General features: G+C 36.3%; 21 protein-coding genes across 34 annotated transcripts; 10 read left to right on the top strand and 11 right to left on the bottom strand.

Annotated features, from left to right (window-relative positions):
* The first annotated feature begins 21269 nt into the window (after positions 1-21269).
* LOC136418072 (uncharacterized) lies at positions 21270-48932 on the top strand. Its single transcript, XM_066403990.1, has 7 exons — positions 21270-21526; positions 36489-36694; positions 38917-39052; positions 42380-42513; positions 42578-42694; positions 42843-42975; positions 45821-48932. The coding sequence occupies exons 1-7, from the start codon at positions 21409-21411 to the stop codon at positions 45889-45891; spliced, it is 915 nt and encodes a 304-aa protein (XP_066260087.1). The 5' UTR covers positions 21270-21408; the 3' UTR covers positions 45892-48932.
* A 57143-nt stretch (positions 48933-106075) lies between these two features.
* LOC136418057 (collagen alpha-1(V) chain-like) lies at positions 106076-114732 on the bottom strand. Its single transcript, XM_066403974.1, has 24 exons — positions 114707-114732; positions 114386-114577; positions 114246-114320; positions 114081-114191; positions 113864-113954; positions 113570-113739; positions 113202-113399; positions 112989-113142; positions 112779-112930; positions 112562-112723; positions 112260-112511; positions 111947-112198; positions 109172-109298; positions 108974-109116; positions 108722-108920; positions 108501-108671; positions 108111-108442; positions 107869-108030; positions 107541-107756; positions 107231-107484; positions 106955-107178; positions 106714-106898; positions 106478-106658; positions 106076-106426 (listed from the first exon to the last, which is right to left on the bottom strand). Exons 2-24 carry the CDS (start codon positions 114479-114481, stop codon positions 106248-106250), a joined length of 4086 nt encoding a protein of 1361 aa, XP_066260071.1. The 5' UTR covers positions 114482-114577; positions 114707-114732; the 3' UTR covers positions 106076-106247.
* Positions 114481-115696, bottom strand: LOC136418122 (collagen alpha-2(XI) chain-like). Its single transcript, XM_066404080.1, has 6 exons — positions 115590-115696; positions 115379-115535; positions 115164-115326; positions 114959-115109; positions 114707-114903; positions 114481-114513 (listed from the first exon to the last, which is right to left on the bottom strand). Exons 1-6 carry the CDS (start codon positions 115684-115686, stop codon positions 114481-114483), a joined length of 798 nt encoding a protein of 265 aa, XP_066260177.1. The 5' UTR covers positions 115687-115696.
* A 2504-nt stretch (positions 115697-118200) lies between these two features.
* Positions 118201-119700, bottom strand: LOC136418066 (uncharacterized). Its single transcript, XM_066403984.1, has 2 exons — positions 119128-119700; positions 118201-119079 (listed from the first exon to the last, which is right to left on the bottom strand). Exons 1-2 carry the CDS (start codon positions 119563-119565, stop codon positions 118429-118431), a joined length of 1089 nt encoding a protein of 362 aa, XP_066260081.1. The 5' UTR covers positions 119566-119700; the 3' UTR covers positions 118201-118428.
* Positions 119701-130717: 11017 nt separating this feature from the next.
* On the top strand, positions 130718-133349 carry LOC136418063 (putative fatty acyl-CoA reductase CG8306). Its single transcript, XM_066403980.1, has 8 exons — positions 130718-131016; positions 131118-131286; positions 131460-131563; positions 131631-131829; positions 131891-132073; positions 132239-132488; positions 132545-132802; positions 132879-133349. The coding sequence occupies exons 1-8, from the start codon at positions 130789-130791 to the stop codon at positions 133018-133020; spliced, it is 1533 nt and encodes a 510-aa protein (XP_066260077.1). The 5' UTR covers positions 130718-130788; the 3' UTR covers positions 133021-133349.
* Positions 133350-137543: 4194 nt separating this feature from the next.
* LOC136418074 (retinaldehyde-binding protein 1-like) lies at positions 137544-139929 on the top strand. Of its 2 annotated transcripts, XM_066403995.1 has the most exons (5): positions 137544-137656; positions 138220-138522; positions 139173-139356; positions 139412-139588; positions 139635-139929. In XM_066403995.1, the coding sequence occupies exons 2-5, from the start codon at positions 138236-138238 to the stop codon at positions 139836-139838; spliced, it is 852 nt and encodes a 283-aa protein (XP_066260092.1). In that variant the 5' UTR covers positions 137544-137656; positions 138220-138235; the 3' UTR covers positions 139839-139929. The 2 variants fall into 2 exon arrangements, with proteins under 2 accessions (XP_066260092.1, XP_066260091.1); XM_066403994.1 differs by lacking the exon at positions 137544-137656 and having other exon boundaries at positions 138183-138522.
* A 59-nt stretch (positions 139930-139988) lies between these two features.
* On the bottom strand, positions 139989-161270 carry Rbp (RIM-binding protein). 12 transcript variants are annotated; one of them, XM_066403964.1, is made up of 23 exons: positions 161150-161270; positions 157798-157967; positions 157317-157528; positions 156913-157053; positions 156265-156684; positions 155989-156207; positions 154987-155230; positions 154772-154938; positions 154573-154722; positions 154248-154262; positions 153134-153324; positions 152831-153077; positions 152602-152775; positions 152415-152543; positions 152136-152359; positions 151938-152028; positions 151126-151317; positions 149531-149788; positions 149301-149476; positions 149031-149208; positions 148844-148969; positions 146675-146778; positions 139989-145248 (listed from the first exon to the last, which is right to left on the bottom strand). In XM_066403964.1, exons 2-23 carry the CDS (start codon positions 157962-157964, stop codon positions 144841-144843), a joined length of 4233 nt encoding a protein of 1410 aa, XP_066260061.1. In that variant the 5' UTR covers positions 157965-157967; positions 161150-161270; the 3' UTR covers positions 139989-144840. The 12 variants fall into 12 exon arrangements, with proteins under 12 accessions (XP_066260061.1, XP_066260067.1, XP_066260058.1 ...); XM_066403970.1 differs by lacking the exon at positions 154248-154262 and having other exon boundaries at positions 153134-153348; positions 154564-154722; positions 156265-156438; positions 156490-156684; XM_066403961.1 differs by lacking the exon at positions 154248-154262 and having other exon boundaries at positions 153134-153348; positions 154564-154722.
* A 2508-nt stretch (positions 161271-163778) lies between these two features.
* On the bottom strand, positions 163779-169807 carry LOC136418071 (retinol-binding protein pinta-like). The gene is made up of 6 exons (XM_066403989.1): positions 169602-169807; positions 167416-167607; positions 165040-165198; positions 164756-164849; positions 164291-164417; positions 163779-164142 (listed from the first exon to the last, which is right to left on the bottom strand). Exons 1-6 carry the CDS (start codon positions 169697-169699, stop codon positions 163883-163885), a joined length of 930 nt encoding a protein of 309 aa, XP_066260086.1. The 5' UTR covers positions 169700-169807; the 3' UTR covers positions 163779-163882.
* A 1975-nt stretch (positions 169808-171782) lies between these two features.
* On the top strand, positions 171783-174132 carry LOC136418073 (alpha-tocopherol transfer protein-like). 2 transcript variants are annotated; one of them, XM_066403992.1, is made up of 5 exons: positions 171783-171881; positions 173099-173395; positions 173455-173638; positions 173690-173866; positions 173921-174131. In XM_066403992.1, exons 2-5 carry the CDS (start codon positions 173109-173111, stop codon positions 174107-174109), a joined length of 837 nt encoding a protein of 278 aa, XP_066260089.1. In that variant the 5' UTR covers positions 171783-171881; positions 173099-173108; the 3' UTR covers positions 174110-174131. The 2 variants fall into 2 exon arrangements, with proteins under 2 accessions (XP_066260089.1, XP_066260088.1); XM_066403991.1 differs by lacking the exon at positions 171783-171881 and adding an exon at positions 172104-172202 and having other exon boundaries at positions 173921-174132.
* A 1308-nt stretch (positions 174133-175440) lies between these two features.
* On the bottom strand, positions 175441-177366 carry LOC136418067 (uncharacterized). Its single transcript, XM_066403985.1, has 2 exons — positions 177021-177366; positions 175441-176599 (listed from the first exon to the last, which is right to left on the bottom strand). Exon 2 carries the CDS (start codon positions 176586-176588, stop codon positions 175530-175532), a length of 1059 nt encoding a protein of 352 aa, XP_066260082.1. The 5' UTR covers positions 176589-176599; positions 177021-177366; the 3' UTR covers positions 175441-175529.
* Positions 177367-177786: 420 nt separating this feature from the next.
* Positions 177787-190049, top strand: Atx2 (Ataxin-2). Its single transcript, XM_066403975.1, has 16 exons — positions 177787-178280; positions 181292-181416; positions 181476-181669; positions 181724-181891; positions 181948-182062; positions 182121-182222; positions 182361-182552; positions 183226-183380; positions 183716-184012; positions 184149-184477; positions 184660-184833; positions 185023-185213; positions 185335-185579; positions 185725-185826; positions 186280-186423; positions 186814-190049. Exons 1-16 carry the CDS (start codon positions 178246-178248, stop codon positions 186871-186873), a joined length of 2628 nt encoding a protein of 875 aa, XP_066260072.1. The 5' UTR covers positions 177787-178245; the 3' UTR covers positions 186874-190049.
* Positions 190050-190808: 759 nt separating this feature from the next.
* On the bottom strand, positions 190809-191479 carry LOC136418079 (endocuticle structural glycoprotein ABD-4-like). Its single transcript, XM_066403999.1, has 2 exons — positions 191220-191479; positions 190809-191166 (listed from the first exon to the last, which is right to left on the bottom strand). Exons 1-2 carry the CDS (start codon positions 191418-191420, stop codon positions 190960-190962), a joined length of 408 nt encoding a protein of 135 aa, XP_066260096.1. The 5' UTR covers positions 191421-191479; the 3' UTR covers positions 190809-190959.
* Positions 191480-194789: 3310 nt separating this feature from the next.
* LOC136418121 (endocuticle structural glycoprotein SgAbd-4-like) lies at positions 194790-195170 on the top strand. The gene has a single exon (XM_066404079.1). The coding sequence runs from the start codon at positions 194790-194792 to the stop codon at positions 195168-195170; it is 381 nt and encodes a 126-aa protein (XP_066260176.1).
* A 7641-nt stretch (positions 195171-202811) lies between these two features.
* On the bottom strand, positions 202812-203353 carry LOC136418081 (larval cuticle protein III/IV-like). Its single transcript, XM_066404001.1, has one exon. It carries the CDS (start codon positions 203218-203220, stop codon positions 202828-202830), a length of 393 nt encoding a protein of 130 aa, XP_066260098.1. The 5' UTR covers positions 203221-203353; the 3' UTR covers positions 202812-202827.
* A 1493-nt stretch (positions 203354-204846) lies between these two features.
* On the top strand, positions 204847-205245 carry LOC136418120 (endocuticle structural glycoprotein SgAbd-4-like). Its single transcript, XM_066404078.1, has one exon. The coding sequence runs from the start codon at positions 204847-204849 to the stop codon at positions 205243-205245; it is 399 nt and encodes a 132-aa protein (XP_066260175.1).
* Positions 205246-205878: 633 nt separating this feature from the next.
* Positions 205879-206751, bottom strand: LOC136418080 (larval cuticle protein 1-like). The gene is made up of 2 exons (XM_066404000.1): positions 206468-206751; positions 205879-206156 (listed from the first exon to the last, which is right to left on the bottom strand). The coding sequence occupies exons 1-2, from the start codon at positions 206645-206647 to the stop codon at positions 205938-205940; spliced, it is 399 nt and encodes a 132-aa protein (XP_066260097.1). The 5' UTR covers positions 206648-206751; the 3' UTR covers positions 205879-205937.
* A 1050-nt stretch (positions 206752-207801) lies between these two features.
* Positions 207802-252426, bottom strand: LOC136418065 (rRNA methyltransferase 3, mitochondrial). The gene is made up of 2 exons (XM_066403983.1): positions 252416-252426; positions 207802-209256 (listed from the first exon to the last, which is right to left on the bottom strand). The coding sequence occupies exon 2, from the start codon at positions 209216-209218 to the stop codon at positions 208007-208009; it is 1212 nt and encodes a 403-aa protein (XP_066260080.1). The 5' UTR covers positions 209219-209256; positions 252416-252426; the 3' UTR covers positions 207802-208006.
* Positions 211465-238243, top strand: LOC136418119 (ATP-binding cassette sub-family C member 4-like). The gene is made up of 29 exons (XM_066404077.1): positions 211465-211688; positions 220810-220879; positions 221130-221356; positions 221944-222070; positions 222122-222281; positions 222336-222502; positions 222670-222924; positions 222980-223362; positions 223414-223648; positions 224193-224526; positions 224581-224712; positions 231470-231584; positions 232323-232433; positions 232761-232895; positions 232950-233154; positions 233210-233592; positions 233642-233772; positions 233827-233994; positions 234056-234207; positions 234251-234390; positions 234445-234760; positions 234811-234984; positions 235033-235214; positions 235268-235549; positions 235602-235824; positions 236103-236327; positions 236379-237160; positions 237211-237333; positions 237385-238243. The coding sequence occupies exons 3-29, from the start codon at positions 221163-221165 to the stop codon at positions 237629-237631; spliced, it is 6081 nt and encodes a 2026-aa protein (XP_066260174.1). The 5' UTR covers positions 211465-211688; positions 220810-220879; positions 221130-221162; the 3' UTR covers positions 237632-238243.
* On the top strand, positions 240154-241922 carry LOC136418069 (reticulocalbin-2). Its single transcript, XM_066403988.1, has 6 exons — positions 240154-240503; positions 240555-240741; positions 240825-240975; positions 241030-241209; positions 241263-241405; positions 241459-241922. The coding sequence occupies exons 1-6, from the start codon at positions 240311-240313 to the stop codon at positions 241628-241630; spliced, it is 1026 nt and encodes a 341-aa protein (XP_066260085.1). The 5' UTR covers positions 240154-240310; the 3' UTR covers positions 241631-241922.
* Positions 243646-246287, bottom strand: ScsbetaA (Succinyl-coenzyme A synthetase beta subunit, ADP-forming). The gene is made up of 7 exons (XM_066403982.1): positions 246095-246287; positions 245710-245987; positions 245498-245660; positions 244737-245001; positions 244565-244680; positions 244323-244511; positions 243646-244269 (listed from the first exon to the last, which is right to left on the bottom strand). The coding sequence occupies exons 1-7, from the start codon at positions 246155-246157 to the stop codon at positions 243985-243987; spliced, it is 1359 nt and encodes a 452-aa protein (XP_066260079.1). The 5' UTR covers positions 246158-246287; the 3' UTR covers positions 243646-243984.
* Positions 246511-247625, top strand: Ntmt (N-terminal methyltransferase). The gene is made up of 2 exons (XM_066403996.1): positions 246511-247172; positions 247231-247625. The coding sequence occupies exons 1-2, from the start codon at positions 246691-246693 to the stop codon at positions 247589-247591; spliced, it is 843 nt and encodes a 280-aa protein (XP_066260093.1). The 5' UTR covers positions 246511-246690; the 3' UTR covers positions 247592-247625.
* Positions 252427-258346: the final 5920 nt, after the last annotated feature.

The following is a 258346-nucleotide window of genomic DNA, read 5'->3' as shown; positions in this document are numbered from 1 at the left end:
AGCTTCGCGGTTGTATGCTGAGCGCTTTCCGGGAAGACATCATCCTGCAGCCCGTAGATTTGTTTATCTTGTTGGGCGAGCTCGTGAAACCGGAAACCTAACCCATGGTGGACATGTTGGAAGACCTAGGCCACCTAGAATGGCACCCATTGAAGAGCGCGTTTTAGATATCGCCCAAGACGCTCCAGCTACCAGTACTGGAAGGATCGGGGAGTAATTAGAGGAAAACCATCTCTTCTAACAGCACGCACAGAGTCGTGGATAAGGCGAGCGACAATTTGTGCAAATGAAACCAATGGCGACAATTTTGAACACCTTTTGTAGCCAGTCCCGGAGTGAGCAGTAGCTAAAGACGTGGTACTTGTTAAAACTTTCATAGGCGCATATTTTGGTCATTTTTGAAATTTCGCAAAAACTTATATAAAAATATTGATTCGTTTTTTGAGGCCCATATCGTGTTAAAAGGAAAACCACCCCTACTATATAGAATTTTAACACCGGCTTCAACAAAAGAGGTGTTTACACCTTCAAGGCACCGTGACACATACTGCTTGATACGATTTGTAATATACCAGTAAACATTACCGCTTTTTCTATTCCGCAGGGCGATATTCTCGTGTTTTTGCGTGGACGAGTAGCAGGAATACCGCGGTCCGATAGCATGCTGTGCCCCAAATCCATTTTACATGCATAAGGGTCTTTAAAACGGGGAAGGTCTCAGGGAGTTTCACGAATAGAAACTCATATGCGTTTATAAATGAACATGTCTAGAAGAACGTTATAGAATATCACACGAAAAAGGAAATACTTACGGCGAGTGAGGCTTAATTCGCGAAAAAATGGGGATCTTCTCCGTAAATGTCAGATACAAGCCATTTCCTCTGTTTTTACGATTTTTTGACTCTTCGTATTCCCCGGCTATCCGCGATATATCCCTACGTAGGTACATCAAAAGTTGACACCTACATGGGATTTGCGAACATAAATACATCCTACCTGCCCTCGTACTACGCACGGGTAAAACGTAGTATAAACGAATAATGCATCAGCCAAGATTGTTTGCTTTTTGCCAACTACGCCTTCTTACTACTTTAAAATCCACCGGATTATTGGATTTGGAACACACGTAGAGGGGTGATTTTCAGAGCCGATTTAGCAAGTTCTTACATCGCGGGGGCGTCGGCGTCGTACGCAGCTTTGTATTGAGTGGTTTCGGACTAAATTGTAAGCTGAATTTAATTGAAGATACGGTTTTGATTTGTGTGTAAATCTGCCTGGAAGCTCATTAAGTATTCATTATTTTATGCATGACATAATACCGCTTCATTTTCATTGGAACTTGATGTTGCCGCGTGGCTTTAGCGAAACGAAAAATCTCCATGGGCACGGCAGGGGGCACCGCGACTGCGATGCGCTTCGACAGTCTAAATTCTTGGACTTTTTATAGTATTTTTGAACCAGAATTGCCCGCGCGTTTGTGCAACAAGAGGAATGGTTTGAGTTGGAAATTAATTAGTTTACGAAATCAACACGATTTTTATTGTGACCCCCTCTGGTCCTTCGTTTCGCATCACCATAACATCGGGAAGTATGGTGTGCATTAAAAAAATGTCTCATCAAGTAGGTAATGGAATTCTTTGACAGCGAATCCGTATGTCTTTGATATGTTCTGCGTAATCTCGAACATAAATGAACCGACCTAACCTCATTTAAAAATACCACTCTGTTTACCTGTATAATTAGTTGGTTTTTATTAAGAACAGTATTTTCTAAGACTTCACGGACTTGTGTTGTGTGCTAGTTAAAGTTTTCTGGGTATAAAAAATGGTGTTTACACTCTAGCAAAGAGCCTTCATGATTGAGTCTTATTTTAGGAATGGCGAGTTAATAAACGGAGAATAGGCCTATAAATATCAACCTTGTTTTCAAGAGTTTCATCAAAAATTTACCCACATTGCAGTGCAGGAATCGCAGTTTCACAGCACTTTGAATTATGTTGTCAAGTTATTTCGTGGAATTGGCAGTGTTCAAAGAAAACCAGGAAGTGGTGAACCAACTAAACGAGCCCCAGATCATAAAGGCTAATTGTTCGAGAGTAAACAGCATTTCTTCCACTCAGAAAACTTTAACTAACCAATGCACAAGTCCGTGAAGTCTTAGAAAATACTGTTCTTAATAAAAACCAACTAATTATACAGGTAAACAGAGTGGTATTTTTAAATGAGGTTAGGTCGGTTCATTTATGTTCTAGATTACGCAGAACATATCAAAGACATACGGATTCGCTGTCAAATAATTCCATGGCCTACTTGATCAGAAATTTTTTAAGGAGACGCCCGTGGTGTGCACTTGCTTTCCGTCCCTTGAAATGCACCACACCGGACCTGCAAATAATCAGTGTCAAACTTCGCCTTAGGTGAGTTTTTTAGATCATTAATTTCAATTTTTAACCCCTCAGTTAGCCAATTCTCGTTTCACCCCAACCGAACTGTAGAAATTCAACTAAAGCAATCTATTTTATCACAGTCTCGATAACCAATTAGGTCGATATTTTAGGAAAGTTAAATTCTTTAAAGGTTTCGGCAAAAGCTAATGGAAATTAGTATGATTAGTGGAAATCAGAATGAGAAAATCTAATTAAATACCCGAAAGTTAATCACCACCCTTTCCCGTTCCGTTGTTCGCAGCCAATAAAGGGTGCCGCCCATCTGTCTAAGTCAATTTCGAAGTTCAACCTTTTCTGTATAAATTATCTACTCTTATCGATCGCGTCTCCTAATAAGGGAAGAAGATCTGGAAAAAGGTTTGAAAATGTCTGGAAAGTACTAATCACATTACACACATTTTTATTCGTCTTCTGCGAGCGTGTTCGTTACAAGCAGCCATTAAATATCTGTTACGTATATTGGATGCACATTCGCGACTGAGAAATTTGATACCTGGTATTAGAGATTAATCCACTTGCTAGTTTTCATATTGTAACCTAATTAGGGTCTGTAAGCCCCGATGCATCAGTATTGCTTCGACAGTGTTTATTGGATAAGCGCCCTGCTAATAGCTCCCGAGGTGATACAGACATTGACGATTGCCGAAACAGGCGAAAATACTAGCACACGAGTGCAGTAAAAAAAAGGGATTAGGACTGAGACATCGGGATCTGAAAAGATTCCCTGTTCCTGTAAAGACCAGCATCTGTTTCAATTCAGAGCCTCAATTGAAAATGGGATAATTTAGAGAAATGAGGCAGCACCAATAGGTTTCCATCTATGACTATTGGATGGGAGTTCTTTGCATTAAGATATATTATCTCGAAATTAGCTTACATCGGCGCTCTTATATCAAGACTTTGAACTTGGCTGAACTGCAGACAAAAACCATGAAAAGTTGTCGGTACACATTATTCCTCAACGATTTATGCGTTGGTACGGTATCAACAAGCCGCTCGACCCCGTTAATATCAACTAATCCCCTTCTTATAGATTTCTCCTTAAAATTAATTACTTATTTCAGCACGCAAATTGCGAAAATACCGCCATCTTCAACAATCACCATTATCAGCAGCTAATAATTAAAACCTCTCAGCTATAACTAAGATTTGCTTAAATAAATTGCCTCGAGGCATTTAAATATGGTGGAAGAGCACGAGGGAGTACTAAGCAAATTTAAATGAACCGTTTCAAAAATGTTTTGAGCTTGATTAAATTTCCAGATAGGCATTGATAAATGAGAGTTTCTTTGTTTAATCATTTTAAATTTGATGAGACTGCAGAAGAAGAATTCTAAGATGGAGGGGATCGGTGTTTAATAATGCTAAGGTAAATCAGCCCACACGTTTTATCATTGGTTCGCCGAACCGTCTGACGGTTCAAATGAACACGTGAAGCTCAGAATTTTGTTTTGGATGCACGAACCACAGCTGCGTGCAATCCAAATTGTATCAATGCGCTGGTAAGATCAAAGGCGGTGGTTTCCATGAAGATAAAAAAGGTTCTGATCGTCTTAATGATTTGGGGCTAAAACGTTCTCGGTTGACCCGGGAATAAATGCTCGGTTTTTCAATTTTCGGCCTTCGGCAGAGATAGAGGAAAAAGTATGCTAAATGCCGATTCAATAGATTTAATTTTTAAGTGTTATAGACGGTCAAGACATAAAATTTTCACACGCATATTATATTTATTTTCAAATTCAATTACTTAATTTTATTGCCCCAAATATTGCTTTATTACATGCGCTTCGCTATGGACGAATTCAGTTCTGAAAATAAAACGCAATTTAAAATTCTGTAATGTATTTTTTAACTGCGTCAGTTTCTATTCATCACAATATAAATTGCAAAACGATATCTCTGTTTTTGGCATTATTGATTATTGATATTAAACGACAAGTGGATTAAAACTGTAGTTCCAGCGGCAACGTTTTCACTAACACAAAATGGGAGTAAAATTAAAATTTTCATTTTACAAGCTTAGTTAGAGAAGGGACACTAATGAGGACGTGTACTCACGCACCTGCAGAAAGTGATTTTACAGTCGCTCGGCTCAAACATGGGAAAGCCTTTTATGTACCGATTTCATATTTTTGACTTTCAGGCGCATTTTTTGCCGAATTTCCTCAATCATCTGCTTCACCTAGTACCGGTATTAAGGGGAAGGGGAAGGGGGGGGGGGGGGATTGGGCGACGGTGGCAGATTTTCCTGGTCGGCGGGTTTTCTTGGGGTTAGGGGGTGGCGATTAAAAATTTCACCCGAGGCGCGGGGTTTGCTGAGGCCAGCCTTGGTTTTACCTTCTGACAATTTATGCGTAACTTCATTCCGTACCTGTCCGTAAGAACCGGTTGCAACCAGCGGAGTGATCACAAAACAGATTTGTTTGCAAATTTCTATTTTGCAATTTCACTTCGTATTCATTGTATCTACTTCCGCGTGAACGTAAAAAATTCCAAGTTTAAACTATTTCTAGCAGAAAATAAATCTTCTGTTCAATTGAATGTGTTGCCTGGTAAAAATTCGATTTTTAATTGGCAGTTCTAAAAATGTGCGCTGTTAAAAGGCGGCTCATTACAAATTATGACGACCGATTTTTCAGCTGCATGCACGGTGATATAATGGAAAAAACTCACCACACACTAATTCCAATATTTCCAGAAAATAACACATTGAATGTCGGGATCACGCTCGGTTGCCCCAATTAAACGTGTAGGTTTAAATTGCTCAAATGGGGCATATAATTCCTCAATATATTGCCAGAGGGATATGTTTTACTCTCGACCGGGGAGATACGAATTGCGAGCATCCGAAAAAGCAAGATTTTTAAATCGAGCTTTTTAGGTAAATATGTTCCCTGAATAAATTCGTATGAATTGCGTGACGTAGAGCGCACATAATTTCATAAATATTTAATTTCGGAATGTTCGGTTCAGATAAAGCAGTCAGACCAAAAGAATTAACTACCTATGTGTTGTCGGATTTAGACATTTAGCATAACGATCGAAGTCTATGGAATAAAACTTAGCTCAGGCAGCATTTTGGTGTACTAGCTCCTCCAGCAAATTTAGTAGGTGAACCATGCACCCAACTAATTTGTCCTGAATTTCTCGTGTCCTGGTAAAAAACAGCAACTAAAAACAAGCGTCCTCTTAGTCTAAACTATCATAAGGAAGAGTGCAAAACTAGCACTTTATCTTCGAGACTTATTTCAGAAAACCAGAATTTACAGACGTGTAACCCGGTTCTCTTGTGTCAGAAAGTGGTTGGAAATCCCATTAGAGCTCGGCCAGGATTTCTGTATTTGCGAATCCCAAAATAAATAATAAAAAAGTAACTTACGATAATTTACGTGCTCGTGCCAAAAGGCCAATACGCTCGGCTTTAGGAAAAATGTTTGTAGTAAAAGCGGCTCGAGAAAGACCGGAGAATTGCTTTGAAGTTTCGAAAATAACTGCCTGGGGCATACAATCAAAAATCAATCAACAGCAATGAATGTTTAGCAAATGGTACACGGGAGTTAATTTTGCACATCGAGTTTTACGTAAAAACAGGAGTTAGGCGTGAGGCGAACAGAAAAAAATAAGAAATGGCTCATCTCTGAGCATTAGAATTATCGCTCAGAGAGATCCTTGCGGCTAAAACATAAATAAGAGATTTGTAAAAAATACTCCTGCATGTCAGCAGATTAATGCGTCAATTGTGTTGAGGCTTAATTTATCAGGTAAAATCTAAAATAAATATCATTTTGGATGAGCGCAGAAATCTCAGACTTGTACGTTCCTTTATTAAAATCGGAAATTATTCACAGCACGTGAGATGCTCTTTAACATTCAGCCCCGAGGAGCTGGTTCATGAATTTCATATTTTTCCGCTCCCACTATTGTCGCAAGTTCTCAAAGAAACAGTTTCGGGCTTTTGACCTGAAGCAACATCTGCCTGAGAATTTAATTTCTTGCCGAGATTTATACCTGGATTCTGTAACTATCTACATCCGATGTTAACGACGTATAGTATAAATGCCGCCCTTGGGTTTCTTCACAGAGTGAGCGGACTGGCCTCCCGTTTCGGGACACCTTGTGCAGAGGAATTGCCGAAGGAGAAAATATGGAATGGTTTAGCACAGTATCGCTCGGATTCCCGGGTCCGATGGAGTATTAAATGGATACTCTGTATATTATCCGGGTGTTAACATCGTTTAACATCTAGGGCGTAATATTGATAGCCTTCGATTAAAGCTTTTATCTAAAGTTTGCATGCCGCAGGTGATAAATTACGCCTAAACTAACGAGATGAACTATATATGAATAAATTCTTATGATGCACCCTTTAAATATTAACATGCGGTTAAAACGCAGATCGCCGAAATTCGCTTAAAATTTGTCCCATCCGTTCTAATTTATCTGAATCGACTTTCGTATAATTTTCAATGAATTAAAATAAAACTGAGAGGATGAGCAGGAACTCGGAAGTTTAACGAAGTAAAAAGAGCTGATATTTTAAAGGCGGGTCTCATCAAATTTGAACTTTAGTGAAACTCCGGCCTTTAATGCATTCGCTGATAATTAGAAGAATGTAATTAATATGACATCAAAGGGATTTCGTTAACCTGGTTTGGGGGATTTTCAATTTGGGCCCCATTTTATGAGGCCAAAGGTGAAATATCTACAGCGCAGAGACGAGCCACGTTAAATGAAAAATGGCCAAGAGTAGAGGTTGAACTTCGCAGAACATTTTTCCTTGCACCAGCAACAAATCAAAATACCATTGACACGAGAACGAGTTTCATGCAATTGTGTTCGACATCCTAATTGCGAATCCAATCTTCCTAACTTTTCCAACAGGAGAAAAAATGTAAAGAAGATTTATGTGCCAATTTGACCGAAGTTGCTGAGGCTGATAAACTTTATAGCTGGCCTCACCGTTCGATGGTAATTTTTTAACGAGATTTTCCTGCCATACGCGTATTTCATGATCTTTTCATTTTCCTATTTGCAAAAAGATTTATTACCTGCTTAAACTTGAATTGATTAAAATATATCCAACGAAATTTTTAATTTTCAGTTTAGCCCGCATGGAGGATTATTTACTGGGACAAGGTGGTTTACGAACGATTCGTGCATTTTCCAGTGTGAGTTCGTCAATGGAAAGGTGTTTTTCTAGCTGGACCGCCCTGTATACTTTTGTTACGAACGTCTTTGGCAATATAAAATTATAATAATCTTCGGATTTTAGGCGGATCTATTAATCATAGGAGTGCAAAATTCTAGAGGTGCGTCATAGTGATTTATTAGTAAGCAAATAAACCGCTCGAGAAGTTTTAGAGATCATCGATTTAGTGTCATTCTTTGATAATCCAGGATTTGAGGCGTTTTTGGTACATGGGAGAGCCGTGGCCGGACCGCAGAGGGAGGTGTGCAGTACGGGGGCAATGAAGGAGGCTTACGCGATTGCACGAATTAGAGGTCACGGACAGTTTTCGCAGATAAAAGAGCGGGATGTAAAATGGACACTATGCAGTACACCATCCCCTCATTAAACAGCACTTGTTATCTCGTGCTTCTCGACTTCATGAGCTACGCCCCATATTGGTAAGTGAATCAGCTATACCTGCCCTCGTAAATATTTACAAGATATTTATAAATATTTACTTGAAATTTAGTTTTATGCGGGTTATAAACAGACCATTTCCTTATATGGACGTAAATCTTATTTCTCACCTGCTTGAGTATAAATTAACCATATTTGTACAAGCTCCTGGCAACGGGTGCAATTTCATTGGTCTCTTGGCGAAAGTTTCTTCAAAACGACATTATCCCAAATCCCCTCGGCATGTACAGGGCCATTCGGTAAAATGATGTGTTATAAACGTTTTACAAGGTATTATCATAATATGTTCACTACCAGGGAGCGTTTCCTTCGAGGACTTGGGTACTAAATTTAATCTACGAATAAGCATTTGCAACCTTGTTATTAACTCACGTTTTATGGGGTGGATACTTTAGACATAATGTTTGTTTGTAGTTTGGTTTCGTTGTGTTCGTATGCGATTGTTGAGACGTGCTCTCAATGCCGCTCAAGATACATAATTCTGACGAATTTGGAAGCGGAAGAAATAAAACGAATAACGTAGGAAACAATTGTTAGGAAATCGTTATTTCCATTATTAATTTCCTTCCGCGGTCGACCGATTTAACCCCAAATTGACTTGGAATTTTATTTATCGTATTAGCCACTGTGCCAGCTTAAATTGAAAGGTTTCCTCCAGTTGATTGGAACCGAGCGAAACATTTAATGACAAAATAAAATCGACCAATATTTGAGCCACATACACACTAATGGATTTGCTTTATTTCCCAGATTACAGCCTAATTCAATTAGGGAGGATTTTTATAATTCAGTATTTTGGTTTGTTATTTGGTAATGGACTAAATGGGAAGATCAGGACGCGTTATGGCTTTATTAATAATGTCTATAAATGAATGTTGCAACGCGAACGAAAGGCCTGGACAACATTTTCTTGATGGTTTGCGGCTGATTCACTCGTCGTCCATAGATTGCTGGTGAAAATGTGTACATGTTCAATGTCCGGATTCATTTCAGATTCCCCCGAAATAGCACAGACTTTTCAGTCAATTGATACTGAGTTCCTCCGATATAGAGGGGGGCACAAATCACGTTACAGAGGAAAAAAGATTCCACCGTTACACATTGAGACTTTACTTAATCAGTCGTCCCAGTCAACGCGTTCAGATCTACAGGGCGCCCCAATATTCCGTGTACGCAGAGTTCCGTAGATTCCTGAGATCAAAATATGAAGATTTAACCGTACATACCTTAATCCAAAAGTTGATACTTACAGAGCTACGAGGTGTCGAAGTTGAATTTTGAAAATCCATTTTTAGCCACAATTATTAAACTGAACAGAAAAATGTCTCGAAATTTATTACTCGGGGTTTTTTCTGGATGGAGAATCCATGTTTGCTAACTATTTTAGGTTTACTCATAGAGGGCGCAGCATACGGTTTGTGTTACTTATTCGATTCCCCCCCGTGCGCTTTCACGGCCGTTGCCATTACAAAAACCAAACACTAAAACTATGTCAGTTTGCGCAGTAAATGTGTATTCCATAATAATTCCGCTATAAAACACCAATGTAAACATATACACTTGTTAATGAAAAGTTAAAATGTTTGGTATCTGTCACTATTACAGTAAGTCGTTATTGACCGTCCACTAATTCAAGTGCATTTTCCTCGAAAACGGCTGCTCATAGCTACATGACTAAGATATACCTTTTTTAAGCGTAAACAATAAACCAGTGCGCTATTCTATTAAAAAGCGAATTAACGTAACGCAGAAAAAAGTAGCGAGCGATCAAATGAGTAACACAAACCGCATGTTGCGCCCTCTATGAGTAAACCTAAAATAGTTAGCAAATATGAAATCTCCATCCCAAAAAACCCCCGAGTAATAAATTTTGAGACATTTTTCTGTTCGGTTTAATAATTGTGACTAAAAATTGATTTTCAAAATTCAACTTTGACACCTCGTAGCTCTGTAAGTATCAATTTCTGGATTAAGATATGTACGGCTAAATAGTCATATTTTGATCTCAGAAATCTACGGTATCTCTGCGTACACGGAATATTCGGGCGCCCTGTAGAAAGTAAAACAGCCTCAAGATATCACCTCGGCACAATAATCTCTGTTGACCGTAACCAGATATATCGGGGCTATAACAGTAAATCGATAGGTGCAGGTTTGATTCCTGATACATTGATATGGCTATAAGGTTTATGACCAAATTTTTAACACTTCAATAGTCCCACTTATCTTATAAGTTCATGGCTCGAAAAAGGCTCAAAAGTGAATTGGTAAAATCGACATCTTTCTTCGGGGGCAACCTTCATCCGATCCTTAGATCTAAAGCGGAGAACCACGTCGAACCCGATTCAATTAGCAAAGTTTCATCTACACGAGTCGTTAAGTTTTCTGCAATAACCACAGAACCGTGCATATCTTATCTGCGAATTAACCGTATTTTATTAGCATTGAAGCGTTCATTTTTCTTCTACCCACCTCCGTTTTGCACATGCTGAGTTGTTTTACGTGACTCCATAAAACGAGCACTTAGAAGAAATTTAATTCGAGATTGTGGGAAAGTTCATTATGGATTAAGCTAAAGTTAATCCATAAAAGCAGTGAGGGACATCCAGTAGCAGATATGACGAATGACGAGATGTGTAGTTACTTTCAGCCCCATTCAAAGCACTTTAAACTTACCGAGGTATAATTCGTTTTTAATGGCAAAAAAATTGAGTTAGCAGATTTTACCTGCGATCTAAAAACGCTTAAAGAAAGTCGTTGTTTTTTGTATGAAATATTCATAGAGTTTCAAAGTAAATTCCAAAAATATTCAAATATACATACCACATATAAGCTGTGATATGAGGATGGGAATTTGTAGGGGGTTCGTTTTCGGTTTCCGGATTTTAAAATACACAAAATGACCATTTCAGTTTATTTTAGTGCAGGGAAGCTTAAAATGGTAGAGGGTATTCGGTGGTTTAGGATTCAGGAATACGAACGAATGAGGAAAAATTTAATATACGAACTGGAAAGACATTCTTGCAAATGAAAATCCCCAAATAGGCCAACGAGCACAAATCATCAAAAATTCACTGATTAGTTTCGCGATTTCCAATTCCCGTGCGTCCCAATCAAACTCACATTTCCTTCATTAAAAAGCTATTTCACACCCTTGTTGTATAAATAACAATTCAAATAAAATAAGCCGACATTCTAAATCTAAATGCAAATAGGGCGGTATATAGGTTTCCGAAGGGATGACAACGGACATTTTGGAAAGCAACAAAAAAGGCTCCAAATCATCAAGTTTTCCAGGGAAATTGGTCCTTGCGGTGTCGTAATCAGAGGTAATTTAATTTAATCTGCTATCGAAACAGCTGACTTGGAAAACGATAGTATAAAAATTGGATCGGCTGCTGCGGTAGACCGGGTTTGGTTTTTCATCAAATATTGGATTTTATGTTCTGATCGATTCAGTAAGTATAATTTGGTTCGTTTCACATTATTAATGCGAATGGCTCCTTTATCAAAATTAAATAATTTAATAAAATTAATGGACGGATCTAATGCAGAGCTTCCAAAGCTGGAAGATTAAAATGAAATTTTATAGTCCTCACGCCCTAAGTAAAAATATTTTTTATATGAAAGCCCGTAAAATTTACATTGCTCTTGGTAAAAAATCTCATTAAGTCTTCGAACATCTCTTTTCTTGCCAATATGAAAACATGCGAACAATTCTTTCCCTATAAAGGGCTAGACAGGAAATTTTTTATACAAGCACGATCGTTTCTTTAACGGCCCGGCCCAATGCAGATCGTTTTAAGAAGCACTTTTCTCGACAGTTTGCAAGTAGAAACTAAAGATTGTAAAACCGGAAAGGGAACATGACTTTTGTTGTTAAATGAGTTTATTACTCGAAGCTTTGTCTACCCTAAAGTGTGACAGATTAAACAGAGATACTGCCTTTGCAAATACGGGTATTTGCTAATGGTTATATCAGCAAGCTAAATATTATTTGGATCTGTTATTTGCCAAACTAGTGATGTATGTGTTGGGGTTTAAGCTTATGTGTTCACCCGCATTTTATCCCTTTGAAACTCAAAGCTAAATATTAGCATATTTGCTTTTAAAAATATGACTATGGTGTTCTGCCATTTTTGTTTTTTATCCTGGTGGTTTGCAGCAGGATTTTATCCACAGAAAAAAGCCATTTTAGGCTAAAATGTCCCTATTTAATTATCGTGAGTTAATATCTCTAGTACCGCTGTAACTACAGACGAAATTCGGCAAAACAGGGGGAAAATGTCACTTTTCGACATCTCGAAAACTAACAAGACTCTCTGTATAATTAGCTCGAACAAGGCATCAGATTTTCAACTTGTTGGAACATACAAAACTAAATTGTTATCGACGTTTTTTTGGGTCGAGACGACAACAGATGTGGTGTCTATCTGACTATTGCTTTCGCTCTTTGTAGGCATAAAAACAAGTTATTCCCTTGCAGCACAAAACAATTCGGGACCGAGCATTAACTCAGAGAGAAGTGGTAGAAAAGAATTTCAATTAGAGGCTTCAACGGCAATAAGGACGCTTGAGTTAGGGCAAATTTGGTACTCAATAATTTCAAGAAGCACTGCAGATACTGACCTGGCTCTTTGCAGTAATAAAGACAGACGTGCAATTCCGTGAAAAGCGCCCCTATTGAGGCCAGTTTGTTGAATCAGATAGTAGTAGAATCCCAAAATTTAAAGTAGTGATTTCTTTGGGAAGAATGAGGATTCATTTGGAGTATTTGAGCGTCTAGAGTAAAGACGAATTTCTTTCTTTTAGGCGCAAGAACTCTGAAGACGGTTTGTTAACTCAGAGAGGAGTGACAGTAAAGAATCTGTGGTAGTGAGATCAATAGCATTAACGATGCTTTAGTTGGAGCAACATTCGAGCTTCCCTTTACAAGGAGAGGGTGAAAATTTGTTTTGTTATTAGACCTCCCCCATATTTCGACATTAATGAGAATTCCAGCTGGGCAGGGAAAAAAATCTGTTTGTCACCGGCCAAATTGTCCAGTTTAAAGTTTGTAAACCCAAACTAGAATCCCAGAATGCAATTAAAAACTATAGCGCATATTCAAATTTATTTAAATATTCTGATGTTTCATATTCGAATATTCAAAAAGCCAGATATAGCAAAATCACAACATTTCGTAATATTGCAAACTGGACAAATACGTCATCAAACAATTTTTCTATATGTTTTTTATCATGCCATAGTCGCTCAGCAGGTGAATTAACTCGCTTCCGATATCCGGTTCCATTACCAAGAGTCATCACTTCGATAAGCACTTTGAACCGTTGACAAGCTTTAACAAATCGATGATAAGGAACAAGAGTAGACAGTTCCAATCCAACAAACAATCTAGCTAGTAATTCAATTCAGCTGACAAATAAATTGGAAATCGACATTGTCCACACTAATGGAGATTATCTGGAGACACAATAAGTTAGTTACAAGGACTAACAGTGATTGATTAGCTAAATTGCGCTGTCTTGTGGTCGAACAACAATTACAGAAACTCACGAGAAGGAATGTTCGATTATAGAATGAAATTTGCAAAAGAGGTTTCATAAACCGTAGTTTAGTTGTTTTGCAGCTGTGCCTGATATTGCCTGGTCCTGCCGTCGGTGGTGGAAGAAGCAGACACCATTAATAAATTATAAGAAATAAATAAAGTTTTAATAATCCCATCTGGGATTTAGAAAATCCCTTTTAGGAGAAAGCAGCGACTCTCAATAGTCAAGTAGGAAGGAAAAACACAGTAAATCGTGTTATCTTTCTCAGATCAGATTAAAATTTTAATCGCTCGCCTCTGTTTCGTTCCTGACTTCGTTGACAATTAAATACAGTCTTAATGGAATATACAGAGAACCTTTACGAGGGTGTTCCGATTGCTGTTTTAATTATTGCATAGTTTATAGCTTGATTCGCCTATACAGATTTAGTGACTTTATCGTTAGATCTAAAAATTGTTGTCGGATTTCTTAGTTTAAATGATTTCTTCCTAGTTAAAAAACCTCAATAACGCCGTTTCGTTAATAGAACTTCGCGTAACGTTTAATACTCCAACGTGCGTGAAGTGTTTATTTGGATATTGGTGGGATATTGGTATTATGGACGAAGCTTTTCGAGTGACTTCTGCCGGCCCTCAAAAATTAATTGAAGTCCCTGGAAAGTAGATCTTAATCAGAAAACCAACGTTGATGAAATCGAACATAAGGCCAATTGAAACGGGCAGATGATGAGGAATGTGCGCACTTTACCTTACGCGCTTGAACGTGCAGGGCCGACAATTGTCCGCACTGATTAAAATAAACCAAAATCCTTATTCCCAATGGTGTAAGTGCGGGAAAATCATATTTCCATATATCTTTCAATGCGTAATTATTACAAGAGTCTACGCGAAATGATTCAGTAAAGACTTCGGGGTCAGCAATTCTTTTCATTACATTATGTCCGTAATGCTCGATAGGCGATAACATGGGTTGTTGAAGGAGAGGGAGTTTTAAAATTGCTTGTTCTGGAAAGTGCCTCTTCAGTTCGCTTTGGTAATTAAGTAATGTGAATTTTGATGAGCTGCTCTTTCGCTATGAAAAGCACATACGTGGCACGCAATTTTCATGTTTTACTGATTTGGAATGGATGGAAATTTGTGCGAATGGTAGCGTCAGTATCGGTGTTTAAATGCTCAATCAGCTGATGCTGTTGCAAACTGATCAAGCAAGGTGCTTCAAAAGGGTGGTGCTAAACTTGCGGAGGTTGCAGAAAACGTTGCGGTGGAAATTTTTCAAGTATAAACCCCTGCTAGTCGAAAATGAGACGGTTTGGCTTTGGAGCAATGTTTTCTTCGCATAGAATCAGAATTTGCTATGGTTCGCACTTTTATACAGGGTGTTAGTAAATAAGTACGAAAGATTTTAACGAGTGATTGCTGGGGTTTTTTTAAGTAAAAAAGTTCGTATAAACCCAGATCCGAAAACGCTTAGTTTCCAAAATACTGAGTGTTAAAGTTCTTATACGGCCATGCAACGACATATTTTTAAGGAAAAAAAGGCACGCCAACGACTTTTTTCAGATGTTCCATTCATTGTTAACAAAAAAGACAAACATTATTTTAAAACTAAGTATAATTATAATAAATGTTGAAAATGACTGCCCTCAGCCGTGATACAAGAGTCTACTCTTCGCCTCATTAACTGGCGTCTTCGCTGAAATTATTTTTTATCTTGAAAACGGCTACATGAGCGGCAAAACACTAAGAAGTCTTTTTTGTTAACGATTAATGGAACATCTGAAGAAAATCGTTGGCTTGCCCTTTTTTCCTTAAAAATATGTCATGGCATGGCCGTATAAGAACTTTAATACTCAGTATTTTGGAAACTAAGCGTTTCCGGGCCTGGGTTCATGTGAAGTTTTTTACTTAAAAAAACTCCAGTAATCACCCGTTAAAATCTTTTGCACTTATTTACCAACACCCTGTACACGACAGCTTCTAGCATGAATCTCAATTTGGAGCAAATGTTTAAAATGAATTTATTTTAAGTATTATTTTACTTGCTTTTCCATAAATCGGAAACAGCTTTTAGGGCTTACCGTTTATGCATTTAATCGTTTATGTATAATAGCAATGAATGATCGGTTCATATGAAACTACAATAAAGTGAATAAATTCCGCATTAAGTTAAATAATAATGTAGATGTGGACGACCACAAGCGTCGACGTAGCGCGTTTTGCATGCGCCAATTCGCCGATGACTCTTCTTTGGCCACCAAATTGGGGTCGTCGGTACGGTGACGCATGGCGATCTTCCTGCCTGGAAAATTCTACGTTCGTTGCTCCGAAATTGTTAGTCGACCTGTCATTGTTCCGAGTCGATATTGTGGCAATCACACGCAACTTGCCTGCAATTTCTGGCGCGAATCTGCAACAATGTAGATATCCCAAAAGAGAAAAAAACCGGCACGGGTACAGAATTATCAATCAGCGCTATCAATCTATCATTTCAAGCCTCCGACAAAATACATAATCAAAACCAATTATTCACCCTGATTGACTTGAAGCAGTGTTGCAGAGGACAGCGATATCGATAATTTTGTCCCATCTGTCAAATAACCGTGACGAGCTCCAAATAGACTTGATTTTTTTACATGTGCGTCATTAGGTGTGCTCTGTGATTGGCACTTTGTATGAAGAGCGTAATTCGCAAATTACGGCTCATTGTACGATGGAAAATATCCCGCATTGCAACACAAAAAAAATCATATCGACGTTTTGCTGAAAACTTTTTTCATTTAAAAAAGACTTTTTGCCGAATAACCGAGTTATTTTGCATATTGGAGCTGCAGCTGAGCCATCTCAGGAGTCGTCAAGAGTCATGAAGTAACGTACCATTTAGCACGCCCTGAATACACTAGGAATTCGTTATTATTCGAATCAAAAAATAACTCCATAGTATTTACTAACCAATAATTTGGCTAAATCACGAAACCCAAACCGGTTATGCGATTGGTTTCACATTCAACCAATATTATTATTTATCACAATATTAGAATTCAGCAATACCGGTTTGAAATATGTTCCGCTATTATTATCTAAGTGAAAATTTATTTATAGGAGGTGTAATTTATATCGCCAATGGATTTAATATCATGGAAATAAATTGAAACAGTTTAATAAAATGTCTGCTGTTTGGTCGGGTTTTTAATTTTACGAATCTGTAAATCATCTCTCTAGAATGAAACTGTTGCAGCACTGCTTTTTTAAATTTAATTATACATAAGCAGGAGGTCTTACATTCCGTTTATAATTAAAAAGCGTTTTTATCTATAAGGCTTATCGTAGAAGATAGAAGCCGCTGCTGAGAAAGCACACTTTTTAAACCGGAAACTTGTTATCCTTCGTATGAGTCACTCCCTTTACAATAATTAATCTGGTAAAAATGACTAAGTTCCTCGCAACAGTAATGAAATTTCCCATGTGCCTGTAGCGTGCGAATGGTGAATTTGGCACCCCCGCAGTGTAGTCCAGAGCGCAGTACTGCAGGTACCGCCATTGCAGCGCTCAGTCCATGAGTTCAAATGAGAGAACTGGCGCAGTAATTAACACCACTGAACAAAAGCAATTTTCTTAATATAAAAATGTATTTTTAAAATCACTATCAAATTTCTTTGCAAAGAATTGAATATTTACATGGAATAACTCTAAAAGAGCATTCCGCACCATTGTGAAGCAACATAAAAGATAATAATTAAAGTAGCCATTTTCCACGTTTTGTAATTTCGAGGAAAAGGTCTTAGTAAATATTCGGTTAACGGAAAAAGCCTCATCTCCTAGGAATACAAAAAGGGCTTTAATATCCGAATACGGCAAATTTGTTTCAGGCAGCGGGATTACGTTTTATAACGTTCGATTGAATGGACAGTTTTCAAATAGGTTGGATTCAGCTTGCTTGTCATAGGATCATACGAGGTCGTCCGTTTAAGTTTAACAATGTGATTCCACGGTATAACAGCATGCACCGCTTAGATAGGCGATTTTTAACATCTTTTCCTGACAGCAAGACTGAAATTATCATTATGAATTTCAATTTAGCCTCAAAAACGCATTTTCGGAAGAAGCTGACACCATTCAGTCCAGCTTAAATGTTCTCGATTAGGGTCCGACCTGGAGATTTTGAACTGAACATCTCACCTTAGTTTATTAAACTCCTGGTACACGTGGCATGCAGATATGTTCTGTAGAAGTTCCATAATAAATAAAATACACTAATCAATGGTCAGTTTCTTGGTCAAATAAATAATTTGGTGTCTGGGCGGTAATACTATATTTGCCTTACCAAATAAACTAGCTTTCTCTTCTCTATTTTCTTCTCTCCCTGCAACCACTCACGTTTCCAAACGTGATTTCTTTTCTTTTCCTTGCATTGTATGAATCATTATTTATACATAGACCTCAAGGGCAGGAATATCAAATGATCTGATTGATAACCTAGATTCTCGTGTAGGTAGTGACATACTACCTATACTAGCAATTATTTGAATGAGTGAATCTGCAATTCAATGCTTATGTTTATGCTAAAAATAAATGTAGATTGTTGTCATTCACGTTCACTCACAGTACAACATCCCATTTCCTTCGAATTGATAGTTTAACTTGTGACTGTACAAAACACACAAATTGAACCGATATTATTGAATTCAACTAGGAAAGTGCTTCATGCATGGAATCAAATAATTTCCGGGACATTTTCAGATGGAAACATAGTTAGCACGGCAGTGCTACATCTCTTTTTACTATCAAATAGAGTTATCGACATTTCATTATTGAACAGTTCACCTGGAATTCTGTTTAAACACATTTAGAAATATAGCTCCTCTCTTTACCTCGATGAGGATTTCTTATGCCTCAAATTGGACAGCTTTTTGTATTCCTTTAAAAGGAATGTATCCAATGCAACCGAATATATCGAGCCATTTAATAACTTTTTTCACTTTCAAACATAAATTATACGATCGCCACAACAAAGAGAAACCGGCGCTGAATGTCCAGAACTAAAAAAGCGACGATGAATTCCCAGTTTTCCCTGCCTGAGGAGGCTCTTAGCGGCAGCAATATATGATTTTAGTATGGAATGGCTGGTTTAAAAACATAGGGGTTTTATTAATCACCCTAAAAGTTTAGCGCAATAGCCTTCCGTTTTAATATGTTGTAATGTGCCAAGTAAACTTATATCCCATAATAGATGAATAACATCGAGGATTCAGAGGCTGAATCATATCGCCCTGATTAAATGAGCCCCTCCTCATTTTCAGAACTATGATTTCATCGTTTAATCGATTCGTTTGATAAAATAGAATGAAAAGACCTAATGACGTCAATAAATCATTGGTATATTACGCCTGATTATTCTTATGGAGTCCGTCCTACCTCTAGGGGCCACTCCCAAATGTGAAAGAAAAAGTTCCAATAAAAATTCAAATTAAGATTCCCGCTACTCGGAGGTATCAGGGCAATGAAATCAAAGGGTGATCAACAAGAATAAGTCACAGTCTCCAAAAGATGACATTAAAATCCTCCAGGAAGAGCATCGAATTTTTTCTTATGTTATATAACCCTTTGACCTACATATATTGCACCGATTAAGGGGAGGAGTTTTAAAATACTCGAACTTGTCTCGAAAAAGCAGCGAGTCAAAATCTATTGTAGTCAGTTAAGTCGCTTATTACGGTTATAAAGGGCGTAAATGCAAAATTGTCAGGAATAAATAATTTTATAAAGTTATACCCAGTTTACATTTGGTTTCAGCGTCAGCAATTTAAATTGCCGGCAATCAGATAAACCACCACTGAGGTAAGAGTAATCAATCAGTCGACGATGTAATAAAATTGGACACTGAAATTCCACACTAGCAGAATGTGCTATTTCCAATCCTTTCCCGTGATTGATTCACAATTTTGGTGAAGGCACAGGATGAAGCTAGTCAGTGGGGTGAATGGTTAATAGTTTTAATCATGTATGAAAACTAAAAAGTGCCGTGTACCGAAATACATGAGAAATGATGATAAACGTCCAAATCTAAGGCAAATATGAAATAATGGAAAGATGTATTTATTATCGTGTTTGAAATAGTGGACTTGAACACGGAGGTATAAGACAGACGTTCAATTTTGCTTTGAGCTTGCTTTAGATTGAGATCTGCCACTGCCACCAGTTAACACCCATTTGCCGAAAAGACTTGCTCCATAACCGAATATTTACTAATAACTAGTTTCTATTTACGTATTAATTTGAATTTCTGATTGCCTGATTCCTCAGTTTCATTCTCAGATTTGTTGGACCCGAAAGACACTTTCATTTTAGAAATTATGAAACGAGTGCAATTTGTACCTAAATTACATTTTAAAACCAATTATTTGCTAGATGAGGCCGTTCTGAAGTATTGCTCAGTCTTAAGAATTAACCTGGAAAACGTGCCTTGCGGAACTTACTTTCCATACCTAATAAAAGATAAATTACTTTAGGCATTATAACTATAATCCAGTTTACTTGAAACGGCGATATTTTAAAATATTATCAAGCAGTTTCGAACTTGTGGAAAGTTTCCATACTTCTGACCAAAGGAATTTGCTTCACGACGAGCAAAAATTTATTAAAGAGTTTTCTTGCTTCCTATATTTCTCATATAACCTGCTTTAGTAAATATTATGGGCTATTTAATGTTAGTAACGCAGCTTTTATGAGTTTTAAATAATTATAGATATTACGAGTATGAGGAGCACTACAAAGATGTTGCCGTACTTTTCCTATCACTAGTCGTGTGCTAAAGCTTTTTTAAGCTATTATCATATTTAGGAAAGGCGAGAAAGGAGGAAAGTTCTGTTTTCTAAAAAGATCATAAAAAATAACAACTTTTCATCTGCTCGTGGCTATTGCCGCCCCTCGAACGTGCCAGCTTGTGCAAATGCCATTGGACAACACCATTACTATGCATAATTCAAAAATTGTGAAAAATTCGTAGATCCTTTGAGAAGAAAGTACGCCACTGATACGCATACATTTGTAACAAAACATTGTGCCAATGCTTTAGAGTATACAGTGTGTTCGAAACATTATCTACAATTTGAAAAATGATCCTAGACAAACAAAATGCAGGAGCGTAATGGACTAAATAATTTTTGTAAATTTTTAGATCTAAAAACGCAAGTAAGCAGTGGTGGGTACATTGCAGGGCCGAATCACTGTGGCAACTGTATCCAACTTCGCCTCAATGGCATGTGCATCTTTCGCAGTCGCCGTTCTCGTTGTTGCTATGCTAGCATCGGCTCAAAGAAACCAGAACCATTTGCTTTCATAAAATATCGGAGGTGCAGTTGCTCTTTCAAGAACTTGTCCATTCCCTCGCTCTAAAAGCACACGTTATTTCTTTATTACCTTCTCAACGTCCTCTTAATAAGAAATAAGAGACGCCCCCACGGAATTTACGGCAGTTCTAATATCGATTGTGAGAAGTGCAAAAAATCTCAAATAATCTTGAAAAACTTGGATGCACAACATCATGGGGCAAGGCAATCCGTGCTCGTGGGAGTGGCGTCGCCGTCGTCTGGTTCGGTAGCGCGCCCCGACGCACATCTCATTCAGTTTCCGCGCGCGAACCTTCAGCGTCGGGGCGGTTTGAGAATTTGGCGCTAAACTCACCCTCGCTAATCTCGCTTTGTACCTAAAACACCCTTGAGAATGTGGAATCCCGTGGTGGTGCCATAACGTGGCTGTGAACACCGATTTATGAGCGTGTTAAGTGAGTGGATGTTTTGGTTAGTTGAAATTTGTCACCAGCCTCAACTGGACATGGGAGTTTCAGTGAAACAGTGCCTGGTTCTTGTATTTAGTATGACAATATTCGGTGAGTGGAGGCCTGCAAGTGGAGATATGTGCGCATATGGTTTTAAGGCTTAAATGCTGTAATTACTGAGTTGATGTAACATCAACGTTGGCAGGCGGAATAAGAGCAATCGCGGGTTGAAATTTGGCAAACGGGAAATGTGCAGTTCCTAGATAAAAGCATTCATATGATAATTTCCAAAGCTGGGCACATTTTGATAACTACATTAATGCTGTTTAACAGTTGGGTCGGTTGGGGATCCATTATCTACGGGGTATTGAAACGAGGTGAAAGGGTGAATTTTTGCACCGACTCGAGGCAAGGTTAGTGCGGCTTACCAATTTCACGGCTTTTTCTGAGCATTAAGATAATGAGGCCAGAATAATATAATAATGGGACACGGAGATAACCAGCAAATCAGAATGCCTAAAACTTTTAGTCCTGCAAAGCTGCCCATTGTTATGTGTACTGATAATTAGCGGGCGTTATTAGTACTTTCGCTAGTCTCATACTGAGATACATAACTAAGCATATGATATTATCTATTCCGGAGTATTTTAAATCGAATTTAGGATACTAACTCTGCGAGAGGTATCTGCCAACGGCAATATTATAGCTCGCAACTATAATAGATTTACCTATTAATTAAAGTACCGAGAATTGGGAAACACACTTTATCGCTTCGAAATCAATAATGGCACGAAATTAGCTTGAGAATGGGCCCATCTTTCAGCTAACTTTAAAGTTATTACACAAAAAAGGAGTCTGCTTCCACGAACAGAACACCTCTAGATTACTTAATTGCTATTGTTGTTGCTATTTTGTGACGTTCACCTAAGTCGAAAGTAGCACTAGGAATTCTCTTTTAACACTTCCATAAACACCATAAAGAATTTGCCGCGCCCAAAGCAGATTTCTTAGCCAGGACATTTCCCGTCCTCCAACACTTCGTTTTACTTGAATTTTTCGTTGGATAATAACCATATATTACGTGGCGAAGTGTATATTGCATGAGACGACCAAAGTAAATGCCGAGGAAAACTTTCATATGGTGACTGTTCACATGAGAGATATTAACCAAAAGAGAATTCAGTCCATTTTCGACGCTTTCTTTCTTGATGGATATCTGCTTTTAATTATTCACCGAGTATCTGGCACTTCAATGAACACATGGATTACATCTATTACATTATTTGTAACACATTTCAGTTTTTTCCCATCCCAGATCATCGGCTAAATCGGACGGAGCCTTCAGTATCTATCGAGTTGGCAAAGTCCATTTTCTTTGAGAGATAATACATGTGTCTTTCTTTGAAAAAATAATATCTTAAGGTGAAATGTCTTGTTATCCTTCAAAAATTAGTTAGTTGCAAAAGTTTGGTGGATTCAAAACATAGTCCCCCCACGAGTTTCTTTAGAATTCGACTGTGCACCGCTGAACTTAGAAAAGTTTAACAGAAAAGAAAGATGCGAATTGAAAAGGAGCGAGGAAGAATTTCTATTGTAATAAACAATTAACGTCTACAGAATGCAACATTAGATTGTAATAATAATATATAGCACAATAATAACTAATAGAATTGCAAATTGTGTTGCTTATCTTGTCTTATATTATGGTGCTTACCATGAAACCTCCAAAGCAATAACATAAATTTACATCGTTGGTTTATCGCTGAAATATTACGATTTTGAACCCATAAGCTAAGAATATATTGCTGATATTCGAAGATAAGATTTTTAATGCCATTATCTGAATTCAAGCATGTGGCTGAGTGCAAGTAGAGATATTTGAAAGCGGACTAACGTATCTAGCAGTAAAGTTGCAAAAGGGAGGTCAGGGTGAGGGTTACATGTTCCGTGAGATATCAGAAAACAGAGACAATTTGGCTACGCCGTATTAAAAGTGATGTTTTCTTGTGGCATCTTTCTGTTACGCACAACCATTGGAAAATTTATGGTTCCCTTGGCATTAAATGTAATTTCTGAATTATCAGATCAAATACGGAACGCAGATAAACATAATTGTGTGATGTATGATATCCGATGCATTACATGGTATATAAGCTCTTCGTCATTCAATCTGTATCCACATTTCTGTTACAAACTATAATTTCGTTTTCTAACCAGAATTAAAAGTATGTATTTTGTAGTCTATCGCATGGGTCGTTACCTCCTCTTAAACCATATTCGCTCCTTATAAGAGAAATCTTTAGAGTCCTTCAGTCACCAGCTTTGATTAAGAAACCTGTCACTCTACTGGTCAAAATTAGAATAAAATACTTAATACTTGAAAAATTCCAATTTATAATTACGTTCATTTTTGTTCTGGGAATAATTGACCTATTTTTTAATTGAGCCTAAATGGAAAATTCCTATAAAGATCTTGATGTCGACGCCCTCAAATCCTGGCAAATCTGCAGAGATTTAAATTAATGGACTTTTATCAGGGCTCTAACTAGGACATTATTCAAGCTTTGTTACTTCACATGTGGATGAGAGAAGAGGACGGGAGAAATGGAAAAAATTATACATTTTTAAGTATTTATTCAATCGAGTCCTCTTTCGGTTCAGAGAGAGGTGGTCCCTCAGGCAGCTAAAGGGCGATGCGAACCAACTTCTGTACTTGACGAACATAAACACAGTGTGTTCTTTAAGTATGCATAAATTATGTATGCGTTGCATGCATGTATTATATGTAGATACATAACAGATACTTCATCACTGAATTTCCATTACATCTCCTGACAATTCCATGCGCTCAGAAAGCAATGAGCCGTTATAAAATATGTCGCACCTTTAAAACGCCAATCGATCAATCAAAAACAAATCAAACACGTGACCGAGCACTCAATACTTATGCCGCAAACAGACCTCTTGGCTTAAAAAATAATATAAACAGTATCCATAAATCATCTGAAGAACCTCCCCATCGCGAGGCATTAAAAAGTGGTTAAGATATGACGTGATATAGGGAGATACGAAAAAGTTTCTTTCAAGCTTCCTGAAGAAAATCATGACAAGCATTTGATGATACATAAGGGCGAATTCGCAACTTTTAAATAAAATGTAGTAATATATTATGCACGAAAGTGATGTATAGCGGGGAAGGTTCGTTCCCAGTATTCTCAGTTTCCTGACTGTTTGATGGATGTATGTTGTAAGTTGTATACGTAGGAAACATTGTTCGTGTTTGGATTTCGTGGACGAATTTAAGACACTAAGTGTTAGATTACCTTCATCTAGCGCACATTCTCTCTGAAACACAATTAAAGACTTTCCCCACAACGTTTGATGACGTGCACATATAACTTTTCGAGGTTTACTCACGGCTATTATTTAGTAATTGGTCCCACTTTTGGGGAGAGTATACCAAATTCTATTGCATTCTGAATATTATTTAAGTGGAGAAGATTTATAATTCAGAAAATTCAATTACCAAGTCAATTATCCATTTGCGACGATTAATAATATGAGTAAATGTTGTTGATTTGTGGTGAAGTTCCATTTCTACTTCGTTGCATTTGCAATACTTCCACTATGATGTGAAAATTGTCACCGGTCATTTTTGATTTTGCCTCACAGCTACTCTCAGTGATACATTTCACGATCATTGCGGATGCTAATAGTGCAAAATTTCGCATTTGAGACGGACACTGGGGACAAAGTATTGGTCGGTTTTTTGAAATTTATCTTGATTCCCCCGCACTAAAACAAAAATTACTCTTTAGTCCGGTTAATTCAAAACCATCATGAATATACTTCAAAAAAGTGAATAAAATAAACGTCTGCAGTGAAATTCTAAGGAATGTGAACATGGGCGCTTTTTACATTCTTGCACATTCCATGAAATTTCACACTTCACATTAAATAATATAACGTTTTTCTAGGTTGCCACTATGCCTTTCTGTTCCATCTCCATTTTCAGCACTGCTGCTAACTGGATAACGTCTCAACAGTTATCTGATATGCTCGTTTGTTAACCTACCCGAAAATGTAAATTTTTCATTACTTTATTAACACAAGCTCTCCCCTTTTTGTGACACAATTAATGTAGTCATTTGATGTTGAATAATTTGGTTTCAGCTTTTTGCTTGGAGGAGGAACCTCATGTTGAGGAATTATCATTTGATGTCATTTCATACAAAAACTATTTTTTGGGTCATCGGTTTTTGTCTATGCTTTTATAAGCATTTAAGGGAAAGCTCCATTGTCATCCAGGAACTCGCTTACTATTTTTAAATTCTTACTTAGTAGCAAAGTAAAACGTGGCGATCAATCATGATATAAACAATACAACTGTAATTTGGAATGCTAGTATTTAATCGATCAGGGGGAACAATACAGCGAACTCCGTTCTAGCCTGCATTTTGAGAAACCATAAATGTCTGTCACCAGTTGGATTTCTATCGGGCAAGATAACTAAAATATCCAGTAATTTTCTATTGTTGAGGAGGTTTGAGTCTTACTCTGAAAAATAATGAATTTTTAATCTTCTGAGTAATTGAAACAATGGTTTTGCTAAAATTAGCAACAAAGCATGCCAAAACAGTCTCCTGTGTGGTGTTCTTGTTACGGATAATTTGGCAAGTTGAACTACTGGGATTCTCTTGAAATGTTAACAAAAAGTTCAGCTTAATTTCATCAGAAACTGTAGGATTCTTTTTCCGCTTTAAACTTCGTACATGTTCGAACTTAATTGATTGTTTTTCAATTTGACTGACCGTTTGTGCTGAAATTGGAGGAATACCCGGACAGTTTATACAATATGTTGCCGAGAGAAATGTGAGTTATTAAATCTTAATGTTTCCAAAAAATAATAACGCCTCACACACAAGTGGGGATTGTCGGAGAACTTCTTCTCCGACACTTCTCAGTTGAAACGGACTGAGAAGGACACACGCCCTTTACCAAGGGCTCCGACGAAGACCTTGGAAACATTGTTAGAAAAGCGAAAATTAGCAGTTCACTAAAACGTATGGAGGATAAATATATAAAATGTGTGGAATACTCTGAAATTTCTCTTCTCAAATGCTGAAGAATCGTGGTTTTTTTGACGCGGAAGGTTTTTCAGATTTATCCTCCAGAGAGGTTTTTATTACACAGATTTATTACTACTGGTGATATCCCCAAACAGAAAATATGATCAATCCCGCCTCAAAGCTTCAGAACATATTTAATCTGTTCCATCCAAAGACGCGTCATTGAAGATTTAGGAAACAGCCATTAAGTTTTAGGTTAGTAATTACATCTATTAATAATACACCCGTAGAAGTATTTTCGGCTCGATTTTCGGTTACTCACAAAACCTGCGGTTGGCATTCCGAGAGAAACTGTATGCCCCAACATATCCATTTACTGATTAATTTACATCCCCGGGGATAGGTTAGAGTTTCGAATTGGAGGATTATGGAAATTGAACATCTTAAGGGCTTACAAAGTGGCAAACTTCAGTTTCAATTTTAAAGAGCGACAAGGGGATTGATTCAAAACCGGAGAAAATATTACGCGGGTACCGGAGGATTTATGCCATTGATTTATTTTCCCAGCGGTAATGTTCACCTTCCTTTTAGGGGGAGAAAAGCATGGGGTTTGGGGGTGTTTATTTTTGTATTGGGGTCTGTAGGGTAAAAGCGCTTGTTATAGAAATTATAAATCCGCGATTCAAAGTTAGAGACTTAAAAATGCTTTATTAAGAAATATAATTTACCTGAAGTATTGCAAACATAAATTGTTAGAAAGGGGGATTTCTGTGTGAAGTGAATCGATCACATCACCTCCATATCATAACGATAGTGTTGCTAACTCACTTGACCCATTGACAACCGTTTCTTACCTCATTAATTACACAGTTTAAACGAGTGACGATTTCTATTTGCGCCAACTTCACATATAATTTCTGCAAACCCTCCAAAAATTTCAGAAAATAAAAGTTTCCTAATGCAAAAAAAAGAATTAAAGTCTGTCTTCAATTCCAGAGCTGTATTTACCGCATTGCGGTCACTGCTCGTCATCATCCATCTTAACAATTAAGCCCTTGTCACCTTGTCACCTGTTAAATTATCACCGACCCCTCTTTCTCGTTTTTTAACTGTACCTATATATTTCATTTCAGGACTTAATGGAACACTCCATCAAAGCAGTCGTAATCTAGTTCAAAATTCCCTTTATTTGCAACAGTTCTCAGAGTTTTGTAGTATCGTTGGTATGATTCATTTGTAGTATCTCATTCACAATATGAACGTAAAACGTTAATTCTTTAAAAAGAAACTCAGGTATTTAATTAATACTCCCACAACCATTAAAGTTATTTGCATAGGTAAGGAAACACAAAACTACTCATGCTGATCTAATCGATTTAACATGTTGCGGAGCCCAATTTAAAACAAAATATCTCAAAAACTATTGGAGCTACAATTGAATCGAAACTTTCCTGCTTGAGGCTGTTCTGCTTCGAAAAATTTGTACGCGCTGTATAAATCTGAGTATTTTTATTGCATTTTTCATGATCTATGACCTGTACCCTCACACAGGTTAGATCTCAGGATTCTGTGGTGATGTGAGGCGAAAAAAAATTGAATTTCAGGAGTAAGGAAATTGATGTCCCATGACAACATACGCGGATAACGGTTCAATTAAAGTTATATGAAAACTGGATGAAGTGTTTACATATCAATTCTAAACATGTTCCAACCAGCCGTAGTAATTACAAGGTAACTTCATTATCTTCAGAGAACATTACTCCAGGTTTAAAGTTCGCATAATATTAAACTTGTACTGAAGACGTTGTTTTCCAAAACGGCCCCACACCTTTCTGGAAAATTAGTGCGTCCAGGAGTGCTCTTGAAGGGAAGATTAGGGAGTTATTTCATGCCTTTAACTACTTATTTTTGATGGAAGCTTACCTTAAAACAATGCTTTATGCTTTATAGCTTGAAGATTCGTTATCCTTCTCGCTCTTGGGGCTATTCTGTGAGCAATAGTTGTTTGTTTATATTGGTGATTCATCCTTGGATTTGAAAAAGGATTTTAGAGAATCGATTTCAGTATGCTGCTTTATTGAAGGCTGAAAGACACTGGTAATGCCATTTTCTGAGATTTAAACACCTCCGGATGGAAGTTTTAGTTTTCGAAAGGTTCAAATTAAAATTTATAAAAGTTTATTGGTCCGAAGTTTCGTTTATTCCTTGCGAATTTCCCCTGTATTTTATCTAAGCAGTTTTGAGAGGAAATTACCGAAAGTCTCATTGACAAAGTTTAGGGAATACAAATTAGTATTCCATATCTAAAATAATTTGCCCTATCTACAAGTCTGGAATACATGTTAAAATAGCAGCTGGATTTAAATATACAGAATAATGCATGTTATTATTATTGTTATATTTGTTGTTATAATAAATTTGTTTCTTACTGAATAATCAATTATGTAACGTACCATGGGCTGGTCCCGGTTATTTTACGAGCACAATAAAATGATTTTAAAACTTTATTTTCATTTTATGCACATAAATTATTTCATTTTCTGCTCTCACAATACTAGAAGAGAGGTTTATTTAAAAAAATAATCGTTGGTTTCCTGTTGTCTTGCAAAAGCCTCAAATCATTTCAATCACCTCAAAAAAGAGGCATTATAACGTGAACATTTAATGCAGACAAAATCATTATCGCCAAACCACAAAACAAGAAAATTCTCAATTTCTACTACTTACCTCTATTCAAAATATTAAAAGAAAACCTCATTATGTAAATAATCTCAAGGCATAAAAGGTTTTAAATTCCCCAAGGGGATTTATTGCTCAATTCCACTGAAAGGGACCGGTAGTAAGTATTCATTTCTGGAGCACTCGAGATTTATTTAGATAATCGTTGGTTTTTCAAAAGAAATCTGTTCATTTCGAGGACTTTTCGGTTCTTATTTAAGTAAGGCGCACATTGGATGGCAATAGCAATTATTGATCCTTTTGCTGCCCATGTAAATACTGGAGGTGAAGTGCGAACAAAAAGTGATATGTGTTGACTGGACCACGAAAGTGGATTATGCATGGTCATTCAGAGTTTTTTACATAAACATGACTTTGTAGGTGCTATGGTTGATTACATCTACATTATTAATTCTGTGTTACGCACATATGTAGATGTGCCAGGTTATCTTACCTATGTCACATGATTTTTCTGGTCACGTTCTAATAAAACCAGCGAAGCCTTGTGCAGGGGTCAAATTTGAATTTTAAATATATACAAGAGCGATTGAAATTGCTGTTCTTATACGAGCTTATGAGATATGAGCTAATGTTGCTATTCTACATATATCATTAAGCATGATAGAATAGTCTTCAGTGTTCTCAAAATCTGAGGTAAAAAGCGAGCAATTTAGAGAATAATTTGAAGTGAGCTACGCTCAGCACAGTTTTGACATAAATTTCGGACTTTTCTGTGTTTTTCCCTCATTTCTATAACCGTATATCAAGAGTAGGAATGTATCTTTGGAGGAGTATGCGGCGAAGCAGTAATTTAACTGAATTTCAGTATTCCCAAATCCATCTTAATTAATTAACTTATAAGAAGTAGTGAAGTTCAGTCCCCATTTTCGTATTAAACATTAACAGAATTTTGCTTTTAGTTTCCTGGCAAAATTGTTCGCTACTATTAAATTCCCTCTATAAGTGACACCACTTCACGAACTCCAATTTCACGTATCCACGAGTAATTGTATTACATGGAAGTGGCGTCCAGAATAGCTTTCCAGCTTCAATCGGCAACATTAATCATTATTCCAAGCCTAGTTCAATCCCAAGTTCCCATTCTTTCCGGCAATATCAGGGATATGTGTGATTCTCCGCTCGACTGACTTTTCGCTTTCCTCCGGGTCCTCAGTTTACAAGGAACAATGTAAGGATGACTGGACGAATTTTCTTGGTTAGTTTATCTTTAAGAGTTGAGTTTATATCAAAGTTACATCGTGTATATCCGACGAAAACTGGGAAGTTGGATTTCCTGAAACTGGACATAAAACGTTTCAAGTTGTCGCACAGAAGTTGGGAGCGCTGCAAAATGTGCAAGTGATTTGTAATGAGCTGATTATATCTGTAAAACGAAAGAAGAATGCGGGGAAGAAATGTAAATGTGAGTTACTGCACGCAACGTTCACGAATTTAAACGTTCACACTGAGGAGATGCCAAAATGTGAGCAATCAGGTTATGACTGGAAATGGAAGAAGCCTGTGTCGTTTGGCCCTAAAAACCGTTAAACACACAAGATAGGGGAGATTTCGATCGCATTTCGTGATACACAAGTTGGTCCGTTCATCTCGAAACCATTTTGCGTCTGCAATCACTGTGACTAGGTACAATCAAATAAAATTCAGCTCCTGGACCATAAAAATTGCCATAAAATTGTCTTCATTACATTATTTCGTCTCCTCCTGATCGTTCTCAGATATAAACTATTTTAACGTTTTGAAACATCTTATCCCTCTCTTTAAAGGTTGTTTCCCCTTGCTAGATCAGATTATTAAGTGTCAACAAAAATAAAGGGTGATCGCTGGAAAAACTGAAGTGGGCGATAAAATATTAGGGGCACATCTTAGAGAGATTCATCTTTTATCTATTGTCAATGTCAGATGTTCGATGATAAATAGAAAATGACCTAATAAACGCCTTACGTTTACGATTCACTGCACCTTCCTGAGCTGCTCTGAAAGTTTTGAGATTTCTCTACTTTTCTCAAAAGTAGAGTAGTCAAAAGATAATTTATTTTAGCCGAGACACTGAAATCAATACCAGTCTAGGCCTGCTGGAATCGATAATGATCAGTGTTAAATACGACGAAAGTCTGAGAAGCCACTTTGCTTAATGAACTGCTCCATTATAGGAGATTATTATTCAGGTCACTTGGAAAACATCTGTAATCCATTAAACCTATCAAATCAAGCTACATTTCAATTAAATAGTTACCTTGTTTAGCGCTTAGGCCAAGCTGCAAGTTTGGCCTCGACTTGCTGTTTAGCTTGCGACTTTGACAGGCCAGAAACTTAAATTTCAGATCAGGTTTAACCAGCGGTTATGGAGGTGAAGCGTTTTAGGGCAAGACCCCCAGGTACCGCTCACACGCCGACTTTCCCATTTTTCATATTGTTCCGAAGCCGAATCGTTTGTCTTAAATGCAATTCGAAAAACCATCAATAAAAAACTTTCGGGTCTCTTAACATAGAAAAAGGGACCAGGCAAGTGGATCTTTGTGTGCCCTAATCACTGCGGTCGTTGCGACCCCGGCTTGACCGCCTTAAATTGTCGTGAATATAAATCGAGAAGGTAGCCGTAATGACTCTCGTTAACTATCCGATCTCTGAAATAATGGCCTGGAAAATAATTTCGGAGTGGTCTACTTTAGATAACAACTTTCGTTGGGTTGTACACTAGGTGGCAAATGGCTATCGGTTTTCCGACTATTCTTAGCAAAATATGGCTGCGACCTTTGCTCGCATCAGCCAAAGTAAATTGTATTGGTTTAAATCAAAGATGTCTGTTAACTTACGAGCTCACACTTGAACTAAATGTGGACTCTTGCGTACTTCGGAATTAGAATTCTGTCCACCCTCGGCTCCGAGAGGGAAGCAATTTGCATGGAAAATCGAACATCCCTATGCATTTTAAGTTTATGCCTTCAAGCCCCGTTGTCCCATGTAATAAATAACCTATATGTGCCCAATAAGGTGACGTTAATGGAGGGAGACTTCTGAACCGAAGGACCCTACTTTTTATGTTATCCGAGTCACAGCTGGTATGAATTGATCTCACGTAACATACTGTAAACAATTTGGGATATTGAAATTCTAGGTTTAGCTATAAGCGAATCCGATTTCATCAAACTTAGATCATGTTTAATGCATTCCAATCGTGTGGTTTTAAAACTCTTCGCGGTTCGAATACACTTCAAAACAGTTATTTGAAACGATAACACGCCGATATCACTTTGAAAGAAGTTTTATGGCGGACTACTGCACTAGAAACTACACCAGAAGTTGCAGTGAATCTCGTTAACTTTAATATGAGTTAGATTTAATCTCAGATAAATGGGAAATAATGCAGCAGAGCGTGAAACCTATTTGAGCGATTTGAATTTTGCATCCACGAAAAGCAGTTTCAAATGTTCGTGTACATCTAAGTAATGAAGAATGAAAGTATCGCGATTATGCAACTCAGTGCTGGCAGAAGTGCGAGAACATTACCGATACTTTTTTCATGAGAGAGTCGAAACTGCACGAGTTTATTTGCGTGTTTCGCGCGAAAGAACCCAACACCGAAGGTGGAGGGCTTTTAACAAAATATGAAAATGAACAAGTGCAGTTTTTAAAGAAAATGCGCTTGAATGCTAAATTATCAAGTTACTTTGAAGCATGAATGCTTTCGTGTGTTCCGTGTGTTTATATTTCCCGAACAAAGAAAATTGCCGCCATACATACGGCTTATCCAATTTCGAGTATTTTTGGTTTCGCTTTCCCTTGGCATTGTTTGTGTTTTATCTCAGGGCTCGTCCCCGAAGAAGCGAGACGTCTTTAAAGACTCCCGTCAAAATTTGATTTTCACTTGCACCTGCTGGACAATTACTGTTGGAACTTGCACATATTTTTACATCGCGAGCAGGTAAGATGATCCGCGAGCGAATGCCCCCTAAGCTCTAATACTTTACGAGGTGAGGCAAATAGAAAGATCTATCGGAAGAAAAACACATAACCATCACGGTTAAAGGCGTTCCGGGGATAGTGGCCGCCATGACGTATAACAAGCTTTTTTCGGTTAACTACCTTAGTCCCTCCCTGAATTATTCCGTTCTCCTGCTTCGAAGCAATAAGCTCAATAAGGGTTTTCTTTCGGCGCTAACTGTCTGCTTTCACATGTTTACATTTATTTAAGTAGGACGAAACTCGAGCGTTTCTTTTCCACGGCCCGTCAGTACAGTAAGATTTTCTTAACCGAATTAGGCCAATTAGAGAACTTGCCAGGAAAGTTATGCCGAAATATTTTGGCAGGCGTTACTTACAGGCACCCGAAACATATTGCGTTTTCGAGAAATGAGCTGCATAAACAGTGACTTCTGGCACAACCTCAATAACTTAGAGGAACATATAAACACCCGCAGTAAACTCTTAAAGTTTTGTTTCAATCGGTTTAGTTTCGGAGGTAATTCGCTGGCAGGTGTGTTTTAGTATTCCCCCAACTAGAATTAGCGAGCAAATTATGCTCTTTGTAAGAAGGCAGGTTAACTTAGTCGAATAAAAGGTGTTGAGGATTAAGTGAGCTTCCCTTCTCGAGTAGAAGCTTCACTGAGGGAACTTTAAAACATAATTTATATAAATTGGACACAATAAAACAAATTTTCTATTCGTGATTTACTTGACACAAGGGATAATAACCCGCTTAATTATATTATTTGGTTAATTAGCCAGTGAAAATTTAACCACAACAGTAATTAATCACGATGAACAGTTCCAATACATTAGCAGCATATTCACCACCAAAATTAATTTAATTCTCTCGGAAGCATTCGAAGTGGTTTTATCGCAATTCTCCAGGCCTGACTCACACTATTGGAAATGTTAAAGATTATAAATGGAATTTATTGTTTACGTCAAGCTTATTAATTTCACGAGCAGATGATTCCAGGCAGAGGCATCTTCTTCCTGCAAATATTAAGAAATTCTTTACGCCCTACGGGAAATCTGTGAACATTAATTCGCCTATGAGGAATTCTGAAATCAATAACAGTGCTTTTTCTCGCCATCCCTTAAAGGCATAATACATCATGCCATAAACACATATCAGGACTTGTGTGTGTGTGTGTGTGTGGCGAAATCGTTATTCGCGCTCTGACATTTGTTATTACATTATGTGCCAATTCCATTAGTAAACATGGAAACTTTCCCATTCTTTCATGAGCAAAATCTCATTAGTTGTCTGGTCATTTTAAGTTGATTCTTCTATTGTGCTGAATCAGAGTATTGCTCAAGCTGCTATGGCCGGCAACTCTTCGCGTTAAAATTGAACAGGAGTGTCTGGTTCGGATACCGTAGAATAAAGAAGCAAATCATCATAAAAGAACAGAAGCGAAACATTTTACCTGGTGCATGTATACCTGCTGCTGTATGCTTGGATTCGTAAAAGTACCGAATTTAAGAATGAAATGTTCCTTAAACACAAACCACAAATCCTGAGAGGCCATAAACCTTGTAATACGTCGTGGCAGATAATGCAGCGAAATAACCTCGCAGATCCTATTATTTTGCATAAATAAAAGAAGAATCTAAATATAAAACTCCCATAAACCCCGAACCGAAATAGGACTCGTTACGCGGAAGTACCTATATGTCTTGGTTCTCCTTAATTCAATAAATTCTGCATCGCTAATAAACAGCGTCTAAATCCAGGAGACGCTAAGGCACGAAGAATGTTGCAGTTTTTGCGCATAAAAAACTTGTATGGCGAACAATCTAAGAAAACTTTTAACCAAATGCTTAAATTTTGTTGGATATAAAAACCGCCAAGTGTTCAAAGGAGTCGCATTTTTCTGGATTGTTTTTATCTCGGTGAATTTAGCTGAAAGACGGGTAAAGAACTTTGCATAATCAAAATATTCGGGTAAACCGACGAAAATACAGACATTTATCGGTAATTATTTGAGAGAACTTGTGTTTGATTCGTAGCCTCGTTAATGTAGATTGGTCGGGTTCCCACGTAGCCTCCCAACATCTTACGCCCAACCGAGGCTAAAAAAAATTACGAACTAGAGAAAATACGTATTTGCTTTAATTAAAATGGCGGAAAACTCTGTTACTTTTTTGCCTTAGATTGTGAGGACGTAGCACGTTACTAGTAAAGCCCTCGTACCGGAAATAAAGAAACACGAATCGAACGTCGAAAAGCGAAAAGAAAAATTTTCGACCTAAGAAATTCTCAATGATATTCTAGCTTCTTATAATTTATATTCTCACCTTGTTTCCTAAACGCGAAAAATTGCATTTAATTCTTCCGAAACTTCCGTTTTGTTATCAGCGGCACATGTGAGTGCCCTCCATCGCACATTCGGCACGTTCGCGAAATAATTTAGAGTAAGGAGGATTTGCCCCTCCATTCGAAGGTGGGAAACATCATTTTTTCTCAGTAGAAGCATATAAATGATAATTACGACTAACGATTTTAAGAAAATAATATTTGAAAAGCGCCGAAATATGGCGCGATTAAATGGCATTACCCAATTGCATTACACAGGGTTGTAACTTATTATGGAATATATAAAAAAATTTGAATCCAATCGAATTATTTGTATTTCACATTCGCGAAGTGCGAAATTGAGGTACTTCGTTCGTTCATATTTATATTTATGTGTCGCAACTGCTTAAATAGTTCGAACGAATATCATTCAATATTTTGATATGAAATTCAAAAACACTCATGCTCAATATCCAACACAAATGAATATACGTACCTGCCCATTGCATGACAAGAATAAACTTTTTACCGAAACAGTACCTATTGGAACATATTTAAAACTTTAGCTAAATTAAACTCGAATCTAACTATACTCCAAACGCAATAAAATTCGATTAATTCCGCATTTATGCACGCTTTAGTGTATGTGTAGTATTAAATTAAAACCAGTTAAACAAAAAGTTTGCAGTTCGAGTTGGAACACCCATCTAACTCGATTAAGAACAGGTCGTTAAGGACGATATTTCCAACTAACTTTCGAACAGTACTTTTATCAGATTTTAAGTTGAGAACTTGATACATAATTGCAATTAAACATTCAGCATTGTTTTATTTGCTTTGGGCATTGTAGACGTTTATGGAACTCGTTGAAGTTCTGTATAGACGCTATTTATTGCGAAACACATTACTTCATTTTTATAGATTTTTGCCCGTTTCCTTTGAAGTATCTCTTTCACAGTAGCTACATTTTATTGTATGCTAATTGTCGTTTCTTTTGCAGGGGTACATGGCCTAAAAGATATCAGAGTTAACATTCCCTTGGGGGTGCAAGTAGGAGAAACTGTCGTATTGCAGTGCAACTACGATTTGGAACACGAGCCTTTATATACAGTGAAATGGTACAAAGGAAGTAAAGAGTTCTACAGGTATATCCCCAAAGAACTGCCCAGCACAAGAGTCTTCGTATTACCTGGAATTGATGTAGATGTAAGTAATTTAACAACTTTCCAATATAGAGTAACGGCGTTTTAATGAAAATGTATCGGGCGTTTATTTTGAGTGAAATTCTTCACTTCGCCAGAGAGATTGAAAATTGTCCAGAAATGGGGACCGATATTTAACAATGTGCTCCCAATGAAATCGATAACCGAAAGGGGACCGAGGTTTTTTATACAATGCTAAAAATTGCCACATGTGCCCTTCATTGCGAGCAGGTTACAGAGGACGACCATTTCGCAGGCAAATACAGGGCTTCTTTATTTGTGATTTGGATTATAAAGGAAAAAGTTTGGTGAAATTACAGGAGATAAGCGAAATTTGTATCTCAATAATTTTCCCTTTATGCCGATGTCTGAAAAGATTGATAAATTTATGTTTGAAAATAACTATAGAAGATTTGCTCTGAACACAAGAAGACACAAAAATTGGATGACACTTGTATTGCCTCTTACATAAGAGAGGAGGAAAAACAGAGGTCATAAACTAGAAAATAACCAAGTTTGGCCCGACCAGAAGTCGGGTTTTTAAGTTTTTTTAAAAAATTCAATTACTTAACGTTTTTTAAACGATCATTTCATGGCACTAGAGCCGTAATATATTTTGTAAATTTAATATTTTGGAAGCTGTTTAGCTTGATTATATTTTAGCATCTTCCCTGTAAGGACCATCAAAAACAACAGATAAACCGGCTCTTCTGTTCTCATATTATCTTTTTTATACCTTCAAAATATAATTTTGTTTGTGCGTCAAGATTTTTATTTTACTATTATGTCATCGTTTGTAATTTCATTATTTAATCTGCCTCAATTTTTCTTTTATATTAAGATAGTCAAATTTAAGTAAACCTTCGAAATCCCATCCCATTATCTTGTTTTTCGATCGATTTTTTCGTTCTACTTAACCAGATCACTGCACTTTGTTATCTCCTTTCAATCCATTAGTTTAAGAATTTCGAGTGTGATTCATCCATCCACATCTCCCTTACAGTATTTTTATGTGCTATATAATAAAAGTCTGTCTTTCGTGGCAATAAAACCAAATATCTATAAAATCTAGATTTTCAATACAGCAATAGGAAGAGTTTTGTCGGCCATGAGAGGACATTATTATTCTCTGCCTCTAAACCAATATTTACTTCAAAAACGTTCGATGTTGGACAAATAGAGAAATGTATATTTGAATCATTTCTTTTATGCGATTCAATGTAACTTTGCGATTATATTCGAGAACATGTCAGACAATATGGGTGCTGGGATAAATACATATTTTCACTCCATATTTAATGTTTTAAATATTTGAAGAATTTTTAACGAAAAAGAATATTCCTGGGCAGATTTCACCATAAATACATCGCTCAGGAATATTATTACAAAAATGCGTTGTTACGATGTGAGGGATCCACTGAATAATCAACTACACCATGTTCAGTTTGCTCCTATTTATTTAAAGGGATCAACCTTCTGACATTAAACAAAGGGATGAAGGGAATAAAGAAATATTCATTAAGGGTTCGTTACTTCACTTATTCGCTTAGTTACAGAGTTAAACAATCTCGTGAATTGAGCTTTGAAACCTTTTTCTCTCTTTTTTATGGTTGGAGTAACTCATTGATTGTTCTGATTTGATTGTCTCTGACGTTGAGATTGCAATAATGTTTTAATCCATCGATTATCAATTGCATCGCTTGAGAATGCATTGGCGCCTCTCTACAGAGGAATAGGGGGTAAAATACTCGAATTTCCGTCAAACTAAAAGCTGCGAGTAAATATTTTTAGTTAGAGAAATGTATTAAAAAGGTTCTGGACCATTTTGCCAATTTCTAAGTATATATTTTACGTTCTCAGAATATATATGTATTTCAATAAAATCAGGTGCGAGTCACAACAGCGGTGTAGCTGGAATTGGAATTTTACTATATAAATGTAGCTATATAATAACAGGCAATGAATCGCTGCCTCTTAAATGGTTCTCGACGCGACTTTCTCCGCCTTTGTTGTGAGGGGCAAAATATCGTATGTAAGGGTAACTAGCGAAAATTTGAGTGAAATTCATTTTTCTAAAGCTCTATTTAAAAAGAGAAATAATACAAATATTTGATGTTAAGTGTATCAACACATTTTTGAGTTGGTCGGTCTTGACCAGTAAAAGATATAAACGTAATTTGAGTTCAGTAACTTGTAAGGCGCTTAATAACAACTTTGTCGTTGCAGCTCAGTAAAAGCAGCCCTCACGAAGTGGTCCTAAGAAAGGTGCAGCCAGAGGTAACAGGCCGGTATAAGTGCGAAGTTTCTTCCGATGCCCCCAATTTTGACACTAAAATGAACTGGGGCTACATGCACGTTTTATGTAAGTACATTAGGATATTCCTTTAGTTGAAAAATGTTTAAATGTTATCGCGGATTTTCAAATAACAACAATATGTTACGCCAGGCCGCTGGATCTGTTCCCTAACTCGTAGAAATTATATATCTCCCCTCCATTTGAAATTACATCTCCACTTGCCACGTACTTCAACTGTGGAACCGAATTGGACCCGACGTCCTTTGAGAAGCCAGTTCTCAACTTCGCTTTGGGGGCATTAGTTTCCGTGATCCCTAATGGGGCAACTTCCTTCTTAAAATTCAAAGTCGACAGAGATTTTTCAGCTTTTGCTTTAGCTTTTAACAGCTCGTCATAGCATTCATTCTTCGTCCAGCTTTTTTGTCTAGTAATGAGTGCTGGCGTTTCTCATAAACTACGTCGCAACCATAAAACAATCACCGAATTACTTTTTCTCATGGAATTATTGTTAAACCAAAACTAAAATTATTGATAATTTTACAGTGATTACGACATGAACTTAAAAATATAAAAAAATATAAATATTTTATTGATATTATTTAACGGACAAGGAGTTTAAGTAGTATTCAACATTTAGCTGAACTTTTAACTGATTGAAAGTCACATAAAAGGATCTATGGTATGAATAATTAAGCTGCAAAGAAGCCGATTCTGAAGGTTTGGTTCGTATGCCTACTTCTGTGACACGAGCTAAGCGAAACTTGTGACGAAAAAGGAGAAAAAGTACTCATAAAAAAGTGGAATTTACAATATTTTGAGAAATATCTTTGAACGTGCTTAAAGCCATTTCAGCAACTATCGAATTTTTCGAATAATTCCGGAACGAGTCAGAATTTTCTTATCATAATATATTAGAAATAGAATCCTCCGTAATGTTACGACTCCCTATATATCGATTCTCACCATTCATTGGCCATCAGAAATCTCTTATCACTTAGTTAAATCGTGCACAGTGCTCGCAAGAGCGCACCTTCAGCAGAAGTTTCAGGGGTGATGTAAGCGGGCAGAGGAAATTAGCGATAATTTTTGAGAAGTTTGCACGAATTTAAAAAAGTGAGAGTTTTTTAAGTTGAGAAGTTTGCACGAGTGCCCACGCACGACATAAGTGCCCTTTCAGTTGAAGATGCATGAGTTTGAATTCTATTTAAGAAAAGAATTTCATGAATCGCATCACACAAAAAGCACTCACTCGTGCCTTATGCGCACTCCTGCTTTATTCAGGCCAAAGTGCATTTATGCACATTCCGTTGAAATTCATTTAATTATTTATGAATTTTAAATGCACTTGCCGTATTCCCTATGATAATTGCTATATTACCTATGGTAACTAGTGCAAATTACCGTTGTAATTCGCTAGTAGTTGGTTCCGCATAAGAATGAGATACCGGCATTGCACTGATGAAATATCAATTTTGACATATGAATGAAATTCTGAAAATTAATTTCTAAATTCCTGCAACAATCCAGTTCTAATTATAAAAGCGACGTAAAGAGGGGGAGAGAGACTGAGAGAAAATTGCAAAAGTGTATGAACATTCTGCTTACCTATCTCTGAAATAATAATGCGATTTGCTCTTGGCCCTACATTTAAAACATTATTTAACTTAATTTAGCCTCGCTTAAGATAGTGGGCATATTTATGTTTGTAATCTTTGACTTCTGAATTATTGTTTAGCACACTCTATCTCTATATCTATATAGCACTGCCGTGGTCTAGGTACATTTTGCCCCCATTGTTGAAAATCAGGGGATTATGACCTCCAACAAGCAGCTGGTTAGATTTGCTCACCGTAACCGTGTTAGCAGATGGAAATGGAATTTCGTGCGATAATCAGGTCAACTATAGTGTAAACGTCTCTAAGGTTTGCTTCATTTGTAGTTGTAGTATTTGGTTTGAATTTAAATTATTCTGTCTGTCTCCTTTGGTACATCTAATGCTCATCTTTCCCTCATAATGCTTAATTGTTATAATTTTGGTGTAACTGTGAACCCAGAAAGCTATTTGCTAGCAGATTAACGGCGTTATAAGTGCTAGAAATTTATTAAAAACTGTAAGATTTATAACGCATTCATTGTATATTCTAGGAATTTCCTGTGCCAATGAGAAATGGCGTGATAAATTTAAATAACATATTTTAAACACTATTTTATTAGATTTTAAAATGAGATTCAAGGAAAAATGCGGCATAATTGAACTTTTTCATTTCAGTTGAGTGTAATCACGAGAAGAATAATAGCTGGCTTAGAGATTGCAGCTAAAAATGCCACAGGCTAAATGGTCGCCATTTATTTGGATCTTCCCCAAAAACACAGTAAGGGCGTCGAACAGGGTTTCAGAGTATTCTATTATTGATATTAAACATTAAATAAGACACTTATCCGATAGTTTCTTTTACAGTCCATATTAACCGATTTGCGATATATTTCCATTGGTTTGGAATTTATTTGCGTTAGTTCCTCACTTTTTTTATATTTGGACATACATTCTCACAATAACAATATTGGGAATACTGATGTGGCTCTTGTTTCTCTGAGGATGCGATAATAATTAATATATAAATATATTTTTTTATTAATATATATATATATATATATATATGTATATTAATTATAATTTTTTTATGCGCGATTTTATGGGCGATAATTTTAAATAACCGACTTCGTCGTCTTGTTGATCCAATTCCTTGGTTCATGCCGCACCAAATCACCATACACTTAAAGTTCTCATAGATTATCATACATGTTAGTATATTTTATTACGAGTGCGGAAATAGTGTTTGGCCGTGCACGAGTGGCAGTTTCCCATGTGAGGCGAAACTCGGAAAGTCATGGAATCTCGGGAATGTACATTTCGGACGTGTAAGGAACGATACTTCTCATTATTACACTCGGAAAATGGTAAACCAATACTGCAAATCCATTTATGTACTTCCTCCGGAACTTGATTTTTATAAACAGTTTTACAAGAAAATTCTGCTATTGTGGTTTATCCTTCTGTTTATATTTATGGCAAAAATCGATTCTATAAGGCAGAAAGTTTCATTACCTATCGTCTCAGACGAATAAACAGTAATATCGTTCATGCGATTTTGTACTCCGTTTTCTTCTTATCATACGTACTTTTAGTAATCTTTCTCTTGGCTTCCATATCTTTTTCTTAACTGTTAAGGCCATAGCCCAATGCTAAAATTTTGAAGGACAGTTTTAAAAATTATTAGAATTATTGCGATCTTGATAAGAATAGCGAAGCCTCTGGCTTGAAATACAATTTGGTGGCCATATTTTGGAATGTGCCATGAACGACATTATTTTTACAACTTATATTTTTTGCAGATGCTCCTGTAGGCGATCCGGTAATCTATATAGAGAAGAAATTTGCAGATATAGATGAGAATATTTACGCCAATTGCTCGAGTCCCCCATCGTTCCCTCACTCCAATATCAGCTGGTATTTGGATGGAATTAAGGTAATTGATTTCCCTTGCAACACACAAATGGTTTTCTAACCATGAATTTTTCCATCTGAATTAGGTGATACCAAGAGTTCCTCAAAAGGTTTTTCTACTGCCCACGGATGTATTCACTAAGCAGAGGCAGGCAATTACGACATCAGAAGTTGAAATTAAAATAAGAAAAGATACATTTAAAGTAAGTCAATCACTAGTGAAGCAAAATACTTTAAAATAGTTATGCAATTCCTAGCTAGTAAAATGGAGGATATAGAAGATTAATTAATTTTTCATTAAGTGTTTAGCGAGTTTTCTGATATAGTTACAGTGGAATATTTCTTTTTCAGAATGGCAAGGCAAATTTGAGTTGCGTAGCCACTGTGTTTGGTATATACAGGGGTGAGAAAACAGAGCTATTAGGAGAGGCAACGTCTCAGCCTATGTCTTCATCCGTTTTAGGGCCTAGGGATGAAAGTTCAGGTGAGAATTAATTTTCATGCGGACTGCGGAATCAACTCGCATGTACACTGTAATAAAAAGTAAATGTTGCTTAGCAGTATAATAAATTTGCATATTTCTGTGAAGGCTTTTAGCCTTAACGGCCGGCGTCTCTCAGGGTTTCTTAACGACCGCCGTAACTTGAAAATGTAACTAACAGTACGCTGTAACGAAAGAACAATTTTACTTAAGTTCTTATACTTACATAGGTACTCGTAATCTGACACTATATACATCAGTGAACTAAATCAGCACCAAAATTTAATTCGCATTCATTTACTTGAAACTCAGCGAACCAGAAACCTAAGTTATCTGCACTCCCAAGTAAAGACAATGTACCTCAATGTTTGACAATGCTGACAGAGCCCCAAAACTCGTGTAATTCATAAGATAGAGGTGCCAGACAGCCAATTACGATAATGTGCAATGTCTCTGACTTCACAGCAAGTAGCACAATGTTAAGGCTTTGTATTATATGGAACTAATTTTGCATTCGAGCTCCCAGTTAGAAGCTAATAAGATAAAGCTTTGTGTCAATGAAAAATATGAAAAAGAATTAGTTAGCTTTAAAGTTAGACCCGACAGTTTTATTATATCTCACGCAGGGCCCACAAATTCGCTTTTACGCTGTTAATGCCTTCTGAAAGCGTCTCTCAGCTTAGTAAAGCATATAAAGGTAGAAACTAGAAATATATCTTTGACTAACAATTCATGCAAATTGCGACTGCAGCCGCAATTTATCTCTGCCAGTAACAGAAAGGGCTTCACAATAAAACAAACTAGTCTTCGTCCTTTTAATCTGCTGTAAAGCTCAGCAACACAGTAGGTACCCAGACATTTTAAAAGCAAAGTGGGCATTGGAGTCATATAAAGTTAGAGTGCCACTGTTTGTATTGTAATCTTATTCTGTGTTATATTGCAACGTGTTATTTACTAAAGAGAAGTGTTCGCGGACATAACAAAGACCGTGCTGAATGTGGATGGAACGACATTAGCTATCACCACTGGCACTGGATTTCGAACCAATTGGAATATTGTTATGATTATTTGAGGATCGGAATAAAAGTCTGTTCTTTCGCGTAAAAATAACACGTTCTGATTTGAAGTGTATTGTAGCTTACAGATGGGAAAGCTTTTCCCATTCTTCTTGGCATCAAAGACAGTGGCCACTCTTATCAGAAAGGCCCGATGCGAAGTTTTTAACAAAGACTTTCTCAAAAAGCCGAAACACAATAAGGATCATGTAAAGGATTCAATTTCGGTAATATAAAAACTTAAAAAAGTTCTCATTTGATATTTCATCTGTGCCTTCCAACAGTATTTAGCGGCATAAATCCAAATTCTAAATCAGGTTGCTCCTTCCAACCAAGTTGTTTTTCTCATTATTGAGGATTACTTTTGCCTTGATTTAGTAGACACAAACGTTGGAAGCGTTTTAATAATCGGTTCTCCAGGATGTTTTTTTATCCACGAGGTGCTTAAAATTTTGGAAATTTAGTCAGTCGAGAGAATAATTTTTCGATCTATGTAGAACGTCGATTTCAACGTATCGTTGACACATTCTATGCAAGTGTATACTCGCATAAAAATATTCCACATACGTATGTCCAAATAAAACTGGATTGTATGTAACATTGGTCAAGTCAGTCGAATCATCACTGAAGATAGTCTTGTTTGGATTATTTAAAGTTCTTCGGTATGTTTCAATTTGAGTTGACAATGTTAAGCCAGTTTTATGTTAATGCTAAATGAGTCGAAAGTTTACACTGAAAAATCTAGTGAAATGAATTTTTATTTACAAAAGTAATGAAACAAGGGAATAATTAAAAATATGCGCACTGAAAAGAGCTTTCGCCAGTTTCGTGACGAAAACAATATAATATGCAATTTACGTGAGAAACGAAATGCTATTAAAGGTTTAAATGCCTCGGGAGAACTTCCATTTCCTTTAGCGTTTCATAGCAACCAACATTTGTGTTATATTGTCCATTTGGTAAACACTACGCTTTTTTAAAACCTTCAATGGATAAGAACTCTCTGTCACGCTCAAGAAACATCTAAGGTGTAATAGTTGTTTATACTATTATGTAAGTGAATTGAGGCAAATAGACTTTTTTAAAGCTTTTAGTGGAAAATAATATGTAACCCTTCCGTATGAAACAGGCAGGTCTGGGAAATTCAATATTAACAATACTTTCACAATTCGCTTCGTTTCTGAAACATGGGAGTGCTAGATACTTGAATATGGCTCTTAATATTGTTCGAGTGCTGCCATAACACGCTGACAGAAAACAAATTTTATCCGGATTCTTTCAAAAATTTCCAGATCATTCCGGACACTTTTATTTGCTAAATGTCACCGAAAGGCTCCAAAATTGGTGGCCAAGCGATTACACAGCAGGATTCTAATTTTTTACCTATGTTAACGTGTACACAGTGTGTGAATATCTGAATAGACAGTTTATAGGTTTAATGCAAAGAATTTAAAAAAAGAAAAAGAAAAAATTTCGGGTCGTACGTCAATTCAACAAGGATCCAGAAGAATTGGATGTATTGCTCTAAAATTGGACTTACTTCCTGATGTGAAGGCAGTCATTTATTAGTTCCCTTATAGAGTAATTTTGTCCTAAGAGATACGTTAAAAGATTAGCAAAACCTAACCACATATCAGTACTTTGAATCGTTTCAGGTTAAAGAAACCATAAGTAGGTTCTGGCACAAAAATACCAATAAATAGATCGAAAACTATATATGAAAAATAAGCAGCATCGAATTTATAGATTCAAATTTAGGAACACAATGCTAATAGGAATTTCTTTTGTTCCAGATGCCAAACAACAAATTGTTCCCAAACTTGGATATGCTATTGTCCTTCTACTCATGCAGCTTTACCGATAAGGAAACATGTTCTTATTGGTTCTGATGATTTCAGTATTAATAATGCTCCACTTCCACGAGGACTACATCCTATTTGGGTAACACAATTTCTCCAAACTTTTGTAAAAAAATTACACATATCAGGGAATTAAATTAAATTATGAACATTAATATGACTGCTTTTAACGGATCAATGACTCATTTTGAAGTTCCAGTGGCAATACTGAATCACTCAGCAATTTCCGTTTTAGCTCATGAAATCAATCAAATTGTACATACATTTTTATGTAAATATGTATATTAGAGCAGCCTTAAAGAAACGGTAAATGGATAAAAGAATAATTTAAAGTTACGGCACAAGTGGGGAATGTCGTTCCCGAAGAGAATATCGGGCCACGTGTGCGGTATAGCGTTCTGTATAATTCTGCCCATAACAATTTTATTCCATTAGTTACCTTTATAAATCAAGTCGAAAGTCAGATATACTACCCGTATAAAAGAAATGAGGAAACATGTAAAGGAAAGTTGGATTAAGTCTGGAAGCGCCTGTGTTATTCGTGTAATAAAGAAGAAGTATTGGGGACGTATTTTGGTGAAGTGGTAATAAGAGTTGGTAATTCAGTTCTTTACTAAAGTTCACACTGTAAAACTTCAGAAATAGTTGTATGCACTTACTGTACGAATTTCTTTCACTTGCAGAATTTCAAATTGGCCCTAAGCCTATTAAATTTAGTTTCAAACTAGTGGAGCGTTTAAATTCGAGGCAAAATCAGGGCAAAGTGGAACAAAAATACGTATTCCTGGGCAGAATTACACAAGATAAAAATATTATGATGCATTTAGTCGTTGGGTGTTACATAAAGGTACATTCGATCAATCCTTCTGTAAGGGAGATACACTGCATATGCATTTGTAAAGTACTGGATATACTGAATGGGAAATGAATAAAAAGTTTCGTAAATGAGTTTTGTTTTTATAAATTCAAGAATAAAATAAAGATATTGTCAAGTATACATATTTGGTTTTTCCTCAATTCAAATTTAAATCGTGGTTAAGAACGAGAAAAAGTGAGATTGGAATGAGTAAAAAAACCAGATCAAAACTGTATTTCTGCAAATCGCATTAGTCAAAATTTATTTCAAGGTGCAAGAATTATACAAATTCTCTAATATGCACTAGGCAATTGTGTTCTACTTCGCCATTACAAAAAGTGCGCCACCAAGCCGAAAAAATTCTCCTGTTGGGAAATCCGTAAGATTTTGTTTGTGATGTTATATGGATTGTTGGCATGAATTTCAAATTAATAGTATTTAATTTAGAGAGATGGAAAAAAGAGGCAATGATAAAAGAGACATAAATAAAGAATCGAGATAGTGAAGAGAAATAAGCAACTCGCCGCTCAAAAGCGGTCTTCTCGCATGCCGATATGAACGATAATTTTCCCTAGCCCATGACTTTACTAATGCAGTGCTTGTCAAAATCTATTGTAAGACGAAAACAGAATATGCAGGTACCGACTTTTCAGGGTAAAATAATTTCCCACGACACAAAATTTCATATCTACCATGGAAACAATAACTCCATTTACTTACTATAGGTTTGAATGTAGATCTGAAGTTGTATAAGTAATATAAATAATTGTTTTGTATAAGAATATGGTAGATTGTTAAGCTACAAGAGACGCTGTTTCGGGAAGAGTGTATAGAGTTTCGAACTCATGAAAAATAACAAAAAAAGGCACTTTATATCCGCGTTGAAGGTGACATTTTATCTCAAAATGCGAACATATTATTGTCACCTGTTTGGAGATAAAGTAGTTCTATAGTAACACAGATCTATCTCATCGTTTATAGTTGATAAAAAATTGCGTACAGGGCATGGCGTCCAACAAAGAGAATCATAAATAATAAAGAAGACGATAGGTAACTTAGTGGTTTTGATCTGTGAGTGTAATAACAATCAGTATTATTCCTAAACGATGTTACCTCCTGTGTATGACCGATATTTTATCAAATAGGCAATTTAGCTGAAAATTTTCATTTCTGTTTTGATTCATCATTCTGAGTTATGTACAAAATTTATTTATTTACATTTTTCCTATTGAGAATAATCGATAATTCTCTATAAGTTTATTCACTTTAAGGAGAATGACACATATTAATGCATTTATGCCCTCACTAATGTAAACACAAAGTTGTCTGTTTTGTGTTATGTTATGCATTTTTATAGTTTCGCATAAATAAATAAATGAAGACGCCATCGGATTCAAACTTCGTGATTTTCCGGATTTTTTCCCCATGAAAAGCGTGCAGATTGAATCCTTGTTGGGTAGAAATTCCTTTAATATATGTATATAATGTCTCCTACATTATCATGATGACAGTATTCGTAACCCTATGAGAAAAGAGGGTTAACCACCTTGTAATTTGGATAATCCCAAAACCTCCATTCCACAAATGTTGGAAAAGCGAGGATGAACAAAGGCTTCATAGCTTGCAAGAAACCGAAAAATAACTTATGTACCTTAGAATGAAAAGTTAAGGAGAATTAACCTTTTTTCATTTGTTATTATTTTTTTTCAATATTTCAGAAACTAAACATGATAAAAATGAACCTCAGTGTGCAGGTATAACTGCCAGTCTTGAATTAACTTTGAAAAAAACTGCTTTGAAAGGTTCTAATTTTCTTTCAATATTTCGTGAACCAAATGAAAGTTAGGAGTATCATTTTTGAATTTTAGATTACCATGAAATTTGGCAAGTTTTGTTTTAGTTCATCGACTTTCTAACTCTAGCAGTTCAGGAGATAACAATCATAAACCATAGATTTGGCCCGACCCCTTATACATATATTGATTGTTCTCGTTATTTTTCTTCTTCAAAAGTGAGGAGAAGGATGAATTAAAATGTGCATTATCTCTTAAAGTCCATTTTGTTGAATTTTAATTTGCTAAAGCTTCCCATATAGTTAAATTGACATTCAAAGAATTCTGCAGTATTATCATTGTTGGTAATCGTGTATTTTTTACGAAGTCAGTTAGAATGTATAAGATGTTAATAAAAAAATTTTATAGATAATAAATGGTGAATTATTTAGTCCCATACCTCCCAATGGAATTTTCTATGAGTCGTGATGCCAAATAAATGAAATAGTAGGTCTTTTTTTAAGTGTCCACGTTGGGCTAACTTATATATATATATATATATATATAAAATCAAAAAAAGATTGCTTAAAAACTCAATTGCATACATTTTTAGTTTTAAACCTTTATGCTGGAAATCGTAGCAAGTGAAACGAAACTCAACAAACTGCAACTAAAGTAAAAATTCAAGTAAACTGAGAAGTTTTCTCTCTTTCCCTCAATGAAAAATCTCTTTTAATGTAAAGACATAAAGTACAATGGCAGATAAGAATATAAAAGAAGGGAGACTGCTGCCAAGGAACTTTTTTCACTACGTGATCATAACCTAGCCCGTAAAAAAGTATAATGTCGTACGTACTCTTGTATGCAATGATGTTATTTCTTCAGTTTTGATTAGGTGGAAACTGCTCGACTGTTACTTTTCATCCGAGTGGAAAGGCTTCAGGTGTGTGCGTAGAAAGTGAACACTTTCCGCACCACATTATTGGCCAAAAAGCACAATTATTTACTTTCAAGTCTTTTTACTCCAAGTTAAATGAAGTTTCTTTTTCTGCAATAAATATGTTCAAGATACACAATTCCTCGTAATAAATAATGGATTTTTATCGGTGCACAAATAAACCACACGTAGACTATAAATGTCTGTCTTTTGTCACCTCTATAAACAACCGCAAAAACCTTAACGTTTTTATTTAAGAAATCTCTCTCATTTCCTCAACAAAACAGCAGCTCCGCACCTAAATAATCTTATACCTAAATATTGTGCCGAGTTCCATGCTTTAATGCCTTTTCTCGGGCACATTACGTTTAGTATTAATAAACCTTGGCGTGCTTTTTGGGGTCCGATATAAATCCTTATTTAGAGTCCGTAGGATTCGTAAATTTATTTGGAAGAAAACTATAGAGGGGTGTTCGTGGAAAACTGCTCTTGCTAGGAATTTAATGCCACCGAGGTTAGATTACGCTAAAAGCCTTTTTCTCTACACAATTGAATAACAGTTAGATGAGACTAAGTTAAAGTTACTGCCAACCGTGTGTGTATGGAGCTTTTAGCGCTGTTCGTCCTTGTTGAACGGATGATATATGTGGCTGATGACTAGATATATTGGTTGGTGTCTGTTGGATAAAGTAGTTGATAATCTTGAAAACTATAACTTATATTAAAAGGGCTTGGAAGCGAATTCGGAAATGTCTTCTTCATATTTGTGCAGTGTTTGTTTTTTTTTGTGTTCCCATCATTGAGTGGCTTTTCCTTTTTTGCAAGTTTTGAACTATCTGCCACATTCAAACCAACTCTATTTTGAAAACTAAAACAGAAATCGACCAAACTGCTGCACATGGACATACACAATTTCGTATTAAAAAACATTAATTATTTCTGTACAAGTCCAGGGCCGTAATATCTAGACGGCAAAGATGAGCAGACCCTTACAAGAATCTTAACATTAACGTTAATTTTGAGGATCGAGCCCTCCCACCCAAGAAACTGATACTGAATAAGAAACTGGAATTCAAGGCCACACTTTTCAAGAGGAAAAGCACAAGGGAGCAACTAAACCACATCAAATAACCACGACCTCTTTCATCCACATTGTTTATCAGACAGACTCCTTTTAAGATTGCCTATCGTCATATCACAAAATTCTCTTAATTAGGCTGAAAGGAACCTTTGGATTCAAACTACCTCCACTGTTACTTAAAGCCATAGACTCTGCTATCTTCCGTTGACTCTCGACTTTCCAACCGCGTAGAAGAAATAATTTTCCCCCTAGTTGGGTAAGCGTTGAAAAGCCAAATATTATTCTTTATAAGTCTTAAATTACCTGATTTTGTGGTGGAGGCCTCGTTAAACGAACAGAGACCCCAGATTTCGTGACTCTAGACACGCAAGCAGGAAAACCTGTTGGCTTAATCACTTAATCTTCCTTCCCGTTTGTGTTATACAAGTTCCGGATGTTAAATGTTTAATGTTTTTGTCGAGGGAGGATTAGCGTCTTGAGATATAAGTTAGTTTTGAGAAATTGGAGCCTCAGAACACGTACATTAAGCCGTTTTGGAAAGTGATAGATGATGTAAGCATGATTAAAGATGGCAGTTAGAGGAGATGTCGTGTGTAAGACCGATTCTAAATATGAATTTCAGAGTTATATTCATTTAAAGCTAGGTGATTCAAAAATCAGACTTGGTTACCGAGACAAGTGAAGGTGCTAGATGATCTTCTGGGACTAAAATAGCAGATCGAGAGCCGTTAGTGTTTTGCTGAGCTTCTACAAGCTGAAATTGTGGGAGGCTTAGAAGATGGGTAAACCAAGATTATAATTAGAATTCTGCAAAAATTGATGGAGACATTTAACGGTTTATCTTTGTAGGATCACGTCCCTTGTAGATAGGCGTTACTTTTAAGCTGGATACATGTTAGATAGTAGGAATTAACTTTAAGATTGTCATACCCCTGGGGTACGACCCTGGTGAGCATTAGTTGGGGCATGGGAACTTCCCATGCAATGCCTTGTCGGTGTTGGAAATCCCTGCAATAAATCGGGTCGGCATTGGAACTGCCTGTAATATACTTTGTCGGCATTTGAATTGCCATTGATAAATTTCGTTGGCCCTATAGTGGCAGTTCCAATTCCCAGCTTAAGACGTAACGGTTTGATGCGGCGGGTGGTGCAGATGGCACCCTAGCCATGATACGCCCATGGTTTATCACCATGGGTTTTAGTATTTAAGATTTTGCAGGGCATGTACAAGCTCTCTTTTCTTCTGGGTTCAGTTGTCGTTGGTAACTCAGAAGTCGCGTCCGCGTTCGCTAAACTCACAAGTTACTTTATACTCTCTTTTGTTCACTTTACATTAATAAACGCATACTTATAGTCCTTTCCTATCTGTGATTTCATTATAAGATATAAACACCATCGTATATCTACAGTAGTATCAAAACCCGATACTACATCTTTTATATTTTCTCGTGATATTTATTCAATTCCTCTGGCAATCCATTATTCTTAAGAATAATTGGTTGACAAACACTTTTTTTCGCGAACTTATGTATATGAAAACACAGAAAAGAATATCAATAAAGGCAATTTTCTCTCCCCTTAACTGTGATCCGAAGAGTGACAATAACTCCATAAAGCAACTTAACAAAGCGAACTATAAAACAATAATTCTTTCTCCGATTCCTTTGTAGACGTTCGTCCTTCTTTGTTAAGTTTTTGTTCAGAGAATAATAAAGCACCATTCTTTTCATTATGTATTTGATTTTAACAAAAAGCCTTGCCGGTCGTGGCTAGTGAATTATGTTAATAGCTACATTCCGATACTAAATGGGAGAAATTTGCAAATTTGATCTACCCCCGCATAAAGCAGAAATTTATCAAGCTACTGGCAAGAACAGAATATAATGTAACCAACTTATCAACAGTGTTCAGTAGCAACAAATATAGTGATAAATCATTAGTTTCGGGTATATTGCCTATAAATCATGGGGTGGCGTTTAAAACGGGTCTATAAAATTTGTAATCATTATACATATCACGTGGTCGTGCCGAGTCAGAGCTTGGCCTGAAATCCTATAGGGCAATAAATATGTCAGTGGTTAAATCGAATATACCAGAACGAACATCGCGGATCTCGGTAGTAGCCGCCAAAAGGGACTTGTGGAATATACACATATTTATGTGGTATCAGTAGAATAAATTTCAATATTGCAGCAGAATAGCTTTATCAAAATATTCAAAAAGGTAGTAGTATTTCTTAAAAAAAAAAAAAGTTTATAGGACAAAAACCATAAAAAATCACAACTCTCTTTACTCCTTATGAATGTGTCTCAACCGTAGACAGACGATAGAGCTGGAGAGGAGAGTGAGGGTGGCAATGCGAAAAGAGATGTGAATGAAGATATGATGAAAATATAAAAAGCCATAAGGAATGTACTTAACTTTTGGCATGCAAAGCATGGAAGAATTTTGAAAACTGGTTTTTCGTGCATTACCTTGTTTATAAGATTAATAACGAAGTTTGCAGGACACGAAAGAATGGAAAATGCTTTGCCCTCAACATTGGAATGAGGTGAAGTGGATGTGAAGAAGAGTGAGGTTGAATGGGTGAGCGCTATCTATTTGAGTAGTAATGAGCAAAGTACGCATGTCAGGCTCCCCTATTTTTTTTTCCTTTTTCAATATCTTCTTCTGCTTCTGAAGCCAACTGATTAGTAATTGGCTCATTGGTTAATCATATTAATTTTCTTCTCTTCCCACAGATCCGTGATAGATGAGACTGCACTTAGCATTTGTCTCCAATCATCTACGTCACTTTGTTTGTTTCGAGCTCACTCCAAGACACCTATTTTAAAATGTACGAATGTCTGAAATAACAATGCACATAGTAGCCGGGCAGCTCATAGTAAGAAATTTCCTGTGTAAACTCGTATATTGTCGGGGCTTGATGACAACTAAAAACGTCCTTCTTCCGTAGCTTTATAACGTTCTAGCCATTTATCACCGACAGACAGGGAGACAGACTTATTTTGTCGCAAAAGAATCCACAGAGTCAACAATGAAACGCAAGGGACGTTCTGTACAGTTAAATCTACCATGACCGCTTTTATTATACTGCTTTACACGTTTTACTGTAAACAATAATAATAGTTATTGAATGTGGAAGAGGTTTCTTAAGGGAAGAAGAAGAAGAAGAAGAAGAAGAAGAAGGAGAAGAAGAAGAATACAATCTATCGCAGAGAAGTGGAAGGATATGAAATCAGAGGCTCTGTGATTATGTGTGAAAAGTTATTCTGACACACCTATATTAGTGAAGCAGTGCTTTTTGCTCTCTAACATTTAACTCGAAATTTCCGATTTCCAAGTTATGCATAGCATGTTTTTGCTTGAACTCCAAAGGGTAAGTTTGAAATGAACGTTAGGTAAGAAGGGCGGTGTCTTAATTTATGATAATTTCCTTTCGTATTTCCAAGATATTGTACCATCAAGGCGAGATGTACTCTAATCACGTGGCGCTTAAGCCATAATCTCCCTTTTATAACACCGTCCCTTCTCCATTGCTGAAAAGCAGGTCTTCTTGTTTTTCTCGCGCTTTGCTTCACTTGACATAATTAAATTGATTTTGATTGAATATTTTTAAGTCCATTCAACATGTTCTATAACGTAAAATGACTTGGCTGGTATATTGGGAGTTTCAAGAACGGCAAGTCGAGAACGTTCTATAACGGAAAATAATGTTCGAATCGATAATTGGGAAGGTAAAACCCTCGGCAGGGGATAATAATTAGGAAATATCATGCGTACATTAATTAAACCTTCTAACGAAGGCATAATATTTAAAACAAGCATACCAAAGAATACGTTGGTAGAGATTTTATTTTCACCTCAACAAAAACAGCACATTAATTGCTTCCACCGACGCCAACGTGGTCAATTTCATTCCTCCCCTTATGCGGCTTATACGCAAATCCAATTAAACCGAAAATCCAAAATACATAACAAAGATAACACCATAATGATGCCTCCACAAAAATATGCGCATAATTATCAGAGGGAAAGAGAAGCAAAACTTTTAATGTGTTTGTTTTCTGGAAGCTCTAGGGTGTGCTTAATAGCCGCCATATTAAAACCAGTAAGTGTAAAATAAATTTTGTGTCTCGCCCGACCTCTCGTAACCTTTAATGGCTTTGTAATAAAAGCTCTATTAGAGGTTTTACGTTTTAAACCTGTTTTTCTATTGTTCAGGACACCGGAAAAAGAAGCAAATTTGGTTAATAAGTTTTCTCGATGATATTAACACCACGGGAGGTCATGATTTTGTTCTGCTTCGGTCTAAAGCATCCCTTTTCTCTTCAACCTTTTACCTTGGGATATCACTTGAAAGGGGCAGAGAATGCGATCAAATGAAATGTTCGAGCTAAACAAATAAAGCTCAATATTTGTTTTACATCGAGGTAAAACGAAATCTACCTAGGTACCGAAAAACTATTTCTACATTTCGCAAAGCAACTGCAACTGCATTCAAACGAAATAAAAATAAAATAGAACTTCGTTATCGCATTCATAAGACAGGGCTTAAAAGTCGAAAATAAACTGCGAAACTTTATAACACGCCATAGTTCCTTTATCTGTAAACTGGAAACTTTCGGTACTTTTAGTTTTCAGCTCGGCCATATATGAGAACAAGGATTTTCGATGAATAAGTGCTTTTTCATTGTAATTTCAAGGAAAATGCGTTGATACTGGCCATCTTAAAAAAATATATCCCAACAGAGATTGACGGCCCAGTACCTGTACGACACTATTCTTGCAACATCTGCTTTGAATATGAGCCAAGAAGAAGCAAAATGGTAATCATAAATAAATCATCATCAATCATAAACAAATTCAAATTTCTCCTTCAATAAATAATTAATTCTTCTTCTGTATCCCAAATTTTATATCTCATTCAGGAATAAATTACGTTTTGAAAAGGTAGGTATAACATTTTAATTATCTTTTCGTTTATCTCCCATGGCAGGTTGGCGTTAATTAATATGTTTTGTGCCCTTTAGTTAATATTAATTAAAGTGCTGAAACACCCTTTTGATTCAAAAATCGCAATTAGGATGTTACCCCGATTTTTCCAAAGCAGGTTAAATGTGTCAGGGGTAAATGAAATTTTCTCGTAAATATTTTCATGTTAATTTGGTGGGATTTTATTGTTGTTCAGTTAATGCGAAAATCCTTTACACATCCAATTCGATAATAAAAACTTTACAGTTGCGTTACACGGAGTTTGGAAGGTTCTAGATCTCGTTAACCACACTTTATAAAACCCTAAACAATATGAAATAGTTTGTAAACTAAATTCTGTTAAGGTAAGTTCGCTTCCTCTATTCTGCGATAATAACGACCAATTTTTGTTAGTGTCGTTTAAATGCACTTTCGGTTTCTAGATCTGAAGTGAAATTTGGAGAAAGTAAATTTCGAAAATCATTAATTATTTTCAATTTTCAGGAGATTATGACACCATTCAGAGATGATTTCCTTAAGCTGTCTTGATGTAGATAGACGGATCCAAACCAAAGGTCATGTGTTGTAATTATCTAGGAGAGGTAAATTTCTCACTTTAATGCAGTAGAGAGATCCTCAAATCCTTACATTTCAGAAAGAAAAACTCGATTTCAAAAAGTATCAATTAAATATATGAATTTTTCAGTGAACATTGAGTCTCTCAATGCAGAGGCCAGTTTCTCGAGTCGAGTTTGTATGGGTTGATGTCTGGAGACCTCCATTGTAGCTCAATGTAGCGATATTAGATGAAAATCTCTAGTTCTTTTTGCATGTTTAGGTAAACTACGATTCGATAAATACTCGTAATTTGTTTTATCAAGGCGATGAAGGTAAGGAGTTCCAAAACACTGCAATGAAATTGAGTTTCCTGTTGTTCACATACGACTTAAAACTCTATTTAATTTCCGAGAACAATTACCTTCACACTTTTACCTAACACTCCTGGGTTGCACTAAATCTCAATTAAACCGATTCGATCAATTTTTTATATTAGTTCTCCCATCTCTGTTCATGATCCGTAAAGTAAATTCTAAGGTATAGTGCACGCTTTCCAATAAATAAGACGAAACCGAGCCGCAATACTCTCTGGGGTATATTTATATTCGTTTGCTGGTGGTTTTTCCTTGATAAGTTTTGGGAATCGACGTGGTTGAAGAAGCCTGCGAAATAGTTTACATTAGATTATTTGGCTTATTGGGAATGAAAATTACTAAAGGATGTCGGTTGCTTGGGTCCCATTGGGAGGTTTTGCGATGATAAGTTTAGATGTGGTTAGAGAGGGCACGGGGAATACTTGGAAAGCTTCTGAGAGGCAATAAAGTGATCTGGAAGAAAAACTATTTGTGATCTCACCCCAGCCCTTGTGCCGGTAGATCAAAAAAATCAGTGGTGCCCACAAATCTTTCAAGAGCTCCCTTGGCCAGAAATTTTTGATTCACCCGTTATGACTAATCCTCAACTACCCCTCACAATTCTAGCTGTGTAAAATCGAGATCCCCAAAATTAAACTTTCGTCTAATCTCTCCAATACCAACAGCGGGATTTATTAATTTATCTCTTTTTAACTAGGTATAAGCTTCTTAGTTTCAGCATGGGGTAAGCATTATCCGCCTGTATGGCATGCGTAATTGAGAACAAACTGTAATCCCGCAGCTAAATAAGGCAACCTAATTTTATGTACGGATCGTATAGAGCCCTGTGCTAAAACCGAGATACGTTTATCTGGGACAAGATTGAGTTTAATCTAGAGACAAGAGGACAGCATCCTGCACATGTCTTGGTACTTCACATTATCCACTGGAATCAATTAAGGTTCTGCCAGACATTTTCCGTTCCATAAAATTATATCGCTGACGATGCTCCGACAAACACCCACCGAAATGATCCTGATGCTTCAAGAATTTGTTTATATGAGTTTGAATTGAAAACCGAAACGAAATTACAAAGGGTCCACTCTCGTTCTGCTAAATACGGCTGGGACTAAATTAATGAAAACTTCTTTGCAAATTGGCAAAGTTTTAATGGATTTACTGTTCCTGATGTCCCTAAGCTGCATTTCAATAATCAGCACCTTTTCTAAGTATTGGACTACAATTATTTGTCTGTAGGAAATGGCATGTCTGGCTGCACCGGGAAGCGCGGTAAACTCTTTGAGACTTAGCAACTTGAGCAAATTCGGCGAATTTAAATGAAATTACCATTTTGATTCGGCATTTGCATATCCTTCAAAGCCTTTGTAGGTTATAAGGAATGGCTTAAGTTTCATTAATATTTATTAAGGAATTATCTACACTTGTAAACGGTCTTTCTATAGAATTGTTCATTAATTTCAAGCCGCTGGAGTTAAAGGAAAAGGAAATATCATGTAAATTTGCTTCAATCTAGACATCAAATTAGTGGAAAATATTGAAAACTTCCAAACACTCGTTTGAATGACGAGATACAATAACTGACCCACGCAAGAATAAAATTTGCGTGCCATCAATAGGAAGCAAATATCAAGTAATCAATTACATAATTTCCTATCTTCTCCAACATAATTGTAATCATGGAAAGTGAAAAAGATCTTGGAAACATATTTTAATAAGGTCTCTCTCTTAGATGATATTAGAATCATTATCTTCGAATTAATGCATCGTTAACGCTGTGTAGTGTATTTCCTTCCCCGTCCAACTCTAATGATACCTAATTAGCGATCGATGCTGAGTAATCAAGACTGAATTAATACGTATTTGTATGGAAATGGGAGCCGCAGTTCTAGGGAACTAAAATTTATTTGTTTGCGTTCTATAGAACGAGTTTTATAAAACCACGATATTCCGCATATAAATTGAGAAGTTGTTAAAGCGGGGGAGTTCAAGGAAAGAATATTCAGCTTAATAATTAACGCGGTAACGTTACCAATGGAGAAATCTATTTTCGAACATATGCAACAGAGCTGATAAGATTATGTACCAGTAATAGCATCATCAGAATGTTTATTTTGAAACACGCATTCAATGAGGGCATTTCCGACTTTTACCACGTACGAACGTTGGATCAGTCATTGGGGGGTCAATGGTCGAACATAACTTACTTAAACTTATTCTCTTTTGTATTACTCTAACGCATACATCATTTTTAAAGCATATTGGCTTGTCGGGTGTATTCCTATACATTTGAGCTTCGAAATATATTTTCATTCTTGTGCAGAGAAAACTTTATCAGACATTTTTCATACGCGTGAATCCTCTCTTTATAGGTGTTTCCGTTCTAGACTATCCGACGTTTAGGCGTGGTGCTTGACACCTCATCAATTCCGAAGATATCGACACTCTAGATTTGAATACATAAAAATAGTTTGCGCATACCGATGGCCTTTTACTGCTCTAAACCCACTTTAGTGGAAAGGAAAACTTTAAGCAAACAAAATCTAGAAAGAAGTTGGTTGTACGTTAACATCATTTCAACGTTCAGTCATGCATGTGCTTGGAGAGATGGTGTTATTGGTTGTTACGTGTGGGATATGTACCAAATGTGTCTCTCAGAAAAAGGCGCCAAGATTATTCTTACTTAAGCATGAAATCAGATTACGCATTTAGAGAAAGGTCGCATCATCAGTCTCTGCGATTTGTCAGGTCGGATGGCCACGGTTTAAAATAAAACGAAATCTTTCCAAATAACCCGAATAAAACACCACCATCCATTCAATCCGGTAATCCAGCAGACCCTAAAAATAACAAGTGGGGCCTGTCCAGAGCAAAAGCTTAACGAAATAGTTTGTGGGTTACGTTAGAGAATGTCATTTTTCCAGAGAAATACTATGTAATACTCAAGTATGTTTCTTGATTTGGATGGCTCTCCTGGCTTTACATAGAAAAGATTCCCCGGGGGCTACGAATATGGAACCGGAAGAACACGTTTCTTATTATGTGATATTGAAAATAAAAAAAATTAACAAAGAACTGTAAAGAAGAAAATTCTTAGTTTATGATAGACTATAAAGAAAGTGTCCAATCCGATCACCAACACTCGTACGTCTATGATTAGAGTTAAACGTGTAATAACACTCCATAATATTACTCGTACGTCGGGTCGATGTTTCCAGCAAATATCACATAGAAAGCCATTCTCACACTTCGCTGGTTCAATTAAACTTGGAGGATTAATTTGCTGAAATGAGGTATATAATTTTGGGTATAAAAATGATTTCCTACATTCTGAATTCTTGCTGGTAAATATAGGAATTCCAATATTTTTCGTGTCTTGTAAAGAACTTCAATCTACATATCATAAAATAATAATTATTATATTATGAAGAGTTACTGATTTACTCTGTGAGACTGTACGAAGAGAATGTGTTATGTGGCTTCAAAAATTCCGATTGTGACATGGACCCTATGTTGACCGTGGATACTTCCATTGAGACCTTGAAGCCTGAGAAAGGCATTTTTTCGACATAAAAAAATCGCAAAAAATAACTACCAATGTGACCTGATATCTCAGACATTAAAAAAAGTATTACAATGCGGTTTGCGAAGGGTTATTGAGCGCATCGAGCCGATTAATTTGAAATATTCTTTATGGCAATAGTCTCACGTGTTCACGAGGTATCGCCGGGCAACGTTTGAATTAAAGAACATCAAAATTAATATCAAAAGCCAATTTATTTTAATTACTGCCAAATTCAGTTTTCTTTTACATCTTTTCGATTACACGACGTGTATTGTCACTTACTAAATGTAAGCTACAGGACGTACACTTTCACTCATTAAATGTCAGTTACATAACACGCACTTCCAGTCATTAAAGTCACGGTCACACTAGTGAGGTATCTCGCCGGTAATTGAAACAACGTACCCGATTATCCCGATTAATAGTTCCAAATTACAAACATCTTTGTAGCCATGTTAACACTCGACTGAACCACCTACGAAACGATATCGGTACGAACACATACAAGAACTTTACAATCTACCTTTTGTAAAGGTACTAGTCATAGGGCGAACGATAACAACGATACGATGGCATCCAAATATTCCAATAATTTCATAGCGTTTTTTGCGAGTTTACAGCCAACCTAGCTAACTAAACAACCCGATGACTCAATATTTCTGTGCTTGGCTTTGATAGTGACAAATAGAGTTCTGAGAAATAAAGGTCTTTGATGAAACAGTTCTACTCAATTTATAACCACTAGGAGGATCCTTAGATAGTGGGAAAAAGGATAAACAGTGTTTTTATGCTCTTTCATTTTACAGCAGCATACTCAGAATCGTAAAAATATCGTGACGATCAATTTGAGCAACTTTTTTACTTTAATAAAGGGCCTTCCTGTGTCCCATTAAGAATGAGCTTAGGTTTACTATAACCAGTGTCTTAATTCAGCCATCTTAAGAACTACGGCCGATTATGTTAATTTAGATTAACATTCTAATCGGATTAAACTGGAGAAAAATAAATTACAGCTGCAATTGTCTCAGAAACTCTATGAAAGCGCAGCAATTTCTCAAATTAATTGGCTTTTCCTATTGACAAAGGGGACCGGAAGCTTCCCCAAACAGATTCTTGTCAAAAGAAAGATATCCTGTTTGTTTTTTTTTTAAGTAGACATACTTTTCAAGCAATGATATTATTTAATACGCACAGGAAAGAGATCAAGATAAATTATACAGCATCTATTTCAAACATGATACTGTCTCTGATAAATCGTTTGTATTTGCATTATGGCGGTCTGTTTTGGCATTCGACGGACAGCAGCTCGTATCTAACTTAAGGCTTGTCATGCCTCATCTTGCTATCTTGGTGTTTACTCAGGATCAGGATTTATCATGTTTGTTTATTCTAGTCCTGTTCCAAAATGCACACAACTAATGTCATAGATGGTAAAACAACACATTTCGGAAAAAATATATAAAAGTCATATTATGGCAAGAATGCATAAGTCGGATCTATAACAATTGCTGACGTCTGCAGAACGTCGAAAGTTAGTAAATACTTTGGTAACACAATTTAGAAAGTTTTGAAAGTTGGAAACATTGATGTGTGCTTCTGGATGCTTTAGTGGCTCTGATTTACTTAACTGGGCAGTGTCTTTGAAAACTTAGAAATACATATTGATGTTTGCTAATGTGTGGACAGAATCAATCCAGATTTATTCTTTTCTCGTAAGATAGGACTACATCCTGTATTATCTGGATTCCTCGTAATTTCCTTACTTATCCTATATTTACATCTTTTCCAATGTTACCTATAAAGAGGCAATAAAGAGGGAAGAAGTTTTACTTGGTAATAAGTTTATTTCGTTCCTAAGTCAGCCCCTTCTTCACAAAGCATGTTAAAAGTCCTGTTATAAACTTTAGCAGGCAGATAGGATAATAAAATATTTATGGTTGTTGAGAAAGTTTAAAACTCTCTGGATTTATCGGAAAATTACTTACTAAATGCATTAAAATGTCTAGAATATGATATTCTAAAGTACATTATTTCTTTATTCACAATAGGTATGAATTTAAGATTGATTGGAACAATATTCAGGAGAAGAAAGCAAGATTAATGGAAAAAAATTGATGGATTGACCTTCCCTTGTTCTTATCGCGGTTATGCAGAGTTAAAGTGCTTTTAGGAGTTTTATTTTTCGGGACCTGAATTTGATAAATTTATCGTACAATGGGGTGGCTAAAAGAACCTTCTAAATTGAAGGCAACCTATTAAACTTTTACGAAGAAAGTGTTTGATAGATTGAAAGATGTGGTTCTTTTATGAGTAAAGTATGTAGGAAATGTAGTACATAATTTTGCTCCAGGTTTTCGTCGCCCTGAACTATGCCGGTTATTGATTTTAATTTAATTTACTCCCATATTGAGTTCAGGTCACCCTTAATGAATCGCTCCCCTTTAAGAAATTGCTGAAATTGTAACAATTGCATTATTTTCTGGAATGCTGAAGTGAAAAAGTAAATTATATACTCCCAAAAGCTATTATCGAGCGAAACAACCGTGGTTAGTAGATGAATTTCGCACAGAATAGGTCAACATATTCGGAATAGATTTATGTACAGATCTGCCTATATTTTCAACATTTTCATATTTTTAAATCCATGTGTACCTATACGAAAAATAAACTATGCAAATAAATTACAATTTTCGTCACTGATACTGTTCATAAAGAGGCGATATCTCCCGTTTTTTTCCTCTTAGTTGGACATATCATAACATTTCCAAAACAAATAGGCTTGATAATATATTTCCATGTCGGAAATAAATTGGTTTAATCTGTGCAATGCCTTTGTGCAGGTATTTCATTCAACTAAACCGGTAAGCGAAAAAATTATCTAATTGATAAATGAAAAGTCACACGTAAATATTTTTATGCTAGCAAATTTAATTGGTTCTGATAAATGATTCGCTTTCGGGAAAAGTAAAAATGTTTTTCTATTTTTTCGTAACGTTTCAAAAAACATGCGGTTACTGTTTGCATTAAGAAGTAGATAAACAACCAAACAAAACATTGTCGCAAATCAATATACAAAATTTCTTTATTTTGGAAGCAACCTGTTTTGTCTTTATTTATTTATTAAAACACATATTTGCTAATTGACCATAAAGTGGCTATAAATTACTGAATGCAATTATCAAAAATATTTAAATGGTAAAGAAAATGCCACCCAAAAACGTTCGGGTGACAACTTGAATAAAGAAAATTAATATAAGGTACATGTTGCATAAAGCCATCCATTGTCAATTCGTGCGCCAATGTATTGTTTTATAAAACCCGTCTCTTAATGTTACTATAATGAAAGAAAATAAGATTATTAAATGCTCATTTTATTGCTCACCAGCAATCCTTCGGTTTATCATAAAATTTAGCCCTGGAATTACAGCGAAAGAACCATATTGATTTTCCAACAATCTCCAAGACATTTTTCCATCAAACTGGATTTTCACGGCGTCGGAGGGCTCGTCGTCTGTCGAATATCAGCGATATAAGCATATTTTAAGTTTTCGAGCGATTTAATTTCCAAGGAATGTGCCTGGTGCAGTTAAATTAAATTATTTTTCAGTACATTAAATTTTATTTCAGTTTGATAGACGTTTGTATACACTTTAGGGACGCGGAGCTTTGAAGAAATGGGAAATTTGTCAATGTTGAAAATTACTTTCGTGTATACATTTTGGTGTTCGAATCATTTTCTGGTAGAATTTATTTCTCTGCGAATCCTTTTGCAGCTGCATCTAAATGAACATATAAGCGACTACAAAAATAACCACTTAGCACTAACAAAAGTTTATTTCACTGGGCAGTATTATTATAACTTTTTATTCATAGCACTTCCAATTTGATGATTCATTCTCGTCACATTATCTCAAAGAAAAAGGATCAGAAATGTTGGTAAATCTCAAGAATTCCATACCGGCGTCTCTTTCCCGTGTATAAATTCTATAGCTTTGACATATTTTAAGTGCCTACTCCATTATTTGTCTGTGTGATATAATTCTGAGCAGTCGATTTCGCGTAACAAACAGGAGTATTTTAAAACAGCGCTTAATCAAATTAACGAATATAACGGAAAGTTAAGGGCCGATGAGGGATAATCAGCCCTAATGGCTGAAGTTCATAATTGACTTAAAAAGATGAGTGGGGCTCTTTATTAGCTGTGTACAGAGGACAACGGAGGAGCATGGGATGGAAAACACTTGGGCTCTTTTATTAGATTTTCCCAAAGAACCATTAATGTCTTCGGAAATCTTGAAAAATGCAGATTTCGCAGGATTTAATTTATCTTTGCGAAGGGCTTAACTGGATTTAAATTTACAGGGAAATTCTGCGTGAGAGACCATTAAATGCTAATGGCATTCCTTAAGCAGTTAGCAACAACACGAAAACTATTTTTCCTAATTTTGATAAATAAAGTGACAGTTTTTGTGACGAAAACCATTGACTAAATGGGTTTAGTTTCGTAATTAGATACATAATGAAGGCAAACACCTGCGTTTCATAATTTAGTTAACAAATGGGACCAGCATTAAGAATGATTTAGAGTTTTATGTTAAAATTTATGTCAATTTCTTGTGATTTTTGAAAGATTTGTTACTTTAATTGAGATGACCATAATGAAAAAATTTAAACTATGAGCGCGAATATCTCGTGAATCCCCGAAGAAAAATGATCTCAAATTATCACAAAAACAATTACAACTCTGCACAAAACGTGTTCTGTTATAAATTTTAATTTGAACCGAAAGGTCTACGCCATTCTTGATATAATTGTCCCGATGGATTTGATGTAAACTCTGTAACTTTATTTTGACCTATTTTGAGAGCCGTAAAGGATATTGTATAAATGCAATAAAATTAGTAACATCAAAATTTAGAAATATTTTATAGGTGAGGCCCAAATATCAATCTTCTTGATACGGGAACTTTGACCTTCCCTTAGGTTCGTTACCCATATTAAAACTTACACCGGTCGGTTATTCATTTTTAATTCAATTCGGAGAGAATTTATGAATGTCGATTCCCATCATTACCATTTTCAATTTAGGAAAGTGCTTTTGCGATGCTTCGTCCTGACATCATTTGCAATTGTGAAAATCTCATTTCCACGGTTTAAATTTGGATAGCGTTGCAGGGCTTCACCTTTATGTTCTTTCGAGAATTAAGCATTTTTGTTGAGAATAAGCGATAACTGCTTTCCCTTCTCAGTGTTCGCGTATATGCTTAAATAACCACACTTGGCCAATTTAATTCCCTCCTAAACTGCTTATACTTTAAACCATAATCATCTTCTTAAATTCAACTTTCTGCGCTCCTGTTAATGGACCGTAAAATATGCATGAGTTTAACGCCGGCGTTACGCTGTGAGCGGCGCTCAATGCATCACATTCTGGGAAAGTCGTAAAAGTAAAAAACCTTATCAAAAACTTGTTTGTAGACATATTACATTTTGCCACACTTTTCGTAGTTTTATGAATTCATTCATTTATATCGATGCATATTTAAAGCGACACGTTATATGGAGACCACAGGTGCATTTGATTCCCAGGTTCTACCTAGAATAAATTATTTTCAAATGGCAGCTATTAGTAATTGTTGGTTTGCTTTAAAATAAATTTGGTGATCAGGTTCTGTAATCACCAGTTTTAGGAACTCGCGATAGAAAAGAAATGGATGGAAGAGATGAGGGATCAAACATCTTTCTCCTGAAACCACTTTCAATACAGGGTGATTCACAACTTATTTATAAAATTTTAGGGGTAGGTGTGTTATGAAAAACTAAGTCGATTTTGTAAGAACATTTTTTGGAAAATCCTTATAATTTCCGCGGAAAAAATTGTTAAAGTTTAACTATTGTATAACTAGACGACTGTAATGTTCCCGTTTTTCTACAGAATCCCTTTTAGGTTCATCAACCTTACGTATAATTTATAGTTGGGTCTCCCACGTGTCCAATGGTAGGGAGCTGAAGATATGGGCGATCCACCTTAAGAGTACTTTTTTTTCACCCGAAAAACATGTGTAAGCAATTTTGGCATTATAAATTGTTACCCCTAAGTCGAATCACCCATATCTTCAGCTTCCTACCATTGACACGTGAGAGACCTAACTATAAATTATACGTAAGGTTGATGAACCTAAAAGAGATTCTGTAGAAAAACAGGAACATTACAGTCGCCCAGTTATACAATAGTTAAACTTTAACAATTTTTTCCGCGGAAATTATAAGGATTTTCCAAAAAATTTTCTTACAAAATCGACTTAGTTTTTCACGATACACCTACACTTAAAATTGTATAGATAAGTTGTGAATCACCTTGTATAAAAACCGGACTCAAAAAAATGCATTACAACTAATTGGCGCTTTTATGCCTCAAAAGTGCTATGAATCTCCGAGCAACAAGCAACAAGCAATCCAAGGACAAGCGCTGGTGTTGCACCATTTCTTTGCATGTCTGAACGGATCTCCGTCACATACTCGCGATTTATTTTCCATACTTATGATATTTTTATTCTTTTGGTTTTTATGGAACGTTGGTGTGTTCTGTTGATATGATATGTGAAGATGTTCTGTTACGCGGAAATTCTTGACATACCCTTCTTCGATGCGTAACAAGAAAATAACGCGTTGCTACGTGTCTCGAATTACATAGTGCAATAAAAATGATTCATTTCCATGATTTTATATATGAACATAAACAGCAATTCTCGAATTGACGGTTTTCACCTTAAATAATTTCTAAGTCTACGGATAAATAGCAATTCCGAAAGATTCCGCTTTTGGTTAAACTTTTAAGTTTGACTGAAAGTTGTAAAATTCGCGTCACAAAGAGCACTCGAAATTACATATCTCAAGCAGCAAACAAAAACTACTTATCAGAGACAGAAGTTCCTTCCTAGGAAGCGTTATAGGAAACTTTTAAAACAATTTAAGTACAACTTTAAAGCCTGACAGATAACACTTATTCAATCAAGCGAAAAACAGCCAATCGCAAAATTAGTTTCCGAGGGACGAATGTTTTTAAATTGGTAGAAATCAGGGTTCCGTAATTTAATTTACTTTCGGTGAAAGGTGAGAACATTAAGGGCCCTTGTTCTTTTGCGATTTTAAATACAGTTACTCAAAAGAATAGATTTGATGAAAGCTGTATTAGAAATTTGAAGCTAAATAAGTTCACTTTTGTATGGATTATTGTAAATTTGATGAGAATTACCAACTGATTGTGCTAAAATATCTGATTTGCCCGAGTTATTATCACTATTACTTGATTACGAGTGTACACTTATGTATAAAGGTTACCTATTATGGTAAACCATGCAATTCTTATACCAATTTGCACACTTGGGAACAACCGAGGGAGCTCAAGGGTTCTTGAGTGCTGTCTAAACACGAACAAACTATTTCACCCTTAAAATTTAATTCTAATAACGGCCCCAAATATGGCTATTCAAGTTTATTTTCCCAAAATTATCCAACGACGACACCAATAATTGAATTCCTACGTTACAGTTCGGGAACTACACCGAATTTGATTATAATTTAAGCCCAGCAGCTGTTCTTGAAGTCCTTTGCCGTTTTAATAGGAAAAAGAAGGCAAATGTAAGATGGTTTGTGGTATAATATTGCAAGTTTAATTCTGAGTTTTAAAATGGTATGCATCAAGGCACTGATATTGCCTTTTGGTTACACTTCTATGTCTACGAAAACCTACTAGCTACTAAAATGACTAACAAAATCTGTTATTGAAATTTATTGGGAAATATGTCATAGTTGTGGGTTTAAGAGGATAGAAGCAGTGACCTGAACAGGGATTTCAAATCTCATGACATGATCGGTCAGTGTCTTACCACAAAAATATTGGAGTAGTTCAAAGGGCCCTGAACTAAGAAAAGTAATCATGTACGAGTGAGTGAGGTTATAAATTTAGCATATTTTTTCACGATCACAATCCCTGATGTTCATAATTTATACAGGGGAAAACACTTGCTTTTGATAGCCAACTGCGATTTTTGATAAGTTGAAATAACATTTATATCCATCAATATTTGATGACGCTTTCAGCAATTAATTAACATGTTGCTGTTTGCTCAATTTTCAGAGCAGTTGTGGCAAATACAAACGGAATTATGGATAAATGGAAATCTACTTAATTGTAAATACTGGAAATTCTAATTCGTGCCACTCATTTGATTCATGGCTGATAATAGTGAAATTTAATATGACTAGCAAGATAAATCGTAGCCGAATGCAATTTCACAGCTCCCTGACAGCCCAGTGTATTTTATTATGAGCGTCATATTCTCACTTCATGCCTTCGTTTTCATTCATATCTGGAGAACAACTGTAACCTCAAAGAGTTTATTGCAGTGTAATATATTCAATATTACATCGTTTTAATTTTCAATTTGGAAATCATATTACTATTTTGGTTTGATGAGAGGAAAATTTCAAATCAATAAACCGTTCCTTACATGTCTTATTTAAAATACACTTTTGGTAGGATAGTCATTTAATTGAGATGTCTGTTCATATACATAATATTAGCTGCAAAACCCGGAGCAGCCAGACAGTCAGATACCTATTAATTAACAAAGTCCTATGCAATAATTAGCTATTCCTATGTATTGTGAATCTATGATCTCGTTACTTGGCATACGCTGCCTCGTCAGCAGGTTTAGTGAGGGTTATCGATCTACAGTAATTTAAATGAAACTTTTTTACTTTCTAGCCAAGAGCAATGAAGATAGAAATTAAAGCTTTTTACGACTTTTAAGCGTCATTCCAGCTCTGACTCCATATTTGGTGAAGTTACTGCAAAAAGGACATGATAGATGGCGCTGCTAGAAAATACATTACACATTCCTAATGATAAGATAGCGTTGCAGAGGCACCAATACATGAAGGCCTCCCGTTCAAAAGATGAAAACAATTTTTTTGAAGCAACTTTGCTACGTCCACTTCTCTTAGGTAATTGGTGATGCTAAAGTATCATACCGACCGACGTAAGTACTAAAGCGATACCCGGACCATCTCACCACATTACAATTAAAGCACCCCAGAAGTCAAAGATAAGTTATGGGATGAAGTGTTGGAAATTACTACCCCGAAACAACTGTCGATCTAATTTCGTCGGAATTAAAATCAGAATAGAAATTCCCGAGCCCTGTCGCTGTGCATTTATATTAGATGATTATACCGCAGTGAGAAATACCTACTAATCTCACAACCTACCGACGGCGACGTCTTTAAACGAGTTTCTAAATTAATTTCTCAGCCACCATAACTTCAACATTAACAAACGCGTACTAAAAGACAAGCAAATATATACAAGCAAAACAATTTCTCCCTCCCTGGAGGCGTTTATCCCACGCAAAACCAATTTGTGTTTAGTTACCACAAGACAAGAAGTATCTTACTTGGCCGCGAATGCTAAAGTACAATTCCGCCAACCCAAGCTATTTATTGAGCAGAAAGTATATGGCATATTTCGGCGATTTGGTGGTGTAAATTTTTAATAAATAATAATAAAACGAAAAAATATAAAAACTTGAAATAAAAAAGAGTTCACAATTTAATGATTGCGGACAAACATGAACAATTTGACCATGATGAGCGACTTCATTTTTTCGAATTGCCTTGGGTTTGTAAGCCATTTCGGTATAATTTTGAGACACCTTATACAGATTAGTAAATCTTGATCTAAAGGATTCAGTATTAATTGTTTCCTTCCGTTGTTCCATTTCAGAAAACATTATTAAATAAATGGAATAAGTTTCGGAAGCGGAACACACACTACCCCTATTCGGGAATTAAATTTTTCATGAAACAGGGAGCTCGGCTCAATTTTCCCTGAAAGGTTAGCTTCATTTCAACCTTTCGGTTTCATATATTATACGAGAAAACAATTTGGCCTATGAAAAATAAATGCAAATTTCCACTTAACTCGTAACACATAATGGCCGCCTATTCGTTTGAGTTTTCGATTGTAAATTAATGACCTAGAGGTAGAAGCATTAATATTCGATTTCCGAATATATCCCGAGGGATTCGATTAGTTACGCCTGGCTCTTTAATTTTCCGTGGTTCAGGCGCCTTTAATATTCGAAAGGACTTGGGATTTTATCAAGAAATTCCCTATAATATTATCTGAGCAATTAGTAAATAGGTCTGTTGGGTAATGTTCAATATATTGAGTTCAATTTGGGATTAGGATATTCCCTTACCGGGCCTTTTTGCTTCCCAACCCTTTAGTTTTCCATCCACTCTTTCTTTTAGCAAGTATTCCCGGAAATAGTATACTACAATACTGCACGAAAAATGTTTCACTACTGTCGGGAGATTATGTTGAATGAATAAATAGTATACTATTTTATTACGGATAGGGAAATGTGCTTCAATATTGTTTATGTTATGTACATGCACTGAGATAAAATGATGCCGATAATGAATTGGAAAAACAGAGAGTTACAGATAAAACCAAATTCTCCGACAGAAAGGAAACTAAAGTTCTTAAATAATCTTTCACTTTGACCCGGAAATCCGATTATATCGGTTAGAACTGAGTTTATGTTGGACATTCTAGATTTATCGCTGATACTATCAATGACCCTCAAATTCAAGAGCTATCAAAAGGAGCAAACATTGAACACTAAAGGGTCAGTGAAAGGTTAAATCGATTGAAACCGATTTTCTGTGGTGGATAATCACGTTATTTTTAGACCTGAATAGATATACATAGGCAAGCAGGTAACCTGATGCAGTGATGTGGATTTACTATTTCGAAGGAGGCAACAGAGTGAAGCTCCACATACTTTATAACTAGATAGAGGCGTGCTTCTGATCTAATGATGGGAATGCGCGTCTAAAATTGTGTAAAAAAAGTCTAATTATTTTAGTGGCTTATGGTAATATGTCAGGATTATTTACAAGAAACTGTGCCCGTAGAGCACATGTGCTGAAGCTTCCGAAAAATAATTGACTTCTTTTATCAAATAATTCGTTGCCAATATGCTACCAAACTGTAATCATTTTCAAACATTTTTCTGTCTTAGCTGTCATCCGCTTATCGGAAACCGTTATTACATTCCCGACCGTCGAACCGGATTTAATAAAAAAAAATTGGTCTGCGAAATGCAGATAACCCATAAAAAATTGGACCAAGTTAATTTAAAATCAATCTCCGCAGGTTCGACGTCGTTATAATAATATTCTTTGAAGACTCTTTATGGAAATACTAAATTTCCATTCCATATAGAAGGGTCGTATACCGAAGAAATATAATGATAGAGTGCAGGTAGGATTAACTTATCAGTTAATACAGTATTGAGGTATGTGTTTAAAAACGTGGGGAACCTATGGGTTTACAAACACATTATTATTTCATATTCATTGCTTGGTACAGGCATGTTGAGGTGAACTTTCATCCCACTGCAAGAGAAACATCAGACTGTCTTCGCGTAAATAAAATATATTTAAATACAAAAGAGTTTTTCTTAGTTTTTCAATCCAACATTCGTACATACTACACACATACTACCAGATTTTGAATTCCACATCTCTCCACGTTTGAGTTTAGATTTCATTTGAATTTTTCAAGCCCTTGAATCGATTTTGAAGACATTGGAATTTTTCGAAAATCTTTTCAAATGATTATTTGAGGTTTCTTAAAACTGTTACATGAATTTAATAAGAAAATATTTTTTGAGTGGACTGCTCATTTTTTCTTTTATTTTGTTGGAAAGTAAAAAATATTGTCATTCTTCAGCGATTGAGGCTAGGAATTTTCAAAGTGTTTTACAAATTTTAAATTCACAATACATACGTTTTAGTTTTATTATTTTTCAATAAAGTTTTAATGGTGGTAACAGTGTCTTTTCTAAGAATTTATTTGAAATTTTTTAATTGTTTGTCATCGTTGTAAAATGAACAAACAAAAACAGTGAAGAGATACTGAAAAAATATGTTGCACCAACCGCAAAAAATATTCAGCTGATTTATTGATAAACTGAGTTAAAAACAATGTAAAAATGTCATTTATATACTTTTTGAAATTGCATAATTTATTATTTATTATGGTCGCCCAAGAACGAATATACAAATATATTTTTTTAAATTTTATACATGCAGCAAATGTATTGTGGAATGATGGTGTATCAGTAGGAATCGAAATTCTCGCTTTAAGACATCTTAACATATACGAAGAATGGAATAAAAGATTTATTTTCGGTATGAAATAGTTTAAGATTGGGATTTTTAGCATATATACAGCAGCACCCTGAACATGACAAAAGTAATAAGTAATAAACTCACAGAATGCAATTTAAAAGCAAACCTATTTATCTTGGCGTCATTTCAAAAATGTTAAATTCAAAATTTGTCCATTACAAAATGTCTAAGATCTATGCACACAAAGGGATTGTGCTATTTAGTTCTCTTAAATAACCAAAAAATTGGCCGACACATTAACTACAAGCTACAGTTTAACCAATACTTAGCTCAACCAAGCAGTTTTTTTCGCTTACAAATTTAGTAGTATAGAAAAGTTGTCCAGCAATGCAAGGGACCACGTACTCGGCTCTTTTCACCAAGAAAGTAAATTAATACGAAAAAATGTTATGAAATGTGCACGTGACTTTCAAAGGGATACGTGGCGAAATATAACTACGTGATCCGGAAACCCGGGCCACAGCTCCCTATCCCTAATTCTTCGTTTATTAAGTCCATGTTGAATGTTTCATATAAAATAAGCTAAAATTGAAGATTTAAACCAGGACTTAGGGAAAATCCAAGATTCATTAACTATTTAAAAATTTATTAATTCATCTAAGAGAATATTTACAATAAAGAACACATTTACCCTCTTTTATGAAAATCCAAACTTAGGCCATTATTACTTTATTTACTCAATCCCATTTTTGAGAGGGTCACGCCAAGGGTCGAGGATGGTTTCGAAATATACCGTCGGATGTAAACTGGGAAGTTAAAATTAGGATCGTCGACTTGATGAAGGTTTTTCCTTGACAGGTTAGATTTAAACTTAGGGCCAGTAATTTACAATTAGAATCAAGTTTAATGTCACGATTCAGGTTCTGCAATAAGCACATTTTATATGGAAGTAACTGGTGCAAGTGGAAATTATCAAAAATCACTTGCAGCACAAATACATTAATTGAGATGACTTTTCGATTTGCGAGGCCGGAGTAGAGAAGTAATTATTAAACTGACAGAATACCGTAGATTTTCTCCTTCAAAACCGTTAAAGCCGGTTTAGGGCAATAAGACTAGAATACCAGTTTCAATTTGATTCAAATGTTCATTGAATTTTTAAAAAATGTTCAAACTTTACATCGAAATTACTGAATATAAAGCCGTAACATGCCATCAAACCATACTAACTCGAGTCGCCAAGACTGTATCTCCCATTGAAGTGAACCCTAAAAATTAAGTTTCCTCTAACCTATCTCCTAACTTTATTATATTAACTCAGTTTCCTTCGGAAGCCAGCTTCCAATTCGCTTTGGGATTACCTAGTGACATGGCTAAGTAATAAAATCCCCAAACAATTTTAACGATTCCGTGTATCAAATGTCGAACATGGGCAGGGTAAATGATAAAATAGTGCCAGTTGCTGCAGCCCTAGGGTTCCGGCACACGTTCTTGTATTTCGGCCACGTACTCCCTTTATATAATACGTCATGTGCAGATTTCATAAAATATTTCTTCGAGTAATTTATTTTCTTGGTGAGAAAACACAAATACCCGGCTTTTTAAGGGCTGTCTTTTATCGAATTAAGCCTTGCTTTATTGTACTGTCAACCAATTAAATTAAAGCTTCTGATTAAAATTTACTCAGATTCTTGCTTTCAGTGCAGAAAAACTCTCTCGAATGGAAGCTTTAGCATATTAAGCTTTTCAATTCCAGAGCCGCAAATCAGTAAATTCTCTCTCACGTAAACAATTCATCTTTCAAAGTTAATATTGACGTTATAATGATTAAGTACGCCTTACACCTATTCGTGGGTTCCGCAAAACGTATAGGAAATTTACAAAGCCCCATCCAACCGCTTGATGCAGGAGTCCCCTCATTTTGTTTTTGCAAACATGGAAAGCAATTTCGTTAAATCGATTACCAAAATGAGAATCGGTTTAATTCTGCATTAATTTTAAAACAAGAAATTTCCTGAACTTGTTTTTGCCTCAGTTTGAGTTTTTTACTAAACATCGCAAATTTTACTATCAGTTTCTTGGTAAGAATATTGCAATCCAGATACATATGATTAAGGAATTACCAAATATAATGAGTTCAAACATTGATTAATAATAATAATGTAGCCGCTAAGGCGGTAATAAATCTGCCCAACAAAAACCTCCCTGAGACCGAAACTCTTGTTCTTTCTAAAGGCTTAAATTACTCTGTCACTGCCAAATATGTTTCTAAACTTAACTTCATCTTAGCTATAAGAAACAGCTCAAATCTTACCACAGGAACACCGGCAAGAGAGCAAAATTGGGTCAACACTAAGTTTAGATAAACTTTTTAAAATTAAACATAATTTTACTCTCATCAAATAAAAGGCGCTCAATTGTTTGCCTAAAGATAATAATATTAAAATCCTTCCAGCAAACAAAGGTAATGCTACAGTCATAATGGACTGTGCTACCCCTGGACAAAAAATTGAGGGCCTTTTAAATGATGGGAATGACGCCAAATTAAATAAAGACCCCACAAAAATATTAGAGAGACAAATTTATAACACACTTAAAAATGTAAAAATAGTTTCACGGACGTGCAGGAAAATATTGCAGCAAATCATTTTTGGTCCTAAAGCACATGCGTGCAATGAATACTGCAATATCTAGGAAAATAGCAAACTACAATAAAGTGGGCTATAGTGGCAAATGGGCGTCTCTCCTTAAACGTCCACTTTAAAAATTAAGCTGTATAAGGTCATGGATCTTATCATGGTCTATGTATGTAAATACGAGTCCTAAGAGCTAAATGTTAGAAGGATCTATACATTTTACAAAAAAAAAAACTCTTACAAAAAACCGACTCGGCCTTGGCCTTCAAAAGTAAACAACAACGGATTCTTTCAATTGAATTGTTTAAAAGGGACTTTTCGCTAATTTGCGGAACGTATGAATGTTTAGCCGTGAACAAAGAATTGTATCTATGTAGTATTGTATTCGCATATACTGAGCTTCGTTCCCTCAGGAAATCTTTTATATCGGGGCTTTCATTAATGGCTTCCATTAAATAATAGGCTTGTCTAACGATACAATTATATTCTTCCAGAATGCAGTAATGTTGTAATTAAAAATACCCTGAGAGGAGGAAATTCGGAAAATTCCTCCCTCGTTCAGTGAACAGGTAGCTCCTGCAATCACAATCTTAGACATGTCTGTATGAAAGTAATAGATAGAAAAAGCCTTTGATGTAGCTTTAAAACGCCTAATGTTCCAGGCGCTGTTTTGAATAAACAAGATTTAAGTAGAAAATATCAAATCTCTCTTCTTATTACAGTAAAGCTCTGGAATTTGATAAATTGAAATGATAAGAATAAAGGAGTTTTTGCGATGCTCATAAAGGGATAAGGTTTTTCTCAACTACAAGATAAACATTTGTAAGACTGTCGACAATATTTTATTATTGGGAGCATTCGATAGTTAATAAATATGGATTTGTATGCTCGAAGTTGGCCAAATCTCATCGAAATTGCCAAGCACTAAAGTCTTTAAGTTCTTGGGGAAACGAATACAATTGCCTAATTTCCTCTAGATATGGCAGCCGACAGGCCTTTGCTTTATCCCTTTTCTAAGCCGACTGGGCCTGTAATCCCAAAGCCGGGGGAAGGATTTGGGGTCACAACGTATGATTTAGTTTCCAGATCAAACCTAATACCGCTTTCCTAAAATTGAAATTCTTACCGTGGGAGTTCGATGTCACGTCTATAATATTGTTATGTTGAGATTTCTGAGGACCGTATATATATATATTGACACCACCGCCCGAAATAAACCTCTAATTTCCAATTTAAAACAGGCAGTAGTAAGGAAGTCCAAATTCAAATGTAGGAAAATTTATCTAACGCCTATAAAATCGTGGAGTGAAACGTTGTAATGTTTATGGATGTTATAAACCTTGAATTTACAGCACAACGAGCAACCGAGAAGAACATTTTATTGCGTAGCCTTACCAAAGTTTTTAGGCGGGCAAGAAGTTCTATAATTACAAATTAACATCCCAATTCGGGACAAGAATAAGCTTATTACAGACAAAAAACCGTTTCCCTCAGAACAATAGCTTCCCGGTTGCGTAATTAATGGACTCGGTTTGTAAAAATGGAATTTAAAGTCGTAGCTCGTAACTGTTAGATGGCTTTCTTAGAATGTTACGTACTTTTAATCCCCTGCTCGCAATTTTGAGCTGCTAAAAAACTTCCATCACGAGCTTTTTAATTTTCGTTTTACGGAAGCAAGATTTGTGGACTTATTTTAAAGCCCAAATTCTCGGCTTTAAAACCCTGCCTGTTTCAAATAAGCATCGTAGATTAACCACAATGAGCAATTTTTCATAATTATTCCGATACTTTTGAGTAAGTTGCATAATACAAGAGCAGCTATTGTTTCAAAAACTCTAACAACTACCGTTTTTGCTCATAGCAAACAATAGCACGGGGTTCTAATTGGAAGGGAAATCGTTTTCTTCAGTTTCCTTGGCAATTAATCTCAATCGCATTTTCATTAATAAGCCGAACGCAATTAATTACTTCGTTTTCAAAAAACATTTAATTTGCTTGCGGCAAAAACAACGAACCTCAGTAGAAAGTGGAATCATTTGCGTTTCTTGGCTAGATTGCATCCGCCTCTAAGGAATTAGGTTTTCCAACCCTGCTAAAGACACATTACATTCGAGATCTGTTTTAGAAATCTGGGTATTTCAGTAAAAATCTTGCACAGAACTGGTGAATTTAATCGACAGAATTTCTTAATTATACAGAAATGGGTATCAACAGATACTGCAAATGTTTATATTTGGGTAAAGAAAAGACACAAGAGATGAGAAATAGGGTGTTACTCCAACTCTCATCGTGTCCTGTTGGGATGTAAAAGTGAAAATTAAAGAAATCCGGAAAATCAAAATATCTGTAAATGCAAGTGGCAACACATGAAGGACATATACTATATTTTTTCTAAATAATTGTAAAATTTCTAAATTTAACAGCGGATTAAAATGTTGGCAAATAACATACATGTACGTACATATATTTTACAGTGCCGGAAAAACGAACATAAACTAGCTTAACCGAAATAAATTTAATATTGGCGTGATTTATTCTAATATGAATTTGGGTGGGATTTTGTCGATTTATCCTTTTCTTTTTATACGGCAACAAAAAAAAAGGAGCCGATTTGGTTTAAGTTGGTGGGCCCTTCAACTGTGGAAGTTTTATTTGCAAAAAATTCTAGGGCCTTCATTTTATCTCGAGCTTTCCAATTTAGTCCATTCGCAAGAATGCAAATATTCGAACAATAGCAGATATAAGCGTTTGCCTTACAATTAAAATGTATCTGTTACCTGGTTCTTCTTACCTAGGAGTAATTTCCAAAGTGACAATTACGAACTGCGTCCTCAACGCTTCAGGGTACAAAGAAAGCTGTCCGAAGTTTGAGGCTCTTTTTATTTATGAAGGCTTCTAAAAGTTGTTTACTAAGGCGAAATTCGGATAATTAATCTCTGAACAGAACTGAGTTTTTTTTTTATCATGCGGAACTTCTCCGACGTTTAGCGATAACTCTATACTGGTTTAACGATAAATTACAAATTTCCTCACGGTTTAATATATTTGAAGAACATCCCACACTTTTAATTAGGCAAAACTTTAGTAAAAATGCAGCAATTCATTTTCTAGGTTAAATAAAGTGTGACTTGTGTTCGTTTAAATAATTAGCACCTCAATTACCAACTTGCTGTATGAAAACAGATTCCTAGTTTAATGTTAAAATGTTTTTTGTTTTTATATAGCTGTATTTATTCGAGTTTAATTTTTATTCGATCATAGTGAGTGTGAAGTGGAAACTTCCCAATTTTACAGGATGAGCTCTGCGAACGTGGAAATAACAACCAATTACAGATAAACCAAAAAGGCAGTCTATAGGGACTGAATATCGAATCGTCATACAAATTTAAAAACCATCGCAATTTCATGGGTATTTTTTTATAAATAGGACTTCCACTCATGGGACAACCAATAAGTGGGATTGAAATAAAGGAAACTTTTGTCCTAGAAGAAATGTGATACGATGCATGCAAGTTTCTTATCAAATTATTAAAATTATTATCTACGCGATAAAAAAAAGAAACTTTTTCCATAAAAAAAACTCAAACATTTTCAATTCTCGAGCGCCGATCTCCTTGAGATACCAAAATGTCTTCCACAAACTTCCAAACACTCGTATGTGTGTATTGATTAAACGACTTACATCGATCTCAGTTTTCCTACTACCACCATACAAACTTCCTCGAGTTTAATTTTGGTCAAGTTTGTTGCTGAGGAATATTATGTTAGAGATACTAACTTTGGCAGTTTATCAATAACGTAGTGCCCTTGTTACACGAAGTTATGAAACTGCTTGCATCCATCGTTTCAATTTTTTTGCTGCAAAATTTAACTAGTTAGCCTTAATTACCTAACTTAAACAGAGGCCTAGATAGTGCATGTTCCATAGTTTTCATTTTGGACTAAATGCTTAATTGAGGAACTCTTAGTACCTACTGATTGGATAATTCCAAAGTTTAACAGATTTATTGCACCGGAAAACACACTATAGGTATCTGGATAAGTAGAGTGGCCAATTATTTATTAGATATGTCACCACATCCAAAACCGATGAAATACTATGAATTTTCCTACATCAATTATATTGGGAATTGCAGCCACAAGCGTGTACGCTATTGTTATGATTTATTGACTGTGTATGTTAGGCCCCTTTGTGGCAATTAATCACTTTCGAACGACGTAGTGAAATGTCGTTCACTAACCATATTGCCGGGGTTTGATATTACAATCCGCTTAATTTGCTATGTTGGTAGGCAAAGTTTGAGACTAAAGTCAATAAGTACTTCAAAACTGAAAGTCGTTAAAGTCTTTTATAAAGCAATCTGCTTAATTTTTACCAGGAAAATGTCTTTAATTTTTTTCAAATATAGAAATTGCTGATTTTAACTCGGTAATAGCCATTTCCAGATAGGCTTTGCCGGCCTCTCAGTCTTGTGCGCCCTTTGACGAAGTTTCTTAAAAAATGATTAGGATAAAGTATGCCGAGAGAGGAACCAAGAATCATAACGAAAAGAACTTCTAACAATTTGGGTAAGAGCAGCACCCAAAAAAGCTACCCAGACCAAAGACCTATCTTGTCTTTTCTGCGTTTTGTCAAAATCTCAATCTGCTTTCGAAACGATTTCCAAATCAACTTGAAAATTAATTGAAATTATATAAATATAAAAACCCACACAAATTTCAATATTAGAACGGTTTTCAAAACGCTTTCAGTTTGCCGACTTGAATAATTCATTATAATTCGAGACTAGCAATTTTTCGCCCTGATACTCAGGGTGTATTCCCACGTCCTTCAGAGATTCAAAGTTTGGCTCCTTAGAACCTTGTGATCGTTCGTATCCAGACCCTAAATTTGAGCTTCTTTTCAAATAAAATCCAAGACTCATACTTTAGTATTGACGAAGCCGTGTTCCCACGTATGCCTCCCTACCGTTCACTTTTAAATCCCGGGTCCAACTCACGCAACACACTATATTTTATTGATCTTGTTCAATGTCTATGGTCCGCCGATAAATTTTCCTTAGTTGCAGCTTTTGGGTTCGTTGCCTCCAATTAGTGCATATATAAGATTTCTAGAAACCGGAGCATTTGCGAAACTATTGGATAGCCAACGACCGTTTGTTGTAACATCAATTTGCAAAGTTGCAAAATGGAAAATCCCGTTCTTTGGTTGTTTGTGACAATATACATATGTGAAATATTAAATATATCCAAGGACGCAATAAGCTAGGATGGTTCTACATCGAAAAAACCCGACTTTAACGAACTTATTCAGCAAGTATTCTATACTCGATTTCTCGGCTTCTACATACATCAAAAGGCCTTGCCTTTCCACGTGATTGGACATGTTTTATTGTGTCAAACGAATGAGATCTAAACCAAGAATACGGGTTTGTTAAACGATTTAAACCCTCTGAGCGGATTTAGATGATTGCCCCGCCGTATTTTGGACATTGACCAGAATATCAAAGTCAGCCCGTTTCAAACTTAGTTTAGAAATATCTCCATCAAACTTGCCCATTTGAGATTAAAGCAGTTTGAGGATCGACAGGCCTTTTTCCATAGCGGCTTTCCCCGAAAATCAATTATCGAGCTAAGTTGAATGTGTCCTGGAGAATTAAGCAATCACTAGTAAATTGGACGGAACTTTACACTTGAACACTTAGACGAAAACTAACTAGATTTATTGACCATTTCGTTTTGATATACTGTACTCTCACTATGATATATTAACGTTGTCGTTTCTTTGCGAGCTGGCTTCAGATACATATGCAGCAAATATTTGAGCTTCCGCCATGTCTAGGATTTTATATCTGCTAGTTTATGGTTGGGCTTTGTGTATTCTCGTGAATCTATCCTTGTTTGAATGATGTATCGAGTTGTCACACATATCATTGAATTTCTAATCTGCTTGAAGCAGAATCCGCTACATGAATATTTTTGCAGCTGAAGAAATAATAAAAGTCTAGCATCTACCAAAGTAAAAGTGAAGAAAAAAATCGTTAGAGAATGGCATGGTCAAAGGGTTCGGACTGAAACCTTGTTCACGTTTGAGTGACAAACCTATTTTTAGAACTTAGAAAAAATTATTAGAAAAAAATGAAGATTAGCAGTTAGTTAAAATGTCCGCGAAATGAATATCTAAAATGTGTGAAACGCCCTGAAATTCTGTGACGATTGTGAAAGTCATACTGACATAGATTGGACCTATGAAATATACTTTTGGTGTTGTTCAATTCTCTTTTTTAAGTGTCTACAGGTTTTACGAGTACTAATGTAAAATTTCTTACATTCGTAAGAAGACTTCATATATTTACATATGACGTTTTGCGTATGTTCATTTTCGTTCCGTGGCTTTGTAAATTTTGAACGTAGTGTGTTTTCTGCCCTAAAAGTTTTAACTGAGGATAATGTGCAATTTCACCACACAATCCCTACTTGTGTGCAAGGCGCTATTCCCAAATAGAACAAGAGAAAAATATTTATTTCTGGAAAACCTTTCTAACCGCTTAAAGGTAATATTGTACCTAAATTATTTCGATTAACTTTACACTCGTATCCTTCTTCGTATCTCCAATATTTTTTCATTAGAACCTGTATCGTGGCTGGGTGCAACCTAATCTAAAACGATAAACGATGTTCGACGGCAGAATGTAAAGTATCCAATAAGTTGGATCGGTGAAGTGAGATAGAGGTAATACATTCTTAAATCGCCGTAGTCCTGACAGACCCGATCCCTGAATCTAGTTTTAAAATGGCCGTTGTATGGACAAGAGATTTGTGAAACCATTATAAATTAAGATATCCCAAGGTACGATTATTGATGCATACTAACATGCTGATAAAACCTTATCGGTCGGTAGAAGTCTATAAATCCAATTGCAGCATCTAGGGACACAAAATGCAATCAGGTCACACACAGGGATCTCTGGTTTATGTTAACAGGAGTAACTCGAAATGGCAAAATCAACAAGACGTACGGCTTGCTTTAAATCATCTGGTATTTGCTATTTCGTTGATACAGTATTCATGGAGTAACAAAATATCGAGCACTGTAAATCTATCTTCTCTTGCTACATTAGTATTGGAATGCTTGAGACAAGACAATTTAAAACACCTGCATAACTGAGGTATAATTTAGAAAATAAAGCGGTAAAGAAGCTGGTATCTAAGGCAGTTGTGAATTTTTAAAATTCGTTATAGTATAGGTTAATTGTAGTACTGCCCAGTTTTTCCATGAATTTGCGTATTCGTCACTAATTGAACTAAATACCTAATAGGATGGTCTACAGCTGGGTGCAAACTTTTTGTGATATTCAGCAATATTTTTAGTTTTGAATATCGAATAAACCAAATCCTTTAATTTCAGCGAAATTTAGAAACCCTTGGCGGGCATTTTGTGGAAGACTGGAGTTCCGGGCCCGGAATTTATCGGAACTGTTTTCTAATTAGATCAAACAGCCCGTTTGAGCTGAACCGTCCAATAAATCAAATCCCCTTCGGATTCAAGCATATTCCGGTGTAAGTTGGATCAAATGGAATGGCAGAGGCAATTTTGCTTGATGCATACGACTGTCCCCAAAGTTGGCGAGAATGATTAAATCGATAAAATATTTCCTTACACGTATAACACAATAACAAACATTTCGTCATTCGGTGCAAGTTCTGTGATTATGAAGGCTGAGTAATGTACTTGTGGAGTTGCGCCATCAGTCGTGTTGTCATCTCTAAATGGTAGTATGTCCTTAATAAGATTTACCTTTAATTACAAACTTATTTCAGGTTGTTTCCCTTAGAGAAAATTTACATTCCTGGTAAAACTTAAGCTGGTGGCTTCTGTTAAATAGGACTATGATTTGAAAAATAGAATTCTATCTAACAAATTTTGTTTTTTTGGTTTTACTACAGGATTTTCCTAAAATATTCTCTCTTAAAACCACTTTACAACGGAGCGGATGTAAAAAACAAATTTTAACATTGTTACGTTATAGGTATTTTATCGACCCGCAGCTTATCTTTTTAACATTATTTTTTCACTTTATCCAGTGAATATATGTTATCTAGCACGACAAACCTACGACGCAACTCTGTAAATTTAATACTCGGGTTTTACCACGTATGATCCGGTAATCTGAACTAACCTGGACTATACAATAAGAAATGAAAGCAATGACAGAGCTTTCATTACACCTGCAAAATATATTTGTTAATGTACTTGAACTATTTCTCAGTTATGAATCATGCTTTTCAGCTGATAGTCTTCGCCTTTGGTTTCACTACCATAACGTGGCATGTTGTGGCGGAAAAACCATTTATAATAACTCCGAAATTAACTTAATACTTAATCACCGACCTTTGTTTAATACTCAACTATTCCAACTGAATACGTTCGGCTGACCATTATTTCGACGATTGCATTAATTGCGAGTTCGGACTGAAATCCACTTGGAAACGCAGTAGGTACTTCGCTAAGTATTGGGAACTTAAAATTTAGCCCGTATGTAACTTTATACGTATGTATCATGTGTGCATTGGATTTGTAGACTTGTGAGACTCGTAGTAATTAATTCGAAAGGTTTCAGCTTTTGTAGTTTGATAATCAGAATATCGATGTTGGACATTCAAACATTCCGGAGCATCCTCTTACCAATCGACTACAATTACGAGCACTTCACAGTGATTGATTAGCCAATATTTGCGCGCTCGTGATCGGGCACATAAATTTTGGATGTGAAATTGAAGTTCTCGCCGGGCTTTCTCCGTAGCGTATGGAGTAATTTTTCTTCCATTAGGGGATGGCCGTCGAAGGTTTAGAAAATGTAGACGCATTATTTTAAAGGCATTTTCAGAGGCAAAAAGCACGATCAGTTTCAATCCAAGATACGGTTTTTGTTTTAAAAGCGAGAGGTCAACTAACTAAAGGGGTACCTAATTGATTGATTGGAGCATCATTAAAAAAATGTGAAAATTATGCCCCTCCGATTAACTTAGTTTACTACACGTACTTTTTATTAGGCTAAGAAGTACATTCTTCTTCATCTGTTACACACACACACAAATTTTCTTAATTGAATAGAAGATTTATTTTCTATGAGAAATAGTTTAAGTTTGGAATTTTTAATATTTCTTTACAGCAAGAATTTATTGGGACGCCCCTTATTATTTTCACAAACCCGAAAGAACCGTGTTACTGCACTAAACAATTTGTCTTACTATCACATGTGCACCACTTTTTGCAATTTTATTTCAAAATGTGTCGATAAAAACATCACGGTTAATTGCGACGTAACCATATGGTGTAGATAAATGGAATTACACCACTGTATTGTGCAGCAAAAATTCTATCTAAGTCAGTTTTTATTTTTCCGTTCTCCTCTTGGATAAAATCAATATAAAAGGGGCCCAAAATGTAGCGTTTTTTAAAACGCCCTGTATCTACGAATTCAACATGCCGAAGACTTTTCTGTCATTGTGATCCCTCGTTTAATAAAAATCGAGCATAGGAATGAGAAAAACGATATTTTAATAATAACTAAGATACGTAAATCATCGAATTTAAGACATCCTGTATTTCTCAGATTACGACCTCGGCACATATGAGGTCCAGTGATGAATAAAAAATATCAGTCATGTTGGATTTTGACGTAAATCCACCAAATAATATCATTCTTCAAACGAGAAATGTAGACATTGATTTTTTTAATTTAAAAACTCCCGTCCCCCATCAATCTAATGGTGCGATCGCAAGAATCATCTAAATTTGATTTCACAAGTGGGAATCTGAATATGCCTTTCATATTCGTAGATTACGACCACGGTACTTGTCAGGTTCAGTAATGAATTAGAAGATATCAGGCAACTTCAATTTTAAGGCTCATTTTCCGAATAGCAATATTTTAATTAAAAAATCCCATCTATCACGAATCTGATAGTGACGGCTGCAGAAATTAAGATGCAGCAAAAAGGACACGGCAGATGGAGTTGGTAGAATATTTTCCTGTAGACTCAACATTCTTGCTATTGGCATTAACGATTTCTGCCTGCGTTTAATTGACTCAAAATGAAACGAACTTACGAAATCTAATAGAATCGAAACCAGTCTTCGGGGTGGTCTAACTAATTAAACGCAGAACTAGAAAAACTTTCTTATCCCCCCCCCCCCTTTGGAGTTACCGCTCCTCAACGAATATATTTTTAATAGCAGTCTCGAAATCAACCCGTAAAACACTTACTCACCGAAATATGTATATGGATAAACTACTCGTAGTTTCCTAGAAGCTGAATTGCATATATTCATATATTCGAGCCACCGGGTGCACTGCTGTTACTCCGCTTCTGAGAGAACTTTTCCGGAGACCAGTTTAACGAGTGGCTGACCATAAGCAACATCTGTACCCCGCATTACAAATGGACTTCGGTAAAAAAGTGGGTCAATTTTGCACAAAGGGTAGAGGCTCTGATGACTAATGACGCCACTTTCAGGTCTATTTTCCATTTAATGGTAAAAAGTTGCTGAAATGATTAATGCGTGTGGGTGGGCAAAATTAATCTACTTACTGTATTTTACTTTCGGGGAATATATGCCTTTGTATATTTCTATTCATAACCAGAAGTTTTTTTGTTCAATATTTTTAAAAGGCCACCATGTTGATTTCATCCCTAGCAAGCCTTTTTCGTCGAGTTAAATGGCTTTTATCTGACCGCAAAAAAATGAATTAAAAGGGCCTACATCCAAATAGGCCTCTATCCAAAATGCGTTCAGTATTAATCAAACATTGTTAAATGAATATCGAAAGGGAATAGAATGGCCAGTGCACTGTAAGGCGTTCTGTTTCCTTATATGCAGAAGTTCTTGTTAACTGGCACGAAAAGTATAAAAGGAGGCCACGCAAAGTTTCTCAAAAAAGTTTTAGACGAGATTAGCTCGCAGTATACTTCCCAGGGGTTAAAGTAATTGAACTTTTCTAAGTCTAAAATAATTGCGAATAACCAAATATCAAATTAAGGCTAGTCAAATCTTAACGGCTTCAAGATACCATCTGAGGTACTATCTAAGGTTTTCATAAAATAAATTAATGACAGTGCAAATCCTGCATGACCTTTTTTCCTATTGATTTTATGGAAAATGAATATCATGCAGTAGGTAAATAATTTTTAATGAATATGCAGAACTCACATTTTTTGTATTCTGTAATACAAAAATACGTGGTTTTTAATCAAGTATTTCAAAGGAAAATAATGATATGGAAATATATTCACATATAATAGGATTTACTCGAACACTTCGTTCGATTTCCAGATCCAAATCCTTTTAGAACGTTTCCAGAATTCTCCAAAACTCCCTGTTTTTGTCTATTGATTAGTTGCAAATGCATAGATCGCTATCTTTATGCTTGGAATAGCTTCACTATGAGCTTGAATGAAATTACTTAAATGTTTAAGTAACAATGATTTCTTTTCAGCGTTTGATGACGAATAATGTCTATTTTAATGAAAACTGAACAGAGTTAATAATAATCAAAACGAAACACTCATTAATTCATTATAATGGCACGCTCTGCTTACTCAAAATTGTCCTTTAGTTGATAGTATAATTAAATACCATTGCATGCAGCTGCAATTTGCAGTTACATTCGCAGGGATTTCGATTACAAATTGGTCCGGCAAATAAAGTCAATTATGTAATTGGTCCCAGTCAGTTACAGATTACACATGCTCTTTCAACAATGAGCTACAAAGTTCCGATTAAAAATGATTTTTTGATAAGCTTTTATAGCCGGTCATTTTATCGGGCAATCATAGTGACTTGTGCTGTAGAACAATAACAAAAACAATTAGATTAAATAGTTTTTGAAGGGGAAAAATACGAGAGAGATTATTATTAGTTAACAGCACCGTATACGTTTTCTTCTACATATATAGGGTGTTTTTTTTTTGGTGTGCCTACCATTGCTATCTCCGAAACGGTGAGGGTTACAACTTCGATTAAATTAGACTAAATTGGCTCCTTATGGAGCTGATTAAGGAAACCGCTGCAAATTTGCCACATTTTCAGTAGTTTCCTAGATATTTGAAAAAGTATGAAAATGGTCCAAAACTTTAATCCCTCGTATTTCGTACACTATTTGTGACAGAAAAGACGTTTAAATTACAAAGTTTCACAACTTTTTACTCTCTACAAAACGACATCTCGAACGTCATTGTACAACTTTTAGTAACTAAGTAATCGGTATCAACTTCATTATTTTAAGTACGGACCTGGAATTTTTATTTCATATTTCGAATGCGCTTTTTATTCCTGACAGATCCATATATAATATGTTTACATTTATTAACGTTTGAACCCGCATAATTCATCATCAGACTATTTTTTATTTACCTTTTTAACCTACACTACGTACTAGGTCACTATGGAAACGATTTTCTAACAAGATTGACATTTATTTGTCAAATAAAGTTATTTTTAGATTTATTTAAACCTAACCGCTGAATAGGAAATAACGGCCCAATATTATGGCCACTTAATAATTAAAATAATTATTATAATTAACTTAATAATTATTATTAAAGACAAAGTTTATAAAACGCCAGCAGAAAATATTGACGACTTAAAAAATAAAATTACCTTTGCGTTTCAAAGCATTACACCCAGAACACTTAGAAACATCCAGAAAAAACTAATAAATAATGTACGGTTATGTCTAAATGCGAATGGGAGACATTTTGAACATTTAGGATAATTATAGGTTAATAAGAAAGAGTATGTAGTGTAGTTTAAAAAGGTAAATAAAAAATAGTCTGATGATGAATTATGCGGGTTGAAACATTAATAAATGTAAATATATTATACATGGGTCTGTCAGGAATAAAAAGCACTTTCGAAATATGAAATAAAAATTCCAGGTCCGTATTTAAAATAATGAAGTTGATACCGATTACTTAGTTACTAAAAGTTGTACAATGACGTTCGATATGTTGTTTTGTAGAGAGTAAAAAGTTGTGAAACTTTGTAATTTAAACTTTTTTTCTATCACAAATAGTATACGAAATACGAGGGATTGAAGTTTTGGACCATTTTCATACTTTTTCAAATATCTAGGAAACTACTGAAAATGTGGCAACTTTGCAGCGGTTTCCTTAATCAGCTCCATAAGGAGCCAATTTAGTCTAATTTAATCGAAGTTGTAACTCTCACCGTTTCGGAGATAGCAATGGTAGGCATATAAAAGAAAACACCCTGTATATAGATAATAAAATGTTTTATGCTATTTGGTATGAATCGTAACAATCTAATTGAATACAAGATTTACTTTTGGCGTTTGTTTATTTTGTGGCTATTTATACTAAATTTCATTTTTTTCTCTCTCTGTTCCCATTTATCATACCTACTTCTGGGTAAACCCTAAAAATTCCAATCTTGAACATAATATTATGATGCTTCTTGTCTTTTGCACTTAAGCAGGTACTGAATTTTTTTAGCCTTTGCTGAAAATTAAACATTTCTAAGTTAGCATAAGTAAATTTAAATTTTCCCTGCACTACCCGATTTAGTAAAATTTTCAATAAGGCTCAACGTAAACCGATTCCACTTTGTCATCACTGATATGCTGAAATTGAAAGAATTTTAAAACAGGTGAAATGAGAATCTATTGAACAAAATTTCAGGTCAAAAAATCGGCCATCAGAAAATCAGTCGAAGAGATGGCAAATGATCAATTGAAGATAAAAAAAGATCAATGGGTAAAGTAAATAAGTAAACAAAACTTCAAATAGTAGAGATTACTCAAGGATTATCCATAAATTCTTATGAGTTGACGAATTTTAATAGAGGCAGCTCGAGGCTGTTACCAAAAGATTAAACTTTTAAATTGTTCAACGAGTTTTCTCCCCATCAATAAAACAATTTAAAACCTTTTCCTAGACAACGGTTTCAATTAAACTTTCAAACAGATCGATATTCCAAGATGGCGCCCCGCAAGACGTAATGCATCACTAAACCTTCAAACTTCATTTTAAATTAAATTTGTAACCAGGTTGTTTGCATTTCCCAGACCACATTTTCTGATGACACTTTCAAGTTTGGGTGTTGGAAATACTTTGCGGGAATTTAGAGGATGAAATGGGAAATGCCTCCAAAAGATTAATGGTTCCTGTTATGTGTTTGTTTATAGGTGTATTTGGATTTTATTCTATTCGTGATTGTTGAGCTCCCTTCTTGTGGTCATTTTCTGTATTTTAAGAAACAAGTGGGAAACATACTTTAGAATCAACTGAATAAAAGGGCTGAACAGAAGGTTAATGGCTCTCTACAATTTGTGTACCATGGTAGTGTGATTCGACATGCAAGACTTCTACTTAAAGCAAAGACACAGAAAAAATCAGGCCTGTTACTTTCTCAAAGAACTGAAAGACGGTTTGAGATGCGAAAGAAATGCAAGTTGTTTAATTGAACGAGTTCACACTTTATGAAATTGTGATCTATAACAAATTTTTAATGTGTGGTGGCCAGAAGGATTCTCAAACCTTTCTGGAAGGATTTCCTGGCGAGTTGCAACGAAGCTATAATTGAAAGTTGCTAACACTTTATAATATTTCAGTCCATGTCAGATTTACCAATTTTGAAGCATTCATGTTTGTCTAGTCTCAGTGCTCGCATATAATTAATGATTATGTTGTGAAATAATTCTGTTGATATATCTAGAACGGTTAAATATGTGTCGAATTCCCACAACCGAGAACAACAAAATTTTTGGTTCAGGGATAATTAGACTTAATCGATTTCACACTCTAATTTTCAATGTTTTGCTGCTTTTGCAAATAAGCTCATGGAACTATTTTGATTAACATCGATTTCAGTTATATTAAACATTAGGGAAATTTTCAATGGGAGATATATATAATGATGTTGGAGATACGTATATGTAATATATCCTCAACGACCACTTACTTTATGTAATAGGTAAAACCAGTAATTGTCACAGTTGAATCTATATACAAAGCATATTAAAAATAGTCGAATTTTGAAATAACCTAGAAATACTTCGAACAACAGGCATAATTCCGAAACTCTAAAGCATTGGAAAAATTTTTAATTTACAACAGCAATTTTTAAAGTAAAATTTGCTTTTGTCTATTAAATGATAAAACTCGTTTAATTATCCATTCGAATTATAAAAATTGATTACCTATTTTTGCTTTTGGCATTTCAGGCACGTTGCGAACCGCACTAGCAGAGATACATCAAATTTTGCTTTCGTTCTACTTTGTCTTTAAAAGTTAATATCGCCTTGACGGCAATTCTCTTTCTAACATTCAATATCTCATTCGTCTTCCAAGATGATAGAATACTACTTGGAAATTACAGCCAGGTTCATTTCCATCTAAAATTTCATTTTCAATATATAATCGTCTCTGCAGATGTTGGCTTAAATTAACGCAACGTTTTGTCTGCCAAAATTAATAACAGTCGAGAATCCAGAAGTTAATACGAAATTTTAGTTTCGTGGGGTATTGTTTGAAATTGCACGTCAAGAAAATATGCCAGTTATTATTAAGACGACGATTATTAACACTTTATCCTTTGCATAAGATACCCTAGTAAAATGTTTATTAAAACATACTTGTTTTCATCCCAATAAAGCTTTCAAAGCTCTCTATTAAAATGGTTCAGTTAGCTTTAAGTAAGTTCGATTTTCAATTACTTACATGGGTCAAATGACTTCTTTAAACTTCCTCAAAATGGAGGTATTTTATTTTGCCATTTAGGTAGGTACCTGAAACGTCTAAATTTCCTCCCCTCGGGAATAAAAATAATTTCATCAGATTACTTCATAAAAAGGAGTTTCCAGAGGCAATGAAGGTTTTTTCATGATTTATCGTTAATCCTGTCTTATTGTCCCCTTTGTTACATCGTTTTTAATTTAGTTGACGCTGCGTCAAATTTATTATTTTCGCGTTCGAGTTTTGAATCAAAAACTTTGCGTTATATAGGTGGCATTTGAAGAAGGAAAACGAAGCTATAAAAATGTTATTTATGAAGGATTTATTTAGCAGTTCAACAGCAGCTTCACGCAAAGACGTATTTGTACGAATAATTAAGCATGTTAGGGAAGTTTTTGGCTGCATCTACTTTGAATACACACGTGACTGATGAAGCCATTAAATAGGAAAATAAATAAAACGCAAAAAAATGGTCTTATCTTCAACCCCCTCTATCTCTATATTAAAGAGTTTGCGGACTAATGTTTTCATTAATTTGTTTGCTAACAATCGACTCCTACAACTGGAACACCCACTGTGTAACAAAATGAATCAAAACTACCAAGATGTTTCAACTTTCAAACATTGTTTAGTCTTGGCATTTTAATTCATGGCTCTAAATAAGAATCATGTCTCTTTTTTTAATTAAAAATACGGTGAGATAAGGACATTAAATTTATAAATGACTGGCACGATTTTCATTTCCTTTAGCTTACTCAGCTTCCGAATCACGGAGAAATGTTAGTCGATCACACAAAATCCTTCTAATTATAATCGATTTCCTGATTTTACCCCAAAATGTTTTTCTTTGGAAATTGCTGAGCTCGAGAGCTAAGATTTTAAATAATTTTGAATTTTCTGGATGGAAATTATTTATATTCTTTAATCAGTAATTAAAATAATAATTAGTTTACCAACCACATAAGATATTCCTCATGAATTTTTCCTGGGCTCTGAAGATGGTGACGGATTTGTCATCGAAACTTTAACAAGAGGTTTCTTTCGAGTCCTTAGCGAAAGACGAATGTTATTCTTAGTTAGTTTTAATTGAGAATCGATAGTGTACAATTCCACTCCTACTTGTATGTAAGACGTTATTTCCAATTTTGTTATTTAAAAAAAAATTCATTAGTTTATGAATATGCAGTATTATTGTAGAATATACTGTAAATAATGTAACTTTTCCGGCGACAAAATGAGGGGGAATAACGAATCGCCTTCTTTAATTCTACCAAAGAAAGAAAACTTTAATGTAAAAATACACCTCAGATAAATCTTACTTAAAGCGAGCAAAACACAAGAAACCCTAATAAACAGTCATCCGTTTCCCTTAAACATGAGGGAGCAGCGCACAAAGACATGTTAACTAGAGTTATTACGTCATGAATCAAAAGATTGGCATCACGCTCAGATGTGAAATCAATGTCAAATTCAGTCTACAACACTACTTCCGACCGACGAATAAATATTCCCCATTTTCCCCATTTCGTACCTTCAAAATAATTTTCAAGCAGAAAATTTTGCTTTTGTATGCCTACGAGTGCTACGCCATGTGCACTCGTAGGCGTTCATATAAAAGGACTCGTTACCATAATACGATTCCCCACTTGTGAAGGCGGAAAATCCAATACTTTTTATGTTCAAATGTAGTCCGGTGATAACCAGGTTTCTTAAGATTGTATATTACACCGGAAAACTTCAAATTTCAACTGAGATAAGCGGAACATAGTGAATACACAGGTGTCCTCCATGAGGTTAAGACCAAGAAATATGTTAAATTGAAATTTCCTCTAATTGCAAAGGCCGGTCTGACCCAAATCAAGATCCGAACATATCAAATCAGGGCAGGCCACGCGTATATGGTCCTACATGGAAAGGGCGGGGAAAATAGTAATTACTGGCTGGACATTCAAACAAGTTTTATGCACTTAACGTGAGTTAGTCAATAAGATCTGGCAGTGAAAGATCGAAAAAACAGGAGTACGTACCATGGTCCTCCCAGTGTAAGTAGAAAGGATAATTTACTGGCTTTAGGATGGCCATTGTGTTTGAAAGTTGTCGGACCCTAAAGATAATTAAGGACCTTAAAAATAATTTAAGTAAGTAAATTTAAGCAGACATTCAAATAACAAAATGTACCATTATCACGGCATGCAATGTTTCCTCTCATATGCAGTTTGAGAACAACGCCTCACACGTAACTACGGGTGAAATTGCACACAATTCGCAGTTGAAGCTAAAAATGACATTCGCTCTTGATTAAGGGCTTGGAGAAAACCCTTAGTACTTCGTAAAAGTACTGGCAACGCTGCCGATGTCAAAACGTATTGTTATTACAATCCTAGATTTATATTCAATTGACATTGCGTAAATTCGGAAAAGGTAAGTGCCTATGTTATTTCATTCGGAAACTGATTAAATTGCCTTTCCATATTAATGTAATTTACAAATTCCATCTAATTCTGTTTTACCTGCTTAGCGAATTCGACTAAGCTATAGGATTATGCAGGGGTATGCAAATGACAATTCTATTACTGTTAGGAACTTATGTCGGAGATTAACTAACGGATCAATCGGAAAACTTGGTCTGAACTGTCTTTATCTAAACAGAGGGGGTGTCTATTTAAACCCCTTTTATCGTGATATATTCAGCAGTAATTTATAAGTCGCATAAGCTTAAACAAACTTTAAGATCCCTTCTGTAACATTTTTTATTGTTACTGAATTAAGACAGAAAATTTAACAGATATAGAACTTAACTAGCCGGGGCGTTGTAATTACTCTAGATATACAAAGTGGAGGTTCAACATTTAAATCACGGCTTGCTTGAAAAAATATGTGGTGTATTTTAAAAACACATGGAGAATGTGTGCCTGAAAATGTACCTTTATGAGTGAGCACTCTCTAGAGTGGCGTGCTTTTTCAAATGTTAATTGCTTCAGTAAATCTAAATTTCCAGCAGGACCCATATGTACACTTTTATAACTGAAAATCCGGAATATTGGGGAATAAAAGAGCAAGTAATGAACTGAAAGACGGAAACAATTTTGCAGAAACCATGTGAGTTATTTTTTACATTTGCGTCTGTGCTATATTGTGGTCTTAAGATGCATTAAGGCAGGTACCTATTACCTAATATTACCAGATAATTTTCGTAATAAAACTTCTGTAATTGGTACCGAACCAATCGAAAAAGGGTACTTCTCCAGTTAAACATTTGTCATGATGTATTAATAATATGAAATATCTATGACTTGCAGCGAATAAATTGAAACAAGTATAGAGTTGCTTTCATGTGCCTGCTAATTAGTTGCAAACTCTATTATACAACTTGCTAATATTATTACGCACTAATTTATTTGTGGCCTGTCTAGTTGGTAGAAAACATTTTGGTCATGCAGATAATATACAGTAATTAACCATTGATTAAAATATTTCGCAAAGTCACATAATTTCATCTAATACCCCATTTTCCAGGGATTTATGCCAGGCATGAGAAACGTTATAATTTTTAAATAAATACCTATAATTAGCTCGCTCGTCTATGTTCACTTATATGCCATTTTAAGCGCCCATTTACTCAAAATTTCGTGTCTTTTTAAGACCATATTTTAAAATTTTTTATGATTATAAATTAGAGAATTTTTGGACTATTCAAAATTTTACAGGAGGAACACCCATTCCTTTCGCATACTTCTTTCACATACAGGAAAATTTCCCTTAGCTCGCCATGCTTCTTAAGATATTTAGCAATTAGTAATCAAAACTGAACATGAACATGGAGCAGCGAAAACTTCGCAAATGCGAAAGTGGGCTGGAATAGTGACATGAGATAATTGGAAGCAAACTTTAATAACTTTAATAGGAAAGTTTTGAGCACGCCGCGCCGCTGTAAATTCCCTCTTTAAATTTTACCTAATATGCCATAAACCAGGTTTAATTTGCTTGAGAAATCTAGATAATTTTATGCAAAGGAGAGCTCGTTGTTGTTCTAAACAAATGGTCCGCCGTTTGTGTATGATTAGGGTATCTCTGCTTTAGCTTAAAGTGCAACAGTAAATTTGTAAATTTATAGAACTTTCATATGAAGGTTTGAAAGACTTTAATCTTGGTGACCACCACCGAAAATGTCATAGCAACTGCTTTGCTGTCCATACTCATGTAAATCTTTCAAGAACGGGGGTCTAGAGATCTACTACTTAATGACCTACCTCGAGCACATTAAATTTAGTATTAATAAACATAAGCGTGCTTTTTTTAGGGTCCGGCATAAATCCTTATTTGTGAACCGCCGGTTTCTTAATCTTTTTTGGAACAGAACCAAGAAAAGGCGTCTGAAAAAAATGTTCTTGATAGAAATTTAGTGCCACTAGGGTCACGTGTCCCTAAAAGCTCTTATTAAACACCAAAAACGTTTTATTTTTATGCTTCGTAATGATAGATATTGAAGATTTTTGTAATACAATATCAAAAGCTATTAAGATATAGAATTAGAAAATTTCTTCATAGCATCGAAAATACATAATATGCGTTATTAAGTATGAGAGAGTAACCTTATAACATATCTGAAGCATCATTATTCATATTAGAGGTTGTTTACCAAACCCGAACCATTCAAACTAATCCCTTTAGCAAACCGGACCAACACGCATACCTAATATTTATGGAAATTTTCTATCATGGTACAAAACGAAAGATCGTTTGTGTACGTGTTCCATATTCTCCATATATCCATTAGAGTCACAGTTTATTATTTATGGAAACTGACAACAGAGTTTCGTAGTCCCTTATACCTACTTCCTTGATTTTGTGTAGGGTTAATACGGTTTTGACATTAATTGAAATTTTTAACACTTGACCAAAAGACTAAATATGAGGTACCTTCACAATTAATTAGACCTTTTGTTAATGTATTTTGAAATTAATATTTGGGTGTGTAAATTAATATATGTAGATAAGAATTTACTTAGGGAAATAGACTGAAACAACCTTTAAGCAAAAAAGAAAATAATACTTATGCTTAGAGAAAGCTTCTAGTAAATAAATTGAAGCAGTCTACATAATATTTCCCTTTCCTAGTCATTACCCAATTGCAAGTACGAGTACGGATTTAAAATTCAATAATATTTTATTGACTTAAAAATCAGATAATAAAGAAGGAAGGTGATAAACGCGTGATGAAACTTCAAGATCTCAAAATTGTTAAATAATTGAGAAGAATCACACCCAAAGAGTATAAAATCGAGAACATTCAAAGATATGATTACATATATGTATTTGAAAGAACCAGATTTCTAAAACCTCAAACTGTCCCTAACGAAACCCTAGCACTCATTCTCGAATGAATGATCAATAATTCAATGCATGTTATAGCTTCGAAAAATTCAAAAAACTTTACAGCCCTTTTTGCAATCGTACAGCTCACCGGTTTCAGCACGATGATCATACACGAAATAATATACAGTGTCCCAATATTAGGACATGGAACAACATGATTAAACAATTACGTTACCATTGCAATTTTAATTTTTTAAAATTCTTTATTGCTTTTCTGCGATTAAAAGAGAAAGCATAAAAACACTAAGCAATTTAATGGATTATTTTTCTAACTAATTTAGACCCAAATTGTCAGGTTCTGTGCACATTTGCGACTGTTTGAGAAAAAGTAGCAAAAATAAATCTATAGAAAATAGATAAGGGTGACTGTGTACCGCATACTTTTATAATAAATAATTTCATATTTTTCACATCTTAAAACATAACGATTTTTTTGTTCTGAATGACCACTGAGCAATAAAGTAACACAATAAACCGCATCTGTGCGGTTTTATTTATTACCCACTGAACTGTGTTAATGTGTAACCGCTTTATCATTTTTTTTTTATTGGAATAATTGAGCGGTAACTTTCTTTGAAGTTTTCTATCTATTCGAAATAAAGGACGATTAGCCTAATTACAAATGTTAAATAAAATAATTATATCCCACCTCATTGAGAGAAGAGGAAAGTCCTATTTTAACAAACTGATATGAGCGAAGGTCTAAATAAATATTAATTATTATCGGAATTCGAAATTATTGTTTTGGCAGGGGAAGTTACAAATTTACACTATAGGAGTTGTTCGCTCAAATCTACTGTGTAGAAAATGAAGGAAAAATTTCCTTCTTAAGGCAAGGCCTTTCGCAAAGGCACATAAAGCAGAGGCCTTATCAAAATTTATACATATTTCTGAATAGGCAATAACCTTTGCCTTATGGTTTAAATTTTATAAAAAGGAAGTTATGCATCTATAGCGTTTTTTAGTTGAAAACTCGATTTTTTAAAAATCCTGCTTTCTTTTGACATTTAATACATTAAATATGAATCATAACTGAAATTTTCATCGAGGAAAACGATTACGAGAAAGACAGGAGAAATATGAAATTCTAACTGGTTTCGAGCGAATAAGGGGCTTCTTTAATACCCCCAAATCGAAAATTATATTCGTCCGAACGTCTCGCATAAATTAAATATTAATTCGGAAACCGTCTCCGAAGCAAATTGTGCGTATTGTTTGACGTTTCCAAATTGCCTCAAACGACTGTGGAATACGTATAGAGCCTTAAATTATGCTTTCTCTTTTATTCAGGTTTGAAGTAACCAAATCAATTAATGACAAAGTCTATAGTAAAATGAGAAAAATCTGGCACTTAAAGGTAATAATTTACATTTAAAGCCTATTGTTTAAAAAGAAGATTCAAACATATTTTGTATTATGATAATAACAAGTAGTAGTATATATATTTACGAACAGAATCCTTCTAAGTCACATGTCTAACCCTTTTCGAGATATTTTTATCATCAAAATTAATATCAAAAGCCTAATTACCTTTATTGCTATCAACTTTAGCTTTCTTTACGTACTTACGGTTACACGACGCCTGCTTTCAGTCACTAAATGTCAGTTACCCGACGCCTGCTTTCAGTCACTAAATGTCAGTTACCCGACGCCTACGTTCACTGACCACATGTCAGCTACACTAGTGACGTATCTCACCAGTAATTGAAACAAAAGAACATCCGATTATCTCGATTAATAGTTCCAGATTACAAACATCTGCTTTGCACCCGCGCTCACACTGAACTGAATCACCTATGAAACAATATCGGTACGAACACATATAAAAACTTTACAATCTACCTTTTGTAAAGGTACTAATCTTAGGGCGAACGACAACAACGATACGATGGCATCCAATCATTCGAATAACTTTACAGCTTTTTCCTCAGTTAACTAAACCCTGAATTGCCTTTTGAAAAATCCGACCTATCAAGTTATCAAAACTAGTATACTCTTATTGTCTTCGTTCTCATTATGCACCTTCATTTGGTTACAAAATGGCCATTTAACTCAATACTAGGTCCGTTCAGGGATAAACTTCGGCGATTAATATTATATACTGATAACCGCTGTCAGAGGGTCGAATATAGTTTGCTGACATAAATTTTCACTGCCAGGAAAATAACTCGAGATTGCTTAATACTGATAAGAATAGTCCGACGACCTCAAACTCAATATTTCTGTGCTTGGCTTTGATAGGGGTAAATGGAATTTTGAGAAATAAATGTCTTTGATGAAACAGTGTTACTCAATTTAAAAAGAATAGAAAGATCCTTGGAAAGTGGGAAAAAGAACAAACGTTGTTGTTGCTTAGTATCAGAACAGCAGCAGAACAGTATTAACTGAGGTGGGAATACACACACGCATGATCAACTCGTTGCCAAAAATTACAATTAAATCGAAACTAAAACTAAAGACTCAGAAGTATCTCCCACTTAAATTTCACATTAAAACGCAAAAGCCTTAAAAGCGCCAGAGACTATTAAAACAATATAAAACGTTGTCACTAAGTCTGCTGCTTAAACAAGAAGTTTATTAGTTAATCGATGGAAACTTGGTTTTTAGGCTTAAACTCACTTGGTACCTCCTTGAATTCTGTGATGTTACAATTAAATTGAATCCATTGCGGATTTTGTTCGATTTACGTTCCAAAAAAATAGGCAACCGTGAAAGTTTTTCGAAGGGAAAAAGATTCTTTTTGTACTTTTGGGAAGCCAACATATTTCGTCTCTTAATTCTAAACTTGGAACAATAAAGTTTACGTGAAAAGAATTTGTCTTCTTTGCTCCGGAAAAGTTTGGTCTTTGTTGTGAATTATATTCGCCCGCCTTTGAAGGTATGGTATTTCAATAAACCCAGAGAACTTTTATTTTGTATTTGTGAAACGAGTTTACTCCAGGTATAAATTTTGTACATAATTTCGCCATTCTCTTTTGTCGATCGCAACAAGGAAGCCACTTAAACTTAAAACCACCGTTTGAGGACAAAAAACAGTATCTCAACCTTAAGAGTAATCTGTCAATGTTTCGCGAGTTCTAAAACATGCCTTCACAACAATTTCGCCTGTCCCCTTACATTTCCAAGAATACTACTTGAAACTTATATTGTTCAAGGGAATTTTTAATCCAAAGTTTCTAAAACTTTCATAGGGTTGCTGTAAAGCTCGGTCGCTACTAAGAAATATTGGATGTCGTAGTATGTTGAAAAAAGTGTCAAAACTTTTTCGAGTTTTATTAGAGGCGAATTCTCTTCATATGAAAATATTAACTCCGGTCTGTTTGTGTTTCTGTTCGAGTGCAGTTTAGAGTAGGTATAGGAGTAAAAGCATTTTCTTGAGTGCTTGCGGAAATTTTTGCTTATTATGAGAGAATCTTTTGTTGCCTTTCATTAATTCTTCTTCTAAAAATCTATTTCGTTGATAGCATGTTGCATATGTGTGCTAAGTAGGTAATTACTGTACGCCAGTGTTACATGACTTCTTCCATTTCTCTGTACAATTTTCATATACATTCACTTCTCCACTATTAAAGATTGAATGAAATGGCTTAGCTTTTCAAAGCCAATAAAATATCTCGTTTTCAACAGATGTCAATAATGTATAATAATATTTCAATTCGCTTTGAAAATTTAACTAACTTAAATTAAGAGGAAGCTACTGCCCTAGAATGGTACGCTGCATTAATTATTCATAGATTTTATAGACGAATAAAAAACAGCCAAAAGTAAAGAAATAATTTTCAGTAATTCGCTGAAATCTATTATTTTTAAATGGACATCTTGATTTTCAGAAAAAATGGTTAAAGACCTTTTGATCTTCCTGCTATTTGCATAGACTGAAAATTCTAGGTACAGTGCCATAGATTACTTATTCAAATCCGTTGCTCATTACATACACATCAATATTCGGGTTTTAATGGACTTTCTTACGCCGGTCTAAAAATTAATAAAATCTGATTCGGCAAAAAATGTTTCAGAAATACAAAATATGAAATGTATTACTTCTCGGCGATCCATTAGAGGAAATGGAAATTGGATTAGAGGAAATAGATTGAATAGTCTTTGAGTAGAAGAAATCATTTATTCTTTTTCCTCTTGAGTGAATAAAATGAAATAAAGGCTAGCATTGTCGGAACATGTTTTTATCTGGACATTCATTGCTTTTTTTTAATTTCAAACGAAAGACACTCGATACAACAAATTTGAGCTGTCACCAAAGGGTTTGTGTTGCTTAAATCTTAAGTGTGTGGTGAAATTAAAACCCAAAAAATGTCACAACATTCTAGAAATCCCTGGAAACGAATGGATTTCCAGAAAAATCGAACACCATTTAAGAGGAATTTTTTAAAAGTTTCAACATATCGTCAGAAATTCCCTGGAAAAAAAAGTAGTATCTCCCAGAGGGTATCGAAACTTTATCAAAGGTCTGCCCTCCCGAAATCTTGTTTATAACAAATAAAAAATAACCTAAATGTTCATCCAGCCGTTCGGATCAATTTAACTTTAACTATCAAGTCACTTCGAAAACAGGAAATACCGAAAAAAGCACCGGACCCTTTTAATTTGATTTATTCCTGAGAAAGCGGGTCCTTCCACTAGGAATTATTTGTAACAAATGCGGGTCAGGTCACGTGGATAGATTGTTTTTCTGAATATACCTCAGGAGGAAATCTTTATATTGGCAAATAACATCGACGATTGATGTAAGAGGAACCTGAGGGGGGTAGATTCAAAATAGAGCTGGAAGTAGAGGGTTAATAATATGATGATAAAACTCTAGAAATATGGTTTGAAGCAAAGCTTTAAACTGGAAACTTCATATAATAGTTTGTAAGTGAAATCCCACCTTGAATGTGTAATAATGGCAGCACAAGTCGAGGGAAAAAACTTTTTATGTAGTATATACGTTGTTGATTCAATAAAGATTTTAATATATGTATATATCCAAACGTCCGAACTTTTATTAATATTCATGCAAGACTTTATGAAGCTAGAAGTTACAAGAAGGCAACACATGTATCAAGAAAGCCTGTAGCAGAGCAAAGAGTTGTAATAAAATCATAGAAGACTTACTTTTTAGTGAATTAAATACTAATTACGCAACTGACTGCGTGGCAAATTTTAAAAGCTCAACAGTTTTGTCTTTATTATATGCATCCTGTGCAGACTGTATTACCTACAGACTTCTCAGAGTAGATTTTTGCACTTGGTTACGCACTTAATTAGCAGGCAACCCTGGAATTTCTAAATAATGTACCATAGCACATTACTTTCCTCATATACATAGTACAGAAATTTCGAAAACGTTCATTTTTGCAATAATCACGTTTGAGCTGCAGAGAAATCTCATAGAAAATCAGAATTAAGTGCAATTTTCTGTCAATATTTGGGTTGTAATTATCGGTGATCATTTTGTTAGACCTTGCATTCTGTGACAAAAACTTAATGGTGAACAGTACCTTTGGTACCACGTTGATTTAAGTATGAGGCAAAAGATATGATTCATGTACAATAACACTCATCTACATTTTAGTTTAGTCGCGCGTCAATTTCTGAAAGACAATTATCCTATTTTTTTGTGAATTCACTTGAAGTCACTAGTTTATAGAACGATAGCCCACAATAAAGTGAATTTAAAAAACAGGATATTTGAATCATGTGTCACTATTAAGTATACACCAAGTATATTTGAAAGAATGCATCAATCAACGTTAAGACGAATAGACATCAGCTCTTAGAGCATCATAACACTAGTTATTGTTTACAGAATAACGCTTAAATACCACGTTGTCATCACTTACCTGCGTTCAGCATGGGACAATGTTGAAGGAGCTTTCCCTGTCAGGACTTGCGTGTTATGAAACTTAAGTCGATATGACAACATCGCGACCCGCGACAGACCATTTTTTATTTCTTGTTTTTGTTACATATAGGTTTAAATTTACGTATAAGAGCGAACACCCCTTTTAGGAAGTTACCTAGCACCTCTCGTTAAAAGTGACTTGTTGCCCGCTGTTCCATCATTATTCCTTTTCTCAATATTGCTTTAACACGTATATTGATGTTTCCTACCTCAGCGATAGTTAGAAAGTTATTGGTTATTTTTTTTGCACAAAACACCGTCTCTGATACTGCAAACTCAAGGTGAGCCGAAGGTGAGTATACAGTTCCTATTTACACGATTTTTTATTCTTTTGAACTGAATCTAAAACATTTTCTGGTCATTGCGATCCGGAATCACATCAGAACGAGCGAAATGCATAAGAACGTAGCGACGCTATTAACGAAGCGTTAGTGTTTTGTTTTACCAGGCATGCCAAACCTATTTGAATGAAACGATGCACTCGTAGGAACGAATTTTTGCAAAAAATAGAGTAATTATGGCATTTTCAAATGGAGTATTGCCGTCTTTCGGAGTTTTCTTTGATGGGATTTAAAGTAAAGGGAAAAATCGCCTTACATTAAATAGGGCAAGTGTTATAAAAAAAAGCTTCAAGTAGGCGTTGAAACGTCATAGCCATGTTATATTCATCTATTCATTTGTTTTTCACTTGTTATTCATTGGTTAGTAAATTGCTTGATGGTGGATAGTAAACTACTCAATCATGGCCATAGGTTTACAGCTCATTACTTGTTGCAAGTTTTTTTAATGATCCTTATCACCATATTTTTAATAATTAATAAGTTATAATATAACATGTGCTGCCGCGTTTCCCCTACCAGAATAGCTGCAGGAGAAAGAAAACTCAAAGTCCAGTCCGATAGTGATATAGGATGAGAATAAGGATAAGGAGCTTTCTGAGGATAACAGACGGAGGCCATTTTTTTTAACGGGTGAGAGTCTCCCCTTAAAGTCTATACATTTAATTATTATCCGGTATGAATAATTTTTTCTTCTACCAAATTTAAATAGATTTAATAACATTGCAATCAACTTACTGAAAGTTAGGATAAATTAAATCTGAAAAACAAAAGGACGATGCGCCCTTAATCACACAATCACATTTAACATTAATTTTTATGATATTCCATTCAAAAAAGGGTATAAAACGTACTTTACAGTCACTCAATACATCCAATAATGATGTCTTTTAAAGTCAGTTGTGGAAAAAAATAAAAACGGGAGCTTATATTCTTTAATCGTTTGCCTTCCTGTAGGGTAAGCTTAGGGACTCCCCAGTAATTAAACTCCCGATAATGCTTAAATAAACACCTCCAAAAGCATTTAAACTTTATAATCGGTAATATAATTAAAGTTTTTAACCGATAGCGGAACAAAAACTAATCAAAACTTCGGAGTAGGAACTTTTTTTAATGGCAGGTAAAATTACTTTGCCTGCTACAAACAAATTTAATTTTCTCAAACATTGCCCTTAATAGGGTCGATTAGGGACTTTACCTAGTTTGTCAGTGGACCTGTTCATAAAATTTATTTACTTAAAGTTTTCGAGTTTTACTGAAAGGTTTAGGGAAATGATTTTTCAAATTGTTGCTTCAAGAGAACTATTCAAAAAGTGGAATATCTTATATAATCTGCCAAGTTAGCGAAACTACTATGTAGAGCCCATTTTTCTAGGAGAAGTAGCTCAAGACTTTTAAGCAAAAAAAATGGTGCACAAATTTGTTTATCGAGTTCATAAAAATTCATAGACACGATTCCGAAATATCTGTGAAAACCTAAAAGTCCAAAATGTATTTTAAACATGTAATACCTTAAAAATAGCAGTGATTTGGTTTTAATATCTGAAGAAATAACGGAAATATTGCACAAATACATTTTTTAAACGCTGGAGGCCTGAAACTGGAAGTTATTCGGTTGTAAATCTCTATAGATTTTTGATACTGAGACCTCTCTGAAAACCTATAAATCGAAAATCAACATTTTTAAATGTGTAATGCTTCAAATTGGAAATGACTTCTTCGTTCATAACCGTAAATCTCCATATAACTTTGATTCGGGGGCCTCTTTGAAAACTTTTAATGCCTCAAAAATACCTTAGAAAGACATTTTAAAAGATGTAGTGCCTCAGAATAGAAGGTATTTGATTGTAATTTCTATAGATCCCATTATTATATAAATTACTAGGTTTGAGAGCAAGACTTTTTATTTGTGGGTAATAATATTTCCTAAACAGCAAAATTAATTTAATCTGATTCAATCACAGCACGTCAATTTCCAAATCAGTTTATTAATAATATCAGCCATCACGGCAACTATTCTATATACAAAATTAAAAAAGACATTTGCAGGAACGAAGGCTTTATATCAGTAACCCATTTGGGAAACGTGTTGGGTGAACAGCATAAAATGCTGGAAGATAAAACTTTGTTAACAATATTAGAAAGAATGGCCTTCTTAAGATCTCGCTTAGAAAACAGAATCTCTAGAGAATATTATTTTGGCAAGAGCTTTTAAAAGCCAGTAATTTGCCAGAGTTTGTATTAAATATTTCACCACTTAAGTGTTTGTTGAAGAAAAGTTGGTGTTGATGGCGAAACTGTTTTAGGTAAAAGCCATAATGTGTGTACATTATAGCTTTAGCGTCAAGAAGAAACGTTTAGGGTAATACTGGGCAAAGAACAAAGGGAGCTATGAAGGGGTTGCATAGGTACTAAGAGAAGGTCAGACAAAAATTTGGAAGAAGCACCCGCTAAGGGAATTTGTGACTATTTCAGCCATTGGAAAATTTCGTTAATAAATGAATGCATACAATCCCTTTCGAACTATGTATACTTTCATAGATCGCAAAATATCGATTTTTAAAACTTATTCTTTCCTCATCTTCATAGCTCTTTTTTATAATCCCAAAATAGCCGATACCGAATAATATTGTTGATGACTCTGATCCCTCTCTTCAGTACAAAACAAAAATAAATGGTAATAAGGCAATTCTGAGATCATAAATCTCGTTTTTACCATGATGTCGGATGCACAATGACGACAAAATATGAAAATCAATATTCACAGAAAATAAACAATCCTCAAATAGGTAGTTTTATGGTTCTTTTCCTCTGCTGGAAACGCCCTACTGTTTCCCGAACATTTATTAGAGCTAATAAAAAGTCAATCGGTTTTATAGATCTTTTAGTGAAGGGTATAAATTATTTAAATATACGTAGTCCGATCCCTTTCCATTTCTCAGCAGGGCAGACTTCAGCGATAATTTTTTATCGATATGGAATGCCACTTTTTGTGCGATTTCATACAAATTTTATAGCCAATTTGTAAACTTCGTCCTTATACGACGTGAATACCTATCTGCCTTTGTGATTCATGCGAGTCCTGTTGTTGATAAAACGGACGATCTAAAAAGGCTGTACGAACTTGGTGAATCACCGCATAACCACATAGTAACTAGCTTCTTTATTCGAAATGAAAAATCTCGATTTTAATTCCCATGTTATTGCATTTTAGGTATCTACCTGCCTGTTATGTAGATGACTGCGAATAGTAATAGGGAAAAAATCTGAGAAGATTAAGGTCTATTACGACTTTATGCCTCATTCCCGATATATTTGCCATTGACATTGTCAATTTCTGCCTGCATTTGATTGGCTCTAGATGAATCCAAATCGGTCTTTGAGGTGATCAAGTTAATTAAACGCAATAATTGAATGAGACATTAAGTTGCAATAGGCTTGTTGTATTCAAATTATTCAGGGATTTACGAAGAATTTTTTAAAAGTTTAATTAAATTCTATTTGCTAGAATTACACTGTGCGCAGATATTTTAAGTTCCAAGATTAAGACAAATATTGAAAATAGTTTACTGAACTTGAAACTGCGATTGTATTAAATACGCATATGAACTATGAGTGTGAACTGGGCTTAAAAATAAATCTTGTCAATAATACCTGCATCTATTGGATTACAACCAAAGTATCCACCCTTATTTCAATGGCAGATATCGGCTACAGATCAATAATTGCAATTTCCATCTTTTCATTCTATGTTAGTATCAGTATCATCAGTGAGATGGAGTATCACAGAAAGGTTATTTTCATCCATGATCGATAGAGATATTAATTAAATTACCTTTCTTTTGTTTACATCTTGATTCTATTAAATAATAATATATTTAAAATTATGGCAGTAGTTGTCTTAAAAATATATCACATTTTAACTTATTAATTAAAAAAAAAGTCAACAAAAGAGTGCTAAAACAAGAATATTCCATAAATCATATGACTATTTAGATAAATGAAGTCCACTAATGAAATTCGACGTTTTTATTTGAAACATACAGGACCAACATTAAATCCGAAAGCCTGATTTGGACTGCCGTAATCCATTGGGTAGAAATCCGTTATAGGCAGTTGTAGTGGCTTTTTCGTCCTTATTTCAAAAATTGTTTCGGATTTTCCTTGCCGAGATTTGCATCCATCATTCAGGACATTAGGTTTTTCTCCTGTAAAATATTTTTAGAAAATATTTTTAAATTTTTTAATTATAGACACACCATTAAGTTCAAAGTGCTGCTCATTGGCTCCCATAAGCTTAATAGACATGTGAAAATTGCTGTTGATAGAGTTGTACCAAGCCACACTATTTATGCATGAATAGGTGAAGTTTTGATAGGCTCCTTCGGATGAGAGTCTAAGAAAACCCATCTGGACTACTCCTATTCCGTCATATGTTATCTAAAAAAAATTAATTCATAAAAGTACCTTTTTTTTCTCGTGATTTAATACTTACTTTAGACCCTTCTTGGAGTTCAGAAAACCATTTGTTAGATTCATCCTCTTTCGTCCACGGCAATTCAGGCAAACTGGAAGTATGTACGTCTGGAAAGACGCAAGTTTCACCGCCCGCAGTTAAATTGCAAAAAACATATACTGCATCATCAATCATTCCCAAATTTGGATCAATCCAGTACCAATCTACAAGGAAAAATTTATAACTGCGAGAGTTGATTGAAGATGCTATTGAAAGATACCGTCTTTGAAGTATGGGTGTCCAAAATAAAGGTCTTTGCAAGTCTTTGCAGGATTATCCCTATTACCCAAAGGCTTTTTCTCGTTCTCCAGTTCTACGCCCATGGAATAGATTGATGTGTACATATCCAGAAATTTTACATTAATATTATTGTTATCCACTGTTTGACCATTTTCAGTTACATCTTCATCATTCAGCTTGTCAACGGTGTCTTGAAATTTTGAACTAAAAGAGTTTAAAACGTTAATTATTCAAAGACAATTTAATAATTAATTACATTATATCTTGTACGTTTCTTCTTCGCCTTGTCACACCTTTATTTAACCCAGATTCCTGCAATTGGAACAATAACTCTGGAGGTATTAAAGGCATTTCTGCAGGAGGTCCTGGAAGCCCAGTTGGACCTGAAGGTCCCGCTTCGCCCTTCTGACCTGCAGGACCTTCAGTGCCCTTTGGCCCTGATGGGCCTTCCACTCCTGGTGGTCCTGAAGGACCCTCATTGCCTTTCAAACCTATAGGACCGACTGGTCCCTGTTAATTGTTATGTTACAAAAAATATATACATATATTTGAAAAATTCAGCGTACAGTATTGCCTTTAGGCCCAGGTAAACCACGGTCTCCCTTAAGACCTCTTTCTCCCCTCTCGCCTTCTTCGCCTTTTAATCCATTCAAGCCTATTTCTCCTCTATGACCTTTCGGACCACGTCGTCCTCTATCGCCTTTCTGACCTCGTGGGCCGGATTCTCCTATTTTTCCTGGAACGCCTATTAACCCAGGAGCTCCAGTTGCACCATTCTCTCCCTAAATTTATTCAGTAAATAAAAGATTGTCTAGAAAAAGTTGTGTGTAATTAAATAGAAAAAATAAAGTAACGATATTTAAAATAAAGAGCTAAAGAGTATGTTCAGATTACCCCAGCTCCAGGAGCTCCACGAAGGCCTACAGGTCCTTGCGGTCCTGGTACTCCTTGAGGACCTGGGTTGCCTTGAAGGCCTGCTGGTCCATTTGCACCTTTATCTCCTTTTTCACCCGGAAATCCTGTATTGCCCTGTGGACCACCCACCCCTTCTTCGCCCTGTTAAAAATTTCATATTCCACTCATCGCAGACTGTATCTAAGTTTGGGGATATAACTGATCACAAAACAAACTAATACCGGTTTTCCTGGAGGTCCTGGAGGTCCTATAGGGCCCGGCGGCCCCGCTTCTCCAGGCGGTCCTGCTTGTCCTTCTTTTCCATCATCTCCTGCTTCGCCAGGTTCCCCTTTCAAACCCTGCAGACCGGGTACCCCCGGTGAACCCGGTAAACCTACATGGCCGAGAGAACCCTTTTCACCTTCTATGCCAGGTAAACCTCTAGGGCCTGGCGGTCCATGAGAGCCAGACTTTCCCTCTTCTCCTTTCTGTCCTTGGGGTCCTATATCTCCCTGTATTCCTTCTTTTCCTGGGAGACCAATTAAGCCAGGAAGACCGTCTTCTCCTTTGAGACCTGAAGAAAAATTGGACAATAAAATCAACTGCAACAAAAACAAGAAAGGAGTATCGACCTTGAGGGCCTTCAGGACCTACTGGGCCGGGTAAACCTTCAACTCCTTTTTGGCCTCTAGGTCCGGGCTCGCCTGGAGATCCTATTGGACCGTGCGACCCCTGAGGGCCTACGTCCCCAATTTCTCCTTTGACTCCCGGTGGACCAGGAAGACCCTGTGGGCCAGTCGCCCCTAAAACAAGGAAAAGACGAAAATGGCATTTTGTGAAATTGAAAGTTAACCTGGTGGTCCAGTAATGCCTACTGGCCCGTGTTCCCCTTTAATTCCTCTCCGGCCTATTTCTCCTGGTGGTCCCCGCTCACCGACTGGTCCTGGTTGGCCTGGTTCTCCTCGAATACCTGGAGCACCCAAACTTCCCACAGGCCCGATTTCCCCTTTGGACCCTTTGAACCCTTTTTCTCCTGGAAGTCCCGCTTCACCCTTTCAAAAAAAGCAAATTTACAGCAATTATCTAAGTGAAAACTTGAGTTTACCTTATCTCCATCTTCTCCAGGGGTGCCCACAGGGCCTGGTACACCTGGAGGACCTCTTGCCCCAAGTAAGCCATCTCGACCGGCAGCCCCCGGTGGACCACCTTCTCCTTTTTCACCTTTAGCACCACCAGGTCCTCTAGAGCCTATATTATAACATACAATAAAATTAAAAGTCACTTTCTTTGATCATGACTATACCTGGAGGTCCTTTTCTCCCTTCCGCTCCTTGCGGTCCTTGCAATCCAGGTTCACCCTGTACTCCTTTATCTCCCTGCGGCCCTGGCAGTCCCATTGGGCCCGATTCTCCTTTAAGACCAGGCATACCCTATGTTTAGGAATATTCAAAATATTATACCCGACAATAGCATCTATTTACTTTAAAATTGAAAAAACTGTTTTAATCTCGTATAATCGATGAGGTTAGAGTGTAATTTTGCTGACCAAACTACTATCAAAAAAAAATATATATACAGGGTATTTCAAATTCGATCCTCACTATTGGGATCTCGGAAACTAGAGGAGATACGAAAAAATTTAAATGGGGGCGAAGTTGCGCAATCTAATGCTTGATCAAATACCATTTTCAAAATTTTAATTTTCCGAGTACTTCCGAACATATCCGAGAAAAACTAAAAATTGAAGAATCCATTATTATTATTTTTTAGCGTTATTTGACAAGAAAGGTTAAATCCGTAAGCACATTTTCATTGCCACTTTTTCTCAGCTACACGATGACATATTCAAATTTTGCGATCCGACGTTTCGTCTTTCGGCTACCATCATCAACTTTATTTTTTCTTATGGGCGCCATATTGGATTTTTCGACAAAAAAATAGTGCGTTTCATTCTGAATTCATTGATATAGAACTTCTTATAATTTACTTTTTTAAAAGCCGAAATATTGAACTAAAAAGAAATATTACATAGCTGGCCTTGACTCTATCGAAAGACTTTCTTTTGTTCGCGCTATATGACAGAATTCCTCAAACGAGATTAGAGCGTGTGCAGATTTTCAATGAAAATGAATTTCCGAAGTGAAGAAAAACGAGATATGTTAAGACTTTATTACAAATTTGATAGGAACAGCACGAAAACAGCTTAAATGTATTTTGAGTTATATCCAGAAAGATAACAGCCGCATAGAACATTATGTAAAACTTTGGACGAACATTTAGCTGGGTTTGGTGCTTTTGAAAAACCTAGGATGAAGTATGGAACCAGAATGAAAGAAGATACTAGAAATAACCTACTGGCAAAGGTATAACTAAATTTCATATTTAAAAAAATGTAACATTTTCTTGCTTGTTTTAGATAAATGCAAATCCTTCACAATCAACATATCAAATTTCGTTAAATATGGATGTGCCACATACTAGCGCCTGGAGAGCATTCAAAGAAAGTGGTTTGAAATGTTATAAAATACACATTTCCCATAAACTACATCCTGGTGACCCTGAGAGAAGAATGTTGTTTTGCAATTGGCTCTCAAATAAGAATGACCCTCAAGATTTTTTAAAAAACATTATTTGGACCGATGAAAATACTTTTTCAAATTGTGGTGTATTCAATAGAAATAATGAACATATTTGGAGTCAAAATAACCCTAGATACTTTAGAGAAGTTAGACCACAAGTTCGTTTTTGTTTAAATGTATGGGCTGGAATTTGTAACGATCAAATACTCGGACTTTATCTTTTCAACGGAACCTTAAACGGTGAAACATATCTACAGTTCTTGATAACCCAATTTGAAGATTATGTCGATGCGTTGCCCCTTGCCAATTATAATAGATGCTGGTTTCAGCATAACGGAGCCCCTCCACATAATACTAGAGCCGTTTGTAACTATTTAAATCACAGATTTCCACATAGGTGGATAGGAAATTCGGTGCCGGTAAGATGGCCGGCAAGGTCCCCCGACCTTACAGTTTTGGATACTTTTTTATGGGGCACTTTGAAAAATAGAATATATGAGAATCGAGATTATAACACAATAGAAGAACTTAGGGAAAACATCATTACACAATGTAGAGCAATCACAAGGAGAAATATTATTAAGGCTGTCGCTAATTTAAATAGATGTGTTCGTTTATGTATGCAGGAGGAAAAGTCGTCAATTTGAGCACTTGTTGTAACATTTAACAATAATTTAGTTTTGTCTCTGCCAGTAAGTTATTTCTAGTATCTTCTTCCATTCTGGTTCCATACTTCATCCTAGGTTTTTCAAAAACACCAAACTCAGCTAAATATTCGTCCAAAGTTTTAAATAATGTTTTATGCGGCTGTTGTCTTTCCGGATATAACTCAAAATACATTTGAGCTATTTTCGTACTGTTCCTATCAAATTTATAATAAAGTCTTAACATATCTCGTTTTTCTTCACTTCGGAAATTCATTTTCGTTGGAAATCTGCACACGCTCTAATCTCGTTTGAGGAATTTTGTCATATAGCGCGAACAAAAGAAAATATTTTGATGGAGTCAAGGCCAACTGTGTAATATTTCTTTTATTTAAATATTTCGGCTTTTAAAAAAGTACATTATAAGAAGTTCTATATCAATGAATTTAGAATGAAACGCACTATTTTTTTGTCGAAAAATCCAATATGGCGCCCTTAAGAAAAAATAAAGTTGATGATGGTAGCCGAAAGACGAAACGTCGAATCGCAAATTTGAATATGTCATCGTGTAGCTGAGAAAAAGTGGCAATGAAAATGTGCTTACGGATTTAACCTTTCTTGTCAAATAACGCTAAAAAAAAATAATGGATTCTCCAATTTTTAGTTTTTCTCGGATATCTTCGGAAGTACTCAAAAAATTAAAATTTTGAAAATGGTATTCGATCAAGCACTAGATTGCGCAACTTTACCCCTATTTAAACTTTTTCATATCTCCTCTAGTTTCCGAGATCCCAATGGTGAGGGTCGAATTTGAAATACTCTGTATAGTTTCATTTAAAAAATTAAATTATTTACAGTTAATCCATTGTGGCCTCGTTCTCCCGGAAATCCTGGCAAGCCAGACGGTCCTGGAATTCCGGGAGGTCCCTCAGCCCCAGCTGGACCCACCGGTCCCTCCTTTCCTGCATCCCCTGAAGGGCCTACTTCTCCAGGAACACCAGAAGCACCTGGAGTTCCGGGCTCACCAATAGGGCCTGGTTCTCCAATATTTCCTGGAGGTCCTATTACTCCAGGCAGGCCAATGGTGCCAGGTTGTCCAGGCTCTCCCTAAAGGTGAAGAATTTAGCTCATTTCAAACCTTCAAGTTCTAAAAACTTGAAAGGATTACTGAAGGCCCGCGTTCTCCAGGTTGTCCAGGAAGTCCGTCCTTTCCATTGTTTCCTATAGGACCAGGGGCTCCGGTGAAACCACGCACTCCTTCATTGCCAGCAGGGCCAACTTCACCCTGAGGACCCGGTGGTCCAGGTTGACCGGTGTCCCCTTTAGCACCAGGTTGACCAGCCTGCCCTCTTCTACCTCTCATTCCTCTGAAGCCTCTGGGCCCAATTTCACCTCGCTCCCCTTGTAAACCCGGGTTGCCCTAATAAAAATGTTCTTAATATTTTTGAAGCAATGAGAAAAATAAATTACTCGTTCTCCTTTCTCTCCTGGAGGACCATGCCTGCCTGTAGCTCCCTTTTCTCCTTTGTCGCCTGCTGCTCCAGGATAACCAGGAAAGCCTTTGTAACCGTCCTTGCCCTTTTCACCAGGAATACCCATTTGGCCTACTTCTCCTCTTGGTCCTTCAAATCCCTTTAGAAACATTACTGCCATAAGCGAGATCAAAAAATAAATCTAAAAATATTACTTTTGACCCCTCAGGACCTTCTAATCCAGTCGCTCCTTGTATCCCTTGAGGACCAATTTCTCCTTTAATTCCAATATCTCCTTTTTCTCCTTCTAAACCCCGATCTCCTTTGTCGCCTTTTTCTCCAGAAATTCCTCGTTTTCCCTCATCACCTGATATCAAGCGACGTGTTATAAACTTCGTTCTTCTATAAAAATGAGAATTCATCACCTTTAACCCCTCTGGAACCAGGGAATCCAATGGATCCCTGAAGCCCTGGAAGCCCTATCTCTCCTTTTATTCCTGGAGGGCCAGATTTCCCTGAAGGACCTGGCAAGCCTTCTGCCCCGGGTAGGCCTGGTATTCCTGGTTTACCACGTGGGCCCTAGATACAATTGCACACTTCAACTACTAATACTCTTCATACAAATTTAAATCACCTACCGCAATTCCAGGTGGTCCCAACAAACCTTGTGGTCCACTGGGACCAGAATGACCTATGGGCCCTGGTTGACCTGGTGGTCCCGGTTGCCCCACAGGACCTTCATGACCTTTAATCCCTGGTGGGCCTTCGGCTCCTGGTATTCCCGTATTTCCGGGCAAACCCGACATTCCCCGAGGCCCTGAGAATCCTCTGGGACCCTATAAGAAAATTGTATATTAAGTATGTATTTTTTCAGACTAATAATCTTAGAAAAGGCTTGAAACTCTTAACGGTGTTGTCCTCATTTTCTCCGTTAGATAAATGCTGATCATCCAAAAGATGCTGGATTCTATTTTTAAACTAAAAAATTTCAGTTATTTGATTGTACCATTTCTCCTGGTAATCCCGGAGATCCGGGTGGTCCGTTTTCCCCGGGTATGCCGTCGTGACCTGGTAAGCCAACTTGCCCTGTGGATCCTGGTAAACCGCGATCCCCTTTGTCTCCTGGTAAGCCTGGAAGACCTATAAGACCCTGCTCTCCTTTAGCACCAGTAGGGCCTAAACATGTAAACGAATATTTCAATAATTTTATACAATATATCCTAAGCGATTCTTATCGACTTTAGCAGATAGACATGCAAGAAAATTATGGATTTTTAATTTTTGAAAATTATATTTTCACCTGAGAGGCCTCTTTCCCCATCTCTCCCATTTTGTCCTCTCCGACCTGGGTGACCTAGAGGCCCAGGATGCCCCCTGTCTCCCCGTGGACCCTAAAATTACATGTACGTAGATATCTCTAGACACTTGGTTTTAAAACTTTGAAGAATATCGTTCTTAGAAATCCTTGACGTGTTTCGTTTTCCCTCAAAATTTGACAACATCCTCTATTAACTTACAGGTTCTCCTTCATCTCCTTGCTCCCCCTTTTGCCCTTCAGGACCCGGAGGTCCTTGAGGACCTAACAGCCCAGTCAATCCCATTGGTCCTTCAGCTCCCCTCATTGAAACCTTAATTAAATTCAAAAGATATATGCATAGAATCGATTGCTATCCTTTTGTTACCATATGCTGAGACAGCATTTGCCTAAACGCTTCCACATTGCTCTCTGGACCTTTTTGATTGCCTTGTGGACTAACCTGCATTATGTTAAATGTATATTATATTACAAGAACTCTTTGCACGGTTTAAGTAAGCAACTCACAGGAATCATAAACACATGGCCAGGCATTCCAGGAATACCAGATGTACCATCCAATCCTTTCCTTCCAGCATCACCTTTTGAGCCTTGAAGTCCCATCACTCCTGGGGGACCGGGGTAACCCCGTAGCCCTGGAGGACCTCGACAAGAATTATGATATGGTGATCCAAGAGTTTCTTCGGATCCATCATTATTCTATTGTGAAATTATACAAATAAAAATGTTCTGTGTTAGGTGGAGAGAACGTCTTTCCAATTTGAAAAAATTATTTTGGATCTGGTTGTTATACGTAACATGAACTATTTGTTTCATAATTGCACTAACCGGTTGCAATGTTGTCGTCACTTGTTCATTTTCCTCAAATCCGAACCGAATTCCTCTGAATGTGGTTTGATCGATATCGAATCCGACTAAATTCTTCGTCATTTTAATGTTCGACTCAAATCTAACTCCCTGTTGGGTGTTCACTGTTGCACCCCCAATTGACTCCCCAAAGGCATCCGAAGCACCTGGCACAGTTTCTGGATTTCAAGACATATTTATCTAAAACCTTACGACGAAACTAAAGCTCTTTACCTCCTACAAGCTCAAATGCCAATCCTGGTGAAGGTATCTCAACTTGTGGGTCTCTAGATGCTAAAACTTCATTCAGACATGAAGAATATCTATTACAAAGCTCGTAGGCATCATCAGGCTTATCAGCTATTTCCAAAGTAAAGATATCACCCTAGATCATTATTTATTATTCTGCAAAATATTAGGAACTTGTGTTAGTCCTTACCTGAAAATGACCATCAGATAGAAGCTGATACCCTAAATTAATTAGCCCTTTATTATTCAACCTCGATGGAATTCCTCTGGTTAAAGCTTTGGTAATTGTTGTATGGCAATCGAAAATTAATGTTACGGAATCGCCCTTGATGCTAAAGGCGAGGCTATGCCATCTAGAACACATCACCAGTAGCAATTAGATTCATTGAAATCAATGCTACTAACTGTTCATCAACAGCTGAAACATTGAAAGTCATGTAATTTCCTTCTACTGGTAACTCTTCGTCGTCTTCATAGTATAGACCTATTTCCCGGCCTACAGTAACAGAAAGTTGTTCATCCCCTTCAGCGCTGTACAAAGTCAGAAGAGGGAAGGATTGTTCTAAAAGGTTCATTGTTATTGAAACTATAGATGAGAACAGGACATATTATCAACCTTTAGAAGGGCGGGCTATTATCAATATTGAAAAGTCAGCAGGGAAACCCTGCGGAAATAGATTTTCAGTGCTAATGGAAATTTCCTCTTTTTCCATCCATCTGTAAGCCAACTGTTGACTGTAATTGAAAAGAAATGTTTAGATTTCTGCATACAAATTGCTAACCCCAATCCTTACCCTTCAGATGTCAAATTGCTAGATATATTTTTGCAAGGCCCTTCAACTGGCTTCACCTTAATGTTTGATGCTTCATCAAGATCTGCCAGCTTCAATAAGTTATAAACACCTGAATAAGAAGTTTGTTCATCTAGAATAGAAATTGAACGGGATTAAAAGACAAAGGGTCATGATGTTGCTTTTGGAGTAACAAATTGCAGAGATTAATTCTGGGTTGAAAATTCGTTGGCAACAAATTTTAAGCGAGCTTAAAATGATATGAAAACAACCTCGCTTCCCGTAGAAATCTATAATTTGATGCTTTGCTGATACCGGTCACTTCAGAGATACGACTGGTACTGTCTCTGAGTCCTTCAGTATTCGGACAAAGATTTCCTCTTTTTGATTTAAAGTGCAAATTTTTGTTCTACGATTATCTGGTTTTTGTCAAAATTAATTAGTCTCACCAAGTTTGTCGTAGGATATGAAGAATGCCAATAATCAAAGGGAAATTCTATGGACGCAAGTTCAGTTTCCTTTGATGATTAATTACATACATACCTTTTTGACCGACCACTTGTCTCAAGTCACAAGACAAATACACAAAAATAAAAACTATTGTCCAAAGAAAAAGTGCTTCTTCATTTCTAGGCCTAGTCCGAAACACCATGTTCACTACATTGATGGGCCATAGACTAAATCTAAAATAGTCTAGTTAAATCGTAACATGTGTCTAATCGTTTTCTGTAATGGGACATTAACATATTGATAATTGACAAAGCAGAGCGCTTATGGTTCTATTGCGAGATCATCGTCGTCATAGTGCGTGTGAGGAAAAATGACCCTCATGAAGATCATGAAATTAAGAAAAGAGACAAAGTGTTCTACTGAGAATTTAAAAAGGTTTATTTCTAGATTGCTATGCACTATGAAATTAATTCACATGTTTCATAATTCACACTTCCAAGCACAACAGTAATTTTCGGAAAATTAATTCACTGAAAAATGTGAATTTAAAATGTTTTGAATTTACAGGAATTTGAATTGATAAGCAGGACAGAACTGCCTTAAGGAGACTGGTATAATGAAGAATCAAATTTTCCTGACAATAAAATTTTGAAAAGTTTCCAAAATCCACCGGAACTAACAAGAACTAAACGGGCATAATAAATAATACACCTCTTTTGATAGCAATCCCTGCAATTTAAAACCTTCTTTTCAAGGTAGGTGTAGTCCTGCTATGCTAAACTCTATATCAATTGCCCTTTTAAATCGGATAAATTAACATCTGTTATGTAAAATGTAAATTAGCTCTCTACTAAACGGTTCTATTGAAAGAACCCGTCTTTAAGCAATTATTATTATTATTAGTAACCCACATGGCTGTTCGCATGAACGCTTAGCCAATTAAGACGCTTATTTTTTGCTTAAAAGATGTCAACAAACTCGTCTGATAAATATTTTGGATTTTAAGCATTTGAATAAGAAGATTCAGTGCCGTAGGCTATCAAATATTGATTGCAAATACTATGACACCAACTCCATGTAGGCCTTTGATCCCTTGCATACATTTTTATCATCTCTGGAAGTTGAATTTCTTCGACACCTCCAAATAAAATTTTTGAAGATAGTTAGCAAATAATTGATAAAGCGCTTCTTGCACCACATCTTAGGAGCACATATGGTTGAACTCGCCAAAAATTGTCAGTCCAAAAATGAATGTTTAATTCGGCCTATTATCTATTGACATCTTATTAGACCATAATCTGTTTAACAAATCATTATATCAGAACAAATGTTTGATTCATTTCAATTAGATTTGGCAGAGGCGTAGAATTCTCGAAGCGTAAAATGACATAGTATACAAGCAATTGTCCTGCTGGCGTGACAACTAGGCCGTAATATGTTTTCAACAGCATATAATGCTCTCCTAATTATCGTAATCTTATAATTGTTTTTTTTTTAATTAAAATTCAATAGAACAAGAAAAGAAATATTATTTTGACGTGGAAAAAAGTCGAGGTAACAGTATGGTATGGTATTTGATAAAAATTTTAAATAAAATTTCACCTTTGTGCTTATTTTATATATATTATATATTAATATTTATCATTAAAAGCATCAGCTAGATCGTCATACTTCTATGGCTGAAAAATTTGAATTTTTGGATAAAAACTTTGACTTAAGTTTAAAAAAATGTCGCATCTTAATATTCTTGATATTGTGGTGAAAGTCCAGTGCGTCTAACCTGTATAAAACATTTTTCATAAGACTATCATCCACCAGCAGATGGTAGTATAAAGGGAATTTCATTGTAAATAAAAAACAATTTAGTTTGCTATATTCTATTGCACAATTCTGTATATCTAAAAAATATTTTCTTAAAATAGATACTTCTGTAGAGAGGTTGACTTTGAATTACCAGGGGGAATAGGAAATTATAAATTAATTTTAATTTGTGTTTTACAAAATATTCTATTATTAGATTATTTTACTTACAGCCCGTGCTACCCACTATGCAAAATGTATATTTGCACAGAACAACGAATAGCCATAAGTAGATACAAAAAAAATTATTTTTTCATTACTTGTAATTATGTCTACAAAACATTTTATTTTTCTTTAATGACGTCTTATAAATTCTTACATATAATAATATTAGTATTATTATATGTCAGAGAATTACTTGTATATATTAATTACTATATGGGTATTCTTACAGTTAGATACATAAATAGAAGGCAAGGGCACAGTGGAATTGCAGTCAATATTAACTTTTTTAAATTTTACATTGTTTTCTGTTGCATCATTGGTTTGTAAAGGATCTTCATCCTGATTTATGTGAATACATTCTGACGGTTCTGTACCAGGTTCTGCCTTAATTTCTAATACATTATCCACATGCCTTTTATCAATATGTGTGGTTTTTACAGTTGTCAGGTTATCTCCATCAGTATCAAGCAACAGCATTGAGGCTGAAGTTTTCCTGAAACTTAAGGCAGAATATTTTTCTGAATCTGCTAATTTTAAAAAAAGTGCAATATCCCTTCCCATGGAGGTGAATTTATTAATTCCAATGCGTTTCGACATGCACTTTCCATATTGAAAATTATAGAAAAATATGTCACTCGTAATATTTTGGGCTCGAATTTCCATGTACTTTTTGCACAATTCATAGTACTCATCAGTCACTATGAACCTCCTCACAGTTCTCGAAGCAGTTGTTGGAATAGTAACTAGATATGCATTTCTTTGTTCTTCAAAGTCTTTAACTTTCATTGCATACATTTCACTTGCTTTACATTCTCCCAAAATGCCTATGACCAAAGCAACCTTAAAGAAAAAAAAAAGTATTATTAAAAATTTGGATTAAAATTTTACCTTTGTGGCTAAATATTTATCATTAGGAGCATCGGCTAGAAATCGCCGTACTTCTAAAGCTGAAAAGGTTTTCGCCTTTTTTGGATGGAAACCTTGAGACTTCTGCTTTAAAAATTTTCGCAACTTGATGTATTTGTCTATCTTGACATTATGGTGAAAGTCTAGCGTACTGCGTAACATTGAATAACTTCTCCATAAAGAAGAAGATTTGAATTTCTCTGATAGTTGGTCAAAGTATGTCAGTAACACCGATTCAGAAAATGATTCTTCATTCTTCTGTATTCTCCACTGCATAAAAGTTTTATATGTGGCCAAATATAACTTTCGCGATTTCTGTGGCAATTGATTTAAAGGCGTTAATTTCGCCTCTTGTATCTCTGCTTCTGTACATTCGAAATCTTCATCTTCTTCTTTTACAATAGACTCTATTATCGACATTTCAATTTCACTGTTATTATTATTAACCACACTGAAGTTTTCTTTTGTATCATTCGTAAAAACTGAAAAGAATTAACTTGAACGTGAAACCATAATGGCAGCTGCCGGCAGTTTAGCGTATAGCAGTTGCCACGGCCGACGGCGTACTCCAAACTAAATATGTTCAGTGTTGCCAGATGAATATTTTATTTTCTTCAACAGTAAAAAAGAGAGTAAGGAACAGTGTCAAGATAAATAAACCATCACAAAGTATGATAAATATATATCTTAAAATAGTTAAAGATCTATCTTCGTCAAACAAACATATCTATTTCAGAAACTGAATATACAAGAAAACTGAATAAAAATAAATCGTTCAATAGATACGGAGTTTTCTGGCAACAATCTCATTTAACCATTCTCTTAGGAATGCCATAACAGTGCCATTCTATTAAGAATTACACTATTGTAGATAAATGCCATACACAATTTGACAAATTCATTTGACTGTAATGCTAAGAACGCTACAATTATTATTAACCTGGCTCTATACGAATTTATAATAAAACACGGGTCAAAGGTAAAAACAATAGAAACTCTTGTTAAAATAGCAGATCTGACAACATTGTATTTATTAACGGAACGCATGGGCTCCCTGCTCAGTCTGATGCAATGATAATGTAAACTGTTGGTCAATTGACATAAAACAGGCCTATTATGCAGGGTGTTAATTGAGTATATAAATAGATTTCTAGGGGTGAATCTTTGAAGATAAAAAGTTCATATTAAGATGGACCCATCACGACTATATTCTCGAGATACAGGGTGATCAAATAAAAATTTTAATTTGATTTATTGTACATTTTTGAACATTTTATTATTTGTTAAAAAACATTTTCAATTTTTGAAAATTTGTCGTTGATATAATTTACATTAGTGTGATTATACCTGTAAATTAATCTAAGAATAAGCCTATCATCTCTCATTATATTTTGGTCTCGTTATCGTAATCCCAAATTTGCCTCTAAAGGAGGTTCTATGCTTTTTACTTGTCCAGCAGTTTATATTTCTATCGACCGTGTTCCGTTTGAATAGCGAACGATTACGACTGAGCGGGAGTAATGCGCTTCTTTTCTCATTTGTTTAGTCTCAAGTGAATAATCAGTATCACGTGTTTGCAGCTTGCTATTCTGATATAATTATTGACCGCATTCCATATTATTATGTTAAGGGCGTGGACTATGGCCAACCGATAATTTTAACTCACAGTTAGGAGATGTTATACATACAACTAAGGGGTTGTTGCATAATGATGTCCGAGACGACCACCAAATTTGATTTATTATCACAAATTACATGAAGGATTTGATGAACAGACCCAGTTTATTGGTGTAAGCGCCTATTAATAATATCAAACTGTAAAGGAAAGAAGATGCAAATAGAGGGTATCCATTGAAAAAAAACCTCAAATAAGTGTTGAAATATGAGAGAAATGTTTTGGATAAATTCATCAGATGGTACTTATTTATTAAATGTTTGATGGTAAATTAAAAATGGCCTAATCAGCGCCTTAAGTTTACAGTTCACCGCCTTCTGTGAGTTTTTTTTATGATCACCCATTACGTTCACAAAATAAATTAAGTGATATATCCAAATATTTTTTCTGCGCCTGCTTTGAAAAGACATAAACAAAAACACCATTAACATAACTTATTTATATAATTAACTGATCTTTACATATTAATTTAGTATAATTGTCAAGAAATCCCATGTTGAATCCTCACAGAAGACACTTTGTGATGCTATGAAAGTCCTTGCTGAAACGTTACGGAATTTTGCCATCATATAGATATGAAACTTTTAAATGGTGGTAAAGACAGAGTCTTCAGTATGTGTTTAGGCTGACGAAAGTTAATAACTAACTAACAGATAAAATTTTTTTTCTAAAATGAAGTCAAAGATTAATCATCATTCGATGTAAGATTGCTATATGAAAAACCTCCGTAATTAACAGACGCCGAATGATGGTCACGATAGACTGTAAAGTACTTCACATTCACTTTAGGAGGGCATGGGAAAACTACTCTTGAATGAAGGTGAAAATTCGTTGATTTAATTATATGTTGTTTTTAAAATGATCGATTAGTTTCAAAAATATTAATGTCACGTACACTTATTCTATACTTTAGATTATGCATGCATAATTAAACACTATTGTTAACTGAAATTGTGGTAATCTCTTATTAATTTTTTTTTAATGAGTACTACCTAATTTGACCAATGACGCTAGATATACTGACGCGAAGCATTTGACCTTACCGATATATTTTTTTATCATTAACATAGTTCAAACCATTAAATGCAAAATAAAAAGATTTGATATCCCTTTTATCACCACACGCCATACATCTTATCCCAATTGGCGGTAATAATCATTATAAACGATTTCCGTAGATTTTATAGCGTTAAATCCATGTTTATGTTTATTTTTTCAGTTGTGTTCAATTTGTACGGATATATGCAGGAATTTGGAATTGAATTGTAATTTCCTAAAGAAAATACAAAAAAGTCGAAGGACAGAAAAGTTGTATTTTTAGTCGCTCTATTTGAAATAGTTATGATGAATGATGCAAAAATCTACGGGATGTTATGATTTTACGGGCATCATTAGTTTTTTGTGTGAAATTCCGACAAACTTTTTCCGTGAGCACGTCACTGAAATTTCTGTACGTGGGAAAACAATAATAAGATATATTTTTTTAACTTTGACACCCTGTATTTTGAAGATTAAGCGTTTCCGTTTATAGAGACTTTTTCATATCTTAATTCGAGAAATCTCCCCTTAAATTTGCACTGTATGTGTAGGAAACACCCTGTTAGTGCTCAGTTGATATCGGATACACCTTGGATTCCTAGAAAGAACAGATACTACATAGTGTCTCCGTTGCCGAAATATTAATTAATGTTCTTATTTTTGGGGATTTTTTCGAAAAGGTGCACAAATGTAAAAAAAGTGAATCAAAATTAATGCTTTTATACTGAAGGACAATGGAATTTCCTTTAAAACGATGGTACCATATTTCTAGTACATATGTATATGTAAGATTTTATATGGTCATAAAAATGAAACAACACAAGTTTCTGAAACACTCCTTTACTTCTCAAGAACCAAGTCCAGAATTAATCCCGATACACTCATCTTAACCACCCCCAAGCGCATCCCCTTTTTTAAAGAGAACTAATAAGCGACATTCCAACCTTTTTCCTTCGGTTACCTAACCCGTCATCATTTTTCTCTCTCCTATGTTAAAAGAATTGATAAACAACCTCTATGGTTTTCTCGCGTTTATCTTAGATGAAATTTACAACCAATCCCTCAATCGTTTTTAGATAATATTACTTAATGGTCTTAACATAAATAAGAAATGGTTACATATGTATGTGTAAATACCTAAATCACTATATTTCAGAAATAAGTGCAGTTTTGCGTATGGTCTCTTCGCATAGGAATATTTTGGCATTTTTGCCGAAGGCTGACTTGGACCGCCATATGGAGGAAAAAAACTGAGCACTTATGGGACTGCGAAGAAGTGCTACGAATCAAACATCGCTGGACCAACTTAAAAATGTTGATCGCGCTACGACACCGATCTCAAGGTGAAAAGTTTAAATCGATGCCTCCAGGTTTTTCTACCTCCCCCTGAAGTAATATCTTACGGCGGTTCGGGGAAGATCAAGGGTGAAGAGAGGAGGGTTTTAATGGGTAGGCGTCCCCTTCAGGGATAAATTGCACATAACCCGGTTGCTAGGCTACCACACTGGGTGCCTTTGGAAGGTTTCCCTCTATAAAAAAAAGATTCTTCTACCTAAATCGTCATTTTTCAGTGATAAATATTGATTTATGCAGGGTGATTCATTGGGAATGGGACACGGCGAAACCCGAGATAGAGGACACCAAAATATGACGATTGGACGCAACATGCCTTATTTCAATGTTGCGCGTTTCAGAGTTACAGGGTGTTAAAAGTTAAAATTTTATTTTAAAATTCTTTAATAACTTTTTGTGTTTTCATAGCATCAACACCAAAATCGGTGTACTTAGGTTTTGTAAGATGCCAAATAAGGATTTTGATCTAATTTTTACGAAATTTCTAGAGGGCGCTAGTTACAACCCACCGCTTCGGTATATTTGGTCATATTTTTTTATGAGTGCAACTAAGGTCAAATTTTATTCAATATATTGAAAGAGCCTCTATTTTTACGCAAAAAAGTATTCTTGTTCAATCCCAATATCTCTCTTCGTTTACGAGATTTTTACCTATAAGTTAATTCGTGTCGTTCCATTTCAACTCGGTTTTATTAATTTTCAAATAAATATTTTGCTGCATTAAACAAATGAAAAGCCATTAACAAATGAAAAATAAGTTTTATTTAAGCAGCTGTTCAAAATGACCACCTTCCACCTCAATGCATTTTATTAACCTTTTTGTCAAAGATCTTTTTATTCTAAATTGCATATCGACGTTATTCTTGATTTCATCAGCTGCTTGTTGAATGTTTTGGCATAATTTTTCGCGAGTATTAATTGTCCCTTTGTATACAATTGCTTTCATACTTGACCATATTGAGAAGTCCAATGAGTTGAGGTCTGGACTTCTCGCAGGCCATGGAAATTCACTTCCACGACCGATCCATCGATGTGGAAAAACATTGTTCAAATGTTGACGCACTTGGAGAGAAAAATGTGGAGCCGCTCCGTCTTGCATGAACCACATATTTTGACGTAAATATAATGGAACATCTTCGAGAAGTTCGTTAAGTTGTCCTTGCAAAAAATTTAAACACCGAAGGCCATTTAAATTGGCTGGAAGGTCGAAAGGACCAATAAAAAAGTCACCTATTACACCACACCAAATGTTTATCTTAAATTCGTGTTGGAAATGTGTTTCTCGTACAGCATTTGGATTCTCAGAATCCTATAAATGACTATTTTTCCAGTTGAAAATTCCACGGCGTGTGAAAGTTGCCTCGTCAGTAAATAAAATTTTGTTCGAAAAATTTGAATCTTCGTTTTGTTTCTCTTGCAAAAATCGAGCAAATCTTAAGCGAGCAGAACGGTCTTTAGCAAGCAAATTTTGAACAGGTGTTAAATGATATGGATGGAATTTTTCTTTATGTAAAATTCTCCAGACAGACGATTGACTCATTCCCATCGTTGCACTTAACCAGCGTGTACTTAATGTTTTATTTTCAGCAATTCGTACTAAAACTTCCTCTTCCTGTTCAACCGGGATAGTCCTTCGAGCATCATTGTTTTGGCTTTGAGGGCGAAAAGAGCCTGTTTCTCCCAAACGATTGTACAGGTTTCTGAATAATTTATGATTGAGTTGTTGTCGGTTGAGATATAATTCAAAATAACTACGTGCTGCAGCACGACCGTTAAAATGCATTTGAGCAAAAACACAAATCATATCGCGCATCTCACTAAAGGAAAAGTCATTATGCCTTGGCATTTTTACATTTAAATTACTATTTTTTACTTAAAAAGAGCAAATGACAAGAAAAAAGTCTAATTACTTTAACGAGTTAAAGTAACAATGGCTAAGTAATGCGTTGCTATACAAGTGAATCACAGCCACCTCCGTTTTTGAGGATGGCATGACACGAATTAGCTTATAGGTAAAAATCTCGTAAACGAAGAGAGATATCGGGATTGAACAAGAATACCTTTTTTGCGGAAAAATAGAGGCTCTTTCAATATATTGAATAAAATTTGACCTTAGTTGCACTCATAAAAAAATATAACCAAATATACCGAAGCGGTGGGTTGTAACTAGCGCCCTCTAGAAATTTCGTAAAAATTAGATCAAAATCCTTATTTGGCATCTTACAAAACCTAAGTACACCGATTTTGGTGTTGATGCTATGAAAACACAAAAAGTTATTAAGGAATTTTAAAATAAAATTTTAACTTTTAACACCCTGTAACTCTGAAACGCGCAACATTGATATAAGGCATGTTGCGTCCAATCGTCATATTTTAGTGGCCCCTATCTCGGGTTTCGCCATGTCCCATTCCCAATGAATCACCCTGTATATTGAATGTAAACATTGGGACTATTTTGGAATTTTTGCCGAAGGCGGCTTTGAAATGTCATGACGACCGTAAACAAACAATTGTGAATCATTTGAGCATCGCATCGAAAGGTTCTCGGCTTCGTTAAAAATGATGGTCGAGCGGGATTTTCGGAGCATCAGAACTTGCGAAGATATTCAAGTTATCGATGACGTGATCCGGCTTGAAAAACCACAAACGATGTTGCCGGAATTCGAGAATTTACAAAACGGCCCTCCAAATTTCTATCACCTGGATATTCATATGTGGACCTCCCTGAATTCGCTTCCTCAGAGACGCAATTTCGTGCAGAAAACCCTTTCTGACTATAATTAAGCTTTACTGGTACCTGGCGATGATGTGCCCGATAAAAGTAGTGTTGAGAAAAACAAGTTGTTTCTGCTAATGATAAAGCAAAGCGAGCAATAAATCTTTTTCTAGAATGGTGCTACCCAGGTACCTAAAAAAGCATGTCTGCTCTCACACTTAAACATAAACCAACATAAAAAAACGTTCTATAACGAATGTCAATGTTGTCACGACGACTTGAGACTCATCTGCTTATCTACACAAACTCTAACAGGAACTAGGTGTCTCTTGGTTCAAAAGCCCGCGAGACGCGTGTAAAATATACTTTAATAGAATTTCCTACTTATTTCAGATTTATGTCTGAACTCTCCTTCTTCAATGCTTCACGATTACCATTTCAATTCAGCATATGCATTCTTCGAATTTGTAGTCTATGGGAACCTTTTCTGGTTAATACTTCGTTAATCATCAGGCATACGTTTGATGCCAAGGGGTTTATTACGCTCAATGCTTCCTGCTTCTTCAAAAAACTTTGCATTTACGTAGATGCCACCAAATCTCTGTAAATGAGTCGCAAGGGTGAGTTAAGTGAGTTTTTAAATGTTTTGTTTATATATACAATATACTATCTACTCCTCAGCTCTGATCTTGCTATATTTCTGTGTCTCTTATAGGAGGTTTATTGTGAATGGGTCTTTAAAACGTTTAAAACTATTATACTATTTATTTTTTTATGTGCATCATACAAGCTGTTTTAATTAACTGATTTTTTCATTCCCTATGCTCCCCTGGGCAGATTGGGAGCTTTTAAACCGAATATCTATGCTTCAGTAAACTCAACTAGCAGCGTAATACAATTTTTCACTAAAGCATGCCATCATATCTCGTGCATTAAAAATATGTTATTACTTTTGATGCATATTCTCATTCAAGTTAGTACTTGACTAATAATTATTATAATTCACTGTCGCCAAATAGCTCCAAGGTGAAAGAGACAAGTATAGACGATTCCGAAATCGACATGCAGTACTATATTCTACGGTTATATTTTCTTCGACGTGGTATAAGATCTAGCCTGGTACAAGGCAGCAAGTTGCCTGGGTAGTACAATCTTGTGGTAGGGGCCGCTTGGTCATGTTCAAGTACTAAAAAACGCTAGTGTATATTTTCATTTATCTTGCGTCCTGCAGTACTTAATACCATTTATATTAGGACTTAAACCAGCAGAATTTTTTGGTGAGTTGTTAGTAAATTTTAACTGTTGAGCTATTGTGCATTGGTAGTGTGAATGTGCGTTAAATGTTCACGGTGAGAGAGTACCGTATTATCTAAAGTATAAGTATTGTTTTTAACTGTTTTCCTTTTCACCATCTACATATTTATCAGGTTGAAGCGACTCCTGTTTAGACAATAGATACACGTAATAAAAACAATTCCATCATACATTTATTATTATATTGTATTCAGGTAAATATGGGAGTATTTTTAATTATTCTTAATACATCATATTACCATTAAGAAGATTAACTGTTTCTCAATGTTTTTAATTTTATGATGACGTAGGTAAAACACGTTCCTATATTAGTTTATGTGTGTGTATAACGTACTATAAGAAAACTGTCTGTTTACGCAATTATTTGAACATGACATTATTTGTTTTGAAGCAACTACGTGCGAATGTTTGCCCATTTGAAACCGGCACGAAAGGCTATGTACCTTCAAGTACAGTTAAATATTACCTTTGTGCGGTTGTACAGGGTGTTTCAGAAACATATTGCGAAATTTTTGGAGGTTATAAAAGACGATAAGTTAAGTCATTTTGTCTTATCAGCATATATCCGAAAATGAGTCGTTAAGGCACTACACAAAAAATATTGTTAAAAAAGTTAAAGAAGTTAGGAACGCACGCTTTCGTGTTTACGACTTTTTGTATTTTTGACTTCTAAGGTATTTATTAGAAAAGAAAAACAATAAAGTGTTGCAACAGTTGTTCAAAATTGCGGCCACCAGCTTGCTGATGTGCGGTCATACGCCGAACCATTGATTGACGAACTCGAAAAAGAACATTTGGATCTTCCATAACACATAGTAACTTGCAACTAAAAAAATTCTTGACTTTAAGTATCACTTTACAATAACAACTAGTAGAAATTTGACAAATTGTAAATAAACAAGTAAATGAAATACGAAAACGTACATTCTTTAACGATTTTAACATTTTTAGTGTCTTAACGACCCATTTCCAGATATATGTTTATAAGGCAAAATGACTCAACTTATCGCCCTTCTCTATAACCTCCTAAAGTTTGGCAACATGATTCTGAGACACTCTGTATAAGAGAAACACTTTAAAATTAGGTGCGTTTAAAAGTGTCCGGATTGTCAATATAATAAACATGATAAAATATAGTATATAAAATAAAATATAAAAAATATAATAAAACGAAATTGCTTTCATAAGTGGAGACTGCTTCCTTATACATGTTTTTGATGGCATTGTCGATAATACAGAATAGTTGCTTACAGTATGCTGATATTACGTAAATGTTTTAAGATTAATTTCTAATCTTTTTCGAATCTTATCAGTAATTGCGAGACATATGCACTGGATAGTTATTATCTCAAAGAGGAAGTTATACACAGTGAGCCAAAAAAGTTTATACTTCATTTCCTTCCGCATTTTTCTTATTTCTCTTTCTCTCTCTCTTTTTTCACAGATTCACATCCTGAATTTGTGACATACTATTATGAAACACCCTGTATATTTTCCAAAATTACAGGAAATGTTCAGTGATTGGATTCTTGATAAGTCATATAAGATAATAATAAAAAACTCTATTTATTACTTCTATTGTACATCTCTGACCTCTCTATATGTAGGCTCAAAAAAACTGCAAGTAAAATGTATTTTAGCTTTGTCCCTAATTTAATGTACGGTAATTCCATGCCAATCATTTTAATTCACATACTTCGTCTTATATTCATTATTTACGAATCAGCCTTTTTTTATTCAAAACGAAGTTAATTATGTGTTTTTCTAAAAATATCTATAAATGTGTTTTAATTGTATGTAAAATTGTTGAAGGTAAAAAGGATACGGTAGACACTAACTAATCAAATCACTTATACTTACTTTCCCTGAATAAAACACAGACGACATTCTAACAATAACTGTAGTAAATCCACCAAATGCGCCGACCATACATAAATCACATCGGAGCAAGAATATGGACATACAATAAGGTCTCAAATCTCTGCCATGCACACCTTAAGTCACAAATTTGTTACAATTTAATTTTTATGGGCATCAAGACAGTCTTATCGTCATCATCAATACAATTGTTGTATTTTTTATGAACATGTGATTCGGTCATTTCCTACTTTCGAATATGGGTAATCACGGGACACCTTGTATATGTACAAGAAGGCCTTTAAAGTGCAGCTCAAGGGCTTTAAAAGCCTCATATACACGAATATTATATAGTAATTTTCGTTATAAGTGCATTCATTTTACAACCACATAATTAACGCTTATAGAGTGGAGGAATGTTGTTAAATGAGTTTGTCAAAGGGCGATTCAGTAGACATTTGCTTCCTCAAAATGGTACGACCTTCTTTCGACGTTCTATTTAAAGTTTCAAAACAAAAAATAGTATGTTAATTTGATGGACCAAACGCTTACTATTCGCGAGCAGAAATGTCCCAAAATGTTTATAAATACGGGTGTCATCCATGCGCGCATGCTTGACAAGACCGCAAATTAATTATTAAAAACAATTTAATTATTTCACCAGCATCTATCTCTGAGGATTATTAAACGTATTTTATGGCAATATTTCGGAATAAAGATGACGCATCTTTTTATTTTCAAATTTCATTTAATTGAGATTTATTTCCGTGTCGCGCGATCATTTTGTATTCGACACTATTTTTGACTATTTTTTTTCAAAAATAACTAATTAACTATTTATCGAAACACGCGAAAGGGGAAATTGTCCCGTTTCGTTTGAAAGTCCAATTTTTTTGTAATCAATGACGTACATTGATTTTAAAATGGAAAATGTGTCCCCAGTGATACGTTGAAATGTCGATTACCGTTTTTAATCATTTACTGCTTTATTGTTTTTCTATAAACAATAGGTAAATGACTATGGAAAATGAAAATAAATCGAACAAATCATAATAAATCAATTTTAATTCTTGTACGTTCCAAAAAGCGCTACGTTAAAAAATAACCAGTTAAAAAATAGCCAGAGTTTTCTCTCTCTATACCCTTCCTAGTTCTATCTCTTTCACACATGTGTATAACGGTCACAAGTTTGTTGATATTAGTCCGTCTGTAACTATAGCTCTATGGCCCTGTCGTTTTAACCTCACCTGATTTCTTCAATTCTCTTTTTACCTTCGATTTTTAAGATCTTCCAGGTGGTTGTTATTTATTATTAATTAAAAAACTGGCCTTACTCGTATCCTTTTTAAGACCCATGCAATCTTATTAAATTTTCTAAAATAGTCTTACAGTAGGCGTAGCCACGCATTTTACAGGCGGGGGGCTTCAGGGCGCTACCCATAAAAAATAACTGGCCTTATTAAGAATTATTTTAAGGAAAAATTCAATATCATTAGGGGCCAATGAAAAATACCCCCCCGCAAAATACTTGCATGTTTATGATACAAAACTTTATACTTCGCACACAATACATATTCCTTGTCAGCATATTACATTAATGACAGCTATCTCTGTTTCAGAAACTCTATAATCACCTTAAGAATTATTCTGAAATATCTCCTCATAAAGAGCCCTTGCAATAACTTCGAATATGGGGAATGTGAAACAATTTTACTCAGGTAAGAATATCTTCATTACTGGCGCCACAGGCTTTGTGGGAGTTTGCCTTTTGGAGAAAATATTGAGAACCATTCCTGATCATGGTGACATTTACTTACTTATGAGGCCAAAGTTTGGTAAAGAAATTTCTGAACGTCTTGAGGAACTGCAGAAAAACTCTGTATTTATCACTCTCTTGAAAGAGCAGCCTGCTGCAAAGGTAAATAGAATCCAAACCCTTTAAAAAGAACACCGTTAATATTGAATATTTAGCTAGTCTTAAATCTAGAAATAGTACATATGATATGTTCTTTTTTGTAGTTATTTGAAAAAGTAAAACCTATAGCTGGAGATGTAGGTCAAGAAAACTTGGGATTATCTGATATGGACAGAAATATTTTAGTTCAAAATGCCAATATTATATTTCACTCCGCTGCCAGTTTAGATTTTGGAGATACTTTCCAGACCAGCATTAACATAAATTTGTTAGGTAAATAGTGCTAACATTAACATAATTCTAGCATGAATTCCCATAGCTTGCTTCACTAAACCTTTTAACTCAATATCTCAGTATAAGTAGCTTTTTAATTATAATCACTCTTAATTTTCTTCAGAAATTCTGATTTCCCATATGTGTAATTAATAAAGTATATTACTTTTTAGGTACCAGAAGAGTTACTGAATTAGCTAAGCAGTGCTCCAACTTAAAAGCTCTTATCCATGTCAGTAGTGCATATGTAAATGCATTTAAGTTGGAAGTTGATGAAGTATGTTTTCCATTTTGTTCAGTCTTCAAAGGCATTATTTCCATTATTTTTTTTTGGAAACATGCAGATTTTATACCCTCTAACAAAAGATCCAGAGGAGTTAATAGATTTGATATCCAAATTGAGCCCTGAAGAAATAGAGAGCAAGACCCATGAAATACTGGGCGACCACCCAAATAGCTACACAATTACCAAGCACATGGCAGAGCATGAAATCAAGAAATGTGAGAATTTATTTCCATGTGTCATTGTCAGGCCTTCCATGAGTAAGTGGAGTGATCAAAGAATATATCAGATCTTTGTATGGTTTAAGTTTAAAATGTTTAGTTGTTGGAGCGTGGAAAGAACCAGTATCAGGATGGACAGTAAGCAAAAATGGTCCTCAAGGGTTTATCATGGGAGCTTCCAAAGGGGTAATCAGAAGACTGCCTGTGGCTAAAGAGTTGGTGTATGACTATATTCCAGTTGATATTGTGGTGAATAATTTGTTGGTTGCCGGTTGTTATGTAGGTAAGATTGTTTGAGGAGTACTGTTTTGTTATCAATAAAACTGTAGATATAGGAATACATTTGAGTAATGGTATATGTTTGATCCAAATCTGCTATCACCTCAAATGGCCTTATTGTACTTTGACTTTGATTGTATAATAATGGCCTATTTATTTGTTATGGCAGCAATTACCAATTCCAAACGACTGGAAATCTATCATTGCACGTCAAGTACTAGGAACCCGTTCAGATGGAACGCTATCGAGAAGTCGATTAACTGCTATTTACATAAATACCCATTAATATCAGCAGTTTGGTACCCCAACCTAAAACTTGTAAATTGCATCACGTATTACAAGATTTCGGCTTTCTTTGTTCATATTTTACCAGCCATCCTATTGGATACCGTTGCTTTGGTGACTGGCGGAAGACCCATGTGAGTTATCTAAAAGTCAGACATGTCAGTATGACTAAATGTACTCTTCTTATTAGATTGATGAAGTTGCACAGGAACGTAAATCGCTCCCTCAAGCGTTTGTCCAAATTCATATTCACAGAATGGATGTTTTCGGCGAAAAAAACGGAAACACTCCAAAAATTCCTTAAGGACGACGAGCAGGACGTTTACAATTTGGATATATCAAATCTTATATGGCCAGTATATTTCAACGATCTGACTTTAGGCGCTAGAATATACTTGAGCAAAGATTCTGAAAAAACTCTTGGTACTGCTAGACGGAAGGACAAAATGTAAGTAAAAACCTTGATTTAGACACATTCAATTGGGACAACATTCAGGATACGTGTTCAATTGATATTTTTTCAGCTTGTTTGTTGCTCATACAATATTGAAAATTGGCGTGGTGGTTTTAATATGGTACCTGCTTTCAAGTCTTCTAGGCTTTAGAATGCTCCGTTCTTGGCCGTTCCTTATTCCACTAGGAATAGCTTACCTAGCTGTCGTTTAAAATATTTCAGTTGCATTTAATAATAAAGTAATTTAACTAAAGTTTACACTTTATGTTTAGTATTGCTTAGCGTCTTGTTACTAAGTTCAATATTAAGTTGTTTGGATCAAATTTTTGCATTTACTTTAAGTCTACTCAGATTCCAAAAGTGATGAAACGAGGCAACTCCAATCATTTTGTAATAAGGCTTAGACTTTGTTTAATGTGTTTTTGATGGTAATAGATTTCGACATTGTGCCTTTTTCACACATCATAAAGTTTAGTATTATTTCAAAAGCAGATACTCTATGATTTATTATATTAATATTGTAATTTACAAGAAATACTGTTAGTATAGTTGTAATTTTTACGGATTTAATATGCCAATATGCGTGGTGTGACTGGTATCCAAAATATGTTATTTTCAGAATATGTTGCTTAATAAATAATATATTACGCCAAGTGTCTTTTCCGGAATTGCCTTTTGCCTATTTATTTTTGAACACTGATGGATTTTGTTGAGCTTAAAGTAAACAATTATTTCAAGTACAAATATGACTAATTTGACGGGTGCTCAATTTTTTTAAAAATCAGATTTGTACATATGAATCGCAGAAACGACTGTTAAGTGTATATACATAATGTTTCCTAATTATATGTCATTCAAGAGAGTGAATCTATACGTGATTTAAAATAAAAAAGTTCAAATAAATATTTGTTCACAAAAGCATCTTCAGCTAATAACAAATAATTTAAGAAAACTGACTTTAAAAGTATATATATATGTCTACCATATCGACAAAAAAAAGATTCTTGACAACAATGGTTTTTCTTATTTATATGGTAGATATAAACGAATAGTAAGATTCTTTGCCTTGCCATTAGTTTTCCTTCAATTTTACTGAGGCTTCCACATGATCTATGTTGAATTTTAAAATAAGAAATTCATTAGAATGCGATTGGCATACCATTAACAATTCCCTTCAATTTTGTCCATAAATTAGACTGGTTTTTAAATTCTCGCATAGAACTTCTTAAAAAAGTGAGATTTATTTCGTTACAAGCGTTGCATATTTGCTGTTTAAATTCTTCCACATTTTAAATTTGAACGTTATTGTAAATCTTAGATTTAAGGTAGCCTCAAAGAAAGAAATTCTTGGTAAAGAGGCCTGGAGACCTGGGTGCCCATAAAATTTCTCCAAACCGTCCATTTGAAACCACGAATTTTTAATATTTAAATTTGCAATTTCTGACAAAATTTGATTTCGAAGAAAATCTAAAAATTTAGTTGCATTGTTGAATAAAAATTTGTCCAACATTACCAATTATGCCGACGTCAACCCTCGAATTATTTTGTGCGTCCTTATTTTTATCAATACTTAAGAAATAATAAAAAATGTTGATGTAACGAGATACAGCAGAATCAACATAAGTTCTTATCTATAATTTTGAGATTTTACGCAAACATTTAAGGAGAAGGATGTTTCATCAATAGAACAAATTTTTATTAAAATATCCCCATTTTCATTGAATAAGTTTTGTACGCTTTCGCAAAAATCTGTTCTTCTAATTTTATCTTCTTCGTATAATAACTGATGATTAAAATATTTGTGAACTTTGTATTTGATCTCCTTTTAGATTTTACGTACAGAAGATTTTGAAATTGCAAAATATTCAGCTACCTGTGTCAAAGATGCGATATGATTTTCTTCCACAAAACATAAAATATTCAGCTTTATTACTTCAGTAAGGACATGTGAGATTTTTTATGTGAATGAACTACACAACCTTTCGAGCTAAGCGATTTTACATACGATTACAATATAGTAAATGGTTTCTATGACAGATATAAGTTTTCCTGGACATTTTGTTGCGAATAAATCCGGTATATTTCCGAAACTATTGCCGCTTTGGTATAAATTGAGTTTTTTCTCTATTTTTCTTCTTTATAATACATAACTTTTAAAAATTTCGGAAATTGTTAACAGAACACTGACTATGACATTTTAAACATTCGCAGTGTAATGTTGGTTGTTTGCATTCCAATGCATTGAGGTGTATTTTTTTTTAATTGAACATGCCATGTTCAGAGATAAAAACCTCCCGGTATATCCTAGATACAAAAAACCGGCTTAGGATAGGCTGACTAGGTTGCTTTTTTGGTACCTCCGAGGCCTTTTTCGGAAGGGGACAAATGTGTTAGTTACTAGAGAAGTTAGAAAATAATAGCAAAATGTTTAGTTACAATTGTTTCGTCAAAGTACAAGTGTATACTTTTAACAAGTAAATTTTCACAATTTTACTAGAAAACCTGCTTGCGAACTACTAATAATTCACTTGTTGATAAGAAGTTTGTATCTTAGACTTAGGCGAACTGAAAATTTCTTAAAGGGAATGTAATGTGTCTTACAATAGTCGGAATTTAAACAAAACCTAAAGTGATTTCTAGCAAGTAGTAGCTCAAAACAAGAAAAAAATACTGCTTCTGGCGTTTGACCGACAAGACTTGTACTGTTGCGATGTATGTAGGTCCCAGGTTATCTGCAGTGCAATTATCAGTCCTGCGTACAATTATCGATAATTAGAAAGCAATTATCGCGGTAATTTCTCAGCAATTTATTACATTTATAACATAATTACATCTTGTTTTCAATAATTATATTCTAATGGAAGTTAAATAACAAGTCGTTTAGGACACTTTTGGTGACCTGGGTCACCACTGGTGACAAAGATAAAAAAATTATAGTTCAGATGAATACTTACAATTGTATTCATATAAATAAAATATTAAGTGAGAAAACTAGAGTAGGTATCGCTTACATCGTTTTACAATGTATTTAGTTTATTTCGGATCGTTCAAAGAGCTGTTTTCATAGTCTCCAGATAATATCTCGCTCATACCACATCTACCAATTATCAGCGTTTACTTCGTAAAATTTTCAATAGGAATATTTCGTCGTCACCCCTTCACATCTTGAAGCAATCTTAGAATTGATGCGATATAGATTTGGGGATAATGCACTAAACCAAGCTCCCAAGTACCAGCTGCTTCGGGAGCCATGCCCTTTTCAGGACATGTAGTTTTTGAAATCCATGGAAGAAATACGTCCATTACGGCCCCTGAAAGGGAGAACGGAGAGGTATTTCATTCATTTTGCATCAAGATTAGTCCTGGAAATTTGTACTTGGATAGTGGTAGTGGGGTTAAATGGAACATGGACAAGAAGTGATGCCGTTACCTCACTGAATGTACTGAAAATAATTAAAAACCTGAAAATAAAAATTTTAATAGAGTTAGTATTCAGAGCTAATCCTGAAGTGGATCTTTTTGCCAAATACAATATGGAAAAATTATTCAATTTCACAGCTTTCTGTATTCACCGCAGATACAGGATACCAGGCATTGCGAAAGAGTTTATTCGTAGAAGCTGTGGCTTGGATTTAAGGTAAAGAAATCGCAGTGTTGATGTAAAAATAACTTAAACAGAAGTTTTCATTACTTTAATCATAAAAGAATAATTCCTATACCAGGTGTCACAGGAATTACTTACCACACGAGTTTTAAGGGTAAAATTTGGGCTCCACAAATTGCACGGATGGGTGTCTAATTTTCACGCCCGGTTCCATCGGAGCGAAGATTAACTATCTTTTCTAAACTATAAAACCCTGTATATTTTTAAGGCTTGAAAACACACCGTATATTTGTTCCATCCGAGATACAGAGCCACGATATGAGATATTTATGAGAAATTATGAATTATATTACAATTTTCAACTAATCTGTAATATGTTCAGAGAGTGTCAGATGGAACACCATTAACTACTTTGTTTAAAACACCGCTACAGCCTTGAAATTCATCGTGGACAAAGCTGTAAAATGCATATAGGGATTTTGTAGGCGACCAAGACTAAACAGTCGACAACATTCCTCCACCTCACACTGAACATCAACTCTTGAGTAAAGTGTTATAGTTTCGATTATATGCTAGAATTTCATTCAGTATCTGTTGATCCTATATGAGAAATTAAATTAATATCAACTATAACCGCAGTAATAGAGCGCATTTGGTCTAGTAGCGACAGCTCTAGATGGCAACGCATGGGTACCATGCCAAAATTTCGCATCAGAACTATGAGGCTGCAAATGCAAATTATTTTAGTTGTTCAAAGCTTTTGGAAGCCGTTGGATTGTCTCTAATTCTGCAGGTGTCTCCTTTAAACGTCCCCAAAGAGTTCGATTTCGGAACTGCAGAAAAGGAAAAATCATACACTTGTAAATGCACCTCCACTAATGATATTCGACCTTTAATTCCCAAAAACCATGTGACATCACTATTAATCTTTCTGGTACACTTTGTAGCACTCGTTGAACATCAATTACAGTCGGGACATAGAACATCAATTTGGGAAACATCCAACGCGTAAAAAAACTGAAATTTACATAGGTAAATGTGCGATTGAACGATGGCTAATTATGGGGGCATATAATTAATTAAAATTTAATTACTGAATATAGTCCATAAGGTCCAACAGTTTTTCATGCGAAACTAGTTCGTTTTAAGCTTATACGGTAATATCGCTTATCTAGTTTAGTGTAAGGTTTAGCCCAGCTGGCCCAGTACATCCTGTGATAGTATCGTTTTCCTTGGAGTAAACGGTAAGGAAGCCCGGACTTAATTTAGCCGGTTAATCCAAGTTGATGCAATTAATTAACAATTGTGAGACAATCGCTTTAAATCCGGTTTTCCAGGATTTCTAATTCGATTTTTGCACTATTTCACCCTAAAAACATCACTCGTTTACTTCTTAACTCGACAAAAAGTACATAGTTCCCTTAATTGTAATTTAAGTAACAAAGATAGGAGCTATAAACAATAGTGGTTTACGGTACTATATCCGATCGTTACCTGGGAGTGGTACTCTCTAATAAAAATTAATTCGTTACTTCTTTGCCCTTGCATTTCGATTTTCACAGTTAGCTCGGTTTATGCGGTTCTCGCAATTCGTTAGTAACAACGAAAAAACGAATGTTTATTGTCGTTTATAGAAAATTTGCAAAAGGCATTTAGGTAGGTAAACGAGCTTTTATTGCACATTTGGAGGAATGAGCGCATCACACTTATAGGGCCAGTTTACCGACATTTTGCTAAAAGTTAGCAGTGGAATGAACCATTCTTTCTATAGACAAATCTTCCTAAACAGCTTCTATTATCTCCCTAGGGCATTAATCTTTAAAATGGCCGAGGCGAGGATAGAATACAACTTCACAGCAGAAGATCTGGTGAAGGCCAACCGGACCACCAGCTACAACATAGACGGGCTGCGAGAGTGGTTGGACCTTATGCCGACCATACCTCATATGTCGGACGAACAGATTGCCATATTTCTCATAGCCTGCAAAAATGATACTGAAGCCACGAAGAACTGCATCGTCTATTTTTTTAAATATAAGGCAGCAGCGCCTGAGCTCTTCGCCCAGAGGGACATGGAGGGGGACGAATTGATTCATAGCTTTAAAGTATCGTAAGTATGAATTCTTAGCTTTGAGACTAAAGATAGTGAAAATCTTGCAAGGCGCGTTTAGACGAGAATTTCTATTTTTCTTAATGAAAACAGTTCTAGCGAAAAAGCAGAAAAACGAACACAATTTTTCCAAGCTTCAGATCTCATGATATTTCAGAATAAAGCCTTTTTGCGATTTATCTCTTTTGACTTTCCGTATTTTGGTTGCATGTTCAGGCACTTTGGTTCTAGTTTGCGCACTTGAATACCTTCAAAAACCCCTGGGGTGGTTGAATATGAAGCTCCCCATTTCTGAAATCTGTCCTGAATGAAAGCTTGTCGTGATGTCTGACTGTGTTCCTCGAAGTGTGATGAATAGATAATTGATAGAGAAAGCTCCGGAGCGGAGCCCATTGGGGTATCTCGAATAGGAAAGCCACAATACAGCCTCATGTTTAAATTTCTGGTATTTTCCCCGCAAAGCGCTCTTTCCTAACTTTGGTTACAATAATGCTGCTTTGTATGAGACTATTTCACACCACATAAATCTTATAGATCAGCTCTAAAAGTTTTTCTTCTCCCCTCGTCTTTTTCTTTGTTTCCTCTTCATATAGAAGTTCCTTGACGTTCAAAATTATTTATTTCCAACAGTATGTTCGCACTCCTTACAGGAGCGTGGCAATAATGCCCCAACGAACCAAAGAAAACTACTCGGTGATCGTGGGGTCCCTTAAAGACACCAGCTACTCCAGCTTTAACCTGGACCCACAATGTAAAGTGATCTTCATGTACCTTGACTACATACTACACGAAAATCCGCCTGCGGGACTCATAGTGGTCCTGAATTTAAAAGGGGTACACTCACGTCTTATAAGCTTCATCAATGCCTTTATGTGAAGCAACTTTTTAGGTGGGTTTAATGCACGTCACAAGGCTAAAATTGTCCACGGTGAAGAAGTTCTTCGCTTTCCTACAAGAGGCCTTGCCCACCCAACTGAAACAAATTCACATTTTGAACACCTCATACGTTTTTGATAAGATACTGGTCGTTCTGAAGCCGTTTATGAATAAAGAACTGTTTGATATGGTGAGACCTTCTAAAGGTGCGATTTTTTTTTAATAGCCAATTTTAGATAGTAACTCATGCCCCGAATGCGAACATGGAGACATTTTTCAAAAATCACATCTCCAAAGATTTATTCCCTTCCGATTTTGGCGGCTCGTTGCCAAATCTGGAGCAACTGGCCCAAGAAACTAGGTACAAGTGCAGGAAAATGAAGAGTTATTTGGAGGCTTGCGAAAACCAAGTCCAAGCCTACAAGGAGAACAGGAGATGATTTATTCCTTTAGTCCTGCACGAAATATTTGTTTTGTAACTTAATGCATATCCTTAGAGTAATATATCTGTGACCATAGAGTAATATACGTACATGTCTGGCACATTCCCGATTGATTGCTTCGTGGCTGCACCGGATAAAGGGACCATCTAACTTCGTAAATGATTTATTTTCATCATTTTATCGATACAGTGTGTATAATACATTGATAGTTTTCTTTATAATTCTGTAACAAGCAGGCCCATACACAATCTTTACTTCTCGGCCATATTTTGATATGTCAGCTGACCAAGTTCACAACCATTCATAAAAATCACTAAATATTCGGTAAGTTGAATCAGAGACGCTTAACTTTGCTGATACAAGTTTGCTCATGTTTAGATGTGCGCTTCTATTGATTGCTGCTTTCGCGATAATGAGGGATCTGGAAATTGGGGGCCGTGATAAAGTTAAGAGTCTCGTTAGATATTTCGGATTATTTTCACATGTTACTTTTCAGCCGTATTGAGACTTGGGATGACCGATTCCATCGTGGGAAGTGCCTGCTTCGCATGTAATTTACCTCCTAAGCTCAGATTAGAGGCACGTGCCATGAAGCGATCATCCCGCGCGCCTCCAAATTATACAATATAAAAGCGTATTTATTATCAGAAATATAATAACTATATACACGAAGAATCATGCGGGCAAAAGTAAGTAATTATCACAAAATTCCCTGCTGGAAAACAAGAAACTGAATGGAAAAATTCGTGACTTTTACTGCACCTTTGCTGGGCAAAAATTTGGGTTAATCAGTTGCCATAGAATGGTAATTTAAGTTACACTGAATCAGGAGTAGAAAACGTAACCGCTGCTTGGAGATCGACTCGCAAATGATGTTTTAACTACAAGGAAACTGTCCACCAAAGCTCCAAGTCGTACTTAAAAAACCATTTCCTTCGTACTTCGTACTGTATTTTGTGCGTTATTTATAAACTGATCGAGAAGGCACAACTCATTATACATTTAGCAAACATTCAGTTAACAATACCTGTACATTATAATTTATTTTAAGCCATGTTTAACGGTAACTGTTGTGCCAAACTTAAGAGCAACGAATCATTCCGCTGACTACAAGTCATTAAACGAACATGGGAACACTAAAACCTCTAAAATTATAACGTGTTTCTGGATTCACAAGGGGCAGTGAGCATGTTGGACCACGTATCCAAGACTCATTTAAATCAATTCATTTCGGGAATATCAAGCACAATATTCATGTCCAGCTAGTAAGTGTGGAAAAAAAATCCATCAGAATGGTGAATAGTTTTCAGAAATGATAAAAAAGTGTTCTTGTCCTCTTCTATATCTAAAATTTACTCGTAATTGACAGTCAGTTATCCTAAATCCTCATTGTCCCCTTTTTTTAGAGCTTCTTCTCTCTAGGACCTCTGAAAACAACTTTGGTATCTCCACGAGAAAATGAAAGCTAAATGGCTCATATCTCCAAAAATACTGAATCAATAAGATAACTTGCAAAAATCAAAAGATGAACACTTCAATTCAAAGCACCAAGCTTCTGTCATTAGAAACTCTTGCTGAGCACTCCATCATCTTCATCTGGTAGAGGAGCTTTGGACAGTTTTAGAAAGGAGGATTAATGTGGAACATTAAAATAGTTCTGAAAGCTAGGAGATCAGTTACATAGAAACCTTCTCTAAAATTCCTTTCAATTCAATATGGAGGAATCGGGTACTGAATTTGCCTCGCCAATTGATATTCAAAACGATGAGGATTTTTGTGGTTCATAAATGCAGAAATTTCCAAATTTTGACCTCGAAATTGCGAATTTTAAATTAAGCCAGCTTGTAGACTCGAAGATTTTGAATCGGCCGACAGTTGATTTAATTACAGTCGGCCGAGAGTTAACCGACAGGTACTTGCGTCGTCAAAAATTTCCCTGAACAATACTTTGCAGTAACCTACATGCATTTTGTAACCTTAGTGGAGTTAGAAGACATGAAGAAATTTGAAGCTCGTCGATGTTCCATACTGGAAGATGCTATAAGAAGATATGATTTCCGAGCGAGGACATACATATTTACACTACTAACGATTCTTTGATTGATTCACGTTTGCGAAAGAGTCCGAGATAATTCATAGATACTGATGACGATTTTCCATTGCGGAAAGCAGGGCAAAAATTCTTGCCATTCCTGCTTACTAAAAAGTACTAAATTGGCTAATAGAAAAGGGCTCCCAAAAAGGGGCTCTAGAATTCCATAAAAGTTCAACTAGTTGATATTTGACGAATTACTTGTCAAACTATTCCTGTGATTGTCAAATTAGCGAGCTCTCAGTACGCGCATGCGCTCATTTGGCAATTGTGAACTTAAAATGGCGACAGTTTGAACCTAAAAGGTCTAAAACGAGGACTCAAGAAGTCATTGAAATTACGTTTTGTGAAAACTGCGATACTTGTCAATCCACCAACACATTCCAATAAAAAATCTACGTAACAGTTTGAAATCTTATGAATAATAATAATTGAAAATAAGTCTACGCTTTAGTATTAAGATACTTGGTCTTCTTAATTTCTGTTTGTACTTAAAACCGACTTGTCGTGATGACCTTTAAGTGATTAATACTGTTACGTTCATTAAATATATCATAGATTTTACATGTAAGATATGGTAACAAAGTCAAGCAGTATGGGTAACCATAGAAGCTTTTTGAACACGAGTTTTTTTTATTAACATTTTGGAATTTGTCGAATATACTTATTATAGGCATACATAAGAGAAACTGGCGGAAATCTATAGAGTGTGGCAAGTTTAATGATACACACCTTGGATGTCCCCGACGTTTGCATAGTGCTAGGACTTGACACACCCTGTATATTCAATTCTTCGGACAAAATATGTCTTTTTATACATATAGAAAAAGATTTCAGTCAATATTATATTTTTGTTTAAAGAAGTTACGAATTTTTAAGTGAAGGAGATCTAGAACGATCATTACGCCCCCTTGAACAGCCTTTGATTCGTTTTGCATTCTCTAGATCACCCTATAATAGTATAACGCTATTGAAAAATTTACATACAGATATATTATGTTATTAGTATTAAAAGCTAATGTTTAATTATAGTATGGTACAAGGTATGTCAAAATGGATTGGAGAGAAAGGGGGCTTGACAAGGAATGTGTTGACTAGTGTTTTTGATACATCCTGTACGATTGCATTGTTCATAAATAGATTTAAGTGAGTAACTATGAAAAGTAGTTTTTCCTTGCTATGTATGTGGTGACTTATGTTGCAACAGATGTAAATATGCTTGCGTTACACCTACCAGTTACAGGGTGTTTCATAATAGTATGGACAAAATTCAGGGAGTGAATTTGTGGACGACTTGAAGAAAAAGAATTCATATAAGCATGGGTCCATTTTCCCCTCCTGTCTGAATTATAAGGTAATAAAAAATTATTCTTTTTTTAGCGTTTTCCTAATGAGTCCGTTCCGGTATAAAATATTTTTATGAAAGTTTGGGGGCTTAAAATATGTATAGAGACACATTTTTTAAGGGGAAAACAATGTTTTTAATTTTACCAGTGGTGTCATTACTGATGTGTCCCTGAACATTTTAAACGAAAAATATGATACACTACTGGTTTTTAAAGAAATAAAAATAATTTTCTGAATGTTTTATATTTCTGTCAAATAAAAGGTCTCTTGAATATATTTCATAACGTTTTCGTTTTATTAGGAAAAAACTAAAAAATATATAATTTTTTATCATCCTGTATTTCAGAGATGAAGCGAAAAAGAACCAATGTTCACATGGACTTGTTTTCTTAAAATCGTCCACAAATTCACGTCTCGAATTTTTGACATACTATTATGAAACACCCTGTGTTGTGGTATATTCTTATAAACACTGTTAAACTAAGACTGTTTCAATTGCTCCCTGTTGCACGATAAACCCTCACATACAAAATTTTACAATAATTTATGTAGTACCGGGTGGCTCGCTAAAAACGCTCCCTCTCAAAATTGTGTTGTATGAGTTTTACCTAAATATTTGCTCGCACCTTATTTGAAATATACAGGGTGCACCAAAAAAGTACTGCAAACCAAACGTTCACTTTGCTAAGTGGGAGAGCCATCATATTTGCAAAATTTCAATAATCTGCATCAAGGCGATTTCAAATTTATCTTCGACGCTTTTTTAAAAAAACGAGCTTCCTTAATTGGCCTTTTGCAATAGATTTTAAAAAAATTAATTGCGTTTCATGGTTCGTCGAGAAGTGATGATATATCCTTGCAACCCTCGAATCCGCGATGTTTTAAAAAATATACAGGGTGTTCCATTTAAGAAAGCAAAAGCTCGCTCTGCCACGCTTTTTGGTACACCCTATATATTTTAAATAGGGTGTCTTCAGATCTTTAGATAAAACCCTAGAGTTTTTGTACAAAATTATTAAGGGGGTGTGCATAACGAGGCACCCTGTATGTGACTTGCAGCAAAGGGCTATTTTGGAAATGGTGCGCTTATATGCAATATATGAAACGTTTGTTTGAAATTGCACCAACAAAGTGTCTAATTATGTAACAGCCACGCAAAAGGGGTAAATTATCTAATCAATAATAACAATATTTAATTAATTTATCCTACGGTAAAGCAATTTCATAAGTTATAATGAATTTTCATATATATGTATAGTAAAGGCTATTATTGTCTTATTATCCTCCCATGATCTACATAAACGCAGCATCTCCAAAACCTCCCACAAAAGCGAACAAGTGTCAACAACGCATCATTACCACGCCTTACCCTATTTCGACACTCCCTTTGTGATATCAAAAGCCGATATTAAATGATTATTCAATATTTTACATTACAGATGGCGTTTGCCCTTGCTAGCTAATTTTTATATAGTGGAGTACTTTCAGTACTCACCCTACGACCACCATTAGAAGTCTGGAACAACACCTAAAAAGCACCAGGCCCCAGTTGTTCAAGGGTTATTTACCCCCCAAGCCAAATTTCATAAAAATAAGTTCCTTCCCCTTCGACAAGATATCACCACCTGGTGCGGTAATTTCGTTGAGCTTCTGCATTAAATTTGGACCTCCTGGCACCCCTCCGGCGCCTGGTTGAGGTTGCACCCCACTTGAAGCCATCCCTCCGACGTTAGGAAGGACTTGGGGCACCCCCTTATGCTGTATCCTTTGGTTCTGTGGGTTCGGCTGGCCGTAGGTCTGTTGGTTGATTGGTTGCGATTGGCCGGACCCTGTGATGCTGGAGAACAGCCCACCCATCGAGGTGTTCTGGGAAATTGGTTGGCCGAATGGCTGCGATTGGTTGGGCTGTGTCGTTTGCATTTGGGATTGGTTACCAGGCCCGGGTCTCAGCATCCCTCGAAGCCTCCCCTTTAAATTCAAGCAAGAATTAGGCTTTTGCGGGGTAGTTGCAGGGGATTGGGCAGAACTTCTTTAGGGCTAAAATATCATTGTGCAGTTAACTTTAACAGGAAGCTAGTTTCCATAGAAATCTTAGATCTGAACAGCTTCATGGAAATTAGTGTGCTGTTAAAATTGGCAGCACATTAATAATTTGGCCCTTATCATATTGCCAAGCAAATGGTTATCCAGACGCTTAAACTCTCTGGCTTTAATTGATATGATGGGTGAAGACACAACAGAGAAACAACTTCTTTTTACAAGTTCTTGAAAGGTTTAAGGCCAAATCAAATTGACTGAAAACGATGATCTTCACAACATCCAGAGCTCGCAGGATCATTGAAGAATGTTGAAGAAATTACTAAAATAGGTCAGATAGGAAAATGTACACCACGATACGATAGAAACTATGGAATGTTAGATCTCTAAGTGTGTCAAGAAAATAATTTAAACTTAAGAAGCACTTATTGATTGATTGATTGAAAGAGGTGGGAAGTAGAAGTACTTTTGACACACAAAGCCCTGAGCATTTAATAAAGCTGACGAGGCTGCTTGGGTATAACCCTTTGATCCTATGGGAGATTAAATGAGGAAAAGGGAAAGGAGGAGCGGAAAGAGAGAATTTTCGTTAATAATGAGTACAACTCATTAAGTTTCCTTAGTTTTCCACTGGAATTAAAAATAAATTAATTGCCCTTTTATTTTTGTAATAAATCCCATAAAAACAATAATTTTGAAAAATATTTCTTTGGGATTGTAAGGGATTTGGGCAACTTAGGACGTCCTAAAAGGTCAAAAAATGCTCCAGATAAAAATCCCAAAGCAATAAGTAATGACTAGATCGCCAACAAACTATCAAAAACGTCTATTTAGAGCTAAGTCTAAGATATTCTAAAACAAATTAGTCCTATTCAAAACAACCTTTAAATTAGCATTCGATATTAAAATCCTAGCAAAATAACGTGTAATTATGTTTTACACATTAAAATTACAATTAAAAAAGCAGTTTCATTTGTCGGGTATTTTTGGAACAGTTTTGTATGTTTTTACCAAAAATCAGTATTCTCATGCAGCAAGCACATCCATGTTACAAACTAACGTGGAAGCGGAGTTTTACAACATCGTCTTCCCAATAATGCCCTCAAACGCGCTATCACAAACCACTAGCGTAATAAACATAACAATAAATTACCAGCAAAAAAGTAACGTAATGAAGCGTTCTAACACCAAAATGCAATCATTCTAGCTCTGGCTACCCTCTAAGTATCCAAAATATTTTGGAGTGCAAAAGTAGCAACAGCTCTGACATCAAACAGGCAAAGCGAAATAACAAAAAAGAAGTGAAGAACGAAGCGAAGCGAGAGAAAGAATCTGAGAGACAGAGTAACAAATATACCTGTTGGTGCTCGGTAGAAGTGTTGTTGGTGTTCGACATCGATGCTTGAGTGTTGTTGAAGGATGAGTCTAACTGAGAGGAGCTATACAACAGGTGGCAGGCATCTAGACCAACAGACAGACAAACGAACAACGGTCAGGCAATGTGGCAACCCTGCGTCTGATCAGCGAATAGCGGACAGAGATTGTTTTTTGGAGCGTAGTCATGTGATATGTTGGATCTTCAGTTCTTTAGGGCTAAATTATAAAGGGCCAAACAACTGGAAAAGATAATTTTCCAATTTGAGGAGAAGAAGCAAAGTTTTGTTTGGTTTTCATGGAAATTCTAGATATAGTTGTCAAAGGTTATACGTCAGGTTGCCAGAGGTACTGGCTCTTAGGGTAAGATACTGGCAAGTTCACCTGAAGGATAGGATCCACGCAAGCGTTGAAGTAGAGTGCTCGCCAGTTTCGTGGTTTTCATAGAAACAATCTTCCAGGTAAAGTTGCCATGTAGGTCGATTTAGCGACCCCTACGCTATCAAGGTCAACAAAAATGTAGCTTCCATGGAAACGTACGGATTAGGCACTTCGCAGTCTGCATGTTTAAACTGTGATATTGGGAAACTTTCTTCAGTTATCTGCCCTATTTTGTGGCTATTTGCGTACAATATAAGTAACTAAGTAAGTCAGGGAAATGAAGATCAGGACTTAACGCTTTCGCCTTCTGAAAACTCTCCTGTTCCAGGAGGTTGGTTGCTCAATGTGATTTCCATGGAAACTATCTTTTAGGTCAACTTTCCACCACCTCCTTAGTGTACCCTCTAATGAATGTAATTAAGTTTTTCAAGTTGCATTCGTTTGAATATACAGGGAAAGTCCAACATATCACAGTCTGCTACGCCGTTCTTGTTTTAATTCAAAAGACAAAATATATTTACTTCTCGGCTTTACCTTCTTCAGTTTTAGGTCATAAGAGTGTCGTAAAAGTGAAAATGATCAAATTTCAGTAGTTAATAAAATCTATACAGTATGGAAAAAATCTGGAACATTGTTACTATCTCAAGCCGTTTGAGGTAATTTAATGAGACTTGCAGGATGGTCCTAAGTAAATATGCTCATAATCTGAGTGATCTGGAATGATGTGCCAGCTTATCTGGATACACTTGGTTAAAGCCTACCCTATTTCCAGTTATCCTTATATTTCATTTTGTGGTCAGTTATCGATGCAAAATCCTATTGATCTCCTTGCATTGATTGTTCTTCACCAGTCGGTTTTTATCTATTAATTACTTCTTTCATTCAGTCATCCATATCCAGGATGGTATTAACTGATTACTCATTTAACCAGTATTTGCCTTGAAATTACACCCATTACCGAGGTCTTCAATGGTTGTTACGGAAAAGCTGTTTCTACATACAAAGTGATTTTTATGTGAAATAACGAAGATGAATATTTCATGTTTTCGATTATCTGAAATCAATAGTGGCTGATGAGCTTATAATAAATACTTTAACTAAGCGACTCTAAATAAACCTCAGTGGAGGTATGACTGACTGAACATATGAGACATTGTACGGTATGGAAACCAGCTATTACGTAATTAGCAGTAAAATTGTCTTTTGAATTAAGGCGAGTTAAAGAGGTAGAAAAGTTAGAGCTAGCAATTGGCAATCTGATATTAGTGCAAATTCATACATTGAGATTACACGCCATAAATAGCACACCATATCCATACTGAAGAAATTTCCATGAGCGGCGAAGCTATTTATGGCAAACAATTAAAGCTAACAACAACCTATTTTCAACACAGAAAAATTGGGTGACAAACTGTATCGAAAATAAATCTGTTACATCACACGCTTGCGAGAAAACACAAAAATACAGTGTCAATCTCTTACAAACATAGAATGTGTATGGTGTCTTTTGAAAGGAATCCTAACGGTAAATTACATCCGGCGATGTACTCTTCCTCGGCCCATCAACAGAAAACCCAAAATAAAGTTAGAAAAACCTCACAATCGAGGGAAGAGCAAGTGTGTGATGAGTATAATCCTAGCTTAATTAATCCTAAATGAATAATCTGAAATGAACAATTTGTATCGAAATGTAGCTCTGCCTAGTTCCTAACTTCATGAAATTCTTGAGTCCGCCAAACCAAACAAAATACGTAATAAGAATCTAGCATACCTTTGCCTCGATTCTGCGTACCGCTGACTGCCCCTCTCATCTGATTTTCTCTGGGAGGAGGAGGAGGGCCTCTGGCTCCCGGTCCAACTCCCCGCGGCTGGGGTTGGTTCCTACCTGCGAAATTATCTAATTCGGACCAAGCATGTCAGCCCATCATTTCCGTTTCGACTGTAACACCTTCAATTACCTCCTCTCGGTTGGCCTTGATTGGGGCCTCCCGCTCCAAACTGGTCAGGAGCATCTGCTAAGAAATTCGAAGGTACAAGTCCTCGTACTCCATCAATTTCAGCATTATAAAATCCATCTTCGTCCATTTCCCCGAAGACCGTAATGATCTGCCCAGTGGTGAAGCTCAGCTCTACCTGCAGTTGGGTTTAAAGGCATTTGGTAGAGTGCGTTGTAAAATGTTCTATAATTTCTGTCTAGGATATCAATACGAGTTCTTGTAGACACTTACTTCCGCATCTACATTAGGACTCAGTTCCTGAGGGTCGTAATCGTATAATGCCACCATTCGCCTCACCGATTGGTTCATTGGTTGTTGCAAAGACTGATTGTTGTGTTGCTGTAATGCTTGGTTGCTATGGTTGTCGAGTTCCATTACCATATTGTGGGGCACGAACCCTCTCCTGCCTATAATTTTAATGCTCAAAGAGCCGCAGGAAAATTAGGGGCAGCTTTACTGACCTCGGCATTCCCCCCAGTAGAACCCATCAGCATCTTTCTCACCCCACACTTTAATGGTATCCCCCTCGGAAAAAGGCAGTTCTTCATCACAAGCGTCTGGATTTGGAGACATGGTAGCAGGGTCGTAGTCGAATAAAGCCACAAAATACTTTGGCTTGGTGTTTTGGTCTCTTATTTTGCTTTGAGGGTTGTTGGGGGATGGACGCATGACGGGCTGCTGGTTGCGCATTATCTGGTTTTGGCGCTGATTTTGGACCACTGTAAAGGCAACTTTAAATTAGATATTCTCTGGTAGCTTTGGACGTAAAGTGAGAGGTTCTATGTAAACGGGGTTTATAAGGGCTTGATAATACGGGATACAGGAGAATTACCTAATGCTCTATTTAACGCTAGTAGCTAATGGGATTTTTGAACACTATCACTAAAATGAGCTTTTCATTCTTCTTATAAAACTCCATAATCTAGCTATTAAATTCAAAATTAAATCAGTGTTAAAAACTTCAGCAGTACCTACCTGCACTGGAAGACGTGTAATTGGATATGATGAAGAGTAAATTAGAAGCGTTTTAGGTGTTTGAAAATTCACGCACGAACAAGACAAAGATGAGAACATCGGGATGAAAAATTGACAATTGGCAGTGTATAAGAACTGAAAGAAAAATAAAAAAGAAGATAGAGAAGGCAAAAATGTAAATTATTCCTTCTTGTTTAGGGTTTTGGCTATCGAGATACAGGCAACATTTTTCCTCAAAAAAAAAAAAAAAAACGTGGTTGATGGTTGAAATGCCTTATACCACCTCGACCAATTTTTCCTTCCTTTCGAATTCTGCAAAAAATTGAAATTTTGGATCTCCCTAGAGATTTCTGAGGACGTATAAGAGCTTTCAGTTCAATTCAGGTTCAGATGAATTTCTATTCATAAAAGTAATTTCTTCCTTAATAATTTTTTATATTTAGAACCTGGTTGTTGATCCATTGGTTTAAATGTTTGGTCGAATTCTTGAGTCGATATTAGCCCGTCATGAAGTGTGGTCAGTTTCTATCTTCTCGTATTTCCATAATAGTCATCAGAATCAGCTCATATTTCAGACAATTAAAAAATCTACCTAAAGGCTCAAAATGCCGGAAAATGAACCTTCTGCAGTTCTTTCTTTAGAATTTACGGTCTTGTGAACTCGATCGAGATCTAGAGCCGATTTTTTTGCATATCATGAGATGGTCAGCTTCTATTTTCTCGCATTTCCACAGTACTCATCAGAATGAATTCATATCTCAGACAATTGAAGAGTCTATTTAGAGGTTCAGAATGCCGGAAGATGAATCTTCTGGATTCTTTTCTTTAGAAGTTACAGGCTTGTGAACTTGGTCAAGTTTTCTGATGAAAAAAACTATCTTGATCAGTCGCAAATAATTTCTAGGTTACCTATAGAACCTCATCTCATGTAAATAGTTTTTATGGTATATTTCCCCCTGGGATTCTGATAGTGACGACTTAGAAAAACTCGAATTTCTGAGATTAGAATGGTTGAGAATCAATCGATTTAACTGTGTATAGTAATGTCAAAGTTGCTCTTTAATTCACACTCATACAATACCTTGCTGACCCCCGGGATAATACTGTTGCGAAGTCTGACCCGCGACCCCTTGCACATTCTGCTGGGGCTGTCCAGGATTCTGGACCTGCCTGGGCTGGTTCCTATTGAATCTCCTGTTTCTAGAATCCAGTTCGTCTTCAGACATGTTGGGGTCGTAATTTTCTTTCGTTATTTCTGTAAGCGATCGGGGAGCTAAAGGTTCGTTTGGGAGAGAAATTTTTGGCCTAAGCGGTTAGTAGATTTGGAATTTCGACACCAAGAATCTAAGATCTCTCTAAAACTCAAGATCTAAGTATACCATTGGCAATTATCTACTATAGAGATAGGAGATGTAGAGCGCCAAGACTTTACTATCTCTATGGTACACTTATTGGTGCCTGTTGAAATATTTACTTTCCTTATAGATTCTAAAGCGTTCCATAGACATTAGTGCACAAAAAGGCCTTTATCAAGTAAATATTCCACAGACCTAACATAATCTAAAGAATATAATCGCATTAGATGCAAATCCTGTTAACGTTTTATGTATTTTTTCACTTACTTCTCGTGGTTAACAGAATCTGCTCATGGTAAAATGGCTCTCTACTCGGACTTCTATAAGCGCGTAAACCAACTACTAACCATTCTCATGCCAAGATGATCTATGTCTTATTCAATCTACGCAATTAAAAAACTCTTAATCTTCTTGAAAAGAGATATAAACGACATTGCAATGCTTTAATGAAGGTTTCAAAACTTGATTATATCTCTTCGTTAATAATTAAAGAAATATCATAGATACCGTACTCAGTAATCGGTCATGCTTGTGTTACCTATTGAGGGAATACCACTTTGCTGCTGCCTATGGACCTGCGAGTTTGGGAAGATCTCTTTATCACTTAAGTTTTCGTCAGGCTCAATAACCTGAAAGCGAAAACCAAATCTTATGTGAAATCACCCTATACAAGTCCACAGGGTATCACCAATTTGTCACGCAACGTATTTTTTTAGGTCAAATCAAATACACCTACTTGTTGGCCAGGCTGCTGACTCCTAGGCATTTGCTGACGCAAGTGGGCAGGCATGACTGCACTGTGAGGCTGCTGCCTGCGGGCAGGGCCCCCACGTAGCACACTTACAGGTATAGCTGTGGGGACACTATCAGCTGATTGACTATCGCGAGCTTTAGTGCGCACTGTCACATGACGGGGATTGAGGCCCAGGAGCTTCGAGATATCTATCAGGGCGTGGTCGCCTAGGAAAGTCATTTTACCTTTACTGCCTCAAGTTCTCTAAAAGGTGTTTTATACCTGTGGGACTGTCTACGTCTGTCACCTTCTTTCCATCAGCATATACTGCATATCCGGTGATGCTAGAACCCGGGTGGTGTGGTGTTGTGATGGGATGCCATGTAACTAAAAGTGTCCCGTCCTGAGGCCCTATTTGGTAAACTCAATTATAGTGATGCCTGAATATTTGGAGGAATTAGTTCTCTACCGGGCTCGACTAAGATGTCACTAGGAGGGTCGGGCAGCCCCTTCGGAAGTGTCCTAAAATCCGTATGCGCAGCTGCAGGCATGGGCAATTCCTCGGCTAAATTTGCCACATTTTGTGCAGATCGGTGATGTTTTGCCCGCACAGTCACTCTATACTGGGTATTCGGTGCCAAACCTAATAGAACAGACTCCTAAATTATCAAAAATCGAATTGTTCCGCAGAGCTTTACCGGTGATCGTATGCCTGTAAACCCCCGGCTTCACAGTCCTCACCTCCACGTTGTTAACGCATACTACGTGCTGATGGTTTGAGTTGGCTGGTAACCAACTTATTACCGCTGAGGTTGAGGTTATATTGGAAGCCCTCACGGCACTAGGTCCTAATTGATGCGTGTCTCGGCCTATGATCATGGTACAAGCTGCGTCACGTGAGGTACGTCGATTGGCTGTCACTGAGCGAACGCTGATGCGATGTGGCTGAACAGAATTCACCATTCTCCCCGATTCGGTGCATCCAAATTCAGTATACTCACTCTGTTGCTATCGACGCCCTCAACTAAAGCTCTTGTCCTCTCAGTGGCTTTAACTGTAGCTTTGAGCACTCCATCTACGTATACGTGGTAACTTTCGATCTGATTCGGACCAACATTTTCAGGGGCAGTCCAGCTGATCAGAACGCTCTTGTTGAGCTGTCGTTCCAGGGTTAGCTGCCTGGGAGCAGGCACTAGTACGGAAAACAGCAGATCAGCTGTGAGGTGAAACTCTAAAATCAGTCTAAAGTGCCTAGGAAGCTTTGGATGTGGCCGTTTTAGTCGAGTTAAGCGTTGTTGGGCTTAGCTTGAGCGAGGTGTGCAAAAGCAATTCGTCATTCTACCACGCTCGATAGCATCTGTTGTGCTGTAAGGTTCACAGGCCTTGCCGTGGACAAATGGATGTTCATAATTTATTACCAATATGCTTATCGTTAAAAGTTATACGTAGGTACTTACTGAAAGCTCGTTTTCATGCATACTAGTCATCTATTAATATAACTAACAATTCTTTAGGGCTGAAAGCTTGTTGTTCTTAACTAGCTAAATTTACATATATGGCAGGGGTGTTCAAAAGGGTGCAGGGGGGATACTCGGCATCTAGAGCCGGCTAAAATTAATTTTTCAAAAAATGACAAAGCCTGCGCCACTTTGCCAAGAAACGGGAGGTTCAGTTAAAAATCACCTTCAGCTTCACAAATAATTGCGATCAAGCATTAGAAATCGTTTTAAGAAGACTCGCCTAAGCGAAGACCATTTTTAACCGAACGCTGACTACCACTAAGTCCAGAACGCTTAAAACGCTAAATTGGCCAAACAGCAACGAAATGTTAAAGATAAACCAAAATTAAGGCTATAATAGCGTGCCACTATTACCAAACTGCTTTCTAAGTAACCAAGATTAGATGTATTACTCTTTACGAGTTACTGTAGCTGTAGTGTAAGTACTCAATTACGTTAGATCTATTTTAACTATCCATGTGCCTCTTGAACTTGTTTTCAAAATTCCTAACAAATGTGAATACTTAAATCAATTCAAGCTGCAATAATATAATACTAAAACTATGACAAACACCCACGAAATTCAGCATAAATTCACTTTCTAAACGGTACTCACTCTGATGTAACTGGACTGTGTACGCCAATATAACCGTTAAACTTACATTATTCTTTGCAAAAACCACGTTGTGATAGACGATGAGTGCCCCTCTGTACACACATTGCTCAAATTGCTCATGACTTCATGACATTCAGGGCCTTCATCATCTGACACGCATGGGATAACTACCTAAGCTCTAGAGAATGTAATGTAATCCAGCCATCAATCCTAGTATTATTCGATTTCAAAAAGTCTTAAGCAAACAGTCATCACTATCACACGCCTCAATCAAATGAAATGATGTATGACTCTGCTCATGCATGAGTGATCCTACCTGCCTCACCTTCAGGGCCACTGTTATCATCTTCTTGCTGTTCTGCTATCTCTGCCAATTCGTTCAGCCTTGCTACATCAGCAGCAAAGTTCTCTTGGTTGATTTCCTCCTCGCGCAAAGTGGAAAGCACTGCTTGATGGAACTCCAGAAGATCGTCACCTATTAGGGAGTTTATTTGATTTGAGTGAGGGTTAAAACGAAAACCCACCAATTAGCCGCTGAACGAAGTGGGCAGGCACCAATCCACGCCGACCATCCAGAAGTTCTGCGTCCAGGTACCCGCCAGGCCCCATAGGCTCCCCCCACACCAACAAGTAATCTCCTGCCACAATGCTCAATTCCTCTTCTGACTCTGGTTCGGGCTCATAAGAAAACCTACAGAAATATGGTCAGAAGTGTCTAACTCAGCTATTGATAACTAACCTAGCAATATAAACTGAACATCTCCCTTTCCCTGGAATGTCTAGCATATCTACTTGACCATCAGGAACCTGCTGCCCATTCAAAAAGCTCCTGTCACCGGTTTGGATGCCCCCAAGAGTCGCCCCTCCGCTCCAATCCGAGTCCAAGCCATCTGTAAGCATGCGCGGGCGCAGGTCAGTAATACCCAACGTCCCTGTCCAAGGGGGAGGGTGTGGGGTTACGGGGGTGGCCACCCTTCGTTGACCTGGTGGGAAAAAGGGGATGAGATTGGGGAGTGTGGCTGAAGGATGATTGATGCGATGATTTGGAAAGTGGAAAATATGAGGGTTTTGAAAGGAGTGGTTGTGGGAGTTATGCACATGTACATGAGGAGGTGCTTATAAGTGAATGTGTGAATATGAACTTCTTTGATGGAGTGGCTAATTTTAGTAGGTGTAACAGTGACGGGTGTGGTAATACTGGGTGATTCCCGATGAAAAATTATCTTCTAGTTAAAGTTACCAGTATATTAATCTGGTGGCCCTTAGGACTTAAGTGAATCGTAATTTAAGCGATTTCATATTTGCTCGATCAGAGATCAGAAAGCGAATTCTTTCGGACCCATCTTAATGTATTCATGGGTATTCTTAATATATTAAAAAAGGGGAAAAGGACTGTGTTATGAGATTTGCAGCGTTATGAAACCCGTGTAACAAAATTATCTTCCAAAAGAGGATTTTCTTCAAAATAGGAATTTTATCAAAGCGTAATTTAACGACCTGCTTATTTGCGACTAATTTGTCGGGCAGAAAAATACTCATGTTTCTACCAGCGTGGACTAGCACCTTCTAACAGGATATTGCCGGCTGTCTCATGAATAATTTAACTGAGCTTAATGAATGAAGATTCTCGAATCTCAATCGATAGTTTGTCAACTACCAAAATAGTGCTCTAATTGAACGGAATACATTTTTCGCTTACAATGAAAAAGTTCGTTAATGAGAGTTTTTGGTCCCCACTTACCCAAATCAACGTCATCAATAGCTTTCAGCTTAATATTCATGCCAGGAGTTCCTAAGCTGTTAAAATGGGAACTTAGAGGGTTGGAAAACGTCACTGCATTGGTGTAACTGGTAGTGACGATTGGAAGAGGATTTGAGTACTGATTCAGAGTCGAGTACTGGTTTAGGGTACTTGTAATGGGGTTGCTGAACGACGGGTTATTGTAAGAAGACACTTGACCTGCAATATTTTGAATTAAAATTTAATAATCTCCGGCCTTTAATTACTAAAACTCACCTAACATTCTGCTAGGATTAGAGGACGCCAACGGATTGGTGAAGGTAGTATTAGCTATGGTACTAGTGGCGTAATTCGTGGGAGGTACAATGGAAGTTCCTAAACCAGAGGATGGAAGCGAAGCTCCCCCAATGACGTTGCCCCCTAAAGTCGACATAGGCTGAATCAATGTTCCTGAAAAAGCCTTGTTAAAGTGCCTCAAACGAATCAAACACTCGATAGTACCTAAAACCGATTGCTGTCCCATCCCACTAGCGCCCATACTTATGGAATGATGCCCAAGACTGCTAATCCCTGTGGCACCCATCAAAGATTTACTAGTACCATAGTGCTGCCCTAGGCTGTTGTACGTGGAAGTATTGTAGTTGCCAACGCTTGCGGGATTCGAGATGTATGCAGCACCAGTACTTGAAAGAACCCCTGAAAGGATTTTCTCGTATAACTACATTGTTAATCTCACGAAGATCATTCATTAGCATAATTTGGAATGTGTCTAAGACCCGGTTTTTCAAGCTCCTGGCAACTTTGCCACGAGGTAATTTCAATGGATAAACTGGCCAATGTTCTCCTCTGATTTTGTCTTTTCTATGGAAACCATCTCGCTGGCAAAGTTTGAAAAACCTAAACCTAAAGTAGCGCTAGCGGTACCTGCGTTGTAGCTATGCTGACCGCCTAGCGAAGTATTGGTCGGATAAATGTTCGGAGTAGTATGCGACATAGTTATCGGTGAAATTGGCGGGCTACATTCTCCTAAAGCATGAGAACTGACACTTGTTGCCAGTCCTTGACCTATGTGAACAACAACGTTTCAGGTCAGTAATGGCTTTGATCACTAGTTACCGACACCAAACAGCTATAGGGATCACGCAATTGGCTTTTATTATTAAGTGTCATTGGAGCAATGTGATGGAATGGTAGAACATAGATGGGAAAGGTGAGCAAACTACACTTCTACCAGCGCAGGTCCAGTACTACTTGACACAAAACAGAAAACTACGAAGCTGACGACAAACCGTGTGTACAACTACGAAAAAAGCAGAACTAAAACTCACCTAGTGTAGTACTGCGACTATGGTCTAACTCAGCTAATATTCTGTTATCCTGCTCTATTTTTGCCATAATTTTTTCAATCTCAGTACCTTTAGATTGGGACCAAGGCTGGTGCTGCCCAGTAGAGTAGTTCGAGGTCAGACCTGACAAACCGGCAGAAGTTGGGCCCCGAGTACGTGTAGCGGAACTCAGCTCAAGCTGGAGTTCTTCGCATCTAGTGGAAAATCCCAAATCGGTCAAATTGGAGTAAAATTGCGCAACTTTGCGTTTCTCTTAAAACTTAACCATGAGGATTTCAGTAAGCATAAGAGGTGCGAGGTCCCTACATGAGACCGGCATGGTCTAACAAGGGAACCTGCCAATCTCAAGCCTTCTAGAGCTTGATATCGGCAAGCCTTGTGTTGCGATACCGGCGGGAAGAAAAGTGACCTTTTCCTCCCCAGGAGGGAGGAATTTTGAAATTTAGATTAATAATATGATTACCTGACATTTTCGAGAGCAATTTTTTTGTCCAGCTCTCTGACCCTTGATTGGCGGGCCTCTAACGTGTCTGGACCACACCCTGCCAGCACGCTGAGGGCCTCTTGATGTTGTCTTTCCAGGTCTGCTCGACGTGCCTCAGCCGCCCTCAATTGGAGTTCGAGGTCCATTGTCTGAAAATAACTAACAGCATTGTCATACGTACCTTCAGATGATTTTTCTACAACTACCCAGCTATATCGAACTATATTCCATCTAAACAATACCCTTAATTGTCTGACCTTTTTGGCTAAACAATTTTTTGTTGGGACAGTTTGCGACCTAGTTGTAGCTAATTTTGCGACCCAATTTCCAGTATGAATAAAGCTACATTCAAAGTCAACAATTCAATAAGCCAATATCTCTTTATGTGAGAAACTGATTGTATGGGACCTACATATGAATGTTATTTCCCCATAGAAAATTTATTGCCCGATTTCTACCTAAACGGCCCATAAACCGACGGATCGCTTGGTGTTGTCTATCTGGGAAATCGATAAAATATCGAGAGATAAAAATAATAATGGTAACTCCATCGTATCGTTAACAACACAATAAAACTCTGATAGCGGCTTATTAAGCTTGTATTTCCCCGCTAATGGCTTTTCTGAGTGTTCTTCATTTGCCTACGAAACACTTTCGACCGTTTCCTTTGCTCAGTGTTTTTTTTTATTTGTGAAATTTAATGTTGGCAACTTTCGAAAAATCATTAATTCCGCAATTTTTTACTCCATAATACGCTATTTTTTATGACAAACTTATGTCAAATACACAAGGTGACCTATGACGATAGGAAGTTACTTTAGAAAACGGTTGCACAGCTCATTTTCAACGAAAAGAGTCATATAAACAATGCATGACTTTTTTGATATATAAATAATGAAGGGTTCGGTTTTCAGCGGTTTAGGAACCGGGGAATTCCTGCCGACGAAGGTCCCGACGGTCCAGGTCGGACCGCAGGATCCCGCACCAACCATTGACCAAAACTAGTATGTTCTCACTGTAAATGTTAATTCATGTTTATGTCAATAATCAAATGTTCATGTCAATAAAGAAAATATAAATTTGTTGAGTCTTAATTCTTCCACCTCTATCAAGTCTCATGCCATTTTACCTTGCATATTTTGCGAAAATTTCCTCTTTTTTTACATGCTCATTTTAACATTTTTCATGCTTATAAATCTGCATTTTAATAATAAGCGTCTCGTGACCTAAAGCAGCGTGTCAGATATGAAATGGGCCTGTTTGGCGTCAATTAGTTGAGCAGTTTGACCCAATTTTCTTACACTCTGGAAAGACTTTTTGCGGAGATCAGTAACATGTGGTCGTCGTTCTATTTCCGGCCTAGATGCCGCATTGATTTTATTTGGCTGACACATAATGTATGAAAAATCGTACTTTTGTCGCGATAAGCTACGCCATCAGGGTGAATTTGAAGCAGATATCACTTCGAACCAGTTTTACGACCGAATTGAGATGTATAGATCCAAGAAGTCGTTTGTAAATGTGTAATGAAGGGGTTCGTTTCAGAAAGCTTGCGTGCATTTCAGGCCATAAAAGATTTTTGAGAGCAATGAATTCATTGTTTCATAAGACAAGAGCAATGGAAGAAATTAGGATGGAAAATACAGACTAAAGAGGCCTCAGACGCCTTCTAAGCTATAAATAGAAATTCTAGAAAAGGCGGCCATTTTCGACTTTGAGAAGGACTTTAATGAGGACTATTTGTCTTAGAATTTGAACGTCAGAAGAGCTATTTATGCAGCCAGTTTGGAAATGGACAATTTTATGTAATTAGCGGGGTCTTGCGGGATGAGCCTTAAGTGAGGCTCGACATTGTAACACAAGTTCAAACTGTCAATTTTTTTCTAATTTGAGCAAACTAAGCGGCAATCTTACAGCTTACTAGACCACGCATAGGAAAATTGTTTAGGAATCCAAAGACGCGAGAGAACGATGCGTAAATAGGTCTTTATCCATCACTTTAGAATCCCACCGCTTCCTACGACACTAATCCCAAAGGTTAAAATATGAAAGGCCTTATTTCAGCTTGGAAAGATTCGGTGGGTGTACATACATACAGGCATGCAGGGAGGGAAGGAAAACCACACATAAGGAGACATTTCTCCATTACTCCATAAGTCAACTCTTCGTGATATGCCTCAGGCATCAAGGTTTGAAGAGGAACATTCAAAATTTGAAGTGCTATGTGTACTCAGTCAGTTCGAACATCCATCACCTTATCATTTCATCATGACTATAGCTAACATACAGATATGTTTACTAAATGACTGGCGATAAAACCAAAATAAACAATGTTTTGCAGCTAATTCTGCTGGGTATATCGGGACTTATCTATCGTTCCCTCAGCGTCCATTTTTCATTTTTCTAGCTGCGATTAACGAACACTAAGCATACAGACATAAATGGATTTGGAAGAGGGGCACAAATTCAACGTAAATTAGAGAGAGGAGATACACAGATGTATGAAGAAATCTTCATTAGCCACTTGAAGCATACAGTGAAACGTTGCTATCTCTACTCTGATACATGAAATTTGGGACGCGTCCTCATCCTCGTCCTCATCCTCATGATTTCGTCAGTAATTGCCAAATCAGCTGTCTTTGCCCACCGTAGGTGAACCAGCCAGCTATCACCCCAATATATTCGAAATTCCATTAGAACGCATTGATAAGCATCAATGCAGAAAACGAGTGCTTATAAACGCAACTCCCATTCATTGATCAACAAACACCCAAACCGTGAATTAAACCTGTTACTCCGATAATTACTACCTAGTGTGATAACAATCGGATTTTAGCATTGATTTATGAATGTCGCCAAACTAAAAAAAGCCCTTATGTTGGGGTTGGATAGCGTGCAGCTACTCTCGTAGGGTTTGGAAACTCAAAAATTTACTTTTAACGGGAAAAAATCAATAATTTTTGTGCGGCTATTTTAAGCCTTTGTGGGCCATAGCAGTGCTCCCCTAATTCCCGATAATTCCCCCAAATTGAAAATTTCTTCGTCATCTTTAAGACGTTGTCTCGCAGCCCTTAAACTTCCATCAAAAACCTGCTCAGCGAAAATAACTTTTTTTCAAAGCAACAAATTTCCAATTCAAAATAACTTTCTACGACCCCAAACCGGTCCACCCTCAATTGAGAACGTCTTCCCTTAAAAACAATTAACAACTCACTCTAATTTAACCCCTTTCGACTATCCGGCAGGCCCGTCCCGATTTTCCGCTCTCAACCCGGTAAGCGATGCAGGGCAAGCGACACAAACGAACGTGCACAATGAAGGATCGACTTACCCCGTGGAAAGATGTTATGGGGCACTGAAAATTGGATTTTTCACTTGGGACGGAGCTGGGGTTTTTCACAATGGCGGCATATCTATATATAGGTCATACGGTGGTCGATTTTCCACGGCGCGAGTACGGATTGATTTTGTTCTTCTCCCGGTGGATGACGTCACGCAGAGTGGAAATCGCCGGTTCGGGGTTGCCGGATCTCCAGGAAAATACTGTTAACGGGGAGAACGAGCCGGATGTTTATGGGCTTGCGCAGGAATTCAAATAAACCGACTTACGGGGTCAAAGGGGGCTGGAAGGAGCAAAAAGGTTGCGACACCAGGTTTAAAGAGGGAAGATAGAAATTTAACCCTAAATTGGGGTCGAGACCGGAATAAACCCCGGTGGCAAAGAGTTTTTTGGCACTGAAGATTCCGATTTTTTGAAAACTCATGACTTATTCGATATTGAAGATTTGGTTCTACAACTGACCGCTGAATGACAGTATTATCAAATTCCCATTTCTTTGCATCTCTAAGCCATCAACTACGTGATAAATCGACCATATGGTATTTTCCTTAGACCGTCTATGAGCAGTCAGATACCAAATTACTTGTGTATCCCTTTCTGCTGCCACTTTGCGGCTTCACATCCCACGCAGACATTCAAGAAGAGGTCTTCTTCCACTTCTAAGCCTTGCCGAGTCGACATTATTAGTTTGTTGGTTTATTATACAGATTTAATTCATCACATTGGAAAACCAACCCTCATGGTTTACATAGCCACGCGTTGGCAACGCCGCCTGGAATAATATCCAGGCAAAGCCACTATGGCCATCTAACCACCCGGATAGGAACTCGGTTTTCTCCTGTTAGTTTCCTTGGATCTGCCCCATCTGGTCGCTTTGGTATAAATACCCACATTTTGCCTATTATTATGCATATTGATTTCCATTTATCTAAATTTCTGTGATGATGTAGCGTCACACGTTGCATCACGGAAATGCATTTTGTATGATACAATATTTATGAAGGGGATAAATTATTGAAATTGCACGTTCTGACTGAGCTTTTGGGCCATTAGTTATTTCCATTAATTAGTAAGGAATTATGCTTTGAATACGGAATCGGGATGAATTAGTGAAAAGTTACTGAATGCCATATGCAGGAAGCTGTTGGATTTGCTTTACTAACCAGTATGAATGCGGGAGCCTCTTCAGCGGCACCCTGTATATTTTCCCTTTCTGTATATTACCTTTTCCTTTTCTGGAAAAATCACAATTCCTTTCGAAACATCGAAAACTAAAGTTCTCCTCCGCTTTCCATGGCACAATCGGGCAATCCTCATCCTCAAGCTCCCGCAGCGTTCACTGTACATTACATGCTTCACAGAACTCCTTAGAAATATGCACATTTTGACCACGAACTGTGACTTTTGAATCTTGTTTGAGAAGATTCGTCGAGCTGTTTTTGCTATCAAAGCCAAAATTTAATTACCAAAACCCGTATTTCAGATATTGAACGATAAACTGGAAGATAAAGTGCCTCCAAATAAACAATTTAATTAATATTGTACGAATAACAATTGTTATGCGGATATTGGAATTTTCGCAGCTCAAAGGTTTTCCAATGGAGAATCGATTTGAAAATCAAAAATTTACTGGACGATCTAGTTGAAAAGGTTCAGTTTCGGCCTCCTAAATTAGGAGAGTGTAATTTCCGCAAAGATCTCGATAGTCGAACTGACTGTTAGGACTTGCGACGTATTGTTATATCATGGATTATAGTTATGTTATTTATTAGTTTAAATGTTCAAAGTGAGTTTAAGAAACTGATGTTACGCCCATGGACAACCCCAGCCATTGGGTAATACTGTTGGAATTCCCGGCGCTTAACACCCATCTTCGGCTGAGGGAAGTTATTTTGTGATTGGGATTTCCAGCACTATTCTTTGTCGGACTAAAATTGCGAATCTAAATTAAAGGTACCGCCAAACGAATACAATGGCTGGGCTCTAATAAAAGCCCAGCGACCATGCCTCTAAGTGCTACGCTTTAACGCGACAAGATAGCTTAGAAGCCGCTAATGGGGCCTTATCGGGAGTACGTCTATGGGTGTTACCCCTCCGTATCAGTACTTAAGGAGGGTGCGAAACTGAAGAGGCTCTCTTTTCTCGCTACTTCATCACGGACTCGTGCGCGCTAGATTCTTCTCGTCAACATTCTTTAAATAACGTATCTCTCGATATTGTATAGTTGTTAATGTTACCAATAAACCTTTGTTAAGTTAAGAAGGTTTAGTTTCTCTTATACGCGAAAACAGTGTCTCTGAGACTGCGAACTCAGAGTGGTCCTTCATAATCAATCAATCCAGTCCACGATCTACGTAATTCACGGTTATCGTATCGAAAGGGGTGAATCGACCCAACCACGTACACGCACCAAATTTGAACCAAACACTGACCAAAAGAATTGAGGAAGAGGAAAAACGAGTTAACCAAAACGATTTGTATTATCCGCGTAAAAAAATAAACAGTACAATAATTTTAATGTTTTAAAAATACCAATGTACCATGAACCTCCTATAAGAGAAATGGAAATATACTCATAGTAAGATTACAGCAGAGCAGTCGATATACAGGCAAAACATTTAAAGCTCACTTAACTCTCACTTATGTACAGAAATCTGGCAGTATCAAATTTAACCATAACAACAGTAGATATCTCCTAAACACCTGCTCCCATCTTGACCCACGTCAATCAATCTGAAGATTCTTTAGGATGGTCTTCTCGTCCAGCTCCACTGGTTGGGAATTCCGATTTGAAAACAAGTTCCAGAATCCTCCCTTTTTTATGCGTTTCGACTCGTCGGCCTTCAGGTGCTCAGATTCTATGAGCCAATGACGATATTTGTCCAAGAGGGATTTGGTGATGATGTCTAGTTCTTCCACAGTCGGAGCTTCCCCACCGTAGTCCATGGGCAGGAGCTCCAGAGGCAAACCCTCTGGAATGCGGCCTAGAAGTAGAACGTTAGCACGGCCAAAATGTTCAGATAGAATATTCCCAAGTCTCATGCAAAGATTCTATAACTTCCATGCCGCCGATGTAGCAACCCGACGATTGAGTTGCAGCTTACACACGCAACAGTACCATTGGTTTCTTACCTTTATGAAATCTGACAAGATTGAGCAATTCAGATCGTACCAGAGGTACCACCAACCTCATTACGTGATGAATCCATGTTGCAGTGTTCAGGATGTGGATCTGCTTTATACGACAAGGATGAGCGTCCTGAAAACAATAAAGTTCTTTCCATATAAAGCGGTTAATTTTACACTGCAGATGGCAAATTTTCATGAATTTTATTCTTCCTCGTGCCAAGGCAAATCCAAATCATCCAAGGAGAGTCGTCGATTTCTTCGTTTGACAATGCTTTTCAACGTTTCTACCGAAGACTGCCTTGAGTTAACGTTGGCAGGGCGTTAGTTCAGGTTAGGCCCTTAACGTATGATTTGACCGAAAATGTAATTTGCAGAGGTGGGAGTCTACTCAACTCTTGCCGTGTTCTGTTTTCATGTGGAAGTTCATGGAGGCTCTATGGGAAAATGGTTGTGAGATTTCGCAGTTACCTGTATGTAATACAGGAAACATTTCAGGGCTGGAAGGCTCACTCTGGCTAGATGTCCAAGAGATACGTCTTTCATGTCAAATATAACGATATAACTGGAACAGAAATAAAGGACATTTTAAGGTGAAATACTCGAGAGGAAAGATTTAAAAAAGTCGATTTTTTGTTAAGTTTTGAAAACGCTCGAGTTTATTTAAATCAAATTTTCGTCGAGTGGTCCGCGTTCCATTCGAGAGAGAAATAAGGAGAAAGATGATTTCTGCTATAGATAAAAAAAAGTCCTACCCGTCTTGCAGACCATCCTCAGATAACACACAGTCATTGTACATACAAAACCCCTTGACGACGTCGTTAAAGTTCATTTTGGTAGGATCTGGATCTCGCACGGAATACATAAGCACCCGGTAACCATCTGGAGTGGCTTTTGGAAGCCTAATTAAGTACCTGAAAATATACAAAACTATAAACTTCTTTGATTTCTCTTTCCTTCTTAACAATCCCACTTAATATTCTTTATGCCTCCGTGTAAACGCGATAAATACTAAAAGTGTTCCTTGCGGGAAAAAATTGTTATGTGCCTAACAAGGGCGAAAAGTGAAACTTTGCCGCGCATCGATTGCAGTTGGCACGTGTTAGATGCTCCAGTTTCCCCACGAGCGAATGTACGCTCATTTTATTATCTTTGTAAGCAACTTAAAGCAGAGTTGTAAAGTAATAGTTGTAGTTAAAGAAACCCTTAATCATGCCCTTTGACAAAATCCTGCGTTGAGTCCCCAGGAATTTAGATAGACACTTTGTTTTCGCTCTCTCCCTTTTAGTTTCAGTTTGATTCGTTCAGGGTGGCTGATGAAGTATTTCTTTGTCTAACCCTTGCATAATGCAACTTTTTTGCCCTAGTAGAAAAATCTCGCACTCTTTTATAGCTCTACATCGGGACATTGTATATTGCTTTCTTATGCATATCGTTTCGGGGGTTAGACCCGTGAGCTCTATTCCGGCAAAAAAGGTCGTAAAGGTGGTTGGAGGTCACCGCATCGCTGTTATCGTTCGCCCTAAGACTCGTTCCTTTGCAAAAGGCGGATTTTAATGTATTTTCTATGTTTTCGTACAGATATCGTTTCATAAGTAGTTCACTTGAGCGGTAGCGCGGACAAGCAAGATGTTCAAAATGCGGCATGAACCAATAATCGAGTGTTCTTTTGCTTGAAAAACTCGTAAGATACGTAATATTGACAAAATTGGACTGCAAATTATTTAAAAAAACCTGATTTTGGTCAATTTTTATATAAATTACTACCGCTAACTTCTAAAGCCCCAGCAGGTTGTCCGATGCCGGGGAAGCAAACCCCCTGCGTGAGGATTTTTATTTGCGAAAGGGCCGCTTATTTTCAAATCGACTTTATTTATTTATTTATTTTTAAATCGCGGAAACAGAATTTGGCGAAATTCGGTATGAATAAATTAACGCACGATTTTACAATAATACATCAGACAGAGCGACGCTTTGGGTATGAAAAGGTTTTGGAGACTAGAGAACGCCGCTTCGATTGTAAACGTGAATGGCATCTTCCCCGCTCCTCTCGTGAAAATAATCAAATGTTGACTGAAAATATGCCAAAAATGAAAAAAATTTTGTACGGACTTGAAGCTGAATTAACCGGTAACGTAATGAGTGTTCTTACGGGATTGTGCTCGGTTGAAAACAGGAAAAAATCGCAGTTTTAAAATTCGATTTTATTTCACAACGCCGAGGGTATGAGGTCGTGTGCGCTCGGGTCTCCGAAGCCGCACGATCGCCAAGTAGCATTTCTGGAAGGAGTTCAAATTGAATCGAAGTAAAAATTTCGTCGACTAAAAAGAAAAAAGTCATAGGCGGACGTGAGGCCGAGCAGTGCAGTGCGTGCCGTGTCGAAAATACACAGCTACTGAAATTCCTCTTCTCAGTGGGTGAGGAGTGACAGTTTTTTTGACAGGATTCCAAATGGATCATAATTCCAGGAGATTAACTGCCGGCAAATGATTGGTATTTGGTAATTAGCATAAGTTCCTAAGTGTTATCCATGCTTACTATATAACTAACTTAAATGGAACTAAATTGAAATTCAATATAAAATATCTTGTCATTGATATATGTATGATGTAGAGAAAAAAATACATTTTACAGTGGTCACAAATTAAGTACTACCAAAGGGAACTCGGAAGCTTCAGGTCAATCTCTAATTTCTTCCTGATGCCTCCATTTAAGACATATTTGTGCTTCCTAATAATAATATACAATATGTCCAAAAAATTTCTGGTAAACATATCCTCCAGGTTCTAAATTACTTTACCATGACTTCCATGAATTTCTGTAGAAAACGTCCCAGTGATTACCATAGAAAATTTTCCATTTCTGTTACATTGTTTCACGTAAACCTATCAGCCGAATAGCTGTAGTATAATGAACAATTAGGTAGACGTATTCAATTAAGTTTTTTTTTATTGTTAAAGATTAGGTTTCCACACACCATAATGTGTAAAAGAAAATTATGCCTGCCTAATAAGACACGTCTTTAATATTTCAAGGTCTCCTGGGGGTTTTTAGCAGGGAAAAAGGGTAGAAAAATGTTGAGCAAAGACTGCTTAAATAGCCACTCAATATTTCTAAATATTGATACTTACCCCATATCCATCAAGTTCTTCATTTTAGGCTCCAATGGGTCTCTGTTGCTGAATATATTGGGATGACTGGCTCTGATAGTAAACCAACTTTCTATTGCGCTTTTCGTTTTCTCGTGAGAATAGTAGCACGCGTGCAGAAAAAGGTAGATGAACTCCTCGTGGACTTCTGGGAGATGTGATTGTGACGCCATCCTGAAAAATCCAAATAATCATGCATTTCTGCCCTACTTTCCTATAGATGCAAATATTGCTTTAATATGCATAAACGTCGATGTTTGTTCTCATTCCCATGTAAAAGGATATTAAGATTGATGCAAGAGTAAACTGCCCATACTACAATTAGGTGCGTAATTGTCAATTTTGACCTAAATTCAAGGCAAAAGTTAATAATCACTAATTAAAGTTTACCAAGCATTAAGTAGAGTAGAGATTTAGCGATGTCTTATATATGAGAGAAACTTATCGTTTGGATTACATACATCATTAAATAATGATACATGACTAGAGGCTTTAGGTTGATGGTGTAAGCAATACAGTTAATTGCGTCACTGCTTCGTAGAAAATACTGTTTTCACCACTTCTTTCACTTCGACTGTAGTGCTAATTTCGGCTAATTGGTCAGGGCTTGACAGGTACAACAAAATTATCACTGTTTGTTATTTGGGCAAACAAAGACATTTAATTACTAATTAGGCAATATACTGATTGGAAAGCAGAATGTTCTTGCTTTGCCCCCTGTTTCCTATTGATTGCCCCTTTCCCCCGTTCCCCATTGAGAAACACTTCCTATTTTAGATGATATACAAAAAACTTATTTTCACCTTAACAGCATAACTAATCAATAGTAGGCAAGGTTGATTGCAAAATATCATATAAAAGCGTATCCAGGTAAGATCACAAAGCATCATAATTTATTTGCGAGTTTGTGTTAACGAAGCACAATTATACATTTATATTTGATTTTAGCTATACTTGTTGGCTTGAAAATTTGATAATCACTAAGGACTCCTCATTGTTGATGCATAGAACTGCCCTTATGTTAATTGACACACCATTACATTGATGGAAGCTCGCGGGAGCTTTAGTTATTCTCAGTATTACGAAAAGTTCTAGATTAAAACTGATGGGGACCAACTCTACAACTTATTCACAAAATTAAATTTGTTCCGAAAGTATCAAGGGGGACAAATAAGATGTGATCCAACCACTGTTGTGTGAATCTTGCTCCGATACAAAGCTAAACCTAAAAACTTGCACCTGAAAGGTGAAAGTAATCATCTCTCGAAGATTCCAAATACGAAATATGCATAAGCACCATCATGTTCCCTCTGATACTTTTAATTTAGGATATGTTACAATACAGTAATTTGCATAGGTGCGAAAATTGTTGCACCCAACAAGGCGAACTGTTTGCCCATAAAAATTTACGAAAGTGCCCTAAAAGGATGGAAAATCCTTTTAGGGCACTTTCCGCCCCTTTAGGGCAAATATTGCCTGCACTCGCCCTCCTTCAATCACCCCAACTAAATGGTCTTGAACGGCAACCCCCTACTTGCGGTATCTTATTTTAAAGAAAATTATTTAGTTGTGGTTTGCTGGGGGCGAGGCGTAAGCTTGGTTCCCCTTCCATATTACAAAAGCAATTTCCAGGGATTTTCAATATCTTATGAATTGTTGATTGCTGTGTTTTATGCAGCTTTTTCTTTGTTTTCAATTGATGCCTGCTCATTGGGCTACTAGTTCACTCTTGGCAAAAAATCACCTGAACTCCGATATATGAGAGATGCTGAGGATTGAAACAGTCTTTTCCTAAGTTATGCTCCCTTCAACTCTGATTTACACTTTGAATGTTAAATTTCTCATTGCGGTCGATAATCAGATTATAATTCAAGAAATTCCAGTTTTACCCGATTTTACATCGGCTTCTTAATAAGACACTATAATAAGCAGAGGCAGGGACCAGGATAACGAAATCAGCCTTGGAAATTATTTCACAAATAATTTAAAAGCCGTTGATGAAATTGGTGTCAAAACTAACGGAATTCTTAGACATTCAACGTTAAGGCAAGCATGTGCTAGACACGACTTACTATATGCTACATGAAAGGTACCCGTTAGTTTCATTAATGTAATGAACTGTTTTTAAGTTTAAATAACTCTTATTAGCAAACAACTTTTGCACTCACCAATTTTTAATTTTGATCATATCCTTCTTCTTCCCTTCAGGGTGGTTCGGTAACCCATCGATGAAGGGATGGCGGTGTTTCAAATTCAAGGCGCACATTTCTCTTCTTGAAATTTATTTCTTATTTCACAAACTAACAAAATTACGAACACAAAAGGTGGTTTAATGCACAATCATAACTCCATTTTCCAGTCAATTTTCAGTCAGGCTTAGCGATTTATCGTATTCACCGCGTTGGTACCGGATACCGGGTACTGGCGAAACGCTCCGCGAAGGTGGGAACTGATTCGATCCGAACAGAAATTTTACTTTTGTTTGTGTTTTGCAACAATTTGATCTCGGGAAGGGGCTTGAAATAGCCCCAATGAATTGTGACTTGCGCTGGTGCATCTCTATATGTTGATGGTCCTCTCGTTGATTTATATCTAAAGGTCTTCAGACTTAATAAACCTTCTCGTTTCGTATCTAAATCACTTTCTATATGAATTCTTTACATTCGTGCCGCGTTTGAAATTCGAAACATTATGCATTTAAAGTCCTGAATTAGCTTAAAAGTTACGCATTGTGTAACTGTTGCAATGATTGGCTAATTCATTCTGCATTTGTGAGTCGCAATATCAATTGATTTTTTGTACTTTCCAAGCTTTGAATTAACTTTTCACAAACGCTCAAGCTTGCAATCTAACTGAGGAGTAAATGGCTTCTTTACAAGGGAATCTGAAGATGTGAGACATCGACGAAAATTGACGCTTTTGTACTAATTTTTGTAAAGTGTTTTTTAATTGACTTAAATTATGCCAAAACTATTCTTTTGTGTTTGATTTGAGTCATGGTTTTTAAAGAGAGAAATGCTATTGTTGACCCCATTTCCAAAATCTACCCAATAGGTAATTAGCATTCGGAGTAAATCGTGTGTACCCAAAGAACTGAATAAATATTGGCATATCACTTTTACTTTCATCGATAACCACAAAATATTTAAGAATAAATAACTTGAAATTGAATACAAACACTAGCTTTATCATTGCAGCTTTCAATTGCCCAAATTTCGCCAAAAGAAGTGACATAACATTTGTGAATGTAACGCTCTGTAAGGTGCCTCCTACAACTTAATTGGGTGGGTTTACTTATTACATAAGCCGGGAAAAGAATAATATTCCGATAAGATTATAAAGCTATTGGATAAGTTTGTATAACATAATATTATAATATACTTATATAAACTTATATAAAGAAATATAATTATAATAAACTTTATACAATAAAATTGTATAAAGTCCAGAGTCCTATTATATCTCATTCGTGTTCTGCGGGGGAAAGATCAGGAGAGCGCGGAGGCCAAGGAAGCAAATTAATATTGCGATGTTGATGATGAGCAATAGGTAATGTTGGTGTTGATGATGATAGATGATGTTAATATTGATGAGGATGATGATACAGAAGCAATATGTTGCCGCTTGTTGTCTTACTGAAAAAGCGTGTTTCGAATATTCTGAGTGTATGATATAACTACTGATTCTAACAGTATGTAACGCCCAGCGCTATATGTAAAATGCGATCGATTGTGCTATTACTACAACTAAATACGTGGTATATATACCGATCTTGGTTGAATTTAACGCGTTCATTTTAGACGTTGCAATTCCTATAAGTATTATGGTATATTTTCGTTGATATGTTCCGATGAAGGCTCGCCAAAGCCACGTTTATACAACTTCGCTGAGGTCTTCATAAGATCCAATTACAAAGATCGTAAGCGAAACAAACGTGGTCAACAATTTTCTCTTTCATGCATCGAGCGGTATTTGTTATATGCCGCGGCCGAATCACCTTTACTAATATGTGGGTTAACAATAATTTTTAAAATACTTAAATTGCAGGAAGTGCGCACAAGAGATTTTGCGTCATAAATCTACGTGAAAGAGCCATTTCTGCCATGACTGCAATGACCGTCAGGTCTCAAATTTGGTTCAAGAGAATTCTGAAGGAGGTCCTGATCCCAAGCTTAGTTTCGTTGCGTCGGCATCTCACCTGATATCTGTGCCTTTTCATGAATAATGCATCAAACTTGCCGAAACGTCAATGAATTTTCATTAAGCAAATTCCATTTTTACGAAGTTGAATATTCATTAAAGTACTGCGATCCGACTTACTAGGCGAACTGCCTTGTAAAATGGTTTGACGATTTATAGTGTAAGCACAACAAACAGTGATTTAGCACGTTTACTTGAGGTCACTAGGCAGAGCTTTGGTGCAAAAAGTAAGAACGACGGAAGGAAAGGTAAGAAGTAGTTTATGAAGATCGAGCATTCACTCAAGACTTAGTCCATCTTTATTCATTTGCGCTGATATAGATATAAGTCACAGAAACTTTGTTTAGGTTCAACATTCGATATTTATTATGCTTCTTATAAAATGACTAAGTGGGGAAATTAATCAACTTTTACACCAATGAAACTTCCACATTATTTTCCATTGTTTATTTTAACGCATTCGTGTATAATGCATGATCAGTTGCATGTGAAACAGGGCTTACTTTGCACTTATTAAATTTTAAAAAGCGTATGGTACCTAGTGGGAATAACTTCGTTGTAAAAACCAGGTGGGTAATTAAATTCTATGTATTTACCTTTAATTTTCCATAGCTTTCGTGCCTACGGGCCGAAATTAATGTTTTAAAGGAGTGAATTAATCGATAAAAATGTAGCATTGCAAATTGAAAATATTAGCGAAAAATGTATGAAACGTTTCAATAAAACCAGAAATTAAATATAGATTTGGCGATGTTGATTCGCACTTTCGGGTGAATTTCTTCATCGCTCCAAGGAATGAGCAGCAGTAAATCGATTATTATTTATGCTCTCGACGCATTCACGATCGGGTATCGTCCGCGGTGTCCACCGCTGGCGCAAAATTCCTTTTCGGGTTGTAAATTCGCCCAGTGCAAAGTTACCCTGAATTAACAAGACAAAATTAACTGTTTATTTCGGGACGAAAGCAAATTTTAATTCAAAAGATACGGAGTGTGCTATTTAAGTGGAACTTAATTTATTACTTTTAGCCACAAAACATGTAAATATTGAAACCTTTATGCTCTAGAAAGGCCATTTTAATGCAATTATTTCACTCGCATGAAAGCTATCATTGGACTACTAAATGTCAATCTAATTGTAATTGCTCTAATTTTGCATTATTTCCGCATAATTTTACTTGAAACTTCCTTAATTTGCATTTAATTACAATTTCCCAAAACAATATTTTTTCAACTCTCCTATCGTCTCCTAATGACTTTAATATAGTATGTATAATAACTCGATTACTATATATAAATTCTCGGTATATGTGTATCTAGTTTTGCGTCAAGTATTTAATGATATATAATAAAAAAAATTTAATATTTATATTCATCAAATTAAAAATGGTTTTGAGTACACGAGCTCATTAAAAGATCATCAAAGAGTCGTTAAAATATTTGTAATTATTTTTTTGCATTTATAGCGGCTTAGCAATGGGAAAACTTCCTTACCAGTTCACGTCACAAGATATTGTGAAGCAAGGTAGAACGACGCAAGAGCATATAGATACGATTCGAGCATGGTTGAACTCTATGCAAAGCAAATCACTTCCGGAGATCCAAGACGAACTGATTGTAATTTTCTTGTTATCTTGCGAAAATGACATTCCCCTGACCAAAAACACCATAACAATGTATTATAAGTGTAAAAAAAATGGTCCAGAAATATTCGATAACTGGAATATGGAGAGACTTGACCTGAAACAGGTAATGAACGTCGTGTAAGTGAAAATGTCTAAACGTAAAAGTAATTGTTCTTGGAGCATAATGATCATTACAGACGTATAAGCAGCATTCCTGTAAGAACAGACGAGAACTACGTTATCCATTATTTTAAATTACAAGACACGAGTTACTCAAAATTCGAATTAATTCCTGCAATGACTGCATCGTACATGCTCCTAGATATCGCCCAAGAGAGATATCTACCTAATGGTTTAATTGTTATCATAGATACCAAAGGTGTAAGTCCTAACGCTTTTTAAGTCATCGGTTTACTCGAAAAGTGCCTTCAGGTAGGCCTAATGCACCTCACAAGAATAAAGTTATCCGCATTAAAAAAATATCTAGAATTCCTCCAAGAAGGTTTTCCGATTCAAATGAAGATGATTCACATCATCAACACCGTGAGTTTCTTTGACAAAATTATGAATCTAGTAAAAATGTTCATGAAGAGTGAGCTCATTAGCATGGTAACGTTGTCGTAGGTACTTATTGTCCCTTCCATTGGTAGCTGTGATTTTTAGATACAAACTCATCCTCCAAATGCTAGCCAAGAGAGACTGTTTTCTATAGTTCCTAAAAAATGTTGGCCAGCAGACTATGGAGGCGATTTGCTTTCAGTTGAGGAACTACATAAAAAGACGATCCAACTGTACGACCAGAAGCAGGATTTTTGGGCTCTAGAAGAAGCCATTCGAAAGAAGTGCTCATGATATTCGAGTAATGTTATTTCAAAAAGAGAGTTCTAATCCAACTTCAATAAAAACTAATTCAAAATAAAATGCATAATTTTGATAAAGTGTGAATGATATTCTAGGATTTCACAAATTATATTGAGGTACATAATTTCACAGTATCACGTGTATAAGTTTTATCAAACAAGTATAGGAAATATAACGTCACGAGTGAATAGTTGGAGGGAGAGTCAAAGGTGAGTTCTATAGATTCGTGAGTAGTCAGATGGCTAAATTGCCTCAGGAGGTTCAAAATTCATAGACAGACCACAATAGTTTTTGCACAAAACTCATGAGTAAACATTTTTAGCAACGAAATTAGTTTTTCTGGTTAGTTAAATTATCAGATATGTAGCCATAAACTGGAGCAAACCATTAGAGTTTTTTCGGGTTAGTACAACTGGGTTGATATATTTAGTAAATCTAAATTAGTCAAAAATATACATGCTTAAAGAGAAACATAAGACTTTTACGCTGTTGGCCAGATGATAATTAATTTCGACTGGGTATGAACCCAAAGAAGAACAAGAAAAGTGAAAGTTTACAAGACACGCGAGTGAGCAGTATTCTTATGTAACCATATTTGAAATTCTGATAACTATATGTATGTAGCACAATGTAGCAAATCCTAGATATCTGCCGATTACGTTGAAGATGATGGTGGTGATGATGACAACGATGTACCTACGCGAATTTGGTTAACGCACCAAGTTTATTATTCAATGTTTTCAATGAAGACTTTTCTTGGTTTACTATTATAAGGAACTTCAATCAAACTAGTTTTTCTTAATATAACCTGCGTATCAGACAATAACAGTTTGAAGTCGTTGCTGGGAAGGATGGCGTTGTTAACCATATACGCAAAAATGTTTGCCTTATAATTGCATTAAAATTACTTTATTACTTACTATATTGCTTTTTTCAATTTTATATTTGTTTTACTATAAAAACTTCTTGCGTTGGCACTATCCGCGTATTTTCGGATGTAAAATACTTAAGTTTGTGTATTAAAATTTCAAACACCCAGTATAGTGTGCGACTGACCTCATACGCCGTAAACCTTGCCAACATTTTACAGCAATTAAGGAATAATTCGTTGCAACTGTCGCTTTTATTGCAATTTAATGTTTTTATAAGAACATACATATTCTCTGATGGTAAAGAAATAACATAGTAATGATGATAAAGCAGAGTTTAATCCGCAGCAGGTTAATTATTACATCCATTACAGCTGGTAAATTTACACACTACTACATTAGCGAAGAATCCCAGAATACCTATATCTGTACTAGAAATCTGCCTGCATTCCTGGTACAGATTCCTAGTTCCTAGGTCACATTAATTCAACGTCTAATAACACTCACATTAACCACAACAATTCAAACACCAAATCTTAAATCTATCTGATTTCCAATATAACAGCCATATTGTCCTCATCCCCCTGAGGCAAATACTCCAAGTCCCAGAGGCTGGTGAATATCAAAATGTAACCTGCTGGTAGCACACCTTCTATAGTTTCGCAAATTTCTGCACAATTTTTTCTTGGAATCAGCCTCAAAGCCGTACTCCCAAACAATTGACCGACTACAGTGTGTTTCTCAATCAAATTCAGCTTCTTGTATTTGGTAGGGCTATAATTTTTATTCCATATTAGCCAGTTGTAGCTCACCGGAGCAATTTCTTCGGGAACGATTGAGGGCCTGTACGTATAATTTCTGAATACCCTCATGGCCTCTTTATCGCAATTTTGGAAGTGCAGGAAGAAACTGCCGAAGCTCGGAATTTTCTCAAAAAGGTCCTGTAAATCGATGTCGTCGCGTTTGTTATTGTGTATGTTGGTTTCCAAATTGCAGGGAAACGAAAAGGAGAATTCTTTATGGTCAAGTAGCTGGCCGACGAAGTCTTCAGGAGACTTGGTGATCCAGTAGCCAATAACTCCAGGAATTAAAATCGGTCTATCCAAATCTATAAATTGCCTAACAATGTCCGGGGAATTGTTTTCGTTGAGCGCAACAAAAAAATCATTAAAATCTCTGAATGATTCACAGAGATCACAATCGAAAACCTCGTCTAGTTTTTTCGTTGAAGAAGAAAACCATTTAGGTATTAGGCAACGCTCATCTTTCAAATATTTCCAATCATAATAAGGCAGAACCTTAATCATGGTAATTCTGGTAGCTGCGGCAATGTGCCATGAAATCGGTTCCCAATTCTTTCTCACGATTATCACCACCAACCCGATAGCTCCAAGAAACATTAACCAGTACAGTAATGTAGAGCGACTTAGAGGCTTCTTTGGTATTTTAGAAGTTATGGGTTTCAGCAGTTCGATTCTATCTTTAATCTTAATGTCGTTCTCTTCGCAAAAACAGTCGAGCTCTATAAGGTCCCGGTTTAGATCATTGAAGGTGTACTTGGTTTGAGGTTTTTTCAGCTTGTCTTGAGTTGTTTTCGGCATTTCTAAACCACCTAAAAACGGGAGCAGACATAAGAAGTGAACACGTGAAGCATGCTGAATAGAATCTCTTTTCTTATTACTCAGAAGGCCTCTCAAAAAGAGAAGTCCGAAGTACAAAAAACGGTTGTATGAAGAATGAAAGTGTGTTCTTCATTTAGGAAAAACGCGTGTCTTGATATAATCGTCCTCAGACCGCCATGTGATGTACATTTAAATTGATGGCAATTAATTTATCAGAATGCGACTGACGTGCAATTAGCCCCCGAACGACCATTGCCCGCGCGCCCCTGAAAGTCATTCTGAGTAAAACACCACTCAAAATCTCATCCAGTCATCCACCGGACCAGCATTACTTCTTTGCGAACATATGGAACGCCAGTTTATCATACCACAATTCGATAAATAACTTTAGTTTCTTTGCAAACTACTTACTGAGTTTAATCACCCGGTATATTATTCTTGCATATCTAAAAGCACTGCATGGAATATGCCACAGGTTGCTAAACTTCAAAACAAAGATTTCAGGCGAGAAATAAAGCCCCCAGGAGGAAATCTGATGGGTCGACGAGCGATTGCGCCCCTACAATTGCGGGCCATCGATTTCCCGCAGAATTTTGATTTGCCGCCACAAAACCAAAGTGAATCAGCGCCAAAGCGAGCGAGAGCAAAACGAACGGAGCGCACTCTGCTGTCGTTGACCTGCCATTACAGCATCGCTGTTGCCAGCTTGTGTTAACTTCTATTTTCCTTTTTAGGATTCAGTGTGCATAATTGGTAGTTTATTTTTTGTAAATCGGTTCCTTCAGAAGAAGTTTCTCATTCGAAAGTTTGCATTCTATTTTAATCGCATTTTGAGCTCTTTTTGTTTTTGCAATTTATCGTGCGTAGGACGTCCGTAATTGGCTGTCCGCAATCTCCGTTAATAGCGAACGATAAAAAAGCGACGCATGCAACTGCGTCTTTGTTTCGTGCTTAGTCGTCGCGAATAAATAAAAATGTATAGAAGACGAAAGGCAAGTATATAGGCCGACTGTAGTCAGCAGGGCTGCCTTAGTAACTTCTACCTGACAAGCAACTTCCAGCTTATAAAAAAGTTCAAATTGGTTTAAAAATGTTTAAAATGTACCTTACCTATTATGCATCTATAAAATTATGTAGTATGGGTGGATTGTTCTTATCCAAACCTAATTAAAAAATTCAGGGAATGTGTTACATAGCAGAACAACGTGACACTACCGCTTCTCCAAAAGCGCAACTGCGGCGATCAACGCCGTCAAAAATCTGTCAACCTCAACCAGTCTGACAGACATTTTCCACCAGCAGCACTGGTCAGGGAAAAGTTTGTTAACTTTCTAAACACTTTTACGTATTTTCACGGGAATATTTTGCGTTAACAAATAAATCTAAAGTTTATCACGCTGAAGAAATCGGCTGTCTTTCCTCTCCCGTTCTTAGAACAAAGAAAACCTCCGTGTTACGTCACGCTAGAAAGGCCATTTTGATTTTGTGCTAGACACATTGAAATTTTCATTTAGCTATTTGAAAAATTCGGGATCTGTTCCTGGGATTTCCGTGTTTTTGCGACGAAGATCAGAGGAAAACTATCAAAATTCCGGTGCCCACGAGAAACAAGGATACCGTGCACGGTAACGGTGATATGAACAAGAGAAAGACCAGGGGAGGCTCTGTCAGGTATGCCATTTTTTGTTTTTCATTATGTTTTTCTTTTGTTGCCGTCTACATCCTTTTCATTCCTTCATTTTCCTCGCTTTAAATGCTTTCCCATTTGAATGCACATTCGTGGGAATTCGATTTTACACCCATTTTCGCTTGAATATTAAAAAATTAGTGAACAACTTCCCAGATATTGAACCAATTATGTGTATTTTTCACATAAACAATAGACGCCATTATTGGTACATTTGAAGGAATATTGCAAGTTGTAGACTTACTGTGCCTAAAGTAGGACTACCTCTAGTAATAAATTGTCACAGTACATTAGTCAATTGTATTGTGCAGTAAATGCATTTATAAGCCTAGCTGAATCACTTATTTTGAGCCCCCTAAGGCACCCAGTCCATGATACATTAGAAGTCCTCAAGTAGAAGGCATTTAAATGATAATGTCATCGGCAGTAAAATCAGAAATCTCCCAGCAGCTCTTTTACCTAATATGAGATATCGAAATTGTTCAAAGAGTTGTTGCTTTAGTTAAATGTCGGGTTTGAAAGAGTTACATACAGTATCACCAGTAAATCCAACTAGGTAGGTAAATTTTTAAACTCTGGTAACTAAGTTCTAGGGAGACATCACACCACAGGGTAGCTAGTAAAAACTTAACTGCCACCTGTAATATTTTTATGTATTAATAATAAAATTAATATTTAAGATTCAAATATTTCTTCCATATGATGAGTCATCGTTCTACTTTGTACTGCATAATTCTTATTAAAATGCACATTAAAACCCAACTTAGATTTGTTTTTAGCTTCTATAGTTTTTGAAATGTTTAAGCCACATTTTGAAGGCACATACAGCTTTAAAGCTTGCATAATGTATTTCTAAATAATGCATTCCACAGAGCGATCACTTTTCTACAATCAGACCCGTTTTAACCATCCTACTTCTTTTGTGATACGACACTGGCCGACAGTTTTACAAAATTTTAAATCCCAGTTAGAAACTTGTTTGGCTCTTTCATTCTTTTGGTATCTGCAATCATTTTCATTTGAAAAGGTAACGGGCGAAGCGTGATTTTTTGTATTCATTTGACCTAGTCCTTGTCTTTCTCATATGGGTCGTATTGAAAACACAAGCTTACTTCTGCAGCCATATTTATAGCCTGGCGAGACTGTAAATTATCCCTGGAGTAGGTAATTTGCTACTTTTTGCACTCCTGAACCAAATATCAATGCACATTTTAAGGGCAGATATTTTGTTCACATCCAGCAAAAAATACTTTAAAGATTTCCTAGTTTTATGATTTCAGGTATATTCTTTAAAGGTCCCAAGCCCTTTTCTTGAACTGAAAGTTTCTTATCATATTTTCATTTTGTGGATGTCACCTAGAGGGCAACTAATGACCTGCATAACAAATTAATAATAGGCCCCACACCCGACACCAGCCAGTTTATGAAGTCATAAACCACTCATTTTTAAATTAAATCTACATAAGCCCAGTCTTGGTCAGTAAATGTTTTTGTAAGGGTCATCTATGTTACCTACCTACCTACTGTCTTTATGATTGTTAGGCTTTTGCTTGAAAACATTTTTAGTCTCTTTGGTGAATCGAAGCTTTACCCAGAATTAAGACACTAATTTGCAGATCCGAATTATCAGCACATGCCCTTTCACATTCAGGTAAATTTTATAACCTGTAACTGCCTAGCGAAAATCAAAAGAACCTCATATAGCACCGCACATAAATCAGACTTCTCATTACCTATTTACCGATAAGCTAGCTATTAGGTATATTAATAAATAATGGCTCCTAGGGTAATTGAGTTCGTAATTAAGGACTGATAAACTGATAGGATCTATAGCCATCAACAACGTTTTCGTTTGCTGTAGATATTAAAGAGCAATGTCCGTTTACCTTATCAATTAAATCCAGGCTCCTTTAAGGCCCTTTAAGTAGCTTCTGGCTAACTTTTCGTCACAATTACAATTGATCAATGAACGTGAACTTAGTTATCATTTTTGTAATATACAGGATAAATCTTAAGTAAGGAGTTTCCTTTAAACACGACACAAACCTTTAACGCACATATTTCGGTTGTTTTTGGGATTTCTAAAAAACGTTACGTAAAAACGTTGGTTGGTTTTTTGAGGCCTATGTTGTGTTAAAAAGAAAACCCTTGCCTAAGATATACCCTATAAGTAAATTAAAACTTGTCCACAAACTAGGCTATTTATGCACATAGACCTATGCAATTAGGTATGGAATTTTTCCCTTTCAATTTACATCATGTATCCCGAAAAAAATGTTACCATACCTACATATCTTGGACCGTTTTGATTCCATTTGTGTTTGTAATTCAAATGTTCTTGTATTGTTAAACAGTTGTGACGTTAAAAAATACCTTACACTAACGTTACCATGGACATCTTCAAATAAGTAATAAATAATCTTTTGCAATAATGCCTGACGTCAATAATACGTTGTACACGGTGTTTCGTAAAATAAAACTAAAAATAAATAAAAACCGTGCAGGTACGTGCCTTGATAGTGGCGTAGTAGGTTTTTTCATAAGGCATACTGTATAATGGAGTTTTTTTCCTGATCTACAACGATAGTTGCAAAAAAGGGTGCAACTTTTTCTTTCAGCCACCTTGAATAATGAAATAAAAGCTTATAGCAATTTTTTACCTGTAATAGCTACTCATAGGATTATTGTCTTGGTCAGTACATAGATAATTTCATTTTCAACTAGATCATCCAATTTTGTATCTCGAAAAGTGCTTCGTTAAAGAAACATCATGGCACCTTATGCTTTGCCACAAGAGGCGGCTAATGAGCCAATTTAAAAGTTGCATTAAGAGCGTTTTTATTTAGTTGACAATTTTCTTGATAAGGGACCTATAAGTGTCTCAGTATAGTGTTCCTTGTTGCTTGTTCTCACTTTCAAAATAAAATTTGATACAACTTCATTGAAGTGGGATTGTTTTTTTAATTTGCCTCACGTTGGATTAATTGCTTTGCAGAGGCCAAAGGCAGAGGTCTCTAGGAACTGAGGGGGTCTATAGCAACCCTACTTTTATGCATGCAGCCACCTCACAAGTAGGTAATGTGGCACGGATAACTACAGCCTCTGGGCAAGTGTGGGAAGGTAACGATTACATCTGCACCATTAAAAATAACTTTTGCAAAGCGACTGCTTTCCTTTAGGTGTCTTCAGAACATTTTCCCAAAATTTCGATGTAGTTCTGGAAGTGGTTGCAAAGGTGGAAAATCCTGACGCACCTGACTCTCGTTTATTAACGGAGACACATAGGGACAAGTTAATCTTTAAGCCATGTGATATTTTGAATATGACTTTTAAAAATGTGGATCTGGATTTTCCTGTTAAGGATACTTTTCAGGTTAGATGTTCTCGATAATTATTATGGTCTGATTAATTTAACATAATATTTTAGACTGACACTGCAATTTCTGCAAGACTAAACGGTAATAGAAATGAAGAAAAGGAATTAGAGCCGTGGGACGCAGGCCAATTAAATGGGAATGATTTAAACCTAGATTTGGAAGCGTCGAATGGATGGGATGTTCAAGACATGTTTCGCAAAAATGAACAGGAATATGGGGTATATTATCAGTGGAAATAACGGTTTTGACGAATATTTATTTCCGATATGCTTAGGTACAATCAACATTCGACCATTCCTTGAGGGGCTACACAGTTCCGTTACAGGCAAGTGATTCAGCAGACTTCAAAGAGGCTCAAGCAAAGGCTGAACAAATTGCTAGTGAAATTGGTACTTATTGCACAATTTTAGACAAATTAAAAGATATTTTATGATTTTATTTTTACAGAGAATCAACCGGGCCATCGGGCGAGGTTGGAATTAGAAAATGGAGATGAGGAAGCTGCATTTGCTGCAGTTGTAAGGCCAAATCAACAACAAGAATCTAACGGTAAGACTCGATTTTAGGTAATTTGTACATTAAATAATTGAGAAACAGCGAAAATTAATTAATTTTAGCCTTAATAATTAGTTTTTAGTTATATTCTGTGCTATTAAAGAATCAACTAAATCTTTTCACTTTCTTTAGGAAAATACATTCCTCCGGCGAAGAGAAAGGGACAAAATAATGGCAAATTGGTCCGTAGTACCCCCCCACCATCAGGCGGGTCTAGCGCTCAAAATTCGCCCTCGCCGAAAGAAACCCGAGCGCCAATTCAGTATCCACCACACAGTGGTGCGCATCAGGGCCATCAAAATAACATTCACCCCATTTCACCAAGTAAGTTTACAAATGTAAAGTGTTGGAACGAGATTTGGTGTGTGAAGTGATATCATTTGGAGTTTATTTTTGACTCCTTCATGTATTTCACAGGTATCATATATAAAAGTAAGTGAATCATGAATATTAGTAACTAGGAAATTTAATACACATTTACTAGTGGAAGGAGTATTAAGCCAATAGTAGTAAAATATTATATATTTAAATGGTTAAGAGTTTAAAAACTTCGTTTCATTTCACGACATAACAATTGGAATATTTTCTTTTGGGTCTATGATACTAAATACGTAATAAATGTTTTATATAATTCACCCGACAAAAATTCCAAGTGGAATATACCGGGTCTCCCTGAATATGTGGACAATCTCCTAGGCTCATATAGCACTCATCACAATATAACATGATTAATTCCTGTAAAATTTTTAATCCGTAGGATGGGATTACAAGCACATTTAGCTCTCCTTTTAATCAAAACGAGATAAATTTAACTTCCTGGTATATTCAAGTCCCTGGAATTCAAATACTACTAAACAATCTGGTCAGTTTTTTTACGCCATAATTACAAACAACAGTGTAAGTAATTTATCCCTAACGAAGTTAAATTATTGTAGTTGTTTTACTTCATTTCATGAATGTTCAACAATTTTTGAATAATTTTTAATTGATGTTACAGATGCCCACACTCCACCTCAACAACCACATCCACCACAAGGTCCCCAACCTGTACAACATATGCCTCCCCCTCCTCATGTTCACGCGGCAGTACCCCCCCAGGTTTTGACGCCCCAAGTGCAGAATATTCCTCCTCCAATACACGCACAGCCAATGGTAAGTTAATTAGTTGGTTTTTAGGTTAGTTTCCATTAAACGTGAAGGTTTTAAACATTTGCCAAAAGTCCGTTTTACTTCGTTTTTAAGGCATCACTAAGCAACTCGGCTAAAGTATGTGCAGTATCAGCTAATCGGTTTCTTGTAGTTTTTTGGAGTCGGGTTTGCTCAATATTTTCATACTAGCTTCCAAGTTAATTATTATTATTTTAATTAATTGTTTTAATGCCCATTTGGAAGGAAGACACTATGAATAAAGGCAATTGTAAAACGGTCTGAAAACAAAATTTCTAGTATATGTTGCTTTTATGAATTTTAAATAAATCTCCTCACAGCCTATGCCGCAACATGTGCCACTGCCTAACAATCCACCTCCTCGCCCAAATTCGCACACGCCACCGCACCAATATACCCAAGGGCCGTCGCCCAGACCCGGCGGTCCTCATGCAGTGCCACATACGGGACCGCCCCACGGCAAGCCTCAAATGAATGGCGAAATTAAATCCGGGCCGCAACAAAGACAACAGCGTCATCAGCAGCAATATCATCCAGATCGAATTATGCACGCTGGACCGCCTGGACATCCTCAGGGTCCGCCGCCACAACAGGTTGCGTATCAAGAGGTTAAACAAGTAAGGAGGACTCACTTTTGTCAGAAAGATACCTAATTCTATCCATATTGTATAAAATGAATCAGTTTTTTGTGACTATATGTTTTCTTAAAAACATATTCTGTGGCCTTTAAAAATCACGATGTTCTATTCTTAGGAACAAGGTCCCCCTCATTCAATTCCTGCACCACAACAAGTACCCCGGTCTCAACCACCACCTCCTCAACCGGTTCAAAACCAGGAAACCCTGAAAGAGCTCCATGCTTTTTCGCAAGATTTTACCCTGGCGTCGATGCCTGCTCATACAAGTCCCACATTACAGCCGGTTCCTCCACCACATGTTCAACAGGGATTGGCTAATCAGAGCCTTTCTCATATACAGGGCACGGAATCACCACAAATGGTGACTCAAATGGCGCCACCGGTGCAGACGCACAGTGCCGGTACGTCACCTAGTGGAAGCAGCAGCAATCTGAGTGCGCACAGGTGAGGTCATGTACCGCCAAACTCTATCGTGTGAGAAGTCATTTACTTCTTTTCCTGCTTTATTACTTACCATTTTTTTCCAATTTCTTAGGTTCATATGCGAAAGTTTACTATTATTTGATCTATAATTTTTATGTGAGTGATTGGCTATTAGATCTAATTTTTGTATCTGTTTATTGCAGTAGCATACAGGAGCAACTTCAAACATCTATCAGCTCGCAGAAGCAACCAAGTCCTGCTCAAAGTCCGCAGAGCATCGAAAGCGAGAAACTGCAAAGTGCTGTGGCTAAGTCGAAATTGAATCCAAATGCCAAGGAATTTGTGTTGAATCCTACGGCTAAGCCATTCCAACCCAGGTAAGAACCATTTAAAAAGTTAAAATATGTTAAAAATTGGACAAAGTAACTAAGGATGCTGCTCTTTCAGATAATATTGATTCGGAATGAGATATTAAGGTTTCTATTTCCTCGTTAATCAATTTAACAGTTGATTGGTGCCTGTTTTTCATTTTAAAGTTTAAACAGCCGAAATTTTTATTCTTTTAGATCGCCGAGTACTCCTTCTGCAAGCAGACCGCATACACCCCAAACTCCATCTCATAGTCCGTATATTGCTGTAAGCGGACCTGGGGGTGGTCCACCAATGCCTGTTACTATGATGCCCATGCATTACATGGCAATCAGTCAACCCCAGTACCAGCCGCCTCCACCTCCGCAGTCAAGTAGAATGAGAAAAAGTAAGCGTTAGATACCATACCTGTTACGATTTCCGATATACCATTGGAGAGCAACGGCTGTGAATAACTCTGTATACCTTTCCAACTTAAGATAAAAACAATAATTACATTCTTTTTCCAGTTCCGATGGGTCAAATCCGGAACGATATGGCTTCTCAGATGCAGCACGCTGCAGCTGTAACTGGGCAACCGTTACTTGCACCCGCTCCCCTTCCGCAATTCATATACCCGTCGGCTGCTGCAGCAGCGCACAGCATGAACCAGGCCGCTGCATATCAGCCGACAGTTGCTGCTATGCACGCGGCTGCCGCTGCTACAATTAGGATGTATGATTCGGCAGCTGCTGCCTCAGCAGCGCAGGCACAGGTAGGCTTTTATTTAGTAATTTCTAAACCACTTGAATATTGCTGAAAAATCCCATTATCCTAAATTGTGCAGAATTAAAGACCCAATTTCAGGAAATGCGTCATCTCAACCTGTATTGTTTAACATCCATACATACACCTTTCAGCTTCCGTACCTACCTCCACAACCGAGTGGTACCCCATCTCCGGCGCAGTCCTATAATCCTGCTGCTGTCCAACAACAACAAGGCCCGCCTCAAGGATACCAGGTAAGGGCCTACATTCATAATTGTGACTGAAACTGAAGTCTTGTCCTAAGGTATTTAAATTCTTTGTGGAATTTGTTGATTTTTAAATGATTAGATAAATATTTTCAGCACATTTTAATAGACATAAAACTTAATGAAGCATCTCTTTCCGATATTCAAATTCAATTAAATTGACCTTTTACCCTATTTGATATGTCAATCTTAACATAGTGATTTCAGAAAAACTGGAAGAAAACATAACATGGTTTAATACGTCTTTCAATTTTAAGATTATTATAATGTTTCTCTAGCTGAACAAAAGATGGGTAAAATCTTTAATGGTGACAATATAGCTTCAACATAAGTTCTATTCTTTACTAGGGGAATATACGTTTAATATGATAATAATTGTAATTAAAATACTAAGAGATTGTTTGTATATTACTATTAAAGGATTGTTTTTATATGTTGCAGGCTGTGCAACACACACAACAGGCTCCACCGCAGGTTGGCATGCAGAACATCGGAATGTTTTGCATACCAGCTCAACCTCATTTAATGCCAAATGTACCTTACCTACAGCAGGCTCCACCACCGGGGCCTCCACAGCATCTGCAGGTACGCAGTAAAATGATAATTGTTAATATGTCTCCTAATAAGTGCTTCTGTAAATGAATATAATGCAAAGATTTGTTTATCTATCATTTGTTGTCTCCTTTATTCGATACTTCAATGATAACGCAACATGTCGCATTAAATTAGGTTTGCATAGCTGGGATTAAGTTCAACGAAATGGCTAACTGGGGTACGAAATAATGTAATAATAAGAAACCTCTACGTTGAAAAATCCAATAGAAATCCAAAGGTACTTTAAGAGCCATTGCGAAAACCAACCTGTTCCGTCTGAACCTATGTTAAAGTTTTCTTACCAAAAGTATTACAAGTCATTTCCCCTTGATTTTAATATTCACATTTTGTCATACTGTAACAAAATATTTGTTCATACAGGTGCTAGTCCAGCATCAACACCCTTCCCAAGGTGGAAACCATCACGGCCAGAATCCTTAACGCTGAACCCAACAGCTTCGGGAAGGGATTCGATTTTAATAGAAAATTTAATTTTATTTAGATAATAAGGATATATGAAGATCTATTTTCCTACAGGGAAGGCAAAAAATTTTCGTTGCGACCAAGTCACTAATCGCTGTAAAAACTGTTACTCATACACTCTTTTAAAAAAGTTAACAGGCTGCACTGAGACTTCCCGATTATGCACCGTCCAACTACTGTCGAGATTAGGAACCTCTAGTTTCAGAATAAGTTGGAGTCGTATTGCATTATAAGGGAGCAGCAAAATTAATGGGTGTCGTGGCGGAAATTTTGCCTTCGACTGTAAATTATCATTCGATTATCAATATACGGTAAGTGGGTCTGTGAAAAAACGAGGAGTGTTTTCAGAAGAAACAGGAGCTACGCCACTTACGGATCATAATAAAAGTATGCATTTACTTTAGAAGTTTGATGCAGCCATAAATTGTTTGGGAATGATTATAATTGAGGAGCAAACATGGGGTTTAAATACTTACAAGGAGTGTATAGGCTATTAATAAAAGTTAAATTTTTATTACGAATGTCCAAAAAAATCTCCGCCAATTCATAGCATGGATTTATCCATATTTTTTCATGTTTACTTCTTTATTATACAGGAAGATATTCATAAATACTATTGACTAATTTATTGTCTACTCATTTCTCGTGTTTTCATGGGTCTAGTTTAATTTAATTAGGTAAGTATTTAAACCTTTTTTAATTGTTGCGTTATTTACAACGATTTTTTATTTTTCGCTCTTTGCCTTATTGAAAAATAAAAGCAAACAGGATGTAAGTGTTTCAGGTTCACCATTGTCAGGATATTATAAATTCTCTGTAAAGTCGAGTGGATATCTATCTAAATATTTCAAAACAACTTTTTGCCAACAGTAAATAAAGAATTTACAGTTGTTTGCATTCAGTTTCGACGATACGTGAAGCTGACTAAATATCTTATAAACTCAATATATTTTTTGCTTAGACATATTTCTCTCAATTTTTTGCTTTCCGTTGCCTGTTTACGATTTTAAATGGGAAAAATCAATAAGTGCGTGTTGGTCTGCGATACATCAGTTTCTGTTTGCTGAAATTTCTTGATGGACAAGAGTTGTGCATGTCGCTATTGTTTTTTACAGCGTTGTTCGCTCTTTTTATCAAAATAGGTCATGGCAGCAAACTCAGAGAATGTGACAGGTTTACAGAGGGGTGAAAATTGATACGTTTTCTTGAATGTTGAAAGTAATGCTCTTTATGGAGAGCCGGGAGGCAGTACGTCGTTGTGGTCATTTGAATTTACACCAAAATATTGCCTTATAACTGTACTATTGAAACAGTAATTTCAGAAAAAGGGGAATTTTAAACTCATGATAGGATGGGAAAAAACTGATGCAAACAACTTCAGCGTCCAGGTAGAATTCTAAGCAAAAAAGGATCTTTTTTTCTGTGCTTTGCTTCAATTATTACAGAACGCTTTTTGCCTTTTTATAACGATAATTTAATAGCCAGAAATTCCAATTTAATACAATACATATAATTACAAAAATTAATAATAATGACTCACCTGAAATGTTTTCTACGCACTTCTAAGGAAAAATAAAATGGTTACTTTGCAGAAATATAATCCTTACATCCTGTGTTCTTATTATGTAAAACCAAATTATAAACTCATTTTTCTGATTTCAATAAGTAAAATGACTAAAACGAGTGGCAAAACGAGGCCCATTTCACAATCAATTCAGAAATCACTTTCATTTCGTAACGGATGACATGAAAGAAACGTGTTCTTATAACTATCTTTTGGACTACGGTTCACGTTAGGAGTCTTAGGGCCTTCCTGTTTGAATTTTATGTGCGTGATATTAAATGAGTTTATGTTGTGGTTTTAATAAATATTTCCATTTAATATAAACTTTTGTAGACATAAAATTCATAATTTTCCTCATTTCCTGAATTTTTCCATTCGTGATTCTCTTTGGATATATATAGTTAACAAAAAAATCAATATCTTACCTCGTAAGTAAAACGTAACACTCCTGAAAATATTTCTGCAACTTGATAGAGAATCTCACGACCCATTGCACGATTTCAATGTTTACTACATTTTAAACCTGAACAAACCGAATAGTGAAAACACCAGATTCTCTATCCAAAGTGGAGAAATTGTTAAGTTACTTTTTTAAATAATATATTTTTGTTATTGCATTTTTTTGTTACTCATTTTGAACTTTCTCAGTTTCATCTTTCACTGTCGTTGATTGGATTTTCCTTTATAGTAGACACAACATTTTTTTCATTAGCGTTCATTGTAATTTAGGTCTTAAGTAGGCATAATTTATTTGGCACTTCCAAGAGTCTAAACACAAACTTGGTGGAGTCTCTCCGAAGTATCAAGTAATATTGTACGGATTGAAGGAATACCACGGTAATGTGGTAATAAGCTTAATGAGTCATTTTTCGATTGTTGAAGAAGGCTCATATGTATAGTTCAATATCAAATGAAATTGTGAGTTTCGCCTCGATAGAGGCGTTGTGAAACAATCTGAAGGCAAAAATGTTATCGGACAACACTTCTTCAAATCTACACTTTTTCCCCAATAATTGTTTATGTTCAAGTAAATAACATGCGTTAGAAGTATTGTCCAATATCTGCGCAGGAAAGTCATTGCGCAGAAGTGTTTAGGTGCCTTAGTTATACAGGGTGGCTTCATATACAAGATATTTAAATAATAGCAATAAAAATGAAGAGCAAATTATTGCCCAAAGCACCCTGTATACCTTATTCGATATAAATACGTTTTAACTTCCTAATGTCAAAAGTACTGTTTTCGGCGCCATATTTCTTTTAGATTAAAATTTATAAAAAATTTGTATTGTGCTTATGTTTCTGTTTGTGAACTTTTTCATTTTTTCTAATAACAAATCTTAACACAAAATTATAGTTAATTATTGCTGACGACAGCAATACGAAAGCGATGTTTATTCGCGACAGTTCTCAAAACAGTTTTGTTTTTGCATTGTACGTTTTTCTTTATTGAAAACGTTGAAAAAAAGTCAAACCCATTTTTTAAAATATTTTTTTGTTACAAATAAAATGGTCATGATGTTTATTTGTGAATTGTATGGTTTTATTCCAATATTAAATTTGTCCAAACATATGTATGTTCTGTCTTACGTGCGCATTCGCTTGAACCACGGAGTAAGTAGATTTTTTTGTCTACAACCAAAAAGTGCGCACTTTATATTAAACCTTTTTATCAGTTTAAGTTAACTCTCCGATCTTGGCCAGCAAAATTACATTCGTGTAAACAATATATATTATAATATTGCATAATTGGTTGTTATAGTTATATTGCTTTTTTTATCTGGTATGAGTTGTCCATCTATATGGTAACGATTATGGCCCTGGAAGGCTCTTCTAAATTAGTCTTTCCTGATCCCTATAAAAATCATAATAATAGTTCTTGACAATGGCGAATGTAATTTTTCTTCAAATAATTTTACACTGGCCATCTATCGAGTTTCACAGAAGATACTGCAAGAATATGAAGGGCGCCATCTACTGGAACGCGCTCCTCACTAAGTTGTCCCAAAGTTTCAATGACACTTTTTGGTAGATTACGAGTGTTTTAACGTCGCTTTTGCTGTTAACTTCACCGATAATTTGTAAATTGATAATATGAGAATGGCAATTACTTGATATTTAAGTTGCTGAGCGATTTCACCTTCTAATGAATACATTTTAAAAGCTGCTGATCTCAAAGTCATCTAACCATTTTAGCGCATTCGGTGTCCGAGTTTGAGAATGTTTAAGATTTTCCTTCAAATTTTCTATTGACCGCAAAATAAAATAATATTAGATTAAACTCTCACTAAACCAAACAGTACTTTTCTAGCTCAAAAAACAAAACTAAAAGTTTATCAAAGAAGCCTTTATTCGCCATATGCTAGATCACATTATAACAAAACACAAAATCAGTAAAAAACATATTAAACATAACACATTCACAATAATAAACAGCCTTTACATAACATCATACATACGAGAGTATTTGAAAAATCGCAAATCTACTGTTCGTTGTCTTGTTCGGGATGAGCGGCATTATACTCCAACGCCCTTTGAATGGCAGCTGGAATTTCTGGAGCCACTGGAATATCCGGACTTTGAGGCTGGTACCCGTTCTCGTCTGCTGTGTAGGTCAGCTGGTGCTGACCCCCTTCGTTGTCGGTCCACGAAGCCGCCCCCTGCATTACCACTGGGGTTTCCTTCTCAATCTGCAATAATTCTTATTGTCCCTGCTTGGTAAAGATTATAAGGAAAAAAGTACCTGTTTGGGTTGTCCGCTTTGTTCGGCCTTGGTGCCGTCTCCAGCTTCGAAAGACCATTTAAAGGTACCATCCGGCTGGATGTCGCTCTCTTGAGAGATGATGGGCACGGGTTCTTTGGTGGGTTGTTGCGGAGCACCCCGCACGAGCACCACCACAACACAAGCTAGTATGACCGCGGTTTTACGACAAGAAACCAACATTTTCTCGATGGCGTATAAATGCAATTGCTCGGTACTGATTATCTTACAAGAGCAGATGCGCTTTTATATGATTATTATTATTTGTAATTTGTGCGGTGCTCCCCTCTACCTTTGTACTACGTACCTACTTGGTGTGATTTGTTAATACATCATGCGTTCTACGGGGTGAGCTATGATCATTGACCTAGAAAGACTATTGCCTGAGAATTGAGCTCATGGAGGTGGGGCCTGGCACCCAGAAAAATTGAACCAAAAAAATAGAATAAATCACCAAACACGTTGCCCAAAATTTATTTCTGTCATTAATCACGTCGGGTAACCTTTAATGGTCTGTTTTTCGCACTCTGTATATGTTGAGCAATGAAGCTGTTGATTGTAGGTACCACCTACTTCATACGGTCTTAGACCAAATGCATCTTCATCGACGCATTTCTCCCAGCCAAGGGCACTTGGGTGTATTTATCAAATGGATTATTATTTGGCATTTGTTGCGGAATGTTAATTTTTCTTTTTGGACACTTATTGCATAAATGTTAATTGCTCACTAATCGCGTATACATGATGTGAGATAGAGAGAGAGAAAAAGAAACGGCGTGTGCCGGTGAGAAAAAGAAATTGCCAATGTGAGCGGAGTGATCATTAGAAGCATTAAAAGTTTTATGATTTTTTATTCAAATTGATTCAAACTTTGCCGCCCGATTGCAAAACATCTAAGAAAATACTATAAACATATACGAGGTGCTCGTTTCTGGAGAACCTGAAGGTTTCCAACGTGCTTCGCAAAAACAGGACGTTTTATATTTGCACCAAATTGCTGGACTTAACCTCAACCAAAAGGAAAAACAAAGTTGATGATAGTTACGAAGGACGAAACGTCGGTACTTCAAATTGCGCTACTTTTACTCTACTTAACCGACTTTGTACCTTTTATGACTACCGAGATCCTCACAAGTGGACTCCAGAAAAGACTTTCTGCATCTCCTCATTTGGTGACGGTTAAATAGGATTAGCAATAAAATTTCGAAAAATATAAAATTTTTCGGAAAGCCCACCATGGTGACTATCTTCTGGCATCAGTGATAGTCACTAACTTCAGACGGCCCCACCATATTTTCGTTGCTGGGAATCACTAACATCGTTTTGAAAGTTGTTTTCAATGAGGAACCAGAAATCGTTTGAGAAAAACAAATAAATTGGAAGAATTTAAAAAATGTCGCTGGTCATAAAGCCTCAAGCTGGCAATCGCCATATGCTTTTATTATCTGTGCTTAGAGGAAAACGCTCTGTTGGGTGTTTGCCTCCATGGAGTTTCCGTTTAAACCCTTCATGGTACTGCCCTGATTTCTGCATATGCTAAATGCTAAATGTGAGATTTAGGAGTCAAATTTTCGAGTCGGTTCCCTTTTAAGGCCAGTGGCGTTTTCCCCGCAAATGCGTGGAATGTTAATTCAGATGCATTAGTCAAGATTTTAACTGTTTTTCAACGTATATTCAACATGACTCTTTTTTCTTGTTATTCTTAGGTCCTCCTTGGCACTGCTTTAAGAAAATCTCAGAAATTTTATCTAAAAATCAGTGGCGTCGCATCTAACTTTAGTCATTATCTCAAATATGTGACTTTTAACCATCTTCAGTATGGCTTTGACGTCTGGAAAGTTAATTGTAATTTGAAAAAGAGTATTCGCAGTTTTGAATTCTCTATAAAATTAATGGAGTAGCTCCTTGTACAGGATGTCCCATTTTTTATGTAACTTAGGGGTTTTAGACATTTCTCGAGTAGATGGAGAAAAACCGTGGTTGGGATCCTTGACCCTATTTATGATCCAATTTCAATGGTCTGAACAGCATTTTAATATGTCGACTCGTTTGCGAAATACAGAGCGTTTTTCGTTTTTTTGGTCTGTAACTCAAAAACAAATTAAGCTAGAAAAAAATTGAAGACGCCACTGGATTGCACTGAAAAAATGCACAAAAGGTGTTTTTGCCAAAATTTAAAATATTCTCAAACAAAAGAATTATGGAGCTTTAAAGAAAACCCTGTAATTCCCAAACGAGTCACGGTACCAAAATGCTGTTTAGACCATTGAAATTAACTCAATCATCAGGCTAGGGGTCTCGACCACGGTTTTCTACATCTTCTCCGGAAATGCCTGAAACATTCAAATTACATAAAAATAGGACACCCCGTACATCCCTCAGTTATATGGATGGTTTTCCTTGGATTTTTAAGATTTTTTAAACCCTGTTTCTTACGATTATAGTTTCAGGAAAATTTTACGTTTCGAAGAAATTTTCAAATATGCAAACTGTAAATTCTGTCCACAAGTCCAGAGACTTGGGAAACTGGGGAACTTCCCAGGGTTCCCCAGGACTGGGGAAAATTTAAAGTTATTTTCCCCCCTTTCGACCGAACTCGCTGCAACCCCGGTCTTCTGAATCTCGCTTGTTGAACCATGGATTTGTTAGTATAATGTACTAAAGAGTTTTTAAGCTTTAAAGTCAATGGCGTACTTTGAAAGTTGTTGAAAAAAATTGCGTCACACGTGCGATTTTCCTGTAGTTTTTAAGCTCTTTTTAAACCCTGCTTGATCCGTTCATGGTTTCTTGGAAATCTCGGATGGCGAAGAAATTCCCAGTTTTCACCAAAAACAGTGGCGTTGCATTTCCTATGGAACTGCAACAATTTTGAAATTAAATGTCGGCTTTCTAAATCCGGCGAGTAACCGAATTTAGGTGCGTTCGCTCGATACGTGAGACTTGAATGTACGCTTGTCCTAATCAGCACTTTCTATCACATGATATTTGATTCAAACACCTTCAATTCTTCATCTGAAATTTCAAGCTTGCTGACCTATTTCTGCTATGTTTCGCGTGCTACATTAAAGGTAACATAAACGCACGTTACATCTTCACATTGTTAACCTAAGTCAATTATTTACCCATCAAATAAAGGCGCCCATTGACGCAACCGGTCGCTAATGTGCCAATCGATCGTGCAAAAGCTGAATGGGCGCGCTAGGTCCCCGAAGAACGGCAGCAACGAGGAGAAGAAGATAAATAGAAATTGCATAACTTTCACGAAATTCAGGACACACGACTGACTCTCTTTTCAAACAACAATAATGACATGGAGCCGCATATTCTTGCGGTGAAATGCGCTTTAACACGATATAGGTGCTGTGGGCGCGCTTTGTCGTATCATTGCGATATGTGTTATACAAGACGCAGAAGCGCGATCATAATACTCAAGGATGTCAAATTTGATTTAGAAGATCGTTTATTGTTACCGAAACATTTCGAGTAGGGGACCACAAAAGAAAATACTATAAATACCACGCGGATCTCCAAAACACTTCAGAATCGATCATCATGTTGTTCAAATTCGCTTTCTTTGCCCTTGCAGCCGTCGCATACGCAGCCCCTCCCAGCGAGCCAGTGCCCATCATATCTCAAAGTTCAGACGTCCATCCCGATGGTAGCTTCCAGTGGAAGTTCGAAGCCGGAGATGGAACCAAGCAAGACCAGCAAGGGGTGCCCAAACCCGTAGAAAATGGAACCGCTGAAGTGGTGCAGGGAGCTGCGGCGTGGAGCGATCCCGAGGGTGGCAAACATGAGCTCGTTTATGTAGCAGACGAAAACGGGTACCAGCCTCAAGGATCTGACATCCCTGTGCCGCCTGAGATACCCGCGCCCATTGCGAGGGCTTTAGAGTGGATTGCTGCTCATCCCCAACCAGAAAATCAGGAATAAACCAAGAGATATGGGTGCTCGCACTGACTGTGTAATTTTAAACTTGCCATATGATGTTGTACATTGTTGTAATTAAAGAGAAATAAAAACAGTAAATTGTATTTATTGTCCTTTGAAGGATTGAAGGTAGATATCGAACATTCCTGCGAACAGTCTTCTTTTTCTCGTTCTCGGAGATCCGCGGCGTGCCAACGATTAATGCCACTAAAACTTATTAAAATCGAACTGAAAAATATCATTAATGCCACTTAATTTGTATTAAGTTTATGCAAAATGGCCTAAATATCTAGTTCTCCAAAATTACACATTATACTTAGATGGAATCCATTTTGGCCAAACCAGGATTATTAATTCTCGCAGAAAGTTAAACGAAGTTATATATAAATATTATACAGGGTGTCCCGAAATTAAGGCACCATACTTAAACAGCGTAAATTACGTCCAAAAATAACACCAAAACTTTATATAAACATATCGAAAAACGCTTTTTTAACGATCTATGGCTCTTTAAAGACATAACTCTGATGATGGTTATTTTGACATATTTCCAAAACGGTGCAAGATAACTTTATGAAATTTGGTAAGATTTTATACTTTTTAAACCTTAATTGACTGATGCGGTTGAATGGAAAATATTTCGTCAGAGGCGTGCCGCACGGGGGCGTCGGAGTTAAAAAATGCTACATTTTTTTTATGTGCCCGGTTTTTTAGCTGCTGATGCAAAATTATGAAACCACATATGTGTCCAGAAAAAAAAGGTACTCTTGGTTCACATTGATAGAACGCTCCATTTTCGAATAAAATTAATTTGAACATTACATTGCATGACAAATACAAATGATGCTTAAAACGATCATTTTCAACCATATCAAAACTATTAAACAATAATAAAAAAAAACAACAAGAAATTGAAATGACACATTTTTAGAGTAAGTTTTCAAATAAGTTACCGTTCAAAAAAGAAAATCTGTTTCAAATTCTTCGTGCCTCCCAGAGCATAAAAAGACGGTCTAGACTGTATATCCAACAAAACAGTAACTTATTTGAAAACTTACTCTAAAAATGTGTCATTTCAATTTCTTGTTGTTTTTTTTTATTATTGTTTAATAGTTTTGATATGGTTGAAAATGATCGTTTTAAGCATCATTTGTATTTGTCATGCAATGTAATGTTCAAATTAATTTTATTCGAAAATGGAGCGTTCTATCAATATGAACCAAGAGTACATTTTTTTTCTGGATACATATGTGGTTTCATAATTTTGCATCAGCAGCTAAAAAACCGGGCACATAAAAAAAATGTAGCATTTTTTAACTCCGACGCCCCCCGTGCGGCACGCCTCTGACGAAATATTTTCCATTCAACCGCATCAGTCAATTAAGGTTTAAAAAGTATAAAATCTTACCAAATTTCATAAAGTTATCTTGCACCGTTTTGGAAATATGTCAAAATAACCATCATCAGAGTTATGTCTTTAAAGAGCCATAGATCGTTAAAAAAGCGTTTTTCGATATATGTTTATATAAAGTTTTGGTGTTATTTTTGGACGTAATTTACGCTGTTTAAGTATGGTGGCTTAATTTCGGGACACCCTGTATATGACAATGCAGATCGTGCATGGGCACATCGCCAGCAAATTGTGCTGAAAGTCATATTTTTCATTGTCCTTCTGGGTTTAGCCTGCGCTGCACGTCATCAAACTGATAATTCTAAATCTAAGGGAATCACAAAGAAATCCATCAGTGTGGTTCCTCCAGGTAACCATCTACCTTCTAGGAATTCTTCAGCAAAATGTCAAGTATATTCTCCACCACTAGGCACAACATATCTGCCACAATTAGTTTACCATCATCCCTATTCAGGTAATCAGTATCATCCAACTAAGCCGCGAATGAGAATATAATGTAGAAGTTTTTTGTGTTGCTAATTGAAAAATGTAATAATGAGAATTCAGCACTCCTTAGTACTTGTAATTGACATAGGCAATGATAAAGACAAAAAGAATTGGATGTCTGAGAGTCTCAATAAGATGCTGAACTTAATGCAAAACTGTTTCTTGACAATGGTGAATGTGATTTTAATCTTAATTGTAAAATGATTTGTTCAGCGCCGTCACCTATGTAAGTCTCAGTTGAATTATTAAATATCAGAACCCGGAATCAGAGCGCGAACTATGGAAATGAGCTTTTTATCACTCTTCAGCGAAATTGTTTTGAAGCTCCTTGGGCTTTTTCCTATCCCTTTTTTGCAAGATTAGAATTCGAGTGATTCCCGGAAGTATTTCTTTGGCGTAGTCTTTGGCCATATACACAGCATCACCATAATTTGTTACTGCAAGTTGTTTTTTCTTTGTTTTTACGGACCTAGCCTCCACTGCCCGCCTTCGAGCTAATTCTACACTTAAGCCAACAATCAAGAAACCTCCGGTTTTTACGCGTATTCTCCACCACGAAAAACTATCTATGCACCAGCAGTATTCGTGCAGGTTAGATTAGGTCATCCGTGTACACAACCAACAATTATCGTCCAGTTATAGTAATTTTTAGCTCCTGTAAATGATATAAATAGTAATAAAAGTATGTACAAATAATTCGATGTCTGAAGGTATTTAACAAAACGTTGTATCCAAAGTCTTGAATTAGGTAAGGGATAAGGCCTCACAGTGTCAGGAAAAGCACTACATTCATGAGATCCAGTGCACAAAAATTTCTTGACAATGGTGGACGTATATGAAATGGTACGTTTCAGATGAACGTGTCCTTCTGGGGCTTTAGTTGAGTTATTATCAAAAAGAGGGCAACGAAATCAGTGCGCAAGCGTCATCTGACCTTGAACCTGACCTTAAACCGCCCTGGTTTAAGGCTTTTTGGTAATTTTCCAGGTCTTTTTTAATTATGTTTCTGTGGCGAAAACTTTATAAAAATTCATCAGCCAAAGTTTTAGATCCTCTTGCGGGCCTAACTTGTGGTAAGAGTAGTCGAGCTATGTCTGCACCTACGCGCTCAAGCAAGAGAATCGTCCAATGTGGTTTCTAAAGAAGGCAACACTTTAGGCAAACTAGGAGCTCCACTAAGCTGTTCTCCACCATTACAAACGACAAGGTTGATGAAAATGAGGATGATAAAAGTGAAACGTGGAAACTATTGCACTTATTAATTGATGTTTTAAATAATCTAGATATCATTTTAAAGAAAAATTACAGGCATAAAAAGTAGTTAATAAATATGAATTAGATAGTGAAATCCAAGAATATTCGACAAGACGCTCGGTTTTAAAAGTTTTAAATTAGGTGCAGGATAAATTACTGCAGTATCAAAAAGCGTTCAATAGTCAGGTAGTATCCAATTTAGAACATCGAATATACCTACTGCCATTTGAGTAAACACATTTTTGAACTAAAGTGGTATAAGAAAAATGGTATAAAAGTTTCTTGACAATGATGAATGCAACGTTAATGGTACATTTCAAAATCATTTTTTAGTGGCGCCACTCATTAACAGTCAATTGCACTATTATCAAACAGCGGAAATAGCGCACGAACGCCATCTTTGGGAATGCGCTTCTAACTAGGGGAGACCTGCCCGTGAAGCGTTCCTGCCTATGAAGGTCTATTATTTAAATACTGCAAATTACTGCACCTTGTGCAATTCTGCACTATGTACGTTGAAATAAAGCTATATTTTGGCATGTATGCAAAATAGTGACTGTTAACTGGCCAAAACCATTTTGTTTTCCCGGCCAAATGAAAACAAAGTGTGGGCCGGAATTTTATGACTTGCAATACTGTGTTGTCATGGCATCCGAAGTAATTTGTAATATTATTTGATGTGAAGATAAATTTATACATGTTCTTCGTCAGATTACAAACATAATGCATGATAAACACAAGTAATTTTAAGCCGTATCAGCACAATATGTTTACCAACTACCTGTAAAAATTAATATTACAATTGAAACATTATGTTTCATCATATATCATCGTATATATTACATGCAATGAATTAAACACAAAATATAATGTGCTTCTTCATTGCTGTCATCATGATCATCTCTTAATTTCGATTCGGTTAAAAGAATAAACACATTTTTATTGAAATTTTCACATTTATTCTCACGGTAGCCCCCTAGTCATTCCTTTTAAACGAAATAGATAACAATTTTATTCAAAAAAACACTACATTGCATGATGCTACTTCATGAAACGACTGTAGGAGTAACAGAGTGATATTGATGATTAAAGATGTTGAGAAGACCATCACAGGCAAGTTCCCTTTAATCATCGGCGAGGTTTTTTCGAACCTCTTCGAGCGTTGATTTTCTAGTCGTTCTTTAACTCTCTTTCGCGACTACCACCTTATAATATAATCAAATTATTGATTCAGGTAGGTAATGACTGATATTCCGAATATGTATAGGTGGGAAATCTCCCTGTGTCAATAAATGCCAATAAATAGGTGACCTAAACGTCGAACTAGTTATGGTATATTTTCAAGATCGGAAGCAGACAACGTTTCTTTAGAGGTCTTGGAGTCCAGAACTTGAGCAACCAATAGAATATTTCAATAGAGTAATATATCAAAAACATCTAGAACGTTTTAGCTTTATCATTACTACAATATCGTGATTTACATAATACTACAATTTTTATAGCAATTTACAAGTTATTTGGGAAAGTTGATGAATAAAGCACAATTTGAGATCCCAGTATTGTTGTTCTCAGAAACGTCTCCGTGTCAGATAAATAACCGCTAGCATAAGAATTAAGCGAGAAATTTTAGCATACGCACAAATTGCATGGTGTTCTCAACATACTCGAGTCCCATCAGACCTCTATTTGAATCTTTATTTAAATGAGGCCAGTAGAGAGGCTCCAAGACTGAAACGAATCAAACGTATTATGGTATGTTGCAGAGAGCTGGGTATCTACCACCAGCCTTATACTCATTCTCGGCGAAGCAATACTAATCACCAACAGTCTCACAACATCAAGGTGCCATGCGAATTCTAATAATTGAAAATTTCAGTCATCTTAGAACTCCTATAGATTTACCAAAAACTAATGAAAAACGAAAAATATCAAATTTGAGGCTACGTATCAGATCAAATGTGCAAAATATCAGCAAGAGGACGATTTTCGTCTATAATGTTGCATCAATAAACACAATCAACGATATTTCGCTACATTTCTTTAAAGCGTGTTAAGTCTCACTATTAAAGAGCGGAAGAAGGAAGCAGGACGCGAGCGCCACCTCTCGCCATTCGCTACTAATTAACCTTTGGCGAGTTTCTTTTGGAATTTTTTGCGCGTTTTTCGATATTTTCAAGAGTGCTCTCGCAGCTAAGTCCACATCAAATCGATAAATTATTAGTTCCTAGTGTAAACTCCACTAAATTCCATTTATAGAGATTGAAAATGCAAGGACTATAAACAGCTTTAAATTCAAAATATTGACCGTGTTAATTAAAACTAATTAATGCAGAAATCACATATTAGCGGAAGATGCAAGACGTTTTAGCATGGTTATTAAGCGTAGCTCCTTACTTAAGACATTCAAAGAATTCCTGCAATTTTTAGATGTCCATTTCTTCAGAATGTTGTGTGTTGCTACCCACCAAAAACATCAAATACGTACTAAGCTATTAAATTGCTGTTTATTATTGTAAGATATGCGTATAGTCATATATAATGTTCTAAAGGTAAAGATTATAAAACGCGAAGACCATCTAAGATAAATCAAAATTTCCTTAATTTTCATGCTAATAGTATCACAAATTAAAAAATATTGTCGCATTAAAACCAAATACCACTAACAAACTCAAATGCGACCTTTAGCGAACGAGAGTGATAAATATGGTTGGGAAATGCGCCTTTAAGGTCGAGACCACAAGCAGAAGAGTCTTCGGGTTGTGCAACAAACGCAGCGTGGGCGATCCTCATTTGCAATAAAACAAAGAAAAATGCGCGATTTCGTTAGGGAACAGCGGATAATAATGATAATGTAAAGTTCAAAGCCGTCATCGCCTTGAATACTTGACGTAACTCATACCATTCATTACGGTTCATTTGCGATCAGCTTCTTGTTCGTGAATTATCATTACCGGACGACCATTCATCAAGTTTACAAGATTATTACGTGAATTTTCCAAACAATGAGCAGAAATTCCCCAAGAATTTTGTCGTTGTTATTTTTATCTTGCCGTTAATTATGCTTATTCGTCTTCGCGCGACGACGGATCGGAAAGTATTGCTTTGACTCAAATGTGAAGGTTGTCCGCACATGAATTTCGAATTAATTGGTTTTGCAACGATAAACCTCTCTGTTAGTGTACAGTTAATCGTTATCAAGATTAAAGACATGTAATCACCGTGATTCGAAGAGGAAAGACTTCAAATGACTAGGAAAAGTTGCCATCTAATAATACAGAGTCTTCTGTTGTTGTAAATATTGCGCATAAGAGACCTTTATAAACCAATATAAAGAAGAATCGTAGTTTAAGGCGTATAGTCATCAATTATAACATTTCTTCATCCGACCGTTTCGAGAGAAATGCAAGCTTAACATATATTAGCTCTTCATCATCTTGTCAGAAGTGAGACGCAATTTTTCCTTCACTATATTGTCAAGATTCCAAAATTAATCCCAAGAAAATTTTAAACTCATTAGTAAAATGTAGAACTATAAATATTTTTCACTAAAACCAGTATAAGAACCCACGTAAAATCATTACAATATTTCCTAATATAAACATCCGAAATGACCTTTGCTAATAACACCATTGATCTACTCAATTTATGTACATACGATTATTATTAAAAAAAATGTATAAAAGCTCATTCTTCACCTCAATTTCAATCAAACCTTTCAAGATGTTCTTGAAAAATTTAATGCTTTTCACTCTCCTAATGGTTGCTGCTGCCTTTACGGTACGCCTCACACAGGCTTCACCCCTGGAAGATGTCTCTAAGCCCTTCAAATGGAGTTATAAAACTGCTGATTCCAGTCAAATACAGGAAGGAGTGGATCAGGATGGGATTAATGTTGTTGGTGTATATGAATGGACTGATCCAGAAAATGAAGTACATCAATACTCGTACACTGCCGATAATGAAGGTACCAAGGTGAATAGTAAAGATTTGCCCCTTAATACGTGGGATACACAGAGACTGTTGAATTACCTAAAGACACATCCCGATGAAGAGTGAAATATTGTTTAGTTAGTAATGGATTAAAAATATTACAGCAAGTTTATAAGCATTTTTCTTACTACCTTAAGGCTGAATTTTGATTATTAAAATGTTCGAAAGTATGGGTGGTGTTTGATTAAAATAATCTAATTTTTGAATGGCAGAAATGCGGATGCAGACTAAAATTATGCAACTTTTTCCGATTTTAGGAAGTTAATTTTTGAGGCTCTGGATCTTTAAAACCCACAGAAATTTCCTTCTCAAATACATTTTTTCAAAGCCCTAAAATCTACGAGGTGTTCGAAAATGGACTTTTTTCTAATTCTTCATTCAAAAACGTCGCACTTGAAGCTCTAATATTGAGGGTTTCGTTTTCTACCTGTGAAACTTTCACCAAACTAATCAAAATACTCAATAATATTTTAATTTCCATCACAACAATAACTCTTAAATATCAACTCAAATAGCATTCTACGTCTCCGTCTCTTCTTCGGGGTGAGCAGCGTTCCACTGCAGCCCCCTTAAAATAGCCTCCGGCACCGCAGGTGCAATGGGTAGATCTGCGCTACTGGGCAAGTATCCTCTTTCATCTGCGTCATACCGCAATTCATGGACCCCTCCTTCGGGGTCAACCCACTTCGCTGATCCTTGGAGGGCTTGACCGCCCTCTGGAAGAATCTCATGTCCCGATTGCTCCTGTTTGCTGCCATCTCCAGACTCGTAGCTCCATTGGAAGGACCCTTCAGGGCTAATATCTGCCTTGGAGTAGAGTATGGGTACCACTGGTAGTTGGGGTTGAAGCGCGGCTTGTGTGGCCAAGATGGCAGCAACAGAAAAGATGAGAAATCCGTACATTGGGAACATGTTTGTGATGCTGGTGATGAACTGCCGAAGTTGGATGGATTAAATGGGCTTATATAGATAGATAATGGAATCGTTGCAAAAGTTCATTTGGAATGTAGATTATCGGTGTGATTTCTAAAAAATTTATAGCGTTTCGGCATTATTATAACTGTCGAGAATGTCGTTCGAATATATTAAGACCTAATCGATTTGTTACATAAAGTGGCCGTTTCCTGGTTCATCTTTCAGGCACATTTTAAATCGAATTTGTATCAGAGTAAGTGGCCAAATGTGGAAGAAAGATTGAATTCGTATAGCCGCAGAGACGAACTCGGCATGGATGAACCAAAAAGGACACAACTCAAACACGAGTGAAACCCCATTAGACTGACTATAAATATCCGGTATATTAAGGGCCTTATGTGGGCTAAAACGCCCTTTTAGATCATATCAAACTTTTGTCAAAATATCGTAGGTATTTCATCTTATTTAATAAGGCTCAATTTGTTTTCGTTGTTTTAGTTAAAGTACTAATATTTTAAATAGGACTCCCTGTACCTTAAAGCATTTTTGAGTCTAGAATTTAATTCTGTATCGAATATTATTAAGGTTCCCTGGACCAATTCTGGACAAGGTGCCCTATTTGAAATAAGCAAGTTATTAAGATTTGAAGTAATGCAATTTCAAAGGTGCGTTTTGAGGGTCGAAATACACTTTTTATCAAATTGAAACGCGTTAACACGTAGCTATTAGATCCTTCTTGAGCCCCAGAACACCGATCCCAAAATTCGCAAGCGGTTAATGCACAATGCCGATTTCCGTTAGATCTCGCAGTTGTCAAAATTTTCAAATTTTTTGGTATAACTAGGAAACGGTAAATTTACAAGACACTTTACATAAAGTGACCCCAAAATTTAACGAGAAATCCGAAAATCACAAAAATTTAGGGAGGTCCATTTAAAATAACAAAGTTGGTGACTACTTCCGGTGTAACTGGAAATTCTGCCATTTTAAAAATACTTTATTTGATTTCAAAATGGTCGATTCTAACTTGAAACCAAATTTTATCGAGCTACGATAGTGGGAAAAATTTTCTAATTGATATATAGCAAATTTCTAGATAGTGGCTAAGAATTTCCACAACGTGGCACATAAGAATTTTATGTATTTAAGAAACTTTGAATATGTTACATCAAAGAAAGTCCAAAAATGTTAGAAAATCTTGGTGGAACGACCAATCAGAAACACTCATTACAATAAGTGCAGAAGATGCTTCTTTCTCTATTTACACACAATCAAAGTAGTTTTAATTTGACGATTAAATATAAAGATACAACTTAATTAAAAGCAAAAAAATCGCTACGACATCACAATCCAATAATTAATAGAATCGAATGTGGCCTCCTAGAATACAAATATCATTCCATTATAATGAAGAAGCTGCAATCTAATTAACATTCCTAACCAGCCCCCGGCGACTGTTGATTAGTCAATTTCGCATCATTTTATGAGATGCACATAAATTCATGGGAAGAATTGGGTCACCCATCACCTTGAAATCTGTATCACTAATTTGATGTGAAATAATCCGGAGTATAAATAGAGGATTTTTTTATATCTTTCCTTAGTTATCGAATTTGATAAAAAATGTTTGCTAAACTTTTCATTCTCTACGGCCTCGTGGCTCTCAGTCTCACTCTACCCACACCCCACGCCCCAGAACCAGTGCCAATTCTGGAACAAAGTCAGGAAATTAATCCAGATGGATCCTTTAAGTGGAACTACCAAAGCGAGGATGGTACCAGCCAGAATCAGCAGGGGCAATTGAAGGAAGTTGGCCCTGAAGAAGCTGGAGAGGTTGTAGAAGGATCGGCTTCATGGGTCGACCCAGAAGGAGGTGCCCATCAAATCTCCTATGTAGCTGATGAAAATGGATACAGGCCTTCTAGTGCAGACTTGCCAGTTGCCCCTGAAATTCCTCAGGCCATCATCAGGGCTTTGGAATGGATCGCCACTCACCCTGCACCAGAAGAACCAACCAAATAATTACCTGCTATAGAAAATGTGTATATATCTCCATAGACAATTTTATGTTTGCTTTAAAGCAATATTAAATATGTTTCACTACAGTCTTAATTACTTCATTAGTCCGTCCGATTTCATTTCGACACATTTTAAAAAATCGAAAAAATTAGTATTAAAGGTAATCCATATCTGGGAAACTAAAAGAAGTGCAACCCTCTCGGCGCAGGCTCATAGATCATTACTTGTATTTTTAATACAATTGCTTTTTGAGTTATTACTTCGAAAGAGATGTAATATTACTCTAAAAATTTTCTTGACTGTCGTGGCAAGTAGAGAGTAATTAATACGGGTAGAATTTCCATGCAATGAATATTTCAGAATTAAAGCCCAAAACCAAAATAGAAAATCGTAATTCAATTAAAACTAGACAATAATATTTTTTCTATGATAATATTTTAAAAGATATGTTTTACTATGTTCATGTGGCCTTCACCATTTCGTCAAGTAACAGTACGTAATCAATAGAGGCATATTTCCTTCACCATACTATCAAGACTCCAGAATTAATTTTTTTTAAATCTATCAAATTTAGAGTTTAATTGAAATTAAAATAACATTCATCATAGTTCAACATATTTTTTTATATAACCACCTCACATTTACAAATGTACAAAAGAAGAAAACATAACAATTATATTTCGAAACATTATAATCTATTGTTTGGCAGGTTCTTGAGTATCTTGTTCTGGATGAGCCGCATTGTATTCTAGAGCCCTAGCAATGGCCGCAGGGATTTCAGGGGCTTGAGGAATATCGGCGCTTTGGGGTTGGTACCCGTTTTCGTCGGCTACATAGGTGAGTTGGTGGGAGTTGCCTTCGTTGTCGGTCCAGGAAGCGGAACCTTGCAATACCACCGGGGTTTCCTGCTCAATCTGAAACAAAATTGAATATTAAGTTTTATGACGCCTAATTAAAAGTGGACGACCTTCTTGACGCAACGAAATCTCTAGTCGAATTTGTTAAGATGTTTGAATACATAATAATGTGAGATTTGGCAATAAGTTATAAATTGATTATAAACGGAGCATCTGTAATCAAATTATACTACTTAGTTGAATAATGTGGCAATTATGTTTATTGGTTCGTAAAACTTAGCAGGCTTTGAGAAGCAATAAGAATCTTTTAAGTATAAGATTGTGAAAGATATGCGTGTTCTAATATAATCATTTAGAGGGAAACATACCTGTTTGGGTTGTCCAGTCTGTTCTTGTTTGACACCATCTCCAGTCTCAAACGACCACTTAAAAGTACCATCAGGTTGCAAATCGCTCTCCTGCGCTACAATAGGGACAGGTTCCTGCTCGGCAGGAGCCCCAAATGCTAAACTCACGAACCCCAAAATAACGAAACTCACTTTCACCATTTTAGTTTTTCAGCTGCTATATGATTTTATAAATCCAAACCTGAATAGTTTGGCAAAAATAGTTTTGCAGTGGCTTTTATACGCAAATTATCGCCATCACCCAGGGGTCCGTTGTGGCGACACATACGTGTAAAGACGGCTTAAACAAACAAATTTCTTCACTCAAGGATGGCTTTGTTTGTTGTATAGATGAGTGATTACTACGGGGGATTTTGCAACACTTGAACGAATAATTGAGACGTCGCCTTCCTGCCCTAGGGGGTGTTCATTTTTTGTATTATTTATTTATGGTAAATGAGTTAGTTAATGATTACTGAAAGTGTCAAGGTTTATGGGCCAAGTAAAACTTCTTGGATATATATATGTCTTCAGAGTTAACTGCGTATTTGATAGTTATTGAGAGAATTAAGTTGAAAATAAAAGACACATTTGGGTCGAGAAATAAAAACATTCTGCAGAACGACTAGCGAACAATTATCTTTGATTGAAAATTCTAAAAAAGAAGAAACTACGCCATACACTTTACTACGTCAATAATTGGGTGATCATTAAAAAAAAACCTCGCAGCTTGAGGTTTTTTTTATCGATCACCCTTTGTACTTAGGTGTAAAATATAAACAACAACAATTAATTCGCTTGAATTTAAAAAAAATCCTTCTTATCGCGGAAGGGCCTAAGCCGATCCTTTTTTTTACATTTTTTTTAATTATGAATTTTACCGCCATCTACTGTTGCTCTTGTTAAATCCAACATGGAGAATTACTATTACTGGTTAGACATTATGAAAGATGCTCAATAGATGTCATTGTAATACGTAAAAATTGAATTTTATTTAATTTTAGCACATTCAAGAAATGCTGTCTATTTGGCAGTACTCCACTGTACGTTAAATATGTCTGAGCGCAACGGCTATTTGGTCTTACGTTATTCAAAGACCTAACTACATTTAGATCTTTTAACGACACAAAAGGTTAATATAAATGAAATAACAAAATTGCAAAAAATCCTAGAAAAGTTAAAGAATAACGAAATAAATGTTAATTTTTGTTACTGTTATTGCAACAATTAATTCACCTCAAAGTAGACAGCACTGCGAGCTTAATGTGTATCACAAATAGTTAAGAGTAAAAGGTGAGAAGAAAGCAACATACCTCTTGTTTTCTTTAATATAATTTTCTAAACTTTGGATGTTTGATTTATGGTAATAATACCAACGTTCTAATAACATTTTTATTTTTTATGCAAAAAAAATGATTTATCAGTTTGAAATAGCCTCTGTGTCCACCCACCTAATAAACAATACAGACAATCAATATTTAAAATAAAACCTCAAATTAAGTTTAAAACTATCAAGCAAATCTACAATGTTTCTTTACAAATCTGCCTCTTAAACTCAAAACTTATAATTCCTAAAGCTATAGCACTATTTAAACTATTTACTCCATTACTAAGAGGTACATTTAACCTGGCCCCCTTGAATTCTTTTGCTAATTTATAAGACTCTGCACTCAAACCTTCAGTTTCACCTCCAATTATCAAAACTATGTGGGGCAACTTACTGAAGTCTACTGAGTAATATGGCATTACAGGAATATTGTCAATTACTTCATTTAAATCCTCAATACTGTCGCTTGAACTATTACTTAAAACATTATTATCAGCAAGAAAAACTATAGCATCAGGAGATACTTGTGATTTAATATTATTCCATGAAATATCTTTACAAAGTTTGGTCCTGAAATGGGCTCCACAGGCACTTCGCAACACTTTATCATCCCAAACATTGGTACAACCTTTTGTTAAAATTAACTTCTCACAACCAACACCACTGGAAGTTCTTAGGATTGAACCTAAATTACTGGGTTCTCGAATGTTGTCACAGATGATGGTCAGTGGTAATGGGTTTTTGGGCACAAAATTTTCAGATTTTGGGATTTGAAAAATGCCCACAATGCCTGGGCTAGTTGTCAACTTAGACCACACTTGCATCTCTTTATAAGGCATCTTATAGAGGCGGCCAAATTTCGGGAAGTATGGTTTTAAATAATCTACTTCATCTATACGGCTGAAAAGCAGATATTCCAATTCACAACCAGTCAAAAGGGCTTCCCTTATTAGTCTTTTGCCTTCCAGTAACATCAACCCACTCTTTTTCTGATTAGTTTTAACTTCAGACATGATCTTGGTGATTCTTGTGTCATTATTATGCATCTTACTGTAAACTACTTGGCCACATTCATCTAAAATAGGGCCTTTTTTAAGCGCTTGAGCATTAATAAGTTGTCTGGTTACTGTCATAGGTTTAACAGGAGCAACACAGGGCTTTTTTGATGATTTAGAACGAATAACCAGACTTTCAGGATGCAGAGAATGGTTGTTTTCATAAGTTTTTACAGTACTCGAGACAAACAACTCTTGAGTCTCAGGTGGGGTTTTCTTGGATGCTATAGAGTTGGTAGTTTCAACAAGTTGTGGTTTTCCCTTCAAGACTGCCAAGTTAGTAAAGCGTGGCAGGAATCTGATTTGTTGGTAGTTGACGAAGGATACATTTGTTAAGCTTTTGCAAATCATTTTAGGCTTTTACAAGTTTTGCAAAATTAGAATTTCTAGTGTTATTAATGTAGGTATAACATACAATAATAAAATATTTTAAAAAAGAATTGATTTAAAGTAACAATAACCCCACTTTCTTCCCTTGACAATGACAGTGCTTTGAGTAATGATTTCTTCTTTGCATGTGGGCCACCATGTTTTTTGTTTTTCTCACACCCATAAAGTTAAAAAGAGACAAATTTCAATATTATGTTTCACTATTTCGACATCTGTTGAGTATTGCGCAAACTAAAATTATAGTAAAGTAAATTTTTCTCGTCTACTATGTAAACAAATTGTACTGGGTGTCCCATTACAAACAACCACTTTACAATTTTTTTTTTGTGGAAAAAAGTACTTTATATATGAATTGTACGGTTACGTCTAAAGATTTAAACACGCCTTAGTTAAAATATAGGAGATATACCAAAAGAGTTGAAAATCAAATTTTTAATTTCTTAAACGGTATATTTCAAATAAGGTGCGTCCAAATATTTAGAGAAATCCCTCTATCTATCTCTGGTATAACTAGAAGTGCCCCCATTTTAAAAATATCTTACTTGAATTCAAAATGGTCGATTCTAGTCTAATACTAAATTTAATTGGGCTATGATAGTGAGAAGTTAAAAATTTTCTAATGAACGGGTCGCGTGGCTAACCCTGTAGAGTATAAAACAACTATGTGAGATTTAAAAAAACCATCTGGGACCAGAAGGAAATTTTCATAGAGAGCCACGTAAAAGTCTCTACTGTACGAAACACGCTAATTTGCTCAAATAATAAGTCGCAGCGCTTCAGATATTCTTCTGTTAAAGAGATTATGTTCTCAATGGTCTTGCCAAGTTTCGCTTGTTGAATGGGCCGCAACGAACCTACAATGTATGAGTTGTTGGAGCTGAGACTTCTATATTCTTAGTATTTTCTCTGCGCTCTATAGCAGTCTTATGTTCTACAAATCTACTCTCATAACTTTGGGGAAATTATTTTAATCAGTTGGAACGACACAATTAGCTACGTCACAATTTCTTACGTGGCCCCTTAAGGAAGTTTCCTTCAAGATCCTGGTAAAGTTCCCCAAAGTCTTACAAACCTACTTAATACCTTAAATGAAATCTACTTTCAAATATTAAATCAATGTGAAACGAGATGCGTGCAAGATACCACAAAGCTCCTGATCTTTGCCGACGAGTATTTGGAGTTTTTCATGAATATCTTTAGAGATACATGAACGAGTACTCTAGGAGAACTTTTGAAGAATTTTGAGCAGCTCTATGAGAGTGAGGAGCGTCAGGATCTGGACAAAACAAAACGGACGTTATAAGACAATTTAAGGAATTGACGAAGAAATTGAAGTCCTTTTATGGCTATCCGAGAAATAAGAATATTCCGGAAAGCGCGAATAGAATCTAAAGTCATTTAATGTGAGGAGAAGCAGCTTTTTGAAACCATCAAAACACCTCATTTGGAGAATGCGAATGAAGAAGCTGTGAACGATTATTTTACTCTAAACGAGCTAATTCTGGAAATGACTCAAATTATCGGGCACCTTGGACGCTTTAAACGTAAAACTCAATGAACTGAGCTTTTGTAATTGAAAATCCTTCTACGAATTAAAAACCTCTCCGGAATGAGCGGATCGATGCGGTACAAATGCAAAGAGGAAGCAGTAATTTTACCAAAATACGAACCAGAAGTTAAGTCTGGAAAACGGCGTTCCTGGAAAGTAGCGTTTTCCATAAAATCACACGGTGAAGTATTTCATACGCTGCTGGCAAAATGATTCCATCTGCATGCGTGCTTTAAAGAAGTTGAGAATGGGAATTTGTGAGTTTCCTCAATAGTTTGAGTTGTGGATTCCGGTCAAGAAAGTGATGGATCTACAAACGATAAATGTAATCAGATATAGGGAAAAAAGAGAAAGGATTCTAGGTCGATGCTGTTGAAATAATGCAGGGAAGACTCGGTGCGATTTCGACAATTTGAAACACAATCAATTTCTTCCTCGATGCACATCGTGAAACGTTTCTTTTTGCCGATGGTGGTATATCAACACTCTCTCGCAGAAGTATTTCTTCAGATGATCAATAAGCTGCCCAAATCCCAAAAAAAGCGAATCGACATAAAACCAAGTGTAACAATAAAGCCCAAATAAATACCGAACAAAGTGAAGAAAAAGTGTCGGCATGCGCTGATGTGCGCCCGGCATCGCGACGCATTCAATCCTGCCGGGGCCGCGTCGTCGTCCTGCTAGTCCCGAAATCGACGCCGTTGTTGTCCTGAGCCTCTACAGGGTCCCTGCGACAAATTTCGTACTGCTGCTTGCTGCCCAGCTCGTCCCGTTCAAACCCTCGCCTAAAACTATCCGGATATCATCCGCGCGGCTGCTGTGCTGTCAAACATTTCACCCCACAAATCACACGGATCACCCCCGAAACGAGATCAGAATAAGGTGAGTAGGCCACAGTAGACCTGGAGATTTTTTTTGTTTATTGATTGATCAGAAGGATGTGTCTATTTCACGAGAGTTGTTCTGTGATTATGTGTGCATCTGCTGTCCTTCCCTTTGGAGAATGTTCTTGACGGCTTGGGGCCAAATAATTTACGACCTACAATACATGCCAAACAAAGGGGCTAAATCGGTGGCCACAGAAGTGTAATAAGTAACCCACGTGTTTTCTATCAAAATCAAACAACTTAGCGGAAATCGCGTTGGCGTTAGCCCTTCTATTAATAGAACCCTGGTGGTGCGCCGGAGCCCTTAATAATTGAAGTAATAGGGCAGAGCTCAAAATGGCATTAGTTTTGAGTCTTCTGGTTACAGATCTTGAACATCCATCGGTATAGAGCAAATGAGAAAGGCAAAAGCCAGCTTCAAGACGGAAATTAATATTTCGAATGAAAACATGTCAATGCTGCAGGGAAAATACTCCAGCAAAACAGTATTTCGAGGGCTTTCTTTTTGGTGCCATTTGGTCTGGGCTCGTTGCCCTTTTGACTTGAACGTTCGAGTGGATTCGAGTCCAACTTTAATCCAATTACCCGGCTGTTGATTGAACGAAGGACAGGTCCAAACTTGACGCCATTTAGTCGAAGATAATCATTTTATTCGAAACTCGGAAAATAGCGACTCGTATTTGCACTCTCGAACGTCGAATTGATGGTTTCCCCTCAATTAACCCTCGATTTCTGATGATGGAGTTTTGGTCTTGGCAGGATTCCGGGTAATTAGGATAATTATTATTGGGCCGCTACAAATTGTGGAGAACGGAGTGGAGAACAGAATAGAAAAAAATTAGGTCCGTACTTCTAACGACTAAAACTTGATAAAGTTATTAAAAGTAGTAAAACTGTTTCAGTTGTTCAAGTAGAAGAGACGATACGAACGTAGCCAGTTTGATAATAAACAACATGTATAAGTTAAAACTTTTAAATTTACGCAGAAGTAACTTTTTCTTAACTATGTATTTCTTGCAGATAATAAATTTTCTGTTCAATTCAACAATATGTAACCACTTAGCCATGTAACACACAACATACGATTGGCTTGAAAATGAAAAACAAACTTCAGTTTTATTCAAACACTGCAAAAAACGTAAAAATTATCGAAAAAATCATTTGCCGTTGAACTCTAAAAATTTAGAGAAAAATCTAATTTTGCCTGTTCAAACTCTCATTTGTCCCCACATTGGATCTATCTGTGATTCCGAACTATCTTTAAATGCTGTGTAGAATAAGAATCAAAGGAAGACAGAAGATGTTAAATACGTGTCAACTACATCCAGAGCCTACTCTACTACCCAGAGAAGCAGGATCACTTCGGTAACTTTTGCCGTAATTTAGGCTCGTATGATAAACAAAGATGACTATACGATACGAGGTATGTTTCTGTGATTGTGAATATAAATTGAAGACGTTAGCACAGTGGTGGCAAATGATAGTTTAAATGGTAAAATCTGAAAATTGTTTTATATCGGGCGTTTCAAATTTGTGTCCAAGTATGGCCATCTTGAAAATTATTGTTTATAAAAATTACTACAGTCGCCATATCAGCACTGACGTTATTTATGTAATACCAGATTAAACTTGCTTTTTCTTGATAATACTTTTTGAAATCGTTCAAAAATATTGTATTTTTTAGTTAACTGAGGACATCACATGCGATTATTTTTAGACTATTTTCAAAACTATTTAGGACATATTTAAACTAGATACGATCAGAAAACGACCCAATTGGCGACAAAATTAAACGATAAATTGAAAAATGTTTAGAAAAAAATTACGCCGACTGACAAATCACAGACCATGGAAGTGTGGAAAATGTAAAATTTTAAATACCTTTATCTCAAAAACGGTTGAAGATAAATATAGAACTTTCGTCAAAAATGTACATAATACTTTTCTGGGTGTTTCTTTTGAAATAAGAATATTGCGGAAGAAGTATGCCTATATCTTGATTGATTTGGGCATAATTTGGGAAACCGTGCACTAAATTTGACTAAGTAGGTATTTTTCGTGCACCTAAATTTTTGAAAATCTCTTTGTATTAATAAATTCCTCCTAAATATTTACTCCAACACTATTTTACCTTCATCATTCTGTCAAGATATGCAAATTGATAGAAGTGTTTGGAAGAAATTCTTATATAATTTTTAAGGTATAATGAACTCTAGTCTTAGATTTTTCAATGAAAAAGAAATATTTACAAACAAAGGCATACTTAGATACCCCCACATATATAAACTCCTTTAATTTGTATATGATAATGGTTGAGATGAAAAATGAAAATTCATGATCAAATTAGCATTTTCTAATGAGGGGGGCCTATAACCCAGTGAAGTTCACACTATAAAAACTTCAATAAAGTTCCAATTTTTAGTGCCTTCGATGCCTTCTCCGCCCCTGGAAACTAAATGAATAAGTTAATAACGAAGGGCACCAGGCGTCGCACAAACTGGGATTAAAAGGCACCGTGAAATATTAACGCCCTACCCTAATTAGGCTCTTCTTTCGCTCATTTACGTGTTAGTTGGTGTCGCGCTATAGAATCTCCATAATAATTGAAAAAAAAATCGAGAGAAGAACAGCGATGCAGTGCCGCAAAAGAAGATTGGTTGGCCCGTTGCCATAGGGCATCGGCAGCATCGATTTACCGCCTCGATGCGGTCGACGTTCAGTGTTGGATCCTATTTTTTGGAGCACAATCACCTTATTTATTCCAAAAATATCTACTCATCAAACCATGTTGTGTAAAAATTAAATCCGCCCCTGTACAGCTCAAAGACACAAAACTTATAATTTAATCAGCACTGCAAAACTCCAGGTCGGAGTATTATTTGGCCGTTTCACCTGGATCCTGGTGGAATCTTGGCTGGAAGAACGGTGTTGGCAATCGTAAGAACGCAAAGGGGGCCCCACGTGGGGGGTGGCGGCCCCAAAATGGGGGGATCGGACGAGCCAAGGCCGCGTAGTACGGCAGTTCATCGATCCAGGCCGCTGGATTCGCCGGCTGGGTGATCAGATGGGCCACTCTTCCATTTTTCCCCTTGTTTTTTGGACACATAACGGTGCAGTTATCAAGGTCAATGTGTCGTAGATTATGAAGGACACTCAATATTTTTGAATTATTGATACGGCCGACTTGAATCGATAAGGCAAATTGAGGCACCGTGTGAGAACTCAGCCACATGTCTTTGTTAAAACTTGAAATTGACCCTTGCCTTGAATTAATTGCATATCCAGGATTTCCTGAATAGTTGCATTTATAGTAATTATATCCCCATAGCGTCAGCCCTCATTTTAGCCCCACAATGGAGTAAGTAACTCGATAAAAACTTCCACAACTTGAATTTTTTCCAGTTATTATTTTTGCTCTGATTCTATAAAGAAATCTCTGCTTTCCAGCCTGAATCCGTTATAAAGTTTCACTCGAATAAATCCCTCGTTTGCTTTACAGTTCCACTTATATTCGGAAATGTCGTCTTAGTACACAATCCAGAAAAAAATATGTGAGAGTCTCTCAAAGCCAAATGTAAGCTGAGTTTACTCAGCTACGAAAACAACTATTGTGTGCAGTTATATTTCAAACGTGCAGTGAGTGCGCTAATTATTCGTGAACGCAAGTTAAAAATTTGATAATGCACCTAAAACGGGGCGAATTTGCACCGGGGGTAGTAAAACAGAACTCCGGAGCCTGCCTAAAAAGGTCAAAGGTGAGGGTAGATCGTTAGCCGGAGGCTTTGCATTGATTCCAAAATAAAATTGTTACGATTAAAAAAAAGCTACTTAACTAACTGAAAATAACACAGGGAAATGCAGAAGAGGTTAAAAAATACCGAATTTCTTGATTTCATTATTAAAAACACACCAATCTTCAATAAATCACCCTGTAAATCATTTTGAAACTGTATCAAAATGAATTTGTTGTCGCTTAGACTTTAATTCAACATTACTGCGGGATTAATACGTAACCAGGGTGTACTTTTTTCTTTTATATTATGTGGAAATGATGCTCCATATGCAAGTGAGAGTTGTTAGAGCGGAGGAACTGCACACTATTTTCAGTTAGAACTAACTGAGAATAACATTTAATCTTTACTAAGGGATCGGACGAAAACCCTTGTTGTGATAAAAATTCAAACTTATAGTTAACTGAATTATTTGAAAAGTGAATCCGTAAAATGCGTAAAACACTCTGTTATTCCTCTCCTAAATCGCTGAGGAATGATAATTTTTGAGATGAGTCATTACATCACTCCCAAACGCTGCCCTAAAACTTGTGTATATATTATGGATGCCTTAGCAATGTTGGAGAAGCCACGATCACAGTTTCTTAATGTGAGATAGAAAATTCTTCATAAAATTCTATCACAAAATTCAATAAAATATATATGACTTCTTGATGCCAATTTTGACAATGTGGAGAAGGGACATGGCGAAAGTATAATATACTTAGGAAAAATTTAATATAATGTATTTACAGGGTTTTTCAAAAGTCATAATGAACCATTTAAGATATACAATTCTAAGAAATACCTCTCCGAATGAGTTCTTAAGGTTGAAAAATATCACTCTTGCCCTTCCCTTCATAAAGTAGACTCAAGTATTATATCTTTTTTTACATATTCGGACACTACATGTAAAGATGTCCATTCTAGAGGCTAAACAACGATTTCAAAGAAATTAACAAACTTTGTTGTTTCAATTTACAATTAGACAAAAGTCACATTTTTCAAATAGTACTGTCGGTACATATTTTTTACCACATATTAAGTGGCATAATTTTTTAATTTTTGAAAATTTGTCAAGGTTTTGAAACAATATTTCTGTTAAATGTGTACTTTAACAATTCTAACTATTCCTTCACCACATAGTCAAAATATGGAAGGTGGTTATGAAAAAATTAAAGAAGATGGACGTGAGCAAATTAACGTGAAAGACATTAATATTATTTTCAAGGAGCTGTGGTCTTTGATTCGACCAAAATTCGAAGGTGTCTGCGGCGTCAAAATACTATAGCCCTCCGCCTGGAACAAAGCAAATCAAATTTCTCATCAATCAACCCCTTGGCCTCCTCAACAACCTGGAGTGTTCCCAATAATTAAAAATCGACCTGTTACATTGCAATCCCGATCCTGGCCACAATGATAATTCCCGTTTTATCGGGAATAACAGGTCGCGTGCCTGACCTTTATTTGAGACCGAGTGCTCTACTAATCGGCATAAATTAGGGCCATATCGAGTCGTTTGCGTGCGCCTAACATCTCTGGCTATGATTTTTCCATTGAATTCAGTCAATCGGTGCCCTTTCGGATTTCCGGCGGACGAGGACCGGCCCGAACTTGCGAAACTTTTCCGCAAATCGGGCAACCGAAGCTGTCGGCGGCAGGGCACGTGCGTTGGGCAGTTGCGAATTGGCGCATTTGCCGCGATATTGATGGTTTTCGCGGCTGATGCAGCTTCGAATTGCCGCAGAAAGTTTAAATTTTGCATGAAGAGACTCGAACTATTTTAGGTCACATTAGAATTAATGGTTACATTTCGGGTATAGTTTCGAGCCCAATCCTGGACGGTTATACATACAATAGGAGATTAGGATCAGTCGCCTCGCATACCATTAACCTTGTTTCTTGTGTGGAAATTTACGATCATAGAGGGCGTGCGTGTCTGGGCCGTCTCGGACGACGCTCGTTTGTCTTCCGGCCTACCGGAAGCTCCTTTTGAGGATCGAACTCCAGACTAGCACGCCATCCAGAGTCGTGCCACCTGTCCCTTTTAAGTCATCCCTTGACGATACGACTTTCTCATCCGCCGCTGGATAACTTAACGCGAAATTATTATTTACGTGCCAGAGATAGCAACTACAAATCATCGTTTAAGCGCAGTTTTCTAATATTTTTTCCCGGTAAGGATTGGCTCACGAACCTCCATTATCAGGCGGGCGCGCGACCTCCAAAAAGAGGGCCGCAATTAAGCCCTAAAAAATAGGATTTTCCTCCTTGGCAACGAAGTTTTTTAGTCGGCTACGTTCGATCGATTCGGTTTATTTGGTTTCGGGGACGCGGCGTGCTTGTTTTTCGGGCTCAGCCATGAATTCCACAAAGTTTTTCTGAGTTTCTGGATTTAGTTGAGCATTAATGTCACGTAGCAGTCGGTGGCAGAAGACGAGGTTTATTTAAAAAATTGGAAAGTTTGAAAGTGGGCAATAAAGGGCTGTCTTAGCCAGGCGAATGTAACGGTTAACCTCCGTCAAATTGTCAAGAATTAATTACGAAGTCTACTTGCCTAAAGTTCATCCAAGTGTTTCTTAAATTTCAGCTGCTATGGTGTTCATACTTACTGAAGAAGGCATGTCAAATGCAAAATATGGCGTCTTTTTCGGTTATTATTGGATTAATATCGATATTAAACATTCACATTGTTGGTTAATAGCGGAGTTACCACCCACAAGCCAAAAATATATTGTGGATCTTCAGCATAAGAGCTTTTTTAATGCCAGAGGTTAGATTCTTGAATCTGGACAGCAGAACATTATCGAAGAACAACTTAAAATTACGTGTATTTATTGACATTCTATACATGGCTATACAGTGTTGATTGGACGTTCTCCTCCCCAGACTAAAGAATCTGGCCTCAGTAGGTATTCGAGTTACAGTATATACTGGATAGAAATAAATACTTAAATGTAAAATCGTGTCGCTAATTATCGTTTTCAAGGCTTCCTGAGACTCTCGTTAAAAAAAAAACTGTTTTGCTATTAAAACTCGCATATACCGCCACTACGTCAACGTTATCAAATTTTGTTTAGCGTCAACTACCCTGTATACTCAACGTAGTAATCTCGAGGTAAAAAAAGAAATTTCATGGAAAATTTCATGGAAGACCCTATTTGAGGCTCTGGAACTCAAAAACAGAAATAAGTAAAAGAAGACATATACGGTGTGTTCTAAAAATAACATAACATATCTTAATTGAACACTCAGTTACGGGGGACGTCAAAAATACTGCCAAAAGTTCATATAAACATATATACATTATCACAATAAAGTGAATAGTTTAATTATATAAGTATCACCACTTCAAGTCGGAACATAGAAATCACGCAAGTCAGAGAAGGACCGTACAAGTTTTAACATGTCTCCGACAAAGACCAACAAAGTGAGAGGCTAGCGGTTGAAATGGGCGGAGTTAGTTCGGTCGACGTCTCCACTTCGACGTTTAGCTTAGTGTTAATTTCGGTGCTTTCGCGGAGATGGAAATTTAAAAAAAGATAAAAGCGAAAAGCAGTAATATAAAAAATGGAAAAAAAATCATTAGAACTTATATTAGCAAAAATTCTGCAACGGTGAGAGATCTGGCAATATTGTACTGACTCCGCCCACTTCAACCGCTAGCCTCACAACGCACTTCGTTGGGATTTCTCGGAAGCATATTAAAACATATGGGGTCTTTTTCCCACTTACGCAATTCCTATTTTTCGACTTGAACTGATAGTGCCTATTTGTAGTATATCCTCAAAATCAAAATGCAAACAATAAGTGTCATCATATTTATGTCTCATTATCACCCGCATACCATTTGTTTTAATCGTGCTGCAGTTGCGCAGTATGCATAATTTATTATAACGGCGCAAAATCCATTCCAGCATACAGGGTGGTGCAATCAAAAACTTTGCACCTCGATTTTCAGAATTTAAAATGAAAATGTGTAAAAATGCCCAGACCCGTTGATTTTTAATTCGAGGAAGACAATTTGAACAGGAAGAAGTATCTCTCGACACCCCTTCCTATTCGAAATTTTGGAGGTAACTGTCACCCCTGTTCAGGGTTTCAGGTTGCATGGTTGCAAATACAAGAACAGATTGTCTCCTTTCGAATCAAAAATCGACGAATAAGAATGTTTTTACATATTTTCATTTTTATTACTGAAAATCCAGATGCAAAAATTTTTTTGAGCTACCCTGCATAGAAAACTGCACCAGTCATTTTGACTGCTTTGGTATAAATACCAATCACGATCATAACCCTTCAGATTTTGAATAAAATAATAAGAGTAATTGCATGACATTATTCATTTAATTATCGCTATAAATATCATGTCATAGCTTGAAACAAAAAGAAAATTAAAGTAGGAATTTGAAAATAAAATTGTAAAACCAGTTATTTTGACTGGTGTGGTGGATCTAGCGTTAAATATCTTAAAGAAATTTTCAATATCCAAAAATGTAACACCGGGTGTTCTATACATATACAAGATAGGCTTTGGGATAGGTTAATGACGAGTATGCTAAAAGAGATATTTTTTGAATGCAATTTTTAATTATTCGTAAGACGAGGTTTGCCAAAAGAAAGAATTTAGATGTGGCAATGCAAAGCGGTAAAAACCGAGGAGAGACAGCAAACACCTTCGAAATTGTTAAGGATAACTTTTCAGTCTCGACTTTTTTGCCACTTTTCCCCAATTATTTCAGCTTTCACTAAGCAAAAACATGAAACAAACGTTTTGTGCAGGATTTTTCTCTTCTTATTAGTTATGAAGCGCGAAAAGCAAACGGCAGTAGGGTAGTAAAATTTTAATACCACCTCCCCCACATGACGTCATTGCTTCTGGAAGTTTTTGAAGTGTAATTAGACCTTCTTTTCCGGTGTCAGGCCCTAATTACATTGTACCCCCAGGAAACAGAGGCTTTGCTGTTTATTGACGTTCCACAAGGCGTCTATTGTGCCTCATATATGGCCTACGGTTACACGAAACAGACGTGAAACATAGTCGCGTTTCATCCACCGTGCCTTCGTTAATGAGCGACGCTGTAATTAAGAATTAAGCCCGTTTGTTTATTATTATGAAATACTTGAATTAGTCTCGCAAAATACATCGATTAGAGACGTTTAATTAAATAATCAACCGATAACCATCTACATGGCGTGAAAACATTGCAAAATCCAGGCTGGTGCACTTTGGATCGCGTGCGGCATCCAGGCAAAGCTCAAATCTACTCCGCCACATTAAGTTACATGCGACACCATATTTTTCTCCCCCACGAGGTTATAAACAGTTTTAAAATTCTGTTTCAGGTCCTAGGGCTGTCCAAATAAGCTTCATAGAAAATGCCTCCATCTGCCTCAGCTTGTTGACAATTATTACGTAAGTATATTTCGCCATAGCTGTAACTATATTAACCCCAATAACGTAGACACATTCCGGGGGCAATTGAGCCACCTAAACTGGGAGCACAATTGCCACATTACAAGACCACTTATGGCCTTAACTGCCTGATGCACGCTTGTATCCCGGAGGGCTGCGGCGCTTTATTATTACTACCAGGACCGAATTAGCCTATTTCAAAGTGGCCTTTTTACTTTCCTTTTAATGGAACAGATTTCGTTGATAATAGATCCGGCCTGGTCCGGCTAACCCATCGCCGGATATGCGGTGGGGCTGCTGGTCCTTGATGGGGCTCCTGCTGGCAGTGGTGGGCCCTGTCGCGCCATCGTCCCGAAGGGGACGACACAGATCCGTCCCCGTTGAAGGGCCCAGGGCGGAACCCCTTGTGGCGCAACAAGGGGCCAATACTAGACGGGACCCTTTCGATCCCCATAAGGATTCTGAGGAGTTCAGAAGGTTCGTTTTTGTCCTCATTTTATCAGCTTCTTGAGAATTTTAATGGCGAAACTCCAGGAAACTCTAATATTATTTTAAATAATTGGAAATGAACATGCGCACCTTTTATTATCTCACATGAAAATACAGGGTGGCCCAACGGAAACTTTGCACCTCGATTTTTCAGTATTTAAAATGAAAATGTGTATAAACGCTCGGAACCGTCTGTTTTTTGATTTGAGGAGGATAATTTTTTATTGCATTTTCAACCCCTGAACAGGGGTGACAATTTCAACGAAAATTTCTAATGGGAAGGGTTGCCAAGTGATATCTCATTTTAAGGGTGTACCCTGACTATAACCTCCAAGTCCCCTCTCTTTATAAATTTTGGGGAAAATTGTCACCCCTGTTCAAAGGTTGAAGTTGAGGGTTGAAAATACATTAAAAAACCGTCCCCCTCGAATCAAAAACCGACGGATCCGAGCATTTTCACACATTTTTGTATGTATCGAGAGTTAAAAGCAGACTCCTATATGTGGGGGATGTGCCCCATTAACTCTTGAAGATACATTTTTATATCACCTAAAACCACCCAATTTTCTCTCTAGAGACGCTCCTGATGATAAACGCGATTTCGCAAGCCGACTTTCCTCGACAGACCAAGACCCCCTGATTATTCGAACCACCAAAGGAAAGGTCCGAGGCACCACACTGACTGCAGCCACAGGAAAAAAGGTATACCTACATCCCTCACCAAACTTCCAAGAACTAACAAACACCTTCTAGGTAGACGCCTGGCTGGGTATTCCATACGCCCAGAAGCCAGTGGGCAACCTAAGGTTCAGACATCCCAGACCGTTCGAAAAGTGGGAGGGTGTTCTCAACGCAACTAAACACCCCAACTCATGTGTTCAAATTATAGATACTCTGTTTGGAGATTTCGCTGGTGAGCTCTATGGAGTCTATAGTTTTCAGACATGTGTTTTATTTGGGTAAATAGGAGCTCAAATATGGAATCCCAACACTCCTCTCAGTGAGGATTGTTTGTACATCAATGTGGTGGTACCGAGGCCGAGGCCTACGAATGCAGCTGTTATGTTATGGGTGTTTGGAGGAGGATTTTATTCTGGAACCAATACTTTGGATGTGTACGATCACAATATTTTGGTAAGTGCAACAAATTGCACATTCTTGCCTAGAGAAATCTCGGGTATTCATTGAGTACGTGCAGGGTCTCTTATTCAGCACGGAATCGCGCACAATTTTTAGCCTCTCCTATATATCTTTTCCTGAAACGTTATGTATTTATAATTGCAATTTATCTCTTATTTTAGGTCTCAGAAGAAAACGTCATAGTAATCTCAATGCAGTACCGCGTAGCTTCCCTCGGATTCCTCTACTTCGGTACCGCAGACGCTCCCGGCAACGCCGGTCTCTTCGACCAACTGATGGCGCTTCAGTGGGTGCGAGACAACGTTGCCGCCTTCGGGGGTAATCCCCAAAACGTCACCCTCTTTGGTGAAAGCGCAGGAGCCGTCTCTGTGTCCTTGCACCTTCTATCGCCCCTGTCACGAAATTTATTTTCTCAGGTATTTTTAGTAGCGAATCTAGAAATTGCAATGAAGCTTTTGAATTCTAATACAGGCTATAATGGAGTCTGGTAGCGCAACTGCCCCCTGGGCTGTGATATCCCGAGAGGAGAGCATCCTCAGAGGCCTAAGATTGGCCGAGGCTGTTAAGTGTCCTCACGACAGGAGCAATTTAGGGGCGGTAGTGGAGTGTCTCAAGAAGCAGGATCCTATGGATTTGGTGAACAACGAATGGGGCACTTTAGGGATATGTGAGTTTCCTTTCGTGCCCATCATAGATGGGGCCTTTCTAGATGAGTCTCCAGCGAGGGCTATGGCGAATAAAAACTTCAAGAAGACTAATATTTTGATGGGATCTAATACTGAGGAGGGGTACTACTTTATTATGTACTACCTTACGGAGCTGTTCAGGAAGGAGGAAAATGTTTATATTAGCCGGTAAGATGATTGGGATTTAAACATAATTTTTTCCAAGTTAACTTTTTATAGGCCAGAATTTTTGAGAGCTGTAACCGAATTGAACCCCTACGTAGGCCCTGCAGCCCGACAGGCTATAATCTTCGAATATACTGATTGGCTGAATCCGGATGATCCTGTAGCAAATCGAAATGCTTTAGATAAGATGGTGGGAGATTACCAGTTTACTTGTAACGTCAACGAATTCGCTCATAGATATGCCGAGACTGGCAACAATGTTTATATGTATTACTACAAACATCGAACGGTAAGTCCTCTTTTGAGGAAGCAATTTTCGACATAGATCTAGAGTGTCAAAATTTGAAATTTTATGTAAAATAGCGCACTTTTTTCTATATACTATATATTATATAATGCGAATTTAGGTACGGTAAAATTCTCTTCAAGTAATTTGCTTATAATATTCTTCCCATAATGGTGAAGGAGCCCTTATGCTAAAGGAAAATCTGTGGTAAAGTGATGATAGTGTGCCACAAGTGTAAAAATTTGGTAAAGACCTGGCTCAATAAGTCAACATACAACAAAATGGTTTAATAAATTAGAACATTTGCCAAAAGATTGCCGCTTTAAAATGGATAAATTAAATTTTTTAAATCTTGACAGAATGGAGAGGGAAAAAATATTTTTTATGCCCTAATGTAATACCCTTGCCTGTGCTTTTGATTTTCGGAGTTAAAATTGCACTATATAGCATTTAATGTAAGGTCATATCACGTCGCATTTTGGCAGTCGCAATGGGTAGTTTTATGTGATTTACCTTTCAAATATTTTCTCTTATTTAAACATTTTAGGTCGCAAATCCCTGGCCTTCTTGGACAGGAGTGATGCACGGGGAGGAAATAAACTACGTGTTCGGAGAACCGTTGAATCCAGCCAAATCCTACACCGCTCAAGAGGTAGACTTGTCCAAACGAATCATGCGATATTTCGCCAATTTCGCAAAAACTGGAAACCCTTCGTTGGCGCCTAATGGGGTGTGGACGGCCACTTTTTGGCCCCTGCATACGGCCTATGGTAGAGAATACCTCACCCTTGATGTAAACAGCACCGCCACTGGTAGGGGGCCTAGACTGAAGCAATGCGCCTTCTGGAAGAAGTATTTGCCACAGCTTCAACAGCTCACCGGTATTTATGTCTACTTATAATCTTTGTAAAGAACTTATATATTTTTTCATTTAGCCGAAATGCAACAAAAGCCTCTTATGGATAATTGCACTAGCGGCACAACGAGCCTAATGGCTTACCGACGAGTAGGGTATCTACTTTCCCTTTTAGGGTTGGTTTTCAGCTTCTTCGGTGCCATGATCGCGTAGAACATCCATATCATGAGGTAAAATTCAATGTAAAATTAAATTTTATTCACAAAAAGCAGCTTTTTTGCAGATTTGAGTAACAGAAACTTGCAAGACCGTGCTTGACCGCGCGCGGTAGATTGCAAAAGAATCTTAGGAAATAATCGCTTTTTGTTGTGTAGACGACCCCCAAAAACGTATGACCGATACGTGATGTGTAGTAGAGGTTGTGAATTGTGACTGAGGATGGCGGTGCTTTGGGCCTGAAACTTTGGGTTGTGTCAGTCGAATTGAGCGATACCTTTACCTTACCCAGATACATATCCTTATATATTTTTAAGGGGAAATTTTATTGCACTCTTATTGTTGCAACGACAAGGCTAGTAGAGGGTCCTTTGTAGATTCGGGGATAGAACTTTCATCGGACCCGTTTCGAAACTCTATGCATATCATTCTAATATCATCGAAATAATTTTAATGTACTTTTTATCGAAGTTTTTGTCCCAAAGTACCTGGCTTCCCTACACTATTGTTTAGTGATAGAACTAATTTAAGCTTGCTTATCTATTGCAAAAAAGGAATTTTTGGGTTTGGTTTTCCGTTTTAATTACCATGTCAAGTGGGATCTAGACTTATAGCGGAATTGTGGCAAAGTTACTTAAATGGACAAACAAACATTAAAATATCTCGGTAAATTTGAAAACATTTCAATAATATCTGAAATTTAAAAAATTGCTGCGGTTAAATAGTAGCCGCTGTTACCATTTCTCTGTCATTTAACTTCAAGACAATAGGTTCAACAAAGAAGAAAGTGGCGTCCCTGCGCTCTGTACTGACATAGGGAGATATCATTTCTTTAGGAGAACGAAAGCAATCTCGGAGTCTTTTAAATTTCCTTTTGATTATACAAAGCAACAGCTTTGCTGAAACTTTACCATTCGACTATGCGTATTATGTTCACCATTTTGTCAAAATTTTCATAATGCCACTGTTGAATATTTTCTGACATTTTCTGCAATTTTCTTTAGCTGGTTTTTATGTATGTAAATGTGGAAATATTTAGCCGGATACTGAAGGGTATCATCACACCAAAAAGTCTGTAATGTTCTTCCCAGATTTACAACTTTGCCACAATATCACATATTTTGAATTTTGAAGAAGCACCCTGATACAAGTAAATACCAGTCCATGTATGGAGTCTTTCAAAAAAAAATTTTTTTTCATTCTCTAGTGTAATCAGATACCTTCAGTTGGAAAAGAATTGAATCCACACGGAACAATGTTTGAACCAAATAATTTTGTTCTCATCCTGTAAAATACAAATCAACAGCGACATTTTATGGCTATTGTTTGTGCCAAAAATGAATAAAAAATTACTACAAAATGACAGAAAATCTGAACAGGAAATATTGATTATATTGGATACCTAATCTAACCAAACTTGATAACAAATGATGCTCCTCAAGTTTCGTAAATAAGTGGATTTCTTGTGTCCATTATAGAGACAAACAGGCAGAGAACGTATGCTTTATGTTGCAAACTGGACAAAAATGATGAAAACCATGCACCTTCAAGTCTCGGACGTTGGGTGTACCTATTATACAATTATAAAGAGAGTGAAAAGTGTTCTGAGAGCATTTTTGTGCCAAGTTTGGAATTATGGAAGGTGCCATTCATCAAATATAATGTGCCCTTTCTATTTTACCCCTAGTGTAAAATATAGGGTGTTCTCTCGATTTTCTTTTTTATTGGATGCATACACTTCTGAAATCCGGCCTAAAATCTATTTCCGACACAAAATGAGTTTTTTCCCTTATCTTGAAAACTTAATGAAACCACATAACACCCCTAATGTCAGCATCTCTCAAATCTCTTTGCTAAAACGTATCTCTTTGCTGCCTTAATATTGTTATAACTTTACACAAATATAGTGACAAATAATTATTTCATAACTATCCTAGTGACTTAGCGATTAGTGACTCTAGTGCCTCTGTATTTACGTAGTTTATGATTAAACTGGGCAAGGCGACAGTTTACCCGTACTATCTCCCTCTGTACCCCAGTCGCGCCCTTCTTGATCTAATTTGTGCTAAGACGAGCTCGCCCAAGCATTTCTTACAATATAACTTACATATCCAATGATGGTGCGAATCTTAATGATCATTGTTAACTTAGAAGCAACTTGAGATCTCTGAGTCATTGCAGTTTCCTCATTCTTGTACATATCGACGTGTATGTCTCTCATCAAATTAGTGTATTATAAGCTTCGTTCTAACCAATAGTGCGAGTTTTATGCACGTTTCTGTAGGTACCTTATTATTTTTATAAATCAAATTCCATGGGGTTTGAACCGATTGAATTTTGTACAAAAAGAAAGGAAAATTAAGTCAGCTACATTAGCTACCCTACTAATGCTTTCATTGTTATTGCAACGGCTTTAACTAAGCACACTCACTTATTGACTCGTCTTATCAGGAAAACTAAGTCTATGTGGATAAATTTAAATAAGGGACAGTTTTTCTTAAAGAAACGGCCCATGAGTTGCTTCAGGCTCAGAGGGATTTTGAGTCTGAAGGACAATGGCCCGAAGAACGACCAGTAGTGAAACCAATGTAAATTTTGTAATAACTAGTTTTCATATGCACAACTTAGGCCTAAGTCGCAAAAATCAATTGCTGTTTATTTGTGTAGATAAGAGGATTCGTCTATTAAACTTTTTGTAGTGTTTCAAGTTTCTCTAAGCAGCAAGAACGACTCAGATAAACTTGAAAATGCAATTTATAAAGTTAACTAAAATACTACTAAATAGGGTCTAATTCATCTAGATTCTAGGACCTTTTATAAATATAACCGTGCATTTTGAATGTGTTCCTTTTACGGAGTCCTGAATCTTTACGTTTCTCTCTTTAGATATTGACACTCTCTTCAATTCAAAAACATCGAAAATGTGCATTTTTACAAACATACTTTTCTCAGTTAAGTCATGAAGCTTTTTAAAGTCTCAAATGTAACGTATAACGCTTGATCTATAAACTAGATAAGGGATAAACTTCCAATATCTGTAGTCAATTAGTAAACACACTATCCTGCCTATGACTTTGGTTGTACTGATGATGATTAAGCATGAGTTTGAGTCTATTCACAGGAGCCTAAAACGAATAAGTTACAGTTAAAGTCCTAATGTCCACTAATTAGGCTTTAACAAGTGTTTGGTTTGACACTCGTGGAGAAACATAATATTACCCCTTAACGTTAATAAATTGTAGTTATTGTGATAAATTATATAGCAAAGAATTGATAAATATATCTCTAGTATATTTAAATACATAATTTATATTTAAGTTACAATGTAAAAAAACCGTTCTGTATATGATTTTCTGTTGTGGGTAGACATGTACAGCTTCTTCAGTTGCATCAACATTTCGTATGCCAATACAGAATGTCCCTAATATATACCGACAAATTTTAAGGGGTGGTGGAGGACATCAATACAAACTGTTTGTCTTTAATAAACATATGCCCGCAAATGGACCGTCTGGGCAGATAAAAGGAAATATGGTTTTGGCCGTTATAATCACTTTTTGTTCGTATCGGACTTCGTTTTATTGATAAATAAATGGTGGCTTACAATAATTGTTCAAAATGTTAACCATTCACTTTAATACAAAGATTGCACTGTCGATTCATTCATTCACGGACCTTATCAAATATTCCGGGAATAGCTTCTAGATGTGTGCAACTGGCCATTATTCTTACCGAGAAATTTTCCCCATTGCGAATAAGCGTTTCATAAATCAGACCTTAAAGATAACCCCAAAGGAAAAAATCCAGGAAGTTGAGATCAGGAGAGCGCGCGGGCCGAGCTATAGGGTCTCCTCTTTCAAACCATCAGTGGGGAAATCGCTGATTCAGACATTGGCGTAAATCAAAATGTGGAGGTGCCCCGTCATATTGAAACCACATGTTATTTTGGGAGATATTCCCAAGCAATTGAGACAAAACATTTTGTAGAAAATGGAGATAAATACGTCACATGTTTACCAAAATTGTCGCTGGTGTGTTGGTGAGACCACCAAGCGAGCATTTTCATCACGCCAAATGTGGCTGATTCTACTACCAAAATAACCACAGCGTGTGAAACATGCCTCATCATGAAACAAAACTATTCTCCTCAAAGCGAAGTTCTATTAAGTGGTGACCATTGGCAAAAAGCAAATCGATATGGATAATTTTCAGAATTTTAAGCATGTACGCGTTGCAAACGTTAGGGGTAGAGAAGTTGTTCGTATACGACACGTTATATGGTCGACTTGGAGGATCCCATACAGTGTGCAATTACGCGAACACTTGTATATCGATTTCCCTCCATAGACTGCAAAATTACTTCACATTCAACTCTAGGAGCTGATTTTAAACCACCATCACCACCAGGGCGCTTAAGGTTCTTACTTTCTCTAAGGGTAAAAATATCGTGAGGCATCGCATCTCACCATGCCCCCCCAGGCCCCCGTAAAGTGAGGAACAAAAGATTTCGTTTTTTAGCGGCGAGATGCTTGAAATTTACTCCGCGATTGGTTCTTTCAACCCCCCCCTTCCCTCCATGTGACAACAGTGCATATTGTGTTAAATTGGCAGTACCCGATATTCCTCAAGTAATTATTGTATCCTCACTTTAAAGAAAAGTAAATCTGACTAACAACCATTTAGCACTGTAGAAGTTTTGTTTTATATCTATCTTAGTTCTAGTGTCTAGTTTATTAATATTGTTATTGTGGCACTACTGTACCTATGTAGAAATAATGCATTCTGCCTTAAAATGTTACAATAGAGTTTTTTTAAAGTGAGGGTATTCTTTTTAATTAAATATTCTTTTTGGGTACCTGAATATTCCTAGCAAGTTTTCTTATGCGCTAATGGGCTGCTTATGTAAGCTGGCATATTGTCGTCCTTCGATTCCTGGTTCAATGAGCTGCAAGATGTAATTAAACATAGACTGGGTAATTTTTAAGTATTCATAATGGCGATCAGGATATCCTTTAAGTTGCTGATATAAATGAAAGAATTTACCAAGTCTAGTATGTTTTTGATTTACTGGATGCACACTCCACCTTCGATCTCCCTTTGCCGCCAATAGCCACTATGCCAAGCCATTTGGCGAGTCACTATCACTAGCTGAATCAGACATTTTATTACCTCTTTGTTCGTAAGAAACAAGACAAATGAACTGCGACACGCGATGATGCAAACTTCTTCGGTATGTCAACCAGCGGCGATGTTCAATTCTTGACGAGGCGAACGTCGAAATGCGCGGCGAGGTGCGCGGAGAGTTGCGATACTTCACGAAGTTTTTACCCTTAGGCGGCGGTGGATGGGAACAAAAGTTGTATGAAGAGGTTGCCGGCTTCCTGGACATTTCTGTTCATTCAAGCGTGCAGCGTTTACTCCATTAGAATTTGCTGCGGTATAAGCGAGGTGCATATCGGTAAGTTCTTCAAATGAGAAACTAACGTCCATTTTCGATACAAATTTTGATTTAACATTCAACAAAATTAATGTTACTGTACCAACTGGATAATCATAATGTACAAAACAAGGCCCTAAAATTGGCATCATGGGAACGTGTAATTGTGATAAAGAAATGTTTGTGTTCTCCCACAAAAACGCAGTTGAAACAAAAAATGTTCAACGAAAGACAGTGGTGTCCAATTAAATCAAGAATTAATTTAGTTATTTGATATGACTGAAAATATTTTATTTGTTGTAGAACCCAAACGATTCATTTGCGAGCGTATGTTTGTTAAAGACAAAAAGTTGGTATTGGTGTCCCCTACCACCCTTTAAAGTCTGTCGAGGTATATTTTTGGGACACCCTGTCCATTTCGTTGATCATCTAAATGGCAGTTACAGTTATTAGTCTAACATAATTATAAATAATATAGAATTTATTGTTGTAGGCCTTTGGCTGTTCAGTTGATTTAAATACATATTGAAGGCTTATTGTACAACTGATCGAGACAGTATTTTAATTATTAATATTAATCCCACTTACGAATGCTATGTCACGCCGACGTATCTCAATTCAAGGCAAATTATCGAAGTGGCAGAACCTTGTTCGGCCAATTTAATCCAAGACTTTAAGCGTTGATGTTTAATTGTTATTACGTAATTTTAAGATAAAGAGTGTAGTGTGGAATGTTTGGTTTCGTCATGTATCACTTTTTATCGCCAGATTTAGTTTCTCGATGGAAAAAAGGAGAATAGACGCAATTTGGTGCAATTGTTTGTATAATTATTTAAATTTGTACAAGTAAAAGGCAAGAAATTTCGGTTCGTGAGTTATATTTTGAATTTGAATATTTCGCGCATTTTTTAGTTCTTACTTTTGCCGCGTTCGCAGACTCCGTGGACAGGTGAAGTATCGCCATTTTTTGGCAAAAGTTAATTTTTTTTGTTGAAAATCAATTGTGTGCTATTAAAATTAAAAGAAAATGAGTTATTGTCATTCGCCAATAATGATTTCATTACAAAATTTATTAAATATGAATCAACAAACAGTAGAATCTAAATTGGGCGATATTAATTTTGGTCAAAACATGGCGGGCTTAAATTTAATTTTGACATCTCACTGACGCTTACATAAACACAAATTCTAACCACACAATATCAGTTTGATTCAAAGGGGAGCGGGGTTTCGTTAGAAGCCCAAAAAGGCCCCATTTCAGCTCATAAAAGGCAATTCATTTCCAAAACAGTGCAGCAAATAAATTATGAGTGAGTGACACTATTAATTAATTCTCAAGTTGACGACGAAAGTAGTATGGATTCAACGAAAAAGTACGATAAAACCAGTTCTGAGGATTCGGCAAGTTGGTTGAATAAACTATTTTATTGGTAAGTTTTTAAAGATATGTGTGAAAAATTTGGAATCATTGAGCTTCGTGTGAAATCAGGAAATAGAAATTATCAGTTTCAGGTGTAGTCAAATAGTAGTATTTTTAGTTCTTTATCAATATTTTTGAGATCATAAATTTATAGATATTTTATACTTATGAATTGATCTATATTTAAGGAATGCAATTACCTCAAATTATATCGGAATTTCGTTAGTAGCTCAATATTAGTTACTGTTGAGTTGATATATATACATCTGCCCACAATTGCATCCTTAACTGCTCCCCAATTGATTTCCCAATCTTAGATTAGATATGGATTTCACTGGGATTTCAACCTATTTATCTCTTCACATTACACTTGACATTACCAATCATTAACATCTTAGGATTTTTAAAATGAATTTGCTTTAAATGGTAATATGTTTCATGTAAAGGTTATAGATGTATAAAAAAACTTGAAGAACTGGAAGTGAAAGATTCAGTAAAGGCTCAAGGGTATCTTCTTGGAAAATTCAAACTCAGTTGGTCTGGTACTAAGACTCTTTTTCAAAAATTGCCTAGTAATTCAATCAAGAAGTTGTCAAATGCATATTACAATCAACAATACCAGTTATATTCTCTAATTGTTATTAATTATTAGGCCAATATTTAATTGTTTTTAATTAAAACAATGCATTTAAAAGTTACAGAGTGACCAATTAAAATTGGCACCCCATCCTTTATTTATTTGTTTTAGTTGGGTTCTACCATTTTTTAAGTTGGGTTATTACAATAATCTGCTCCTCAAGGACATCTACAATTGCACAAAACAAGACTTATCCCAGGAATTGGGAAATAAATTAGAACAGTAAGTAAATCTGCATTTCTTGACATTATCCTCCATCAGCCCATATGAAGTACATTTAAAAAATATTTGCTTTGCCTCAAGTGCTCAATATCTGATTAGGAAATATATTATTGATTGCAAGGACAATTCCTTATCTCTTGAAAGGTCAAATTACATAAGTCTGCTTGGAATAAACTTGAATTCCATAATAAATTTTATCAGAAATCTTGGTTCTTTGTTTGGAATTCCTTACATTGACATAAATTTATGCTTCAAGGTCTGTTAGTTCTATTGTTTACTACTCAGATACTCTATTAGTGACTTAAGTAATATGTTTCTGTACTAAAGACAATGGAATCAAGAGCTACTTAGAGCTGAAAAAAGCAAACAAAAACCGAGCCTAAAACGCGCAATATGGAAGACTTTTGCACACTCCTACATGTTTTATGGTCTGATCATATTTCTCAACTCATTGTTCATAAAGTAAGTGCTCTGACTAGGCTTTGAACCCCTTTGAGTTAAAACAGAACCTTGCAGACTTTCCCAGCCAATTGTCTTGGGATTATATGTCAGATATTTCAAGAAAGATGTCATAAGAGATCCAACATATGGGTGGATTCTTGGATCAGCAGTAATATTTATGGCTTTTATCAGCCTAATTGCAATGCATTATTGTTCAGTTAATTGTTCTCGAGAAGGAATGAGGGTGAGAATTGCTTGCAGCTCTCTCATCTACCGCAAAGTATGTCACAAATAGAAAAAATTATAATTACACTTCAAATAATTTGTCATTGTAGCTGCTAAGACTAAACCATGTTTCCTTGGGCAAAACTACTGCAGGACAACTAGTCAATTTGCTATCCAATGATGTAGCTAGATTTGATTTTGCAATGCCCTTCTTGCACTATATCTGGATTATGCCAATAGTAGGTTTAGGAGGTTTTTTAGTTATGTACAGCTATGTAGGCCTAGCCGCTATTCCTACTATGATTGTAATGGGTCTACAAGCAGTATTTGGACAGGGGCATCTGTCCAAGCTGCAAGGCAAATATCGAGGAAAAATAGCCCGGCTTACGGATCAAAGAGTAAAATTAATGGGCGAAATTACAGCGGGTATCCAGGTTATTAAGATGTATGCTTGGGAGCAGCCATTTGAGAAAATTGTGGAAATTGCTCGAAGGTAGTTTTAATAAGAGTAGAGTGGTTGATTTTAAATTGCGTGCGTTTAGGAATGAGGTGGACATGATCACACGCACCTCGTATATCAAAGGCTTTTCCTTAGGTTTAAATGTGTTTGTTGAAAGGGCCACTCTATATATTGCAGTCATTTCTTTTGTGCTGCTTGGTAATAATATTACAGGTTAGTAATAGATTCACAAAAAAATTGAATAAATCAATTCTATTAAATGTAAAGGTGAAATTGTGTTCTCTGTGGCCCAGTTACTTAACACCATCCAACTCTATATGTCCATTCTATTCCCCCTTGCATATTCTGCCTATGAGGAGGCCAAAGTTTCTGTAAGGAGAATTGAGGAGTTTTTGAAGAGTGGCGAAAATTTAACTTTAAGTTACTCAGATCAAGGTAAGATTTAACGCCGGATTTAAATTTGTATTTATGTATTGGATAATAAAAAAACTCTCAGATTCCAATAGTATTAAAATCGTCAAAGGAAGGGCCAGTTGGCTCCCAAATCCAATAGTGCATACTTTAGTGGACATTCATTTGGATGTAAAACCGGGTACTCTTTGTTGCGTTGTAGGGCCTGTGGGTTGCGGCAAAAGCTCTCTTTTACAGGTACAATTTGTCTTAATTTATTAAGAATATTTAAGTCTTGTAGGTTATTTTAAGGGAGCTGCCTTTGAACATGGGCAAGCTAGAGGCGCCTTCAAAGATATCTTACGCCTCTCAGGAGCCTTGGTTGTTTACCTCGAATATTCGGCAAAATATTTTATTTGGAATGCCATTTGACAAAACAAGGTAGATCGTAATTTATAAAGTTAATTAACATATAAGAACATGCGTAAACATCAGGTACGCTAAAGTGGTAGAAGTCTGTGCCCTTCAACGAGATTTCGAGGAACTTCCTTTCGGTGACAAAACTCAAGTCGGTGAAAAGGGCACTGCTTTAAGCGGGGGGCAAAGAGCAAGAGTGGCCTTAGCTAGGGCTGTGTATAGGGAGGCTGACACTTATCTTTTTGACGACCCCTTAAGTGCCGTGGATGCTCATGTGGCTAAACATTTATTCGAACAGTGCGTTCAGGGATTTCTGGCTGGAAAGACCAGAATATTAGTCACGCATCAGGTGCAATTTCTGAAAGGGGCTGATTTGATTGTAATTATGAGCAATGTAAGCATTTCTAAGTCGTTAGAGACTATTATTGAAATGTGTTTATACAGGGACAAATCAACAAAATAGGAACTTTTGCCGAATTAGAAAACGACGTATCAGCTCTTTCAAAAGAAGTGGAACACCAAAAGGAAGAGAACCTCGAAAAGGATTTGGAAACAACAAAATTGGCTGTTCCACAGCTGCCTAAAAGAGAGAGATTGCGTTCTGTTTCCTCGATAATTGTGTGTTTTAATAAAATTTATGCCTATAAATCAATACAAAATTTTTAGAGTATGGTCGGTACTGAGCCCGATGAGACTCAAGAACTTATAGAGAAAGGTTCAATTCCAACGTCAACTTACACTACCTATTACAAGGCTGGAAATACAGTGTTTACACTGGTACTTTTAGTTTTAATGCTGATCGTGGCTCAAATTATGTGTAATGCTTCTGATATGTGGGTGACGTATTGGTAAGTAGCTGAGTTCAGTTTTAACACAGCTGCATTGTATTCAATATTCAAAGGACCAACAAGGAGGAATTGCGAAATTTGCAGTTACCAAAACAACTAACGGAATCCAATTCTACAGAGTTCCCTGAAAATTTGAAAACCACTCTTGCCAATGCAAATCTCATAGAAGAAAACTCAACAACCATTAGTTTTTCGGATTTAACTACCATTGCTTCAGTCTTACTTGCTAATGATACTGCTACTATTAGAATACAAGAAGAGGGCATGTCTCAAGAATCTTATATCTGGATCTACACGTTATTGATAATTTTGGCCGTTATCCTTACCAGCGCCCGGTAACAACCTGAAAGTTTCCAAAACTCTTAGATTTATCGATTTTTCTTTCAGCTCGACAATGTTCTACAAAATTTGCATGAACGCATCGAAAACTTTGCACAACCGGATGTTTGCCAACATACTGAAAGCCCCAATGGCTTTCTTCGACGCCAATCCTTCCGGGAGGATCTTGAATCGGTTTTCCAAGGATATGGGAGCTATTGATGAGGTGTTGCCCAAGTGCACGTTGGACATGTTGCAGATTTTCTTGGTGATGTCTGGGATTTTGGGCATGGTAAGTTAATTTATGGGCATAAGAAATCGGCAGAAAAATATTCCCCGTATTCAAAACCCATAAGTGAACGTTTCAATCCCCTGAAAAGAAGCAACAATGCCTCGTTTTTTTGTTATAAAATAACCACGGTTGGATATTGCGTGACGTCGCTATTCAACTATGAATTGCGTTGCCAAATCAAAAACAGATCTATTTAGATTTACAATTGCCTAGACTCGTTAGGTGGAATGGGTTGATCATATTTTTTAGCTTCACTTGAATGTAACGTGTTTTTATAGGTGTTTATTGTGAATCCGTGGATGGTAATCCCAGCAATAATCCTGGGTTTCCTCTTTGTTTATGCCCGTAAAATCTACTTGGCGTCAGCGCAAGATGTCAAACGCTTGGAGGGAACTACCAAAGCCCCTATTTTCTCCCACGTCTCTGCCAGTCTTTTTGGCTTGTCCAGCATCCGAGCCTTTAAGGCTCAAAGCATGATTATCCGCGAATTTGATACACTCCAGGTAAGTACTTCCATAACTGTCATCTATTGAGTCATAAACTAAAAACATTAGGACCAACATACTGGTACTTGGAGCTTACTCCTACAAACCAGCGAAGCATTGGGCTTTTATTTGGACATAATCAGTACCACATTCCTGACTTTGGTAACGTTCCAGTTTCTGATCTTAGACAGCGAAAATGCTACCAGCGGCAATGTCGGGCTCGTAATAGCTCAAAGTCTGATTTTGACAGGGATGCTTCAATTCGGAGTGCGCCAATCGGCTGAAGTAGCTTCCAATATGACTAGCGTGGAAAGAGTCTTGCAATATATGCGCTTAGAGGAGGAAGGTCCTTGGGAAACCCTCCCCGCCTATCGGCCTCCTACCGATTGGCCGAAAGAAGGGCGTGTCGCTTTTAGGCACGCTTATTTGCGATACACTCCCGACGGCTCGCCCTCCATCAAAGACTTGACGCTAGAATTTAAAGCAGGAGAGAAAATTGGGATTGTTGGCAGAACTGGGGCGGGAAAGTCTTCGTTGGTGGCCACTCTGTTTCGTTTAGCTCCAGTGGAAGGACACGTGCTTATCGACGACTTGGATACAGCAGATATAGGACTGCGCACCCTTCGGTCTTCAATCTCCATTATTCCGCAAGTGCCCACTTTGTTCTCCGCTAGTCTCAGGTACAACTTGGATCCCTTCGAGAAATGCTCGGATGAGCAGCTGTATAGAGCGATAGAACAAGTGGAGCTAAAGCAAAGCGGAGCTTCTCTTGAGACTACAGTGAGTGAAGGCGGAGCCAATTTCAGCGCCGGTCAGAAACAACTCATATGTCTCGCACGGGCAATAGTTAGGTCAGTCGTAGCTCAATTTTCTTTGAATTTTACTAAATGAAATTTAACAGAAACCATAAAATCTTGGTAATGGACGAAGCTACAGCCAACGTAGATCAGCAGACAGATTTTCTCATTCAAAGCACCATTCGTCAGCTGTTTCGTGACTGCACAGTCATCACTATAGCTCACAGGTAATTGCACTTTTTTCAGAGTTGTGATTTGTTAATGGGAAACAATTGCAGAATCAATACTATAATCGATTGCGATCGTGTTTTGGTAATGGACCATGGAGAGTCGGTGGAATTTGCTGCACCCCACGAATTATTACAGGAAAAAGATGGATATTTTGCTAAAATGGTCTCACAAACTGGAGAGAAGATGGAGGCACAGCTGCGCAAAATGGCGAAGGAGTCCTATGAGCGAAAGAATGTTGTTGCCAATGGTAATTTTGAGCAGGAGGGTAGCCAGAAAGTCAAAGAAAATGACTGATTTACATGTAAATACGTATACAGGTATCACCAGTTCACGTAGAAACATAGGTATTGCGCAAGAGCGGGAAGGACTGCACAAGGTTTAATATTCGTTTGTTGAAATATTAAATCTTATGCGGTCCTTCTCTCACTTGTACAATCCCTATGTTTCCACTTGAACTGGTGATACCTGTATGCAAAAAAATCAGGTGCCTTCCAGACTTAATTAGGTGGTTGTTAATACCCAAGCAAATGTTTTTTGCGTTATATGTTGTTTTTTTTTTAAGCATGACATGAACAAATTTGCTCTCATATTCTTTAAAGAGTAAATTTATACATTACAAGTAACATTGCAATTAAATTAGAGAATTAATAAGGTGTCATAGATACTTAATACGATTAGGCCAATTAATATATAAGTACTTAAGAATTATGTATTCGTATCTATGACGATAAGTTACGGCATTTAGAAATTGCTACAGGTACTTACAGGATCTCTACTTATATATTTTGAAAAACGTTTACAAGTTTACAAAAGTTTTGTAAGTAATTAAGGCATAAAGTGACAGTCTAACCAAAGGTGCTACTTTAGGGAAATAATAAGTTTATTAATAAATTTGTTAAAAGTACAGTTATTGCTTGTTTATTATAAGAAACTAAACTCATTAAAGGTAGTTGAAACATCAAAAGCATGTCTGGGGATATGAATAATTGTCACACATAGGAATAAGTGGAACATTCAGTCTGTAATACACTCACTTTCACATGAAATGCACCACCCAGTAATAATAATAATTAAGTCTTGTAATTTTGGCAAAAGAATGCTAGTGGTTTTTTTGTCATCGACCTATTAGATTTTTTATTCAATTGTAAATAAATAAAATAATATTTACGTGGAAATATCAGTTTATTTTGTTGTTGAACTGTGAACAAGACATCTCAAAATGCCCCCAGTAAGACAGCGTCGAAATTTTTACCACGTTTCGGATTTTGATAGAGGGCGAATTATCGGCATGAAGGAGGGTGGACTTTCTTTTCGTGAGATTGTCCGAAGAATGAATCGGAACCACACCACGATTGCGAGAATATGGTCTTCGTGGTCTGAAGAGAGGGTTCAGCGACATCGTCCAGCTGGACGTCCTCCCCGTAGCAGCAACGCACGTGAAGATCGACTTCTTAGACGGATGACCATTGGTGATCGATTTCAAACAATGTCTGTTGCAGTAGATTGGATGGGAGCTCTAAATCGTCGGGTGTCGATGGCAACAGTTTACAGAAGAATTTCGTCTTTTGGCCTGCATTCATACCGCCCAACACCAAGCTTCCAGATTGGCCTGGTGTCAAGAACGAATTGATTGGAATCATGAGTGGAACAATATCGTCTTCAGTGACTAGTCGCGATTTTGTTTATGGATCAGTGATGGTTGTAGAAGAGTCAGACGATACCGAGGTGAAAGAAGAAATTTGCAATTTTCTGAAAGGCGCCACACAGCTTTAACACCTAGTGTTATGGTCTGGGGTGTGATATGTGTTGGCCGAAGATCTTCTCTTGTGTTCGTTCCAGGCACCCTAAACGCACGTCGTTACATTGACAATGTTCTGAGGCCAGTACCTTTTATGCAAACTTTACCAAATGGCATTTTCCAACAGGATAATACAAGACCACATAGTGTGAAGATTATTCGACGATACCTGGAAGAAGCACAATTGGAAATACTGCCTTAGCCTGCACGGTCACCGGACCTATCGCCCATCGAACATCTTTGGGATATGATAAGTCGCCGTCTTCGAAATTTGCCGAGGCCTCCAAACAATGTGGATGATCTACGACATCATCTTGAGGTAGCATGGAATGAAATACCCCAGGAAGATATTGATCATTTGTTGCAAAGTATACCGCGAAGAGTACGTGCTTGCATTGCCGTACGAGGCGATGTCACTTATTATTAATTTTTTCATTATCAAATGTTGTATCTTTTAACTGAAAGTCTGATCATTTAATACTCTATTATGAAGCAATATTTTGCCAAAATTACAAGACTTAATTATTATTATTACTGGGTGGTGCATTTCATGTGAAAGTGAGTGTAGTTGGGGAAGTTCGGCTACTGTTCAGAAAATTGCAATAAAAGTATCATGAATGATCATAATACTCCCAGGAAGAGGATTTTAAATGAGGAGATGTCTATTTTGGGGTAATTCATTAGACACCTTTTCTTTCATTTTTTGTGTTTTCTTTGGTCCACGATCTGACTTTACTCTATTTGACGTGTATTTTGGGTTGCCGAGAAACACTATTCCGTAAATTACTTGTATCAGCTGAGACATTAACACCCTTGAACAACATATTAGCCGTTGTTTGTGAAAATAAAGATTTTCCGGTACTTTCTAGTCTCACATACTTTTAAGGCGAAATAAGAAAACTGTGATATTTTCATGAATCTTGTAAGAATAAACGAAATTTCATCTCAGAAACGTTCTTTGCCTGATTTTCCTCCCAATAGGGATTTTTTCTGAGTGACTTAGACAGCAACAATCGGCAACACTGCCTCGAACGAAGCTGTAAATGTAAACAACAAACAAATCAAATTTCAATTAATTACAAATTATTAATCAACTTCTGAAAGTTTCTACTTGCACCCCTTTGATACAAGCAACTCCTTTGAACTCCGAGTTTCAAGATCACCAAAATCGCAATATGAAATTTGTTGCCATTCAGTGCAGCGGTCTTATTATTATCTCTTTAACTTTGCAATATTGCCTCTTTTCATTTGGAGCAGTCGTTCATAAAAGTCATCATCATGGAGCTCACGATCACAATAGTTTAAATCAAGAGCGGGAGAGTGATGGGGCGTATTCCCCCAATGATCATGTACATTATGAGGAGTCAGGTAAAACCCCATGTGAATATTCAACAGTTGAATTACAATTTGCATCATTAGCAAATCGCCACAATCAGTTTGAGCATGAAGCCATATTAGGAAGTGCCAAAGAGGCTGAAGAGTATGACCACTTACCTCCTGAAGAGGCAAAGAAGCATCTTGCCATCCTCTTGGAGAAAATGGACACATCAAAGGATGGGTTCATCGATAGGAGTGAATTAAAAGCTTGGATAATAAGATCTTTTAGGTAAAAACCTGATTCAAAAAATCGTTCTTCTCTCTTTTGTATTGCAAAGAAACTCTTTAAACCTGATTTATATAATTCTGCAGAATGTTATCAAAGGAAGAAGCCAATGAGAGATTAAATGATGCAGATGAAAATCACGACGGCAAAGTGTCATGGACAGAATATTTGTCTGACACTTATGGTGTTGATTCTAATGAAGATGATTCTCTCAGATTCCATGAAGAAAATTTACATGTAATAAATTTCAAAATGAAACAATAACAAACTTACAATAACATTACTGAGTAGCTGATTTCTGAGGACAAAGAAATGTGGGAAGCAGCTGATAGGGACCATGATGGTTTGTTAAACTCAACAGAATTCCAAGCATTTTCTAACCCAGAAGAAGATCCAGATATGGTTATGCTGGTACTTAATCAGACATTAAATAATAAGGATACTGATAAGGATGGGAGCATAAGTTTTCAGGTAAGCCTGATTTCAAAAATGATAAGAAAGTAAGATTAGAATTATTATTAAAGGAATATATTGGTGAGAGAGGTGTGGAGTTAAACAAAGAAAATTTGTTAGCTGAGAAGCACAAATTTGACGAGGAATATGACAAAGACCAGGATGGAAAATTGTCAGGGCAAGAAATTTTGTCTTGGATTGTTCCTAGCAACGAGTAAGAGATATGTATTTTTAGGCTCGTTAAATTTAACTGTTAAAATCTTCCAGGGAAATTGCAGAGGATGAAGTGATTCATTTGTTCGCGCATAGCGATGATGATCACAATGATCTCTTAAGTTTTGATGAAATTCTGGATCACTATGAGACTTTTGTTGGCAGTGAGGTCACTGATTATGGAGATCACTTGCACAATTTGCATCAGTTTGATGATGAATTGTGATTAGTGTTCTTTTATTGTATTTTAACCCTGTGTCTTTGCTCCTAATTAAGTTCTGATCATTGAGTACTAATTTTTGAATCCGAATCTCATCTTAAAATTATTTCTTTCCCTGCTAGAAACTAAATATACCTGACTAAGTAATATATGAAATGGACATAAAATAATTACTAATTTGTTGGTTTGTTGAGATTTTTTTGTGATTATTTATTTATTTGCGTTACAATATGTGCCATTTTAGGTTTATGCATGAATGTTTTTGTAGTTTAATATATTGAAGTGGCTTCTTGCATAATTTGTTGATTTTTTTAAAGTGGAATGGGACAATAAAGCGAATGAGCATCCTTTCTCTTTCAACAAGGTGTCCTATAATTAACAGTACATATTTACACCAGATTCCTTATGCAGGGTTTATCTTAAGTATGGGTTTTCCTTTTAACACGACATAGACCTCAAAAAACTAAGCAAAATCTTTATGCAACATTTTTTCGAAATCTAAAAAATAACCGAATTATGCGCATATGAGTTTTAATACATTTCTGTATAAAATGTAAATCCGTCCCTGCACAAAATAGCAAATGCAACGTAAAGGGAAAAAAAGTCCCACAAAAAATTATCATTTATTAAAAAAATGTAAACAACAATCAATGTTTATTGTTTTTATGCAGTTTACTGTTTATGTTTGTGCAGATTTAAAAATCGGTGGCGAAGCTTGGCTCCAGCTGTTATTTTGATAAATATGAATACTATTAAATTGAGAATGGCTCTAATAGCGAATTGGTTGATATGTTATTGTACGCTGATCGTTTTCCATTAAGACATCCTCCTGCAGCTCACAGATTGATTTATCTTATTGGTATAGATCACGAGCCGGAAATCAAAAAGCAAAGCGTGGTGAATATGCTGGAAGATCTAGGCCATCTCGGATGGTACAGATCAAGGAGTGTGTTTTAGATATTCTTCAAGATAATCCTCCAATAGCGACAATTTCGAACGCCTTTTGGAGTCAGTCCCGGAGTGAGCAGTAGCTAAAGACGTGGTACTTGTTAAAACTTTCATAGGCGCATATTTTGATCGCTTTTGAGATTCCAAAAAAATGTCTCATAAAGATCCTGCTTAATTTCTTGCGATCTAGGTTGTGTTAAAAAAAAACCTAATTAAGGTAAACCCCGTATAAAGGAAATTAAAAATAACCCAATTTAGGTTTCTTTCATAATTTCGTGAGAGAAGATAGTTTAAGCATACGGTTTATTCGAAATCGATGGTCTCCCTTCTTATGAACTTCTTCATAGAAGTGGTGTCAGGGCGTTTACTAATAGAAACTGGACGAATAAAAACTCAAAGTTCTATTTGGACAGTCAAACACCACTTAACGTACTGAAATTTTTATTGAGAATTACATGGGACATTGGAAACAAGTTTAACCATATCGGGAAAGGCAACATATTGCATAGTATTTTGAAGAACCCCTTTGAGAATAGGATAGACTTGTTAAACCTCGATAGAAACGTGTCGTGAGCCGTCTTAGGACTGTATATTGGACACTGTCAACTGATACGTTATCTTACGTACAAGATCAGACCGGGCAATGCTGAGAATATGAGGTCGAACATGTCCCAGTAAGTGAATATCCAGTTGCTGAAAAACGAAGATTTTAGAAATCTATAGATCCGTCCATTGGTGGTCTTCCATAAAATCTCACTAAGAATATAATTGACTTATTATAAGAGGTTGAATCTACTAAGTGAACAGTAATAGATGTTAGGGCATAATAGATTTCCTAGGTTGCGGTGCGGAGGCAGTTACACGACCACTAATGATAAATCTAATCTAATCTAAGAAAAATTCGATTTCTTATTCAGTTTCAAATTACACAACTTGGCCCTAATTTAATCGAAGTCCCATTAATTCTTTAAATAACCCCAGCTTTCGCTCGAAAAATAGTCATACCGTACTGCCTTTATCTTTCTAAAATTGCAGAATTGCAGCAATCAAATTCTAACGTCAACAAACAAATATTTATTATAACATATTTATAATTACAAATGAGGTGCAATGAGTGCGCAAACACAATGGCGTATATCTGCGTAATTAACAATGTATTAATCTACCACTTCAGTTATACCGTAATACCTGAACAGTGATCTGTTGGGATATTCCTCAACAAACTTTATAAATATACAATAAATAAGCAAAAAAAATGTAGAATTTATATGTAATACTCAGATGAATGATATACCAGGTGAGCCAGAAAGGTCAAGACAATCTATGCATCGTCAGGCTTTTCATTACTATTTAATACTCAGAATATAACAATTATTATTAAATAAGAATAGGGCAAATATTGTTTAAATAGTTTAAAGGGGAATTTCGAAGTTTATATCCAGCTTGGCGTCTCTGGCCAAACTAACAATATTAGACAACTTGACGGCTAATCTCGCGGCTTCGTCTAAATTGTCAACCGGAAGGATTTTTAGCCCGGAACTGGCAATTAAGACTTTGGCGTCATCGACGTTCGTTCCTTGTAGTCGACACACAATGGGCATTTTGAGACTTAGCTCCTTAGCGGCGGCGATAATTCCTTCGGCAATCACGTCGCAACGCATTATACCTCCGAATATGTTTACCAAGATAGCATGAACCTTAAGGAACAAGTTATTTATGAATGTTTTCTATTAATAGGAGTTTATTTTACCTTAGGATCTGATGTAATGATTTTGAAAGCTTCTTTTACGGCTGAAGCAGTAGCTCCGCCTCCTACATCCAAGAAATTCGCTGGAGAGCCTCCGTGTAGAGAAATAATGTCCATAGTGGCCATGGCAAGACCGGCACCATTTACCATGCAACCAATATTGCCATCAAGTGCGATGTAGTTCAAATCGAACTAAAAATGACACTGATGTTGCTGAATGTAGAAATTAATTGAGAATTTCTTGCCTTTGCTGCCGCCACCTCTTTCTCATCCTCTTGAGTCCAATCTCGTAAAGCAAACAACTCTTTTTGTCTGAAAGCAGCGTTATCGTCAAATCGAAATTTCGCATCCAAGGAGAAATCTACGATGATATTCGCTTTTCAGCAATTTTCTATATGTGGCATTATTAGAACTTACAAGTTTCTCCCGCGTCTTCAGCATAAGGGTTAATTTCGATCAAAAGGGCGTCTTTTTTCACAAAAAGATCGTACATTTTTAACAACATATCGGCGGTTTGGCTTTTTTTCGCCTCCAGGCCTACTTTTGAAGCCACTTTTTCTGCCTGTTCCTTGGACAAACCCTTGATAATATCGATGGGTTCATAGACTATGGCATCAGGATTTTCAGCAGCTACTTCTTCTATGTTTACACCGCCTTGGGATGAGGCAATTATGACTGGACCCTTAAAGGTTGGGCCAAGAAATAAGAAACGAAAAGAAAGAAAAGAGGAAGAAAAAGCATATTAATTATATGATTTTATAAATGAAATTTCTGATTACAACAGACATATTGATAACTTGGATTGACTTTTAAGTAAATCAGTATAAAGAAACAATTACCCGAAAGATTCATATCTCTAACATGTCTAACTCTTCATAGCATTAAACTACATTGTGTGTTTATGGTACTTCTTTTACTTAAATAAACTCCTTAATGCTCACTTAAAACTCATTGAAAAATTAGGTATACTTTTTTTATTGGAATTCTTAAATATGTACTTCTAAGTAATCCGTAAATTTGAGAAAATTCAATTGCTGATGTTAACAGAGAAAAAAACAGTGGTTTATATGTAAAAACATCTAAATCCTGTTGGCAAAGTTCAGTAACACATCTAAAAACTGACCTTTGTCTAAATTTCTTGGAGGTAACATGTTGCATATTCACAATAGTATACTTACAGAAAATGCTCTCTCCATCATGACTGCAAAATAAAATTCCTTTCTTGGGAATTTACGTTCAGCTACCATCACTGCATTACATATCCGCCCCTTCTCACCTGTTTGCTTGGTAACCAGATACTGACCTAACATTTGGCCTGAAATATCTTCAGCTTCGTTCGGCCTATAATAAAAATTGCACTCACAAAAACCACTACCAATAATCCCCTTACGAATAAACCATTCGAACTCCTCCTTTAAGACCATTTTTGAAAGAACCCTTTCCACGACCCCCTGCTAGAACCTGTGCTTTAAGCACTAGCTCCTTAGTGTTTAATTTCTCAGCAATTTGTCGAGCTTCTTGTTTGCTCTTGGCCACTCCAAATTTCGGTACAGGTATACCAGCATCTTTTAGTAAAGTGTAACTTATATGCTCGTGAACATTCAGGTTTCGTTTTTGTTGCATCTGGGGATTCCAGCGATTGTTAGTGTTGGCTACAGGTCCCAAAATCTAAAAATAATTTTAAATTGAGAATAGTTTATGTAATGTTTGTTGTGCAAGGCCTAAACTAGTAAAGTCAAGGTTGAATTGAAATTTTGAGTTTAGTTAAGTCATACCTTGGGACATCCCTTTGCTACCACGTTTTCGGTTATCGCCAAGGTTCTTAGTAAAGTGGCCATAACTAATTTTTTTGATGGGGCGATCAAATGGCTTTTTTTTAGGATTTGAACCACTGCCACTGCTCACTGCCACAGCAAATCAAAGTGGTTTTTATCTTTTTTATTGGAATGGTTTTTGAGTTCTATTTTTCTATAGGATTATGTCTATGATGACAGTGACAGGTGCTAACCACAGCTGGTAGAATTATATAATCGTAACAAATTTAAGAACTGCACCGGAATAGTTTTTTGTTTGTCAGATAACATTCATTAAAGAAGGATAGAAAATATACTAATATCGTTAATAAGGACAGAAACTGTACATTATATACAATGTTTACATGATTTAATCAATGTTCTGTTGACCAACAAAATCTAACCTAATAATTGCATTTGAAAATTTCTCTTTAATTAAATTAGTTTGAATCCAATAATTCTTCATAAACTTGCAGTTTAGCACGAATGTTATTATACTACAAACCCTACAGATTTGTTATACGCGTCGTGCATAAAGCGACAAGTGCCTAGAATAATAGCACTACCTCCCATCCACGATGATGGCTACTGACACCATATCAAACCTTCAAAGTAGCAAAACCAAAGAGTTTTATGAAGATGCAGCCAAATACTGGTCCCAAGTTCCACCCACAATAAACGGCATGCTCGGAGGTTTCGGGCAAATCTCAGCCACAGACATCCATGGCTCAAAATCTCTATTGAAACAATTGTTTAGTTCCAAACAGTTTCCTGGCAGAGGTTATGCTCTGGATTGTGGTGCTGGAATAGGAAGAATCACCAGATTCTTGTTGTGTAATTTGTTTGATAAAGTTGATATGGTGGAGCAAAACCCATTGTTTTTGGAAGCAGCAAAAAATTACATAGGACCAAGCTTGATGGAAAGGAAAATAGGAGAAATGTTTGCAGTGGGGCTGCAGAATTTTGTACCTGAGGCTGAAAAATATGATGTAATCTGGATCCAGTGGGTGTTGGGGCATCTTACCAATACAGATTTTGTGCAGTTTTTCACCAACTGTCGGTAAATATTTTGTGAAGAATTGTCTTATTGACCAAATACAAAATTGAAAGTATTTTAGAAATGGTTTAAAACCAAATGGGCTTATAGTTGTCAAGGAAAACATAACCTCGACAGATTCAATAGAAGTAGACGAAAGAGATTCATCCATGACTCGGCCTATAGGAGTGCTTAAAGACCTGTTTAGGCAAGCAGGTTTGGACTGCTTTCGAGTGACCAAACAGCTGAATTTCCCTAAAGGAATTTATAGCGTTTATATGTTTGTGTTGAAACCTAGTCAATTCAATGCCGTGATAAGAGATGTTAAGAGTGGTGATACAGGATCATCAGGGGAAATTCCTCCTGAGAGTAGTGATGTTGATAATAACTCATCTCTGTTACAGCCTGAAGACGTGGTAGATAAGCGAAGAAAATTTTGTTGAGTTTGAAATGAAAATTATGTGGCAGACTATTGTGAGGGAGAAAGTGAATCCTTGTGTGAAAAAATACAATTTTCATTAAAAAGGACTTGCTTATTTTAATTTGTGTTGAGTGTACGCTTTACTAAAGAATTACCTACTTTTCCCAGCAAAACCAGTTCGCCTCTTCCCGCACCATACCTCCTTTAGATCATCAGCGTGTCTTCACTTTGTCATCCCTCATGACTTTTATTTAACGTTCTGCAAAAGGCACATCCGACTATTTGAAGATCAGAAAGAAAAATCAGGGGCACGCGTCGATCGAACGCAGCAGGGTAGCGCGAGTAGCTACACCTTTGCTGAGGCTTCGGTCAACACCTGTACCAGTATGAATGTGGATGTGCATGGCAGGTGTGGGACAGGGAGCGAATCCCGCCAGGTTCGGTCTCGGGAGGGCACGTGTTGCCTTTTATTATACAGACAAATTTAGTATTTACATTGCAAACGAAATAATCTGCAGAAGTTCCAATAAGCAATCTCAACGGAAGCGGATTTTAAATTCAGAAATTTGGAATTATATGATTAGAACAAGTTTGCGAACATTATTAAAACAAGTCACTAAACATGTAGGAAAATAGTTTCGTTGCATTATGTATTTTAGTTCACAATTTATTTAGGGGCTGATTCGTAAAAGTTACTGCTATATTAATAGGGCATTTTCATAAAAGGAATAAAGATTTGTGACGTTATCCTATTAGTATCAGTTAATTTCGGCTCTTCGGGCTAATTCAGGATGAATCTGCTATGCACTCTCTTAAAGCACTTGGAGTAAATAATTTGAGCGAACAATTGCCAGTTTTTGACTTTGACATTTTTCATTTGTTTTTCCGTTAGACGGTGGGATTAGTTTGAATTTTTTTAGTTTTGTTGAAGAACATTTATAATTTTTCGTTTCAAAATAGTTTCGTTGTGCTTTAATTGTGAAATTATCAAATCCAAGTCTTTATTCATTGTAAAATCATTAGTGTAATAGTGAATTTGAAGCTAGTAAAGCTGGAAGACGGATTGAAAGTTGACTTCTTTCGGAGCTGTAAGGTACGTTTTATAATCATTTCACATTGGTGTAAATTCGTTAATATCAAACCAATTTTTCGGTAAAATGCTATTAAAAATACTGCCTAAAATGTCTATATAAAACAGGCAAATAACTCAGCATATAACCGGTTCTATGGCCCCACCGAATGAAGTATAATATGTCCTCATTTTATACAATTATATAGTTGTGGTTCTTTTTTTCGATTTGCTCCGCTTCTCAGCAGAAGTCTTTCCCCTTTCTTTAAGGTGTTCTTTAGATCTCCCAGTTTTCATTTTGTCACCTATAATAGGCGTTATTATCAATAATTCTTAATCTTGCGTAAGTTCCATTGCCACAATTAGCATTTTGAAGAATAGTGTTAATTCACGAATTTGGTATTTCAAAAATATAAGAGAATATGTTAGGGAACATAATTGAAAGAGAATAATTTAATAGCTCATTTAAAGAATGAATTAATTTCATATAAGCCAACTTTATGGAATTAATTTCTTATTCCACTCAGCCACTCAATTGCTGATGTTGAAATATTAGAGCAGAGATAAAAGTACTTATAAGTATGAATGCTATAAAGAAGCAGATATTGGAGAATCTGGAAGAGACGTAACCTATGTAACGTATAGGTCAGTGACTGACTTCATAAATAAACTTGAAATTCACAATGCGATCCGTATGGCACTTTCACAAAAACATTTTGTCATAATCTTATCCTCTCATCATATAATTGATGAATCTATCTATATTCCCGAGCTAAAAACGCTAAAGAAATCCATATCAATAATTCTTTGGCCATCAACTAGCGGATTTAGTTCTTAGATAGAAAATCTATTAAATAAACTAAAAAAATTGACCACCATATGAGAAACTCGACCAACAATAAAATAATAAGCTACGATGGCTTTGATAAGAGGAGGCAGAAAAAGCGGTCGCAACTTAAAATTGTAAAGCTCATGCTGGCTTAGAATACTTATGAACCATAATTTAATTCATTGCAGAGAAAAACGATAATTTATCCAGCGAGTTGAGAAATTAAATGCAGAAATAGATGTATAATACTGATTTATAGATTAAGAATTATGATGTTTGCGTTTCTTTGGCCGACTTGAAAGTACCCAGTACTGTCAACTCATTTTATCAGACAACTCTTCGTATTGGAACTTTTTTAGTCTTCATGTTTGAGTAATTTCGTAATAATGTACTTGCCAAAAAAGTCCCCACAGTAAGCTGCACCACCGATACAATCCACATACTTAATTGTGTATTGAATCCTCTGCGAGTCCGTTAATTTGGCAATGTAATAAACTGAGACGTTGATTACTCCCAGATTGATTTATGTTTTAATTCAAGATTCGCCAAATAACTTTTACAGTTAGCGGAAGATACCTGCGTATTATCAGTGGCACCTGCCTTTCGGCAAGCCTTCGCCTATATTTTCGTTGCTGCTTTAAGGCCGATATACATATTGCTTAATTATGAACAGTTTATTATGCTAAGCAGTGCTAATAATTTGCAATTTTCGAAAAATATTTACTATAACGGTCATCTAAATTTGGGTTAAAACTCGAGGATAGTTATTACAATCAAGGAATGCTCGGTAAACTATAATGATAGGTTTAAATAAGTGATTTTTAAATTATACGGTCAAACACAATTATCTTAAATTACCAACTATAATGTTAACAATTGTCTCATCGAAGACATATCGAAGCCGCCCTACAAAATCAGATTGTTATTGCCATCTTGCATTTCGCTTTGACTTAGCAGCTGAAACCCTGGTAATTAATTTTACTGCTTACACGTCAGCTTTAAAGCAGATGAGCCCCAACTTAACCTACATATTGTTAATTAATACTCCTCATTTTTGTAATTAGTTCGCGTAACGAGATGCGTTTCTGTGTTCGTACTCCCATTTTGGCTCTTTTTATGTTGAGTTTTAATTTAATTTCACCACTGTGCGTGGAGGGGCCGTCGGTGGTTTTCACTTTGATTGGGTATCGAATAAGGATAAATAAGTACCCCCCGCCGAAAGAGAGATATTCAATTGTTTGGTAATGATGTAGTAATATTGCCGATAACGGTAATCTGAACAAAACGAGTGCGGCGGATTAAAGGAAAAAAATCAATAGGTATAATTGATACGATTTTTTTCTCAAAAATTCACCTTAACTTCGGACGTGCATAACGCCACTGTTTTAATGTCAGTGTAAAGCTTTTGCACATCCTGGAAGATTTCTTAAATGGAAGAGCTGGCGAGGCGAAACCAGTATTTTTTCTGCCGGCCAAGTTCCGAAAGTACTGTCTAGTACCTCCGTATTTCCCATTTCTTTTTTCCAAAATTGTACGAATTCTGTTGATCTTTATTAAACTTCTGAACGCCCCAGCTGCATCTACTCTGTATGGTTGCCACCTTTTCATTTTTAATTTATTTACTCTGCCCTCGAAGTTCCTGATTAGTATACCACTGTTAAACCAAGCTTTCGATAATAAAATCCATAAGGGCCATAGGTGGGTCGGTCGGCGTCCGTAGTAACTTTGCGTGTCTGGGAAGTAAATTAACTGAAGAGGACCTTCGACGCGTGCCGCACTAATGCAACTGTCGAAAAAGAGACGGTAAATCCATGTGGAACACCTGGCTATTCCTCTCCTTATTTAACGTATTGTTTTTACCAAGAGATGAATGTTACCTCTTCTCACTACAAACTCAACTTATTAATTGTAAGCAATGAATTCCTCTCACTTCGGACGTTCTTCTCATATTTTACCGTTACCTCATTCCAGGCAATTTCGGCGACATTCCATCGGTTTAATCGCGATGAGGGAACATCTGCAGGGCATTTCTTTTCACAAAAACATCTATTAGAAGCCCCATTTTAGTCGCTATAATAACCCCGGAACTATTCGTCTGAAGGGCAAAAAATAGGCATCTGCAAAGGGTTGTTCAACCTGTTCGCGTTTATAACCCTAAATTTGCTTTTAAGAAAAAGAAAAAATATATTTGTTGTAGTTGGGTCTTAAGTTCTGGCCTCATGCATCCGTCATCCGACGACGGATAAAGTAGAAATAATTTTTACTTGTTATGATCATTTTCGTCGGATGACACGGGACACGCATCGGATAGGTACTATTTTAAACGATTCACCCACCGGAAATGAATCCTTTCTTTCCTTTTAGTAAGCGACAAACTAAATCGTTTGAATGGCTTATCGTTCGAATCTTTAAATTACTAATAAATCATAATCGAATATAATATGACTGGAACATGTAAATGCGCCATTGTTATTACATAAGTATATGTTAATTTCTCGTATTAAACGTGGTGCACAATCGAAAATGGCATTCAAAGGGACCATTTGTCATATTTCAGGACGTTTTTTCTATTTCGTTATTTTTCCGTCGTACAATCTATTCTTCATTTAGAAAGCTTATTATTAATCGAATCCGATGTTTCAAAATGCAAAATAATTGATAAATAGGTGTTTAATGATAGCACACGTCTGTCTGCATGTGTAATGTAGGAGCCGTGGCTTCTGAAAAACGTTATAGGACAGAAAATTAATTGCCGAATGCAAATCGGTTTGGACATCGTTTGCAGACATTATTTAAAGATGACAATAATAATTTACCAATATGTGATATTATATTCGAAAATGGGACTAGTCTAATTCAATTCTAACGGGAAAAGTAACTTGTGAGAGATAGAATTGAACGTGGTAAAATCATGTCAATTAACCTGGAAATGAAAAAAAAAATTAAAGATGTTTTTAACAGTAAAAATCCGTTTAGGTGGAAATGTCTTTTAGATTTTTTGGAATGTTGTTCTGTTGAAATAATTGAACAAATTATTAAAAACAAAATTTTAAATTGTCATGAAAATGTGCAATAGGTTAGAAGTAGCTACTTTTTGTTATTTTTTTAAACTTAGAGAGGTGATATTTCGGAAAGTTGTGGGACAATTTACTTTACAGTAAATCAAATTTAATAAGCTCTATAACGCAGTCCATGTGTGCAATCTGGAAAAAACTCGTTAAATTGACCAGGACTTATTGTCCCTATGTATATTTATACAATCTGTGTCATGGCTGGAAGGAGTCGACGATGATCAAATCATGTTATCACGAAATGCAATCTTGTGGCCTGTTTAGGCATCCCTATAATAATTTGAATTATTGTAATTTCATTCAATTGCTTTTTCACGCCTCTGCAATGTTGATTCAATTCTGTTAGAAACTACAAATGATTCCGCATGGTTTTTACTTTCTCATTAAACAATTGAATCTATCGCGAATCGAAAAAAATGTTCTGGACAAATTCTACCTGTTTCTTGCCGTAAAATTCCAATCTGCGATAAAAAATAAAAAATAGGGAATGCCATTTAAGAAATCAAAGTTACCCTCCGTCCCCCCATAAGAAGGGGCACTAATTTTAGCATCAATGTATTTCCGCCGCGCAATAATTAAACTTTCATAATAAGCATTTTTTCGTAGAGCGCTTATTATTCGAGATATTGCGATGTCTTAAGTTAAACGTTACACCCTGTATAACGTTAATATTAAAAAAAATTAAGTTGATAATGGTTGCGTGAAGCCGAAAGGTCGGATCAAAATTTCTACTATTTCATTTTATAGGTGTGGCAAAGTGCCAATAACCAAGTCATTATTGTAAACTACCTTATCAATTAAAGTCGAGAAAAAATAAAAACGGTTTTGCAAACGTTCGGTTTTTATCGGATATCTCCGGAACTACTCGGAATGTCCTTACTCCCAAAATGGTATGTTGTTGAGTAACTAATTCCTCAGCTTTGTCATAATTTATACGAAACTGTCTTTTATTGTATTTGGAATCCTAATAGTTAGCTTTAAATCTGGACCACCCTATAAGCGGAAAATCATCACCGGTTTTCCAGCCTGTTTCCTTTATGGACTCACCCTTACGTACCTTTAAAAGCTGGAATTTTGAATTTTTAATCAGCGCATTCGAGAAATTTGCCGCCGTCGACCGCTGCTGCACTTGAAGCTTGAATTCACTAACAGATTTTGGTCTTTTTTTTGTGACATTTAGTTTGACACAATTTGATTTGACAAGTAGTTAGTTATGTTTGTGATTGGTTTATGAATGTACATTTTTATAAGATCAAATTAACAGTTGCTTGTCAAATTAAATTGTCTGATAAAAGGCTTTTTCAACTGCTGTATCGTTCGATCGCTGTAAATACCCTAAATACGCTCGAATGCGCCCATTTACGCGAATATGTTTTCGTTTGTGAGAAGTTTTAGTCAATAAGTACTGCCGTTAATTCAGAAGTAAGGCATAATTGTGAATTCTAAAGAACCAAAGGAAAGATCATCGTACCAATTGAGATTCAAAAATAAAATTAGTTTTCCAAAACTTAGGTACCTTCTAATGCTAATCTGAATTGATGATATTAGTAATTAGTAGTTGGTAATTAGAAAAATGTTCTGGGGTATAATGCGCTTTAAGTAATGATTAAACAGTTAAGCATGATTTATATGTAGAATCGCTCATCCAGGCAAAAGATGCGAATTATCCAAGGTTTCATGGGGAAATTTATTCTTAATGTCGGAAAAATTATAACATTTTTTAGAGAATCGACGCGTCTGCTGAAAATGATTTAAGATATTTTCCTATAAGTGTGCGGCAGTGTTGTTTTATCACATATCCGCGGTAACAGAACGTTAGCAAGAGTACGTATTCGAACCCTTAGTAAAAGGTAAATGTTATTCTCAATTAGTTTTAACCACCGTGTCAATAACTTCTACTAGTGTGTGTGAAGCATTATTTCCACAAAATTAAAAAAAAAAAACACGGGCAGAAAGACCACATTGGTCGATAGCCCATTTCTTAATTGAGAAATAAAGATTATATATAAAAAAAAAAGAACAAACCGTTTTAAAAGTAGAGAACATATGTATGCACAACTAGGAGGGCCTCACAAGAACTATCTTACATAATTTTTTAGGACATATGTTGGGTATAAAATACGTTGTAAGGCAATGTCGATTCCGCGGAGTTATTATGATGGGCAAATGTGACAGACCACTGACGTCATTTTATAATATATTTTCGACGTCGAATATGAAGTTTAAATTACGTTCGAATCAACGTAAGTTATTAAAAATAAAGTTACGCCCTCTTTTATTTAATTCGAAATTTTGAAATGTTGTCACATTTATGGACTAAATTTAAAAAGGTTGAATTGACGTCATTAAATAGAAACATCTTTATATGATGACAACTATGAAGAAACACCAAAATCATTAACTCAAATAGATGTGAACTTATTAATGACAAAATATGTTCTTTTTTTCGACAGGTGATGTCGAGCAATAAATAATGACTAGACATTTACGTTATATTCGTACTAGGGCAACAATAAGCGACGAAAAACTAAAAAAGCAGGGACATTGATGGATTTTTCAAATTCACTATTGAGGGGTAAAGAGTACTTTGCATATAGTATCACCTCTATGCTGAATCATAAGACTGACAATGCAATTTCTTCACAAATTTGGGAGACAAAAACCTTAAACTGGCATATTTCCAGCCCTTCCAAGAACGGATTTAATCGCCCGTTTTATCGGACGGTCGCTGAAGTATTTTCTGCGCACTTGAGTATTTTTATGGGATTTAAACATTTTAAATACCCGTTCGAAGGTAATTGTAATTTTGATTTCTCCGTAATTTGACCACCAAAAGTCGGCGAAATATTCGGGTGTCACGTCCGATTGCAGTCCTCTGTGTATTGCCCCGACAGAGAATGGACCAAAGAGGACTAATGTGTTCCGAGAGACACACGAGAGAGAGAAAAAAAAATCGAAATCATTGTGACTTTTCCAATTTCATCGATTGCGGTCCTGTAAAGATGATATCACTTTACAAAGCAGACATTTAAGCGCGATTAACGCAAACTGCGCACAGAATAATTCCGATCACTTCCGGTTTGCGCTGATAACAATCCGAATGATTATCGTTGGGTAAGTAATTATTATATCGTGAACACCTTTACAGCTGATCCATGCTTGACCTACATCAAAGGAAGCACGCGTTTTCATTCCGTAAAAGGCAAACGAAAACATGTGCCTTAATTATCATTGATTAATAAATACATTGTTGAAAGGCATGCAACATAAGGATGGAAGTTTGAGTGGATAAAGCCCTTTTGCTTTAAAAATTTACAACGACGTGGCTAAATTGAAGTTGCAAAAACCGGTCAACTCCAAGTTGTTGTGATTAAGGCACAAAATTACTTATTTCGCGTCATTAGTTTACAGTGGCGGGCATGCACAGGGTGGCCATTATCTACATATCTGGGTTGAATTGCTTATTATTAATATAATAATAAAGATACTTCAAAATGACGTAAATGATATACATATATTTTTAAGAACTACCTCGTATTCTACTCAAAAATATCTACAAAGAAGGATTTTTAGATTTTTCTACAACAAAAAATAGTTTAATAGGTATTTAACGTTGAAATTATTTGTATTTTGTATGATTGTATGATTGAAAGATTGTATGCGAGTATATTGAGATATACTCCAATTCACAAATGTATTATAATATTGGCCGATATTTAATTTTTTTCTGGATATTTCAGTAATCTTAAAACTTTTGCTAAGTTTGAACGTAGCAATGATTTTTTCCATGAAATTCTGCCTAACCTTTTTTGTCTAGCTGAATTTGTGTTTTTATTAATCAAATGATTAGCCATACAACGAAATAAACAATACCACACCTACATATGTACATATGTATATACAAAGTCTTCCATTAAGTTGAGTTGAACAAAAAGTTTTCTTGCTAAAGTAAAACTACCTGTAATTATTTTATTTTTTGAATAATCTGAATCTTCAGAGGAGTATCACGAACCGAAAATATTTTATATTAATATTGAACTTTAATAAGGATTTCAGGATTCACTTCTGCAGCGATATCCCTGTGCTTTAATTTCAAATTGAGTTTTTTTTATATTGTGAAGTGTTTGGTAGTTTTGAAATTCAAAATCTATGTAGTACCTTCAGCGTATCACTATTAAAAGACTGTTTTCCAAAATTGAGTTCATATCTGAAACTTCGCAGAGACACTCTTTGGTTCTTATTTAAAGTAAAATATTTTTTCGAACATCAACAAATTTTGAATACGTAAAAGTCCTACAAAGTATTGTATGTAATTAACATCTTTGCTAAAATTGGAGAATAGATTCAAATTTGAGGCATGAATTCATACCCCGTCCAACGCTACTAATAAGATGATAATTGGTTATTTTTAGTCAGTCCAATAAGGCAATTAACGCCACTCGAATCGAAGTAACAACAAAAAAGCTCAAACCAATCCTCGAACGTGTAAATAAATAAAATTCCCCATATACGTATGGCCGTACTGCCATTTCATTGTTCAAACGTGTAATACGAGCTCATTGCGCTTCTACCCAACCGATCGAGAAAAAAAATAAAGCTCTCCTTGTACGTCAGCGATTTCCAGTTAATACGGTCAGTCAAAATACTTGAGGGCAATTTTATAGAACAAAAATCAATGGTCGAAAAGATCCGCTGGAATATTTGAAGGCGACATTTAAGGTATTCACATTTAAGCTAAAATGCATCGGGAATGCCACACGTTGTCCAGTTTTTATCCGAAGAACTTCGGACGTACCTTTTACGTTTTTAATTATTAAAGGTAGACGCCCGATGTCAACGTGGAACGGACGGGAATGCGGGTCGGATGTTTGACGCGCATGACGACTTTATTACGATGAAATATGATTGGCAGCAATAAATTAATGAGCACTTAAAGTGATTATATCAGGTATTTCTTAATTTTTCTGTTTTGGACAATTATCTAGAAGTACTGGATGTAGCATCGATTGTTGCCGTTTTGAAGCCCTTTTTGGTAAATAAGATTATCATCCATGACGGGGAACTTACAGGAAGTGACGTCACTATGACCACTTACGTCTTATATGCGCCGATTGTACCGGTGCATGACGCATCTCTGACAACAAAATTTTCAAATATGGACTCTTCATCATGTCATGTCAAATATGACTCTTACTGACACTGATCAGACATTGCGCCCGGTAGACATTTTAATGTGAATGAGCATTTTGGTGCCAGTCTGGGCTTTTTCGTTGTTATAATCGTACCTGTGTTTATTTTTGCTTCCTATGTATACTGAACAAAATAAAGTTATCTATTTGAATGAAATGTCAACCGAAAAAAACATGTTTTCCATTTATGAAATGTTCATTTAACAACAATGAGGTTAGAGATAAAAGATGTTTGGTGTTAATATATTTCAAAATTGTCTATTTTGTATAACTAGAACGTAATAAGTGTCCTTGAAATTGAAGTTTGTTTTTGCGTTAGTGAGGCAACATCCTCCTATAGGGCCTCTTACAGGAGGGAATTGTAGACCCAAAAGGTGGTCAAAAACCACAAAAAACTTCACTGATCCTCAAGGTGTCTGTGATTTTAAACAAAAAATTTTATCACAACGAATTGTCTCCCAGATTATAACCATAATTCCAAAATTTAATTTTTTCGTTTATCAACTTGAACGCGAACGTGAATCTTAACTTAACCTAACCAAGTGTTAACATTTAATTCAATGGATCTGAATCAGTATCTTCGTCGCATTCATGAATACGGTCCAGAAAAAGAATAAAT

This window comes from Euwallacea similis, chromosome 32 (assembly GCF_039881205.1).
Source record: "Euwallacea similis isolate ESF13 chromosome 32, ESF131.1, whole genome shotgun sequence".
Taxonomy (NCBI): Eukaryota; Metazoa; Arthropoda; class Insecta; order Coleoptera; family Curculionidae; genus Euwallacea; species Euwallacea similis.
Note: the sequence above shows the minus strand (reverse complement) of the source record. Positions and strands in the feature narration are given on the sequence as shown.

What these genes read in the sequence shown, in the direction of transcription:
- LOC136418072 (XM_066403990.1), top strand. Translation starts at nt 21,409, where the DNA reads ATGAGCGTGTTAAGTGAGTGGATGTTTTGGTTAGTTGAAATTTGTCAC. An exon ending in ATTTAGTATGACAATATTCG is followed by an intron (nt 21,527 to 36,488) that starts GTGAGTGGAGGC and finishes TTTCTTTTGCAG; the next exon opens with GGGTACATGGCCTAAAAGAT. An exon ending in GGTATTTGGATGGAATTAAG is followed by an intron (nt 42,514 to 42,577) that starts GTAATTGATTTC and finishes CATCTGAATTAG; the next exon opens with GTGATACCAAGAGTTCCTCA.
- LOC136418057 (XM_066403974.1), bottom strand. Translation starts at nt 114,481, where the DNA reads ATGGGACTTCAAGGCTCAAAAGGTGATGCTGGAAGGAAAGGATTGGAT. An exon ending in AAGGAGATGAAGGAGAACCT is followed by an intron (nt 113,955 to 114,080) that starts GTAAGTTAATAG and finishes ATGTAATTTTAG; the next exon opens with GGTCCACGGGGAGACAGGGG. An exon ending in ACACCCATACTTCAAAGACG is followed by an intron (nt 106,899 to 106,954) that starts GTATCTTTCAAT and finishes TTTTCCTTGTAG; the next exon opens with ATTGGTACTGGATTGATCCA.
- LOC136418122 (XM_066404080.1), bottom strand. Translation starts at nt 115,686, where the DNA reads ATGGAAAAAGAGGAAATTTCCATTAGCACTGAAAATCTATTTCCGCAG. An exon ending in GTTTCAGCTGTTGATGAACA is followed by an intron (nt 115,327 to 115,378) that starts GTTAGTAGCATT and finishes GATGTGTTCTAG; the next exon opens with ATGGCATAGCCTCGCCTTTA. An exon ending in TGACGACAACATTGCAACCG is followed by an intron (nt 114,514 to 114,706) that starts GTTAGTGCAATT and finishes GAGGTCCTCCAG; the next exon opens with GGCTACGGGGTTACCCCGGT.
- LOC136418066 (XM_066403984.1), bottom strand. Translation starts at nt 119,565, where the DNA reads ATGTCGATAATAGAGTCTATTGTAAAAGAAGAAGATGAAGATTTCGAA. An exon ending in ATAAATATTTAGCCACAAAG is followed by an intron (nt 119,080 to 119,127) that starts GTAAAATTTTAA and finishes TTTTTCTTTAAG; the next exon opens with GTTGCTTTGGTCATAGGCAT.
- LOC136418063 (XM_066403980.1), top strand. Translation starts at nt 130,789, where the DNA reads ATGGGGAATGTGAAACAATTTTACTCAGGTAAGAATATCTTCATTACT. An exon ending in AAGAGCAGCCTGCTGCAAAG is followed by an intron (nt 131,017 to 131,117) that starts GTAAATAGAATC and finishes TCTTTTTTGTAG; the next exon opens with TTATTTGAAAAAGTAAAACC. An exon ending in GCTAGACGGAAGGACAAAAT is followed by an intron (nt 132,803 to 132,878) that starts GTAAGTAAAAAC and finishes ATATTTTTTCAG; the next exon opens with CTTGTTTGTTGCTCATACAA.
- LOC136418074 (XM_066403995.1), top strand. Translation starts at nt 138,236, where the DNA reads ATGGCCGAGGCGAGGATAGAATACAACTTCACAGCAGAAGATCTGGTG. An exon ending in ATTCATAGCTTTAAAGTATC is followed by an intron (nt 138,523 to 139,172) that starts GTAAGTATGAAT and finishes CACTCCTTACAG; the next exon opens with GAGCGTGGCAATAATGCCCC. An exon ending in TGGTCCTGAATTTAAAAGGG is followed by an intron (nt 139,357 to 139,411) that starts GTACACTCACGT and finishes GCAACTTTTTAG; the next exon opens with GTGGGTTTAATGCACGTCAC.
- Rbp (XM_066403961.1), bottom strand. Translation starts at nt 157,964, where the DNA reads ATGGACCTCGAACTCCAATTGAGGGCGGCTGAGGCACGTCGAGCAGAC. An exon ending in TGTTCAGTTTATATTGCTAG is followed by an intron (nt 154,939 to 154,986) that starts GTTAGTTATCAA and finishes ATATTTCTGTAG; the next exon opens with GTTTTCTTATGAGCCCGAAC. An exon ending in TACGCAGAATCGAGGCAAAG is followed by an intron (nt 146,779 to 148,843) that starts GTATGCTAGATT and finishes CTGTTGGTCTAG; the next exon opens with ATGCCTGCCACCTGTTGTAT.
- LOC136418071 (XM_066403989.1), bottom strand. Translation starts at nt 169,699, where the DNA reads ATGTGCGCCTTGAATTTGAAACACCGCCATCCCTTCATCGATGGGTTA. An exon ending in AAGAACTTGATGGATATGGG is followed by an intron (nt 165,199 to 167,415) that starts GTAAGTATCAAT and finishes GTATATTTTCAG; the next exon opens with GTACTTAATTAGGCTTCCAA. An exon ending in GTTTCCTGTATTACATACAG is followed by an intron (nt 164,418 to 164,755) that starts GTAACTGCGAAA and finishes TATTGTTTTCAG; the next exon opens with GACGCTCATCCTTGTCGTAT.
- LOC136418073 (XM_066403991.1), top strand. Translation starts at nt 172,165, where the DNA reads ATGGTACCTAGTGGGAATAACTTCGTTGTAAAAACCAG. An exon ending in AAACAGGTAATGAACGTCGT is followed by an intron (nt 173,396 to 173,454) that starts GTAAGTGAAAAT and finishes TGATCATTACAG; the next exon opens with ACGTATAAGCAGCATTCCTG. An exon ending in TTATCATAGATACCAAAGGT is followed by an intron (nt 173,639 to 173,689) that starts GTAAGTCCTAAC and finishes AAGTGCCTTCAG; the next exon opens with GTAGGCCTAATGCACCTCAC.
- LOC136418067 (XM_066403985.1), bottom strand. Translation starts at nt 176,588, where the DNA reads ATGCCGAAAACAACTCAAGACAAGCTGAAAAAACCTCAAACCAAGTAC.
- Atx2 (XM_066403975.1), top strand. Translation starts at nt 178,246, where the DNA reads ATGAACAAGAGAAAGACCAGGGGAGGCTCTGTCAG. An exon ending in ACAAATTGCTAGTGAAATTG is followed by an intron (nt 182,063 to 182,120) that starts GTACTTATTGCA and finishes TTATTTTTACAG; the next exon opens with AGAATCAACCGGGCCATCGG. An exon ending in CGTATCAAGAGGTTAAACAA is followed by an intron (nt 184,013 to 184,148) that starts GTAAGGAGGACT and finishes TTCTATTCTTAG; the next exon opens with GAACAAGGTCCCCCTCATTC.
- LOC136418079 (XM_066403999.1), bottom strand. Translation starts at nt 191,420, where the DNA reads ATGTTGGTTTCTTGTCGTAAAACCGCGGTCATACTAGCTTGTGTTGTG. An exon ending in AAAGCGGACAACCCAAACAG is followed by an intron (nt 191,167 to 191,219) that starts GTACTTTTTTCC and finishes GAATTATTGCAG; the next exon opens with ATTGAGAAGGAAACCCCAGT.
- LOC136418121 (XM_066404079.1), top strand. Translation starts at nt 194,790, where the DNA reads ATGTTGTTCAAATTCGCTTTCTTTGCCCTTGCAGCCGTCGCATACGCA.
- LOC136418081 (XM_066404001.1), bottom strand. Translation starts at nt 203,220, where the DNA reads ATGTTCCCAATGTACGGATTTCTCATCTTTTCTGTTGCTGCCATCTTG.
- LOC136418120 (XM_066404078.1), top strand. Translation starts at nt 204,847, where the DNA reads ATGTTTGCTAAACTTTTCATTCTCTACGGCCTCGTGGCTCTCAGTCTC.
- LOC136418080 (XM_066404000.1), bottom strand. Translation starts at nt 206,647, where the DNA reads ATGGTGAAAGTGAGTTTCGTTATTTTGGGGTTCGTGAGTTTAGCATTT. An exon ending in AGACTGGACAACCCAAACAG is followed by an intron (nt 206,157 to 206,467) that starts GTATGTTTCCCT and finishes ATTTTGTTTCAG; the next exon opens with ATTGAGCAGGAAACCCCGGT.
- LOC136418065 (XM_066403983.1), bottom strand. Translation starts at nt 209,218, where the DNA reads ATGATTTGCAAAAGCTTAACAAATGTATCCTTCGTCAACTACCAACAA.
- LOC136418119 (XM_066404077.1), top strand. Translation starts at nt 221,163, where the DNA reads ATGCGGTGGGGCTGCTGGTCCTTGATGGGGCTCCTGCTGGCAGTGGTG. An exon ending in CTGCAGCCACAGGAAAAAAG is followed by an intron (nt 222,071 to 222,121) that starts GTATACCTACAT and finishes AACACCTTCTAG; the next exon opens with GTAGACGCCTGGCTGGGTAT. An exon ending in ATGCCATTTGACAAAACAAG is followed by an intron (nt 234,391 to 234,444) that starts GTAGATCGTAAT and finishes CGTAAACATCAG; the next exon opens with GTACGCTAAAGTGGTAGAAG.
- LOC136418069 (XM_066403988.1), top strand. Translation starts at nt 240,311, where the DNA reads ATGAAATTTGTTGCCATTCAGTGCAGCGGTCTTATTATTATCTCTTTA. An exon ending in TGGATAATAAGATCTTTTAG is followed by an intron (nt 240,742 to 240,824) that starts GTAAAAACCTGA and finishes ATAATTCTGCAG; the next exon opens with AATGTTATCAAAGGAAGAAG. An exon ending in ATGGGAGCATAAGTTTTCAG is followed by an intron (nt 241,210 to 241,262) that starts GTAAGCCTGATT and finishes TTATTATTAAAG; the next exon opens with GAATATATTGGTGAGAGAGG.
- ScsbetaA (XM_066403982.1), bottom strand. Translation starts at nt 246,157, where the DNA reads ATGGCCACTTTACTAAGAACCTTGGCGATAACCGAAAACGTGGTAGCA. An exon ending in GGAGTTCGAATGGTTTATTC is followed by an intron (nt 245,661 to 245,709) that starts GTAAGGGGATTA and finishes TTTTTATTATAG; the next exon opens with GCCGAACGAAGCTGAAGATA. An exon ending in AAGAGGTGGCGGCAGCAAAG is followed by an intron (nt 244,512 to 244,564) that starts GCAAGAAATTCT and finishes TGTCATTTTTAG; the next exon opens with TTCGATTTGAACTACATCGC.
- Ntmt (XM_066403996.1), top strand. Translation starts at nt 246,691, where the DNA reads ATGATGGCTACTGACACCATATCAAACCTTCAAAGTAGCAAAACCAAA. An exon ending in CAGTTTTTCACCAACTGTCG is followed by an intron (nt 247,173 to 247,230) that starts GTAAATATTTTG and finishes AAAGTATTTTAG; the next exon opens with AAATGGTTTAAAACCAAATG.